Source organism: Pollachius pollachius, assembly GCF_949987615.1.
Source record: "Pollachius pollachius genome assembly, chromosome: 15".
Classification (NCBI taxonomy): Eukaryota; Metazoa; Chordata; class Actinopteri; order Gadiformes; family Gadidae; genus Pollachius; species Pollachius pollachius.
The window spans coordinates 11,265,614-11,518,825 of NC_136948.1; the positions used below are offsets into that span (position 1 = coordinate 11,265,614).

A 253,212-nucleotide genomic window follows, 5' to 3' on the forward strand; every position below is an offset into this window, starting at 1 on the left:
TCGTTTGTGTAATGCTACATTGAAATACCAGTTTATACTTTAGAGACTTAACTTAACTTCAGTGCATGGTGGGGTAAGTTGAAAAACTGGCTCAACTTACCCCACAGCATGTGGTTCACTTTGCCCCAGAGCCACCATTTTGGAAAAAACTACCTAGTTTAACAATTAAGGCAAATTTGTAGCTGAATTATTTCCATGGTTTAATACCTTGACAAATCACCAATATGTATGACATATAGTTTTACGCATGGATACATTTGCTTTGACATAGCAGTCATTATACCTGATATGTTAAAAACTTAGTTTGAAAAGCAAAAAACTGTTTCTTGTGATGAAAAAACATACTTGAAGCTTTACCATGTGCTTCTCTCCATCACAGCCAGAAATAAACGATGGGTGATTCCTTAATTGATGGTCAAATGAGAACAAATGTGTACAGTTGCCTGAATAGAGGGGGTGGGTCAACTTACCCACTGGCTCATCTGACCCCACTCTCCCCTATATATATATATTCGATTTCTTTATTAGAAGGGACAGCGCACATTAATAACATGAGCACCAAAGTTAAACTTTTCTGGAACTCATATGTTTACTTGTTGGGAAAACACCATTATATGTCTCCTTTAAAATAAAATAGGAATGTTAAGTAACAATTGGGAAAATTCTTTTAAATTCATTTTTACATACAAACAAACACAAAAGAGAGAGAGAAAGAGAGAAAGAGACAGAGAGAAAAAAGAAAGAATGGGCCGCAGTCAGTGGAAGTTCAGGCGCTTTGCGAAAGTTTTTCTGTGGGTGTAAGATGACCGCAGGATACGCCCCCAGAGGGCGTGCCCCCCGTAGAGGGCGTGTCCAGTAGGAGGTGAGGCAAACCAGCAGAAACAGCTCACTCTTCACCAATCGACTCCCCAACCCTCATATGAGCGGCAGTTGACGCGTCTCCCCCGGCGTGGTTCCCCGTGTGTTGCTGAGCTTCTTCCCGGGCCATCATGCCCGTCCTGGGCAGCCCGTTATGTGCCGCCGCCCTGCTGGCTTTCGTGGTCAGCTCCGTGTCGGTGTCGCTCCTCATCAGGAGTTTACAGCTGGGGGCGAATAAAGGAAACGTGACCAAGGGAACCGCGGAGGACCAGGATCTCGCCTGGCGACGGAGTGCGCTGCTGCATCAACTCAATGAGAGACGCAAGGAGATTATTCCATTGCTTTCGGCTCGCGGCAGTGAGAAGAAAATGTTGGCGGAATCTCGGTATTTCCCGCAGCAGCATCAGTCCTTCAGCGCAATGTTTGACTACAATCTGTGGAACGAGATCACGGATGGATCTAGGCGAATGCTGATGGATGAGATGGATTGTAATTCCCTGGTCGGCGTGCAAACCGGGAACGTCCTGGGCTCTGGATACACGAAGCTGGTTCTCAAAGTGGTTCTGCGCGAAGACCAACCGGTGGCGTTAAAGTTCGTCAACGAGCAGGGGAACGACATGGAGAAGTGTCTGCAGGACTTCGGTGACCCACGGGGCTGCCTCGAACTCGTGGCGTACAAACTTAAAAAAGAAATAGTGCTGCTGCAGAGACTGAAGCACCCAAATATCATCAAGGTAAATCGCAATTATGAAGGTGTGTGTGTGTGTGTGTGTGTGTGTGTGTGTGTGTGTGTGTGTGTGTGTGTGTGTGTGTGTGTGTGTGTGTGTGTGTTCAGTCACTCTCCTATCTGCTTGAGCGCTCTGCCCAAACGCGTATAATCACATGTGGGGAAAAAGCCTCATTGCTTCTAGAATCTTTCCATGTAATTAATTTAACTTCACTGACCCTTCCGTGACCCGGTCTTTAGGTAGGGAGCTTTAGGAAGCAGACAACTTGCCTTTCCCGTCGTGGCTGCGACATGGATCTGACATTTATTATAGTGGAACGTAAATTATATAATTTTAGTTTGTGGTTTTAATCGAGTACATATGAACTGGAATTTTTTTCCCTACATATAAAATGAAAAAAAGATGGTGGTTTTATTATTAATTTAGGCTCTTGTCCGCAACAGTTTGCTAGTGCCTGCTAATGTTATTTAGGAACTGTTAAAGGACTCATTATGCCTAGGTTAAAGGAACATTTCTCCCGTCATGTCTTTTCAATTTGAGTGCATTCTGCCGTGACTAACTGGCCATTCCCTCCCACACACACACACACACACACACACACACACACACACACACACACACACACACACACACACACACACACACACACAGCTTAGAGGACACTGTATGGAGGATCCAGGACAAGGCTTTGAGAGAGACGGAGGAGGAGGAGGAGGAGGAAGAGTCACTGCCATCCTGGAGCAAGGCTATCCTCTCCAGATGATCCAGCTGCTGCAGAGCCCCTGGGAGGAGCGGTTCAGGGTACGACCACTTCTCTCTCTCTCACTCTCTTTCTCGTGTGTGTGTGTTCTTCCCCGCACTTGTAGAAAGGCTTTCATTAGAATGGAAAATCTGTCCTCCCTCCCTCTCTCCCTCTCTCTCCTGCTCCTCACACATGCTCCTCCGTGCAGCGTTGGAGTGGGCATAGCGGGGGGGGTGCTGCGGGGTATTAGTGACATGAAGAGTGGCGGGGGGGGGTGGACATCCGAACCCTGGTGAGGTCTTGACATCTGTCCTGGTGGCGTCGGATCAGACGGCTGTTGGAAACGATGAGAAGACCCCAACTGCAGGCTAACAATCCTCTCTTGCTCACTTGCTCGCTCGATCTCTCTCTCCTGCACACACACATTCACATCAGATCAGTGGAGTGTAAATCCAGAATGCCCCTCTCTTCCTTCTCTCCTGGAGGGCATACCTGTGTGTGTGTGTGTGTGTGTGTGTGTGTGTGTGTGTGTGTGTGTGTGTGTGTGTGTGTGTGTGTGTGTGTGTGTGTGTGTGTGTGTGTGTGTGTGTGTGTGTGTGTTTCCCCCTGTCTCTGTGCAGACCATAATGTTACCAACAGGGTTTAGTTCTGCCATCTATCGGCGGTCTGCGGCGTCATCTCACAAAACGGTGACATTCCACCAGGATCGGTTTCTGCCCGTCGGTCTCTTTGAGCCCGCCTGTGTCTGTGGCGCTGGCCTAATCCACCGGTGTATGGTTTCACCCACCTCTGTTTTAACAGCGCTACCGACGCTTAGCCTGGCTGCTCCAAGCCTTACCTCATCCCCCCCCTGCTATGTTTGTAGCAACGTTACTCTGTTTAAGTTCTCTCATTCAGTTTGAGGCCTTTTATAGATGTCGAGCTCTTTGACGTGGGTTCGTTGTTCTCACGAGAACTCATTTTGGCTGCAAACATGTCCAAATGGACAGGCGTTATAACTCCTGAACATTTGAGTCATGTGTCATCAGACTCCAATATGGAATGAAAACTATTTAGTAATCTGAGGTCTCGATCGGCCTTTGATACAGTCCATGACGGGCCCTTTTGTGTGTTTTTAAAATGGAGAAAAACATTTATGGTTCTTGACTCCTGCTGAAGAACCCTGAGGATATTTCCTCGCTCTCTCCCTCCGCCATGTTGGCTCTCTCCCTCCTCCATGTTGGCTCTCTCCCTCCTCCATGTTGGCTCTCTCCCTCCTCCATGTTGGCGCGGCTGACTCAGTGTTCCCCCCCGTGTCATCTTCAGGTGTGCCTGGGCCTGGTGCGCCTGCTCCACTTCCTGTCCCGCTCACCGCTGGGCTCGGTGGGGCTGCTGGACTTCCAGCCGCGTCAGTTCGTCCTGGTGTCCGGCGAGCTGAAGCTCACGGACCTGGACGACGCCAGCGTGGAGGAGACCCCCTGCCGCTCGGACCGCGACTGCCTGCTGCAGTTCCCCCACAGGAACTTCACGCTGCCCTGCTCGGCGGCCGGGTTCTGCCGGGATCTCAACCAGAAGAGGAACCTCTACAACGCCTACCGGTAAAGAATAACGAGAAGAGCGATAAAAGGGGGTGTAAACACGTGTAGCCCTGACATCAAACGGGTTGCCGGTAGTTAAACACAGACGGGCTGCGGGGAGGGAAGCGGGCCGCGGTGATGGATGGGTTTTGACACGTGAATTAGTGGTTTCAACAGGAAAACTGGCTTTTCTTCGCCCCTCTTTTTTATTTTAAAACGCTTTGCGCTGATATTTTGACAGGTTTACGGCATTTACAGCCGGTTGTCAGAGGCAAGTCATGTTCCGTGTGAAGGACGCGATTTGGCTTGTCGGTCGGTCTGTCTGAATGAGTTGTTTATCTTTCTTTTTTTTTCTGGCCCCAAGGTATTTCTTCACCTACCTCCTGCCTCACCAGGCCCCGCCCGGCCTCACACACCTGGTGGACCACATCATGAACTCCACAGGTGAGCCCGAGCAGAGAGAGAGACGCCGTTACACGAGGGATCTCTGAAGATCCCCACATCAGAAAGTGGATCAGCTCATTATCCGCTCGTGTGTTGACACGCCCGCCGTGTTATTAGGGCGAGCGGCCAATGACAGCCTAATGAGGCTCCTTCTGTAGCCCGCTAAGCTTGCGGTGGGAGGATGTGCTGCTGGTGAAGAGCGGGGGGGGGCGTTGATTTGAAGCGGGATATGTTGCATTAACGCCTGAAGTGCGGATTATGGAAAATGGCGGCTGCCGAAAGTCCTGCGCATGTAGCTTTTGGTTTGATCTTGTGTGTCGTGTGTTAGTGTGTGTGTGAGATCCGTCGAGGCACTGACCAGTGTGTGTGTGTGTGTGTGTGTGTGTGTGTGTGTGTGTAGGGGAGCTGAGAGCTGACATCAACCAGACACTGGGCTCCTTTGAAGAGATTCTCCTGCTCTACAAGTCTGGCCTGCACCTGGACAACCTGCGACCATCAATAATCAGAGGTAGGAGTTCATGGTCTCTCTCTTTGTGTGTGTGTGTCTGTATCTGTGTGAGTGTGTGTGTGTGTGTGTCTCTGTGTGTGTGTGTGTTTGTGTGCCTGTCTCTCTCTCTCGCTCCCCCCCCCCCCCCCTTTGTTTCTGCTAGACGTCTTCCTTCTCTTTTTCTTTCTTTGGCTTTCTTGAAGCATGAGCAGCTGAACATTCTTTCATTTTTTTTTCTCCTTGCTAGCAGAACGAAGGGAGTGGACGCCATCTTTCCACTCATATTTTTTTCCTTTCCCAAATGAACACTCTTATGTGGAGGGCATGATTCTGCCGTCCGGTCTATTTTGACACGTTTGTTTAGCCTCAGGAATGGCCGTGCAGTAGAGCAGACCCGGAGACTTGTGTCTCCGGGTCTGCTGTGAGGTCTGTGAGGTCATCACATGCGTCGCTGTGTTTAACCGAAGCTCACAGCCTCGCAGATCCCCCCCCCCCAGATTAACGGGAAAAGATTGCGTTATTATTTTTACGAGAACACGCCGGTATTCTCGCCTCGCCTCAGATCCTTTTCTTGCGCTGCTCCCTTTCCTCCGTGGCCCGGGCAGGATTCCCCCCCCTCCCCTGTTCCCCTCTGCCTGGTATGAATTATTAATAACAGAACCGCTGGGCCCCTGCCAGGAGCACAAGTTTCCAGGCCCCAGATGCGCGTTTGTTTGCCTAGCAGCACTTTGTGAGTTTAATCACACCCTCTGGTAAGGGGGGCCGACGGCTCTGGCTGGCGGTACGGAGGAATGTTTAACCTTAACGAGGAGCTGCAATGTGCCACGCCACGCTGCTCTACGTCGGCGGAGACGCAGGAGAAGTCGAATCCAACGGTTCGCGGTTCGGCGAGCGCTAACAGGCCTGTGTCGTCGACACGCCCCTCCCCCCCGGGGTTGTTGTTGTCCATAGCGGCTCCCTGGTGTAGTATCTGTAGCATCACGGTCTATATTTACCGCCGAGCTTTAGATTTAGACATGGCTGGGAAACCATAGCAGGCTAATGGAGATCTCGTTTCCTCCCCCCTGGCAAGACTGGGGAGCTCTGAGTTAACAACGCCAAGCGGAGATAGGAGAAAGTACCAGTGTTGAAATGGAAATCAGTAATTTATTGATTTACTGTAGAACTAAACCTAACAAAACCCCTGAATGGTGCACGGATAGAGGGGAATGATCCACAGGAAATCGAACGCAGACTTTTGTTGTTATGTATTTCATTGGATTGGTAGCCATCTGGTGTGCAAGGAGTGTTGAAGTAAGGGTTGGCTGTCTGTGTGTTGAAGGGTTGGAAAGAGAAGTGAGACGCGTGTTACTGGGGAAAGAACAGCCCTGTTTGGCCGGCAGAGTTGTTCAGCTCAGTCCATTAGAGATCGTTGACAGCTGTACGTTCATGTCGAGCAGAGAGACGCTCTTTAGGGAGCCGCTCCTCCGGGAGCCGCTCCGCAAAGAGCTGCTCCCAGCGGGACACTCAGCGGATGTGTGCTGGTGTGCATTATTAGCAATACGAGCGGGTTGCGTGTGGTTCTCATGTTGAGGTGGGGGTTTCCTCGAGGTTCTCCTCTCTGTGGCCCCCGGTGTCTCCGCCAGCAGCTGGAGCGTGGCTCCCCTCCTAGAACAAATTGACAGAGCTCATTTTGTTCCCGTAACAATGATCTCCTCTGTGCCCTCATAAACAGCCCCTTGTTGGCCCTTTCTCTTTTTTCTTAGCCCGTAAGACGGATACTTATGTATATACTGGGACACGCACGCATAGCCACACACACGAGCACACACGCACACGCACACACATTCAAACACATTCACACACTCATAACCAGTAATGTTTAGGATTTCTCACCCCTCATGGAGCAGCAGGGCCTCGCGGCCTTGCGGTGAAAGGTGTGGGGGTATTTGCCTGGTTTACCCGTGCGTGCTTGCTTGTGCTCTGCTCATTTCTCTACTAATGTGTAGCAGATGATGATTTGGAGGCCAGGGCTGGAAGTAGACAGAATATGACATTTAAATGTATCATTTCAGTTTCTTCTGCTTGTGTGGAACAATGTTGTAAAATAAAAGCTTCATAAATCCATCACCAACAGTAAGCCATCAAGCTTTTCTCCTCCTTCTTCTCCTAATTCTCCTTCTCCTCACCTGAGCTCCTGCCAGTCCTGCCCTTTTTGAATGTAGAGTTTAACAGCGGACGTGTCGGTACTAAAGTCTTAACCCCAGAGCGTCACCCCTCCTGTGTGTCCCTGGTGGTGCTAACCCCTCCTCTCCCCCCCCCCCCCCCCCCCCCCTCCCCCCTCAGACTACACTGTGATGCGGGGCCTGGCCACCGCCGGGGATGTGGAGTACCGTTGCTGGCCGTCCTTCAGCCCGCGCGGCTGCGTCCTGGCCGTGCACAGCGCCCTGGAGGGCATGGCTCTGTGCAGCGCCCACCCCCAGTGCACCAGCTTCAGCCTGAGCGGAGAGACCACCTGGAGCGGTGGGTTCTGCGGCTCTGTGGTTCTGCTCTGTTGTTGTCCTGTCCTGGATCCGGGTGGTTTGAACTCGTTTTCTGATTGTGGTTTCTCGATTCAAGTTTATTTTGCAAAAACAACGTTTTTTTTGCTTTGAAGCCAGACCAATGTTGCCAGTTTTGGTTAACGATAACTTTTTAATGCTTCTAACAAATTTGGAAAAGTTTGGGTCGTTCTTTGAAAGTTCTGCAGTTTGTTTCTTAGGTTTTGAGTTGCGTGAGAAACAGTTATAAAACCCCTTCTTGGACTCTTGTTAAACTTTAATGTTAAACCTCTTATTGTGTAATCCAGAGACATCCGATGCCCATTGTACTTTATCCAACAGTAACACCTCGAACACCCCTTCAGATGATTAACCCTGTCCCCTCCGTCTCCCTCCCGTCTCCAGGTCACCTCCTGGCCTCCTTCAGGAGCGGCTTCAGTCACCTGCTCCCCGACGGCCGGTCGGAGGTGTATCTGAGGAGAGCCAAGGCTTCTGAACCGTCAGGGGTCTGATACCACGGCCCCCCCCCTCCCCAGACCCCTTTTTATCAGGGGCCCCCCGGTGTTTATAATAACGGACCATGAAGAGGAGGAGGTGGAGCCACAGGGGGCCTGGGCCCTGGGGGGAGGGGGGCACGGACACGGAGCAGAGATAGAAATGCTAACGCATGCTGATATCACCTCAGGACATGCGGACCAGTCATACAACCCTTCTCCCTGACCCCACCACCACCACCCCCAGCACCACGACCACCAGCCTCCCAGTCCTGTTAATGGAGCTTAATGACTACAGGAAGGACCTGGTTGTGTGGGGTCACGGCTGGGGTTGGCTGGTGGAGACCGAGGGGGATGGGTGGAGACTGCGGCGGGGGAACCCGATGTATTTACAGCTCTTCTGCTCGGGTCTCGATGTGTCGGCCAGCTCACAGACTCTGAGACAGCCGTTTAAGGGGTGCCCTTCAGGTGCCTTGCTGGAGAGCAGCGGCAGCCTGCTGCTGGGGGTCTCCAGCTCGCCTGTCAGTGGCGTCTGCCAGTTCTTAGTGAAGCGGGCCCCTGTAGTAACGGCCGGGAAGCAACAAAACCAAACAATAAGGACCTTTTTGCAGAGTTTTCCGCTCCTTACTCGGTTTACCGACTTTGGACTGGGCTGTGTCACCAAAGAAACATTTCTACGGAAACTATGATTTATACCATTCCTGAAATATGTTCTTACATTTAGTTGCTACTATTTTCTGATTTTGCATTTCACAAATATTTATGACGGCTTTTTTTTATGCATTTTACGTGCATTTTAGTAATTGAGCACCTTGTGGGTGTAACTGTTGTTTTCAGTGAAAAATTATGCGCTTAATAGATTTTTTATAAACATAAATCATTGCTTTTGTTTTTACATTGTGTAATTTTTTTTATCATTGTATAAATTGATCATTATATTCCTTTGGTCTTCTTGATTTATTAGAAATTGTCTGTCGACAATAAATTCTGATCCATGACCTGAAAACAATCAAAACATTGAAATTGGAGTAACTACATAAAAAAATAAGATAAAATAGAGGGTGTGCCAATTGAGAAGACTGATTTAATTTAATTGGTAAATAATTCAATTGTCGTGTTTGTGTGTGTGTCCCTCCCCTGTTGTGTTTCCTTATCCCATCCATTACCCCCCCGACCCTCAATGCTCCATAGAGTTGATCCAATACCACAGAATGCATTCAAATGGACCCTCATGCTGAGCTAATTATGAGCCTTAATTAATCCATGTAAATGAGCCATACCTACTGTCCCTTTCACATGCAGGAGAGTGTGGGGCATTAGGGCCACACAATGGCAGCCGGGCCACAATAGGGGCTAAGTCTGCCGTTAGCACACGAATGGGGCCGCCATCTGTGCTTGCTGAGTAACCTGGTGGGCGGAGTTCAGGGCGGGCCTCAGGTGTCCTGCTGGCCGGGGCCCGCAGTCACCAGGTTTGGAGGTTTTGTGAGAAAGGTTCTGCTTCAAAATAACAGTCAACACGACAGTCGATTTTAAAAGGTCAGTGGCGTTGGATTAAAATAACAGGGAGTCGTAAAAACAAGGTGGATCAACCCAGCCTGCTTCCACTCCTACTGCCTCTTTGCCCCTGACCTGAACAGGCATGTCTCCCCCCCCCAAAATAACACTTTTACGGCTGGGTCATTGGAGCGGCCCCTGGGGTCGTCCTTGCATTGCTGTTGGCCCCTTGTTGTCTGGGGCAGAGCGGGCTGATGAGAGCCTTATTATGGAGATAAGGGATAAGGACTAAGATAAGATAAGACTCCAAACCCGCTAAGTGGACCTGAAAATCCAGTTGTGTGAAAGAGGAGGAAGGAATGGCCCTGACGGACAGAGGGTCCTCTCTGAGCAGGAAGGAAGTCTCTACCGCTGTGTCGGAGAGGAAGGTAGAACCTGCCTCTGGTTCTGTGGATCAGCTCAGCGCCGGAACATGTTGGGTTCAACGCTCAGAGACGACTAGTGTCCTGGGAAATCAGTCAGAGGCCATAAGATCAGACAACCTTCTCTTCTCATTGAGGAAAATGCAATCAAGTCACTTTGCTAAATGTATTTAGTGAAATCCAACATATGGCGTCTACAAAAAAGTATTCATTTATTTATTTAGAAGTTTATGGAGCAGGGACAAATACATTGTCAATATTTCATATAAAATGCTAAATAGATGCAATGCATACAGGTTTCTATCAAGACTAAATTGTAACCCCTGTCCCTGGTTAGGCCTTTACTAAAAGTTACACACAACATAATTAACTAGTATGGTAGTTTCATAAACGGAATGCACAGCATTGCTCAGGAAAACTTGCTCATAACATTAATCGCTATCCTGACTTCAATCTCAACTCCTTTTTAGCCCTGAGGAAAAACGCTCTTTAAATCCTTGAATAGTTTGTCTGTGCTTTGTTTAAAATGTGTGCTGTTCTTCCTCTTCTGAGCAAAAGGCTGAAACAACCCATAATCCTTTGTGTGTAGCTTTGCATACATATTGCTGTGGAAGCAGTTTGCCTCTGCGTGTTTGCGAGCGCCTGATTCTGAGATAAGCTCTAACCAGCATAGAAGTGAACTCCCAGAGGACTCTCCCAGTTCTCCCGTTCTCCCTGTAACTCCCTCTCTCATTCGGCCTGAAATATGAACACAGCTGTCCACCGTCCAGCCACTCATCCAGCATTGGTTTCCTTTTGGATCAGAAGTTGTCTTGGGCGTCCAGTCGTCTTTCCACCGCTCCTCTCTTTACATCTCCCTGTGTAACTTGTGAAATATATAAAATGGTGTCCTAGCAGATCTAATGAGGGTCCCTACAAGGGACCTCTGTCTGGGGGTGCAGGCTGGGGGGGGGTCGGAAAGAGTTTTGTTTTTATACCAGAGGCTCTACTTCTTGCTGTCTGTTTTGTCTCTGTCTCCAGTTTCACCCGACTCGCGTTTCTGTTTTTTTTTTTCATTCAAAACCATCTGGAAATAATATCTGTTCATGAAAACAAGCCATCAGCAATTTGAGGGGAGGGACTGTGTGTGTGTGTGTGTGTGTGTGTGTGTGTGTGTGTTGAACTCTCCTGCACACCCACACAGAGTTGTTCCACGTCGGAGCACAATGTCTCGGTTCCTTAGAGCCGCTCTGCTTAAGCTCCGCCGCTCCTCCAGACAAATACCTTGAGCATCGAAGGTGACTAAACACTATTTACTGGGTTCACTTTCTAATCCTCATTGTGCGTCATTCGGGCAAAACTCCAAGGAGCTAGCTCAAAGAGTGGCTTAAACCCTCTGGTATGTATGGATTTGAAGTGGTTTTAAAGGCAAGTGAAGTTATAGGGTCTCTCGTTGAAGTGCTTCAACAGACAGAGATCTCCTTGGCTTTTCTTCAAGGTTCCATTCGTGCACATCGTTTAAATAACTTCCAAGGCTCCAGAGAAGTGCCCATGGCCTGACCGTCACGTGATCCTTCTGAAGACTCCTTCAGTGATTCTGTCTGCCCGTCCGTCTGGAAGCTCCTCCAGGGAACCATAATGACTTGAGCAGGCCCTGAAGGGGGGACAGTGTGTGGGAGCCAGGGACAGAGATTTCCTCTTTCAGAGGTGTGTTTTGATCCCGTTTTGTCTCCAGCCCTGAAGTTAACCCCCAGTCAAAAGGTTTGTCCTGGCCACTAAAGCGCGGAGCCATCCTGAAAGGTGCAGCGTCGTATCCGGTGACTTCTACCATGAATACGCTGAATGCTCTCTTCAGCGACTCGAGAGGATTGCTTTACCGCCACGCTACGCTGGTCTCCGGCACGGAGCTCTGGTGGGAGATAAGGACCAGGCCGCCGCCGTGTGGAGACACTACGATTCATGCAGAGATAGAGACGCAGAGCAGATCACAGCGGATTAGAAACTAGAGAGGAAATAGCAGACACAAAGAGCATGAATAAATATTTATCTCTGGCCCCATGTTTCAAGCTCTCAGTAATCCGGACCACATGTTGAAGTGGAGTCCTGTGTACATGAGAGACCGGTCCACCATATGTCCTACAGAGCCAGCCCTCCCTTTGGTTCTGAGCTCATGGCCTGCTGTCTCTCCGCCCCCCCCCCCCCCTCCATCTGCCCTGCAGGACTGGGCTGGGGTCACCTCCCCCCGTCCTCCATCTCAGACTGCTGTCTGATGCTCCATCCATCACTCCCGTGGCCCTGGGAGCCGGGGTACACGGGGCCCCTCGTGAGGGCCCTGGTCGGGGCCTGCGCCTGCGTGTGTTTACTGCAGCAGCAGCCCCGTGCTGCCACGGATACATTGTTCCACTCCATGCAGAGCCAGGCGCTCCATCACTGTCGGCCCCCCTCCACTGTCGCCCCTCCCCCCACCCCCCCACTGTTGCCCCCCCTCCACTGTCGGCCCCCCTCCACTCTGAGCTCAGCACAAAACCTCTGCAAGTGATCTGTAGAACACACACACACACAAGTGTATATATATATATATACGCATACAACACAACACACGCACTCGGGATGAGACCTGAGGGCAGGGCTGCACGTGTGTGTGTTGTGTGTGTGTGTGTGTGTGTGTGTGTGTGTGTGTGTGTGTGTGTGTGTGTGTGTGTGTGTGGTCCATATAAGGAGGAACAGAAGAAAGGGAGAAAGAGAAGAAATGTCCCGATGTTTGTCTGGTTCCTACTGAAGCTGAGTCCCAGGCCCGTCGGTGAGGGCCTGAAAGTCCTCAGTCACACCTCGGCCGCAGCGGGGAACAGCCTTCTGCCTCAAGAGGCCCCTTTGGATTGTGTGTGTGTGTGTGCATGTTGTGTGTGCGTGTGTGTAAGTGTGCGTGCTTTTGTGCATCTGTCTGTTTGTGTGTGTGTGTACATGCGTGCGTGCATTTGCATTCGCTTCCATTTACCGTCTTTTCTCTTGCCAAGTCATCGCTTCTAACTTTGCTGTGTGTTTGTTGCCAGTTAACCTTTTCCTGGATAACATCCAGCCATTTAAAACGTCTCCGAGTCAGAGCCCCAACATGGCAACGTGTAGATTCCATAATCCCTTACCCTCCCAGTACAGTACATCCCCACCACAGAGCTCTCCTGCAGCGCCTCATCAATGCACATCTCCCTGTTTGCTAATGTTATGGTTGTTGTTTATCTTCTCACCTCGGAGACACAAAGCCGGTGGGTTTGAAGTGCGTGGTCGGGCCATTAAACCAGGAGGGAGAGAGCTGTGAAACGCCGACGCTCCACTGCTCCTCAATTAGGGCGCTGCCCACACGGCAGTAAAACAGTTAGTGGAATGATTTTGTGGCCGTTAGATTTAACACTATTAAGAGTTCATTAGCTGCCACACTTCCAGAGGCTGCTGCTGCAGCCGAGGGCGTTAGCATAGAGCTAGTAAAATGTAGAGCTAGTAACACAGAGCTGTATCCATCAAGGCCTTCATATCCACCACGGTGGATGGATGACCCACGGTGAACGGAGCTCTTCGGAGGGGAGGGACATGGCGGTGTGGATGTGAGCGGACCTCCGGGGCCTGTTGGTAACTAAGAGGTTAAGTATATATCATGTGATGCAGCCAAACCACCAACCCCCGGCATGGTGGTAGAGTTCCCAGTGAGACTAAACAAGGCCTGTTTGAAGCCGGGCCCAGTTGAAGCTCAGTGGGGCATCGCAGACCACATCATTAGGGAGGCCAAGCCATGTTATTCCTTTGGCATGGTGCGTTGAGCCCGCGACCGACGGGCAGCAGCAGCAGCAGGGGAATCAATGGACGGACCCAACGCTGAGCGGAACAACTCGTTTTACACCACTTCACCGGCCAATGAGGCATCGTCTGGGTCTGGTTTGGAGTATCTGGAGCTTCTACCTCCGCCGGGGGAAATGGGACGCGGTAATAAGGGTGGAAAAGGAGAGGGCCGGTTCGATGCTGCAGATTCTATAGGCTGGAAAGAGAGAGAGGGGAGAGAGAGAGGCAGAGAGAGAGAGAGAGAGAGGGAAAGAGAGAGAGCATGAGAGAGAGAGAGCGAGAGGCTTAAAAAGTGAGTGAGAGAAAGGCAAATAGAGAGAGGCCGAAAGAGAGAGAGGGGCAGAGAGAGAGAGAGAGGGGCCGAGAGAGAGAGAGCGAGAGAGAGAGTTGAGAGAGAGGTCGAGAGAGGGTGAGAGAGGGGGTCTGAGTGAGAGAGAGAGCCAGGGGGAGTTGGGAGAGAGAGCGAGGGGTTATGTTTGCCCAGAGCCCTCACGCTGTTCTGCAAACAAGAGTTGGTGGAGCTCACACATCAAAGAGTGTCAGGAGGGGGGAGGGGCTAGGTATTTGAGAGAGGGAGGAAGGTGGGGGGGGGGGGTAGTTGGCCCCGTACAGAGACCCCGGCAACCTTTTTTTTTTGCCTCGACCTTTGCCTCGACCGGACAGAAAAAGTGTTATTGTTGTTGCTTTTGGCCCTGAGGTGGGAGAGAGGGAGCAAGAGAGAGAGGGGGGGAGGGAGAGAAAGAATGAGAGAGGGGGGGAGAAGGGAGAGAGAACGGGGGAGGGAGGAGAGAGAGAGAGAGGGAGAGAGAGAGAGAGAGAGAGAGAGAGATAGAGACGGGGGGAGACAGAGGGGGGGAGCGACAGGAGAGAGAGAGAGAGAGAGAGAGACGGGGGGAGACGGGGGGAGACAGAGGGGGGGAGCGACAGGAGAGAGATAGAGAGAGAGAGAGAGAGAGAGAGAGAGAGAGAGAGAGAGAGAGAGAGAGAGCGATAACCCGGCCCTGGGCAGCGACCCCTGTGACCCTGCCTGTGACCGGCCCAAGTGGAACGAATGTAGCAGCCCTCCTGACTCGGAGCACATGGCGGAACTCATCCCCTTTAATCCGTCCAGCCGAGCTAGGAGTCGGCCTCAGAACTGGGCGGGGGTTAAAGATGTGAGGCCGCTACTTAATAAATAGGACTGCCTGTAGGGTTGTGCCCTTTACACACACACACACACACACACACACACACACACACACATCTACACACGCACTGCCACACACACTGCCAGACACACACAGCCATGTACTGCCACACACGCACAGCCACACACACACTGCCACACATACACACACATACGCACGCATTGCCACACACACACGAACACCTACTGCCACACACACATACACACCTACGCAAGCACTGCCATACCCACCCTTACGCACGTACTGCCACATAAACACAAACCTACGCACGTACTCCCCCACACACGCACAAATACCTACCCACGCACTGACAGACACACACTTTCTCGCGCACTGACAAACACACACACGCACACCTACGCACGTACTGACACACACGGAACACACACACACACACACACACACACACACACACACGCACACACACACACACACACGCAAACGCACACACCTACGCAAGTAATGCCGCACACACAAACATGCGTGTACTCATGCACACAGAGAACAATGTACTGCTGGAAGTCTTCATGGTAGTGATATGTGCATTTCCGTGAATTGCTTGACAACCACATTTCTCGCGTGCTTTGTCATCGAAAGCCTTCTGCGGTCAAGAAGGAACAATGGAGGAGATCAGCCGTTCTTCTCCGCTCCTGGTCTCCGTGTGGCCTGAATTCTTTCTTAAATTGAATCTGACCAGGAGTCTGAGGATGTATTTTTCAGACGGCCTAAATAAAATGTGTATCTTTTCTTGGTTGTTGTCGGAATTTTGCCCCTATGGGTATTTAAATACGCAGTTTATTATACAGTCCCAGCCAGACTCCGGGCTCTATGACCCGTCTATGCATTCAAACGCACGTAAGTGTAAACTTATCCACCGTCTTGTCTTTCAGAGAGCGCTTTCTAGTTTCCTTTACAGCATTTAAGAAGATAGTCTGTCAAGCATCGTGTCAACAACACTTAGGACCGAGCTGTGGGCTCCGAGCCCCTCACGACCACCCGACGATAGACATAGCGCCGCTCCTGAGCCGGTACAAGCCGAGGGCCAAAGGGTCAAGGAGCACGACGATTGAGCGAACCAGTTCGCCTTTGTAAGACATTTATTTTAACATTTATTGTATGTATATCTTTATATTCAGAAACGCCAAAAGGTGTTAGTTTAAGCAATAAACAAATTAGATTTTTTTTTAATTTCTCCAACTAGGACTCCAGAGTCTCTAGCGCCATCTACCGCTGAGAAGATGGCATCCAGCAGTGTAACTGTTTGCAGAGTAAGATGGTGGTGCGATCTTCAGTGGTTTTGTTTTTTTACACTGAAGTCAGCGAGAGGCCAACGAGTTAATCAATACACTGAGTCCCGGAAAGTGGAGGCGAGCATCCTAACACTGTGGCTCTGGTTTGTCCTGGCGGGTAACCATTTCTTTAACACTTATTTATTGGTTGTTAGATTCATGAGTTAGATTTATCTTGCATATTTTGTATCATTGTAATTATTATTTGGTTTGGATAGATTAACATGGTCAAATGTTCGTGTGTCGCACATTAAGTAAGCGAAAAGCACATGTACTTCCACTTGCAGGGACAAATTTACTGTCCAATTACACGCCGGTGATATTTGATGGGCACGGCCATTAGCCTATAATTAGAGAGCTCAACGACCCCGGCAATAGTCATGTGATGTTATGACAGCCGGAGAGAGATACTGTTATAAGCAAAGGGACAAGATATACCTAGTAGAGGAGCCGAGACGAACTAATACGTAGCACAAGGGGAAGGACAAATACTGAAATAGAAAACACAAATACAAAGCAAGACGGGAGATTAAAGTTCAAAGGCAGAGATTGAGGATAGAGATTGGAGGACACGAGAAGATACTACCCTGACCCTGGCCATGTCTGACTCCGAGGGGCTACCTATGGGTAGGAGAGTGAGAGGGAAGAATGTGGAGTAGAATGCAAAACTGTGTATGTCTAGTCATGCAAGCATGGTTGTGTGTGTGGCTCTGTGTTTTTTTGCGCACCTCTGTGTGTGTGTGTGTGTGTGTGTGTGTGTGTGTGTGTGTGTGTGTGTGTGTGTGTGTGTGTGTGTGTGTGTGCGTGTGTGTGTGTGCGTGTGTGTATCTGTGAGCTTGCCACTGGGACAGCTCACCCAGCAAATATTTAGCCTTCTCAATATGGGGACCATATATGGACACGTGGTGTGTGCTTCTCTCCATATTCCTCCAGCACGCGCTCACAAACTCCAATGAAGAGGTTACAAGAGAGAGATGAAGAGATGGGCATAGTCTGAAGAAAAGGGGTATAAACAAGTCCCATTAATACTGCCTAATATTCCTTCAGATGTGCACAATAGTTAGACCAGAGAAGGTTAAAAATGAAACAAATGTATTTTAAATTGATCAATGGGACAGAACAGCTTCTGTATACATTTCCTTATGTAACTTGGTGTAAAACATTTTCAGGAGTACGACCGCTGTTGATGCGTATATGGTGGTGGCTGTGTGTGTGTGTGTGTGTGTGTGTGTGTGTGTGTGTGTGTTCATGCATGTGTTTGTGTGAGTGTGTGCGTTTGTGTTTGTGTGCATATTTGTGCGTGTTTTTTTTGTGCGTGTGTGGTTGTGTGTGTGTGTGTGTGTCCGTGTGTGTCCCCACTAGCCGGGGCACTTCCTGCCCCTGTTCTCCCATCAGAATCCCCCCTCCCTCCAACCTCTCCCTCCAACCCTCCAACCTCTCCCTGTCTCCCTCCCTGTTTCCCTGTCCCCCCCACCCTGTCTCCCTATCTCCCTGTCTCCATGTCTCCCTCTCTCCCACTTTACCGGTCTCCCTCCCGCCAACCGCTCCCTGTCCCCCTGTCTCCCTGTCTCCTGTCTCTCTGTCTCCCTGTCTGCCTCCCTCCAACCTCTCCCTGTCCCTGTACACCTAAATAGATGTACAGGTAATCAGTCAATTGACACATTTTAGATCATTGCAGAGAGATTGCCAGTTATGGTCTATTGACACGGGTTATTAAATACCGGTTACCTACTACCATATTGTGTAGTGATGGGATTTTTATTCATATTTATCATCCCCCAAATATATAAGAACAACAATATAAGAACCCCAGTGCTCGCTGTACTCCTGCTGTCCTGCAGGGGGCAGCATTAACACAGCTAACGGAAGCAGCTTAAGAAACAACCACACCGTTATATCAGAGAAGTTTATCCTCCCAAACTGGCTTGGGGGTTGAGATTTTGCTAACTAGACACAAATGAAAAAAAAGACACAGTAACAGAGGAGGGTTTTTAATGATATAGAACACCTCAAACATCGCAGGAGGGCTAGGGGGGAGGCTGAGGGAGGCAAGGGGTGGCCCAGGAGAGTGCAGAAACATGAGGCCCTTCCATCTCTCTCTAGGGGTGGTGTGGAGTAAGAGAGGCAGTCAGACTGTCTAAGGGGGTAGAGACGCTCCTAATATCAGAGAAGTATTGGAGCCCCAATAGGATCTGACATCTATGCAGGGACGAATATAGACTGCTGGTCTCTGCCTAGTCGACACGATGCTATACTGAAAGATGTTAGGGAAAAGTGTGTGTGATTAGTCATAGTTGGTGTGTGTGTGTGTGTGTGTGTTGTCATGGTTTGTATGAGCATGTGTGTGTGTGTGTGTGTGTGTATTCATGGTTTGCAAGAGTGTGTGTGTGTGTGTGTGTGTGTGTGTGTGTGTGTGTGTGTGCTAGGTGTGGCAGGCTCTCTCTGTATGGTCAGTGCAGTGTGAGCCCAGGAGGAGGTATGTCGGGTTACGGTCTCTCAGGCCGTTGACGTCAGCAGCTCCATCTGTGTCCTCAAGGCAGAGGAGGTGTCCTGACATCGCGTGACTCAAACCGCCCTCTGTAGACCAGAGATTGGGAGAATGGTATATAGACTGCATTTATGCAGAGCGTTTCTAACCAGTAGCCACTCAAAGCGCTTTATGATAAAGCCTAACATTCACCCGTTGTCAACCATGCAAGGCGACAGCCAGCTCGTCAGGAGCATTTAGGGTGAGCTGTCTTGCTCAGGGACGGGATTCAACTAGCAACTTTCTGGTTACCAGCCAACCCACTTAACCTCCAGAGACACATGCCGCCCTAATGGGCTTCAGCTGATTCCCAGAAACAATACATTTACAGATGATCACACACACAACAATGTACCCCATGTTGAGTCATCTACCCGCCAAACATGAGAAGATTATCTAGCGTTGGTCTTCTCCAAACCTTGGAGTCTGGGCGGTATCGATGAAAGGTCTGAGGTGACCTTGGACCACGACAGGGTCAAACGAGATAAGGAGCGGCCATGAGCTGCCAAGAGCCAGCAGAAAGTCGTTAGCTATCAATTAGATCAAAGGGGAAATGACCGAGAAGGCTCATTAGAGGAACACATATTAGTGGAGGATGATGCCAGAGATGGAGGAGAATAATTCAATTGGTGAACAAAGTGGTGCAGTGATGTCACAGATCGAGAGAGCGAGAGAGCGAGAGCGGGAGAGTGAGGGCGAGAGAGAGAGAGAGAGAGAGAGAGAAAGAAAGAGAGAGTTCTCTCTTCCTGTTCAGGACGTGAGGGGGGATGGTTGTGTAGTACATGGATGCCTCTGCAGTCAGATGTGATTAATGTTGTCACTGTTTGAGAGAACATGGCCCTGTGTGTGTGTGTGTGTGTGTGTGTGTGTGTGTGTGTGTGTGTGTGTGTGTGCGTGTGAGTGTGAGTCTATCTCCATATAGTGTGTAGTTGTGTTTAATGAAGCGTTTATTCCGAATATTGGCTACAGCTCCTGGCTTGTGCAATAAACATATTTGTATTTATAGCTACCCCCAATTATATGACCCAAGTATATCACTAACTTAATGGGGAAATACAATTTGGCCTGTACCAGAAAATGTTTGGTTTGCAATTGCTACTACCTATGCATACCAACACATATGGTTTAATCTAAAAAGGATTGAGATTGTTGGGATGAGAGAGTTGTGATATGTGGGATCAGGCCGTTAGACTGTACTTAGGGAAGGGAGGGACACGAGAGTGCCTACAGTATTACAATCTATTTACAGTCTAAAAGCTGATGCTCAATCAAAACACACATTCACATACACACACACACGTGCGTCACTCTCTCTCTCTCTCTCTCTCTCTCTCTCTCACACGCTTCTACATGATCTGGCCTGATAGATTACCCAGTGAGACTCTGCAATCTACAATATGTTTGTATATATGGGTGTGTGTCTGTGTGTGTGTATGTGTGCGCGTGTGTCTATACCCGCACTTCTGTCCTCTGTGTGAGCGTGTTTGAAGCCAGCAGCACAAAGTCGCTTGTTCCACAAACCCTCACTGTTCCACTGAGCAGACTTGTTCTTGTACGATAGCGGTAGCTGCATGCTAGCTCCCCCAGCCCCCACATAGGGGGGCTCCTCCCAGCACCCTGACTCCATACGGGGGCTCCTCCCAGCACCCTGACTACATAGGGGGGCTCTGCCCAGCACCCTGACTACATAGGGGGGCTTCTCCTCCCAGCACCCTGACTACATAGGGGGGCTTCTCCTCCCAGCACCCTGACCACATAGGGGGGCTCCTCCCAGCACCCTGACTACATAGGGGGGCTCCTCCCAGAACCCTGACTACATAGGGGGGCTTCTCCTCCCAGCACCCTGACTACATAGGGGGGCTCCTCCTCCCAGCACCCTGACCACATAGGGGGGCTCCTCCCAGCACCCTAAGACCCAGAGAGGCTAGAGGGCGTGGGGTGAGGAAACCGTCATAAAAAGAGGCGTACTCAATCGACATTTCTACTCTTTAAGTCATTTAGAATATAATAACATCAATGTTTGTCATTGATGAAAGACATCTTGTTCAAATATGGCTACAGATAGCCTGTGGGCATTGGGAGTTTGAGCAAAGAACCACTCATCTGGGATTTGAACATGAGACCACTAGACTCTGCTGCCAAGAATATCAGGAGTGGATGTCGAAATACTCCATTGCACATACAGTATCTTCTCAGTGCAGATTTTACAGACGCTCTGTGTCTGGCGATGAGGCTGTACATACATGATGCAATAGCAGAGCATGACCAAAGAGACTGCATTAATCCACGAGTGGTGACCTAGTTTCCCTGAATCCTGCCGTTTGTTCGTTACTATTCCCCGTGTGACTGTTGCAGTCCAGTGTATCGCTTTTGCTTTGAATCATGGTGTCATTCTATTGAACAGTGTGGTTTTAATTTGAATATACTCTGACTCATTCATCCTCTCGATACCTGAGACTCAGTGAAACATGAATTCATCCTGGTTTGAAGAAATGGTGCACATCTGTCAGCCGTGTGAAATTGGTGGGCTGACATGAGATTCTGTTGGGGTCTGAAGCGCTCTCACAGCGAATGTGTGTGTCATTTCCACTCTTCTCCATCCTTCCTTCTTTCTAAAAAGCTTCTTAAATAATTTAATTGTTGAAAGTAGGTCACAATCAAATTAGATTCACACTAACATTGAACATGACACACTTACAGGCACTTAAACCCACTGGCAATGGAAATGCAAGAGGGGCTCTTTCTCCCCTTGATCAGGCTATCTTCTAGCTATGGTTCAGCTATCCTTCTAGATTACCTTCTAGCTATGCTTCTAGCTATGCTTCTAGCTATCCTTCTAGATAACCTTGTAGCTATCCTTGTAGGTATCCTTCTAGCTAGCCTTCTAGCTATCCTTCTAGCTGTCCTTCTATCCGTCCTTCTAGTTAACCTTCTAGCAATGCTTCAAGCTATCCTTCTAGCTTGTTCTAACTATCCATCCGATCTAGCTATGCTTCTATCTTGTTTTAGCCAACAAGCAGTGCATAGTCCAACTCTTGATATATTTTCCCTATCTGCTGTATCATTGATATGTACATTGAAATCTGTCTTAACCCAGGGAACTCTGCACACTGACGGGTCCTAACAAGAGATGTACTTTGTCCATGTCTGCAGTGTCTCTTATCATTTCCTAATGCTTCGATTTCATGTCGTAAACATGTGTTCATTTCGTGGTGTGACATAAGCAGCGATATCAATTGCAGGTTATTTCGCCAGCGGATGGGAAATTATGAAATTTTCCATGTGCATGGAGCTGGTCTGCACTAGATCCATCAATCTCTCCCTCCCAGCCCCTCCCATGTCATCAGACCCTGGGAATTATTAATAAAAGCATCCTGTCCTGTCAGTCACTGACAATACCCCCCCCCCCCCCCCCCCCCCCCGACACATCCCACATCCTGTATCCATCACTGCCACTGATGGGGCCACACCTCAACGGTCGGTGTTGAATCTGTTCCTCTGAGCTCCTGGGAGAGCCTGCCACCATGAGGCTGAAGTAGGTCACCTTGCAGAGAGTGATAGGGTGGGAATCGGTGTTCCCCTGAGTGCACCATGAAAAGCAGATAATACATATCAACACTGATATGGAATATTAACCAGTATTCTGCAGACTGCCGTGAAGGTTTGTCCTAAAACGAGCAATGTTTCACTTCACTAAGATCGATTTTTTTTGGAGCAGAAGCTCACCGATGGCTAGACATTAAAGGTATTAAAGGTTTCAAATCCGATAGTTGAAATGCTACCACCATGTTTTCAATTTTTTTAAAACCTTAACAGGAATTCCCTCAACCTTAACGACAAAGCAATTAATGTAATTAATGTAAGTATCCAACATTGGACCTTAAAGGTGCAGTATGTAGAATTCAGTGCCATCTAGTTGAACGAACTTGGCAGAAACGGAACATAACATTCATAAGTATGTTTTAATGAGTGTATAATCCAATGAAAATAATAATCATTGTGTATTTCGTTGCCTTGGTTTGATCCCTTTATATCTCTGTGGGGCGCCATGTCACACCGCCATGTTTCTACAGTGGCCCAGAACTAACAAACAGTTCTAGAGAGAATGCGTTTTTAGGAAAAAAAAATGCTCAGAGTTGTAGACATGAGTGGGTTGTCTCCATGACAATGACCTATTTGTGATTCTTTTTTAGTCCCTTTATTGTTAAGAAGCGTTACAATGAGCGAGATTGTATGCCAAATGCATAACACATTGTGGCGTGGTTATACTCTGTATCCAAGAACCACAGACGGTAAAATAATAAAATCATACACGTAACAAACACACCACAACAAAACAAAACAAAACAGCTGTTCTAGTAAATGTCAGGGCACATCGTGCCAATACACAAACAAATATTCAGGTAGAACCCATACGATTTTTAGGTCCTAGTATTTCAGGTGAACCTTCTATCTCACTGTAACAATGTCCTATTTATATATCATCTTATATATCATCTTATATACCAGAAAAAACGGATAGACCAATAAATGGAGGGCGGGGAAGCTGGCAGATGGTGCAGGGATATTACAGAAGATTGACCTTCTTCCAAGTATCTAGGAGCAGATTTGAGAGTGTCTGAGGGTATTATCCACTGACAGACCGCTCATGTGTGGATAAGGTGTTTATCAGCATTTTCTTTACCCCACCACCATAAAAGTAAGCACATGTTTGTGCTATTTGAATGTGCACCAACATAATGATAAGGACCATGAATGTATTTCAACATGGCTGCTTCTGTGTGGCCGGAGAGGGGTCTGATTAAACAGCAGCTAGCTCCTGTAAACAACATGAGGCCATAACATAAACATGACTGTATCTAGAGGGGGGGATGGACTCATGATTCATTTACAGAGTAAACGTTCACGTTTTTCATCAGTTTTCCTGTCTAGCGTTGTTTTAATGCTGGAGATGTCGTTGAATTATACATGTCCAACGCATGGCCCTGTATTGAGCTGGGCTGATGTATGACACAAGGAGGGCAAAACGCTCACGTCAGCAGAAAACCTTATCCACTGTGTGTGTCTGTGTGTGTGTGTGTGTGTGTGTGTGTGTGCGCGCATGAGAGAGAGAGAGAGAGAGAGAGAGCGCACAAGGGGGGATAGGACGGACAAAAGGGGGAGGGGTCAGCAGCACCAGCAGTTCCACCAGCTGCCTCCTGGGGGGTAGTGGGTGGAGCTTAGCAACATAAAGCCCCTTGGGCCCCCCCTAAACACCCCCCCCCCCCCCCCCCCCCCCCCCCCCCCCCCCCCCAACACACACACACACACACACACGAACACTTTTGTGTGACCTCCCTTATGGGGGCTCCTAATCTGCACCCAGACATATCATTCTACATTACACACAACACGTTATATCCCATCGATGAGGAGTTCTGTAATCAGTCCTCTAACACTGCCCTGTCCTGCTGTCCTCCGGGGGGGACAGTGGGACACACATGGAGAACAGGACGGGATGGTGACTATCTGCTGCTCAGCACCCCCGTCCAAAGCCTCCTCAAAACATTGGGTGTTCGATTTTGTATCGGTGACATAAACATGGGCCCCTCAGATATCATCAGCTTAAATAATTCTGTTTAAGAAACATGGGCAAAAATAGAGTTAAGGTATGATATAAGTTTTTTTTTTTGTATTATGTGTGTTTTACCAACTGGGAAGCTGATGTTAATGAGAGGTGGCGTTGGCAGCCCCTCCTCCAGGCCATGCTCTGGGTAGTAGCATGTTGGAGGCTAGCTCCTTTAGCTCCATCTTGTTGTGTAATATGTGGGCCAGAGTGCAGCCCCCCTCGAGGAGAGAGAGAGAGAGAGAGAGAGAGAGAGAGAGAGAGAGAGAGAGAGCACCTGGGAATACAGCAGCCACAGCTCTGAGGTCAGCCACAGAGAGTCCTTGGACTGTGAATTGATCAGCAGATGCTCTGCCACTGGGCTTGTTTCTAACATCCACGATGAGTCAGTTGCACAGTTAAAGTGTTGTACTCATGCACCAGACCTATGTAGTGGATTCCAGAGCGATGGATGTCCGATCCCTCGTTCTGTGTCTTTCAGCGTGGTTCTGGTGTGAGGAGACGAGACAGCGTCTCAGAGGACGATATGTAGGCCAGTCTGGCTTTCCTCATTATTTTTCCATGGATTATGAATAATGCAAGGTTTACCCTTTGCAAAATTAAAAGCCCCCATTGTAATGTTTTCCCCTCTTCACCCGCTACACTTGAAGACAGACACACTCGCTGTCTTGCTCATTCACTCATTCAAAATCTAAACCCTTCACCACCAACACACACCCAATTCAAGCACCCTTCCTCTTTCTTCTATTGGATCCCTCCCCCTCAATTCCATTTCAGGCTCAATCTTCACAACCCCCCTCACACACAGACACACACACGCAAGCGCACATCCATACAAACCCAAACACACACACACACACACACACACACACAAATACTAACAACCACCATCTCTCTCTCTCTCTCTCTCTCTCTCTCTCTCTCTCTCTGTCTCTCTCTGTCTCTCTCACCCCCTCTCTCTACATCTCTCCCTCCCTCTCTCTCCCCCTCTCTCTGTCTCCCTCTCTCTCCATCTCCCTCCCTCCCTCCCTCTCTCTCTCCCCCTCTCTCTCCATCACTCCCCCTCCCTCGCTCTCAATCTCTCTCTCCCTCCCTCCCTCTCTCCATCTCCCTCCCTCCCTCCCTCCCTCCCTCCCTCTCTCCCTCCATCCCTCTCTCTCTCTCTCTCTCTCACCATCTCTCTCTCTCTCTCTCCCTCTCGCTCTCCTCCTTCCTCTCTTGTTGTGATGTTCTCTCGGTCTGCAGAGGAGCAGATAAGACAGTGAGAGGGCGTGTGGTAATCCCGTTATGCTAGGCTAGCAGGGCTCGGGGCTGTGTTCGGCTCCCGGTCTATGAGCTTTGATTAAGTGATTAAGGTGGCAAATGGACCTGATAGGGGTTGCTGGGATCGGCTTCATACAGAGAGCGGCTCGTGTCCGCAGTTGACTTCCCAGCGCTGCGATGTGTACGTGCTGCGCGAAGATGTCTGTTTGTTTGTGTGTTTGTCTGAGCGATCAAGGTCCCTCCATTTAAGTATTGTGGTTTTATAGCTGCTTTGTGTCCTCTGCTCTCTTCTCCCTCTCCTCTCCTTTCATCTCCTGTTTTATTCCGTCCTCTCCTCTCCTCTCCTCTCCTCTCCTCTCCTCTCCTCTCCCCTCCTCTCCTCTCCTCTCCTCTCCTCTCCTCTCCTCTCCCCTCCTCTCCTCTCCTCTCCTCTCCTCTCCTACACAGCCAGTCTGTAACAAGGGGGAGGTTTCAGTTGGACTGTTGCCCCGCCCCCTTCTCTCTTACTCGTTCACATTCTATGACAGCATAGAGCCAGGGTAGGCTGGGGCTGTCCCGGCATTATCTGTGCTTACACCCACACACTAACACCACACAACACTCGCATGCAGACCTGCGCACACGCTGGGCTCAGGCACATGCTCTGTGTTCAAAACCCCGCCGGCGTTCTGGTTGGAGGAGGAGGCAGGCGCTCAGCTCATCAAGCCCGCTCTGAGTTGTTGTTCTTGGGGAGGATTGGAAGGAGCCGTCCCCTCCTAGCGACGCACCGCTGGTGCCGCTGAGCAACAGCACGGAGGAAAACACACAGAGAGGGAAGGGAGGACGGGGGATCAGAGGAGGAGCCACGCAGGAGGGGAGAGACTGCAACACAGTTCCACCTCATTCTCTGTGTCCCTCTCTGAGATGATTCACTGAGGCCTGCGGCTTCTTCATTCTTTCCGGAGCGTTTCACTGGAGTACTTGGAAACTTTTCTTGGTTTTTTTTCATCTCGAAAAGAGGTGGAAAAGGGAGAAGGGAGAAGGAAGACCAGGGTTGAGGGTTCACATGACATTTAAGGGAGTGAATTGGTTGCCATGGTGACTCGCAGCCGGAGCCTGACCCGCGGAGACTGAATGGAGGGATCGCCCCGGACGCCAAGTGAACGCTAGAATTACCAAGGGGAGTCGCCGGGGGAGACGAGAGAGAACTGAGAGGGAGGAAGGAGAAAGGAGGAGGAGAGAGGTTGTTTAGCGGAGGAGTGGAGCAGAAGGGGTTCAGAATGGAGGAAGGCTTCTCCAGCTACAGCAGTCTCTACGACACCTCGTCCCTGCTGCAGTTCTGCAACGGTAACAAACTTCTCTCCTCTCCCCGCTCCTTCACCCTCACATGCCCCGTCTGTCTGTGGGTCCAGACCTGACATGTCACTGTCAACTCGTCAGTTGGTGGAGTGTGTGTGTGTGTGCCTATGTGTGTCACTGATATTTCCTATTTTTGTTCCATCTCTGCAGGCATTGATAAAACTGTGTGTTTGTTTTGGTCAGAGAGACATTCTGTCCTATTGTTTTAACCCGGCAGCTGCTCTTTAAACACAGATTAGGCGAGGGACACAGAGAGGATTTGGCCGAAGCTTAACCCAATTTCTGACCGAAACGCAGCATTTGTCTGACTTGACCTTAAGCTGTAGGATAAACTGTCTGCACCAGCCTGCTAAGAAAGCAAAGGGTGGCCCTGGGTTTCTTTGTGGTTAAGATGTATAGACTTCATTACCCAGGCTCATGGTACTGAAGAGGGACATTAAGACCTGTGACTCCTCCTGTGGCTCACGGATGTCTAGAGAGTGAAGAGTTTTGGAAGGAAAGGGAGAATCAGATGTGTTTTTTTCGTGTTGTGGTGTGAAGTTCTGCCAGCAGCACGGTGAGGCGTGTGACGGAGGGACTCATGTTATGGTGGTTGATGATGACTCAGGCCGCATGACACATCTTCGGGCTCATTCCAATTAATCTTTTCAAGGCTTTTTCCCGGATGTTTTCCCTGTTTGGGTAAGCAACTCCATGCGTCTAACACCGTCCAATGTCTCCATCATACAGATGTTTCCTCGCAAGCCAAAATGAAAATGAAAGCTCAGCAATGGCTGGTCATGGTTTAAAAGGTGGTCTTGTGTTTTCGTGGTGTATTCCTCACATCCTTGATTCCTGACTATTTATAAGGTAGATTTAGGATCAAGGCTGTGTTTCTGCACCAGTAGTTGCAGCAGTAAGAGTATAGTATAGTCATTCCTAAGTTCTTCACGTTATATACTGTACACTGGGATACGGTGAGGAGGCTCTACCGTTGGGGGAACGTGAAGCGTGAAATTTGAGCGCACACAAATACAAATCACTGATTCCATTTGCAGCACCTTCCTCAGGATCCCTGTGAGGACAGTTCCGCTCCGTGACTCCAGCCTCTATTAGATTGGGACTCCAGTGAGGTGTGAACCAGCACCGACAGATCGTGGACACTAAGACTGTTTAGTATGAGCAGGAGGAAGGGGGCCGATGGAGCTACACCAGTCCTCCTGCGGGGGGAATGTGTACCTCGTTATCGTGCTCTGGAACCGCCTTCGTGAGTCATAGAGTCTGCAGGTCGGACTGAGACTTCGGACTAACAGCAGTGACATTGCTGATTCTGGTAATGATTTAGATTATGACCTTTAATGGTAGCTTCTTAAGAAAACATTGAAAAGATAAAATGAGATATGGTGTGCTTCATTAATGTCTCTGAAGTGTCAGTCACAGCAGTAGAGATAACAGTAATGTAACAACAGTACATACAAAATAGATAGACACCCAGAAGCAGTAGAGATGACAGTAATGTAACAACAGTGCATACAAAATAGATAGACCCAAGAAGTATGTGTAGTAGCAAGGGAAACACAGGATGATAATGTCCCCATTCTTGGCAAATGCAGGGTTCATGTCCTAGACTGCATTGCAGTACGGTGCAGACCTGCAGTGACTTCCCTCTGAGACGAGGCTCTCCTCATCTTTCTGATTCTGTACTCCGCCTCCCGGCAGAATGCATATGGGTCTGAAATGACAAAGTGAACTCATCCGGTGACTGTGTGAACGGGCATCCTCCTCTCTTGCCCCACAGTCGCTCCTTGACAACCAAGGAACGCATTTCCATCCCCCACAGAACTAAACAAACAAAAACATTGATTGAATGGAGAATCAGTCTGGTGTCATCCCTCAGCTTCCAGCAGTGGAGCGGCGGTGCAGAGAGGTACGCCTGCTCCCTGCCTCCCTCCACTTGTTGCTGTGTCATGGCAGCTCTCAGAGCTGACAGCAACGTGGCGTCCAGCAGGCTAATAGGCTAGTGCCACTCTCTGATGCTAGTGCCGCTCTCAAGGCTGGGGCTTGTTGTTAGCAATCCTTCACTGCAATGTCATGTTTCAGCGCGCTGCTTTGCTCTGGCCAGGGGATTTCCATCCTCCCTCCATCCTTCCTCGGTCATGCCCTCGCTCTCCCCTCTCTGTATAGAGAGAGATCTCGGTCTCCCTCTCTCCTCCTCTCTCTTCCTCCATCTCTCTCTCTGTATCCCTGGCTCTTTATATCTATATGTTTAAACAAAGACCCAGTTAACGTGTAGCGAGTGAGACACACAATCCCAATAAATACATAATCTTCAACTAAAATATTTTTTTTTTTGTTTAATTTGGGAGATAATCGTGTGTCTGTACGCGTGTCTGTGTGAGAGGTGTATTAGTGTTTGTTCAAGTGTGTGAGTGTGTTTTGTGTGTGTGTGGGGGGGAGGGTTGTGTATCCGTGTCTGTGTGTGTGTATGTGTGTGTGTTGACTTGGATGGTATGCGGGTTGGTGACATCATTCTGGAGTCTAGCTGAACCCAGTTTTACTCTAGGCAGAAAGTAATGATGTCATTCATTCCAGGACGCACTTCTCTCTCTCTCTCTCTCTCTCTCTCTCTCTCTCTCTTTCTCTTTCTCTCTCTCCCTCTCTCTCAACCTCTCTCCCTCTCCCCCTCTCTCTGTGTTGTGGATCATCCAACCAGACTAATGTAAAGTAGAGACGAGGTCAGCTGAGTGGAGGAGCGCACGCAGCCGACCGCTTTGTGCCCAGGAGAAAGACGAGAGTAACGAACCATTAATTAGCCTCATTACTCAGGTGTGAGCAATACGCCCGTCATGAGCAAACACACTTGCAAAATCATGCTCACACGTAAACATGCACGTGGGAAAAGGGACTTGCGTGCGTGTAAATGTTGAATACGGTTTTGTCTCTGATTAAATGACTTGTGCTGTGTGAAGTGATGGGTCGTTCATAATCAGGAGGACCAGTTTGATGATCTTGTTGTTCAGAGTTGTGCTTCATGACCTCATGTTTTATCGTCGGGGGAGTCAGTGTGAAAGTCGAGAGGTTGGGGACTCCCATCTCCCATTTCTGAGGAATCAGGGCATCTCTTCCCTGTTTGGTTTAGGGAATCCATCTGGCCTGTCAATTACAGTTGCATGAAATGCAACACTTCTCACTGGTGGAGAAACGTGATGAGGAATGGGACTCTTAGAATGACTATGTTTCAAAATCTTGATCTCTTTCTATTCTACTCTCTCTCTCTCTCTCTCTCTCTCTCTCTCTCTCTATCTCTCTCTCTCTCTCTCTCTCGCTTTGAACGAAAGTTTCAGTGCTGAACGACTAAATCTAAATACATCAAATAAGATGTATTCGGTATGCTGGCGGCCAACTTAGGGTCACAAACATTCAGCGTGAAACAGCAGAGAACCTCCTCCTGGTCTCCTTGCAGATCCACTCCATGCTTCCTTCTCTTTCTCCATGAGGGTCTTTCTTCATTTAGCTGAGGGGGTAACAAGGTCCCTCCTCCCTCAGACTCAAAACCCCCCAGCCCCCTTCTCTCCCCTCCAGCCACAGGACCTGCTGTACCCATCGGCTCTGACACAAAGTAACCTGCTCTGCCGTTGGTACCTGCTACCAGGAGGCTGGGTGGAGCGATGCCAAGAGGATGGAGTTAAAAGAGAAATTAAAAGAGGAAATGTCCTCAGGCAGTCTATGCTCTCTGCTCCATTATTCATCGTCTATATTCCCCCAACCTTCTCATCTCATTCTTCTGTTTTGCGTTTTAAATGGCAAACCGCGACAGTGAGTCACAACCTGAAACCTTGGGACCAATCGGTTGGTACATCTACTATGTGTTGGTTTTACGCTGTACAAACAAAAAGCCATCAGATATCCATGGTTGACAGCCGGTCGGCCCTCGCTCATAGAGGAACGATCCAGGTCAGCAGGCCGTCTAAACCAAACACAATACTCCTTCAACGGCCTTCAGGTCAAAAGGTACTTCACGTTTTGTGTAAATGATTTTGTCGCTGTTTTCCCAGAGATGGAAGACCCCTTTGACCTCATGAACATGAAGCACGTTCAGCTTGGCTGCAGGCCCTTAGGCACGGGTCCCCGGACCACTTCAAGACCTCCAGGAGCCTCCACCCCTGGCCCACCCCACCTCCTGCCCCTCCCCCACCCCCACAGCTGACCAAGCAGCCTCGTCCCTGGTGGGTCATGATGAGGAAAGAGGGGCACCTTCTGTCCCCGTCACACGACCCAGACCGGAGAGAGTGAGAGGAGGGAATGACTTCCCTCTTGTGTAGAGCGATGTCCCAAATGCCCCTTCTTAGGGGCCTAGGTTTGGTTAAACAATAGTGCTAAAGAAACCAGCCCAACGCTGAGGCATTAATCCCTGGTGTCTATAGCGACTCCATGCCAAGTTCTCTCGAGGCTGGAGGTTCTCAGCTGCGCTCTGAGCTTTTGTAGAGCATGTTTTATTCATCTGCTGCGGACCATGGCTTCATCTCTCTGCCAACCTGCCCTCCTCCCTGTTCGATATTCACATACTTACCAACCCACCTGTGTATCTTCTGTTTCAGGCCCCTCTACTGTTTAATTCAAAGCCCCTGCATTGATTTTCTCATGCCTCTAACGGGACCCGCATACACACGCACACGCAGACGCACACACATGCACGCAGGTACGCACGCACACACACACACACGCACGCACACACACACACACATACACACACATTTGCACGTACAAACACACACGCACACACACACGCACACACTGCCCATTGAGTCCTCTCAGTCTGATCTTCTCTGAAACACTCTGCCTCCTCTCGTCCATTGAGATGAACGGATACAAACAACGCAGCCTGGTTGTGTACGTCTCTGACAGCCTAAACCCCATCCCTGCTCAACCCTTTGTTTTTCCTCATCCTTCCGTTTCCAAGCAATGTGGTAATCTGCTCTTAGCGTGTGTGTGTGTGTGTGTGTGTGTGTGTGTGTCTCTGTGAAATTGTGTTCTTACAGCCTCCTTCTCACACACACTCCCTACTTCCCCTTTTACTATTTGAGCTTGTGAAGCTTGTATCGGGTCTGCGTTATTCACCACCTTCCCCATCCTCTCCCACCTCTTCCACCTCCTCCTCCTCTCCCCCCTCCTCCTCCTCCTTCTCCTCCTCCTCCTCCTCCCCTCCTCCCTCTCGTCCTCCTCCAGACAGTTGGCTATTGTTGGGCCGAGTCACACTGTACTACCGACTCTCTCACTCTCTCTCTTTCTCTGTCTCTCTCTCTCCTTTACTCCGAATAACAGCTTGCTCTGCTCTATTTCCCTCTCACAACTAGCCTTTAGCTGCTAAGTGGTGGGTGCGTGCGTGCGTGCGTGTGTGTGTGTGTGTGTGGTTGTATATATTTGGGCCTATATTCCATTAACATGCTGATGGCAGGACAGGGCTGTGTAGAAACCAAACGAACTACAGTCAAACTACACAGTGTTCAAATTGTGCTGATTCACCGGGTCTGAGGCAACAGATTGTGCTGCAGTGGAGTCAAGCTGTGTGTGTGTGTGTGTGTGTGTGTGTGTGTGTGTGTGTGTGTGTGTGTGTGTGTGTGTGTGTGTGTGTGTGTGTGTGTGTGTGTGTGTGTGTGTGTGTGTGTGTGTGTGTGTGTGTGTGTGTGTGTGTGAATGAAACCTGCATAAGGCATTGCTCGGAGCCATAACACTGATTCAAACAGATTTGACCTCCGCTTACTTCCAACTACTTCCAAGCACCTGAGTATCCCACACAGTAGGTGTTGTGTTACTGGTGTGTTACTGAAGCTACACAATGTCTGCACCAAGGGGTCGTCTGTATTTGCTCTGTGAACCGCCCTGCAGAATGAGACAGTAGGGGACTCTGGAAGGTTATAGACACTTGGAATGAGTTAACTATGCTTGGTATTTAAAGGACGCTTTGAGGTCAATGTTAGCTGTTTACTAGTTATTTGTGTTTATCAGGTGTGTGTGTATATACTGTGTGTGTGTGTGTGTGTGTGTGTGTGTGTGTGTGTGTGTGTGTGTGTGTGTGTGTGTGTGTTTCTGATCTATGAGGGAGGATGCAGGCAGTAGCAGAGGGAGTTAGCATATAAACTTAGCCTATAAAGCTAGCATAATACAGTTAGCATATCTCTGCTTCAACCATCATTTCTTCTCTTTTCTCCATCTGACACATGCTCCCAGCACACATCCCATGACCCAGTAAAACAATGAGCCATGTGGAGGGTGAGCAAGCTGAGCTAAATATACATACTGTGTGTGTGTGTGTGTGTGTGTGTGTGTGTGTGTGTGTGTGTGTGTGTGTGTGTGTGTGTTTGTGTGCATTTGCATCAATGCACACAGTGTGTCAGTGAATCCTGGCGTGTTTGTATGTGACTATAAACAGGTTGGTAGTATTTTGGGCTTTGGTATGTATTCAAGTCATGCACCTGCAGAACCTTGATGTTTCGCTGCATGTGAGCGTGCACGTGGCTGTGTGAGCGTACACGTGGCGGTGTGAGCGTGAATGTGGCTGTGTGTGAGCATGCACGTGGCTGTGTGAGCATGCACGTGGCTGTGTGTGAGCGTGCACGTGGCTGTGTGTGTGTGTGCACGTGGTTGTGTGCGCGGCAGATAAACACGCAGGCCAGTGGAATCTTGCTACACTGGTCCTTGAACACTGGGTGCCATGGCTGTGGAAATACCTTGAGGGAGACGGAGGCGTTCATGAGTACTCCTTTGAAACTCTAATGTCTCTGACGCTAATGTCTCTCTCTCTCTCTCTCTCGCTCTCTTTCTCTCTCTCTCTCTCTCTCTCTCTCTCTCTCTCTCTCTCTCTCTCTCTCTCTCTCTCTCTCTCTCTGTCTCTTTTTGACCTGGTATCACATACACACACACAGTGTGTATGTGATACGTCCCCCCTGTTTCCTCCATTAACAGCATTCATAAGGGACTAATTGGGTGGTGGTCTTCCTCTGGGAGCTAATACAGTCACTACAGAGTCATTAAATCTCTGCAGATTACAAATTACCACATATGAACCAGGTATGGTCTGTTCAGGGGCAGCAGACCATGAAGATGAACTGCTGGGGGTTGTGTGTGTTTGTGTGTGAGTGTGTGTGCATGTAAATTTGTACTCTGCATTAAGCTGTGCCTTAACAGATGGAGAGGAAGAGGCCACTTAGAAATTCTATAAAAAATAGATGAATGAGGGAGGGATGTAGAAGACAGGTGTGGAGATGAGAGGGTGACCACCCCCCCCCCCCCCCGCCCACTGATCTGCACAAACACACACACACACACACACACACACACACACACACACACACACACACACACACACACACACACACACATTTTGAAATGTGAACATAATTTGGAGTGTAAAGTCAAGATGAGGAAGGCATTGTGGGAGTCGACCAGGTCAGCAGGGTTCAATAGTTGAATTGTAGTCGAAGATGTTCTCTGTGGGCCTCTCAGCTGCCAGATGGGAAACACATGAGTTGGCCTTTGAACAGAGCCGTTACTGTCACTGGCCAAGATGGCCGCCACCAGCATATTTGTGCTTTTTTTTGTGTGTTTGTGTGTTTGTGTGTGTGTGTGTGGGGTGTGCATGTCAGACCTTTTCCACACCAAAGTTCCCCACTACACCCCTTGATGATGCAGAATTGGAACAAACAAACAGTGACACATGCGCGCACACACACACACACACACACACACACACACACACACACACACACTGGATGGTGGAGCGTTACGCCCCCTGTTCCTTCCTGGTTGTTTATTATTGGAGAGACAAAGGCTTGTTTTCTAAGAGAGATCCCAGGCAGTTCTGGGATGGAGCGCAGGCCGCTGCAGGGCAGGACTGGGTGCTGCTGTTCTCCTCTAAAGGTCATAGGACGGCCATTTGATCTTTATTCACACCTTTTAGGTTGCTTTTCTCTTCATAGTTTTCATGTTCCAAGTTTGAAGTTCATTTAAATTTGTCAGAATTATTTCATGTGTGTCTGAGGAGGAACGTGTCTGAGTGTGTGTGTGCGTGCGTGCGTGCTTGCGTGTGTCTGTGTGTGTGTGGGTGTGTTTGCCATGCGTGTGTGCCTCCATCGTAGCTCTTGGTACCTTGCTGTTGTTGAGTCAGCATGTCTTCGGCAGTCATCTCGTCTTGATGTATGTTGTTGCTCATAGGATATGTTAACTCAACTTTGTATTTATCTTAGTACTTTCTAACTCAAGAGAGAAAGATCATTAGAAGTATAGGTTTGCCTTTATTTATTTAGACTTCGTGCACTGAGGCATTTCGCATAAATTATTTTCATAAAAACTACAAGATCCTCCGTCTTCCACCCTGCAGTCCTTTGTCTACTCTGACGGACCCTGCAGATCCACCCCGGACACCACCACAGTTCCCTTGGGCAAGGAGAGAGAGAGAGAGAGAGAGAGAGAGACCATTAAGCCCAGCCCCCCTGAGTTAAGGGATCACTAGCATTGAGCAGAAGATCTGCTGCCACACATCCCCTTTAATCCCCGCAGCCAGCAACACCTTCCTCTGACAGGGCATGTGTGTGTCTGTGTTTGTGTATGAGTGCCACATGCGTGTCTCAGAAGGAGCGTGTTTTCGCCCCCTTTCTGATCTCGCTCTCTTCCTCTGTGTCTCCGTACTTTTCTCTGTCCTTTTTAACTGCCGACCCCTTTCTCACAACCTTTCTCTGGGTCAAGCATTGGCCCGACAGAGAGAAAGAGAGTGGGACAGACAGAGGGACGGACAGACAGAGACACGGAGACAGACAGACATACAGACAAACACGCATGTATATAGCGGGGGACACAGTGTTTATTCGAAGCCAAGCTTTAATTTAGTTTCTAATCCAGGCCTGAGCCCCCAGCAATCTCATGACACACACACACACATACACACACACACACACACACACACACACACACACACACACACACACACACACACAAATGTTCTTTGCATACTAATGTTTCCCCAGGCCTGGTTTTGTTTTTGTGTGTCAGTGTGTGTCTGTGTGTGTCTGTGTGTGTGTGCTTAAGTGTGCGCATGCCCATGTCTGTGTATGTGTCGAGTGTGTGCCCGTAAGAGCGGGAGGGAGTGAGCAAGACCCCACTTGACCTGAGTTGACCCCTAGCTAGCAGGGCAAGGTAGTAAGTGGTTAACACTTTACCACAAGACCAGAGAGGGTCTGTCACACACACACACACACACACACACACACACACACACACACACACACACACACACACACACACACACACACACACACACACACACACACACACACACACACACACACACACACACACAGACACTCCCATCCGGAGATGTATTTTTCTAGTCATCGCCAACCCCCACTCTCACTCTTTCTCTCTTTCCCCCTCTCTGCCTCTCTTATCATGTCCATACCTGCATCTGTTTCCTGCGAGACAAACACATCCGTGTTCAGGACTCATGCTTCACCCCTTTCTCTTTATCTCACTCTGCTCTATCTGTCTCTCTGTCCCTCTCTCTCCCCCCATCTCTCTCTCTCTCTCTCGCTCTCCCCCCATCTCTCTCTGTCTCCAGTGTTTATATCATTTCCTGTCCTCTGGCCTCTTCAGTGCCAACAGTGCCTTCCTTCCTGGGTCGTTCTCAGCAAGGTTTCCCTCTCCCAGTCCCTGCTCTCCACCCTTCACTATTTATCGTCTCTAACCCAGGCTGAACGGCTCTCAGGAGCATCACCCAACCCCGGCCAACCGAGTGACCCTCTAATCTGACCGGGTGATTGACCGACAGCCTTTCGGTGCACATGACACCGGGGTTGACTAAGCTGTTCCTCAGCGTCGTCACCGTGGCTTCACTCTGAGAGCGTTCCTCCTCTCTCTTCATCACTGGTGACCCACATAGTGCTGGGCTGCATGCTGGGGTTATGGAGTCACATGCTGGCATTGTGATGATTGCATTCGGCATGATGTTCACTGTCGTTCGCTTAGTGTCTACCGCCGAGCCGGCAGCGGGCGGGCGTCCTGCTGCTTAAGTGGACCTCCTGCCGGGAGCTCTGAACGCCTCATTTCTTTCCCCCGAATGTAATGCTGTTCAGTTCCCCAGTTTGTCTTGTGGCTGAATTTAGAGAATCAGACCAGCAGAAAGCGGCCTCTCTTCCTTTCTGTCCAAGGTGTGGCGTTCCTTATTTTATTGCATCACCAGCCTCAAGGCTGTTTTGGGGATCTAGGAAGGAGGTTGTGGATTCAACTCCCTGGTTGTTCTCATGTGGGGCTCTGGCCAGGCTGAAATCACAGGCTGTCTTGTCTTCTGAGGAAAGCCAACAGTGGTTCAATCTATCCAGGGACGCTAAAAGATGGAAATCCTCTCTGCACACAGAGGTGTGAATGGAGTGAATGAAGCGGGGATACCTCCCATTGTCGTCTCTCCTCCCCGGGCCGGGAGGAGAACCATGTTATTTTATGAAACTATTGCTATTCTACCTGTACTCCGCTACAGTGTGTATTTGTGTGTGTGTGTGTGTGTGTGTGTGTGTGTGTGTGTGTGTGTGTAGGTGTGTGTGTGTGTGTGTGTAGATGTGTATGTGAGTTAGTGTGTGTGTGATCGTGTGTGTGGGTGTAGATGTGTGTGTGTGTTTAATAAAGGAGTGAATGACTCACCATAGCTGCTGCAGGCTGTGATTGCGGGGAGGGGATGTGCTTTCCGAGCCTGCTGGGGGGGGAGGGTCCTACCTGGGGGGTCAGACGAGGGTAACGGGCCCCGTCTTGTCAGGCGGCATTAGGAAGCTGTCGTGTGGTTTGTGGGCAGCCATGGCTCGATGAACGACCTGTAGCTCACGGTTACGCTGACGATGGAGACACTGGGGGGACGGGGCACGGCAGGGACTGATGGACTGGGAGCGAGGCAGAGGGAAGGTGACGGTAATACGTGTGTGTGGTTGCTTGCATGCTTGCGTACGTGTGTGTGTGCGCGTGTGTGTTAGGTTGAGGACGGGTTTATGGGGGTTGATGATGATGTGGGCCGTGGGGGAGTGAGACAAAGCGGTGGTGTGTCTGTGATTAATTATTTGCAGAATGAAAGGTGACACCCTCATCACAGGACGTGTTTTTCATACCTGCCACGATGCGAGCGTCCTTACAGGTTTTTGATGGGCCTTAATCAAACCTCTGCATCATCCATTCACATCATCGTCTCACCCTCCACGGTGATGATGTCACCTGACACCAATCATCGTGGTTTATGTGTGGATGACTCACTCCCACCTCGTGTTATTTCGGAGTGCTATGATGGAGATCGATCTTGAAGTGTCTATTAATGACCAATCCCCTCACACCTGGTGGTGAGAGAGGGGGCGCTTTAAGAGGGGCCCTCTAGGTTCCCGCTCCAGAGTGCTGGAGCCCTGGCTTGTGGCCCCTTACAGCTGGCTCCGGTACCGCTGGGTGTCGTGGTGTCCGGGCCTTTGGTATCGGGGGCTCGAGGCGGGCCGCAGCAGCAGATGTGCAGCAGATAGAACAGGCTTTGTCTCTGGAGATATCTGCAGCGCTGCTGCCCGCTCCTGCATGAATAAACAGCAGCGAGCCGCTTCAAAGGAGGCATTCTGGCTGGGGAGAGGAGTCATGGTGAGGGGCCCGTTGGGGGGAGGAGAGGAGGGAGAGGAGTCATGGTGAGGAGCCCGTTGGGGGGAGGAGAGGAGGGAGAGGAGTCATGGTGAGGGGCCCGGTGGGGGGAGGAGAGGAGGAAGAGGAGTCATGGTGGGGGAGGAGAGGAGGGATAGGAGTCATGGTGAGGGGCCCGTTGGGGGGGGGAGAGGAGGGAGAGGAGTCATGGTGAGGGGCCCGTTGGGGGGAGGAGAGGAGGGAGAGGAGTCATGGTGAGGTAGGGTCGAGGATAGAGGGGGAGTCATGGTGAAGGGGTAAGGATAAAAGGGGAGTCACAGAGTGTGGTAGAAGGGAAGTCATGGTCTAAGGGTTGCCTGTATTGGGATTGTCTTCGATGAGTGAGAGGTGGAAGTGATTTGGGTGAGTTTACTCTTTCTGACTCATTTCAGCACAGACTGATGGAGACATATCTTGGATCGCAGCGCTTGGTTTCTGTTGGGACAGTAAATGTACTCTTAGTTCATGGCCTTCTTTAGATTACATTCTTCAGATGTTTGGTTAAAGCCTGTTTGGTTCTCCGGCTGAGAAACCCACACATTTATTTGAAGTGAAGACACACATTCAAGAGACGTAGCACACATTCAAGAGGCATGCAATGTGTTTAGCTGATACAATGTTTGAGTTAAGCCTGTCTAATAACCGTTCCTAACTAAAAACACTAATTGCACCGTTAATTACTACAAGGATGCTAGCTGAAAAAAGCTGTGAATAATGTATTTGCTGTTTTGTGTTTGTGCGCACATGTGCGTGTGTGCTCGCATCTGCACACACGCCAGTGGATGAATCAGTAATGAGTGGGATCAGTAATTGGTTTATTCAGTCATTATGAATTTACTGTGATTCCTCAAAGGTAATGCTTCAAGGTTCCCTACTGTCTTGTTAGAGCCACATCTTAACTCTACCTTTTTTTATATATCTATTGCCCCATAGTAGTCAACACTATTCTTGATAAATTTGCATTTTGGAGTTCACATTTTGCATAAAGAAACAAGGAATAATAAACTTGTTTATCATTGTTAAAACCACATTACCACATTGACAACAAACATCACTCTAAAATCCATTATGATTTGTTTTCATTTGACCAAGGGGGAAATGAACGAACACAAGAATTGCTGAATGTCGTTGTATTCCTCCTTCCTGGCTGAACACACGGTGATTAACTGTGTTAGTGTTGTCCCTTTCAACACCAGCTCACGTGAGCGTTAATCAAATCATGGAAGACCCATGTGATTGTAGTCTGTGGAGAATACACAGTCCACAAAGACCCCGGAGCACTTTGGTTTATCTGGAGGGTTTAATAGCTTACCACACAAAGTTGACCCCAACACATTTCCTGAATCCATCCATCCAGAGTATTTTATCTCCATGTTTGAGAAACCACCATGGTGGGGGGTGAAGTCCGTCTTTAACCTTTCCAGGAGGGAGGAGTCTGGTCACCAGATGTCTGCTCTCTCATGCATTATGCATTGCCTTCTTATTGCTAGTCTGCAGGGAAAACACAGCAATGATTTACATTAATATTTCAACATGCCACTTTAACATCAAAGGCCTAATAGAACAGTCCCTGTTTGTGTATATGTGTGTGTGTGTGTGTGCGTGTTAGCAGTCCAAGGTGTTAAGCTACGGTGTTTTAGCAGAACAAATGAGACACGTTGAATAGCAATTATGGAGACAGGCGTACAGAGTGTCCATTCAAAGCACCCCATGAATCAGGCTGTTTAATAGAAAATCCCTTTGTACCGCTCAAGGGAAGATATCTACTTATGGACAAACGTTTCTTTTGAAATATTGGCATCAGAGCATGTCTTTAGAGGCCATGCTACGTCGTTTATTTTAGGCGTATATTTTCTTTGTCTCTTTTCTGGTTCTTTCTTTCATTCTGTCTCTCCCTCTACGAGGTCTACTATGTGTCCAACCAAATTAAGAAACAAACTGTTTTGGGGTTTGAACAATAAAAACGAAACAAACAAGTTTTGCAGTGATGGCTGATAAACAAGAGTAATCACAGATGGGGGGTTTTGAACCTGTGTCATTGACTTTCTCCTCCCCCTTCCCCCCCGCCCTTCGTCCTCCTCCTCCTCCTCCTCAGATGACAGTGCGTCGGCGGCCAGCAGCATGGAGGTGACGGACCGCGTGGCGTCCCTGGAGCAACGCGTCCAGATGCAGGAGGACGAGATCCAGCTGCTGAAGTCGGCCCTGGCCGACGTGGTCCGCCGGCTCAACCTCTCGGAGGAGCAGCAGTCCCTGGGCCCCCGTCGGGGCCCCACCAAAGGTACCCCCCCCCCAGCCCAGACTCTTCTATCAGGGCCCAGTCGGGCTGACCTCTGACCCTCTCAAACCCTACGTCAATGATGATGAAGAATAGAGTAGAAAGAGGGTAGACATAACTTGAATGGCCAAAGGAACATGAATGTCAAAGTGAGATCAGTTGTAAATCAGTGGTGGGTTCGATCCATCTTCACAGGGATGGGAATTGTTATTGCTGCGTATCTGTGGTCCGATGGGTCACACATATCGACCTAGGTGAAACCAAAGTTTGAACTCTCAATAATATGAGAGAAGTGTATTTTGGAGTAAGGAGCCGGCCCGGTAGAATCCATCTTCCACTGCAGATGGGTTCTTCAGATTCCCACGTGCTCTCTTCCTGGCTGTCCACCCCCTCCTCTTCATCCTCCCCCCTTCCTCCCTGTGTGTGTGTGGTGTATGAATGAGTCTGTGTGTGTGTGTGTGTGTGTGTGTGTGTGTGTGTGTGTGTGTGTTTATGAGTCTGTGTGTGTGTGGGTGTGTGTGTGTGTGTGTAGAACCTGCTTTGATGAGAAAATCCCCCTCAGCAGACAACGTTTTTGAGAGGCCAGGTAGGCTCTGCTGGGGTGTGTAGCCTATTCTTCCCTACTCTCTCCTACTCTCCCCCTACTCTCCCCTACTCTCCCCCTACTCTTCCCCCCCCCCCCCCCCCCCCCCCCCCCCCCCCAGAATGACCACACCCGCAGCAGCCATCTTGCCACTTTAACCCACCCTGAAGCACTGTCCCCCCCTCCCCCTGTCACTTACAGCGCCCTGCCCTCCCTGAAAAAGGCATGAGTGCACTAGCATGCATTAGAGAGACAGAGCAGCACACATCATCAATAATACAGGTCATGGCGTCACCACACGGCTGGACCATGGTCCTCTCACAGATTAATATTCGGAGTGCTGATGTTGATGCTGGCAGACAGCGTTCCATCGACCGTTCCATCTGGTCCATAATGTTGTTATGGCGGCCATCAATTATTAAAAGGGATTTATGGAGTAGATGAGTGATTGAATGCGTGTCTCATTTTGTGTTTGCGTTCCCTGGCGGGGCGTGGTGCTCTGCTCCAGCACTGAGGAGGTCTGTGCAGAAGCTCATCTAAATGTCCCTGTTGAGGCTGATGTGGCCGATTGCCCTGGCTGATTGCTCTGACCTTTTTGTGTGATGACCCGTCTTGTCTGACACGGACGGAGAGTTAACTTCTGCGGTTGAAACACACGCATCCCTAAGCTAGTGACCACCAAGTAGTGTACACATGGCCATTCCTTCAGTCCTTCTGTCTGGAACTGTTTGAGCTGATACTCTGATGTCTGAGTGGCTGCTATGGGGTTTGTGTGTACACACCGAAAGACGCATGCATACCACTGCACCACTGTGCACACCACACACATATATGAACGCACGCACGCACTCACCAACACACAGATAGACAAGCAAACATTCTCTCTCTCGCTCTCTCTCTCTCACTTTATCTCTTGCACGCACACACACACACACACACACTTACACACACACACACACAAACACACACACACACACACACACACACACACACACACACACACACAATTTAAACTGTTGGACCTTGAAAAATATGCCACTGTGGCATTAATCGTAGCCTTACATTATTTATACCATGATTTACACACACACACACACACACACACACACACACACACACACACACACACACACACACACACACACACACACACAAAGACCCCCCCCCACCCACCCACACACACACACACGTCCTGATCCTTCTGATTTAAGCCTGACTATATATATCCCTGAAGGGAAAGCGACCGGTTGTTTGAAGTGTCCCAGCACGGCGTCTGACGCTGCCTTCTCCCTCCAGCCAGACCCATGATCGCCACGCTGCCGCTGAGGCCCACCGTCAACAACGGGACCGTCCTACCAAAGAAGGGCAGCGGGACCTTACCCTCCCCATCCGGGATGGGATCCAGGAAGGACGCTCCTGTCTCAGCCAATAGGAGGTGAGAGAACCTCCACTGTAATCAGCTCAATTGCATACCGCCCTCTACCTTGTCAAGGAAGGAATAAATCGGCATCTTACGTGGCAGAAACCCAGCCTGACCTTCTCCCCTTCCCCAGACACGTGTAAGATAGGAACCACGTGTTAGTACCTGGTTCCCTCCCTCCTAAACCTGCTCTGTGGGGCTCATTATAAACGCAGCGGCTGACATTTCACCAGGCTGAACAACTGAATGAGGATATCTCTCTGCCTCAGTTATGGCAGATTCAGATTCAGTTCACCGCAAGAAGGCGTGTGTGTGTGTGGTTGCTGCTCATTGTGTGTGTGTGTGTGTGTGTGTGTGTGTGTGTGTGTGTGTGTGTGTGTGTGTGCGTGGGCATATGTGTGTGTATGTGTTAACACGCGTGATCCATCTGGTCTGTCAGAGGAACAGTAAGGCTGCTCTCGTGTCTGCTGGTCGCGGGGCGTTCATTACCATAACGTAGTGGAGGGGAGAGGGAGCCTTTCATGACAAGTGAGCCTCATTAGCTCTGCGGCGTCTTCATCAATGTTGCTGCCCTCCGTCCCCTCACACACAGCGGACCCGCACAGACCCCCCACGGACCCCCACGGACGCCACTGTGCTCCTCATGGGACTCTCTGGGGTTAGCAGAGGCAGAGGGAGCTGTCGTTAGCTACACTCAAGTTAACCCGCTTCCTGAGTGTGCAGCAGTGGTTGCTGGGATACGCGTTGTGTTTGCTGTTCGTTTTTATTTTTTTATGTGTTTTATTTATTGTCAGTTTTGCCCTTCAATATGATATGGTTCTTCAAACTGGTGTTGTTCCCATTGGCTCCATTAGCCCAAGCCTCCTAAAACATATGCCCGTAAACACACAAAACAGTGAATATCTGTGGCTCAAATTACAAGGCAAATAGTTTTCCATGGCTTCAGACTCCCTTTCACATCTTGTCTCTCCTCCTTGGCCTCCTCCTATCAGGAACCTGTTGTGTCCTGTGTTGTCTCTCCTCCTCTTCCTCGACCTATCAGGTGCCCGTTGTGTCCTGTGTTGTCCCTCCTCCTCCTCCTCCTCCTCTTCCTATCCGGAACCTGTGTTTTCCCTGCCCCTCGTCCTCCTCCACCTATCAGGAACCAGTGTTTTCCCTCCACCTAATCCTCCTCGTCCTATCAGGAACCTGTGTTGTCCCTCCTCGTCCTCCTCATCCTATCAGGAAGCTGTTGTCTCTGAGCTGTGTTGTCCCTCCTCCTTGTCCTCCTCGTCCTATCAGGAAGCTGTTGTCCCTTTGTTGTCCCTCCTCCTTGTCCTCCTTGACCTATCAGGAGCCTGTTGTGTCCTGTGTTGTCCCTCCTCCTTGTCCTCCTCGTCCTATCAGGAGCCTGTTGTGTCCTGTGTTGTCCCTCCTCCTTGTCCTTCTCGTCTTAGCAGGAGCCTATTGTGGCCTGTCCTTGTGTCTTCACAAGGACAGGCCACAATAGTCTGTTGCGTTCCCTTATGTCTATGTGCTTTGTCTTTCAAACTTGTGATGTCACTTCCTGGTTGTTTCCATCCGGTTCGTCCAGGTATTTCTACCGACCTCTCAGGTGAGAAGGCCAAAAATAATATGATTGGTCAAACGGAAACTAATACATCATCACTGATCTATCAAAGATATTGATTAATGATCTTGCATACTAAATATCAGCCCCAATAATCCATCTCCAATCAATTCAATTAAATAATCAATTAAAATGCAACTAATATATTTGTCACTCAAGACACCTCACCCTGACTGCTCCCAACGAGCTGGCTGTGGCCCTGCGTGGTTGGCTCTGCCGTCGGTGTGTGAATGAATAGTTGTAGGTCGCTTTGGATAAAAGCGTCAGCAAAATCCCCTTATGTAAATGTAAAGATCTACATCTACATCCTCCAGTTACCAATGGGCATTTTCTCTGTCTTCCATTTTAATTTTTATAATAATATATAATGTGACTCTCTCTCTGTCTCTGTCTCTGTCTCTGTCTCTGTCTCTCTCTCTCTCTCTCTCTCTCTCTCTCTCTCTCTCTCTCTCTCTCTCTATCTCTCTATCTCTCTCTCTCTCTCTCTCACATCCACATCCACATCCAAACAGACCTACATCCCAGTACAGGGGTTATCCAGACAGGGCTGGTGGGAATGGGCCCCCCGCTGGGAGGCTGGATTAGGTGTGACTGGGGCTGCCAGCACACGGACTGCTGATTGGCTGCTTTCCTTTGTGTGAATATGCAGGCAGGCTGTCTGCTCTGCGCTGCTGTGTGCATCTGCTCTCCTGTTCTGTTCTGGAGGTCCTTTATAAAGGCACGGCCATGGGCCTGATGTAGGGAAACAACACAAGGGGACCCGCAGTGTGTGTGTGTGTGTGTGTGTGTGTGTGTGTGTGTGTGTGTGTTTGTGTATGGCTGCATGACAGGAGGGGCCCATTTTATTGTTTATTAGAATTTTTGCTTTCCTTTCACTTCCTCTATATTTTGCCCAATAACACCCAAATGAACACATGAACACATGTGCCACTACTCACACATCAAGCCCTCCTTCTCAGTGCTCTGTTGATCGTACCTGGTTTACTGGAGATGAAGGAGGCTGAGTTCACATGGAAATAATCATAATCAATGTACCCTTGGGTGAGGCTTTTATTGTGAAGTCCTTCATTGGTTCTGCGCTCTTCCTCTTCCCCCCCCCCCCCCCAGTACTGTGAGGAGGGCCAACTCCAACGAGCACATGGGCACGCTCACCAGGAGGGACTCGGGTGAGACCAAGGGCAACCGGACCCGCGCCGGATCCACCGGCAGCAACTCCAGCGGCAAGAGGAGTGACAGGTAGCTGACCCACTCCCACTCTGTCTAAAGCAGCCAATCACAAGCTCTGCTCGCTCAAGGTACCGGAGCAGGGCGGGGCATCCAGGGCCGGTGGTAGCCGTTTTATGAAAATATATGATTTAAAATATAGAACATATTTGACATTAAATGTAAGATAGCTTTTTTTAACCATTATATTCCACGTGAGAGTAAGTGATAGCTGGTCTGGGGAGATTGATTGAGCGGTGTGTCTCAGGGAGAGACAGGTGTTGGTGGGGTTGGAGGAGTATTGACAGAATGTGGTTGTTTACCTGTTTACCTTGCAGCAGCAGGCAGAGGGAGCCCATATTCAATGCAGGTAAGAGAACAAGGCATTCTCCCGCTGTCAGGGGCAGTAATTAAACCCTCACTCCCTGGGAACAGGGTGTGTGTGTGTGTGTGTGTGTGTGTGTGTGTGTCTGTGTGTTGAATGAATCCACTCTTAATATAAATAAATAAATATTGATATTACATAGCTGCTAAAATAAATGATGTAGATGTACTGTTGATTAAAAGCGCTCCCTACACTAAGAGAACAACAATGCTTACGGTATATTCTGTCATGATGATCTCTTGCTACAACATCCCTGTTGAAATCTCCTTTTATCATCATCCAACCATCATCCATCCATCACCTGCTCAACCCTTTGATTTGTTGACCATTTGTCTGTTATGAATATAATTTGATTGTTTTGTTTAGCGTACGTTTTCGTATTTATATTTTAATCTAAAATAGACAGTTGTGCCAAAACTTTGATCTTTTTTATTCAGCCCAACAAAAAGTGGTACTAACTGCGATGAAGATGATGTCAGAAAAGCATCTTTGTAAAAACAGTTAGTTTTTCGATAAAACGCCTGCTGTTCTACTATCCAACATCATCAAATTAGGAGAGAAGCTGTGAACCAGTGAGAAAATGATTTAGCTTCTCATTAGCGTCTGTCTCGCCGTGGTAAATCCCTGTAAACGTAGCGCTAATCCTCTGAGAAAGTGCTAAGGACGATGTTATCTGGCATCATCCGCCCAGGAAGAGAAACGTTCTTCAGGGGAAACCGATGACTTAGACGTTTAAGTCGATTCAGACCTATTACCCCCCAGGGGCTGCCTGCTCGGGCCAGCTTCTTGGATGTGAACTACTGCTGTAATCAGCCAGAAACAACCGGAATCACTGACCCCAGCAGAGAGCAGGCCCACCGGGCAGCTCTGATCCCATACAATCACAAACAGGCCGATGTAATCATAAGAAAGTCTTTAAAGATCTATTGTTTGAACGACTAATCTGACCCGAACAATAGATGTACATTCGATCCGTATTTCAACAAAGAGCAGCAGTCAACTAAAGGGTGTTTTGAGTCTTAAATATAAAACGTATAATATGATATAAAATATATCATATATAATACGTTCTATAACTATATTATGATTCATGTGACATGCGAGACAATAACACAGGAGGGGGAGGAGCCCAGAGGATACAGGAAGTCACAGGGCTACTAGAGGCCCGTTAGAACCAGCAGGAAGCTCCTCCCTCCCCTGAGGGGGTGAGGACACACTCTCCCTCACCCGTCCTTCTGTCTCCCTATGTGGCCACAAGGGACTCGACGGGTGACCCACTGCAAAGGTAGGCCCCTCCCCCCCAAGCCAAGCCCCTCCCACCCCCAGACCAACCCCGCCCACCACCACCACTGCCCCCTTCCCCCCTCCCCACCCGCTTCCCCGGACCCCCTCGGGCCTCCACAGCTCTCAGGGTGGTGCTGTGCCCGCAAGGCCCCTCTGCCGAAGCGTGTGGTGCAGTTCCATCCGCTCTAGTTTCAGACCGCTCACACAGGAAGTGGTTCGTTGACAGTTGGAGGCAGGAGGATTTGAAGGGTTATATACGATCCCTACAGCAGTTGTTTCAGTGCGCTGCACTCAGAGAGCTGTGGACGCAGAGGGCAGGGACCAGAAGATGTGCCCGTGTGGTAGCTGCTGCCCCCCACACTGAGCTGACTAACACACACACATATGAACACACCCACACAGATTCGCACACAGACTCGCACGAACACAGACGCAGACCCACACGCACATGCAGACTCACGCACACACACACACACACAGACGCATACATACACACACACACACACCTTACCACACACACGCATACACGCACACCTCAATGCACATACACACACACAAGCACACCGAACATACAGATGCACACATTCAAGACACACGCACGCCTCATTACACACACAAACACAGACGCCCACACCAAACACACACACACGCGCTGCTTCAGCGACACTGAGCTGTCCCTGTGTGTGAGGTTGCAGTGGTTGCCGTGTGTCTGTCAACACCAGTCGTTTAGCTGCGGATGAAAACTGCCACTTTTCTCGCTGTGTGTGTGCGTGTGTGTTTGCCAACAGCTCTGCCCCACTTTTTGCACGTTGGGTATTTAGCGCTCTGTCACCATAGTAACAGCACAAAGAATCCCGACACTTTCCTCCACGCCGAGTTCCAAAACCCCCGACTCCACCGTTCCGAGAATCCTTTGCTTCTGAATAAGTAGAGGATTTCCGCCTGTGCAACCTCTCTCTCTCTCTCTCTCTCTCTCGCTGGCTCTTTCTCCCCCTTTCTCTCTCTCTCTCTCTCTCTGTCTCTCTCGCTGGCTCTTTCTCTCTCTTTCTCTCTCTCTTTCTCTCTCGCTCTTTCTCTCGCTCTCGTTCTCACCCTCTCTCTCTCACTCTCTTTCACTTGCTCTTTCTCTCTCTTTTTCGCTCCCTCCCTCTACCCATATTTTGTATATTTGCACTGAGATCTGAGTGTTTCTTTGGTTTCCATGGAGATCTGTTTGATTTCGCTCCTTGTGGTTTTTGTCACAGCCTGGAGCATCGAGTCAAGTCGTTCTTATTCATGAAACTGACAGGGAAATAATCCCTGAAATACATGGTGATGATCAGAGGGTTTTGTGAAGCTTTCTCAAAAAACATTAAACTATTTGGCTATGTTGTTGCATTTCAAACCAAGAACGGAGATTTCTACAAACATGAGATATAAATATGCAGAATTAACACCCTGTCTTATGTCAGATTGGTTAGTCTAAAAGAACAAAACACACAGCCATTCCAAATTCTGACTTTGATCTTTTCTGCATCTCCTCTCCTTCCTGGTCCCGAGTGACTGGCTCCGCCCCACCCTCTTTCTTCTCCAATTGGCTCTGTGTGTTCTACATCCTGACTTGCCCCGCCCCCACCATTCCATCTGCTGCTATAGTCACGGTGCAGCTGTACCTCAGCTCCTCTGCCAAGCGCACCGGATCCGACCGCCGCTCCGCCGGTCTGAAGGCACTAGCGCCCCCCCCGGCCATCAGCCCCCCCGGCCCCTCCCTCCAGGCCGGGGGCCCAAGCAGGACCACAGGGGTCCGGAAGACCCCCAGTAATAGTCTGCAGTTGAGGAAGTCAAGGAGCCTGAGTCAGTCGGCCTTCAGGCCCCTCGATACGCCAAGCTACCGTGGCCCTGTTCGCTCCCCCAGTCACTACTTCCAGATATGCTACTGAGCCCCAGGTATGCTACCTAGCCCCAGGTATGCTAGTGAGCCCCAGGTATGCTACCTAGCCCCAGGTATGCTACCTAGCCCCAGCTAGGCTACTGAGCCCCATGTATGCTACTGAGGTCCAGCTATGCCATTTAGCCTCAGGTATGCTATCCCCAGGTATGCTACCGAGCCCCAGGTATGCTACCTAGCCCCAGGTGTGCTACTGAGCCCCAGCTATGCTACTGAGGTCAAGCTATGCTACTGAGCCCCAGGTATGCTACCCAGCCCCAGGTATGCTACTGAGCACAAGCTATGCTGCTGAGGTCCAGTAATGCTACCTAGCCCCAGGTATGCTACCAAGGTCCAGATATTCTACGGAGCCCCAGGTATGCTATAGCCCTAGGTATGCTACCGAGCCCTAGGTATGCTACTGAGGTCCAGGTATGCTACTGAGGTCCAGCTATGCAACTGAGCTCCAGGTATGCTACTGAGCCCGTTATTTTACTGAGATCCAGTCATGCTTCTGAACTCAACAGACAGGCAGCTAGCTTTGACATATGCTAGCTAGCCTGACAGGGATGCTATTTTTATCGCAGTCCACTGTTTGAAGCAAACATACCTCATAGCGTCTTCCTTGTTCCTTCCCGTTCAAACAGACACTGAATGCTAGTAGGCTACGCTAACGTTGGGTGGTTCACAGGATAAATACGGCTTCTTGAATGTTGCCTCAATGTCAACATGACATTGAAAGAGACTGCATGATATTTTCTACAGTTTCGTATTTTCAGACACAACATATATACGATTTATTTGTTCTTACTGTCGCTTGTCATTAGAGAGGCATGTCATGATTTATAAAACTAACTTTACTGAAAAGAGAAAACAATCTTAGCCCCAATCCCGTGGAAGCAAACAATATTTAAAAATATGTATAATTATTGCGTTCAATATTTTTGGAATTATTTTTTGTCGTTAATATCGTATTGTTTGGTTTCATTTATGTTTTCTGCATGTTATTTGTCTATTGAAATATTAAAAAAGCATGTATATGTTTGACTGGTTCTGTGCCTCATTGTGCTTGACTTCCATAAAGGTGCTTCTGCTTGTGTGTGTTGTTGGTTCACATCTCCTCAGACCTGCAGGTCAAAGTGTGACACTTTACAACAATCTCTGTCACTTCATTCATGCCTTCTGTTGTCATGTGTTTCAAATGACTAATAAAGTCACTTAAAAGGGCACTCTGTTTGAAATTCGCTGATGAACTTAAGTACCTTTTTGTTTAAAATTGCTTTAATCTCTGTCTTTTTTGTTGCACATTCATTCTTATTCTTCCATTGCATTGACCTTCTGCTCTGTGACCCACAGTTATGCTTATTCATTTTATACCCATTGTTTTATCATCATTTAACTTATACTCCTCATTTCATACGTTCATTTCATCTTTTCATGTCATCACTCTGAAGCACTCTCCATCTGAAGCCTCCATCTTTGTTTGTGGCCCTCACTGACTCCTGTGTGTTGCTTTCTCCAGAGGAGGGCTATGTGAAGATGTTCTTAAAGGGCCGCCCGGTCACCATGTTCATGCCCAGAGACCAGGTGGAGCCCTACTGCCTGGAGGCCAAGGCCGACCTGCCTGGGAGCAAACTCAAGCTGGACTGGGTGTATCCGTTACCGTGATGATAGTGATTTAGTGCAGACATGCGTTTCCTGACACAAAGAAACCGCTGCAGCATGTTTACTTGGTGTGTTGCAGGGAGAAACAGAGAGTATGGGTTGGATTCCTTTTTTTCTGATGACATTTTAATCCGATATTGATCTGTTGTAAGGTCAGGAGAGGGAGGAGGTTGTGATTGACAGCTCTGCACTCCGTCTGTCCGAGTGAATGTGGCTCTGTTCTTACTGCGGCCCTACAGCAGAACAACGTGTCCCTTACCCCCCCTCCCCCTCTCCCCAGACCAACATGAGGTCAACAAGGTCAGCAGCTGGCCAGAGACAACTGCTGTTTCTCTTCTTCTCCTCTGTCTTAGCAGTCTTGAGTAGATCCAGAGTAGATCCAAAGTAGAGACGGTTCTGCTTAATACAGACCGAAGTTTGGTACTCATAACACTGGGTTGAAAGATAGATAAACCACTGAGTTTACTCTTCCGTCCCATTAACGCTGCAATGTTGTTTGTATTGGAGTTAGATAACACGTAGATTGCATTAGGATTATCGTGTATTACAATTATTCTAAATAGAAGACGAATAGATGAGACGACAGATAAAACGGTACAGCTTAACTTCAGCTCTTCAAACAGCTGTCGATTGACAGAAGAATAAACCTTTACCTAGCTGGCCGTGTGACTTCGACGTGACTCCTTGACCGCCGGAACGCTCAGATACGGTTACCGGGGCCGCGACTGCCGCTCCAACCTCTACCTGATGCCCACCGGGGAGACAGTGTACTTCATCGCCTCGGTGGTGGTGCTGTTCAACGTGGACGAGAGGCTGCAGAGACACTACACCGGGCACACGGACGACATCAAATGGTGAGGCACACACGCACACACACACACACACACACACAGACAACGTCAAGTGGTGAGGGAGGCACGCATGCACGCACGTACACACACACACACACGGACAACATCAAGTGCTGAGAGACACACAAAAGCACGCACACTCAGGCATGTACACGCACACACGGACAACGTCAAGTGGTGAGAGAGGCACACGCCCCGTGCATGCATGCATGCACACACGCACACACAGTCCTGTCTTTCTATAGGAGTATAGAGAGGATTGACAACACACAATACCATTGCAATAATGAGGGGCTACTCTCGTTAGGGGATGTGTCTAAGTGTGAGTGACAGTGGGGGGGGGGGGCAGGCAGTCAGTAACCAACAGCATCCTGATGCTTGATCTCGGGCCATCTAGCACAGAGCCAGCTCTGCTGATCATCTCCACCGCAGCCTCTCTGCGACCGTGGCCGAGGAAGGGGTTTATGGGATGCGGGGTTAACACACCCCTCGTCTCCTTACTCATTGAGATCAAACTGCTGCTTCATATCTCTTTCTGTGTTTGTTGTTTTCCTTCTCACCAGCCTGGCTGTTCATCCTGACAAAATCACCATAGCAACCGGCCAGGTGGCGGGAACATCGTGTGACGGCAAGGTAAGGGCTGTGTTCCGATACATTTAGCATCTTAGTGTCTGCAATGATTCAATGAAATGAGGGGCTCACCGTACTTAATATATAATGAACCATAATAAATCAGTGCTGATTTAAAGCACTGAGCCCCACTATTTGATTGTTAAAATCTGTATGAATTTTTACCCATTCGTAAGGACTGAGGGCCATTCAACATAGAAATTACAATTTGTTAACATAAATTTGTGTGTGTGTGTGTGTGTGTGTTTGTGTCAATGTATGAGTGCATTTACGTGTCTGTGTTCATGGGTGTGTGTATGCATGTGTGTGTGTGTGTGTGTGTGTGTGTGTGTGTGTGTGTGTGTGCAGCTGGCACCTCACGTGCGTGTGTGGGACTCCGTCAGCCTCAACACGCTCCACGTTCTGGGCACCGGGTTCTTCGACCGGGGCGTGGCCTGCCTGGCCTTCTCCAAGTCGGTGAGTGACCCGAGGCCGACGCCCACACACCTGGGTCCCATGATCGCTCCCCAGGAAACAGGGGGCTGCTTCACCATGGAAATGTCCGTTGACATGTTGTTGTTTGTTGTTGTTGATGTTGTGTTACAGAACGGCGGTAACACGCTGTGTGTGGTGGACGACTCCAACGACCACGTCCTCTCCGCCTGGGACTGGCAGAGAGAGGATCGCCTGGCTGACGTCAAGGTGTGTGTGTATTTGTGTGTGAGTGTCTGTGTGTGTGTGAGAGAGAGAGGGTACTTCTGTTGACCGGTCCATGTGCGTGCTGTGCCCCCTCGGTTCTGCTGTTGACCGTGTCCGTGTGTGTGTGTGTGTGTGTGTGTGTCTGTGTGTCTGTGTGTGTGTCTGTGTGTGTGTGTGTGTGTGTGCCCCAGTGCTCCAACGAGTCGATGTTCGCTGCAGACTTCCACCCCACAGACAGCCATGTCATCATCACCTGCGGCAAGTCTCACCTCCACTTCTGGACCCTGGAGAAAGGCCTGCTGGTGAAGAAACAAGGACTGTTTGAGGTAGGGATCCAGCTCCTCCTACTGAGCCTCTCAAGTGTGCGGTGAACCTAGAGGGATCCTGTTTTTAAGACTTATTAAGACTCTATTCCAGGCCTTCCATGGTGGTGTTCTATTAGGATGGAGAATCACCTCTCTCTCTTTCTATTCCGGATTGGTTGAATTAATTTAAAAACACCCAATTGAATCAGCAGATGGTTTGTCCTCTTGTCTCCTCCAGAAACAGGAGAAGCCCAAGTTCGTCATCTGCGTGACGTTTGCAGAGAACGGAGACGCCATCACAGGAGACTCCAGCGGCAACATCCTGGTGTGGGGGAAAGGTAACGTCTGGAGGACTTCTCTCCCTCCCCCTGGGCCTAACCCATTCCCCCTCTCCCCTCCTCCCTTCCTGCCCCCCGTCCTCACCCATGTCTCCCCCTCTCTCCTCCTCTCTTCCTGCCCCCGGTCCTTACCCATGTCTCCCCCTCTCTCCTCCTCTCTCCCTCCTCTCTTCCTGCCCCCGGTCCTCACCCATGTCTCCCCCCTCTCCCTGCAGGCACCAACCGTATCAGCCAGGCGGTGCAGGGGGCCCACAGCGGCAGCATCTTCGCCCTGTGCATGCTGCGCAACGGTACCCTGGTCTCCGGGGGGAAGGACCGACGGCTGGTGTCCTGGAACAGCAGCTACCAGCAGATCCAGAGTGTGGAGGTAAACACCTCCGCACACACACACGGCCCTCACTCTTTACTCAGCCTAACTGTAGTCAGGTACGTGGAGGTAAACACCTCCTCGGTCAGACTGTAGTTATGAAGTGGAGGTAAACTCCTCCTCAGCCAGGCTGTAGTTATGAGGTGGAGGTAAACTCCTCCTCAGCCAGGCTGTAGTTATGACGTGGAGGTAAACTCCTCCTCAGCCAGGCTGTAGTTATGAGGTGGAGGTAAACTCCTCCTCAGCCAGGCTGTAGTTATGACGTGGAGGTAAACTCCTCCTCAGCCAGGCTGTAGTTATGACGTGGAGGTAAACTCCTCCTCAGCCAGGCTGTAGTTATGACGTGGAGGTAAACTCCTCCTCAGCCAGGCTGTAGTTATGACGTGGAGGTAAACTCCTCCTCAGCCAGGCTGTAGTCAGGTACGTGGAACCAGTAGACTGGAGGCTGGTTTAGCGGAGGTTTAGCATGCAAGAGAGAGCTTTTGTTAACATGCTAATGAGATGATGGTCTAATGACCTGGGGACATTCAATTAAAATGATACTCAATGAATCCTCATTAAATTCACAGCATTAAAATTAACAAATACGTTTCATGTGGCAGGAATGTCAGAGCTCATCCAGATGTATCACTAATCACTAATGCCATTTGATAACTGTGATGTCTAGTATAAATATTGCTATATGAACTATGAAAAACGCGAGTGTGTACAATAACAAACATTACAGGGTTTATGTTTTCAAGAAAGCAATAAGGAAACAGCGATCCATACTCTTATCCCACTTATTGATTTATCCATCCTCTCTGGTTCAGGTGCCCGAGCTGTTTGGACCAATCAGAACCATCGCTGAGGGCCGGGGGGAGAGTGTTCTCATCGGAACCACCAAGAACTTTGTTCTCCAGGGCAGTCTGGACGGGGAGTTCACCCCCATAACGCAGGTGGGTCTTACACTTAAAAACTCATTATTCTGTAGATTCTTAACCTTACTATCTTTGTTGTATACGGGGAATGTGTTAACCCAACAATTGTTAGTGCTTGGAACTTGGTTCTATGAACATCCTCACTGTACCGAAAGCGATTGTACTTATTGTACTTATTGTATGTCGCTTCGGATAAAAGCCTCTGCTAAACGCCCTGAATGTAAATGTTTGAGATGACCGAGTCCTCATCTTGCTCCAGGGCCATACTGATGAGCTGTGGGGCCTGGCCGTCCATCCCTCCAAGCCCGTCTTCCTGACCTGTGGCTACGACAAGCAGGTCAGCCTCTGGGAGTCCCGCAGCCACCAGCCAATCTGGACCAAGCATCTGGACGTAAGCATGGGCAACAGCGCCCTCTGTGGGGAAACTGGGGAACTGCCCTAGATTCGATTCAGGTTTTTAAGTTGTGTGTGTCTTTTCGAGAGACTTTCCAGTGTATGTTTATTTATTTATTTTTGTTTGTTTATGTTTTTGTCACGATTGTTCCTTCTTTCTTTCAATGGCCGGACACGATATGCTCCTTTTGTGTTTCCTCCCCAGGAATCAGCCCAGTCAGCCTGCTTCCACCCGTCTGGGGCGGTGGTTGCTGTGGGAACACACACGGGCAGGTACTGGAATCCTGTGATACAAGATTTAATCGGAATCGGAATCAGGATCTGAATCTCACCAAACATGACCCAACAGTTCTTCAGTTACCAATGACAACAACGCAACAACAATACTAACTGAAACTCCAGACTTCAGCGATGACGTTCATGTGTTGAGATTGATGGTTGTTTGGACCCTACAGGTGGCTGGTGCTGGACTCGGACTCCAAAGACCTGGTCACGGTCCACACAGACGGGAGCGAGCAGCTGTCCGTCATGTGTTACGGCCCAGGTGGGTCAGACATGAACCCTCTCTCCCTCCTCTCTCCTCCTCTCTCCCTCCTTTCTCCTCCTCTCTCCTCCTCTCTCCCTGCTCTCTCTCCTCTCTCCCTCCTCTCTCTCTCTCTCCCTCCTCTCTCCTCCTTTCTCCCTCCCCTTTCCCTGCCCCGGGCTGATGAACCCCCTCTGCTCTCCTCCCCGTTCTCCGTGCCTTCTCCTGGATCCACCGCTCCAACGACCTCACGCTCCCATCTGCTCCTCTCCTCCTATCTAGACGGGAACTTCCTGGCCATCGGTTCCCATGACAACTATATCTACATCTACGCCGTGGCGGAGCAGGGCAGGAAGTACAGCCGGGTCGGGAAGTGCTCGGTGAGCGACTTTATTAATAGTCCCCCTAAACAGGCAGGGCAGACTTTGTGTCCCCCACCAGGAGCCACAGCTTTATATTTAGGCTTCTGTCCCGCCCCTTATATTTGGTTACATTGGCTCCGCCCCCTCCACCCCAAGTGACCTCTTCTTAGTATTTGTGCTAATAATAATAAAAAAAGATGCATTGTCTGTACAAGGCAGACATCTGTGTGTGTTTGTGTGCTTGTGTGTTTGCGTTTGCATGTGTGTGGATTTGCAAGGGTGTGTGTGTGTGTGTGTGTGCGTGCGTGTGTGTGTGCGTGCGTGCGTGCGTGCGTGTGTCTGTGTGTGTGAGGTGATGAGGTGTATGAGTCATTAAAGTGTGTCTCCCCTCCCAGGGTCACTCCAGCTTCATCACCCACCTGGACTGGTCTGTGGACTCCCAGTACCTGGTGTCCAACTCTGGAGACTACGAGATCCTCTACTGTAAGGACCTGCTGCCCATCTCACACACTCCATGATATCAAGTAGAAACAAACAGAACCGCCATCCTGACTTTAGCTTCTCTCTCCAGCCCCATCATCTGGTCAATATGTTATGATCATCATGGATAAACCCTAAGGAGTCTTCTGTGTCTTCACAGGGATTCCGTCGGTGTGTAAGCAGGTGGTGAGTGTGGAGACCACCAGAGACATCCCCTGGGGGACCAGCACCTGCTCCCTGGGCTTCGAGGTCTTCGGTAAGTAGCATGAACACACACAATCTCTCTCTCTCTCTCTCTCTCTCTCTCTCTCTCTCTCTCTCCTCTCTCTCTCTCTCTCTCTCTCTCTCTCTCTCTCTCTCTCTCTCACCTCTGTGTGGTCTGATGTCCCTCAGGGCTGTGGCCGGACGGTTCTGATGGGACTGACATCAACGCTGTGTGCAGCTCCAATGAGAAGAGCCTGCTGGCCACTGGGGACGACTTTGGGAAGGTCCACCTCTTCTCCTTCCCCTGCTCCCAGTTCCGGGTAAGAGACAAACAATGGTTGGTTACCGGGGAGACAAACTGAGAATAATAACAAAAAAAAGTATAGAGTATTAGAGTATAAGAGTACAGAGTAGCTTTGAGGAACGTCTCAGAAGAGCTCCATCTCAGAGAGACAACATCTCATCACAGTTCGTTCTGACTTGACATCAAATTCATCAATTACCAAAGCTTAAATGTTTAAATATAAATATGAATCTTATCTTTTCTAACCCAAAGGTCACATGACTGATAGACGTTACAGGACGTTGACTTCAAAACAGTGATGGACTTTGTTTTGCTCCCCCCCCCCTCCTCCTTCTCTCCCCCAGGCTCCCAGTCATGCTTACGGTGGCCACAGCAGTCATGTGACCAACGTGAACTTCCTGTATGATGACAGCTTCCTGGTGTCGACGGGGGGGAAGGACATGAGTGTGATGCAGTGGAGGATAGTGTGAGGACTCGGGCAGCAGACCTGTGACTGGCTGCCACCCTCCTCCTACTAGACCTCGCTCCTCACGTCTCCAGACCAGGAGAATAATATCTGAACTGCACTAGAAGCCGACCAAACCAAACCCAAACGGAGACCACACCAACCGGAGGAAGCATGACTGAGCAGGGTCGCAGCGCGGGGACTTTGTGAACTGACCTGAGCACTGAGTTAAGATGATGTGAAGTGAAAACTGTGTGGAACTCAACTAAAAGGACGACTTGAAGAAATCCGAGGTGTCCGCTAAAGAACAAAACTGGTGGATTGTCGCGTTGCTTTAAAAAAATCCAGAAATAAAATAAACACATCGCTTCACTTTGCCGTAAATGCTAAATATTTATTTTAACAGTACTGTTAAAGTGACGTGAAACACGTAGTGAATAGAATTTAACATGAGAACAAGGATTTCTATCCGACTAGCCAACAAAAAACCAAAGGCTCAGATTTAAACAGCATTTGTAAGTAGTAATAACGTTTAGCTATTTGATTTAGTGTCTCCCGTTGTATGTTATAAAGTCAATAACTTCCTCTATTGTCCCCAATCAAGGGTTTAATATTAAGCATATTGGAGGAACCAAGTGCAGAGCAAAGTGATTTTAAATTATTTTGTATTTAACAACTCAGGAAAGCACTAAAGGAAGTTAATATTTTCTTGTTAAAGCCTTCTCTTGTCCAGGTACACCAACCCACCTTGGTAAAACATTAACCAACATTGAAATATGGATATCACATTCATTTATATGTGAACAGTCGAAGAATCTGAAATCAGATCTGCTCAAATCCAATATTGTAATATTATAATAATAATAGTTAGGAATAATTCAGTATTTACTCTGTACCAGATAAACCACTTGATGCAATTCCCGTGTGAAAATATAAAATACGGATTGGTTTGCAGCATCTTAGGTTTTATCCAAACCTTTTCCAAGTAGCATGGCATCAATAATAACAGAACACGTGCCTTCCTCAACTGTAATCTGGAGAAGTCACAACTGTTTGTGCTTCTAATTGAATAACGAGACGGGCATCTTTTATCTGAAATGATACCGAGTCACAACCTAAACTGCCAATTTGTTCTGTCATGCGTGATGATGTGTAAATAGACCGAAAGGCTTTACAGTTGATCTAGTTGAACGGTGAAGATGTATTGTTTGAAAAGTATCGTAACATGCATGAGGTTTGTTTGGTATGTGTTTCTTTGTTTGTTTTTTTTACCAGGCACTTGAATAGCCTCGAAGGCAGACGGGCAAGGCAGCGGGAAACTCAACCAAGCGCCTATTAAGTTGTTCAGTAACTTGATATTGTAAATTGTTCCCAAATCCGTTTTCTACCTGGAGGCATGTCTGGACGAGAGAGATGACCTTTGCACTGTAACTTAACTTCTGATGTGCTCTTCCGTCATCCAGTCTCAGCTAATAACACCAGAGAAACCACCAGAGAAACCTGGAGGTTTTTTCCTGGTCAACACTGCTTCTAATGCTTCCATTCAGAAACATGACTTCTTCACACGACGAACATGCAAATGCAAATAAACAAGCGCTTCTTGAAGGTTGTCAGAGTATGCATGGATATGATCCGATATTTGTATTTTTTTATACGATAAAAAACATGTTGTTTAAGATCACAGAACTGCATGAACAAACGTCATATCTGATTCATTCCCACCTCCAAATCATTTTTTAGCAGAAGTAAAATAATAAAAATGTCGAGAAAATGACAGAAATCCCTTAATGATAACAAACATTATACTTATTTTCCACAGTTTAGCTCAATGTAAATAGACCTATTAAATATTCTCATTATGGTCAAATATGGACCTATCCTAATGGCAATATTACTCCATTGTTTATTCAAATTATTCCTATACCTTTAAATTATGTTAAATTATTTAAGGGTTTTGTACGGTGAAGAAATAATGTAGATATTTATCGAGAATTTTCCGAAGAAGCTTTTCAGTGTTTTCTGCCTAGGAAGAGTAAACGTGCACGTTGCTCTGAGCGTGTGCGCGCCGATGGGGCGGGGACGCGCAAAGGGAACAGTTCCACATGGTGTCCGCAGGGGGGCAGCACCGAGCCGACGCGTGCGTCCTTCGCCGGACATTCTCACATCTCCACCAAAACACTCGGGAAAAGATATCCCACCAGGGAGGCGGCGGCTCACTACCACCATCCACCATTCATCGTCTTCTGCTCCGAATATCGTCGTACCATGGAAGTGGGGACTCCCAGCACATGGGGAGAGAGACAAGGAAGCACAAAGAAGAGGGGAGCCAGCTCATAGTGCCTCCACATGCCCGATGGTCCTTCGCATCCAGAAGACGCAGTAGGGTACAAGGTGTAGGCCGTTGAACCGTCGGACTGATTGTGACCTGCTGAAGCGACCGCATCCCGCTGTCTTTAGTGGGGAGGAAACGAGGAGGATTGCTGGACGTGGTCCCCGGTTTCATGTCATCTTCCGTTGACTAGAAGACGAGAAAATGAGGTAAGCAGCGAGCGGCGGGATCGCCGCGTCATGACGGAGCGCAAACAGAGCCGCTCCATAAAGCGGCTTCGTAAAGCATTCACAATCAGCCTTCATTTGGCTCCGCTGGTTGAATACTTTACAAGAATTGCAGGATAGTGCGTCAGTTACATCTTATTGCAGTTCTACAGACGATCGCTTTTTTAATATTGGTTAATTATCTGCGATAAGGATAACGTTTTGATTTGGGGCCCACTCACCGACCTTCTGATGAATGGGATATCGCGAATTCGCTTTCTGTACTATTCCTTCATCGTCCAAACCCAAACCTCATACTCGTTTATAACGGTAATTTGGACCCATTGTCGTTTGTGGTCACGCCCATTTTGTTGAATGCAGCTTTTAGCGAGAGCGATGTTGTTGTCATGGGAACGTCAGCATCGTCTCCCGACACGCCAGATGCTATATGTGCTCAACATCTTTTTTACGTTGAATAGTACGGAGTTGTTTGCGTTTGCGGACACAGGAAACGAATCGATTGACGTGTCCCGGCACATGGCTGAGGCGTTCTCCGCACCCCAGGGGGTGGGCTGTGGGGGGGGGGGGTTATTCTGCCGTTGCCGGGCAGGTTATCTCACACATGCGCGCGCCCGTACCGACACGCAGAGAAAAACGCACATCAATGATCCTCAGTCTCCTAAACATACACACCGGCACACGTCAACCTGTATGGAAAACGTGTCTGTCTTTTGTTTTAAATCCCATAAGTCTCTGTTCTAATTTGACTCGCGGTGGAATGAGATAGTATTCTGATCCCTGCCGTGGATGCAGTGGCATGCGGAATGCTAGGAGGCCCAGAGATGCTAGCCTCACCGGCTCCCTGCGGTCCCCGTCTGTTTGGGAAACACTCTATGCCTTCGGTTTAATGTTTCCGTTAGCCGTGGCGCTACTGCATGAAAGACATCTTGTCGTATGACTCTGAAGACGATGATTCTCAGGACAAAGCATAGTTATTTTGTGTGTGTGTGTGTGTGTGGGGGGGGGGGGTGTTATTACTTGTGGTTGTGCATGTCCTACAAACAGAAATGTGTGTGTGTGTGTGTGTGTGTGTGTGTGTGTGTGTGTGTGTGTGTGTGTGTGGAGAGGGGAACATCCTGAAGGCTGTGCGTGTTCTGTCTGGATAAAGGAGGAAGTTTATCTTACGTGATTCTAATCCAAACAACACACCAGTGTCCATCCGCTAAAAATAATACAAACATCTCCCTGTTCTCTCTGGATGAACCCAGCGATTTCCTGTACTTTGTAAATCTCTACTACATATGTTCCATTCCATGTGTATTTGTGTGTGTTTTGTGTGTTTGTGTGATGTGTGTGTGTCTGCCAAAAGCACTTCTGTTCTGCTCGGCTCCTGAAGGGAAGTCTTAAATCTCAGGACCGCTCCACCGAGGTGCGGCTCTCAGGTCGCAGGGAGACACGCTAGAGTCCAACGCACACATCTGCTCAGTCCCCTGCTCCCTCCCAGGCTGGAGGCTCCGCACACCTCCTCCTGCTACACGTGCAAACAGAGGGAGCCCTTCTCCTCAGTGATGCTTAATGACTACCAAGGCCCTCGCTGTGGTGACTGGTAAGAACTAAAGGGCAGAGAGACCAGAGAGAGAGAGAGAGAGAAACTGCAGAGTTCTGCGTCTCACTGCAGGGAAGGCTGCTGCTGTTGTGACCTACAGCTGATCCCAGAGCAGCAGCACCTCAGAAGCCTGGTTCACACCCCTACGTATGAGTTCTCAGATGGAGTTTGGCTGTTTTTTTTATAAAGCACAGAGCGATCTAGGAAATCAAATGAATAGCTATTTGCAGAAAAGCTGTTGTTTACTCTGTAGAGTTTGTGTGATTCTTACCGATCAATACCGACGTGATTAAGACCTGTTTGCCACCACAGTGTGATATAAATGATAGTCATGTTTTGAAGTAGAAAATATTTGGAGTTTGGTGCAAGAGTGAGAAGTGATGTGGACAAGTTTCTGTGGTAACATAATCAACCAGATGCATTAGAACCGCTCAGATCTCCTATCATGTTTCCACAGTCCTCCTCTGTCTGCCGGTCGGTCTCTCTCTCCTCTTCTCCTTGTTTCATAACCTGTTCTATTAACAGCTCCGTCTCCACTGGAAGTGAGTCACCTCCCCCCTGTGGTGGAGTGTTGGTCGGCTGGTCAATAAACGTATGTTGGAGTGCGTGTGTCTCCTCTTCTGCAGCTGTCCCTCCCCTCAGTCCCCATTGCTCTGGGCCGTCCTCCGAGGGTCACCCAGCTGCTGACTCACCTGGGAAAGCAGCACAGCAATGTTTGCTTACCTTGTTAACAGAACTACATAAACACATTAGAGAGGTTTTCAAATTGTATTCTCAATCCTGCCCTCCTTAAGAGGGTAAGATAAGAGTTCAATAGGCCCTAAAACATGTCCCTCAGATTAGTAGCAGAGCTGAAAGTGGCGTGTGTGATAGTGGACTCCTTATGTTAATACCCCCTGGGATAGAATCTCCTCGTCAGCATGGAAAGTCAAGGGCTGTTGCAACACCACGTTAACTACTGTCTGTCTTTGCTTACTGCATTCCTGGGCTTTTCTGGATGTTGTTATATTGCTACCATTGTCTTCTGTCCGTCGTGGACATCCTGAACAACAATCTGGACTAGGGGGTGAATTTAGATCATTTTCATGCGTCACATTCATCTGTGTCTAGAACGCTTGCCCCTACATCCAGACTAGTTTAGATGACTAATCATTTCATGTTTCAGTGTAGAATGTCTCCTGTAGGTAAGCTAACTACGCCTGGTCTGGTCGGCTCTTAAGAGGCTGAACGCTCTTTGTTTGTTTGCTCCGCGACTCGCGGCCACAAAGCAGCTTAATGGGGTTAACTTTGCCGAGGCCAGATGGACCAGGAACAGGCTCCAATGAAACGCTAAGACGACAAAACAGCGAGTGACACAGAATTGAAGGAACACTGTTGATCTGTGAAACAAAGCAACACGGCTCTCTGAATTTCCGGGCTTCAATGTGCCTCCGATTAAGAGAGGAATGCTGCGTTGCAGTCGTCGTGGTCGTGAGATAACAGCGGGAGAGTTACGTCTGTCAGCGCTTATCACGAGAGCAGGAGAATTATCTGTTACATGCAACCGCTCGGTAGCTGGATAAACTATCATATATTGGAGTTAATAAAACCTTCTCTATCCTGTGTGCTGCTCAGTAATTCACAGGATTAGGAAGGTTTTCCATTGCTTGCATGATACAGGCATAGTAGCCTGTATCAGTAGTACCCTCTATCCTGTGTACTAGTAAAGGTTTTCCAGGATAGAGGGTTTTAAGTAAAGGCAGTGTAAAACCTTCTCTATCCTGTGTTCTGCTCAGTAGTGGCAGAGAGACAGATGTCCATTCCTTGGACCAGAGTAGGATAACTGTTCTGAAATGGTCACATGATCTCTCTCGGATTCTCTATCTCACAGTCTCTCTCACTCACTCCTGCCCCCTCCTCCTGCTTCACTTTCTCTCTCCTTCCTCTTCCTTCCTCCTCCTCTCAATCGCCGTCGCTCTGACTTGTCTGCTGCCTGCTCCGTCACTGGTTGGGGTTTTTCCGAGCATGTGAGGAAAAGAGGATAATATTTCCCCTTGTGCTTAACGGGAGCTGAACGCGATGCATTCTGCTGTCTCCGCCCTCGCTAATGCCTCTCCTCCATAATCACACCTTCTGGCTTCCATCTGACGGAGCCGTCAATCAGCTGTTACCTAAACTCCTGGAGAGCGAGCGGAGCGGAGGGCAACATGTACTCCCTGGATGACTTTGGGTAAGGAGCCGCTCTCGTGTTCTGGACTGTCTCTCCCTGTTCCCTGACTCTCGCTCTCTCGCCCCCGCTCCCTTCCTCTCTGCGCATCTAAATTCTATGAAATAGAAGGCAATGGGCTGTGGAAAGTGTGGTGGTGGTGGTGGTGGGGCGAGCGAGGAGAAAGCTATGTTCCTGCGTCTCCTGCCAGGGTTTCTGAGTCTCCAGGCTCTGTTTAAAGCTTGTTCTCACCACACAGCGGAGCCATGTTTAGATGTTTAGCTGTGTGTGTGTGTGTGTCTGTGTCTGTGTGTCTGTGTGTGTTCAGTCTCCGACTTGGTCATCTTTGACTTAAGTTTCTATCTAGAGAGAGAGAGATTTACTTTCTCTCTCCATCTCTTGCTTTCCCACAAATCTCTCGCTGGCCAGCTGTTGGTGGATTGGTTAAATAATGAACGAGCTTGTCTGTCAGTGTGTCCGTTCAGCTGCTCTGGATCGGCCATCGAGAGAGAGAGAGAGAGAGAGAGAGAGAGAGAGAGGGAGAGGGAGAGGAAGCTAATCTGTGAATGGCAGCATGGACTCTCCAGCACAGATCCGGGGTTTCGAGGTAATGTGGACTTGTCAGATTAGTGAGCGGGACATGTTGATTCGCTGGCAGTCCGATTCAGATGTGCTTCAGGATAAAGTACAGTAGGCCGCATCAAAGGATGATACTGATTCATGCTATGGTAATCCAGTGTTAAACTCTCTCTGTATTTCCCACCCTGGAAGCTCTGGTGGTAAACAGTGTTGTCATGGTTCCTGTTCTGGGAGAACCACTTAGTCTCCTTCATCCAGCATTCCTCCACTTAGCTAATATTTGTTTTCTCTCCTCTGGTTCAGAAGACAAAGTGAAAAATGTTGTTTTGCTTCAACGCCTTGTCTGGTAACTGGTCACAAACATTTGTGATTTAGGACATTTTATCAACCAAACAAATCATAGATTACGACCAGAGTGATCAATGCCCTGATTGACAGGTAACATCATTGTGAGCTGGACCCGCCTCCTCGTACCCTGACCCCCGCTCAGCCAGCAGCACCGGGTCATGCTGCCCCCCTCTAAGCGCAGCGTGTCGATACTCTGGGGACGGGGGGGGAGGCGGGGGACTGCCTGCGGTATGGTGGTCTACAGAGTCCACACAGATCCGGATTAAAGTGGTGGAGGGGAGGAGTGTGTGTGGGGGGGGGGGGCAGGTCGTACCATATGGGACCGTAACGACCCGCCCCTGGGCTGCAGGCCAGCTATTGAAAACAAACTATAGCATGGAGCTACGGCTCCATAGGCAGTCCTTTATTCAGTGAACTGATGTACAACACAGAGTGGATCTGGTCCCTTTACTTACATCTCAATGAAAAGTATACGAGATGTTGGAAATCAGGGCCTGGTCTTCTACATATTTTATTAGACAAGCTGTCCGTTGTGCCAGAACTCCCGAGCTGACCCAATCATTTTAAACGTTTGGCCAGGGAATCATTCCAAGGATCCATAATAGATGGATGCATCACACATTGTTCCATCACACATTTCTGATCAATATTATCTGACCTAGAATATTCCAAGGGGCTTAAACCTTTTTTATATTCTAAATTTGGATGTGATTTCTGAACCTGGATGTTTGAATGGTTCTAACCCCTGAGCATCAGGCAGTATACGCCACGGTCATAGAGGGGGAAAGCCCTGGGCTGGGACAGGACGAGCATGCTCAGGCTATCGCCTCTCTGGCGGAGCCAGAATCACACGCTGGCTAATGATAAATCTCGTTGGCACATGTCAGGAGTCTTGTACACTAAATGGCTGTTTACTGAAGCCCGCTATAAGCCTAGTTCTGCTGACTAGGAGCCTCACAGTGGCAATCACTCACAGCCGCCTGCTTTCAGCGCCGTTTGGTTCTACTGAGTCTTGTACTTTAACACAAACGCACGTGTCAGAATCCAAAACCTGACCCTGGTGTTTTGGATGCTCGGAAGAGTGTGTGTGTGTGTGTGTGTCTTTGGGTGTAATCCTTAAAAGGCTGAACTTGTTTTTATTGGATCAGTTGATCAAACCAACGCCGTCTGAATTAGCATCCCACTGCGGGGAAGGATTTAGCAGATTTAGCCGAAATTAGCTTTAACTTTGCACTGTGGACACCGGTGGCTATTTCTCTCACACACACACACACACACACGCAAACACATTTTCCGTTCTCACCCCCCGGTCTGGCTGGCACCCTAATCTATACGACCAGATTACAGTGCACCCCACTTTTCATCAGGGCAAACCCTGCTTAACTCTGGGTGACCATGGCAACAGCTGGCAGCCGAGTTGAAGGGGGGGCGGGGGGGCGGCATGAACCCTGATTCCTGCCCCCCTACTCTGTTAACTGCAGCTATCGGTCCATTTATTGTTTCATAGGGTGTGTTTCTCTGTGGTTGTGTGAACAGTGTGTGTATTGCACATATGTTGGTGTGTAGTAGAATGTTGTTGGGGGGCAGGGCTTGATTTTGGAAGCTATGAGGTAATCTCCCTTAGGGGGCTAACAATATTACACACACACACACACAAACACACACACACACACACACACACACGGTAATACACGCTCATCTGTCATGCAGACAGATAGCAGACCGGTCAATGACTTCATCTCTGTCAGTCCTTTGTTTCCGGGTAGATGAGCGGATCTCCCAGTCTCTTTCTCCCATAAAGTGCAAGACATGCACTTTAAATCAAACTCCCCACTCTCTTAGAGGAGCGGATCCTGTTACAATCTAAAGTGGATACCAACGGTTTTATTTCCCCAGGTTTTTCTGGGTTCTTTTGTTGGGTCGTCACTCTTGAACGATTCACTGGGCTTCTGTCTGGAGGATTATATTTTCTAATGGCTGGTGATTTTGCGAGCGGCCCGACAGTGTAGCAGAACAAGAAGGGACTGCCGGTGATCGTCTCTCAGCTCTGGGTGTTTTCTTTGTTCTTTAAACATGGATGTGCATCATCTGCAATCGCTTCGATACTGCCTCCCACAGAGTGTCAGCGACTCTGGACTGTTCTACACTCATAACAACTCTGCCAGGTTGGTCAGCCAAGTATGTTTGTCTGTGTGTGTGGGTTTGCGTGTGTGTGTGTGTGTGTGTGTGTGTGTGTTGTGTGTTCATGTGCGTGTCCTCTTGGTAAAAGTTGTGTTATTACAGGGGCTGTGAATGGACGATAGTACCCTGATTATGAACCGAACCTATCTTGGTTGATGTGTGTCCATCTCTGGTCTGAGTCTGAGTCTCCCTCTCAGAAGGTTCACTACATCTCTTTGTGTCTGTGATGAATTTCACGCTGATATTTCCGTGTGTGTGACAGGTAATCCACAGGCCAAATCACACAACTAAATCACAGATGTTATCTCATACTTATCTTAATCGAAGAAAGAGAAACTGTTGTTTGCATGAGGAATTGTGTGTTAAATGTATACATAAATGTTTTTTGTGTGTGTGTGTGGGTGTGTGTGTGTGTGTGTGTGTGTGTGCGCACGCGGATGTGTACAGTTCACGTGTTCTCTATTCAGTGTACCACTCTGTCCCATGGCGGGCCCGTCGGAGTGACAGGATATTAAACGTTCAAAGTTCTTTGCAGTGCTTCCAGTGAGCTGCTCTTCGTTCAGACCTTCAGAGGATGCAGCTGATAAAAATAGCCTGATGTATGAAGCCTTCACTCAGCACCTTGCGTTATGATCGTATTCTAAACACGCAGAGCTCCATGTATTGTGTATGCTTTGAATAGGCAGGCTTCCTCCTTTACGTGCTTTATTCACTAAACTTTCAATGAGAACTTGGCTTCTGGCAAAAACCATAACCTTTCGGTCCACTTCTCTCTCTCTCTCTCTCTCTCTCTCTCTCTCTCTCTCTCTCTCTCTCTCTCTCTCTCTCTCTCTCTCTCTCTCTCTCTCTCTCTCTCTCTCTCTCTCTCTCTCTCTCTCTCTCTCTCTCTCTCTCTCTCTCTCTCTCTCTCTCTCTCAGGGCTTTGGGGTCAGCTGACCTCGATAGCCATCTTGTCAACAGTTACTACCCGGTGATGTAAAATGAAGGACAATGAAGGTTTATCTGTACATTATGGGGAGTACGTTTTTTCTGTGCCAGCTGATCCTGCTCTTTATCCCATTAGAGCCCCACACTCACTTGGCCTCTACTGGCAGATGCACTTGACTCTTGAGGAGAGAGGAAAAGATAAAACGCTTTCAGACCGTACATTTGGTTGGATGTTTGGGTTTTGTGTGAAACTAGGATCCTGTGAGGTGTTTGGCATGGGTAATATCCTAACATAGTACAAAATAATAGTGTAAAATCCTACAAAATATCATACAACCACCTTTAAATGGAACATTTTGGGGCAGACTTAATTAAAATATATATAATATAAGGGCGGGATGTGCCTCAGGAGGCAGAGCGGGTTGGCTGGTAACCGGAAGGTTACTAGTTCAATCCCCAGCTCCACCTGAGAGTGTGGAGGTGTCCCTGAGCAAGACGCCTCACCCTAACTGCTCCCGCCGAGCTGGCTGTCGCCGTGCGTGGTTGACATCGCCGTCAGTGTGTGAATGTTTGCATGAATGGGTGAATGCTAGGCAATACTGTAAAGCGCTTTGAGTGGCCACTGGTTAGAAAAGCGCTTTAGAAACACAGTCTATTCAACCTTTAAATATATTCCATACCCTGTTTGGTAAAAAATAGCCTCTGGCCCATTTGAAGGTCTGATAATAGACCTCTCGTCTGGGTGGCAGATTAAGATATATCTGAATCTATAGGAAATGGAATTAAAGTGGTAGTAGTGGAATACAGCTTAACGTTTGCTGCCGAAGTGACTCGCTGACAACCCTTCTAACGGGACATTAGATCGAGTGACCGGCCCGCCACACGCAGGGCACTGAGAACATAAGACCTTGAGTGGGACGCTATTAATGCTATTCGGAGGACCTACTGCAATGGCGGCTCCATCCTGGCCTGTACAGCGCGGTGCTTCTACTGTCGTTTCTATTGTAATCCATCCAGGAGGCAGAGGGCCTCTCACAGCACAGCGGAATCCCGGACCTAAAGTCCTAAAGTCAGAGGTGAAGGGAAACAGGGCGGGATGCAGATTATATCAAATCTGAGCCGTATCCGTGACTCTTTGAAGCTTTCAGCGCTCAGATTTATAGTTTGAAAAGTGGGGAATGTTGGATATATATTGCTATTTCTAAGCTGCATTCTTCTATGATGTACAGTAATGCCCTGATATGATCTCCGGTGAGAGGCATCAGCCCTACGGTGTCCTGCCTCTTGGTTCTTGCGTCTCGCTGTTTGCTTGGGGCCTCTGGCCTCGTCAGCAGGGCGCTACGGCCACCCGCCCCGGGCTCACGCTCCAACCATTCATCGTATGAACAAACGCCTCACTGTCGGAAACACTAATAAAGTATTCCTTCTCTGGGGCTCCTGGTCACAGGGCTTCATCACACGCACAGCCCGACTCAACCCTCACTGTTCACATCAAGCCCCACAGCGGTCTTCATCACTGCACCACACCTCCCACTGCTAACCCCTCACTGCACCACACCCCCCACTGCTAACCCCTCACTGCACCACACCCCCCACTGCCAACCCCTCACTGCACCACACCCCCCACTGCTAACCCCTCACTGCACCACACCTCCCACTGCCAACCCCTCACTGCACCACACCCCCCACTGCCAACCCCTCACTGCACCACACCCCCCACTGCTAACCCCTCACTGCACCACACCCCCCACTGCTAACCCCTCACTGCACCACACCCCCCACTGCTAACCCCTCACTGCACCACACTTCCCACTGCCAACCCCTCACTGCACCACACCCCCCACTGCTAACCCCTCACTGCACCACACCTCCCACTGCCAACCCCTCACTGCACCACACCCCCCACTGCCAACCCCTCACTGCACCACACCTCCCACTGCCAACCCCTCACTGCACCACACCTCCCACTGCCAACCCCTCACTGCACCACACCCCCCACTGCCAACCCCTCACTGCACCACACCTCCCACTGCCAACCCCTCACTGCACCACACCCCCCACTGCTAACCCCTCACTGCACCACACCCCCCACTGCTAACCCCTCACTGCACCACACCCCCCACTGCCAACCCCTCACTGCACCACACCCCCCACTGCCAACCCCTCACTGCACCACACCCCCCACTGCTAACCCCTCACTGCACCACACCCCCCACTGCTAACCCCTCACTGCACCACACCCCCCACTGCCAACCCCTCACTGCACCACACCTCCCACTGCTAACCCCTCACTGCACCACACCTCCCACTGCCAACCCCTCACTGCACCAGACCTCCCACTGCACCAGTCCTCCCACTGCTGTCTTGTAGGAGTAGAGAGGTTGTCCTCCTGGTCACAGTGCTTAGTGGGCCTGCGCTGTTTTTAGTTAGTTCCTGTCCGCCGCGCTGCTTGGCTCGCACTGTGTCTGAACCGTCTTTTCCCCGTGGAGCTGATTAGCTGGCGAGAGTTAAATCCAGTTCAGCTACATTTAAGACCGGTGAGGTAATGATGACGTGTCTGCCCGGCTCGGCCTCTAATCCAGGTAGAGTCTGGACCCATTGCCCCCTAAGCGCACACACACACACACACACACACACACACACACACACGTACATGCCCAGGCACAGGCTTCCACTGTGTGTGGGTTTAGCGTTAATTTGTGAGAATGCAAGTGCAAGTTTGTGCACGCATCTTTGAATTGAAATCCAGCTAAAAATAACTCGCCTTTATTTTGGGATGTGTATATTATATGGTGTTCCCATTTTCCTAGAACAGGAAGTTGGTATTACCGGGCAAAATAGGGAGGAGTCATGCGAGTTATTATGGCTGTAAAAGATGATGAAAGCTAACTGTATGTGTATTTTTGGTGCACTTCAATACGACTCTCACTTCCTCCAACAAGAGGTCCTTTGTCACCGCTCGCTTCGTCTTGATTCATGTTTAGTTGTCGGTTGTCGCAGCAGTATGCAGATGCACGCAAAGCTTCATGCAGCTTTCTGCGCCGCGGTGTCACAGTAGCTGTTCAGCTCATCACATGACCCTGAGCAGGCCCGCCTCACAGCAGGCCTGCTCTGTGGGCCACTAGAAAGGGTAAACAATTACCGTGGCAACCGGGGCGTGCCGCCCCCGGGGTGCCATCTATATAGCCATCACAGCCCCCTGCAGCCCCATCATCCCCAGACCTCAGCTGGGTGCCTCCCAGGCTCAGCCCTACAGAGCCAGGATCCTACATTGGAAGCTAATTCAGTTTACACTATTGAATCCCCTGACAATTTCCGAATGAATCAGCATCTGAGAGATGTGTGTGATGGTGTGATGATGTATGCATCATGAAGAATGTAACATGCACAGCTGGAACGGTTTCTTAGTGTTGGCCAACATGTTTGACCTCAGAGACACGTGGTGATTCACTTCTGTGGCTCAGGTGCTCTCTGAAGTACATCTTACGAATGTCCTGTTTGGTTTGCATGAAGGCATTGCCAAGAGATATACAATAAAATACCGTGGATTCAACGGAGTAGAACTTGCAACACTGTACACACGCACACGCTCACACACACGCGCTCACTGAGTAGAACTTACAACACTGTACACACGCACACACAGGCTCACACACACACACACGCACGTGCGCTTATGCATCAGGTCAAAACAAGAGCCTCCAGCACTGAAGATTCTGCTAATGGATTTTGCTGATGGAGAAAACACACTGTGTGTGTGTGTGTGTGTGTGTGTGTGTGTGTGTGTGTGTGTGTGTGTGTGTGTGTGTGTGTGTGTGTGTGTGTGTGTGTGTGTGTGTGTGTGTGTGCTCCTTTCTCCTCCTGGCCTACCAGCCTGGAGGTAAGTGCTTACGCAGCAGAACCTCTCCTCAGGTCTCCTCTCTTCCTCACACTCCTTCTCCTAACCCATATTCACACTGTGTCTTTGGGCCGGTCCCGGGCCGCTCACATCACCCATTGCCCTGGTTCAGTCCCAGGAAATCATTACCTCCCCAACATACCAGGTCAGATGAGTACAACATGAAATCAATCACCCCTTCAAACTGTCCACGCTACCCCTCTTCACTGTATGTTAACCATGTATTGATTAAAACATAGCTGTACTTTTTGTAGCTATCCCAAATTTATGCTACATTCTGTTGTTTGTTATACTATTGTTATTCTAAAGATGTTTATGAAGGCACTTTTTTATTCATTTCACAGGTGTTTGTATGTTAAAGGCACTTTGTGAAAGATTCAGACGTGCTCACTTACTGATCCCTCTGGCCGGTAAGTGAAGTGCAGCCTGCTCCATCTAGCGCCTGCAGTGAGCTTATCGCGAGCTCTGTGAGTTAATCAAAACCTAATGTTGGTTATAATCATGAATAAACATTGTAAAAATGAAATGGTTATGAAAGAAGAGCCATTATCTCCACTTAGACGCCACAGGCTTTTCTGAGCCATGGATCGAGTCGGAATGTTTCTCAGCTAAATTACAACGTGTTCATATCACGGTAATTTAAAGTGATTTATGAATGTAAAAACCCTGCAAACAGCACTTTTAATGCATGGTGATTTGCTCTATTTGTTTTTGCTAACCTGTTGTTTCAGGTAAGATATTATAGCCTGATGACATTGAACACTTTCAGGTTTTTAACACTATTTATTTCAGAGATATATGGCATAAATAATATCCCATCAGCATCCCTTGAGTCCTCAATGTTATGATGGAGGAGCGGTGATCCTTAAGGTCTGGAAGCTGATGTGTAATTATGTGTGCATGTCTCATGCGGTTGTAACCTACAATCTTTCCTCTCTTATTCAAGGGGAGGGCAGAGGGGGGCTGCCATGCATCTTTAAACACGTCTCTGCAGTCTGCAGTCTTCTATAGGACGGAGATGGCGTTGAAAACAGGATGATGATATTAGCCAGATGCATTTTCCATTTAATGTTGGACGCCGACTGCGTCTTTATTTTTGCTGAAAGGGGGAGTTGCGAGGCGGAACCCCTCCGGCACGCAGGTCTCCATTCAGCCATGTGATCCCATCCTAAAGCCTGACCTTCTCAGTGTACGGCCCCATGTTGGGTCCTGACTACAAGCCAGTAGTCACTTTACCTCCCCCTGTCTCCCTCTCCTCCCCCTGCCTCCCTCTCCTCCCCGTCCACTGTTCACAGTTCACCAGTCGGTCTGGCCGGTAAGGCCCCAGTGTGAGCCTCGGGGCGTGGGGTTTTATGAGCTGAACCAGCTGTCAGGTTAGGAGGTTATTTTTTGACCTATGGAGCGGAGCCTCTGTCCATCTTCTCAGGTAGCACTCAGAGACCCTACCCCTACCCTCTGCAGTGATGCCATGGTACAAAACAAGCCTTGGTGTTCTTCAATGCAGTTTATTACATTTTTATATCCCTATTTGAGCCTTCAAAGACACTAAGCACTTTTGACGCAACCTTAACCTGGTTTCAAGCAGCAGTTGTGTCTATGGAGCTTTCCGTGGCATTTAATTGAACAGAGCTGACCTTATCTTAGGCCAGATCTACTTGAGGTGTTCTCGGGTGAACAGAGCAGAAAAGAAATGTCTGTGGCCCATGGTTCAGGCCCGACTGAGGGCCACAAGGGTAGCAACGTGCGCTCTTCATCTCCCCATGTGTTGAATAAGCAATGTCAGTGGAGTATGTGCCTCATGTCAAAGTGCTCTCCCTGATACTGGAGGGAGACGGTTACCGTGGCAGCTGGAGCATGCTGGCTTATTACCCCCCAAACTGGTCCAGGAATAGGGCTTGTTTTAGTAACTCTGTACCCCCAAACCAGTCCAGAAATAGGGCTTGTTTTAGGTGCTCTGTGCCCCCAAACCAGTCCAGAAATAGGGCTTGTTTTTGTAAGAAGAGCCATCAGACTGTGGTGACGATGGTCTCACTTGTGAAGATCTGTCGTGTGGTTTTGGAGACTTTGGAAAAAACGTTCCATCAGTAGATCCTTACCACGACTGAACCTCTACAGCAGGACTGTAGCACTTTGAAATATGACCCCTTTCCTCTGAAATATGAGCAAATAATACTGATGTATTCTTCTTCTGACAGCCAAGAAGATATGGATTTTGAATCTTCTCAGCTTACAGTCAGATGATATAGCCACAATACGCTGTTCCTGCTTCAAAGGCAGCTTGTCATGGTAACATGATATGCATTCAATACTTCAGGCCAGCTCAAAGAGCACAAAATATTCCCCTGAAGCAGTATGAAATACTAGTTTAGTGATGTGGCTCCTCTGGCCGATTTTGAGGCTTCCTATAAATCCATTTTGCATTGAATAGGGAAGACCATGGTGTTTACCTAAACAGGCATTCAACCGTCATGTAGAATGAACACGTTTTAGACATCCTGTATCAGTTCCTAAGTTCTTGGATCGTTTCTACCCCCTGACCTTTCCGAGTACAGCAGATTCTGTGGGCTGATGGTTTTATGCAATGTAATGATAAACGGCAGACCAATATTCTGGGGTCAGTGTTTATAACATTTCTTCAATTACATAAGAGGGCCATTGGCGGAGTAAAATGCCTGGTTCAATAGAACGAAGTCTACTGGGGAGGGGAAAGTCAAATAAGATCCTGGTTTACTCCATCAAAGTTGTAACTGTCTTTTGGGATATTATCGCGATCCAAGGAACAATGTATATATATATGGAGCAGTCACTTGGGACGTGTTTGAGAGGAACGCATACTACTAGCTACTAGCTACTATACTACGAGCTACTAACGCATGTAGCTGGCGGCTGGTGACAGCAGCTCTAAACCCTCTCAACATGGTGGCCTGATCTGCAGACGGTGCGTTTACACCAAGTTAGCCCAGCTTACATGATGACAAGCTGACAGGCGTGTTTGCTGTCCAATCATCACTTAGTGAAGCCTGGGCGTCACTGACCCGGGGCGGTAAAGACCACTCACTGGGACCGAGAGTCAGACCGGGGGGTCCGGGGGTACAGATGGAGGGACAGGAGGAGGAGGAGAGAGGTCAAGATACGGGGAGAGAACACTTGTGATAATTTGAATGTTAGCATTGTCCTCTGGGCCTTGGAGACGCTCCCCCTCTCCCCCATGACCAGCCTGGAGGACTGATGATATCTCTCCCCTCCATGGTGTTCACATTCATGTTCCCATCGTGCTGATGTAGAGGCGTTATCCACAGAGGAGCCATAAGAGCGGACGGCCTTCTTGTTGGGCTGAGGATAGTCAGTCTGTCGGGTTTATTTTTGACCTTGAATCTTTCGCATTTCTGAACAGCGAATGTAAAGATAGAACAGTGAAGCTTGTTGACAGACACCGGGTCCCCGTGACCAAGATCTGTATAAATAACTTGTGTCTCACCCTCACAAAACCCCCCAACCGTCACCCTGCTAGCATACCTCGGCAGACCTCCGCCAGGCGATAGGCAGGCTCTGCATCTGACGTCCCGTCGCAGACCGAGTCCAGGCGTGTGCGGCGCTGGCTAAACATACACAGTGCTGGCCAAACGTGCACGGTGCTGGCTAAACATGAGCGGTGCTGGCCAAACGTGCACGGTGCTGACTAAACATGCGCAGTGCTGGCCAAACGTGCACGGTGCTGACTAAACATGCGCGTTGCTGGCTAAGCATGCGCGGTGCTGGCTAAACAAGTGCGGTGCTGGCTTAACATGCGCGGTGCTGGCCTTACGTGCACGGTGCTGGCTAAACATGAGCGGTGCTGGCTAACATGCACGGTGCTGGCTAAACAAGTGCGGTGCTGGCTAAACGTGCGCGGTGCTGGCTAACATGCTTGGTACTGGCTAAATGTGCGCGGTGCTGGCTAAACATACGCGGTGCTGGCTAAACGTGCGCGGTGCTGGCTAAACGTGCGCGGTGCTTGCTAAGTGTGCTGACTAAACGCGTGCGGTGCGGGTTCAACATGCACGGTGCTGGCTCAACATGCGCGGTGCTGTCCAAACGTGTGTGGTGCTGGAGGGCTGACAGGGAGCTTGACCCCTAGAGGTGTTGAAGGTGACAATGAGTAAAGGACTTCACAGCTTCGACAAAGTGAGCCTCGTGTTGGCTCACATGAGGCTCGCTTTGGATGTTAGCCATCCAGCAGCTGCTAGCCCTGCAGAGAACACATTGCTCCGGCGCTAAAACCGTGAGGAAGCCACAACTCCAACCCATCGCTGTCAATTCATTCTCATGGTCTCTGAGCTCCGTTCGCGGGGAGGATAATTGCACCTTTTGAGAACTCATCTGTGATGAACTTGGTTAATCGCAGTTAAACTGAACCCTGTAATTAAGTGTCCAAAATTATCTCTTCGTGTTCAGGGGGAAGACTTCCCTTTGTAGTTATTTGTAGAAGCGACGTGTGTGTGTGTGTGTGTGCGTGTGCGTGTGTGCGCGTGCTTGCTTGCTTGCTGTCTGCACTTCTCAGCATGTAGCCCTCAATCAGTTTGTTGATGAGACACTTGATCACACACCATGTGATTACCCACCGTGTTATTACCCAGAAGGTCCACACACACCCATGCGGTCGCTGGCTCTCAAAACGCTCAGCGGTGTGGATCTTGAACGCCACACTAAAGGCCTGCGGGGAAAGGGGCGGGGCGTGGCCGAATGTTGAGGCTTTTGCAGTAGGCTTGTTTCCACGGTTTCCAAATGGCTGCCCCACCCTCTCATTGGGAACTGGCTGTCATATTTCTATAGTGGAAACATTGTTATTTTCGCTCAAAGGAATTAAGTTCTGGTGGTTTCATGAAGAGGAGGCGGTCTCCTCTCTGCCCACGAGCCAACCCGCTGATGTGGTAGTTGGGATCCTGTGAATCCACTCATATTGTTGTGAATGCGGTTTTATTCAGGAACCGTCATTAGTTGTGCTAATAACGTTGAGAAAAGGTGTGGTCACTATCTCGCCCCGTGATCTCACCAGCTTGGCACACAGCAGTGGTTCTATATAACTGTTCAGATTCGCAACGTACCATTCGTATCATAAAGAGCTTGTATCATCAGAATTTGAACTTCAAATATATTCTCCCTGAAACTGACGACATTTTGATGTTTCTGGATGAGCTTTCTTTTTCACCGATTCTTTGTCGGATTTACGTTTCAACCACTCGTCCATTTCCTTGATTTTATTTTTTCTAGCTTTCAAAATTGAAACTTTCTTCTTTTCATTTTTAGGTGCTCTAAATCGCTGTTGATCAAAGCTCCTGCTAGCCAAACCATGTGAAGCCTTCCTCCCCTAACCCTGTGTCTCGTTCTCCTCCTCTCCTCCTAGTGAGCAGAGCATCTGCCAGGCCAGGGCCTCCGTCATGGTGTACGACGATGCCAGCAAGAAGTGGGTCCCCATCAAGCCAGGCCAGCAGGGCTTCAGCCGCATCAACATCTACCACAATACCACCAACAACACCTTCAGGGTGGTGGGCGTCAAGCTGCAGGATCAGCAGGTAGAAGAGAGGCCAGTGTGTTGGTTTCTGTCGGCTTCCTTTACTGCACTGAGCTCTGAGCCGATGTCCACCGCTGAGAACGGAGCACTTTGAGAAGGCTCTGTTCCCAGGAGACAAGGCAGAAGTCACAGGAGATGAGAGAACTGCCTTGTGGGTGAACATGGTTGACATCGTGTCTGGGTGTCCAAGGATAGACTGAACATTTTTTTATAGAAAAATGTTTCTACATCTTGTAAATGGTTAAGACTGCATTTATACTGGACTTCTCTAAACAGTGGCCACTCAAAGCGTTGTCCAATTATTTTCTGACATTCACACATTCATACACACATTCACAAACCGACGGCGGTGTTCACCATGCAAGGCGACAGCCAGCTCTTCGGGAGTAGTTAGGGTGAGTGTGTGTGTCGAGGTGTCTTGCTCAGGAACACCTCGACACACACACTAGCAACCTTCTGGTTATGAGTTAACCCACTTTACCACCTGAGCCACTGCCGCCCCATCTAAACATAAATTGACATATACTGTACGTACGTGGCCTAAAAGTGAACACAAGGACTCTTTGAGGGACAATTTGACTGCATTTGATTAGCAAAGGAAGACGGCAGGCTTACTTACGTCTCTAAACAAAGCAGGCAGTAATTTGAAGCCACCGCAGTTTGAAGACATCCAATGCTGTGATTCATTTACATTAAAGGTCCAGTCTCTGTCAAGTTGAGTGGCATCTAGTGGAACATACTTATATGACATAGTGAAGTATGTTTTAATTTGTGTATAATCCCATAAAAATAAGAATCGTTATGTTTTCGTTACCTGAGTTTGATCCCTTTGTATCAACGTGGGGAGCCCAGAACGGACAAACTAGAAAGAAGCGCAAGGGAGAACGTTGTTTTTAGAAAAAAATGTGTTTTGGACTGAGTTGTAGGAAGGAGGGCGGCGTGTTGTCTCCTTGGCTACGACCCATTTCTGATACATTTTTAGTACCGTTGTTGTGTCGGAGCCTTATAATGAGTGATGGATATGAGATGTGCAACATCGTACATAGCGTTATATATTAGTGTCCTAGAAGATTAACACTCTCTGACACAGACATCAATATCTACCGTTGGCCGGACAGAGCTCCACACATCCAAACATGCCGTGGCGTGACACATAAGTGAGAGAGCGACGGCAACATTGGGGAAATGCTTTCGCTCAATCATTTATGTCCGTGACCTTATCATAAAGTTCAGGTGTCACTGAACTATTCAAATGCTATTGCATTATTAAACTCTCTAAGTGTAAATAGATATGAAATATGTATATGTGTGTGAGTGTGAGTCCGTATGTCACTAAACTTTGTAGCACCGTGTCAGTTCAGTACGGCTTTGATTTTGAATGAAACATGAGAGACGACGACCCAGACTCCATGTTGGGCCATAGGGCTGCAGATCGTCTCATGGACCCCCCCCCGTCTCCGTTTCAGGTGGTCATCAATTACTCCATCGTCAAAGGCCTCAAGTACAACCAGGCCACGCCCACCTTCCACCAGTGGAGGGACGCACGCCAGGTGTACGGCCTGAACTTCGCCAGCAAGGAGGAGGCCACCACCTTCTCCAACGCCATGCTGTTCGCCCTCAATGTGCTGAGCTCGCCGGACGGGGGAGGAGGTAACCAGGGCTCACAACGCTGATAACGCTGGTACCACTGGACCAGTGATAACGCTTGTACCACTGGACCAGTGATAACGCTGGTACCACTGGACCAGTGATAACGCTGGTACCTCTGGACCAGTGATAACGCTGGTACCACTGGACCAGTGATAACGCTGGTACCTCTGGACCAGTGGTACGCTTTACTGGTGCACTACATGTCTTATTCCAGAATAGAAACGTAACAAGACAATGGATCTAGCTCTACCAAACGTGGGATAAAAAAAACACATTCCTGCTGTCGCTGGACACGCGACAGCAGTGTCCGGCGTGTGTCCGAAAAGTATGACGGAAAATGGTAACAAGTAGTACTTACTACGGTACTTAATACAGTACTGGAATAATAATTCTGTTTATTTGGGCTCAATGTGGGACTAAACATTTTGAACACATTACTAGCTTGAATAACGTTAGCTTAGCGCATGTGTTAATGTTCCCCAAAGTATTTTACGAGCTAGAGATATTTATTTCTTAGTTTTGAGGGACATGTAGCCAGGGCCTGTGCGATGTGATGAGGAGACCCCCTGCAGAGTGTTGATCGACGGTCAGTGTTGTGGTAGACGGATCCACACCCTCAGCCCACCGCAGTACAAACACTTTTCATTGTTGAAGGGTTTTAGTCAAATCCACATGACTTTACATACAGGCAAAATGACTCCTGCCTTCTTTCCAAAGGAGGCCTGCCTGTCTTTACCTCTGACCTCTGTTTGTGTCTATGGTATTGATCTCAGAGTGGATGCCACACACACCATCCAAACATATATATGTACAATGACACTCTATATATATATATATATATATATATATATATATATATATATATATATATATGCAATATATTAAATTTCACCGTATAGTACTGCAATTCAATTCATTTCAAGTAGGGGTTAGTAGGGGCTGTATGTACCGCTCACCTTTGTGATTAATATATATCCCTTGACAATAACTATAATATGTAACAGTGGAGGAAGTAATATTTTAAAGTTATGTAAGCGTGTAATGACGGTCATATCCATCGAGTCAGTAGCCCCCACTTCTGACCGAGTAAGCTTTGGTCCTCCACCTGCCACGGCCGAGCCTCCCCCTGATCCTGTGTGTGGGCGCAGGCCTGCGTTTCAGACTCTAACTCTATGCGACTATCTGTCAGAAATGGTCAATGAGACGTCTTCTTTTCAGAATGCAGTATCATATCATCTTCTGAGCTGAGGCCTGCTGCCCTCTGGTGGTGATTTGTGCTTACTGCAGCATCATTGTTCTTTTTTCTTTTCAAGCAAAGCATATAAACATTTTGTAGGTGAAAGGAGAGACCATAACCACTTATGACTTCATAAAGAACCTCATATTGTACTTAGATTTTTTTATATTGCTAATCCGAGTTTGATTAAAACTCGGGTCAGCAATAGCAGCTGTTGAACTAAACTAGGAGCTGTGTGTGATCATGTGCAGTGTCAGGGGGTGGACATGGGTGGTTACTATAAATTATGTTAGACCGTAACTCTATTAGACACTCAACCCAACTCTTGGTCTACCAAATATTTTCTAATTGGCTCTGGTTACAGTCTACTTATAGTGTGTGTCTGTGGTTGTGTGTGTGTGTGTGTGTGTGTGTGTGTGTGTGTGTGTGTGTGCGCGCTTGCAGGGAACTTCTGGGTAATATTTGTGTCTCTCTGGTGTCATCCAGTCCATTTTTGTAGCTTTCCTATTGGTGGGCAGCTCTGTCTAAAATGCCAGGGAGCGGTCTGGTCTTACCCACCCCCCCCCCCAGTCTGGCTGCATTTGGCCCTGAGATCATGGCCCCCCCTCGCACAAAGCTCTCCGGTCTTGGGATAGCGGACCTCCGTTCTCCGCAGCGAGCCCACCGTCCTCCAGGCCAACCTCAGGGTGGGTTGTGTGTCCCGTAGCCGTGGTAACCGGGACCCTCTCACTGAGGCGGCTGATCTCAGGAGGTACCTGGTCTAGCGATGCCGGCTCTGGACGCAGCCTCCGGAAGTCTCCGCAGGGTCTCCTCGGCCATCATCCTCCTCAGTGAGTAGGCAGAGCAGAGGCTCAGAGCGTCCGCCGTCTTCACATGTTCTTAGGTCAGCAGTAGGGCATTCTGGGTAACTACAGGGTTCACGCGCAGTGTCGTAGGCTTTGGGATGTTTCTGCCTTCAGGGAGACCCCATCGAAGTGTCATTGTTCAAGCTGTCACAGAATGAAGAGGAAGGTTGTGTGTTCTACTGCTCTGCGTGGGGATGGAGCCCTGGTTACCATAGAGACCTGTTGGGAACGTGTCGTTAGAAAAGGATTTTAAAATGATAAATCAAACAGGGAACATTGTTACTAATAATATGAGTGTTTGGGGGATGGGGAGGATTCATATTCCGCCCTCTCCAAATAGTACAGCAGTGTTGGGCAAGACCCCCCTTACACACACACACCTTGATTAAACATAGCCCCCATGCACGAATATTCAACCCCCCCACCTTACACGCACACACGCAAGCATGCACATGCAATTACACCCACACAGACACACACTAAGAGAGGAAGACGCACAGACAGACGGAAACACACACACACACACACACACACACACACACACACACACACAGACAGAAACACACACAGACAGAAACACATACACCACGATGACAAAAACACACACACAGACAGAAACACACACACAGACAGAAACACACACACACACACACACACACACACACATACACACGCATGCAGGCAGACAGACAGAAACACACACACAGACAAAAACAGACACACAGATACACACACATTTGAACCCCCCTTACAGACACACACACACACACAAACATTGCACTTATGTGTAAAGCCCTTGTCTTCCTACCGTCCCCGTGGCAACAACTGGCTAACACCCCCCTACCCAAACACATACTCACATTCACACACGCGCACACACTCACACACTCACACACGCACATATTTCTACACGTTCAAATGCCTGGCGCAGCAGAGGTGGATAATTGGCCGTTGAAGTCTGCCTCGTTAGGACCGGCAGGTGGCACAGGGGGTCCGCTCAGCCACCTCAAACAGGTGCTTTAGCAGATAATGAGGGAAACGTATCCCTAGTCAGGGCCGGGCCGGAGTCGTGACCGGGGTCCGGTGGTATCCTGGGGACTTCGGTGTGTGTAGATGGAGGGTGTGTCTCTGTGGGCCGGTGGGTGTGTGTGTACACGGCACAAACACTCCGTGATCTCCATTGTCTCCACTGTTGACCGTCGCTCAGGGCGAGTGTTCTGCTGTTGCCGGCAAACAGGGAGAACAGAGGGTCTGTCAAACCTGTCTCCAAGGCCCCCAGGGGCCCTTATCTCTCTAGAGCGGAGGTCGCGTCCCCCCCCCCCCCCCCCCCCCCCCCCCCCCCCCCCCCCCCCCGCCCCCGACGACCCGCACAAACAGACTTGTGACGGTTTGCGTTTTTTCAGTCATTCCTCCTCTGTTCCAAGATGGAGGCTGTTACAGAGCTAGGGAAGTGTTGACATGTGTCATCATGTGACACACCATCCCCGTGTTGCTCTGGCAGCTGAGCCTTTAATCACCCCCGCAACACAAGCAGGGATCAGAGAGTGAGGTAAACAAGCAATCACCGTGTCACCGCGTCTGGCTGACTTCACCCACCCAGCCCTTCTAATAGCAGTGAAAGGGAAACATTCAGTCCACACAATGAATTGCTCCGAGGATTAATCACTGACACACACGCACCGCACACACACACACACGCACCGCACACACACCCACACACACACACACACACACACACACACACACACACACACACACACACACACACACACACACCGGTTTCCAGTGTGATTACCCGTCACACAGGCCCTCTACACTCTGCTCCCCCTGTGTTTTGACTAACTGGTAAACTAGCACTTAACCAGTCCATACACCGTGATTTACCTCTTCACACCATCGTTTAAAAAGGAGTTCTTAGACAGTGCAGAACTTTAACTGCAGTCTAACGGCCGTGGGCTTTAGCATCCGGTTGCTTCCTGTTGACTGCCCCCAGTCCCCCCGAGACACAGTGGAAACATCACCCTCGGGTGCGCTCCCTTCCCCGCTGCGCCGCTGCCTTTTAATGGCTGGTACTCTGGTGCTCTGGCGGGGCTCAGAATAGGATTCTTATTGAGGAACCCAGCGGGGGGGGGGGGTGGGTGGTCCGGAGGTACTGGCTGCAGTCAGCTGGCTGCAGTCAGCTGCGCTTCTGTGGCTTCTAAGTCCCGCTCCCACACACACACACACACACACACACACACACACACACACACACACACACACACACACACACACACACACACACACACACACACACTTATGTGTGTGTGCGTCTATGGGATCCGCAAAAGGTGCATGATAGTGACAGATGTATCCTCTGTAAAGGGAGCCTAACCAATGTTTGTAGTATTAATGAATCACATTGGAAGGAGCTTCTTGCCTCTGATAGGTTGGACAGTTACCATGCAGAGGGTCCATGCTGTCAGTCTTCTCAGTGAGCGGTTGTGTGAGGGCCGGCGGTCACGCTGATAACAAACAGGTCTTTGAAGCGCTCAGGAGGTCCTCTAATGTATTATTCTGTGTTCTGATCTTCCACGTTAAAGCCAACATCGACCGCCGAACCACACTTTACAAGTGACAGTTACTACAAGTCATATGACTTTATATATAACTGTTTCTGGTTCGCTGCAACAGGTTTATGGAGCATTAAGTCACGTGTGTGTACGCTGAGCTCACTCACAGAGTATGTATGGGGAAGGAGGGAGGGCTTTTATCATAGCCCACCTCATCTAGATAGCAACACCTGTTGTTACCTTGAGTGGTATATCACGGTTGTCAGGTAGAGTCTGATCAGACGCCTCAGTAACCAACCTCTTCTCCTTATCACCCCGATAGGACAGGCCCTGCCCACCCACAGCTAAAGGCTAATGGGTTGATCTGTTTCCATTACAGGAGCAGCTCCTTCCTGGCCTGATTCTGATCCTCAAGTTCAATATCAGAAGCAAAATGATCAAATCCTCCACTATAAAAGGATGGATGAGCTACTGCAGTTTCTTCTTTTCTGAAGTCAGAGTTCTTCTCGTATTGACATATGGGATTATAGGCGTTGATAGGTCATGGTTTTCCTGTTCTTACTGTCATTTCCTGTTGTGTTTCTTCCAGGTCCTGTTCAGGTCCAGAGGCAGAATGGTCCGTCCTCGGAGGACAGCGAGGCACAAAGGAGGTGAGTTCTGCTGCCATGTTGAAAACACTCCCAAAAAACTCCCACAACACTCCCAAAACACTCCCAAAACACTCCCAAAACACTCCCAAAACATTCCTGAACACTCCAAAAACACTCGCAAAACTTTCAGATCAAATCAGTTGATCCCAACCCTGGAACACTGGCTCGACTTCCACTTCAACGTTACATAACTTGGAAAACTATGAGGAAAATGATAAATGAGTGGGCTGCTAGGTACATATTATACTGTACCGCCAATGGAAGCCTCATTGATGGCTTTTGAAGTGCAGACCTACTTCATAGTGATTATAATCACCTTGCTTGAGGCCAGAGTCTCCCCTCTTCTTTTCCCAAGTTTGTTTCCCCTGAGAGAGACCCCGAGGTTTGGAGGAACACCTGAAGCATTCCTGCTACCTTCTTCTCTCTGACGTTACCTATCTTATTTCTTTACATGAACCCAAGCCCTATGTATTGTGTGAGGATAAAAACAAATGTGGTTATGAATTATCTTCGGCTACTGCTCCCTTCAATATACTAGTCCAAGTCAGCTCTACACTGGTACCCATCAGCGGTGCACAACAGTCAGCGGAGCACTGGTACCAGTCAGCATTGCACTGGTACCAGTCAGCTGTGCATTGATACCAGTCAGCTGTACACTGGTACCACAAAAATGTAGACTGGTACTAGTAAGATGTACTGTAGACTCCCAGTCAGCTGTGCACTGTTCCCAGCTGGAAGGGACAGACTGGTCGGGTCTGGCGCTGAGGGGTCTGAACCTGGGGGGTGTGGCCCTGAGGGGGGTCGGGGTCCGTCCCTGATCCCCGTCCCCTGTGTGTTCCTCTGCGTGTTGCAGGATGATGGAGCAGCACCAGATGCAGGCACACAAGGAGAGAGAGCGCAGGACGTCAGGATCAGGTGAGCCTAAACAAATAGACTCGCACCTTGTTAAACACACACTCACTCAACCAGTCAGGCTCTACCTGCACACAAACACACACTCAGGACGCAGCACACCCTGCTTTGGATACGGGCGGACTGGTTTGAGGTCTGAGGGCGGGTCGCCTGGGAGGCCCGACGCTTTTGCAAACCAAACATCCACCGCAGTGCAGGTGTCAGCGAACGCCTCGGCTGGCCGCACGTTGACATGTTTCCTCTGTGGCTGACGGGCCGATCCACTGCTGTCCCGAGGTGAGGGGGACAGCGCGGTGGGTCCTGAACTGAATGGTCCCGGGTTCGATCCCCTGATGTCCGCAGCCTATCTGTAGATGTCCCGGAGCGAGATGCCGTGCTCCCTACCTGCTCCTAAACGGCATGTGTCTAAAACTCTCTCTAAGGTGGATAAACGCATCAGCTAAGCGAGGACTAAACCACTAAACAGATCCCTGTACTAATACTAGAGGCTAAACATACCCCATAGTAACCACAACCATCCCCCACAATGCAATGCCCCATGTAGTCCGACGTAGATTGAACCCGGCACCGGCGGTGCCTCCCTCCACGGTCCTGCTCCTCCCTGCCTGTGTGCCCCCCCCCCCTCCTCCCTTTGACCGGAAATTTCAAATATACCCACTCTTCCCCCCCCCCCCCCCCCCCCCCCCTTCAAACCTGCACACAGGTTGAAGCCCTCTTCCACCTCCTCCACCTTCACCCTACCGCCTGCACCCTGCAACATGCCTTACTGCCATCCGCTGCCCCCAGCTACCGTTGGGGAGGGGGGGAACATGCTACATGCTACATGCTACATGCTTTCTCAGTCATGGCTCAGTCATGTTGCGTTTTGCTTCTTCTTTTTCGTTCCGATGTTTGGGTTCTTTTGATTGCTCCTGATTTCTCTCATCTTTTTACTTGCTCGGTTGCTCAGTGGGTTGCTTCTCATCCGTCTCATGTTTTGCTCTCTTTTCTTTTGTTTTTTCTTTGTTTGTTGCCCTCCTCCTCCTTGTCCGTCCTGCTCCTCCACGTCTGTATCTCTGTGTCTGTGTTGTTTCTCTCTCTCTCTCTCTCTCTCTCTCTCCCTCTCTGCCTCTCTGCCTCTCTCTCTCTCCCTCCTATCATTCTCGCTCTCTCTATTTCTCTCACACTCACTCCTCTCTCGCTCTCGCTGCCTCGCGCTCTCTCACTCCTTTCGCTCTCTCACGCTCTCTCGTTCTCTCTCTCTCGCTCCTTTCCTTCTCTCTCGCGCGCTCGCTTTTTCTCTTTCACTTACACTTTCACTTTCTCTCTCTCTCTCTCTCTCTCTCTCTCTCTCTCTCTCTCTCTCTCTCTCTCTGTCTCTCTCCCTCTCTCTCTGTCACAGTCGTCTCCACTCTCCAATATAAAGTCGCCACCCCCCCCCTCCCACCCTGACACTCCGCCCGGGTACAGACACTACAGGGCTAGCACCCTGCCACCCTCCTACGTGCGCGTGGCCTCCTCCTCCTCCTCCCCCCCCTGCTCCTCCGCCTCCTCCTCTCCCTCCCAGGAGAGGGAGGCCTCCAGGGACCAGGGGCAGCTGTCCTCCCAGCTCTCCACTTCCCTGGCCTCCGCCTTCTCCCCCGTCCAGGGCGGGGTCGGCACCCAGGGCCGGCAGGTCCGCCAGATCCCCCTGTCCCCCCCCACCATCGCCCGCCACTTGCACCACCAACAACAACAACAACAACAACAGCAACAACAACAACAGCTGTATCAACAGCAACAGGAGATCGTCCTCCCGCCCAAACATGGCACCTGGTCCGCCTCGCACATGTCCCACATGTACGCTCAGATGCAGGCCGCCCAGTCCCCCGCCCAGTCCCCCCCGGTCATGATGGCCATGCCCGGGAAGCAGGCCCCGCCCCCGCAGCCCACCCCCCCGGTGGTCCTGCCGCTGCCCCCGCTGAGCTCCAGGCCCAAGCCCCCCCCCATCGACACCAGCCTGGCCTCCCAGCAGTACGCCCAGCACCTGACCCCCCAGTCCAACGGCCTGCCCGAGGAGTACTACTCCCCCCACTCCCACCACCTGCCCGTCACCCCGCACTACTGTGAGGCCGTGCCCATGCCGCCCCTGACTGGCTCTCCGGCCCAAGCCCCGCCCCCTCAGGCCCCGCCTCCTCAGGCCCCGCCCCCTGGCCAGTACCCCTCCAGCTTCCATCCTCAACAGCAAATGCAACAACAACAGCAGCAACAACAACAACAACAACAGCAGCAACAACAACAACAACAACATCAGCTACAACAGCAGCAGCAGCAGATGTACCATCAACAGCAGCAGCTGTACCAGCAGCAGCAGCAGGTTTACCAGCAGCAGGCTCTGCCCCCCTCCTCCTCCTCCTCACCCCCCTCTTACACTTACGTGTCTGACGGGGGCTCGCCCAAGAAGGCCCCCTCCCCGGTGCCCCAGCAGGCCCCAGGGGCCCGCAGCAGTAAGTATGAGGAGAGCAGAGAGAGCGGAGGAAGGAGACTCTGCAGTATGATGTTATGTGTGTGTGTGTGTGTGTTTGTGTGTGTCGCTAGCAGCTGTGTCTTTCAGCATGAGCATATTGTGAACCTGGTGCTAGAGGCAGCCCCATTCTCTTCTTCATGCCCTGCAGAAACGTAACAACAACTCCCAGATCAGTCAACCACGTGTCCTGGTGAATCCCTCCAGCCGTAGTGACACACAAGAATGAAGATAGATTAGCCGGAGAGAATTGGCTTCATAACAAATCTGAACTGTGCTTACTTTACGTTGTCCATCGCTATGATGGTCAAACATATTAGAATAACTTATTCATAGATTTGATGATGACATGAGGGCAGGTTCTTTATAACAGAAATTCACATTTTCTTGAAAAGCCCAGGAAGGTTTCCTGCTATGAATACAAACATAAAACATATTGAATCTTTTGCATATTAAAATGAATCCAAATTGTGACCCAATGCGCTCATACCATTTTAAAGAGGAAGGCGATCTGAGCGTAGATTAATAATGTCATGTCTCATCTGACAGAATGAACAGATTAGAAGACTCGTTTGAGTAGATTTAAGTTTTTCCCGATTACTGTGAGACAGATTTATGCATTCTGTAAAGGCAAACCCTGAAGAGTATAACGCCATAAAATACCTCTGACCTTATCGCCGCTGATGAATGACTAACCTGCTCCCACCTGTTTACATAACAAAGCCATTCCTCCCAGGGAGCGGTGTTTCCGAAGCCTCGCTCCTTAGATCTCCCCGTGTTCTCCAGGTGAATGAGTGGCCCCACGTCAGCACCCTGGGCGCAGAGAGGACCCCCAGCCCGCCTATTGGTCCATTAGTCTTCCTCATTAACGTTCCTAACTCTACCGCTCCCAGGTCCCCCTGTCTCCGCAGGTCACCCGTCGTCCATGCTGTCCGTCGCCCCCCCTCCGGCCCCCGTCCTACCGCCCATGGCCGGACCGCCGCCTCCTCCGCCTCCTCCGGGGCCCCCTCCCATGGCGGGGCCCCCGCCCATGCCCCCTCCACTGCCCGCCGGCGGGGGCCCTCCTGGGGGCCCGCCCGGGCTCATGCAGCCCGCGGGGCTCGCCGCCGCCCTGGCCGGCGCCAAACTACGTAAAGTACAGCGCGTGAGTATCACACTGGCGGGCCCCTGGCACGCACTCGGGCCCCTACACCCCCCCCCCCCTTGAGGTACCTTTGTTCTTATGGGAGAAAACCCATAGAGAGAACACCCTCTGAGATAAGATAACATTTATGGATCCCTGGGAAGGAAGCCAAACCGCACTCACACAGCGTGCTCATGGGTGTAATGCAGCGTGCGTCTCCCGAGGCAAACACCGCAGGTGCACAGTAAACACGGCCCCGTCGGAGGCCCTGCTCTGAGCCTTGAGCGCCGGTCGCGGGAGACCAACCGTGTGGATCTCGTCTCCCCCCTTAGGATGAGAGCAGCCCCCCGGGGTCGGGCGGCTCCCGGAGCGACTCCAACCGCTCCAGCGGCGGCAGCGGGGGTGGAGGGGAGGGGCTGATGCAGGAGATGAACGCCCTGCTGGCTCGGAGGTGAGGACAGGAGACCCCACGGCCGTGCATCACTCACACGCTTAAACTGCTGGGAGAGAGCCACATGAGAAATGTAGTTGTAACTATGTAGTTGTAACTATTAGTCACCCTATGCTTTGTGAACCTTCCAGATATGCATGAAACCCCTCACTATAAATTAGTTTTTCATTTGGTTTATTAAAGAAGGATTTGAGGAGATAGAACGGTCATCGGTGGTACACTTACCATTGTGGTTTGTTTCCTGAGGATGCCCCTTTCTCTATACAGATGAAGTATCTTGAACAACGGTAGCTGTTTAAAGTGTAATATGCCTGCTAGATGTGTTGTTGTTGTGATGTTATCTATGGACCGTGTTAGTTCTATGGACCGTGTTAAATGTTCTCCTTACTTTTTCTGATCCTAAATCCATGATTGAATTCTTGTGTCTGATTTGTCTTCTCTCAGGCGGAAAGCATCAGAGAAACCTGATGAAGTGAGTATCTGTCTATCGGAATAGTTCTCCTCTTCCTGTCTTGGTAAACGGAGACTTAGAATCATCGCGCGAACAGGCTAATGTTACCAGATTCCTGGCTGTAGAAGAGCACACATTAAGGTTATTGATCGCTGGAACTGTTTGGTTCTCATCTTCTTCTGTTCTACAGGACGACTCTGGCGGTCGCGGACAGAATTCTACAGGTACAGAACCGTCCGTTGGAGAAACACCTCATCCGCACACACGCATCCGACATGTACATTTGACGCTGATCTTCCCTCTCTCCTCTCATCAGATGCCCTGAAGAAGCCGTGGGAGCGGTCTAACTCGGCTGAGCGCTCCTCGCTGGTGTCTAGGTCAGTAGGGCGTGAGAGCGCTCCATCGCTTTGTACCCTAGGCCCCCCGCGGTGAGCTGATGGGTCCTCATAGGTCTGGTGTGTCTTGTGTTATAGAGTGAGGCCTGTCGGCAGCTCCAGTGAAGCAGACACAGAGTTCGACAGAATGAAGCAGGTCCGGTGGTGCACACTTTCACTCCTCCTCATCTCTTTGGCTGACATGATGTCTACCAGAGAACTAACGCTGAGCTCTTTCTCTGCAGGAGATCCTGGATGAAGTCGTACGTGAATTGCATAAAGTTAAAGATGAGATCATCAATGGTGAGAAAATACTTCAGTACCCAACGCTCTACCCAACTTCATATTGCAGCTCATGTCACTTATTTCAATAACAAGAAATTGCTCTTCTGAATGGCCTCTACATTAATTCTGAAAGTGCTCTAAAACCTACCCTCTGCGATTTGACTCCATCGCCAGCTCTTCAAGGAATTCAACGTTTATTGATTGTCCACATATTGTTTAAGTGTAAGAAAAGTCTAGCAATGTAAGTAATGTTTTGTGATAACCAGAGCAGTGTAGCGTTGAGAATCCCAAGATTGTCTATCCTTCAATCCAGCCATCTTGTATCCTGTCTCCTGCAGCCATTAGACAAGAGATTGGCAGAATCAGCACGTCCTAGTGTCTCCTGAACACCAGTGGGAGGAGCCAGAGGATCGACAGACAGTCACAGACCTCAGGAATGTTTCCCGCCATGTTTCTGTGACGCCATGTTGAACAGTCAATGAGCCGTGATGGAAGTTACAGAAATGCTGCGCCAAACATTTCTCAATCTGCCGCAGAACAGAGGTATGAGGAAGCAGTGGAAACAGAGCGACGAGACGAGAGGACATCGAGGGAGAGGGAAGTGAAACGTGTGAGGGATGTGCAGGTGTGTGCGGAAGGACTTGGCTGAGAGGGGGAATACGGTGGCGGTCTGACACTCGCACTGAGTTTGGTTTTGTCACGTGCTCCGCGAGAGACCGAGAGACTCCGTCAGCCCAGGGTCGCAACGCTATTCTTTTCAGTCATAAGAAAAAACACAAACATTTTTCTAAGTTTTTACTGTTTTATTTAAAAATGCTGTGATGATGATGATGATGATGATGATGATGATGATGATGATGTTGCAATTAATGACAATGATAATTTGATTGACATTGTAGGAGAAACCACCCTTGCACATACTTTGTCAGCCTTTTATATTTTCAACTGTTTCTATTTAGTTGTCCCCTAGTCAAACCTTAAAGGAACAAAAAGCACAATACAGGCAGACAAAGTGTTTCAGACGCACCTCTCCGGTTTTCAAACCCTGGCGATGGCCTTGTTCATATTGACATGTGTTTCTATCCTACTCAAAAAATGTTGGGTGCCATGCAGGTGAGTTTCTCATTTGATCCAGAAATGGGTCTTTAGATAATCCCCTGCGTCCAGGTCAACAATAAAACCTGAATAACTGGATCTCCCTTTCCAGTCCAGTCTTGCTCCAGTGTGATCCAGGCGTCGGGTGGAATCAGGTGGAATCAGGTGGAATCAGGCTGAATCAGGCTGAATCAGGCTGAATCAGGTGTCTGTGTGGGGGTGTCGGGGGGGGGGGGAAATCATTCAAAAACAGGCCCATAACTGTAAATGTGCCACCTCTTTTTTGCCTAGATATGAAACAATGTAGTTGTAACTATTAGTCACCCTATGCTTTGTGAACCTTCCAGATATGCATGAAACCCCTCACTATAAATTAGTTTTTCATTTGGTTTATTAAAGAAGGATTTGAGGAGATAGAACGGTCATCGGTGGTACACTTACCATTGTGGTTTGTTTCCTGAGGATGCCCCATTCTCTATACAGATGAAGTATTTTGAACAATGGTAGCTGTTTAAAGTGTAATAGGTGGTGCTGGCAATATAGAAATGTGATGGCTTGAAATGTGCAGAAGGGGTAGCGGTACGTGACAATGGCTAAATGTCTGTCTGAAGAGAGTCGTCAATTGAATTGATGGGTTGTGGTTTCACAATCTGCTTCTATCTGCTCGCCAATACCCCTCAAAGTCTTGGAAGTGAACTCATTCAAACAAAAACAATATACCTGTCAACAATTAACATGTTCAGTTGTGTGGTTTATTTCTCTACGACCGGCCTTACCTTGTTCTTAATGTGTGGTAGATTAAAAGCAATTTCACAAAATTTAATGGTAGCAAAATATGACGGACAGAAAGTCTTAAATTAGAAATTTATAATGATCCATGACTGTTTTATGTTGAGTTTTATTTAAATAGTAATGTTAATCCTGATAACATTAAGGGTATTGAAACACAGTTTAATCAAAAGCAGAATGCAGCGACACTGTAGTGGCGTCACGTTTCACACCTCATCTCAATGCTCATTTTCTTCTCTGCCCAACAGGCGCGATGTAGTGTAGATCCACCGCTCAGGGTTATGTGAGTCTTGGTTCTGTCTCCATAGCAACCAACTGGACTTGACTCTAGAGCAATAATGTTATCTTTCTTAGTGTTATGAATCAATCATAAAATGTATGTATACGTTTGTGACTTTGACCTTTGACCTTAGAAAATAGACCAATACCAATATATAATATAAAGATGATAAAGATCATGTATCTATAGTTAATACAACACAATATTAAACGTTCTCTTGGCAACTTCTCCAATTCAGTCAAACTCCTTCTAAAAGTTGATCCTTCTATAGGACAGGAAAAATTTTCTATATATGCAGAGCCTGCTCGCAGTAAAGTAGAGAGCATTCAGGGCAAACTTTTCATTTTTCAAAGAAATGTACATACATCCACTTCATACTTTAAATACAATTGCAGTGTATACAATTACATTATCACAACAAACTAAACAATGTGGACATTTTTGAAACGGACAGAAGGGGAGGAGAGAGTCTTTAGTCCTTGGTTTCACATTCATGTCAGAACGAAACGTGCCATCAGCCTTAATTAATCCTGTTTGACTATTTTGTATTCCCGTTTGATCCGGGCGTAGGGGCCGATGCTGTCGTCAAACACAAAGTCCCATAGTACTCGGGTCCAGGAAGTGTGCTGAGGCAAGTTGTCATAGTACTCTGCCGCAATCCGCTTCACCTGTGGGCAACAAAAGGAAAGTCAGTCATTCATTTGGGAGAAGACCGTTTCAAAAGAAATCTGACCTATAAATTCTGGTCCAAGAAAAAAACATGAGAACTTGTCATGTTATTTTTTGTCCTTTGCCATTTATACGGGTAAATGCTTTGACTTGCATTCCTTATCTCAGTATCCATAACCAGTGACATTGTTAGTGAAATGTGACCTGTTAATATTCTTGCCAGAATTGATGTTGGAAAAATGCAGTGTCAGTGCAGTAAGCAGTCTCACCTGAGGTAATTTGCTCCCAGGTATGCTGGGGAAGTCGTGGTGCTCCATGTGATACCCGACGTTGAACGTGATCATGTTTAGCGATCCGTAATAGGAGTATGTTTCATGGCCCTTCAGGAACATGTAGTGCTCTGCTATGAAATGTCCCGAGATGGGATGCAGACCCATACAGAGGATGGATCCCGCGATGAGGTAAACCACAGGCTTCAGTCCCCAGAGCTGATAGATGATGAGGTCCACTACCACCTGAACCGCGGCATTCTGCACCTCCAGCAGAGACAGGGGCTTGGGGTTCACCACCAAGGGCCTAATGGCGTAAAACAAGGGCTGGAGGAAGAGCCAGAGGACCTTCCTGGCTGGCGTGGAGAAGAACCAGCCCTCGATGTCTGTGGGGATGTCCACGTCCAGCTTGTCTCCTCCCAGGTAGCGATGGTGGTCGATATGGTACTTCTTGAAGGAGGCCGAGTAGGGGACCCCGATGGGGAGGTTGGCCCACATGGCGAACCAGCGGTTCCACTTGGCAAGCTTGTTGCCGAAGGCCACGTTGTGGGAGATATCGTGGATGGCCAGGGTCAGGGAGTGGTTGATGCAGCCGCCGAAGGCGTAGGCCCAGAAGAAGATCCACTTCCAGGAGACGGTGTGGACCATGTAGCAGGCCAAGAGCTGGGTGAGTACCATGGCCGACACCACCCACTTCAGCTGGGGGTCCGGACCCATGAGGGTTTTGATCTCTGGGTATTTAGCTGAGGAACAAAAGCAGACGGATGGATATGAGGAGGTGGCTTTTTGTCTGTAAAAGTTCACATCTACATCATAAGGTAACATAAAGGTATTGTAGCTTCATAACTTCACATAATGCCTTGATTTATTGGTTGTAGATGGTATTATTATGCATATACATGTAAGGGTTAGGTCAGGGAAGGGACACTTGAAGGGTAAGCCACAAGTCACTCAGCTCTTTAGAAAATATATAACCACTAGTCAGCCAGCCAAGGTTTTGTATGAGTCATCGTTGTGCGTCCAGATGGGGAGTTTGCTGGGTTAGCATTTGCTTTCAGTTAGCTGCTTCCTTTGACTTGCACCTTTAAAATAGGCTAGCTCCTGTTCATGTGAGGGTTATCAACTTTAATTACTTTTCAAAAGAGTTCCACTGTACGGTAGAACAAGTGAAAGTCACAATAGACAAGATCAGGGGCGTAGCCAGGACATTATTACTGTGGTGGCCAGTTCAGGCCAGTCTTATATTTGGGGTGGCACTTGATTGTCATGGGGGGGGTGAATGATTTTCAACTTGGAGGGGCTATTTTAAGTGCAATATTTATTCATAATGTCAAATATAACACTTCCAATAAGAATAATAAGTCAAAGTTAGATCAAACTTATATTTCAGCTTTCTTTAGACCGTTTCCGTTCATTTTTTAATTGTATTTTTTCAGACAGCAGCGGGACGTCCAACCTCTGACACCCCCCCTGGCCCCCATGTGGCTACGCCCCTGGACAAGATCACAGTCGTGTTGTGCCTTTCACTCGTTTGCCGTACTTTCGATGCTGTGATTAAGAGGCCATGATGCGCTGCTGACAGGTGACCCCATGAGGAGACCACCTGGCCAGAAGCATGTCACAGGAAGCTAACCCCCGTCTGGACGCACAATGTTTCCTTTGGACTAACCCTAACCACGCGTCTGAATCTGGGTTAGACCAGCCAACGCCAATTTACGGATATCTCTGTGTCCCTCTAATGCCTCCCCGAGGGCAAGGGGCCCGCTGACAACACTCTTTTAATTGGCCGAGGTGTTTGTTGTGCTCTGGGACCGACCTCTCGAGTAGATACAAGTCCCACTTAAAGAATAAACCGGTTGGCTCACAGTAGTGGGCTGTGGTTACAACATAAATTAAAGACGTGCTTCATTATGGAAGATGGTCGCAATAGCAGTTGTTTGTAGCAAAATAAGTGCTGTAAATATGTGAAACTGGGATGGAATGTATGCAAAGACAATTTCTGACCATACAGACGTTGTCTTGGTTCTGTCTGTTTGAACAAGCACACAGTGATCATACAAGATTAGATCAATTTAAACCACTACATGTTTGGGAGCTCCTGTTATGTGTTATGTAAATAAGGTTTTCATCCAAACCTCATTTGTTTAGCAAATGTAAATATATAATGCATCATCATTTTAAGATACAATGATTACTTGAGATTGTTCAAAATGTCATTGTGTTTTGAGCTAAAGGTAAGCTCTTTAGCTCAAAACTGACCATTTTCAAAATGGTCAGTTATTTACCAAGTTATTCATTTAGTAGTTACTTACCTGCTACCTGGGAAAAAAATCAATAAATAGCCAGACCGCATGATAACGATCCTGAAATGCATAAATTAACTCATTACCAACTTATTTTATCCTCACTTTGATGCGTTCCTGCAAGTTTTGTGGGAGAATTGACATACCCTTTGAAGGACTATAATCATTGTTTCCTCATTAGGATCAGATTAAGATAAGCATGCTCTTTGGTGATTCTTCTGTGAGACTTTTGTTATGTTCTGTGCCACCATATATACTGATGTTCCTTCTACCTCTGATGAGGTCGAGACCAGTTAATGGTTAGAGAGATTGGTAAAGTAGTGGAGAAGGAGGGAGAGAGATGACGTAAACTAGGTGTTCCTCCATGGATAAGGGAGGCGAGGTAAGAGGATGACGTAAACTAGGTGTTCCTCCATGGATAAGGGAGGCGAGGTAAGAGGATGACATAAACTAGGTGTTCCTCCATGGATAAGGGAGGCGACACAGATGATTACGGTTTCTATAAAAAGTTAGCATTATAAAAAGAGTGCAGTGCAGGTTGACAGATGCCCTGGTACCATGTGGTCCCAAGAACGTTTCCTCCATTGACAGGACGTGGCCAAGCATGATAATAAAGCCTTTAATAATACAACAGAGGTGTCAGGGAACAAACCCTCTGCATCTTCCCTTGGTCAAGGTTCATGGTCTGCAGATAAAGGTGGGATTTACGATTAGGATACCAGGATATTTTTGTAACAAGAAATGCAACTTTAAACAAATGACAATTAATTTCAGGATTATTTGGGCTTTTTTTTGTTGAAGGTGATCCAACCCGATATTCCTCCCAGTGTTGGTGGGGAATGTGTCTTGTTCCCGTGCTAACCTAAAGGCTTTGTCAGGCACCTGCTATCAACACGTTGTTTCATAGTACATAGGGAGATATTAAAGATGGCGGGGTTGGAGATAAGGTATGTTTACATATCAGGGAGTTAATCAGTCAGGGATTCTCAAGGCTAATTGAACAAACGCTGAATTATCCAGTTGATTGACTTTTTAATCAGCATTTGGTCAGAATGCATAACTGAGTGATGATATTCTGTAGGATTCAGTTCAACAGCCGTGTGTAGGTTTATGTTAATAGGACTAGGTTGGTTTATGACGTTCAAATATTTTCTCGCAGTTAATGTAATCGGGCTTTTTAAATAGGAAACGAACTGTGTCTTACTGCCCCGACTTTAATCAATACAAACGGCCAGATTCCTGCCACTACTTTCCGTAATCCTTTTTAAATGTATTATTAATTGCAGCAGAGTAGTATCAGTAGAAGTAGAGTAGTATAATGATGCAGACAGATACTGGCTAATCTACCCACTCGTTCTAAGCATCTATTCGACGTCAATAGCTGCAGTGTCCTGTCTAGCAACGGCAAACTGGTTTAACCGGCTACATTTTTAGAACAATTGGGGTTGGGTAACAGAATTGTCATGAACTTTCTTGAAAATAAGTTAAGGTTATGTGGAAGTTTATTGAAATAGGAATCATCTTACCCAATATTTCTCTTCTTCTTGAAGTGTGCGGCTGATCATTGTAGACCCATTCAAAGTCTCCTCTTCCACCTGCCTTACCCATGTCTGTCCTTACGACGCTAAGGCAAACGGAAACTGATCGTACGTGAATAAACGCTCAGACTTTCGTGTCACACCCACCCCATGCAAATAAAGGTGTGTGAGGAGCTCCTCCCATAGGGAATAAAGTGAACGATGTACCTGTTAAACATTCCGTTTTAGAATTATTTTAACAACAATTGTGTTGCTGTTTTGAATTGTATCAAATATATTTACATTATTATTGATTATTGAATTTTCTATTTCGAAAATGTTCAAAAGCATAAATTTCGAAAGCATAATTAGATACATAAATAATAAACACTTGCGGATTTGTATAACATGTTCGAAATGGAGTGGAAAGAGGTTCACACTTATTTAATCCTATCCATTCTCCTAACTAATTGTGATTAAGCTTCCGTAGTCATTATTATGATTATTAATGTATTTGTCATTATACATTATTATTATTATTATTTTCTTTAGGAAGACACGGCTTCTTTAGGCTTTGCATTTCATCATGCATTCAGATTTTCAACTAATCATTCCCACCTAATATCCAGATTATAAATAACAGACTTTTTAACTATTAACTACTTTTAAATAAATTTGAAGTTGTCGCAATCAACACAACACCGACAGACCGCAGCCACAGTCTGAAGTTTGTCAACAAATCCTATGGAACCAAATCGCGCGAGAGTGCGCAACTGAAGCGCATAGTGGCGACGAGACTAGCGTTGTAGAGTTGTGTTGGAGAAGAAGGAGGAAGGCAGAGAACGCAAGTCGAAAAGCGGGATAAAACCATTTTAATAAAGAGAAAGTACCGGTTTTGCCATGGCATCGGGGGACACTCTGTACATAGAGGCGGACGGGTCCGAAATGCCATCCGAAATAGTGGAACTTCATGAAATCGAAGTGGAGACTATCGAGACAACAGTTGTCGGAGACGACGATGAACACCAGCCTATGATCGCTCTGCAGCCTCTTGACACGGACGACCACCACTCGATTCACCATCATCATCACCATCAGGGGGTGATCCTGGTGCAGACCCGGGAGGAGGTGGTGGGTGAGGAGGACTCTGAACTACACACGGATGACGGGTACGAGGACCAGATCCTGATCCCCGTCCCGGTGCCCGCGGCGGAGCGGGACTACATCGAACAGACTCTGGTTACAGTGGCCGGGAAAAGCTCGTCGGTGGGTCGCAACAAAAAGGGGGGAAGTGGCAAGAAAGCGGGAAAGAAGAGCTATCTGAGCGGCGCGGAGATGGGCCGCAAGTGGGAGCAGAAGCAAGTCCAGATAAAGACTTTAGAAGGAGAGTTTTCGGTGACGATGTGGGCATCGGGTAAGTTGCTAGGTTGAATTCCTACATGCTGCTCGTCCGCATTGTTCTGCTGTGTGTATCATGCGTCTGGCCTGGTTGCAAGCGATCCCCTCCGCCAGTAATCGATTTATTTTGAAACTCTGACTCGCAAATATTCCATTGGAAATGTTTTTGTTTTTATGGGAAGCCATGTTTTATCTGTTGATGGGCGCCGCCATATTTCCCCAGTGTAGAAGTATGGCGGCCCGAAAAAATGGCGTTTACTTGGCCAGGGAAGATGGCGGCGGGTGGCGGAGCGAGCGCTCCTGTAGCGGGCTCGCGGAGCAGGCCGCTGTGGCGCAGTTCAGCTGCGTCTCAAGCTGGGGGAGGGTCTGTACGGCTAGCAGCCGTACTGAATGCGCGGCTACTAGCGGAAAAGCATTAGCGCCGAGCTAACACTAGTAGCCGTACAGACAGCGGTGACGGTATGGCTACTAGTTGACTAGCTCGGCGCTAATGCTAGTCCGATAGTAGCCGCGGTGAATGCGCTCCAGTGGAACTCACCTGACAGCGGGGAGATGTTATTGTTTAGTTAACGACAAACATGCAAAGGTTGAAACCTATTGCTTAAAGGGTTTTGCACACATGTATAACGTTAGCAGTTTTAGACGAATGTTTTTAAACCGAACACCCATTTAAACCGAAGTGACAATTACAAAATTTGCTCCGTTAAATTACCGCGATCTTTATTTGCGCTTTCGGTGGTATTTGAGGGACGTTTTGAATCGGACCGTTATCGCGCGCGGCTGTGAAGGAAGGACGGACCTGCGTGTCAACCGGCGAACAGAGCTTTTAAAATATACTTATTTAAACGCAGTGCACTAAAACTATACCCCTACACTAAACTCAGACGACAAGAAGGACATCGACCATGAGGAGGAAATCATTGGGGAGAACTCGCCGCCGGACTACTCAGAATACATGACAGGCAAGAAGCTGCCGCCGGGCGGCATCCCGGGGATCGACCTGTCGGACCCGAAGCAGCTGGCCGAGTTCGCAAGGTGGGTCGCGAAAGGATTTTCCTAGGAAAATAGGAACGTTTTGATTAATGTCATTTATTGGGGTACCTGCTGATCGCTGGACTGCCGTCATCCCCAACAATCAATAACTATTTTATTTAGTAAAGTTGTGGTTTCTCATGTTGCTATCAGTATGAACTTTGTGATTAAACATATACATTCTTCTCTAGAATGAAGCCCAGAAAAGTAAAAGAAGACGATTCCCCCCGAACGATAGCGTGTCCGCACAAAGTGAGTGAAGTTTTCAAAATCTCAAACTGCTGTCTTTCTGTGTTCTGTTATATTGTTATATTTTTGGATTACTCGCCACAGCTTAAACTATTATTCGAAAGTTAATCAAAAAGCCACCTTTTTGTTATGTGTTATGTTAGATGCAACAGGGATTGTACATCAGAATAAGTCATTTAAAATCCAGATTAAACGTATAAAAACCGTATGCATGCTTACCAAAACCTTGTTTTGCCACGTCTAGCCTGATGCAGTTTCAAACACTACAATAATCATCCCATAATGACAAATACATTTATTTATTTACTAAACAAAGACCAAACCACTTACTAACATTTACATACTTGTAGATAGAGGGATAGATAATACCTTATTAATCCCCCGGAGGGGAAACAGGATAAAATAAAATACAATAAATGGTAAATAAATAATACAAAGTAGTGTGAAGGAAAACAAATAGATGCTTAAGTAAATGCTAAAATAAGGACAAACAGTATAAACAGAATAACTTATGAAGTTGCCCAGTGGTAGTACTTCACAGTATATTAGTTTGTAAATACTTCCTAAACGGAGGCAGTCATTAAGATGTGAAGACGTCCAGACCTAGTGCCTGCAGTGGCGTGCTCCCTGCGCTGGTTCTCACCTCGTCTCCTGTGTCTCCATGCCTAGGGATGCAGTAAGATGTTCAGGGACAACTCTGCCATGAGGAAGCACCTGCACACCCATGGGCCGCGGGTGCACGTTTGCGCGGAGTGTGGCAAGGCCTTCGTGGAGAGCTCCAAGCTGAAGAGACACCAGCTGGTTCACACAGGGGAGAAGCCCTTCCAGGTGGGTCCTATGGCTGCAAGTTTTGAGTGTTTAGCAATCAAAGGAAATGTTGTATGCGGAAGGCATAGAACACAAGTCGTAAAGCGCGATGAGACCATTTTAATCAAGCTGCCAGCTGCAATCGTGGAACTTCACGACACTTGGTACTTTGTATCTAAGGTAGTTGGAAACCAGGCTGTATTATGGTGCTATGGTATGTATACTCATTTGAAATGAACCTAGTCAATGTATTGCACTTACAACTAGAAGTTGTCCTGGTTGTTACTCTGTCCTATCCCAGGGTCTCTGAAACTGGTAAGTGGCCTGTAATGTCCCTTAAAAATGTCCTAACGTTTGCTGCACAGAAGGCGATAGAGTATCTTTCTTTGTACATTGAAAAAAATCTTTGTATGAAGACGGATGTCATCTGATGAGTGAAACACTCCCTGAGTGAAACGGGGCAGAATTTATGGGCTGCAATTATTTGGCGTCGGAGTCCAGAGGTTTTGGAGGTTTTGGAGCACCAAAACCTTTCATCACGGCAGTTTCCCTGCCTACTGAAAGGCTGCTCTCTACTCCGTAACACTCCTCTTCTCTCATCCGCAGTGCACGTTTGAGGGCTGTGGAAAGCGGTTCTCCCTGGACTTTAACTTGCGCACACACGTGCGCATTCACACTGGAGACCGGCCGTACGTCTGTCCCTTCGACGGCTGCAACAAGAAGTTTGCCCAGTCGACAAACCTCAAGTCGCACATCCTCACACACGCCAAAGCAAAGAACAACCAGTGAGTGGGCGCGGCCCAGCGACCTGCAGCGGGACGACAGCAAATCGCTGGCTCCGCTCCTCTGCAGAGGACAATCGTCTATGAACTACTTTGTCGCAGGACATGAAGCCCCCTTTGTATTCTTTCTAGAAAAGCAAATGTTTTAAACTAAAGCGACCTTTCGGAGAAAAAAACGAAACATTTTTGATACGAGTACAAGAAACTCTGGAACACTCGCTCCCCGCTTCCTTCCTGGTGTGTTTCGGGGTACGGCAAGGAAACGTTTCTTCAAGCCTAAAGTTTCTTCAAATGAAGACGATAATTCATGGATATGTCCCTTGAGGTTTTATTTATATATGTTCCCATCTCCATCTCATGAATCATTTACACACAAAAAGCCCCGGTAATGGTCATCAATTCAATAAAATCCTGGAATTTGTATTCACGTTAAGTGTGCATATTGTACACTTTTTCTTTAGCATAAGCTTTGCGATAACATCTTTTTTAAATAGCTCTTGTTGGGAGATTTGACCTTATTGTTGCCCTATCTGGACAGGAGGTCACCTATGTTCCTCATAGGTTTTCTTTTTGTATGTTTGTCTCAATGCGTCAGAATCATTTAGATGATAGCAATGTTATTTCAATAGTGAGGCGTGATTAAAACATTGTTTACCTTGCACTACCAGATAGAAAAGTGTCACGTCTGTCCTTGCATACTTTAACCCTTCAGAAACTCTTAACTGTCATAGATTGTAACAATTTATTTTTCTTGCCATTTTAACTTCAATCATTTGAATTTTGTCTCTTCGGCAGAGTACATTTTTTAAGTGGATCTCAAAGCTGTTACAGTAAAGATGAGCCTTCTAACTTATGTGTTTTATCATTCTTCAAACTTTTTAAGGGTTTGGTTTTTTTGCTGCAACTTGATTGAATATATATATATATATATATATATATATATATATATCTCCTTAAGCCCAATGCACACACAGCGCAATCTGAACCACAAAAGCACAATGAGCACAAATGTAATGAGCTGCGTTCGACTTGTATTTTAGACGTGAACCCAAACATGGGTGTGTGCTTTGGGCTTACGATTGGATGCTTCAGGGTTAACAGTGGCCAATGAGGGTCAAATATTTTAAGAAAATATGACAAATGTTTATCTGCACCTGAAGCTCTAGTAATAAACGTTTGCATTTATGCCCAGCATACTAAACCCTGGACTATGGACTAAGTCTAGGGTTAAAGGGACTTTTAACTGGTCTCCAGTTAAAAGTCGACAGCAAAAATTTGCTGTCAAGTCAAAGATTGGTGATTATCTTTATCAAGAGTCCAAATTTAGGTAAAACCAGAGTTCCACCATGTTCACCACGGCAAATAAATATGTTGGCCCTGAGAGAAAAATGATATCAGTAGAAGCGAGAAGCTGAGGCTCATTGTTGATAAGCAGGAGCTGCAGAGGAAGCCTATTTAGTATCGGCTCGTTTGTTCGATTCTAGCTGAAAGGCACCGAGGTCGATTACCCAGTAAGTACTCAGTGACTTTAATAAGCCTGTGTTCTATATCTAGCACAACGATTTGGACCAGTGTGAGCCATTGGGCTGGAGGTCATAAGTCATTGCCTTCATGTTCTTCAGTTCTCTTTTGCAAGAACATCAAGGCATGATTTATGCCTTAAACTTATAAACTTTTAAGAAATTATGATCTTACAAGTTCTTGTAAGATTATTTCACGTTGAAATGCTACATGATTGTATGCATAGTTTTTTTAGCGTTTTATTTTAGCTCATGTTACGTACCAAACCAACATTTACTGTGTGTCCCTGCACATGGAGTGTAAGCGTGTGTGTGTAACGTAAAAGTCGTTAAGCAAATTAGGTTGCATTCAGGTGTTTATTGTGCTCACCATTGGTCATTTACATGCCTATTTTGTGTGTTGTGTACTAATGTCAGCTCATTCATGCAAGATCCATTCTGACGCTGTCAAGTGTGTTCTTTACACAGACCTTGTGAGGTTTGTGTGTGAGAGAGATATTTGAGAGGTTCCTTGTAGGCCACACAACGTCATTGTTAATAAGGTTGCGTTTAGGTGTGTATTCCTGTATTTGCTATTGCAGAAGTGTATGATTAATCTGTTTTCTGGCAATATACGTTTTGGGCCGGTTTTTGGTCTATAGTTGGGCTAGAAATTCCCAATCTATCTGGCAACACATGCTATCTACACAAACGATATGCCATATGTAAGCTGAGACTCAAAGGTGTCCAACGGTATAAGCCTTATTGTGATCTCTCGGAACAGCTCAGCTATTCAAACTTGATCACATTAGTTAACTTATCCTTTATTGTTCCTTCTTGGGGGAAATTCTCTCTGCTTTCTCGATAAATCTAGAAAAAGGATGTATAAAAATAGTTGGGAGTCAAAAATCGAGAAAAAGGAGGTATAGAAAAATGAAGAGGAAACATTTTTTGGAAAAAGGAGGTATAAAAAATGAAGTAGAGAATACAAAATCAAGAAATTGGAGGTATAGAAATGTTAGAAAATAAAATATTGAGAAAAAGGTATAGAAATTGGAAAATATATTTTTGGGAAAAAGAAGGTATAGAAAATGCAGAGAATATATTTGAGAAAAGAAGTAGAAAATGGAGAGAATTTTTTTATTCTCCATTTTTTTCTATTCGAAAAATGATAAATAATTATGTGGATTCATGTGAAATGTAAAATATAACAGATTGATATAAATGTTTATTTATGAACCAATGAATTTATTGACCAATGAATCATCACTGCTGATATCCTTTTATTCATGTTTTTTGGGTTATAAAACATTAACATGCAGTACTGCTGGTGTAGAATACTGCCGAGCGACGTTTGCATAAAGCTCACGGCATCCGTTCAGGCTAATGGTCAGCTACCAGGGAATGACCGATATGCAGCCTTCTGGTTGTCCATGCAAAACAATTTCAATATACAGTCCATCAGTCTCTCTACACGCCCATGCACACAAACAAAAACAGAAAAACACAAAATACGTGACCAAACGGACCAAATCTACAATACATAAAACTTTTCTGTCAAAATGGTTTAAAAATGAGTTATTACTTCCGATAGTTGCACCCTAAACATTTACTTACAAACTACCTGAGAATAACCATGCGCAATTTTATGCATAATAAAAAAATATTAACAAATCATTTGCAACAATTTTGATCATACCGATACAAGTATAGTAGTATAGTATATATATTATACTACAGTTAAAAATAAAGTGATTTGTGTCGCCAGCGTATGTCTGAAAAGTCAATTAATATGCTCCATAAATATGATGCGTCTTTATGTGTACGTAAAATAGCAAACCCATTTTATGTAATTCATAAAATGTTTAATTAATTGCATCTTCGATATCCACCTTTCCCCTTCATAAGATTGACATTTAAAACAATCTTTCAGATTCTCTGAAATGCAAAGAATAACAGAATCAGCAATTCATGGTATTCTCCTCCATCCCAATCCGTACCCTGCTTTGTTCCATAGGCATCTGGGAGGCAGTGTTTGACGCTACGATGAGAGGGACCCAGACCTACTTTTTGACTGAGTTAGATGATCTCTGGTTGGCCCTGAACAGGCTTACAGCAGAACTAGCAATATACTACGTAGAATACCCTGTTGGCATGATTCTGGATGTAGGAGAAGCCAGGGAGTTCAGCCCTCCAGTGCCTCACTTGTCCAGCAGGGCGGCGAGCAGCGCGGGGTAGTTCGGCGTCCCCCAACCCGTCACAGGGTCCCACGAGGGGGCCGCGCAGAAGCCCCGCCCCTGGACCGTCTCGTCCAGACAGCTCAGGTGGCAGCCCTCCGTCACCTGGGGGGAGAGCGGAGCGTACAGCGTTTAGGGAACTGATCTGAGGCCAGTCGGAACACGTGTTCTAAGGGCAGTTGAGGTAAGCGCCGAGGAGAACGAGCGGAACAGCCTAGTGTGTGGACTCACGTCGAACATGGCCTCTCGCTGGAGCTTGTAGAGGCGGGGGTTGAGGAAGCCTAGGGGGGGAAGGCCTTTGAGCAGCCGCCGGTCGTTGATCAGAGCCAGCATGCCTCCGACCACAGGGGTGGATGCCTGCAGGGGAAGAGACCAATGAGGTCCACTACGGGATCCGCCGGTACATCAAGTCCAGTCCCCACCACGACATGACCAGAGCGCGACCCTACAGCGCTGCCTGCATGTTACATTACACATCACGCTTTTATCCAAAATGACTTACAATAAGTACATTTGTCAGAATAAAGAGAAAAACAAGATGTTTATAGAAACAAGTGCCAAGCACTTACAATCGCTAGGTTAACCCATTCGCCGTATACAACAAAGATAGCTAGAATCAGGTGCTACACAATGCTAAGTATTATTTTTAAGTGCCAGGACTTACAACATGCAATAAGTGCCTTAGAGGGGTGTGGGGGGAGGCTATGCACAGTGCAGGTGAAGACATGAAAGTGTGTGAACACTTACCGAGGTGCCAGAGACCCAGGGGACGGGCACCCTGTTGCTGACCACCCAGTAGTTATCAGACAGGGCAGCGAGGTCTGGGTAGGCTCTGCCACTGGTGTTGAAGTACGCCAGCGGGGGGAGCCCTCCTCCCACTGTCTGCATGTAGGCCTTCACCGCACTGGCCTCGGGGGGGGAGGTGAGGGAACACACACACACACACACACACACACACACACACACACACACACACACACACACACACACACACACACACACACACACACACACACACACACACACACACACACACACACACACACACACGTTACAGCCTCAGGGGGTTTCACTGGCACATAGTTGACTACTTACCAAACAAAACCCAACTGTAGCATTTAGTCAAAAACCTTCTATTAATCATACGAATCATCCTACCATGCCTATTGTGAATATAGATATGTAGATAGAGCGGACACCCAGGGGGCCAGAGGTTTAGTTCCTGAAGCCTCAGTGTAGAATACAGACTCCTGGTTGTGGTACCTGGTAGTCGGGCGTCTTGAACACGTTGCTGAAGCCTCCGCCGCTGATGTAATCTGTGACTTCATAAGTCATCTTGAAGGGGTTCTTAAAGGACGTCCCGCCCACTGTGGTGACGTAGGGGCTGGGGGGGGAAGGAGGCAGTGGACAGAGCTTTAGATTGGTGGTCATCACAGCCGTCAACCTCTGAGGGTCTCTGGACCTCTGGTCGTTGGGAGAAGGCCGCTGTAGGCTTTGAACGGAGCGGTACTATAGCCTTCAGCTAAGTATCAGCCCATGATTATTACTTTAGCTTTGAGAGTCCCAGAAAAGTCAATACTACTACCGGGGTATACTGGGGTTCACCTGGAGGCAGGGAAACTCGGCCGGAAGCAGTTCTCCTCTTTAGTCAGATGTCTGCAGCCCGCCCCGCTGTCCCCTGGTCACGGAGACCGAGGAGAGGAAACAAGCACATCAAATAATATAAGATTAGGATGATAAAAATCATAACAGAGTGCAGACCCCACGCCCCTGCTGAATTGAGATGGTAGATGCATCTGGTATACAAACAAACAAATATACATTTCAAAGTGATCTATACCAGAGGGTATCCAGCTGCTGTTAACACATTCGGTATTAGGATTCAATATTATAATCTCCCTCATTTTTCCCTGTAGTCAAAAAGCTCAAGGCCAAGTTATATTTAGATCACATTAACTGAGCCTTTGTCCAGACAATGAATTATGAAATGTTATTAAATTCATAAAAAGTATATATTTTGTAAATATATAAAATATACAGTGGGGCAAAAAAGTATTTAGTCAGCCACCAATTGTGCAAGTTCTCCCACTTAAAAAGATGAGAGAGGCCTGTAATTTTCATCATAGGTATACCTCAGCTATGAGAGACAAAATGAAAAAAAAAAATCCAGAAAATCACATTGTCTGATTTTTAAAGAATTTATTTGCAAATGATGGTGGAAAATAAGTATTTGGTCAATAACAAAAGGTCATCTCAATACTTTGTTACATGCCCTTTGTTGGCAATGACAGAGGTCAAACGTTTTCTGTAAGTCTTTACAAGGTTTTCACACACTGCTGCTGGTATTTTGGCCCGTTCCTTCATGCAGATCTCCTCTAGAGCAGTGATGTTTTTGGGCCTTCGCTGGGCAACACGGACTTTCAACTCCCTCCAAAGATTTTCTATGGGGTTGAGATCTGGAGACTGGCTAGGCCACTCCAGGACCTTGAAATGCTTCTTACGAAGCCACTCCTTCGTTGCCCGGGCGGTGTGTTTGGGGTCATTGTCATGCTGAAAGACCCAGCCACGTTTCATCTTCAGTGCCCTTGCTGATGGAAGGAGGTTTTCACTCAAAATCTCACGATACATGGCCCCATTCATTCTTTCCGTCACACGGATCAGACGTCCTGGTCCCTTGGCAGAAAAACAGCCCCAAAGCATGATGTTTCCACCCCCATGCTTCACTGTAGGTAAGGTGTTCTTTGGATGCAACTCAGCATTCTTTCTCCTCCAAACACGACGAGTTGAGTTTTTACCAAAAAGTTCTATTTTGGTTTCATCTGACCATATGACATTCTCCCAATCCTGTTCTGGATCATCCAAATGCTCTCTAGCAAACTTCAAACGGGCCCGGACATGCACTGGCTTTAGCAGGGGGACACGTCTGGCACTGCAGGATTTGAGTCCCTGGCGGCGTAGTGTGTTAGTGATGGTAGCCTTTGTTACTTTGGTCCCAGCTCTCTGGAGGTCATTCACTAGGTCCCCCCGTGTGGTTCTGGGATTTTTGTCCACCGTTCTTGTGATCATTTTGACCCCACAGGGTGAGATCTTGCGTGGAGCCCCAGATCGAGGGAGATTATCAGTGGTCTTCCATTTCCTAATAATTGCTCCCACAGTTGATTTCTTCACACCAAGCTGCTTACCTATTGCAGATTCAGACTTCCCAGCCTGGTGCAGGTCTACAATTGTGTTTCTGGTGTCCTTTGACAGCTCTTTGGTCTTGGTCATAGTGGAGTTTGGAGTGTGACTGTTTGAGGTTGTGGACAGGTGTCTTTTATACTGATAAGGAGTTCAAACAGGTGCCATTAATACAGGTAAACAGCCTCTTAAAGAAGAAGAAGTTACAGGTCTGTGACAGCCAGAAATCTTGCTGGTTTGTAGGTGTCCAAATACTTATTTTCCACCATAATTAGCAAATAAATTCTTAAAAAAATCAGACAATGTGATTTTCTGGATTTTTTTTTTCTCATTTTGTCTCTCATAGCTGAGGTTTACCTATGATGAAAATTACAGGCCTCTCTCGTCATTTTAAGTGATAGAACTTGCACAATTGGTGGCTGACTAAATACTTTTTTGCCCCACTGTATATGCATACAATATTGTATGCTAATCATTTAAGCAATGTGTATAGATTTGATCTCATATCTCCATTCACGATTGCCTTTAATCTAAAGCTACTTCAATGAATGGCTCAAGAGGTGAGGGTCCCTGGTTCCCTGCCCCTGGTTCCCTGCCCCTGGTTCCCTGCCCCTGGTTCCCTGCCCCTGTAGTCTCCTTTGTTTTAGCGACTAGAAGGAGAAGTGTTCTAGTACTTAGTACCCTGATCTAGAGTTGTTCCGATACCGATACCAGTATTGGAAATTCCTCCGATACTACCTTAAATGCAGTATCGTGTACCGTCGAGTATCCGACAGGTGCGTTCCGATACCATCACATGACTAGCTCATTTACTACACAGGCAAAGAATATTACATGCTGCGTTCGTTAACGGTCAGCGGTGGAAAGTCGGAATGGGAAACGCGTCATCTCCAACCTACGTGCGTTCGAGCCAAGTCGGAAAAACAAGGATGCTTAACTAAAAGAATACAAATGTATTGTTATAATTATAAACGTATATGATCTAGTTCTGAAAATAAATTGTCTACAGTAAGTGAACCGACACTTCTGATGTAATCTGTGACTTCATAAGTCATCTTGAAGGTTCCCTGCCCCTGGTTCCCCTGCCCCAGTACCAGAAGCGAAGAGCAGGGAGACGAACCTGGTTCCCCTGCCCCTGGTTCCCCTGCCCCTGGTTCCCTGCCCCTGGTTCCCCTGCCCCAGTACCAGAAGCGAAGAGCAGGGAGACGCCGCGGACGCCCGCCTTCATGAATTCTGTGTTGATGCGCGTCATGTAGGCGTTGGACAGGCTGTCCTCGTCGTCTCCGTAGCTGACCGTGTGCACCCAGGGCAGGACCGACATGTTACTGATCAGCACCATCCACTGGAGGAAGGGCTCCTGGCTCTCGTGACGACCTGGGGACGGAGCAGCGAGGGGCCGGGTGGGGAGGGAGAACAGGCACGGCGTCATCTATGCCCTCCATTCAAATCAATACTAGCACGCACACAGGCTGCCGCACACAGTCACCACGTGGTCATCTTGTGAGGTGAGGAAACAGTTTGTCGTGTTAAGATCAGTCATTAGACATGATCAATTTTTACTTTGCAATACAAAAGTTTGTTTTCCCTCCACTATCAGTGGGGGACTTTGACCTCGTCCAACTACGAAAACGGGATTTACATGCAAACAAAAGGCTTTCATTAGTTTATTTACTTTAGGGCTTTGCAAAGCTCATCTCTCCTTTGTTTTAGCGACTAGAAGGAGAAGTGTTCTAGTACTTAGTACCCTGATCTAGAGTTGTTCCGATACCGATACCAGTATTGGAAATTCCTCCGATACTACCTTAAATGCAGTATCGTGTACCGTCGAGTATCCGACAGGTGCGTTCCGATACCATCACATGACTAGCTCATTTACTACACAGGCAAAGAATATTACATGCTGCGTTCGTTAACGGTCAGCGGTGGAAAGTCGGAATGGGAAACGCGTCATCTCCAACCTACGTGCGTTCGAGCCAAGTCGGAAAAACAAGGATGCTTAACTAAAAGAATACAAATGTATTGTTATAATTATAAACGTATATGATCTAGTTCTGAAAATAAATTGTCTACAGTAAGTGAACCGACACTCCTGTCTTTGTAATAGAACCCTTCAATATGAACATGTGCTGTTGGTAGTTATAATGCTAGATGCTGTATTGATATATACTCGTTACTGAAGTTCAGGAATCTGAATCAAATTGGAAAGGGAAAAAAAATAATGGTATCGGAACATCTCCACCCAGAACCAAGCAGTCCCCTACCTGGGTTGGTGAAGACCCAGGTGGGTATGTTGGCCCCAGTGCTCATGATGTACTCCACGTCCAGGCTGGCCTCCAGGCCCGCCCGGCCGGCCCCCTGGGTGCCCACCACCCGGTCCACCAGGGACAGGTGCTGGAAGCTCCCTCCGAACATGCTCATGAACTCAGCCAGGTCTGCCGGGTGGTAGTACTGCTCCAGGAACTACCGAGCACAAGAAACATGAAGGAGTAGACATTTGTTGGAATTTGAGTCAAGAAAGAGAGATGGTTTAAAAGGCCTCTTTGTAGACATTTGACATAGATGATGATTTCAGGTTCTAGGGGACCTAGAACGGGAGACTGGGTGGTCTCTTATCCCCACCTGGGCCACGGCCTGGCTGTTGTTGTGGGAGGAGCCAACGTCGGAGGCGGTGAGGTTGTAGCGCGCCCTCAGGATGGCGGGGGTCACCCCGAGGTGGAGGCCAGCCTTCGGGTGTCTTTTCCTCCCATGAGACGCTACATCCTGACCCCGGGGGGGCAAGCGGTGAAGACCCCCCACTGTGCATGGGGAGAGGAACAGATTTAAACGTGTGAGTTGATTGACATCACAAATCTGAGGACGTCGGGAACAAAACGACAATAAGCACAATACAATAAGGTACATCAAGTCCAGTCCCCACCACGACATGACCAGAGCGCGACCCTACAGCGCTGCCTGCACGTTACATTACACATCACGCTTTTATCCAAAATGACTTGCAATAAGTACATTCGTCAGAATAAAGAGAAAAACAGGATGTTTATAGAAACAAGTGCCAAGCACTTACAATCGCTAGGTTAACCCATTCGCTGTATACAACAAAGATAGCTAGAATCAGGTGCTACACAATGCTAAGTATTATTTTTAAGTGCCAGGACTTACAACATGCAATAAGTGCCTAAGAGGGGTGTGGGGGGAGGCTATGCAGAGTGCAGGTGCACAATACATGAATGTGTGAATGAATGGGACTCACCAAAATCCAGGTGCTGGTGAACCTCGTCGTGGACCGAGTACGGAGCTGAGGACCGGACCTGGAAACGGCCGTCTCTGACGTAGCGGTGGAACCTAGCGCCCGGAAGAAGAGCCTCCGCCACTCTGGAACAAATTAACACTAGAGTGAGACCCTAAAGACACACTAGAGTGAGACCCTAAAGACACACTAGAGTGAGACCCTAAAGACACACTAGAGTGAGACCCTAAAGACACACTAGAATGAGACCCTAAAGACACACTAGAGTGAGACCCTAAAGACACTAGAGTGAGACCCTAAAGACACACTAGAGTGAGACCCTAAAGACACACTAGAGTGAGACCCTAAAGACACACTAGAGTGAGACCCTAAAGACACACTAGATGGAGACCCTGAAGACACACTAGATGGAGACCCTGAAGACACTAGAGTGAGACCCTAAAGACACTAGAGTGAGACCCTAAAGACACACTAGAGTGAGACCCTAAAGACACACTAGAGTGAGACCCTAAAGACACACTAGAGTGAGACCCTAAAACCACACTAGAGTGAGACCCTAAAGATTAACAGACACACAAGAGAACAATGCTTCCAAAGAAAACCTTACCCTAACACACACACACACACACACACACACACACACAGTTAATCACCAAGGGCAACGAAAGAAGAACAGAGTCACAAGACCAGGGAAGGAAGTGGCCACCCGTCTTTCACGCGTGATCTGAAATGTGTGTACAGGGCTGTACTCACTGGGCCGGCATGGTGCACTGCAGGAAGTCGCGTGTGAGGACAGACAGACACGCGGAGACCCCGTGGCTCTGCAGCCAGCGGCGGACCACCTTCTGGGTGAGGTCAGAGGGCCGCACCAGAGAGGAGACCTCCTCCAGGCTCAGGTACTTGGCTTGGGAGACGGAGGAGGACGGAGGAGGAAGGGTTACAAAACGGATCGAATAAAACTCAATAGACGAAGACTTGAGATCCTTTTGAGCATCAGGAAGTGTGCAAATAAATACATTTACATTCAGGGAATTTAGCTGACGCTTTTATCCAAAGTGACTTACAATAAGTACATTTGTCAGAAGAAAGAGAAACAATATATCAGTGTCATCACAGTAAGGATGTTCATAGAACCAAGTGCCGAGCACCAACAATTGCTAGGTTAACCCATTCCCTGTAAGCAACAAAGATAGGTTAAGATGCTACACGATGCTATGTACTATTTTTAAGTGCAAGGACGTACAACATACAATAAGTGCGTACAATCGACTTTCCCTTTTCCGTGTGCCTTTGGATTTGATGTAGTGATTGGCTGGTTGTGGTGTGTTCAGGAGCGCTCCGTCCGTGTGAGGTTGACGAAAGCAATCTTTCCCCAAAACATAACACATCAGATTGCGAGCGAGCCAAGGCCTTACCCTCAGCAAAAATGCTTTATATAAAAAAAGAACGCGATATATAATTTCTGGCACGGACTACCACTTGGGGAACTAAAGGTTGAGCGGAGTGAAAAGTTAGTTAGTTAGTTAGTGAACAGCGACCAGACTGCTACCGTATTGTGGGGAGTCCGGGTCAGAAACCCTGCGGAGCGTCTCCTCCAGCACGTCCACCCCCTGCTGCTTCAGGGCGAAGGTCAGCTCCAGCTGCTCCGAGGGCCCGACCGGCCCCACACGGGACCAGTCATCTGGAATGCTAGAAGACAGAGAAACGAGTGTAGGAACTTGTGGTGGATGACTGGTAAAATACATACGTATATACATACATACATACATACATACATTAACTACCTGACACATACATACACTACATATATAACATAAACTAAATGACATGTACATAGGAGCCTACATAAGAGTATATTTATTAATTAATAAAGGGCACCACCAGAGGGCGCCCCCAACACATTTGCCACCCTAGGCGATTGCCTAGGTCGCCTATGCCGAGCGCCGGTGTTACACCGAATTCTGCGACCCACCGAAAAGTGTGACCCCAGGGGGCGCTGTTGCATATTTTCTGCAATATGGACGAGTTTGAAGCGTAGACAGGCATGACAAAAACATAAATAAAACATTAGATCTCCCCCAACCAATTACCTTTTTATCAAAGGTGCTTAATAAATACATTTGTTTTGATTTGATTAGCATTTTACAGACACATACAATGACAGGGCGTTTAGTACGGTCCTTCACCGTTGCTTCTTTACGCATAAAAAGCTACACTCAGTGTTAAATTACGCTGATTTACCTTTGAGCATTTCCTATTATAGGCTACTGTGTAAAACGCTGTTTAGAATTAATGTAAGTATCAAGAAAAGAAGGACCCACCGGTGGGGGGAGATTTTATGTTTTATTTATGTTTTTGTTATAATGCAAACGTGCATGTTGCAGAAAATGTGCAATAGCGCCCCCTGGGGTCACACTTTTCGGTGGGTCGCAGAATTCGGTGTAACACCGGCCCTGCTACTACGAAACCTTCTGTGATACAAATGCACCGTTTATTTAAAAGATGCAGTGGCTTATACACTTCAGTTAGGCCTGCACATGCACGTTTACTGGCCAGAGAATCATAAATATAACAGTTGTTATTTCATCAATGACCCATAACTTAGGTTACAGTGGTGACATTCATAACAGTGGCACACCAAAATATAAACTAATTTAAGCCGGCTAGAACTAGTATCGTGACTAAAGCCTGAACGGAGACAAGAACGTTATCTATTTGGTCAGGAGAGTTTTAAAAAGTGGGTTTTCTCACAGGACATCTTGATCCTCCTCAAGGAACCCAGGACGTACGGGTGAGCTGTAGACCAGCACCACGACGAGGGTCAACCTGAAAAAGTCACAGGAATGAAACAAGTGGGGTTACGGTGGACGTCTGGGGTACGAAGAGAGCCTCTGCAGTCAACGGCGACCAGACGGAACCGCGTTAACTAATGTTTCAAATACCAGAACAAACCTACACTACTGACTACTGCTGTGTTAAACGTTGTTCATTAAAGATCGCGAAAATCAAACCTGATCCGAAGCCTAGTGTTTGCAGCTCTAATCTAAAAGGCTTAACACTAATACAAAACACATAACCTACTCTAGTTGATTTAAAACCAAGCTAACAGTAATAACTTACACGGTCCTCATCGTCCTCAAGGGGTGACTTGTTGTGGTCAGGAGCGACTAGACGGAGGACATAAGGAGCAATTCTTCTGGGATCATGTGACCGGGATCACATGACAAGGTATCACATGACATCGGAGCAATTTTCAGCCTGAGCTAAAATAAATACTTATTTTCAAAGACAATGAATTGTACTTCCTTTTCCTTTTAATACCGATTATATCGATGACCTACTTATGAATGAAGTATATTTTATTTGAATTGCAGTCAGGACAATAGCCAGATAAATATATGGAATATATAAATAGATGTAGATATATCACCGCTGGGTGCCAGTCGGTTAGGGTGTGAGTTCAAATAACTAAAAGCATTTCAAACGATGATTAAAACTGTAAATCCAAAAATGTTTATTCGTTTTGCATGATAAATATTTTTTAAAATGTCAACCGGAGACAAAACCATTCAAACAATTAAAACTACTTCAAACTACTTTTGAACTACTTTTGAACTACTTTTGAACTACTTTTGAAGTAGTTTGAAGTACGTTAGCTAACGGATACATGCAGCGTCAATTGAATTTGCGTGATGTTTCCTTTTGCAGGATATCACCATGGTGAGGACGATAACAGTTCTCAACTTAGTGATAAAAATAAAAATAGGCCTTTTCAGGCCCAGTACATCGAATCAGTCGCTGTCTGAGAAATAAAAATCCTGCTCTTCTCCACTGTCATCATCCTCGGCTCCTCGGTTGTCCGGGAACATTTCCCGAATGACGAAGCTCGTGTCGTCTGAGAGAAACAAGGAAAAGATCCCATCACACACAGCATTCAGAACATAATGAGTCGTTTCACATCAAGCAGGTCTTAATCTACTTGTAGATCTTATTAGAAAGATATATCTTAATTTCCTGGTCACGCCCAGAAAGTTTGAGTTCACAACAGGAGCGTCGCTAGCAATTGAAAACATTCGGGGCTGTAGCCCAGAAGTTAAGAGTACTTTTAAAACGGGGTTTCGGGGGTTTCTCCCCCGAGAAAATTTGAAAATCGGTCTGATGAACATGAAATTGTAACGTAGTTCGAGAAGTAAAGGAAAGACCAATCGTCATGTCTGACTCACGTCAGGGCAGGCCTACGAGTAGGTTAACATTTATGTTAAGGATGGAAAGTGCACCACATACACCAGCAGCCAAAATGAGACATTAGAAAAGCCTGTAGCCAAATAAACACTGTCATGCAGCTACCCGATGTCAAGTGGACCGGGTTGAATTCACAGCGGGTCTCCTGAATCTGTGCAAACTAGAGCAGCACTAAACAGCAATATCGACGTGATGCGCTATGCATAGAGAATCAAATTTGCAACAAATGATTCTAAATCTGCCCATAAATGTACACATCAGAATTTTGCGGTTTTCACTGGCTACAATATTGCATCTGTCAGTTGTCAAATTTGCTGAACTTTAATAATTGTTCATAGTCAACTTATATTGTCTATGAACAATATCGCCACATCGGCGGGAAAACACGGCACACACAAAGTACATCCATGGAATCAGCTGTTCAAAGGGAGTAAACATGTACGGTAATAGTCATACTGGTATAAATAATACATTTGATAGTATTTCCCATCTTTGCTGAGCAAGAGTTTTGTTCGAAAGTTCAGTGATAGAAACAAATAAAAGCCTGGGCTATTGAGGTTTTACAGGACCACTGTCATGCACCTACCCGATGTCAAGTTGACCCGGTTGAATTCACTGCGGGTCTCTCTTCTTATATCCCTCTTACCAAAGATATTTTATTACTGTCCTTCTCAACACTCTCTGATCTCACTAAAATGCTATCAGAACAAAACAGCAATATCGACGAGATGCGCTAAGCATAGAGAACAATACCAACATTGAATTTGCAACAATTATTCTAAATCTGCCCATATATGGACACATCAGAATTTTGCGGTTTTCACTGGCTACAATGTTGCATCTGTGGCTGCTGGTAATGCAACCACAAAGTAAACTCTACGGGGCTATTTTCATCATTATTATGATGAACTATTATGTTTTTTTTTGACGGCACAGCGATCCAGGGCTATTCCCAAAAGATCTGGGGCTATGGCTTTGAATGTCCAGGTCTAACGACGCACCTGGCTCACAACCTCCTCCTAGAATATGTACAGACAGACGGACGAATACATACCCATGTTTCCACCCTTCCTCATACCTCGCTTCACCGAAGGCGTGAGCGGGAACGTCTGCAGAAAAGAAAACAAGGGTGAGAAAATGCAGCTTGGTTGCTTTGGAGTCTGAAATCAATATGAAACTTCTGGCCTTCAGGCACTTAGTAGATGATCTACCAGGCTAGCAAGGTCAGACAGGGCCTTGGATACTTGTACCTTGGTTGGGGTGCTGAGTTTACAGGCGTTTACTTGACTTCTCTTCATTCTCCTCTGGAGTTGGTAGATGTAGTTGTCATCCTTTTTCCTACAGATCACAATAAAAAGCCAGAGTTACCAGGATATCTGATCAGCTGTCTGAGGAAGCCAGAGTTACCAGGATATAACTGCATATAACCACAACAGAGAGCAGGGGTTGACACTTGCCCATCGGGCAAGTACAGGTCATGTTCAACTTGCCCGAATGTGATGTTCACTTGCCCAAATTAAAATCAGAATCGTGAACGGGCCTCTTTTTGGGGGGCTCAGAAAACTCATCCTGGCTCAGACTGAAGCTGAATGTTAGACTCCACACATGTTGTGTTTAAAAAATAACAAACCTCTTTGTTTACTTATTTATCGAACGGTCACATTGTGCCATGAAGTGATTCCAGTCCACCGTTGCAAAGTATTAAAGGTATCGCCCAGTTATATGTAGACCTGCATGATTTTATGCAAATGTTCATAACTAAATGTCCAAGGTAGAGTATATCTTCACAACTGCAAGGGCTATGATTTGATCTTGGTGCCAATAGAAAGATTGTTGTGCAAGTGATGTGGATAATACTTCAATGTGGATAATACTTGGTTAAAGTGAATAAAGCCATGGAACACGGCATAAGTGAAAGACAACATTTCCACCTGAAATAATTATCAGTTGGTCGTTATCAGTTTGTAGCGCTGTCTTACTATGAGACACAAATAAAAGGTAGATAGCTTACAATTTTGACACCTTTATTTAAAGCTCAACGGCCGTATTCACAAAGCATTTTATCTTACCACTAGGAGTGCTCCTAACTCGCGCTAAAACATTTTACGTAGGAGTTTTTTCTTAAAAGTTATTCACAAAGCCGCTGAGACCTACTCTTACTAAGGATGAATCACTAAGAGTGAACTAAGAGTGACGCGCCGTTGCTATGGATTACGTCGATTCTCGTGCACGAGTTTAGAAGCGGTCAGTGCGGTGATTGGTTGTTCAGACGAGCCCACTAAATCACCGAAAAACAAGGAAATAGCCTAGGCTAGAAATAAATTCCTATTAAGTAGTTATGGACAGTGCAGTTAGCAGAATACACGCATGACAAGTTTTTGCAGACCACGATAATGACGTTGTAGCCTGCACCTTCAAGAGAGAGAGAAAGCAAACAATAAAAATACGTAAATTGCATTAAATCAAGGAGGAAATTAAAAGCACCCTGCAAACTATTATCCAATTAGCATATTTCAGCACTTAAACACTTTAAATAACAGCCCATACCGCCGTTCAAATCCCCCTATGATGAAAACGTGAAACGCAAGCGAAAGGCCAATTGGTCCCAGGACCAATTGTTACTACTTGCCCAGTTTGTGCTGGAGCGGAGGGGGGTAATAAAGGGTAGATTCGGGGCTGGAGTGACCAGTAAGAAGAAGCGGGAGGCATGGGAAGAAATATGCGTGAACCTAAATGCTTCCTTCCCTGCTGTGTGTCGCTCGACCGACGATTGCGAAAAACGTTGGTATGCCCTGCAATCACAGTGTAGGTTGGAGATTTCCGACTATAAAAGAGCTGTCGCGGCTACAGGTAAGTCCATTATTAACATTGCTTGCATTCATTTGGGAAATGCATTTGCATGTCTTAAATTTACAATTAACAAAGGCTACAGTGATATGAAACGTGAATGAAACTGAAATATAATTTGTTGGAGGAGGATCTGCACCAAAGCCGTTGTCCCCGGTCGCATCGGTGGTGTACGCCGTCCTAGGCTCGGACACAAGCATAACTGGCCTTGAGGGTGCAGCTGATCCTGCAGTCGAGTTGCTAAAGGAGATTCAGGGGTATGCATGCAATGATTGCAATAGGCTACATGAAAAACCTGTTTAATATTTACAGAAGAATTACAATGTGCAACTGGTCAACCCACTTCCCAAAATTGTGTTACAAATTATATATATATATATATATATATTCCCCACAGGAGAAATGAAGATCAAAGTCCAGCATCACATCACACAGCTCTTCCTCTTCTCCCCCTCCTAGCCCTTCCTCTGCCAGCTCTTCCTCTACCAGCTGCACCTCCTCTCACAGCTCTTCCTCTTCCAGCTGCACCTCCTCTCACAGCTCTTCCTCTCCCTGCTCTTCCAACCCTCCCTCTTGGTGCACCCACTGCCTCTCCTCTCCCTCCTGCTGCTGGTGCCAGTTCATTGTTGGAGAAGAAATTGAGGATGGAAATGAGGGTTTTAAAAAGGCAAAGAAAGGTCCTCAAAGCGAAAGAGTGGCTAATAAAAATGAAGACAGAATATTACAGTCTTAAGATAGAAAAAAATGAAAAATTGAAAGAAAATAAATGTTATGAACTACACAAATGTGTGTTGACTGATTTGTGCCAAGGTGTTTATGTATAATGTGTATTCACAAAGTGGTCCCTAAATGCCACTCCACTCGGTTCCACATGGCCAAATTCATTGTCATGTTGATCGCCATCATCATCATCATCGTGGTCATCGTCCTCCTCATCATCATCATCATCGTCTGGCTGTGGAATGTTCCTCCGCTTGCAGAGGTTGTGTAGAATGGCACATACAGTGATGACTGTGCTTGCCCTCTCTGGGGTGAGGCGTATTTCGCCGTGGAGGACATGAAACCGACATTTCATCTGCCCAATTCCTCTCTCCACAACATTTCGTGTATGTTTGTGTGCTTTAACATATATGGAGGAAAACAGTAAACAATAATAAATATGGATTCAACAAATAAAAGGCGTCAAAGAACCAATACGATGTGTTTTACGCATAGGACTAAGCGTAATCTGCGTAATCACTTACATGTTATACTTTAACTGTGCTCCCGGTTGTGGATTGAGGTAGGGTGTCAAGAGCCACGTCTTGCAGGGATAGCCACTGTCACCCAGCAAGTGACACCCAACTGGTACATGGTGCCTCTCAAAATTCTTCCTCAGACCGCACTACATTAAAATGCGCGAATCATGGGTAGCTCCAGGCCACTTTGCAACAACATCCAGTATGTTAAAATTTGCATCAAAAACAACCTGTGTGTTGATGGAATGCACTTTCTTCCTATTGACGAAAACGTCCTCATCTTTTGATGGCGCAATTATTTTTATGTGCGTCCCGTCAATAGCACCGACCACACCGGGCATACCTGCAATTGCCATGAAGTTGGCTTTGATCCTGTGTAATTGTTGAATGTCCAAAGGAAACCGGATAAACTGTTGGATGATATGTGGTCTAGAGAGCGCGCAGATAGTTTGGTTTATGGCACGGCTGACTGATGGTTGCGATATTCCGGAGTCGTCGGCATTGCAAAGTTGCATTTTCCCTGTTGCTAAATAACGTAGTGTTGCCAAACATTTTATTTCGGGACTAATCAGATTATTCCTGTTAGTCGGGGATGTTATTGCATCCCGCACTAACTCCACAACAAGTTTAATACCCTCACGATTTAGCCTATATCTCTTCATTAACTCACTGTCTTCAATTGTCTCCAAAACATTTCGTCTCGCAGCCATTTTACGATTCTTTGTGAATAGGTCTTAGTGAGTTAGGAGTCCTGTTGAGGACTTTTAAGCTCTCCTAGACTTAGGTGCTACTTTTAGGCCTAAAATACTTTGTGAATTGCTCTTAGTGAAAAAAGTTAGGAGTCCTAAATTTAAGAGTGACACGCCCATTATTTTTAGGAGTTACTCCTAAATTCGCCAGTTAGGACCTACTTTTAGCCCTAAGATCCTTTGTGAATACGGCCCCAGGACAAATATAATCGAATGACACCAAGCCAAACACTCGCAAATACACATATGGCCACTAGATTGCGCTGAAGAACATGTGTTCTGATTGAAGGCAATTTACCTTTTTCCTAAGAAACCTTCATTGATTGTAAACACCATGTTAAGTTGCAAAACTTGGCCCAGACACTGGATTATCTGTTTATGGTGGTTTTATGCGATCAGAATCAACTTTGTGGACAAAAATCACAAAGGTAAAACTTCATTGTTGCTTGTTAAAAGAAAAGGGGACGTTCCTTCTTAAGTTGTTATTTGCGAGTTTTAGTCACAGGATGATATGGTTTGGACTGTCGGAATAAGTGGAGGCTCAGCTTTCACATAATAGATAGTTTGTGCAGGTCCAATTTCGTGAAAAAGATCGCTATTGCTGTGCATGTGCACAGTTATGAAACCCAAAACCGTGTTCTTGCATATGACTTTCCTGTTTTTAAAAAACACTTGAATATATAACTGTGGGGGGACGTGCGACGTCTGGCCTGCAGGGGGGGTATGGACAGGTTGGGAGCGCACAGGATTGGCCGGGGGGATTGAACCTGGTGGTGAGCAGGTGTCTGCACTCAGGTCAATCAGGGAGGGTGTACTTATGTGCCTGCTTTCTATTATAGTGAAGAGAGACCAAACCCAGGAGCAAACGGACCACGGAGGTCCGGAGCGAGTGAAACTTACCCCGATCCACCGTGAGACGGCTCTGAATGGACCGTTTCTGTTGCATTTTGAATATTTCTGTTCCGTTTTGACGCAAATAAACCGATCTCCTGCGGAGAGAACGGCAACCCCGCCTGCTCTCACTGCACAAACCTGTTACAGTGGAGCCCAATGTGGGACGTCGAGGGCAGATAAATGGACCAGTAGGCATTGGTGGAGGCGTCGAGCGTTTCGGTGAGGTGTATACACGGGGATGTGCACGAGTATCCTTTGGTCCCCATCGAAATTCGTTGTGGGGGTAGAAAATATAGGGTCAAGGCAGCGGTTAGTTCGAGCCTCTCGCATCCCCTGATTCTTGGGTTGGATTGGGCGGGGTTCCCACAGGCAGTGAGGGGGGACTACGGGGATGCGGACACGACAGGTAGGGACACGTAAGTCGTGTGCTGTATTCTGCGCCGAGGCGGGGGCGTCCGACGCTGCTCAGGGATCGGGGGAAGGGGGTGGTCCTCACCCCGAGGTCCCAGCGCCGAGATTCCCACCGGTGGAGGATTTCCCCCTCGAGCAGTCTCGTGACGCAACATTGAGCTCAGCCTACGACCAGGTGATAAGTATTGATGGGAGTCAGGTCTGGCCAGACGCGGCGCTGACTTACCCACACTTTATGGTGGTTAGGGACAGGCTATATCGGGTGAGTCGTGACACCCAGAGTGAGGAGGTTATCACCCAGTTGCTGGTGCCAAGGAGCCGCCGGGAAATGATCTTCCAGGCGACGCATTACAACCCAATGGCGGGCCATTTGGGGTACGAGAAAACACTCAACCGGATAATGGCCCGGTTCTATTGGCCGGGGATTCGGGCGGAAGTGCGCAGGTGGTGCGCATCCTGCCCCGAATGCCAGCTGGTGAATCCCCCGGCCGTCCCCAGGGCTCCCTTAGGGCCCCTCCCCCTGGTGGAAGCCCCCTTCGACCGCGTTGGCATGGACATTATCGGGCCATTAGAACGTTCCGCACACGGGTATCGATTTGTGTTAGTCCTGATCGACTACGCAACCCGATACCCGGAAGCAATTCCGGTGCGCAACATCTCCGCGAAGAGTGTTGCGCAGGCGTTGTTTCATGTCGTATCGCGGGTGGGAATTCCAAAAGAGATTCTCACTGACCAGGGCACCAATTTCATGTCACGCGAGATTAGAGAACTTTACGGGTTGTTGAAGGTCAAGGCCGTTCGCACAAGCGTCTATCACCCAGCCACGGACGGCTTGTGTGAGAGGTTTAACCGGACGTTAAAGTCCATGATCCGCAAGTTCGTACATGAAGATGCTCGAAATTGGCATCGATGGCTAGACCCTCTGTTGTTTGCAGTGCGGGAAGTGCCCCAGGCTTCCACGGGGTTTTCCCCATTTGAGTTACTCTATGGGCGCAAGCCCAGGGGCGTCCTGGACCTCATTAAAGAAAACTGGGAGGAGGGGTCCAGTGACAGCAAAAACGAAATCCAGTACGTCATGGACCTGCGTGCAAAGCTTCACTCACTAGGGGTATTGTCACGTGAGCACTTGCACCGCGCCCAGGAGAGTCAGAGACGCCTGTACGACAGAGGGACTAGATTACGCGATCTCACCCCGGGGGACAAGGTCCTGGTACTGCTGCCCACCTCTAGCACCAAATTACTCGCGAAGTGGCAAGGGCCCTTCGTGGTCAAGCGGCGAGTCGGGGACGTGGATTACGAGGTAGCGCGTTCGGACAGGGGCGAAAACAAACAGGTGTACCACATCAACCTCCTGAAGAGGTGGAACGACGTGGTCCCTGTCGCGTTTGCGTCGACGCTGCCGGAGGGAGAAGAGCTCGGGCCGGAAGTCCCGGGCCCAGGTCCCACCCCTCCGGTAGGTCGGGGCGAGGACCTCTCGCGGAGTCAGGCGCGGGACGTTGCCGGACTGCAACTCCAGTTCGCTGACGTCTTTTCGCCCCTGCCCGGTCGCAACCCGCTAATTACTCACGACATCGTGACGCAGCCCGGGTTAACGGTGCGGACACGCCCCTATAGGCTGCCCATCCACAAACAAGATGTGGTACGGCGCGAATTAGCAACCATGTTAGAGTTCGGCGTGGTCGAGGAGTCCCACAGCGACTGGTGCAGTCCCGTCGTGCTTGTGGGGAAGCCGGACGGGTCTGTCCGATTCTGTGGGGACTATCGTAGGATGAACGTGGTCTCGAAGTTCGACGCCTACCCAATGCCTCGGATCGACGAGCTCGTGGACCGGCTTGGCATGGCCACCTATTATATGACTCTGGACTGCACGAAGGGCTACTGGCAGATTCCGCTGTCTCCAGCAGCCCGGGAAAAAACGGCGTTCTCCACTCCGCTCGGTTTATTCCAGTTCAAGGTGCTTCCGTTCGGGTTGTTCGGGGCCCCGGCCACGTTTCAGCGACTGATGGACCGGGTGTTACGGCCACACGCCGCGTATGCTGCTGCCTACATTGATGACGTGGTCATCTATAGTGGAACGTGGGAGCAGCATGTGCGGCAGGTGGCGGCCGTCCTTCAGTCGCTGAGACGGGCAGGGCTATCGGCCAACCCGAAGAAGTGCGTGATCGGGCGGAGGGAGATCCAGTATCTGGGGTACCACCTGGGGTGGGGGGGGGAGGTCCGGCCACAGGTCGCTAAGACCACGGCGGTGGCCGCCTCCCCTCGGCCCAGGACCAAGAAGGAGGTGAGGCGGTTCCTGTTGCTGGCAGGGTACTACCGGCAGTTCGTGCCGCACTTCTCGGACCTGGCCAGCCCCTTGACCGACCTCACCCGTAAGAGGGCCCCAGATACAGTCCAGTGGCCGGAGCCATGCCAGGTGTCGTTTGAGGCTATTAAAACAGCCCTCTGTGGAGAGTCGGTCCTATGCGCTCCTAACTTTGATCTCCCTTTCTCCCTGCAGACGGACGCGTCGGATAGGGGGCTGGGCGCGGTCCTGACCCAGCAGGTGGAGGGGGTCGACCGCCCAGTGCTGTACCTGAGCCGGAAACTATCGGACCGGGAGGGTCGGTACAGCACGGTGGAGAAGGAGTGTCTCGCCATCCGGTGGGCGGTCGGGGCCCTTCGCTACTACCTGTTGGGGCGCGCGTTCACCCTCTACTCCGACCACACCCCCTCCAGTGGCTCCACCGCATGAAGGACGTCAACGCGAGGATCACCCGGTGGTACCTCGCGTTGCAGCCCTTTAACTTTCGGGTCGTGCACAGGCCTGGGGCACAAATGGCCGTGGCAGACTTCCTCTCCCGCTCCGGGGGGGGGGGGGGGGGGGGGGGGGAGTGAGTCGGCGGCCGGATGTGACCCCGGCCTGTGTCGGGCGGTGGGGGCGTGTGGGGGGACGTGCGACGTCTGGCCTGCAGGGGGAGTATGGACAGGTTGGGAGCGCACGGGATTGGCCGGGGGGATTGAACCTGGTGGTGAGCAGGTGTCTGCACTTAGGTCAATCAGGGAGGGTGTACTTATGTGCCTGCTTTCTGTTATAGTGAAGAGAGACCAAACCAAGGAGCGAACGGACCACGGAGGTCCGGAGCGAGTGAAACTTACCCCGATCCACCGCGAGACGGCTCTGAATTGACCCTTTCTGTTGCATTTTGAATATTTCTGTTCCGTTTTGACGCAAATAAAGCGATCTCCTATGGAGAGAACGACAGCCCCGCCTGCTCTCACTGCACGAATCTGTTACAATAACCTTTATATTAACATCCACCCATAATCCACTTGCCCATTTGGGCAACCAGTTATCAATTTCAACTTGCCTAAATATTACTTTTAGTTGCCCCGGGCAAGCGGGCAACCGTTAGTGTCAACCCCTGAGAGAGGCTCAAGCTCTCTAGAAAACCAAACAATGCATTCTGTACAAAACACAAGCAGATACCCACACATTGAATTTAGACCAATGGTCTACCAAACCCTTAAGGACATTTCATTTTTGCAAGACAAGAAATAAAGGAAAAAGCGTCAATAAAGGAAGTAGAAAGTTTTATGGTCAGATCAAGTGTGTTTTGTCATTTATGATAGAACATAATATAAAAACACAATAATATGAGAGAAGCCAGGTGGTTACCTGTTGACGGAGCGAATCATCCCAGGGGTGATGTGGAGACCAGGGGGGGTCTTCACTGTGCAGTAACTGGACCCCCGAGGGGTGGTGGGCTCCAGGTCTGAGAGCACGAAGCCCTGCTCCTTTCCAATGGGGCTCATGGAGGGCATCTGGGGAGCAGAACACGCATCAGGACTAGGGCCCGACCGATTCATCGGCCTGCCGATTTAATCAGCCGATTATAGCCTTTTTGAAAATAATCAACATCTGCCAAAAGACGCAGATTACAACCGATTTTTTTTTTTTTTGTTTGAAATGTTATTGCGCTTAGTATCCAGCAGTGTGCGCTCCTACTCCATTCTACTTAAGAAAGGCTCTCAGTCTCACCCACCGCACTTATTTTTGGACACAACACCCGAGGGCATGTAGCTTGAATGTGCTGAGCTCACTGGATAAACCGAGCAGAGTTTCCCCCCACGGTAAGTTTATAACTAGTTTGTGTAATGAACAATTGGTCCTTTTAAACGTGTAGGTCATGCTTAAAAACAGGAAAAGTACACCTCACCCCCCACTTCCCTTCAAATACAGTAAAGCTAACCTAGCCTTGCTAACTAGCAACTTTAGCCGGAGTAAAAAAGAGGAGATTGAATTTTACCGTACAACATGAAAACACGCTCGCTCAGGCAGCTGCGCGCTCACCTCACCAATGTACACAAGACGCGTTGTTTGAGCATGTTGTGCCTGTTTTTCTTTAGGTCCGAGGCCATGTTAATTTGTTATGCTGTAGACTCTAACGGTGAGACCATACTGCTCAGTGCGCACGTGTTAGTCACTGCTCACGAGTGCAGCACATTGGGAGGTACAGATGTCAGATAAGACTCATAGCAAGGTTTGGGACTACTTCACCAAGGGGCCTACTGGTGAAGCAGTTTGTAATGCTTTTTTTTTTTTTATAATCGGCCGATTAAATCGTTATCGTAATTTTTCTCTGAAAATAATCGGCATCGGCACTCAAAAATCAACATCGGTCGGGCCCTAATCAGGACACGAACCGCCTTCACTTGTCAGGCGGCATGTGGACCAGGTCACCGGTTAGATCCCCGGCTCCTCCTAGCAGAGTGTCGCCAAGAGACCTCACCCAGACTGCTCCCGACGAGCTAGCTGCCGCCTTGTGGGGTCGACGCTGCCATCGCTGTGGGAATATGGGCATGAATGGGTGTGATATTGGGAATGCTATATTGTAAAGCACTTTGAGTGGCCCCTGGTAAGAAAGGCGCTTCATTAATGCAGTCCATGCTCCATTTGTTCTGATGTAAAGGATTGAAGGGGCGTTCTAAAGGAAGAAGTTAGACACCTTTTACTCATTTGAGCATTCATTACAAAGACTGCACAATATTCACTTTGTGCACGTTAACCACTCAAAGTGTGGTGGTGGTATGGAGAGAAGCCTTGGCGAGCCTCACCTGGAAACGTTTTTCCTGCATGGCTTTGCTGCTGAAGATGTCGTCGTTGTCCTCTTTGGGCATGGCCTCCATGAACTGCCGCACCTGCTGCTTCCTCATCAGCGAGCCCACGCGGGCCGTGATGGCGGGAGGCGCTGGGGGGGCAGGACAAGGCATTAAGTCAATCCAAACGGGATGGCTTTTAGAAGGACAATCATTGAAATGAGAAATGCAAAAACCGGAGAAGATGAAAGAATTTATAGACCGGTGCAGATATGTGTTTTTAATGAAAAGGCTGTGGAAAGGCATTTTGAGCCCTGATATTTAAAGTAAATAGAACAGAAACACAGCAAATATTGAAACAGTGTCTGCGTAAATGGATATCAGTGTTTCCCGCAGGATTTTTTTCAGCAGCGGTGGTGTGGTCCCCGAACCCTCTAGGGGGCTCCGGGGGCATTCCCCCCCGGCCGAAATTTTTTTGTACCCTTTACATTGGAATGCATGAATCTGGTGCACTTTGAGAGGAGAATATGCACTTAAATCCTATTCAAACAGTCCTGTGTATTACTGTAGATGGGATTATTGGTGTTGTAACTTTGCCTTTTGTGTCTTCATTTACAGATTTTTATATTTTTGTATAGTAATATTTAAACAAAAAATGCCACAACGCAAATATAATTTGCTCAATTTATTTACAGATTTTTGTGTGAATGTGGGGGAAACACTGGATATTGTGTTGAAGGTGAGAATTGTAAAACCTTGATTACTAGGGGTGAAACGATTCACCGATACGAATCAGTAAACAGTTGGATTAACACAGATGCGACTACATCAATATGTGGGCCCCTGAAATGATTTGAAAATGACCAAGAATCATTCGATGCACCGATTTAAACATTACGAATCGGTTGAGTGAAGCTTTAGCCTGATATCAAGACAGCACTGTCAACCCATTTCATTTGTAGGTTATGTTAGTTTATTCTTTTCAAGCTATCTGATTGGCTGGGAAAAATATTTTTTACGACGATTTTTTTTTTTTTCGAGCCATCTGATTAAAGTAGCTTTAAAAAAGCTTCATACACTAAGACTCCTAACCAGGCCATCATCTCCGTACCCTACCTTGGTCCGCAGGGGGATCCATCTTCTTCCCAGAGACCCTGGCATTCTTACTGGAGGCCTTGACACTCTCCTGGAAGTTGTGCTGCGTCTGGCAGTCCTCTGGCGACCGCGTTCCCACCATCATGGCCACGTTCACCCAGTAGCTCCCCATGTGTTTGGGGAAGGACGCAATGGCCCTGAACACGCAGGACGAAGACAGAGATAGACGGGGATGTCTTCAATGTTCTGTTAAATTCAATTATGATACCTTGTTCAAAGTGACTGTTTTTACTGTTATACAGGATGCAGCGTATAGTATTAATGATAATATTAAAATACTATTAATAATAAGAATAATTCACCTTCTGGTAACAGAACACCTACATTTTCAGACTCGTAAGCTCTGCTTCCGTCCAATCCTTTTTCTCTTCCTTTAAAACGCCTCTCTTTGGTGCTGTACCACTGCCTCCTCTCTTACTGGGCTGGGCCAGAGCAGACACTGCTGCAGGTACTATATGTCGGCCTCCTCTCTTACTGGGCTGGGCCAGAGCAGACACTGCTGCAGGAGCTATACGTCGGCCTCCTCTCTTACTGGGCTGGGCCAGAGCAGACACTGCTGCAGGGACCGTACCACTGTCTCCTCTCTTACTGGGCTGGGCCAGAGCAGACACTGCTGCAGGGACTATACGTCGGCTTCCTCTCTTACTGGGCTGGGCCAGAGCAGACACTGCTGCAGGGACTATACGTCGGCCTCCTCTCTTACTGGGCTGGGCCAGAGCAGACACTGCTGCAGGGACCGTACCACTGTCTCCTCTCTTACTGGGCTGGGCCAGAGCAGGCACTGCTGCAGGAACTATACGTCGGCCTCCTCTCTTACTGGGCTGGGCCAGAGCAGACACTGCTGCAGGGACTATACGTCGGCCTCCTCTCTTACTGGGCTGGGTCAGAGCAGACACTGCTGCAGGGACCGTACCACTGTCTCCTCTCTTACTGGGCTGGGCCAGAGCAGACACTGCTGCAGGGACTATACGTCGGCCTCCTCTCTTACTGGGCTGGGCCAGAGCAGACACTGCTGCAGGGACAGTACCACTGTCTCCTCTCTTACTGGGCTGGGCCAGAGCAGACACTGCTGCAGGGACTATACGTCGGCCTCCTCTCTTACTGGGCTGGGCCAGAGCAGACACTGCTGCAGGGACAGTACCACTGTCTCCTCTCTTACTGGGCTGGGCCAGAGCAGACACTGCTGCAGGGACTATACGTCGGCCTCCTCTCTTACTGGGCTGGGCCAGAGCAGACACTGCTGCAGGGACTATACGTCGGCCTCCTCTCTTACTGGGCTGGGCCAGAGCAGACACTGCTGCAAGCTCTGGTGACCTTGCCCTTCCTTTGCCTTTGTCCGTCCTCGTCACAGTCTTTCCTATGTCCTTCCTCTGGGGTGTCCAGCTGCCGTCCAATGAGCTGAGAGACGTACTGGACAGAGAGTCGTAGAGAACGCTTTGATACATGTCCTGATATCCTGCCTTCCTCCTCCCCTTCCTTCTCACTGGAATGTCTTCATCAGATGGCGATGCGGGGGCACCGTGAGCCAACGTCGGTTTTTTGGATACCGGAATCTTCTGTTCCCTTGGTAACGCGATCCGACCCTCAGGAGCGTCGTCATCGGAGCGTTGTCTGGGATCTGGACGGTGGGCCGATGGGCCAGCCTGCAGGGTGGCCTGCAAGACCGGCCACCGCTCCTCTGGGCTGCTGCTGCTGCCGTCCTGGCCCCGGCCCTCCTCTGGAGGGGACGCAGAGACCTCTGGCGCTGCATGGGTCTTTGCTTTGCGATTCCGACTCGCAGCTTTCACCTTTCTCCGCAGCACAGAAGGACCAGAGGACTGCCTCTGGTCAACGAGCGGCCTGCCGGTCCCCTGGCTGGGCGGGGTGGCTGGGGGCAGAGGAGCAGAGGATAAGTGCTGAACACGTACATGGGAGGGGTGTGCGGATGGGGCCGCAGCTTTACCTTCTCTGCAGCGCTGGGGAAGTCCACCGTGTAGTTTGGGCGGCTGAGGCACCAATTTGGTGGGCAGCGTGAAGGATTTCTGAAGTTCAAAAAGTGTAAAGTAAGCGTCATGGACACAGGTCCAAACCGTCTCAACTAGTCGGGTTGTGGGACTGAATGCAGAGCTCCTCTAGCGTTTAGAGCCAGGAGGCCCACGGGGACGGAGGGACACGTACAGTCATGTCCATGGTTGTGGAGTAGTAGTCCTCCAGGACGGTGATGTTCATGGACAGGTCAACTAACACCCTCTGTCCTTTCCAGAACTTCAGCGGCGCCCTGATCAACCGGCCGCACCGAGACCTCTTCAGGGCCAGACTGGACACACCAGAGGAGGGGGGAGGACAGGAGGCTGATGTGGAGGAAACGTTTGAGACATACATGGGTCAACTAACTAGCCAAGTAGAGAAATACATGGGTCAACTAACTAGCCAAGTAGAGAAATACATGGGTCAACTAACTAGCCAAGTAGAGAAATACATGGGTCAACTAACTTGCCAAGTGCAGAAACACATTGCCCGTCTAACATTTCATTGTTACTCAGGCAATGAGTTTCTGCACTTGGCTAGTCAAGTGCAATTGGCTAAATATGCAATCCACTTTACCCAAATACACCATTACATTTTAAAATCAGTGCAATGTATTTGGCAGGATTCATCTTACTAGGAGGCCATGGTGGAAATTGTGGAACTTCATACTTACGTGTGACGAAAGGTGTGGAGCTCTGCTTCTCATCATTCTTTGTGGCCCCGGGCCCCAGGCCCTGGCCCCTGTGTCTAGGGCCCTGGGGAAAGATGGCTGCGCTGCTACTCGTTGCATCTTTCCTGGTTTTCAAGACGATAAAAACGTGCTGATGAGTGGAACATCTTAAAAAGTGGACATTTTTAAAGTAGCCAAACAACGCACCGTACCGATGTATGTTAATTTGAGAGCTGCACACACAGATTTGCATACAGATGTTAATCCTCTTACTTTGACTCTGAAAGGAAACGCTTAAAGTGCTTCTTCCACTCCGGAGGGAAACCGTGAACAAACTTGCTCAAAAGCCACTTTGGAAATTCTGCAAAGGACAGAAAGAGTTTTATAGTAAAACACAAAACACTGGAGCTCTGCATGGAAGCCCCCCCCCCATGTGATATACAGTGGGGCAAAAAAGTATTTAGTCAGCCACCAATTGTGCAAGTTCTCCCACTTAAAAAGACGAGAGAGGCCTGTAATTTTCATCATAGGTAAACCTCAGCTATGAGAGACAAAATGAAAAAAAAAATCCAGAAAATCACATTGTCTGATTTTTTAAGAATTTATTTGCAAATTATGGTGGAAAATAAGTATTTGGTCACCTACAAACCAACAAGATTTCTGGCTGTCACAGACCTGTAACTTCTACTTTAAGAGGCTCCTCTGTCCTCCACTTGTTACCTGTGTTAATGGCACCTGTTTGAACTCCTTATCAGTATAAAAGACACCTGTCCACAACCTCAAACAGTCACACTCCAAACTCCACTATGACCAAGACCAAAGAGCTGTCAAAGGACACCAGAAACACAATTGTAGACCTGCACCAGGCTGGGAAGTCTGAATCTGCAATAGGTAAGCAGCTTGGTGTGAAGAAATCAACTGTGGGAGCAATTATTAGGAGATGGAATGCATACAAGACCACTGATAATCTCCCTCGATCTGGGGCTCCACGCAAGATCTCACCCTGTGGGGTCAAAATGATCACAAGAACGGTGAACAAAAATCCCAGAACCACACGGGGGGACCTAGTGAATGACCTCCAGAGAGCTGGGACCAAAGTAACAAAGGCTACCATCACTAACACACTACGCCGCCAGGGACTCAAATCCTGCAGTGCTAGACGTGTCCCCCTGCTAAAGCCAGTGCATGTCCGGGCCCGTTTGAAGTTTGCTAGAGAGCATTTGGATGATCCAGAACAGGATTGGGAGAATGTCATATGGTCAGATGAAACCAAAATAGAACTTTTTGGTAAAAACTCAACTCGTCGTGTTTGGAGGAGAAAGAATGCTGAGTTGCATCCAAAGAACACCATACCTACAGTGAAGCATGGGGGTGGAAACATCATGCTTTGGGGCTGTTTTTCTGCCAAGGGACCAGGACGTCTGATCCGTGTGACGGAAAGAATGAATGGGGCCATGTATCGTGAGATTTTGAGTGAAAACCTCCTTCCATCAGCAAGGGCACTGAAGATGAAACGTGGCTGGGTCTTTCAGCATGACAATGACCCCAAACACACCGCCCGGGCAACGAAGGACTGGCTTCTTAAGAAGCATTTCAAGGTGCTGGAGTGGCCTAGCCAGTCTCCAGATCTCAACCCCATAGAAAATCTTTGGAGGGAGTTGAAAGTCCGTGTTGCCCAGCAAAGGCCCAAAAACATCACTGCTCTAGAGGAGATCTGCATGGAGGAACGGGCCAAAATACCAGCAGCAGTGTGTGAAAACCTTGTAAAGACTTACAGAAAACGTTTGACCTCTGTCATTGCCAACAAAGGGCATGTAACAAAGTATTGAGATGACCTTTTGTTATTGACCAAATACTTATTTTCCACCATAATTTGCAAATAAATTCTTTATTCTTTTTAAAATCAGACAATGTGATTTTCTAGATTTTTTTTCTTCATTTTGTCTCTCATAGCTGAGGTTTACCTATGATGAAAATTACAGGCCTCTCTCATCTTTTTAAGTGGGAGAACTTGCACAATTGGTGGCTGACTAAATACTTTTTTGCCCCACTGTATAACCTTGTTGTACATTATAAGTATCTTATGAGAATCTCTTACTGGAGGATTCATACATGTTCATTGGGCCAATCAGAGTGTAAGTCTTCCCCGAGAGTGTTCTGAGCACGTTCCAGGAGATCCTCTTCATGATGATGGTACTGTGCCACGGAGTGTTGTCTGACCTTGGAGGGGAATACGGTTCAGACATGGTAGTCCCAGCACCCAGCCCCCCACTGTAGACCCAGCCCCCAGCCCCCCACTGTAGACCCAGCCCCCACTGTAGACCCAGCACCCCACTGTAGACCCAGCCCCCACTGTAGACCCAGCCCCCACTGTAGACCCAGCCCCCACTGTAGACCCAGCCCCCACTGTAGACCCAGCCCCCACTGTAGACCCAGCCCCCAGCCCCCCACTGTAGACCCAGCACCCAGTGTAGACCCAGCACCCAGCCCCCCACTGTAGGCCCAGCCCCCACTGTAGACCCAGCCCCCACTGTAGACCCAGCCCCCACTGTAGACCCAGCCCCCAGCCCCCCACTGTAGACCCAGCACCCAGTGTAGACCCAGCACCCAGCCCCCCACTGTAGGCCCAGCCCCCACTGTAGGCCCAGCCCCCCACTGTAGACCCAGCCCCCAGCCCCCCACTGTAGACCCAGCCCCCAGCCCCCCACTGTAGACCCAGCACCCAGTGTAGACCCAGCACCCAGCCCCCCACTGTAGGCCCAGCCCCCACTGTAGACCCAGCCCCCCACTGTAGGCCCAGCCCCCAGCCCCCCACTGTAGACCCAGCCCCCAGTCCTACTGTAGACCCAGCACCCCACTGCAGACCCAGCCCCCAGCCCCCCACTGTAGACCCAGCCCCCCACTGTAGACCCAGCACCCCACTGCAGACCCAGCCCCCCACTGTAGACCCAGCCCCCACTGTAGACCCAGCACCCAGCGTAGACCCAGCACCCAGTGTAGACCCAGCACCCAGTGTAGACCCAGCACCCAGTGTAGACCCAGCCCCCACTGTAGACCCAGCCCCCCACTGTAGACCCAGCCCCCAGTGTAGACCCAGCCCCCACTGTAGACCCAGCCCCCCACTGTAGACCCAGCCCCCAGTGTAGACCCAGCCCCCACTGTAGACCCAGCTCCTGGGACGGAGAACGTGCCGTTACTAGTAGGGGTGGGAATCTCTTGGCACCTCACGATTCGATTCCGATTATGAGGTCAACGATTCGATCCTCAAGCGATTATCGATGCATCTCGATACAACCATTTTTTTTATGTACATTTCCATGCGTGATTTTCAAAAATATATACATACATCCGAGTTTGCTACTCAGAGTTTGCTAATCACTTCCTACTTTTGTGATGATCATTAAAGACATCAACAGATGAATTAACTTATCTAATATTTTATATGAGAGACAGCTTTTGTCACAACTATGACTTTCTATGAACAATGCAATAATCAATGCAGCTTGCATTACAACACAATATGAAGGTATGTAGAAAATAGGTTTCAGTTTTATTTTCTTTCTAATCTTTCTTTTCTATGTCATTAAAGAAAAGACTGCTCTTGAATTAGAAAGAGTTCTCTTGTCTCTCTGTGAGTTTGCATGCATGCGATAAGTAGGATGAATTGCAATCGTGTCAAGGCAAATCAGATTGGCCAATACACACTGAAGATAAATCAAATAATTTTAAAATTACTAAAGTGATCCCTCTGTGGCAAACAGAATGTTGCAGCAGGCGAACAAATTAAAATGATAAAAATAATAAATAAATAATAATAATAATAATTCTGATTATTAATTTATCTGCATCGAGACGGAATCGTTCTAGAGAGAATAGCGATGCATCGAAGAATCGATTATTTTTTCCAGCCCTAGTTAGTAGGCTGACGAAACACATCTGCGTCTGGGACGGGGAACATGCCGTTACTAGGCAGACGAAACACATCCTTGTCTGGGACAGGAACAAGCTGTTACTAGGCAGACGTAACACATCCTCATCTGGGACAGGGAACATGCTGTTACTAGGCAGACGTAACACATCCTCATCTGGGACAGGGAACATGCTGTTACTAGGCAGACAGACAAAACACATACTTGTCCATTAGCGTGTTACCCAGCTTGGCAACCGTTGTAAGTGGTGAAGTATTGATGAGGGTGATTACTCAATTGACGCTGAGCGGTCAGGGTTGAATCCCGCATTTCCATAGGGTATCTGCTTGGTCTTAACTGAAACTATCTGCATTCACTGCAAGTTGCTTTTGACAAAGGTCAAATGACTAAAAAGGGGATTAGGGGAATAGGGATATGCTAGCCCGTTGTAAATCCAGCATCAGAGACGCTAAATGCAGCATGCAGTCAACTACACTGTAAGTCATGTGTGATAGAGGACACCCAGGGGTGACAGAGAGCACCCAGTGGTGACAGAGAGCACCCAGTGGTGACAGAGAGCACCAAGTGTGTCCTGTGTAACTTACGTTCGGATTCCGTCCACATAGAGACCTTCCCTGTTATACTTGATGGTCCACTTTGCAAGTTCACATCCAATTCCCTTCTGAACAGGGAGCTGAATAAGTGAAGGAAGGATACAATTACCACACAGTTGATGGTTGAGATACTAATACGTTTGAGAAAACCAGCTGTTTTTAACCTCCCCTTAAAACTAGGGCATAGAAAAACTGCTGAAGAACCCGTGGTACCTGTTTAGGCTTGATTGGCTCCAAGAGCACTGGCTTCCACTTGAAGATGGGGTTGTGTCTTTGGGGGATTGACACACACGGGGAGTGATTGACAAATGGGTCTTCTGCCAGAACCAACAGAGGGTTGCGGGCTGGGATGGGCGAGTCATCTTTTCGACAGCTCTCAAACGTAGCTGCTGATTGGAAGCAATTATCTTTCCTTTCCGGAAGACGATCCATGCGTGTCCCATACTTAACTTCTTCCCGTTTCAGATCTGGGGAGGCGGGCCTCTTCCGAGACTGAACTCTATGGCCTAAACCCAAAAAAAGGAAACAGTGATTGAGCAGAGGTTCTTGAACTTCTTGAACCAAGACCCACCTGTGGAGATGACTTTGGCCCAGGATCAGAATAACAATTCACTTCTAGGAATGCAGCAATTCCGTTCAACTATTAATCGCGCTATTAAAACGTCACGGTTTGGTCATGGCCACGAGTAGCCATGAAAAAAAAAAAGATTACTTTTTAGTAAGTTTAGTTTGAGAGCCGAATTCGGCTACAAATGAACATACAGGCCTTAACTAGGGAGCACAGATCTATGAGGCTGCGATGTGGTTTTACATTGAATATTTGGCCAATGCAGAGCCTGCCCCCTCCTGTTCACTTCTATCCCACCTGCACGGTGCTGCTTCCGACATAGTCAGCCTCCTAGGGCTGAAGCCTCTTCCTCTCCTGCATGTGGGTCTTGGCGGGAGCAACCAGGTTCTCCACTGAAATAAGACCCTCTCAGGGCTCCAGAGTGCGACCAAAATATTTAAGGGTGCGACTAATATTTTTTATAGGTCACACTGGTGCACCTGACGCTGCCCGGGTGAAAAAATAAATTTCCTTCGCAATCGCATCATCTCTCTGTGTTCTCCTGTAATCGACCTCACACTCATGGTTAGGGATTGGGATCGAAACCCGGTTCTATCAAGTACCAGGTTCCACTCTTTTTTTTCAAAAACCCGAAAATCATTAACGTTTGGGCTTATCGGTACCACTATCGAGTCCCGTCGTTCATTTATTTATTATTTGTTTTGTCCCGTAGGTCCTGTAATGTAATGTTGTGTCCCTCTAGTCGAATCACGGCATTTAAATCAAATCAATCCAATCACTGCAGCGTGTCCACCAATGTTTTTGAATGGAATTGTAAGTAAACAGGTATTACAATTAAAACAAGTGAAGTCTGGCAGTTAACTTTTCTCTTGAGGATGACTGAACGTGCGAAAAGGGGGAAAATAACTTATTGTAAAGGGGGGAACACATTCAAAATTGGTAGTATTTCCTAAATATTTTCCTCATCACTAAAAACGCTTTGTATTTCCACCAATTAATAGAAAAGTATCGATAGTGGTATCGATAAGGACTCGGATCGTTAAGGAGTATCGAAAATGGTATCGATATCAATAAATATTAATGATCCCCATCCCTACTCATGGTAGGATCATATCGTGGTCTAAACCAATAAGAGAAAGAGCTCGGTCGGTTCCTTGCCTCTGATTGGCTCTGGTCCTGTTCAATGCTTGTGTTTTTTTTTTAAATTGCGAACGACCTAAGTGCCAGAGTAACTGAAACGGATAAAGAAAATAAACGCGGCAAAAGAGGGGGGAAATTAAGCGAGGTAAAAACATGTTTTTTCATTCAAAAAAACTAAGCCTACTGTTCCAACCTGCCCTACTACTGAGAGTAGTTATTCAGAGTCTGAATTACCCGCACAAGCCCTTTTATTTGGAAATGTTTTATTTTGCTTAATTGTTTTTGAAATGTTCCATTTCAGCTCAGTGAAAAACTTGAAACACTTTATTTTTATTTTTATATATAATTGTGCTTCAAATAAAGACAAGCGTTTCTCTACACCTCATGCTGCGTTCCAGGGACACTTTTTAGCCCTTAAGTTGCGAGCTGAAACTGGGAGTGAATCGGTCTGGTATGAGTTCACGGGTAGTGAGTTGCGGGTTTGTCTGCCGTTCAAGGGCATTTTCACTGGTAGAAGGTTGTGTAAAACACGGGTTACGGGTTGCCTGGAACGCACCATTATTCTTGTTCAAAAATCATTCACATTATATTAAAGTTATGAAGAGTTATGGCGTTAAAGGAAAAATTCGGTGCACCTAAATTTTGTGCTGGTGCACCTTAAAAGAAAAGTAAGGCGCACCAGTGCAGAGGAGCCCTGCCTCTGTTGAAACAAGGCGACAGGAAACACCCCAAAAACATTGATCTTTTTTTAAAGAGATGCCATTTCAAATGATAAGACAGAAATCCATCGACCGGACGAGAAAGAAACACTAAATACAATGCAAATCTTACTTCTCTTTGACACAAGGGCCTTTTCAGGGTAATGATGCCACAGGTTGTTGAGAACCACGGAACAGCGAGCTGGAGGTGAAAGGTCATCGGTGACATCGTTCCCCACTGGGCTGTTTGTGGGCTCGTCGATGCTGCAGAGGTTACTCTCCGAAGGCTCGGCTGGAAAAACACTTTGTGATTCATCATCCAATAGCTCCATGCGGACGTCCTTCTTTCCATGAGCTACAGCAACAAGATAAAGCAGGTAGACACATTGGCATGAACGTTCACTGGGGGCACCCTCGCCACTACCCATCATCTGAGGGACCCCATCAAGGTCCACTGACCAAGAATCATCAAATGATTCATTGTCCGACCTCAAACCACAATTTTTTATAAACATTTTATAAACATGGTATTAGAGGTATTATCTTTCCAGGTCAGCACTGGTTTGCTGCCGCCTCACCTGTTTTCTGTGGGGAAAGAAAAGCCATCTTTCTCTCGGATCCCTTGAAGAAAGCAAACATCTTTGCAGGGGACATCAATTGAAGTTTGTCCAAGCACCCCGTCGCCTCTGTTCAAACATCAGTGTAATCAGCCAAGACAGAAACTGTAGCATGGTACTGCTGTTATAGGGCAATAATCAATGATTTCAGAAAGAGTGCAGTTTAGCGTTGTTTTTCACAGAACCTTTACCTATGATAGGTCTTCCGCCACTTTCGTAATTGATCAATTGTTGTGGTTGCCCTATTGCTGGAGTTCTGAAAACGTATTTGGATGATCTTAACGGCGTGACCTTGTGAGAAGGCGGTACTTGTTGTGTCACCTGACCAGGGTTTTTTACTGGGGTATACTTATTCCTCTCAATCAACCCGTGTCGTGTGTCCCTAAATGGCACTCTGTACTTGTTGGGGTGGGGGAAGGACTCGGGCGGTTTATGCTGAGGGGACTTTGTTGGGGAGATGATCATGGCTTCTGCACCAAAAGGATCGAAGGTACTGGTCTCGTTTGTCATCAACTTCGCCTCCGGCGTGTTCGCTGCTCCTTCCCTCGTCGTCAGAAGAACGGATCCATCTTTCTCATATGTTTGCATCCCGCCAATGTTCCTACTAACACTAGCTTTCAGTTTCGCAAAAACTTTGGCAGGAGACTGAAATTGTGATCTCTCAACCAAGGGGCGAACGTCCGACTTTATGGGTTTCGAGATGGGGAAAAGGTCTTGATCCAATCCTGTGACCGAACCATCACATATACTCGACTGCAGGAGACTGGCAGACGTGTGTGCGTCATTGATGGCCGCGGAGAGGAGCTCCCCGCGGCGCTGCGGGTGCGTGTGGAGCCTCCGGTCCCGACCGCCTCCCTGCTGCTGATACCAACACCGACCGGCTTCGATTCTTGCCGAGTTAAACGTCGACATGTCTTTATACGGTTTTTGATTATTTACCCGTTTTCTGAGTAGCGTTGACAGTTCCGACGTATCTTCTAAAGCCACTGGTGCGTTACTGGTTTAGCACGAGTTGGAAGTCCGTGTTCCGCTACTCCTCACGAGATGGACCAGCGTCAACATTTCTGGTCCAACTTTTTAGTCCAGCTCCCTGTGTCGATGACGATAAAGTTTGATTACCAAACAGTTTCTTTATCTCACTATGAATAAACAAATCCCTATAAAACTAACCTCCTGTTACCTTACTGCTAAGTTGGCCAGTAACTTTCAAATTTTAGCCGCTCGAATTGTCTACGTCACGTCCGTAAACACACTGTCCGCTGTGACGTCAGGTGTGTGTTCACAATCCAACCGAGCTCAAAATAAATGATAAAGTAACGTTTATTTTTTAGGAGGAGCATGTTTTCAGGGAGAGTTTTCAGTTTTTCAGCAGCTGGTTTCACTTTGTTGGTGCTATATGTGTATCATTATTTATAAAAATAAATATAAATATATAAACTATTACCATTGTTTCGCGAACTTTGAAACAATATTTGGAAGAATTCATGATTTGTACCATCATTAGTCGAATTGAGGCTGGTATTTTCGTGTCAAACCTGTTCACCGTTTTATTGAACATATTTACAAAGCCGTAGATAAACATGCTCCTGAATGTGCCTCATTAAGGTGTCACATTGCGCATGCGTGTCATACGTCAAGGGAGCAGATTCATACTTTGAGGGTTAGTCAGGTTTACAGTTATTCTATACACTACAAGGAAGTACGCTGAGACGGTGTGGTTCTGTAGTTGCACCTTTACTTCCTCGCGGTTTAATCCGGTTCTGTTAATATTCGGTTAATTAACCTGGAGAAGTCTGCTCAGGGTCGTGATGTAATATGGCATCACGCGGTGTCAATCGTTTTGTTTTCTTGGTAAGCAATAGATGTTGGTCCCCCTTGCAAACTGAAAGAACTATATCCAGTGTATCTAGTTTAATATTTGATAGAGTACATGCACGAAGCGACAGAAGGCATGTTCTAGACACGAGACGCCCGACCAGTCACCAATGCCCAGGAAGTGGTCGCGACGTTCCGGGGGGGCGAAGCGTCCGAACCTGGGTCGCCGCCGGTTTGGGACTTGGTTTTGGTCTCGGTTTAGCCGGACTTTGGGACTCGGGGGAGGGGTTGGACGACGAGACAGTATCTCTCTACAGCTCCATTCTCAGACCAGTCCTTCGATCTGCACGGTGCGCCTCCCCGTACAAACCGGATAGCCCCCGGTACAAGTACAACTTCATTGCTGACGTAGTAGAGAAGTCGACTCCAGCTGTGGTGTACATTGAAATTGTTGGCAGGTAAGTTGGCACACAAACATCTTCATATTCAATAGTCATGTGTTATGTGCTTTTTCCAAATTCCAATTTATCGAGATGTGTGAAGCGTGGCTTGAGAGAAAACACGCTCGTCGTTTTTTGGTTTCAGGATGGATGACCTTGTTTCAGGGTGATGTATATCTTCAGACGTATAGTGTTTTACTGTCCATTTTTTTGTGTAGGCAACCATTTTCCGGGAGAGAGGTCCCTGTGTCTAATGGTTCGGGCTTCATCATCACCAGTGACGGTCTCATCGTCACCAATGCCCATGTTGTCGCCAACAAGAGAGGCGTGCGTGTCAAGCTGACCAACGGAGAAACGTACAACGCCACTGTGCAGGATGTCGACCAAGTGGCTGACATTGCCACCATTAAAATCACTGCTAAGGTGAACAACCACAACGCTTTTCAAATCTGTTTCGCATTTCCAAGGCTGCTGATTTCATACAACATACATACTCACATTGTCCCTCCCACCCTTGGCTCCAGCATCCTTTGCCCATCCTAGCCCTCGGACGCTCCTCAGATGTCCGCCAAGGAGAGTTTGTTGTCGCCATGGGCAGCCCATTCGCCCTGCGCAACACGATCACATCGGGCATCGTGAGCTCGGCCCAGAGAGGCAGTAAGGAGCTGGGCCTTTCCAACTCCAACATGGACTACATCCAGACGGATGCGGCCATTGATGTAAGTCGTATGACGGGTATATTGGGGTGTGAAGCAGAGTTACAGTGGCCCGCAGGTAACCCATGTTAAACTATCCCGATTGGCTGCAGTAATTTGGTTCAGAGGTTAACCGTGTTTGTTCACAGTCAAGGGGTCAATGTAGTTGGAGCCCCATGCTGTGGGGTGATGCGGGGTCCGACACCCGGTGTTGGGTGCGTTTGATTGTGAATGTTTTTGCGTATCTGTCGGTTTGTAGTAAGCATTCAATCGATTTGTGTTTTGCAGTTTGGGAACTCAGGAGGCCCCCTCATTAACCTAGTGAGTGACAGATCGAAGCATCACATACCAAAGAAAAGCTATCGAGTTAACTACAGAAGTATATTAGGTTTCTCCCACCATATTTAGATGTTTAAGATACTTTTGTCTGGTCTGAACCAGGACGGGGAGGTGATCGGGATAAACACCATGAAGGTCACCCCTGGGATCTCCTTCGCCATCCCCTCTGACCACGTCAAGCTGTTCCTGGACAAATCGGCAGAGCAGAAGAGTGAGTTGATGAAGATGGAGTACTCAAGGATGTAAAAGAATGTCACTTTGTTTGTGTGCCATCTGTGTATGGTGACGTTAACCACTAGCAGTTCCTCTTCCATAGGAAGGTCACAGCATTTTTTCTTTGATAGATGAGGAAGCAATAAAAAAATAAAACGGTCTGTTATTAAGACTATCATAACACCCATAAAGTTTATAACTATCATCCCATTTTATACAGTATCTAACTTTGTTGTTGTACCTGCCAGGATCGAAGTTCGGCCAATCAGACAGCAGGCGGAAGTATATTGGAGTAATGATGCTGACCCTGACACCAAGGTAATACTTTTAGCCATCGTGGTCGAAGGGATGTGTTCACAGAGAGAGAGAGAGAGTTTTGTGTCATCTTGTCTCTTTGCTTGTGCAGTATCATTGCAGAGTTAAAGCTGCGAGATTCCCTCTTCCCAGAAGTCACTCATGGAATCCTGATCCACAGGGTCATCATGGGCTCACCAGCAAACAAGTAAGCATGGCGTCACAATTCCTGGGCCGCACTTTAAAAAACAGATCCAACACCGTGATAGACATCAAGAGTTTGCCTTCACAGAGGAACTTGTCCATACAGATGAAAAGTTAAACTAAGCACTTATTGTATGTTGTACCTCCTTGCACTTAAAAATAGTACTTAGTATTATGTAGCATCTTATCCTAGCCATCTTTGTAGTACACAGGGAATGGGTTAACCTAGCAATTGTTAGGGCTTGTCACTTGGTTCTAGGAACAACCTTACTGTACAGACAGCGATATATTGTTTCTCCTGACAAATGTACTTTTTGTAAGTCGCTTTGGATAAAAGCATCTGCTAAATGTAAATGTCAACTGTGCTAGATCTTAACCCCTTCAATAGTAACAGCTTATTAATGGAAGATATTTAGTAGGAGACCCCGACTTGTATGGAAACAAATGGGCCACAAATGTTTTGTAATGACATTTGACATAGACACGCAAATTGTCAGGCTTTTTGTAACCTTGAGGAATGTATTCAACCAACGGTCCACGTCCAGGCTACCGTATAATGGTATTTTCTCTCAGAGCCGGCATGCAGCCGGGGGACGTTGTGGTGGAGATCGACGGCACTAAAGTGAACACCTCAGAGGATATCTACCAGGCGGTGCGCAGCCACACCACCATCTTAATGTTGGTCCAGCGGGGACAGGAGCGGCTGAGGATGCAAATAACACCAGAGTATGCAGAGTGACCGCTGAGAGCTTTCACTCCTCTCCTGCCCGAGGGGGAGCAGGAGGGGAGTGATCATTACCAGTGTTCACTCCTCTCCTAACCGAGGGGGAGCAGGAGGGGAGTGATCATTACCAGTGTTCACTCCTCTCCTGCCCGAGTAGGGGCGGGAGGACCGAAGGATGAGGTCTAAACTCGTGACTCTACGGACAGATTCCTCCCAGACCGGAGCCATCAGACACACGTCACACCTCAAGAACACAAGTCTTTTTTTAAATGTTTTGAAGTGAAAACATCTTTTATCATTGTTGGCAATGATTCTGTATAATTTCCACTTGAGTCGAGGACACCATTGGGAAGCTGTAGGATGTATGCCTACATTGTTGTTCATGGTAGTAATACTGTACAGATATGTCATACCAAACAAAGTGCAAGACAGTATATTTTTACGACAAAGCAATTTAATGTTAGACACTGGCAAGAAACAGGACAGACCCACACTGCAGATTGAACTAACGGTATAAACTACTCAGATTGAGTGAAAAAGTTGGAGAAGCCACAAATGCTACTGAGACCATGATCCCACGTTTAAAATAAATGAACATTTACAAACATAGCGTCCTCTAAATGACTGGAGCGATGGTGCGTTCAGACCAAATGGGAAGAACCGCCCTCTAAATGACTGGAGTGATGGTACATTCAGACCAAATGGGAAGAACCGTCCTGAGGACGGAGAACTCGGATGGCCGGCTGACAGTCATGGCCTCCTTGAAAATGGATGAGAATCAGCAGTCCAAAGCTCCAATCTATTACTCAAAACATTGCTATTGTTTCTTTAACTCGCAAAAATTACCAAATTATTGGTACCAAATTAAAGATTTATTCATTTCAAAGTAAAAACATAGATTATTTTCTTGACCAAAATAATCGCAGACCGTTCATGATTGAAAAATGAAGCGGCCCTCATCTAAATTTTGGAGCGACTGCCCAAATGCGGAAATTAGACTTTTTTTTCTGCCTATGCACAGTAATACACACTTACAGTAAAGAAATAAAGTGACAGAACTGAACATCTACACAAACGTGTTTGCTTCAGACACAGATAAACATTTATGGTATACAACGTTCAATATGCTCATACTGGGGGACTAAAGACATTCGGTTAAGGTACAAGTACTACAGTACTACAACATACCAGGAGAGGATTATTCTTTTTTTTTTTTTTTTAAATGGTTAAATTCCCATTCAAACTTTAAAATGGCTTTGTGTGTGTGTGTATATATATATATATATATATATATATATATATATATTGCTGGTTATAGTTTTTTTTAGGAAAATATAAATTGTGCGACTTAAGCTTACAATATATACTGCTGGCAGTAACTCTTGTCCTGCCCCCTGGCCCTCCACCCTGCAACAGAGACCCTGTGAGGGTCTTTCACCGCGGTGGATCGCTGAAGAAACGGGGGACCAGGCGGCCACCCTCCTATCCAACATACAGACACATAAATAAGGGCGAGTAGAGAGGGGGGGGGGGGGGGGAGGATAAACCGTAGTGTCCGGTCCGGGCCGGCAGGAAGAGGGCTTTAAGTGTGTGCCTAGTTGACTTGGTCCAGAGCTCGCAGAAGCTCCTCCCCCTGCAGCAGAAGCTGGCGCCCTTGTACGGGCGCGTTGACCTCACAGTCGTAGCGGGTGAGCTGGGGCAGGGTGATGGCCGGGCTGCCGCCCTCCGAGGAGGGGCCCAGGAGGAGGCTGGCCAGGTCTGAAAGCAGGGAGACGGGTTAGAGCCATACATCCAGGGTTGTCTGCTGAGGGTCTTAATCTGACAGAGGCCTCACCTGACGGCAGCAGCAGGATGTAGCGATGGGAGAGCACCACAGGAACCTCCGACACCTTCAGCTTCTTCCCCTGCTCACACTGGCCCTGAAGCAATGCCCCCTGGGAAATGGAGAGACCGCACTCAGTGATCTGTGGTAGGTGTGGTCGGTGTAGCACGGTGCTTGATTGGGTGGCGATGGTGTAGGCTAACTGATGGAGGGGTTTCTGCGCTCACCGCTGCAAAGACCTCCGTCAGCGGGACATCGCCCAGCTTCCTCTTGCGCTGGGCGTTCTGGGCGGCCAGCATCTTTAGAGACACCTCCTTCTCTAGCTGAGGGTTCCTGAAGACAGAAGGGTGGAGAACGTGTTCACTCAGCCCGGGCATCCTCGTTGAGGCCAAGGTTTATTTTTAGCACACCCAAATTAACACAAAACATCAACGGGAAAACCTCAAAATGAAAAAAATCTGATGAACAAACGACACCACTCTTAAAATAATTCCAAGGCAAGCTAATACATAAAAAGACAACCTTTTAATTGTATATTCATTTTTGATTATATGTATGTTATTCAAAAAAAATTGGATTGATCCATTTCTGGTATCAAATCCCAGGTACCACCTGCAGTACAGTCAGACCACCAGCGGCTTGCTGACCACGAGGTTAAGAACCCTGTCCTACACAGTCAGCCACTGCATGGAGCAGCTCTGAACGGCTACTAGAACAGAACATACAACCAGGCGCTGGAGAAGTAAGCTCCTGCCCCTGGGCCGTGGGGGGGGGGTCATCAGAAGGCCTACCTCTTGGAGAGCAGGAGGGCCGCGTTGGGCGTGGTCACCGGTTCCAGGGCCCCGGGAACCCCCGTGCGGCTGGAGGGTGAGCTCAGGTAGCTGTGGAGCGGTGCGGAGGCGGCCGGTGGCGGGACCGGCGGTGGCTCGCAGGGCAGGGGCTCGTCAGGGGCCAGCGAGCGCAGCTGGAAGTCGTCGTCCATGGGGATGTACGGCGCCAGCATCTCCAGGTCCAGGTCCTCGATGGCCTGGACACACAACGTACCGGCACGGAGACTGGGTTCAAGACGGGGACTTAGGGAAGAGGAAGGATGGACTGGGGGGTCTGCAAAAGACTCAAGACTCACATGTTCAGAGTTCCCCCTAGACTCTGCATGGGCTCCCCCCTTACCCCCCCACACACCCCTCTTACGCACTTCTTGTATGTTGTACGTCCTTGCACTTAAAAATAGTACTTGGCATTGCGTAGCATCTTATCCCAGCTATCTTTGTTGTATACGGGGAATGGGTTAACCTAGTGATTGTCAGTGCTTGGCACTTGTTTCTATGAACATCCTGTTGCAACAGCAATATATTGTTGTTTCTCTTTCTTCTGACAAATGTACTTATAGTAAGTCGCTTTGGATAAAAGCGTCTGCTAAATGCCCTAAATGTAAACGGATCTGAAAGCCTACCTGGGTCGTGAAAGGGGTCTTGGGCTTCGTGTCGACGGCAAACAGCTTCTCGACCAGGTCGAAGTCCGAGCTGAGCTCCATGTCCCCGGGGAAGCCGACGTTCAGGGGGCTGTCGGGCTGACAGGGGGGAGGGGGGAGACGGGTCAGCACTTTGTAAACGTTATCAACGGCATGAGGTCCCAACAACCCGAGGTCAGGTGACTCACCACCGGGGGGCTGCTGGCCTGCGTTTGGCCGCCGGCTCGGCCACAGGGCACCTCCTGCTCTGCGGGGGGGCTGGTGGTGGAGCGGGGGGACTCACTGGGGGTCAGGGCGGTCAGAGGCAGGGCCAAGTGCTCACTGGTGGAGGGCAGCATCACGTCGTTGTAGAGTGGCGCGTCCTGCAGAAGGTCCATCTGGGAGTCTACGGTGGAGGTGGACAGACGTTGGCGTAGAAACAAAAGACTCAAGACTCACTTGTTCAGAGTTCAGCTGGACTCTGCATAGCCTCCCCCTTACGCCCCCACACCCCTCCTACACACTTACATTGTATATTGTACGTCCTGGTACTTAACGTATGCACTTATTGTATACTATTGTCCGTTGTATGTCCTCAAACATATAAATAGTGCTTAGCATTGTAGCATCTTATCCTAGCAATCTCATATTTTTAGTGTGACCCGAACCCTAAATGGAATCCTATTGCTATAATAGAGTACTAAAGTGTGACGTCACGTTTTCATAGCAACCGATTTTCGGTTCTACACAAACCAAATTAACAAGGGGAAATCCTATGCCACACGAACGTTTTATAGAAAAGGAACGATTTTTTTTTGTGAATTGATTTGCGAGTTTGCTTTACCAATGATGTAAGTAATATTGAGAATAGACTGTCTTCATATAAAAAAATAATAATAAACTAACGTTTATGAACTTCTCCTTTTAAAACCCCAGGGGAATACATGAACGCCTCGACATGTTTCGATTGGCAGTGATTTTCACCTCTTGAAATTGATTTATTTTCATTTTGAAAGAAACAACACATGGAAGCGATGTAAAACGCCATCTCTCGTTCGGTTGTTTAGAACAGAGAATCCGGTTGCCAGGACAACGTGGCATTTTCACTTTAGTACTCTATGGAGAGTGGAGGTATGCTGTGTTATAGGGGTGGAGGGACAGTTCTGATTGGAGGAGGCGTGCGACTGACCAGGGCAGCTGAAGTCCAGGGAGATGAAGGTGTCTCCCGCGGCCGGGGCCAGCAGGGTGAGGGCCTCGGGCTCCTCCTTCAGCTGGTCGTACAGGCTGACCAGGGGCGGGCCCTCAGGGGCCTGCGTGAAGATCTGAACAACGCCCACTTCTGGAGCCTCCTCCTCGCTGGGCAGCGCCTGGAGAGTCGCGGCCTGGACCACAGTCTCGTCTGCATGGCAGACCGTCTCCATCACCTCCTCCTGCTCCTTCTCCTCCTGCTCCTCCTCCTCTACCTCCTGCGGCCCTTTCTTCTCCTCCTTCACGGGCTTCAGGTCCTCTGTCTGCTCCAGAGAGAAGATCAGCTTCTCCTCCTGGACACCGCTGTGATGGGGAGAGGACGACCGGATGGTTATTAACACAACCGTGGAAATGGAAGAGCTCCCAAAACAATCAAAAGGACGGAATATGATGGAAACGACTAACGTGGTCACATTTGGGGCGTTGATTGAAATTGTAGTGGAACTGTAATGTACTTCACAGAATATCTTTCTATCTAACACACCATATACAAATCTATGGAGATGAGGGTGGAGCCCCTCTATCATCCACCTCTCCACTGAACACCAGCGAGGTCGGCGGGGCCCTACCTGAGCACGAAGTTGACGCAGACCACACACTGCGGCTGGGAGTTCTTGTTGTTGTAGATGACGGTGGCCTGCGTCTCCACCCACACGAAGCCCCCCCCACGGGCCAACATGCGGTACTGCCCCGTGCTGACCTGCCCCTTGGCAAACACTACGACCAGGGAGAGAGAAACAGAAGTTTAAAACTGGTCCGGACTCGTTTCTCCAGACGTCAGGCGCCAGGATGTGGTCGGACGGCCTTACGGTTGTGGTGGGTCTTGGTGAGGTGGTCCGAGTCCAGGGCGTGGTAGTACTCGTACACGGAGCGGTTCATCAGGTGTTCCGGGTCGTAGCCCATCAACTCTGTTATCCTGCAAGGACGTGTGGAAAACAGTTAAAAGAGTAAATAGAAGAATAGAAAACCAAGACTCACTTGTTCAGAGCTCCCCTAGACTCTGCATAGCCTCCCCCCTCACGCATTTATTGTATGTTGAACGTCCTTGCACTTCAAATAGTCCTCAGCATTGTGTAGTGCTTATCCTAGCCAATCTTGTTCTATACAGGAAATGGGTCAACCTAGCCTTTGTTAGTGCTTGGCACTTCTATGAACATCCTTACTCTAACGACAGTGATATAGTGTTGTTTCTCTTTCTTCTGACAAATGGACTTATTGTAAGACGCTTTGGATAGAAGAGTCAGCTAAATGCCCTGAATGTAAATGTAACGATCCTTTAAAGGAGACGGTTGAACAGCTCTGAAAAGTTTTGTTCATGCCATCTAACCATTGACCACTAGGTGGCTCTGAAGTAGGGCTGGGCGATAACTCGATTACGATTATTAATCGCGATAAAACTCACGTTGATTACGGCGATAAGCATAAGACATAAATGCTCGATATAAAAAAATAAATAAAAGTTTTAAAAAGTAAAATAAATAAATAAATAAAAACAGTTCTGATATGGATTTACCTAACAGCCAATCACACAGCAGAAATAAACAATAGTCAGATCGCAGTTTTGCGGTTAATGTCTAAGTACACCCCATTTCCTGGTGCATGTTTGAGCTTCGGTTCCAGCACTGCGGTACGGAAAGACGAGAGGAGAGGAGCGTTTTGCGACAGAATAAAAATGAGCGGAACAACGGAGGGTGAAGTAGTCGATAAAAAAGGTTACAAGACGTCCATTATATGGAAGTGGTTTGGCTATCTCAAAACTGATGAAGCACAGGATAAACCCTTCTGTAAATTATGCCGTCGGTCGGTGCCAGCACGATTGGGAAACACAACTAATTTATTTCAACATCTGAAAACATACCATCCCAGCGACTACACAGAAAGTATGAAAATGCGCGCAGCAACAAGTGTTGCCCGCCGTCCTACCACAGCTGTCAGCAGCGCGAGCGGGGCTGTTCCAAAACAGCAGTCTATCGTGTCGTCTTTTGCGGGAGTTGTACCGTATGATAAACAATCAAAAAGAAGCATGATAATAAGCAAGTGTATGGTTTAACTAATGAACACTCTGGTTTCTTCAGGCTTCAGCAGTATCAAATTATATCACACACACACACGCGCACACACACAGCCTATCAACAACAATGTAAGAATATGCAACGACCTCCTGTATGTTTTTGTCTCGTCCGTTCTGTCTCGTTCTGTCCCTCACCTAATGTTATGTCTTTCACCTGTCAAAAAAAATAAATAAATATATATATTATACATATCGTGATTAATATCGATATCGAAAAAATAATCGTAATAATATTTTTTGCAAAATGGCCCAGCCCTACTCTGAAGCCCCACAAGTTCTTGGTTCGAGAGAGAGGAGCTGAATCCCCTTCTTCTCCACAGAGAGAGGAGGGCTTTAGAGCCACCTAGTGGTCTTGGTTCGAGAGAGGAGCTCTAGATCCCCCCATCGCCACATGGTCAGCCGTTCAGAAGAACGTTCCAGTGAGTGCAGTTTTCCTCATGGTGGGGGGGTCAGGTGTGGGGTCAGGTGTGGGGTCAGGTGTGGGGTTCACGGCGTGGGGGGCGGACCTCTCGTCGCAGTAGGTGAACTTCATGTCCAGTGTGTGTCGGCTCAGGAAGGTCTTGGTGTCCAGGGGCACCTCGATGTTGGAGGGGTGCGGGATGGGGTCACAGATCAGCACCAGGTAGGGCACCGGGGGCCTGGAGGGTGGGGCCTTCTCCTCCTCCGCAGGGGGTTCAAACACGCGCACGTGGCCGGAGCACCGGAGCACCTTGAAGGAGAGAGCGGGAGAGAGCGGTGAGTGAGGGCGCCTCGTCGTCTCAGCAGGGGGTCTGCCACCCGTCCCCACGCGAGGGACAGAGCGGTCATTACTGGGACATTTACATTCAGGGCATTTACATGATATAAATGAGTCAGTAGAAAGAGAAACAACATATGGCCGTCAGTACAGTAGTAGGCCGGGTCATACCTTCCAGGTGGCCGACTTGACGTTGACGGTGCGCCCTCTGCTGGTGAGGGTGCACTTCATGCGGAGGAAGAAGGTGCGCTCGGTGCTGGGTTCCTTGTTCTTCTTGGAGCCTGAGGGGAGCCACAGGGAGCAACAGAGAGGGAACCCTGGGGCTGTTAGTGTTCAGTACTGATTTATTCTGTCCCATTGGACGTTTGTAGCTCAGCCTTCACTCTGAACAATGGATGTGTTCGTTACTAGACCTAGAACTGCCATCAATGTTTACGATCCAATCCCTCATGGTTCTGCTTTGTGTAAGGAAATCCATAAGGTCAGGGCTGTGATGCCGCTGTGAATAAAGTCAGTCAGATGGTAATGCTTCCTGAAATACTATGGAGAGATGTCAGCGGACGATGGCTTTGAGGGAACAGGGGGCAACAGCTGATTAAAGGTGATATTGCTCATGGGTGCTTGGGGTGCAGAAAGCCTTCATATGTGTGCAGTAGAAGGCTGCAGGCAGGGTTCCATGCATCAGCGCAGGGCATCAGAGCATTATTGCTGCTGACTATTGTATGAGCAGCGGCGCCTGGGGGACACAGGGGCTGAGATCCAGAGCGGACGGCCCACAGGGACACATCTCTTCCCAGGAACGGTATAGGGCGAGCGGGCCTGGAAAAGATCTTTTTCCGGAGATAAAGCGAGCTCCCACACATGGACTAAGCTGAGCTGCTGCTTAGGGAGTCATGTGTGCTGCTCAGAGACTGCTCCCCGATGGGCTCCACGCCGCAGCCAGCAGAATGCGTCTGCAGGGCCGCTGGTACTCTCGAGATTGCTTTGGCCACCGAGGGAGCCTGAATACATTAGGCTTGATGCGTCAGGGGAAAATAACAACATTTACTAGATGTATTCTCCTTTCCTTACGGAATGACAGATCAGGAGTCGCACAGCCGACTACAAATTATGTTTAATGCAGGCTCCTGTTACGATCAACGCGGAAAGTAATATCCTAAAAAGGCCAAATTTAGTTTCCTTCTATTTGCGGCGATTGCTCGCTGATAAAGAGGAATTTAATGGGCCCGAGAATAAAAGGTCTTCCAACCTCTTGGGTATAAAAGATAATTCCCAGCATCCAGCAGAGTGCACTGGGAGGCCATTCCATCGCTGGGAGGAGGAACCAGGGGGACGGGCACACAGAGACGTGTTCCAACAGCCCACAGCTCAGTGCCAACACAGGAGTGTGTGCGTGTTTCTGCTTGTCTCAAAGCATTCAACGTTGTTATCGTGGGGATCGCGGGCCAGGGTTTGATTCTTACCTGTTTTGTGGACCAACATCTCTCTCATCTCCTCCTGGTCACATGGATGCGTGTAGTCGAACACGCTCTGTCCGGTCAGGTCAAACTGGCAGAACAACACAAAGAGGAGAGAGGTCAGAGGTGAACAGCAACGGCCCAGGTCCACTAGGGCTGCACGATATATTGTTTTCGTACCAAAATACAAAAGATATTCGTATCGCTGGATGCTCGCAATATAAGAAATATATAAAAATCGAAGATCATATATAGGCAATTCTTTTTTTGATAACCTTGTCTTATTTACAAGAGAAATCTGTCTGAAATAACATAATTTTTTCAGATTTAAGGGTTCTTGGATACAGTTGCTAGGGAGTGACATGCAGGCTCTGCATGCACAGCGAACCACCAATTATGATCCGAAAACCAAAGCAGTCCCCGCTAGTTAAAACTTCAAAATGAGTCAGCAAAAGTAGAACGCTACAAAATCACCCCAATCATTATACTATGTACACATTTTTGGCCCCGCCCCACCAAATTTTAGATCATCATCATCATCATCATCATCATCATCATCATCATCATCATCACATTAAGGCATACTGTCATCACTCAAAGCCTCCATACCCAGGGTGAACAAGAGGAGACCAACCTGTGCCAGGCCCAGGCACTTGTGGACGTTCTCTGAGAGGTAGATCATGTCTCCGTCCTCCGACAGCACCATGAGGAACCCCTCCAGGGCCTTCAGGTAGGAGCCGCTCAGCCGGGCCCCCAGCTCACTCTCCTCCGGGGCCGCCTCCGCCACAGGCCCGTCTGCGGCCCAGAGGAACACATTCATATTACATTTAGTGTGTTTAGCAGACATGTTTATCAAAAGCAACCTACAACACATGTACAACAGGATGTACGTGTTGTGTCCGGGCGTACAGCATACAATAAGTGCGTTAAGAGGGGTATGGTGGGGTAAAGGGGGGAAGCTACGCAGAGTCTAGGTGAACTCTGAACACTTGAGTCTTGGGTCTTTTGCAGAAGCTGGTGAGCAACTCTGCGGTCCTGACCTCGGCAGGGAGCTCGTTCCACCACTAAAGTGCCACAACAGAGAGGAGTTGTGAATCTAATGATCGACCTTTGCTTGCTCAAAGAATGGGCATGGGAGGGTGGGTGTTGTATTTAGGCGTACCACTAAATCTGCATCAAGATTTGCGGACCGCCTCATACGCCGATGGTTCATAATGGATAAATAGCCATGCAGGGCACCAGTGTTACTGGAAGAAGGCCCTGGCCGGGGGAGACGGTGGAAACAGCGAGTCAGCAGCGCTGCTTGTGCTCCAAGGTTTTTTTTAGCACCCGAATTAACACGAAAAGTCAACGGAAAAACTCAAAATGGAAACATTCTGTGGAACGGACAAAGCGGCGCTATTCCTAAAATAATAGCAAGCCAGAGAACTACAAAAAAAGACAAAACGTTATTTATTTTTTATTAATTCTTGACTAGATGTATATTATTTTTTATATTGTTGTTCATTGGTCCATTTCAGGTTTCAAATCCCAGGCAGCACCTGCAGTAGGATCGCGTACCTCCGGTGGCTCGCTGACCATGAGGTTAAGACCCTGTTCTAAACAATCAGCCACGGCATGGAGCAGCTCTAAATGGCCCGGGTACTTTGAATCACTGCTTCATGGGAAGGAATGAGAGCTAAAATCATCCAAAGGCTTTCCTTCTGTTCGTGCCAACATGTCTGGCTCAGCACAGCAACACAGTGAGAATATCTGGCCACCATGGCATTTATTCAATTCCCCTTTGAATATGTAATATAATATAAAACACATGTCACCACCATATTTAAGGATGCGATGTCATGATGAAGGTTCTACTGAGTGGAGCCCTGGGCTAGGGCGGAGTCCCCACCTGGGCGGAGCCCCCACCTTTGCAGGTTCCCCACCATTGCAGAGCCCCCGCCTCGGCGGAGCCTAATATGGCCTAATATAGGAGCCCTAATATGGCCTAATATGGGAGCCCTAATATGGCCTAATATGGGAGCCCTAATATGGGCGGAGTCCTCACCTGTGCCGAGCAGCTTCATCATGCGCAGGTAGCTGATGGTGAGCCTCATGATGGAGGCCTTGTCCAGGTTTGCCCGGACGCTGTGGGGCATGGGCAGCTCCTGGGCCAGCTCGTAGAACACCTCCGACTCCTTCCCCCGCCGGCAGCGCGCCGCATCCCGAGACTTCTCCTTCCTGCGGTCCGAGCTCACCCTGCAGGGGGGATGACATGGGCGGGTAAGCATTGGGGGTTTCCACTAAAGAAAATGTACTACCCGATAACGATTCAGATTCCTGAACTTGAGCGTCGGCGGATACCGAGTATATACCACTACAGCATCTTGCATTGTTTTGTTAGAACTAGATAGTTTACATTGATATCCATAATTATAATAATACATTTGTATTCTTGTAGTTAAGCGTCCACGCATCCATGGTTTTCCAAATTGGTAGCTCGACACGCACATAGGTCAGAGATGACGCGTTTCCCTTTCCGACTTTCCACCTCTGACCGTTAACAAACGCAGCATAACACCGTAGTGTTTGTGATATTCTCTGCCTGTGTAGTAAATGAGCATGTGATGGTATCGGATCGGCACATAGACAGGCCGATAACGATGCGTAAAAGGCAGTATCGGAGGAATTTCCGATACTGGTATCGGACAACTCTATTTGGGAGGGCAGTGATGGACCCAATAGTTGGCCAGATCACACATGTTGAACGAACACACACACACACACACACACACACACACACACACACACACACACACACACACACACACACACACACACACACACACACACACACACACACACACACACACACACACACACACACACACACACACCACTAGGGGTGGGTCTGAAGTGTAGCGCAGGCTACTTCATCATCAGGTCCAAACGGAGCTGACTTATTCAGACACTCCCTGGGAGAGATTGGCTTAAGACAAAGCCAGCGAGACCTCCTTAGTGCGATTGGCTGACGGAGGGGGCTTGCCCTGGGGGGCTCTTCAGTCAGGCTTGCTGGAGCGCAGCCAAGACTAAGTATCACACCAATCATGCTGACATTTATGGTGCCCGGCTCTCGGAGCTACCAGAGGAGAATGGCAGTGGAGCCGCAACAACACGGGGAAATAAAGTAATCGGCTGAACACGAGAAGGCTGAAGTTGGGTTAATAAATTCAGCCCGGGTGCAGGTTGTTTTGACAATATTGTAATATGGTGTCGGTGCATTGTATCTGCTGTTTTTTTCATGGTACTTATGGCGTTCTGGAAACACCTCAACCCATGACTGATGATTAAGATTGCAAAGTATATTTATATATACATGGCGCTTGTGTCATGAAACATTAAATATCAACAGATTCTCGCTTCCTTCACAGCTTATAGAGGGCATGGTTTAGTAGTTTAAAAATAAAACTAATCATGTAAATATACACTTCATTCACTGTGAATGCATGGTATTCTTTGGATTACATTGTGAATGCTCCAGTATGAAAATGGCAAAGCACGAGGGTAATCCGTGAGTCTATCAAAGAGATAAACTAGGTCTTCACTTTTCACCCGATAGCCTGCAGTTCAGTCCACCGAGCAACCGGACAAACCGAAAATCCCTCAGGCTGCAACACTCATAGCACTCGGGGACATATTGAAAAGAGATCGCAAGATGGAGGGGGCAATCTAAGAGCTGCCTATTCTGAAATTCAACCCTAATTAAATCGATTTGTTGCACATTAAGAGCAATACAATTAACCCCTGCTCAAGTGTCCTGCTGCCGTCGGGCCAAAGCGCATGTTATTAACATAAAGACGCTGTTCTCTTCTTTGAACCCTCATAACACACCAGGCTGTTTATGCAGGATGTTTTTGTTAGCGATACACAATAACATATTGTGCGCACAATGCCAGAGAAACGTCACTTTACATTACAGCTAAAAAAATCAATGGCCGAGGGGGATAATCAGGGGGACTATCTACTAGAGTGCTTCAGGTCTGATTCAACAATCCATCCTCTATACATTGCACCAGTATTGGATCAGGAAACCGTCTGCTCTGTGAAGCTCAGTAAAGGTTATTCCTGTTATACTTTAGTATCAGTATCATATAGACCACAAATGTACAGCTTTTGGTCTTTGCAAGAAAAGGGAAGGCTTCTATTTATGAAAGTAAAAGATTCTTTCAATGACGAGATGAGGCATGTTTGGGCTTTAGTAAGATCACTGAATAAATGCCTTTTAGTATAGAGTCCTACTAGTAGTGGTGACAGGGGGGAGGGGACAACTTTTACACTAAGCTCTGAGGACCCTGCAGCTCAAATGCCCAGAACCTTTTTTGAAGGCAGTCAAGTGGATACAAATCTGTATGAAGGTACATCAGGTCTGTATAAGAGCAGGATGAACAGACCTCAGGTCTGTATCAAACGGGATGAACAGGAGATCCAAGAGTTTATCATTGATGTCGAAATACTCTGTCAGAAGAATCAATTTTGTATCAGTGGTATGGTCCAAAACCACAGCAAACACCTAGCCAAGCCTGAAATATTGATTATCCATATTGATTTAGTCTTAAAGATGTATAATGTGAGTGTGTTTGTATGAATCAAAGTCAAGCAGGGCTGCGAGGACCTCCTGGTAAAGACGACAGGCTCTGTGGTGAAACGTGAACACAAGACAGATCTGTGTGAACATACATGCGAGCAGAGGGGCCGTAATTAGATAACACCACCGTGCACATGGCTAGCATGCCTGAGAGCGCTCTGCATGGCGTTTGTTTCTCTCAGCTAATTATCTCCCCCTTTTAGTTACGTTTAATCAGACTGGCATGGCTGCGAAGTCACCAATCTATTCTGACTCATTTGACGTGTTGTGATAAAATAGAGTGCGCACGTCAGTGTGTAGAGCCATGGTTCCCACGGCTCCTGGTTTAGCATGAACACATCACCAAGACTACTATGAATGCTATGGTGGCTGAAGAATGAAGTAGTCATAGCTCATAGCTGCCCTTTATTTATTTAAGTTGATTGAGCAATGAAGCGCCCCCCCATACCACGTTAACAGTTGTTCTGTCCTTAGTTTAATCCTTGGTACTCCTCTTTCACAGAGAAGGGAATCAGCTGATTTCATTAATAAGACGCTTTTGAGAAAGCGCCTTATTAATTGAAAAGCTCAAAACGAAAAACACTCCCTTTTCTTGTGGTGGGAAAAGGGCAAATATGTGTGAGTACGTCCGTTTTCATATTGGACTCAACATTAATCAGTCATTTAGACTTACGCAACTGTTTCAAAATGTGCGGTACCCGGGCCGTACAGACCAGAGGTTGGGAAATCATTTATCACCAAACCATCCTGTCTCCCTGGTAGGGGAGGACGCCTCCCTGCCCTGGTAAAGCACACACACACACACACCGCTACCCTGCCCTTGTCAGTGGGGCTTGAGTCCTGCCCTATTCCGTTGAGTTTAATCTTTGACAGCGGAGACAACTTCATACATCTCTAGAGGGGCAAGTGGATCATCCTAGCATGAGGTGAAGTCCACAGCACATGCTTGTAGGCTGCTTTCCCTTTCCCTCCGCAAATAGACAAAGGTCTGTCTATTCTTGCTGCTGGCCTTTTGAGCCCACTATAGGGAGGGCTGCCCCTAGCTGTTAACACACAAGGACACAATAACAATACTTGGATCATCGTTTTTATGTTATATCCGATTTCAACCAATTTGGCTGCTCTCAAAAAGGCTTGCAAGAATGAATAAGAGATGAGAGGGAAATACAAGAGTCCTGCAGCAGCCCTCAATCAGCCCACAGGTTGGCAAAGGACTGTCACGGAACAACAGCGTAATGGACCAAAAACCGAACGGTTTACCCAGCGTTGAGGTAAATGACGCAAAGCAAAAAAGTCAAGAAAGAAGTCTAAACACTAGGAAATAATAACGTTGCAAAAATATAAGATGCAATTCTCCTGGAAGTCACTGCTGAATGCAGTGGATGGGCTTACTGCCATAGAGACAGTTTTCAGTGGCCGACTTGCACCCATCCAACCAAGCTTAGCAATGCTTGACCTGTAAGGTCAGGTGTGCAGAATTATTGGAACAGATCGGACTTGGCAGAAATGGAAAATAACATTCATAAATATATGAACGGACAAACAGCTCTAGAGAAAACGCGTTTTAAAGAAAATGTGTTTTGGCTAAGAGTTGTAGGAAAGGGGGGCGTGTTATCCCCATGGCTATGGTTATTTTTTAGACCTGCAACTAATCATTTGGAAGGTTGCTTATTCTAGATGGTCATTGGAATGATGAGCTTTAATGTAACTTACTTTTTCAGAATTTCCCATCTGGGATTATTAAAGTAACATTTATTTTTTGTCAGGCATATGCTTTTAACATAATGAGAAAGAAAACTCAACTTCACATATAATTTGTTGATTGAGAAGATGTGACAGTATTTTAACCCTTCAAAGAGCTGTCAACGCAGCCCTCTTTGCATGTTGATGCATAACGTTTTGCATTAACATGCATAACTTTATTTGTTACGCTTTTAAGAAAAATGACTGCATTGTTGGCCTTATCAATACTCAGAGGAGCCCTTTCTAGAAACATTTCATTAATGATAAAAACTTTTAAACTGAGCTCCTCTAAACCAATTCCAGTCCCGTTCGACTATAGTGTTGTCATGTTGGCAACATAGTTGTGACTTAACGCCAGGGTAGGAAATCTGGTGACAGCAGCAAGAGTAAGCTTGATTTTGAAAGTATCCAACCGAAAAAGTCCTAACCCTCCCTCAGGCTGCTTGTAAGCCCTTTCTCCCAAAGAGCATGAAAGGCTTGCTAGCTTTTCAAATAAGTCGACCTAGCTTAGATGGGAGATTTCAGACATGCATAATGAGTTGGGCAAGTATGAGTTGGGCAGGTAACAGGTAATAGGTAAATAAACAGCAGGTAGGCCATCAAGTAACCTCGTGAAATTAGCATTTGGGGAAGCTAAAAACGTTTCCATAATAAATTGTCCATCATAGACGACCTTCTTTGAGAGATGCGTCAGTGTAACCAGATGGTTCTCGTTTAAAGAAATAGACTTATGTGTCCAGTGTGAATGTGTTAATGTCCTCAACCTGGACATTTCACAGCACTCAAATAAATGTACTCATTGTAAGTCGCTTTGGATAAAAACGTCTGCTAAATGCCCTAAATGTAGATTTCAAAGCCTTAACCGCAAACTTTAGTAAGCCATATGGTAATATCAAAACATATGCAACAGGTAAATGTGTAGAATATGCAGAAAATAAACAGTTGTTACGTTTTACTTCCACTACTGCTTTCATGGAGCGGTTTTGCAGCGCTATTTTACCAAGCATGCAACGCCATTCCAATCAAACATTCACAATCGAACCAATTCTTGAGAAATTGAAATCAACTTGCCATCCCATCATCTTATTTTACTCTTAAAAACACTCAATCCAAATCAATGATTTCAGCATGCAGAATGGTTTGCATACTTTTGCACACTAACTTAACGAGTGTGTAATGCATGCAGTTAGGATACGACGTTAAGCAAAATGTCGTTAGTAATTTATACCGGAAGAAGGCAATATATTACTATGAATCTTACATCATGACATGTATTCAATCTTTTGCTGTGGTTTCATGGTGTAAATTAAAGTAATGTTCGATTTTAGCTTGATTTCAACGATAGTTTCTTCCTCGTTTAATTAAAACAATTAATAATTGTTGGTAAAAGCTACAGGTTTCTATATTCCTACTATTTAATAAAATGTTTAATCTATTATCTGCAAGAACTAGTTTACATTGGTTGAGGGTGGATTTCCCTGCAGTAAAGGCCTACCAGGTCATATCTTCACAATAATCCATCACTTTTACCAGCTGAAACCTGAATTACTTCCGTTAAAATACAAACAACATGATCTGAGGATCGATGTTAACAACACTTTGTCTGGAACACATTATAACTACTACCCGTCATAACATCACCTGGGGATTCAAAAAGGCTATTGATTTAAATATGTTGGAACAAAGTCAACGACATGCATGTTGTTATGCAACATAACTCACAACAGACAGCAGCTAGCCTGTTAGCTCCTCTAGCTAGCTGGTTAAAGGCTACCAGAAGAAGCCCTCCCGCATCCCGCACTAACTCCCCCGACAAGGGGTCTTCATTAAAGTCTCCGGTAAACAAGTTCACACCGGACGACACCTCAAAGTCAACGCCGAACAAGTTTCCGGTCTCGGTAAAGAAAACGACCGAGCTAGTTCCTAGAAGCGATAGCGTTACCTTTTCTTTTCAGGGACAATTCCAGTGTCCATTTCAGGACGCGGACCCGAGCAGAGGCTCTCCCGGGTACCGAAGCGGTCCGGTCGGTCTAGGATCTCTGGTTCTTATGGATCACTCGCACGGATCCCAGCTAATTACACGAGCAACGACGGGGACTGACTTTGGAAAACAATCGAAATGTATCGCGGTGTAAATCCGGAAAGAGTTGACTTCCCGTGGAGGACAGTGCCACGCTGGACGAGGGTTCCTCGCTTGAACGATGTTGCTCCGCCGCGGATGAACAGCGGCTCCGCCCCCCTCTAAGCAAGAAGCAGTGACGTGTCGGACCCTCAGATATGATCGCGTGTGTCAGTGTGCCTGACAGACGGATAGAGTGCGTAATCTGTCCTAATGGGATAATATGTAATCCACAACACAAGGTCAGAGAAGAAGCAATGCAAACCTTTAAGTTGCCATATTTGTTTCCCATTTTGAGACTTTAGTAAATTGTCATATAATTATGTTTCAAAAGTAACAATTGAGTGAAAAGATAGTCAGCCAACGTTACTTAAAAAGTGCGTTGAAACTAGTTAATTGTTAAATGATCATTATCAGTGCATGGTAACGTCTGAATCCAGGAAGCTCTTGGCTCTACACGTCAGTGTGACCCTTCAACAGACACATGATGGATGCTGAAGTGATGAAGTGACTCCGTCCCCCAGTCACACCACCAGAGTTGCCTGACTGGGATTTAGACGGAAGATTTCTTCCTTGCTAATTTCAAGAGGGGGGGGGGGGGGGTCATACATATTTGTCCTGTTAAGCCCTTTGAGACTATAATGGTGATTAAGGGCTATGCAAATAAAATTGAATTTAATTGAATTAGACCCTTAGATCTTGTTACATACATATTTTTGGTAAGTCAAGGACTTATTTTTGGTTTAACACTTCAACTTTCATCATATTACAATAAGAACACAAGCAACTGCTTAAAAGACTCTTGTCTGATCAAATGTTTATTTATTAATTATTATTAATTATTATTTATTTATTTAATTTGGGGGTTGACAAAGCGGTTAGTGTGGATGTCCAGCAATGAAAAACTGCATTTAATGCCTGGTACAACCAAATACCGTTAATTGAAGGAATCGTAGGCCTGTTCACTCATTCCTATATTGACCCCAACAGTGGACAGAGACAGAGACAACTTGAACTGTTATCTTTCTCTGTATGAAGGGTTGGTCTTTTGCTTCCTGGATTTAATATGTAATCTACTAAAGTGAAAGATATCCACCAGGATAAGGAACTGCCAGGCAATAGGACTGAAGTCTTCCCTAACTGGGCGTGGGCATCTGGGCCGGGTCAACAGAGGCCATTGTTCATTGTTCACGCTGTCCAGGGCGATTCCCTCCTCCTGAATGCCTCTTAACCTATGGCAGAAGATAACACACTATCGAAAATTACTGTCTTGCAAAACTGCAAGATCCCCCTTCCTGTGACAACTTCCTGTTGCCGTATCAAGTGGTCGCCGTGACGCAGGGCGGTATCCTGTTTCCTCCTCTTGGTTTGAGACTCAAACAGCCTTTAATAGCTCCACCAGACGATAGCTGTGGTGTCATTTTACGTCAAATATTAAATGGTGAGGTGTAGAAGAAACAACTGCTGAGCGAAATTGGTAGACAAACAGATGATATTGATAGCAGGATCACAGCAACAAAGTTTCTGTTATTTCACAACTGTTGCATCATGGTCTGTTCCCGTAAAAACGGTTGTGGTCACAGAGATAGCTGCCAACTGGCAATTAGGATAAGGATTCATCAGTCTGTTTTAAATGATATTGCTGAGAGAGAGAGAGAGAGAGAGAGAGAGAGAGAGAGAGAGAGAGAGAGAGAGAGAGAGACTATTTGTGTATTTACATACGGAACAAATGTGACACTATTTCATATGCTAAGGAGTCTGTGCCTCCTGAACTTCAACAGGCTTCTCAATTGGCAAAAAATAAACCAGTTCCCACAAAAATGTCCTGGGATTTAACTGGAAGCAAATACATTCACCGATGGCTAAAATTCACAAGAAACTGCAAGTTTGGCCGCACAGTTTGAATACATCTGTTTGCCTGAGGGCTGACATGACATCTGGCACCGATATTACAGATTCTCTTTCAGCGGGCACCAACGATGGGATCCACAAGGCCATTCGACATTCAATACAAGCGCACAAAATAAAGGCATTCACCATGTCAATTCAAAGATTAAGTTGAATAGAGGATGTATAAAGGAAATGGTAAATAATACATCTGAAGTGTTCCAGACACAGAGATAACAGCGAGCATAGTTTTTGTTGAGGAAGCCTTTCCCTTGTTCAGTCCACATTGGGGGTCGTATGCACTTATTGATTAGTTCTTAGACTCTGGAGGTCTGCCCACGTGGAACACCAGGTCCACGTACTGTCCTCAGTACGTGGACCTGGCAGAGAACCTGGATCCCAGCAGAGAACCTGGATCCCAGCAGAGAACCTGGATCCCAGCAGAGAACCTGGATCCCAGCAGAGACCCTGGATCCCAGCAGAGACCCTGGATCCCAGCAGAGACCCTGGATCCCAGCAGAGACCCTGGATCCCAGCAGAGACCCTGGATCCCAGCAGAGACCCTGGATCCCAGCAGAGAACCTGGATCCCAGCAGAGCGGGTGGTCCCATGGGTCCTTCAGAAAATCCTATTTCTGCAGTATTTCCGAGGAGGTGAAGGAAAAGTCGTGGAACTCGTTGAGGTGGTTGGAGGGGATGAGCGGGTCGTCGATGGGGGTCAGCGTGGGCTCCTCTTGCGTGAAGTCAGGGTCAAAGTTGTTCACATCTTCCGTCGTTTTCTGGGGATACAGAATGAATAGTATTGAGTCAGATGAAAACCATTACTATCAAGGGTGAATCAGGTTGGGAAACATCATCAAGTTAAGACCGCAACCTGTGGAAGCTGTAACACTATATTTAATATCTTCACCTAGACTCTGCATAGCCTCCCCTCTTACCCCCCCCCCCCCACACACACACACACACACCCCTCTTACGTACTTATTGAATGTTGTATATCCTGGCACTTAAAAACAATACTTAGCATCGTGTATCTTTTGTTGTGTACGGGGAATGGGTTAACCTAACAATTGTTAGTGCTTGGCACTTGGTTCTATGAACATCCTTAATGTACCGACAGCGTTATATTGTTTATATTTCTTTGGACAAATGTACTTATTGTAAGTCGCTTTGAATAAAAGCGTCTGCGAAATGCCCTAAATGTAAATGCAAATATAATTTAGTTTCACTGACGATCTTGGGTTTGAAGGGGGGCTCCAGCTCTCGGCGCTCCAGCTTCTCCCAGTCGATGCTGGCGAAGAAGGCGTGGCGGACCACCGCTCTCTCCCCGCCCTCCGAGCCCATGCAGCCCAGCCGGCGGGCCGCCGCCTTGGTCAGCAGCTGAGGAAGACGACAGCGAGATATCAGACATTTATCACAGACAGTGAACTAATGAGGCTGACGCATCACTGTGACTCTTCAGCCGACGTGCACCTGATGGATGAACCGACTTCACGTCAGCCATTCATGACAAACAGGTGCTTCATGTCCATTATGTAACCACGGGTGGAGAAAAGGTTTAAAACTAAAACCCAACTGGGCAGTTAACATAGAAACCTACTTAAATAAGTGAAGAATATCATCAGGCATTGGATGCTCCTAACCATTTCCAGGCAACAAGGCTTATTGGGTCCAAGTCACGCTCTGCAGCAATCCAAGCCTGTGGCTCAGCCAGCATGCATTACAGTCAGTCCCTCTGTCCCTCTGTCCTTCTCTCTCTCTCTCTCTCTCACTACACACCAATACAAACACAGCCCAGTGGAGGGTTGGCACAATCCGCCACATTTTCTGGAGGGCGACCAAAGTGAGTCCAGGAAGGACTGAGTGCGGCCAGTGAACCCGTATGCCTCTACTCAGTAAATCACATGACATAATTAAACGCTTTAAACTTTTCCATAGATTCAGCACTTTTTGACCAGCCTTTGAGGAGCTCAATATTTCATGACCCGAAATATGAAAACTGCAGTTGCTCGTCTTAGGCTTAATCTCCTGTCTAACGGGTTTCATTATATTATTGTTATAGAGTACTAAAGTGTGTCGTCACGTTTCCATAGCAACCAATTTTTGGTTCTACACAAACCAAATTAACAAGAGGAAATCCTATGCCACAGGAATGTTTTATAGAAAAGGAACGTTTTTTTTGCGAATTGACTTGCGAGTTTGCTTTACCAATGATGTAAGTAATATTGAGATTGGGCAAATTTACCATTACATCATAAACTTTATCTTTCATGCTAGCGCAAACTTTTCCTTTTAATACCCCAGGGGGAACACATGAACGCCTCGACATGTTTCGATTGGTAGTGATTTTCACCTCTTGAAATTTAGTTATTTTAATTTTGAAAGAAACAACAAATTGAAGCAATGGAAAACGCCATCTCTTGTTCAGTTGCTTAGAACTGAAAATTCGGTTGCCAGGACAACTTGACGTTTTCACTTTAGTACTCTATTATTGTGTTTATATACAATACGGTTATGCTTTATGATGAATAATGCATTATTAATAATAACCCATTATTCCCGGTGTTAATTCATCGATTGAGACCACTGTATACATATAGACAGACTCTTTGCTCGGATACAGCAGCAGCATTTTACCAAACCTGCCTGTGTAAATTAGCTCAGGTCCTAGCTGGTGGAATGAGGACCGGAGGGAGAGAAACAGAAAAAAAGCTCAATTATAAGAGTGTTTGGACTCAGCCTCTGAGGGAACAATCAGAGAAATAAATGAAGGTGTCTGGGGTCAGTCTCAGAGGTCTGCACCCACCTGGGGGCGAACACCGACATTAACCTGCCACCAGAACAAGCCAGCAACCTTATCCCAGAGAGAGAGACAGTGAGAGAGCGAGAGATTGAAGCGGATTCAGCCCCTTGTCCACAGAGATTGATTTCCCTTCCGTATCAACCCCCAAACATTGTGCACTCGCTCAGCCCTGCCCTGCATGCCCTCGATGCTCTCGGTGGATGTCTCAGCAAACTGAGAAATAATGAATGAGAGCCAAATACCTCAGATAAAACGCCCAGGCGGTTTGAGGCGGTAAACGTTTTTAATGCCATCTGGTTTTCACTTAGACTCGATCTTTCACAGAACCCGTATTAGAGCTATTCTGCTGCTGCCATCTTCCCCATGTTATCAACCATCAGAGAGACATCCAATCAGGGAGACATCTCATCAGAGAGGGAGACATCTCATCAGAGAGACGTCCCATCAAAGAGACGTCAGGAAGACATCCCATCAGAGAGACATCCTCAGATTCCAGAGACAGCCACATGGAAAGTAACCACACTGATTACTCATCATAATATAGTCATTGTTTTTTCTTCAGATATAAACTTCTATCAAATAATTTTTGAATCGTCACTTGATACATGAAATGAAAATCAATAAATGTTCTGTTGCATTGTTTAATGAATCATTCTTAAACACTTTCCTCATATTGATCCCGAAGAAGCCAATACATTTGACCAGAAGAATTCTTGCCTTCCTCGTTATAATCGGGGGTTGCTCTGATTAATGCCAATGGGTGCACAGGAACATTACCAACGCCAAAGCGTTACGCAGCAACCATTTAGTGTGTGCCTAACACGCTCCAAAGAGCTGCCTTGAAGAGCCCTGAAGGCTTTGGATGAGCTTCCAGTAAAAATAGTCCAGCAATGTTCAAATCCACTCAGGAGGCGCCAGCGGCCGACAGACTGAGGTGTGACGGGTCTTTTAAGGGACGCACATATGCTACAGAGAAGATCACTGCAGGATTTGGGTTTAGGACCGACACCTCCTCACTCAGGCTGGAATATCAACAACTAGAGAGGAGCGCCACTGTATTTATAGCAGTTATGGGTCTGGTTTATAGTTCTGTAAGGTCCGGCCAAACAGCTGGTAAGGGGAGCTCCCGCCAGGCTGTCATACATTCTAAAGAGCAAAGCTATTCTCTGTGTTGTCCTAGTAAGAGACAAGCATGGACCAGTCGATCATCACAGGGAGGCCACCTAGTTCCTCCAGCGTATTCATTTAAACAAAGGATAACTGAACCCTTTGGTTTGTCCCCTGACTTTGTTCCCAATACATCCATGGCAGGGAAATCCATTTCCTATGCCACCAGCACACGAAAACAAAAGACTTTTCCTGCAATCATAAGATGCAAAGAGATCAGCTGTACAGCCGAGTTTCCATAATCTGCCTGTTCATGACTGTCTCTTATAAGGGCTTCATCTACCTGTAACAGACTCCCTCTCATAAGGCCTTCATCTGCCTGTTCTGTTCCAGACCTCCTCTCATGAGGCCTTCATCTGCCTGTTCCAGACCTCCTCTCATGAGGCCTTCATCTGCATGTTCCAGACCTCCTCTCATGAGGCCTTCATCTGCCTGTTCCAGACCTCCTCTCATGAGGCCTTCATCTGCCTGTTCCAGACCTCCTCTCATCAGGCCTTCATCTGCCTGTTCCAGACCTCCTCTCATGAAGCCTTCATCTGCCTGTTCCAGACCTCCTCTCATGAGGCCTTCATCTGCCTGTTCCAGACCTCCTCTCATAAGGGCTGCACGTCATGTCTCACTGTGAACTCACAGCCTTCAGGATGTTGACGGCCTCCTTGCTGAGCCAGGACGCGTAGACGATCTCCTCGTTCAGGATGGCCTCAAACAGGTCGTCTTCGTTCTCCGCCTCGAAGGGGGCGTGTCCCGACAACATCTCATACAGCAGAACCCCGAGGGCCCACCAATCAACGGACGGCCCATACAGCATCTCTTGCAGGATCTGGTGCAGAGGATGACATCATTCATCAGCATCAGGAAAGGCAGCCAGAGGCTTTACTCATTAATACACAAGGATGGCTTCCACAAAGCTGTGGACTCTGTGTGGGCATGTGTGTGTGATTCTTAACTAACCGGACACACACCTGGGTGAGCATAAATAAAAGCAAACAAACCTCAACAGGTGCCAGAGAGAGACAGATAGTGTTTTGGGCATCAACTAAGGATAAAGATAAATTTAATTAGCTGTTGACTATTCCAAACTAAATGTGACCTTACAAAGTGTTATAAGCGTTGTTGGAGAGATGGTCGGGGGAAGAAGGCAGGAAATGATTTTTGTAAAAGGCTGAACCTTTTGCATTCTTCGCATGCTCGGTAAATAATGAAATATACAGAATAAATGACATTTTTCCAAGTGCTCTCTTACTGACCTCTGGGGCAATGTAATCTGGAGTCCCGCAGAAGGTGCCTGTGGCTCCGTCTCCAAAGACGCCCTCCTTACACATGCCAAAGTCTGCCAGCTTGCAGTGTCCGTCTTTATCGAGAAGAACATTATCCAGCTTCAGATCCCTGGACAGGGGGAGGAGAGACACGTTTTGAGATTTTGTTACTAACAGATGGACAAACCACCATGCACGATGAAAATCGCCATCAATCAAACACGAGAAGGTACTTTCACCTTTGGCTACAGACCAGTGAGTTACTCCAATTCATCAGTCGGACCGCAAGGCTTTTGAAAAGGTTTTTTAGAAAGGTCAATGCTGTTTTTTTTTTAGTACATTAAACGTAACCTTTGTCATGGACCACATGCACTGGGACAGGGAACCGGCCCAGGGGACATGCCATGAATAGGGAACCAGACACTAAGTAGGTGACATGCAGACTATGAACCCTGTGCAGATTTGGACCGGCTAGACCTGTTGCCAGGCTTGGCAGCGCGATGAGAGCAAGCGCTGCATGAACCAACACACTCAAGAGTTGGGTGTGGACAACAGACAACAATGACTGGCAGCCAGGTTGCTTCTGACACATTCGGACCTGGGAAGAGGGGGGGTTCCAATGTCAGTAGGAGTTGAAAGTGTACAATTCCCTTGTTAATTCAGTTATGTTCAGTTATGTTCAATTATATCTTAGTACGCATTTCTCTTAATTTAGGAATAGATTCATACCTGAACCACATCAAGTCTTCTCTTTTTAAACATAGCGTGGGTATTGCGTAAAAAATGTGATAATATCTCTAGATGCCGATAGAATTGCTGGCAGGACGCCTCTGCAAAACTCATATAAGAATCTTTATTAAAGTACGTAATTCCAGATGTGAGCAAAGCCATCCAATATTCTGTGGGGTTCACAGACACAACAGTATTTTTTGTTTTAGTCATATAGCAGCCTCACCCCTCTGTTAGATCCTGCGTACTTCTGTCTGTCTGTCTGTCACATGTGTTTGGCACACTTCCTAAATTTTGGTATAACTCGTAGACTTTCAGTAAAGAAGAAAAGGGAAGCTGAGGAGTGACGATTAATCAGACAAATATGACCAGGCTGGATTAAACAGGCGTTCTCTTGTTGTACTGTAAGCCGATTGCGAAACCAGTGAATCAGAAGAGCATGGCATGAGCTCTTTGTACCACGGCCAAAAGAGAAATCTCAAGCGGTTAACATTTAAGTCTAGAGACTGAGCACTGTCAAAGACTAGAACTGGGATCAACAACCTGGGGAACCTAGTGAGCTTAGTCAAGTTGAAGAGCCGGAATGCCCAAAACAGGCAGTGTACCTACTGCTGCTTCCTTTCACAGTCTATGAAGAGTGAGAGAACAGATGGTTCTATGTTCAGAGCCCAATGCTCCCCTACCCTGGCAGCGATGAGTAGGCTGCACAGTCACAGGAAGGAAGGCAGGAACCATAGATGTGACGCTCGTGGTCATTCATGGGGGCGGGATTTATGGTCAGGACGTATTGGTCAGGAAATCAAGTGAAAACAGATATTTTGGGACGGACGCTGTACATAAGGCACACGCTTTGTCTCTGTAGGCTACAGACAATACTTTGTTGATGTTTTTCTATAATATAGTTCTATAAAGTAGTTCTAGAGTCTAATCAAGCTACTTCGAACTCTGAGCTTTTCGTTAGGAACAGAGCTATTTCAGTGCTAGCATTCGAGTTCTTCGCGTGCAGCACGTAGCAACGATGCTGCGTGACGTGGGTTGACGTGGCATACCCATCTAATTATAAAATGCAGCAGTCACCTCACATGATGCCCTCTTATCTTTATGCACTTGAAGGGCTGCGACCCAATGCTGCTCTGCTAGGGGAGGCAACAGAACTAAAAATGGACCATGCAGTGAGACCGTAGGGCAGCTTGGCCTCTGGCCTGCACTGTAGCCATGGTAATGAACGGATAACTAATGGCCTAGTAATCATTTACTAACGATTTTCTTGTTTTCTCATGGTGTTTGTAAACTAAGGTATTCATTAATACATTATTGAATAAATATGCTAATGCTATGCTATGATGCTTACCACTGCACGGATGTTAGTAAGGGTTATGAAGGTTCTGTGTGAAGGGGTTCACAGACCTGTAGAGGATGTTAGTAAGGGTTATGAGGGTTCTGTGTGTGGGGGTCCTCAGACCTGTAGAGGATGTTAGTAAGGGTTATGAGGGTTCTGTGTGTGGGGGTCCTCAGACCTGTAGAGGATGCCCTTGCTGTGCAGGAACATGAGGGCGGAGGTGATCTCTGCAGCGTAGAAGCGAGCTCGCACCTCCTCAAACTTCCTGGACTTCTGGATGTGGAACATGAGGTCCCCTCCGTTCACAAATTCCATCACAAAGAAGAGGCGGTCCTGGAGGTCGGAGGAGAGGACACACAAGCACACACACACACACACACACACACACACGCACGCACGCACACACACACACACACACACACACACAATCTTATTAGGTGGTCACACAGACCATGTCCAAGGATATCCTGAGACGTGGTGAATGATGGACATGGAGGACGATGTGTCGCTGATCTATGCGGAGGCTCCTCCTATATGTCATTAGTGGCTTTCATGTAGAACCCCAAGAATGAGGAGAATCGGCAAGGGGAATCTTTCCTGATGAAACCAATCCATCATGGGCACTCCTCATTAAGGACGATGGACACACGATACGTGTGTGTGTGTGTGTGTGTGTGTGTGTGTGTGTGTGTGTGTGTGTGTGTGTGTGTGTGTGTGTGTGTGTGTGTGTGTGTGTGTGTGTTTGTGAGATTATTTAACCAAATCACGATGAAAATGTATTTCCAGGGCAGATTCAGGCCTCACATTGGAAGCAAAAAAGCAAAAAGAAGTTGTCAAATGTCTCCACAAACAAGTAGCTACAAGTATAATTGAAATGTCATAGATGAACGCTACAGAAGATGTTTTTCTTGTAGGGCAAGATAAGCAGTGTATGTCAGTATGTGTGTGTCAGTATTTGTTAGTATGTGTGTTACAGTGAGTGTTTATGTGTGGTCACATCAGTTCGGCTGTGTGTGGGATGGGTTGGTGAGATCAATCAGTTGAATCCATTGTGTGTTGTTTATTTATCTAAGTGCGCCAAGGTTCAAATGGCGGAGCAGCTGAGCAGCAGGCCTGGTTAGTCTCGGGGAAGAGAGGAGCTGAGGGCCGGTATCACACCCCAAACTGTCACATGCTCACATTCTTTCCCCACAACTCAAAGTTCTCCACTAAACTGCAGTGACGCTGCCATCTGCAGGGCATGTAGTGTATTGCGTGAGAAAATAAAGGATACGTGTTTGTGTGTATGCATGTGTGGTTGTGCATTTGTGGGTGATTACGTGTGCACGTGTCAGCATGTATGCGTGATAGCGAGATTGCATGTATGTGTCTGTATGCGTGATTGCGTGCATGTGTGTATGTGTCTGTATGCGTCATTGCGTGCATGTGTGTATGTTTGATTGCGCGCGTGTGTGTGTTTATGCCTATATTGGTGTGTGCGTGATTGCGTGCGTGTGTGTCTATTTGTGCGTGTGTCTGTATGCACGTGTGTGCGTGCGCGTCTGTATGCCTGCAGGTGTCTGCTGTGTGTCTGTATTTGTGCGTGTGTCTGTGTGTGTTTCTGTAGGCGTGTGTGCGTGCGTGTGTGCTGACCAGGGTCTGGAAGCAGCAGTACAGCTGGGTGAGGTAGGGGTGACAGCGGGCGAGGGACAGCACCCTCTTCTCCGTCATGGTGCACTCCACATCGTCATCCTGCAGGATGATGTCCTTCTTCAGCACCTTGACCGCGAATACCCGCTCACCCCCGTTCAGCCGGGCCAGCATCACCTGGGGGTGGGGGGAAACCTCCTGTCACTCACACGGTCACTGGGGGGGGGGGGGTCAGATCTACTCCTGTCACTCACGCAGTGACTAGCGGGGGGAGGGGGGGCTAGGTCACTAGCAGGGGCTTTGAAGGTGAAATGGAGTCATAATGGAACAGGTAGGGGTCAGGGGTCAAGGGTTGAGGAACATTGGGCCACGCCCCCCACCTCTCAGCTGGGGACTGATCAAACAACCCTCCGTTGCTTTTAAGCTTTAAAGTGCAAAGCTCCCGTTTGCTATGAAAATTATAGAAAAAATATGTTGTTTTATATTATAAAACTGCCAGATAAATAACAGTTATGCACATTAAAATTCTTGTATTTTGCTGCTGTTCTGAACCTTGTGACTTTTGATCACAGTCTGCTCTCCATCCCTCCTCCAAAAGTCAAGTAGATACAATATATAAAAAAAAGTATATACATACTATACATATAATATCTCGGGATATTGGCCAATATCCCATGATTGAGTTCTCAAACTCGGTTTTCATCGCAAAATGTCCTGTTTGTTTCCTAATAAAAACAAATAAATCCCGGCAAAAGGTGCTATCTTGTTTATTTTTGGAGTGTTCACGTGTAGTATATACAAAAAAAAAAACCAATATATATATATATATATATATATATATAGTGGCAACCCGGAACCGGCCCAGTGCCCCTGGAAGCAGTCTACCCCCAGATGGCGCTATTCAGGGAATTGGAGTCGGGGCCAATTAACTAAATGCAGAGCACCTGAGGAACAGGTGGAGAGGCAGGGTTTAAATAGCCTGCTCCTCCACTCATTCAGGGCTCTCCCAGCCATGTGGCTTGTGCATGGAGAGACCAGTCCTCGTGGGTGACGGGATTCCACCCACGAGGGATAGGGCCGTCGATCCTACACAGGTTTTTCGTTCTTTTGTTTTCTTTCAGTAAGAGATTTTATGTTTGATTTCGGAATAAACGTGCCTTTTTGGCTTTTGCCCAGCTAAGTCGTGTCCTGTTTGGGGAGGAGGCGGTTCACTCAAGAAGGCGGGTTGCCACAATACACACACACACACTATGCATAATGTGCTGCTAGTCAAGGTGGTTTTATAAATTATGGGTGAACCATAAACCACCTCTACACCATCCCCAGACCACCGCTACACCAGCCCACCTTGCCGAAGCTGCCCTTCCCTAGGACCTGCAGGAAGGTGAAGTCCGAGAGGCCCAGCCTCCTGGCGTTCTGCCGGGGCTCCTGGTCGTTCCTGACGGGCGGGGGGTCCAGGGGAGGGTTCGGCTCCTCCCCCCGGACCTGCATGATTTAATATTAGAGCATGATCATGGGAAAGCACTGGCAGCAGAGTTACCAAGGATACATTCAGTGGGACAATGGGTAAACAAGATTCTTATAGGGAAACGATTGCATTGTGGGTAGGGCAATATGCAGGTAACAAAGGTAAGTGGGAGTGACCTTAGTGGAGAGTTTAGGATTGGCGGGAAAGGCCAAGTAAACTGCAATACACTATGGGAGAAGTGGACATGTCTGCAAGTCTGAAAGCAAGGCTGCAAAAAGTTTAAAGGAATGTACATAAGCCTGTTAGAGTACGAACCAAAGGTTTGGGTGGAGGGATACCAGCCGGTTTCAGACCCATCTCTGCCAGCTTATTGGCCAGCTCTGCACTGTTGACCCCACAGCTAGGAGCCACGTTGCCCTTACAGCGGATGTGGACGTTCATCTTACATACTGGAGGGGGGGGGAGAGAGAGAGAGAGAGAGAGAAAGAGATACAGCAAGAGAAAGACAGGGACATCAACGTTAAAATAACATGGATGATGGGAATGAGAGGGTGAAAAGACAGACAGACAGACATGGTCTTACTCTTGCAGTGCAGGCCCTGTTTGACGATCCCCCACAGCATGGAGCCACAGTGGTCGCAGAAGGTGGGGGCCTTGAAGCTGTGGCTGCTGAACTTGTGGGGGACGTTGATACTGAAGCCCTGTTTCGTTGACTGGAAAATTACAAGAACAAGTGGGCACGGGTTAGTATCCATGAGTCCTAAAGCCATGTACAGCGCAGAGCCAGAAGTAGATTCACTTCATGTGAACACATCACAACCGAAACCCTACAAACTCTTTGTGTGATTACTGACTTCCTTAAAGCATAGGTCTGCCCAGGAAAATCTATAATGTCATGGAACTAAAATGACATGACACTCATTGATTCAATTGTCTCAGTGGACAGCAGAAAAATAGTAAACAGTAGATGCTGAAGCAGTCAACAAAGTTGCTTTCTGTTGCGGTTGGTTGACCTTACTCAAAAACAGGAAACGGGACAGCTGAACCGTTTACATCTCTAGCGACCTGCAGAACAGACTTATTAGATCAGGTTGGTGATCTCTACCACAGTTTGCTCTCTCTCTCTCCTAGTCCTTGGGAACCTCATAAGCTCTTAAACAGGCCTATTGGCTCCTTGATAAGATACCACTGTTACTGAGGCGCCTGTCCACTTGCAGAAACGCAGATAAGGGAGGTAAACAACGACAATATGGGTCTGAGTCGCCCGAGTCTCCTTGAGTCCTTCTTGGTTCTAAACAGTAGCAGGGATCATTCCACTGTGTGTGTGTGTGTGTGTGTGTGTGTGTGTGTGTGTGTGTGTGTGTGTGTGTGTGTGTGTGTGTGTGTGTGTGTGTGTGTGTGTGTGTGTGTTCCTCCCTCACCTGCTCCTTCTTGGTCTTCTTCATCCCCGGACAAGCGGTCACAACGTGCAGGTGACATCGCTTGTGGACCACACACCAGCAGACTGTGGGAGGGGGGGGTCAAGGTATCTTTATTATTCCCGGGGGACAATTTGATGCACAGCCAGCAGTAGAAAGAAACAGCAAACACATAACGGATAAGACAACAAATAACACAAGTAACAAGTAACAGATCATGGTTACATGTGGGCATTGACCAGACTGATGGCAGCAGGCATAAATGATTTTTTCAACAAGGGAGAAAGAGAGAGAGAGCGAGAGCAAGAGATAGAGAAGGTGAGTGAAGGGATGCTTTAGATTGAAGGGATCATGAAGGAGTGCAGTGGGCCGCATTGTACTGTGTGTCAAACTGTTGCAGAGCGAGGTTGATGGAAAGCGTCTACACATGCAGTACTGCACACTGGCTTCCTGTCTGGCGGTGGGGGTGTTTGTTTGTTTACGTGTCATGATGAGGGACTGAGAAACTATCCACACGCTCAACTGAAACCCCACTAAAAAGCTGCAAGGTTCATATAGACAAAACCAAAGTAAAACAAAAAGGCGCTTCGCAACGCAAGCCATCACTAAAAACAACCTCAACAAACCCCTGATCAGAAGTGATTAAGGAAGAAGGAGAGCAGCTCACCTTGGCACTGGTAGCCCTGCTTTCCAAACACCCCCCTGTAGAGGAAACAGAGCGTCACAATCAATCAACCTTTTACAGACGACCCCACAGTGGTCACTGCTCACAGGCGCTCTCACAGGCGCTCTCACACACGCTCTCACAGGCTCTCTCACAGGCGCTCCTCCTCACAGGCGCTCTCCCAGGCGCTCCTCCTCACAGGCTCTCTCACAGGCGCTCCTCCTCACAGGCTCTCTCACAGGCGCACCTCCTCACAGGCGCTCTCACAGGCGCTCCTCCTCACAGGCGCTCCTCCTCACAGGCGCTCTCACAGGCGCTCCTCCTCACAGGCGCTCTCCCAGGCGCTCCTCCTCACAGGCTCTCTCACAGGCGCTCCTCCTCACAGGCTCTCTCACAGGCGCACCTCCTCACAGGCGCTCTCACAGGCGCTCCTCCTCACAGGCGCTCTCACAGGCGCTCCTCCTCACAGGCGCTCTCCCAGGCGCTCCTCCTCACAGGCTCTCTCACAGGCGCTCCTCCTCACAGGCTCTCTCACAGGCGCACCTCCTCACAGGCGCTCTCACAGGCGCTCCTCCTCACAGGCGCTCCTCCTCACAGGCGCTCTCACAGGCACTCTCACAGGCGCTCTCCCAGGCGCTCTCACCAGATGAACTCCCTGCAGTGGAAGCAGAAGGTGGGCTGGCGGAGGAAGGTGGACATGAACTTGTGTCCGTTGACCTGGTGGATGCGCCGGCGGACCGCGCCCTGCCGCTTCCTGGTGAACTGCTTAAAGGTCTTCTCCTTCAACGCATTATCTGATCACCAGACACACAAACACACACAAACACACACCAGAGGGTTAGGATTGTGTTTGTCTCTGATCACCAGACACCCAAAATGACACTCACAGGCTTATAGTTGTGTTAGTCTCTGATCTAGAAAACTAAATCTACCTTTGTCTGTGTTTTAGGCGTACTTACGTTATGGAGCCTATGCAAATTAACCCACATTTTTTAAAAAGACTATACAAATTCATAAATAACTGTCTCCTTTAAATAGAAAGACTCTGTTTTCTAGAACTGTGAGGCTAGACAGAAAAGCAGAAGTGTAGAGGTGGGGGGGCGGAGATCCCACGGACCAGATAACCATGAGCAGGACTAATCTTAATGGCCATTGAGTGAGTCTGCTTTTTTCACATGTAGAATCTCAGTGCTTAAAAAAAAAAAGAGCTTCATGACATCTTCCAAATCCACACAGACATTTCTTCACAGGTGCATTGTAGGTGTATGTGAAGAATGCTTAAAAAAATACCTATTTTTGTTGCGTCCTTAAAATATAACTTGTACAGGAAGATCAGTAGGTAGGGAGTTACAGTATACGAAGAAGAGAGGGTTTGAGTTCAGAGCAGGAATCTTACCATCAGTGAACGACCCCATCAGAGATATGACGACAAACACCTTCCCCTCCGGCTCCAGGTCCATCTAGACACACACACACACACACACACACACACACACACACACACACACACACACACACACACACACACACACACACACACACACACACACACACACACACACACACACACACAGTGAATGTTACATATCATCCATGATCCATCGATCACTCAGCCAGACCGGTGGACGGTCGTGTAATCCAGGGATGAGTCACAGAGCGGGAGGCTTGCTGTGTTCCGATGGCCAGCCCCTCCTTATACTCCCAGACGCCTAGCATATCTCGGGTCATAAGGTGCGCTACAGACCCGATACGCATTACGTACATGTCGAGGCATTTGCCACGCAAAGGTGCATATTTCTGCACAGACATAACACACACAGAAATGTGGTCGGCCCGCCGGTGCGCAGGTCGGGCGGGTTGGGCTGCATGCCTGGTGGCAAGCACACCGCGGCTGAGGAGAAACTACCAGAATACGCTGCATACAAAGTTAAAGATGGTAATACAATACCAATTGGAGATATTTCTTATTTATGTGTCTGGGAATATATAGGCGTATTTGTACGCATATTTAATCCAAATATACAATATAATATTTATTATAATTAATATAATATTTATTTATTTATTTTTCTCTTTAATTACATTTTTCTTGGTTTGATCTTCAAATACATTTTTAACAATTCATGATCTTGTCTAATCGTTTTGGGTTTTCTTGACATTTCCAAAATCCATCCCTCCAAATTCTTTTGTCGGTTTTGGATTTAAAGCAGCGAGACATCCAGAATGACCAGATGAAAACAGAGAGACCAGATTAAGAAACATACAGTGAGATCTGATTAAAACATACAGAGACCAGAATGACACAAGCCGGATGATGGAACCATTATTATTAATGTGATTAATTATTGGTATTAACTATTCGTGGTTCCTTCAGCAGCTCATTGGTTCAGGTAAGCAGAGCTCCAGTGAGGCGGAGAATGAACCCTCACCACGGACACCATGGTTCTATATTTAGAAAGCAGAACTTTGCTGTTCTGCATCACAGGGGCGTTAATTTCTCTTCAACACCATTTAGGAAATGGGGGGGGGGGGGGGTGACAAAGATAGCAGAGTGTGTGGAAAATATGAAAAACAATATTCAAAAAGTTGCTGCACAATCGAACACCTACGGTTAAGATATCTTAAAATGGATCGGTGCTCTCCCTGCCAACTACCAATAATATGTATGATTATAGATAAGAAGAAAACTTTTGCCTAATACGGCGTTGTTGACTTGATGCATCAGCAAGTACGGGTGGAAACTAACGCAATGGAAACCGAGGCTTCGCTGCGAGGGACATGAGAAAACGAGGGGGCGGCGGACGAGGTTGTGAGCAGGCCAGCCACAGAGGAAGAGCAGGAGGTGACACTGCATACTATGACAAGCATGTCTACTGTGGGCTGCTGCAGCTCTTTGGTGATAAGGCCCGGAGATGCTCAGCCTCCCCCCCTTGAAGCAGCATCTCATGCTCGCTCGGATCCAGCCAAGCCACGCAGGAGAACCTCAACTCAACGGCTACACGACCGGTTCTGTGATCTGGACCCAGATTGTCAAAGGGGTTCTCACTCAAAAGGAGTTGCAATTTTTTTTCATTTATTGAGGACATGGAAAGCCTAGGGGACTGAGAGTGTGATTAATAGTAAGAGGTGAAGGAGGAGGTGAGACAGTTGAAAAGAGGGAGAGAGCAAACAAAGAGACAGAAGCAGTCAAAGACAGATACAGAAGCTGAATACAAATGAGAAACACACAGACAGAAAGAGAGAACAGTGAGGGAGAGAGAGAGAGAGATATTACAGCTGAACTGTTTCACTGATTATACACATTTTACTGTATTGACGATTTTATAAAAATAATATAATTTTGGATACATTATGTTTGTTTTTATGTTGCAGCTAATTTTACTTTTGTGCTTTCACCATGTTAATGCAAGTTTTCCATTCTAATAAAACCCTCCGAAACTTGAAACTTGAAACCGAAGAACACCAGAGAGCGTGGAGAGAGTGGTAAGAGAAAGAGACAGTCAGAGATCCAGTGAACCCTGAGCCTGGGTCCACGGTGGGAGCGCTGTAAGCCTGGGAGGCGTGGGCGTGTAGAGGCCTGTGTCTCTGCCTCTCTTATGTGACAGGGGCCCCACAGCCCCTCTGCTGCTGCCTTACTCCAACCAAATGACAGCCCTCCTTCACTGCTCCCATTCAGCGCAGAACCATGTCCACAACTTAAAAGAGACTTCGAAGTGGGGAAGCCAGCAAAACTAATGTGACAGGTAGCATGTCCGTATAGAAACCAGATCAGGCTCCACATGTTAACCCTCTGCTAGGGTTTGAAGTTCTGCAGGTTTGGGTCGAGCTTTCCATTAAACTCTGGCAAAGAAACAAGCCTTTGGGAGTTCCCGTCAGTTCTGAGAGTTCTGGAAAGTCTAGTTGTTGTTGTTGTTGTTGTTATGGTTCGATCGTGTTCACCTGGTCTGACGCATGCATGGTGAGACCTGGGCAGTTCAGACAATAAAGGTCTGCTCTGTCTTCAGGTGGGGACAGGTTTACATTTCAATGCACTGGCGCCAGCAGTGTTTACAACCAGAGGGCCAGAGTCCAGCAGGGCAATGAAACAGGTTCTTAAAGATTGGTTTGGGTTGACATGTTGACATGTATTGAGAGAGAAGACACATTTGGCTGTTATAGTTGCTGGCTCTTCAGAGCTACAATGTCTTGTTAAATCATCTTGAAATGGACCTAATCGATGTTTGCACAGGAAGGTCACAGACGGATGTACTTAATGTGACTGATAATCGTTGCTTATAGAAAGCAGAAGGTTTGCTTTAGGATAGCGAAGTTGCTCTGCATTCAGACTGGTGTTGGAGGATTCAGCCCGTGTTGGAGGTAGGAGGTAGCACATGGTGATAAGATGCCTTTACTGTTAAACCTGATCGAACATGTTCACAAAGTTCCCCCATCCCTGGGAAACTATATGATACCCAGACCTCTTGGAGAACAACATAATCTAATAATTTGAATGTCGATCCAGCAGATGTAGGATGAAGGCAAAGTTTACAGGAGGGTCAGGCAGCAGTATTTCGTAAACATAATGAAGGAAATGGGTTAAAATAAGCGGGACGGTTGCATTAAACAATAATATGTTGGCTAGCATAAAATACGAATTTATATTCCAAATATGACAAATCTGTGATCACCTCTACTTTGTATCAAGTTGTTTTGGATCAGGTACAGAACATTGTGGGTTGACCTTATCACGCTTAACAGATGCTGTAGCAGACTCGGATGTAAACAGACTGGTGACCTACTGGTAGGATCCCAGGATACGGTCAACCGTATACCTGTCTGGTACTCACCCATTTCTCAAGACTCTCCTGAGAGTTGGACGCCTCAATTAGCTCCTCAAACCGGATGCAACAGTTCGCTACGAAGTCATCGTACCCGATGGGGGTCTCGTGGAACACAGCCAGCTCCACGCTCTTCCCGTCGCTCACGTCCACGCTGAAGTCCTCGTTGTAGGTCGGCGAGTTGGTCTTCTGCTTCGTTATCGTCTGGCCCACTTTGAAATCATCCACCTTGATCACGATGTAGGGGTCCAGTGAGGTTGGCGCTTTGTTGAAGATAACAGAGTGACGGAGTGAGTAGGTTGTTGGTTTGAGGTTCACGGCTTCCCCGATCCTGAGCTTGAGGTGGCCCTTGAACTTCATCTCCATGTCGCTGAATAAAGTTCGTTAGAATATCGAATGCAAAAATGCAAAGTCAAATGAAAACGACCTATACAGAGTGAACTGGCTGGGTGTTCCCCATATCAAAAAAGAATCGGGTGGCGGTGGTTCTGGAGTCCTGCTAATGGTTCCATCTTCTGAAGACCTGCCACGGTTCTGAAGCTGTCAGTCCGACTCCGAACGCTCCGCTGCATGCGCTGTGGCCGCTCTGCGCATGCGTACAACTACGGGAGGACGCCTGCTCGTTCGGTAAATAAGGAGAAGCACAAGTGCTGAGAAGCCGTCAGGTTCCGCATAGCTGCTCGTATCCGATAACATCGCTTTCAATTCGCACTACAACCTGTTTTCACAAGTCACGTGATTTCATATTGTAGGCAGAATACGTTCAGGAAGAAAGAAACGCTCTCCCACAATGCTGCGCGGTCGGAGCACCCAAACCAGGTGAGGAGGAACGCTGCTGGGAAACAGCCCCCCTGGGAAACAGTTGAAAATAAGTGTTTCTATTCTCATGAATCATTATGTTGGCGTTAAATGGATAGTTTTAGTGTGTCCATACACACAGGAACGTTTCATCATATGTCCATCATGTGTCCGACTCCCAGCAATGGTCAGTCAGTCAGTCATAAGTCTGGCAGAACTGCTCTTGTGTGTTAGCAGAGGTCTTCTCTGTCCGTAAATGCCACGATCAAAGTCTTGGCTCTTTATTAGTGTTAGACTTGACCCTCTTCTGCCAAATGTCAGAACCCCCTCCAGCTGGTTCAGATAATGCGCGCATGTGTTCCCCATCCTACACATCCTCCATGAAAGACCGTCTTGTAAACAACCTCTTAGACGTGACCTTACAGGGAGAGAAGGTCATAATCATAAAGTTGTCAGAAAATGGCTGTGGATTTAGCCAGGCGGTGAGTCTGCTTGGACCGCTTCTAGAAGAAGCGGTTCAGGCTGAACTAGGCTCAAGTTTGGAGCTGTAGACAAGCGACTTCAAAGACAGCTGAGCTGCCTCCAGGACAGGTCCATGAGCAAGGCATGGGGAATTTGCAGAAAAAAAACAAAAACGGACCAATTGACATTAACTGCATTCGCTATTCTGTGACATTTTGCTAAACTGCTGTAAAAACTTACTTTTTTACTCATTTATAGACCCACATGTAGGTCAAGATGTGCTCTCAGATCAATTGAATATTCGCCTCTCATATTTATATATTTATATATATATATATTCGGAAAATAGCATACGTCCTTATCGGATGGTAGGCGGAGTCCTGGCATAAGCATAAAGCCTAAATATAGCAATTATCATAAATGGCCAGAGGGGTGGGGATGGAGCAACAGACAAATCCGTCCAGCAGGTGGCAGACGGAGACCTCTCTTCCAGCGCTGCGCCCTTTGTTCTCTCATTTCCTCCCATTTTCTCTAATTTACGATGAAGACATTTGGATGAGTCTTAAGTCCTGTGTTTCTATCATTCCCCGTCTCCTCTTCCTGGAGCATGACTTGGCATTTTAATGCGCCTGAATGATTTGTTTCGTTTTTTAAAATGTTTTTCCTCATACACACCCCTCCACCCTCCACCCCAAACCCTCCACCATGTACACCCTGACCCACTCCTGCTCGCTTGAACTCTCCCCTGCCTTCCCTGCATGGGTCCCGATGACAAACTCCTGAATTATGCTCGCATGAGAAAAGTCTGCAACCACGGCCCGGTCAACAAGTCTGCATACCTCGCTCACAAAAAAAACACTTATGGAGGGGGTTTTATGATCGTCGTGGAGGGAAAAGGTCACCACGCAAGACAGGAAATAAATAAAATGCCGTATACGGAAATATACACAATCAAAGGGGTCGCTGCCATGTGGCGCTCCCATAATTCATAACGGAGTCGTTTTTAAGTGCCACCTGTAGCGTTCGCACATTGTCGTCACAGTCCATGTTTCAGTGTTGGCCGCAGTAACGTCGGACAGCTCAATCCTCTGGCTCCCTGCCCAGGTCTGGCCTGTAACTGCAGCTAATGAATCATAGCATTGGTGCCAAACGGGACGATGGGGAACGGGGAGAATATGGACCAGGTATGGAACCCCACCACCCCGTCTTTCACAGCACTTTGACCCCGGTGAAAGGCGTCCGGAGGGGCTAGTATATATCTACGACCCCCTGCAACACCACAAACCTCCATCCGTCATTAAGACTCGAGGCAGCAGCATAACTTCACCCCATGCTGGACGCACTATTACCTGGACTCTTGAACTCTCCTCGCATGGCGGAGCACGGGGGTTACACTCTCCTACACAATAACCCCGACGAGATGCAGGGGGTTTTCACAGCCGTATACACAGACGCCTACATAAACATCCATCTCCTTCACACACACACACACACATGCCCAAAGTGTAACTAACACACACACACACACACACACACACACACACACACACACAGGTTCTCGGTGGAAGCACCGCCGTAAATCACACCTGTAAAAGCTAATTTGCTACTAAATGTCTCTTCATTCACAAGGGGTGTTTATTGCCCAGCGCTGCTCCACCAAATAATTTAATGCACATTTAGTTCAGTATACTACTCTGGATACATGGACCTGGGAGTGCATTGAAAAATAACACCTAAATATAACTGTTATTTATGATGTGGTTCCACACAGACTGAGGAGGACTGATGACTAAAGAACCGATGACCGGATAAGTGTCCTAAGAGGTACAGAGGTGCTGTCGAACACAACGGCATGAAAGGAATAGAACACGTTCAAGGTAAGGAGGTGAAGCAGAGGAAGGGAAAGGAGAGGGAGCTGGACAGGGTGGGGGGGGGGGTTCTGTCATGGCTCCTCCCGTGTAATTGGCTCCAGATGTGGGGCAGTGTGGCCCCCTGCGCCAGCGAGGCGTCAGGGCTGCATTAAGGGCTGAGCCGAGGGCTGATGGGGGGGAGGGGGCTCCCAGGGCCTCCCCCCTCCCCCAATAAACACACAGCCCCCTCAGAGCTCAGACTAGGCTGCCTTGCCCAATATGTCCCCATCACTGCCCCGCGTTACGTCTCCTCCCGGTGCCCTATGAACCCCACCCAGGAGCGGAGCGCGTCCTCATACACAAACAGGACTGGTTCATCTACAGAGATTTAAAGCACAGAGCACACGCCCGCCGGCACATAAAGGTGTTACTCGCTATGGCGACAGCGGTTGTGGAGTCAAGGCTCTGTTGTTGTGCGTGTGCCATTGTGTGCCGTGCTGATTGTTGACTGACACGTGTAATGAGTCAGCCAAGCCTTCCTGGGTGTTTTTTAAAGAGTCGCCAGTCGCAACATCGATGAAATGATAAAAGACTTCAACGGCCTGTGAAATGTGTGTCTGTGTGTGTGTTGAGAGAGGCTTTATAGAACATGAGGCTCTGGGCGTTCAGAGAGAGCTGTTGGGGCTAAGCACAACACTCCTCATCCACACACGCACACAACAGAGTCTTCCCGACGCCGTGGTGAGCCTGATGACAAAGCCGCTCCCGCCGTGATGTATTTACAAGGGAGCGAGAGTGAGAGGAAACCACAAGCAGGCCCACAGTCCTCTAGCACTGCCATTGTGGCCATGTAACAACGCAGGCAGTTAGACGCCTTTTGTCTTCAAATGAAGTCAATACTGCTGAGACGTGGGGTGTTACCACAACGCCATGAATGAATGTGCATCTGTGATCTTAAACAGAATAACAACAACAGAATCCGAGCCCCAGGAATGCTGTTACTGCGGCATGCAGGTCTACTGATGGAGCGGAAAGCGATTCGAGAGCAGAGGAATAAAAACTGAAATGGGGGGGGATAGAAGAGCAGGATGAATAGGAAGAGTTGGAGAGCAATTCTTCATCTGAGCCACAACGCCGCGTCCTCAGCGGTATTTGTAGACGGTGGCGTTGTGGCTCCATGGACCCCCTGCCCGGCGCTCCATGAGAGCCCCTTCTCCAGGTGGGGGGGAGGGAGGCTATGTGGCGATGGGACATACGGGTGTCAGTGGATGGATGTCTGGCTTTCTGTTATGACATAACAGACCCTTCTTACGCACTTATTGTATGTTGTACGTCCTGGCACTTAAAAAAAGTACTATGTGTCTTGTAGCATCTTATCTTAGCTATCTTTGTTGTATACGGGGAATGGTTTAACCTAGTGATTGTTAGTGACTGCGCTGTTCCATGAACATTCTTACTGTACCGACAGCGATATATTGTTGTTTCTCTTTCTTCTGACAAATGTACTTATTGTAAGTCGCTCTCAATAAAAGTGTCTGCTAAATGCCCTAAATGTACAGTAAATGTCAGCCAAGATTAAAGATGTATCTAATCTTACAGAAAACGAAATGACCAAAGGTGTGCTCTCTGAACGAGGCCAGAGGTTCCCTTCTTCAACTTGAGGCTGATTCCGAGGCACACCATATTGTGCACCTCAAAAGAAGGCTGAACAATTCAATGTTTAATTTGTGTCAACAAACTGTGAAGATGTGCGCATTCGGTGCCGAGCGAGGAGAGAGGTCAACGGGGGAACGTGGGACCCGACCAAGTCCAGATTTTCAATAACAAAACACATTTCTAAGTAGACAACCAACACCTCCTAAAACAATAGGCGGGTGGAGGCTGCCAACGGGGGCCTAATTTAAGACCACCATCCCTCCTCCACCCTGGTCCATCTCCTAACCCTAGGAGATGGTGTTGTCATACTGCTGGAGCAAGGCCCAGGGTGCGAGTGAGTTTAACTAAACAAAAATACCCCCTCCCGGCCCAGTGCGCCTGCCCCCAGCCAGCCTCCATTAAAACAACTGGTGTGTGTTAACATCCACCGCACATACTAAACGCTAACCCCCCAAGAAATAGCAGTTGTGTTGGGCTTAATGGCACAGAAAAGTATGTTTTGAATGGATAAAACACACTCTTCCGGCTCTAGGTGGTAATCTTGTGTCGAGTGTGACAAGACAGAGCCCGATCGCTCACGTTCACAAGGCTTTTTTTTCAGCCAGGTAGCCATGGCGACAACAGCCTGCATCGCTGACGACGGTTTGTGACGGTGTTAAATAATTACGTGGCATCTCGAATGTGTTGGGAAGTGTTCTGTCGAAAGGCCTTCGTACGCCATTAAACATGGATGAGTTCAACCACAACCCGCGGCCAGATGAAGACAGCTGGGGCTCTAAAAGTCGGACCTCCTGTATATGCTAATACTGCGGGAGACCAGGAGCCGGCTTTAAGGGGGTGTGAGCAGCGAGAGGCCAGTGTTTTATGGGCGGGACCGGGAGGGAGACTAGTTAACCTAATTGGTCCAGATTAAAGGCAGCAGGGGGCGGGCCATGCTGCCCAGGCGGCGCGTGGGCCGTCCAACCGCACGAGGATTACAAACAGAGCATTTGGCTCTTATTAGCGCGAGACAGAGGCCCCCAGCCCCGCGCTAGGAAACGGGGCCCCAGAACCTCACACATACCAAAGCGCTGATACAAAAGCGAACCCGCGGCTCCATTAATTATAAAAACAAATGACTTGAATACACCTTTAAAAGATTCTTCCCTTTATTAAGATTCAACATGAGACAACAGAAGATATGCGATTCATCCTGCCTCTAATCGGTCTTTGGTATTTACAGGACACTCACTACAGAGTAACGGAGTGCTTTAAGTGTTTTTCTATAAAATGTGGACCTGAGGGTTTTGGATTCAATATCTCTTTAAAAGATTACATCAAAATATCAAAGTTCTGGCCAGAACGAAAATGACAACAAAAACAGTAACAGTGACTTGGTGCAAGTGGAGGACAGAGTGGTGCAAATTTGGGCAACATTTGAGATAATCAGAAGGCGATAATCAAAGACTGTTTACGGTGAAACAAGAACCTTCTAGTTGGTTTCCCAAACCGGGTGATCTCCCTCTTATTACAAAAAAAAGAATGAAAACATTTCCTTTAAAAACTCAACCTCATTTACAATGCATATAATTATAATTACACAGTAGACCTTAAAATATTAGGCCTATTAACTGAATTAAACAAAGATTACTGGCCAACAGTCATAAAATAACATTAATGTATTGTATTTGCAAAATATCAAGCACATAAAATAAAAGTTTTCGAAGTTATAAAAAAATATCCTCCGGGGTTTCAAAGTATAAAAACCTTTGGGGATTTCAATACATGAAAATGATCGACTTGATGACATCTAAAAGATGATTGCACAGTTTCCCTCTGTTTGTTGATTAAAGTGTCTGTTTGTTGATTAAAGTGTGTGTGTGTGTGTGTGTGTGTGTGTGTGTGTGTGTGTGTGTGTGTGTGTGTGTGTGTGTGTGTGTGTGTGTGTGTGTGCGCGTTCAGCTGCCTTGCACCCAGGTGATGATGATCAGACACAGGCTGGTCGTCCCCACAAACAACCCGAAGACCAGCAGTATCACGGCCTGAGAGACACAGGGACCACAGACGAGTTACTAGACAACAGACGGGTTACTAGACCACAGACGGGTTACTAGACCACAGACGGGTTACTAGGCCACAGACGGGTTACTAGACCACAGACGGGTTACTAGGCCACAGACGGGTTACTAGGCCACAGACGGGTTACTAGGCCACAGACGGGTTACTGCCCCGCAGCACAATGAGCCACCTCATCGTCTGAAGTCTGAGACGCCGTCACAAAATCATAGTGTAGTGCAGGAAACTCACAGCACTAGAGACGATAATGCCTGGAACTCTAAAAAAACATGATGAATATATTTATTGTTTTACTATACATATCATTTAATACAAAATAGAAAATATACACATGTGCATTATACATTCGATCCTGCTATCGATATGTAATTATTCTCTAGGTAAATGAGCTGTATTTCCATGTCGGGAGCCTGTGTGAGTCTGACTTAAAGATGTCCAGACTGGTATTGTGACGATGCCGTTTAACAACCAATCAGGTGAGAGATGATTACTCACACCCACGGACTCAGCGGAGCGAAGAGGTCGGTTGCTGAGCTTGAGGTAGAATATCCCAGGATAGACGAACAGGAGGCAGGTGGACGTGGTGGACCCTGGACAACATCATCATGAGTTATCATCATCAGGAGTTATCATCATCAGGAGTTATCATCATCAGGAGTTATCATCATCAGGAGTTATCATCATCAGGAGTTATCATCATCAGGAGTTATCATCAGGAGTTACCATCATCAGGAGTTATCATCAGGAGTTATCATCATCAGGAGTTATCATCATCAGGAGTTATCATCAGGAGTTACCATCATCAGGAGTTATCATCAGGAGTTATCATCATCAGGAGTTATCATCATCAGGAGTTATCATCAGGAGTTACCATCATCAGGAGTTACCATCATCAGGAGTTATCATCATCAGGAGTTATCATCATCAGGAGTTACCATCATCATGAGTTATCATCATCATGAGTTATCATCATCAGGAGTTATCATCATGAGTTACCATCATCAGGAGTTATCATCATCAGGAGTTATCATCATCATGAGTTATCATCATCAGGAGTTATCATCATGAGTTACCATCATCAGGAGTTATCATCATCAGGAGTTATCATCATCATGAGTTATCATCAGGAGTTATCATCAGGAGTTATCATCATCAGGAGTTATCATCATGAGTTATCATCATCAGGAGTTATCATCATCAGGAGTTATTATCATCATGAGTTATCATCGGGATGATTTCTTTACTTCATGGTGCACAGACCCATGCCAAAACCTCAGTAGCATGAGGGCAGAAGATACTGGCAGCACAATATTGTTTCTCCAAGAATATAATCAAATTAACAAAATCATCCATTTTAATAATCATAGCTAAAGTAAAAGCATCAACCTATCAAAGTCAGTATGGATCCTAATTACCCCTCTAAATTTAAACTATTATCCTGACTGTGTTTGGTTTCCAACCTAATAAAGAGGATCCTGTGTAAGATGGTACTGACCCACAACACCGAAGATGCTCCTGAAGTCAGGGAGGAAGATGGTGGCCAGCAGCGCCGCCACCAGGATGCCCACGGTCACCGAGACGTGGCACAGCCAGGAGAACGGCCGGCCATCGAACAGCAAGGTGATCAGCGATTTACGGGCCTGGAGAGAGAGAGAGAGACACTCAAACGCATACACTCGACACACTTTAAAGAGGATACGGCCCTTAACGTTTCTCAGATGTTTATTATTGTTCACAGTCCCGATCAACCTTCTTCTTAGGCAGTCTATTCTGAGAGGGTGAAGACAGCTCTTTTAAGGCATTTGTCAATTTGCAAACCAGATGTTTTTCTTTAAGGGCCGTGATCCAAAGATTATTGTTTCGTCTACCATTCCTCTCATCGCTATCGAACTGTCAAGGGAAAAACAATCATACATTCTTGCCTTCACGCTTTAACCACATCATCTCCTCCCTTTTCTCCCCTTCCTCCTTTTTTACTAATATACGTTCTTAGTAAATCATTTTATTTTGTGTTCACTCTGTACAGCATCTTTGAGTATTAAGAAAAGCACTATATAAATCAAATGTATTATTATTATCATTATTATGAAAAAAACAACCACATGCTTTACAATAATAAAGCTCACATTAACTAGAACCCATCAAGGGGAGGATGCGCTTTGTCTGCTAAATAAAACGATGGGAGATGGAGTCATTGAGCGCCGACTCACAGGGAAGTGGAGGAGGGGCACGGTGAACAGCACCGTCCCCTGGATGGTCAGCCTGACGATCATCACCATGGGGTCCCGGGGGACCGAGGTGTCGTAGTTCAGCAGCAGCTCAGAGTCCACGTGGCCTGTCAGGGAACAGGCACAGCTGTGGCCTCTAGTTTCACCAGCAAGGCATGCATTCAAACGGTGAGCTACTCAGGGAGATGTTAGGAGGCCTACTGTAGAAGGTGAGGTAGCCGAACAGGGCGGAGAGCAGGTAGATCATGAAGCTGAGGCAGAGGCCGGTGTTGGTCACTTGCTGCATCCTCTTCTTGGTGGGCCTGGGGAGAGCGGATCACAACATCACAACCCAGCCCTCTGGTCCAGGAGGCCATCCCTCTGGTTAGACGCCTCACATCACACTGCTGCCCCTATAGGGATCTCTGAAGGTTTTAATCCTTTTTTAATTGTTTTTTTGTAGAGCGAGATAGACGGGAAGGTGGATAGGAGGGAGAGGGGAAGACATGCAGCAATGCTGCGGGTTGCTGCGGTAAGGACTGGGCCTTAATGTACTCGCTCAAATGCTACGGGCTGGTACTGACCGGTCGAGTTCGCAGTAGATGGGCAGGATAGCCGTGTGGCAGAGGAAGGAGAAGGCCATGGTGGGAACGGCATAAGCACTCTGAAGAACAGTCAAACAGAAGCAGGTAAACACTTGAGTAATTCACTCATCCTGGAGCAGGAATGCCTCTACTGAACAAGTTAACATACAGAGATCGGTCGAGGAGGCTTGGTATCCTAATCTTTATTATGAAATTGACCTTCTCTCTCTAGATATATAGAGATAGAAATATCTATATTTCTTGTTTAAGGATGAGGCTTGAAAACTGGATTATGGAGCAAGAGGACACTTTCACTTAAGCATTGTGAAATGTTGCCACAAATAAACTGTAAAGTGAAAAAAACACGGACTGGGTTGAAACACCCTGGAGCATTGAAACTCAGTGAAACTAATTCAATCCTTCCGGTATGGGGGTCAAATTATACTAGTACTCCAGTGGCGCGGTACCTTTCTGGAGATGACGAAGGCTTTTGGAGTACATTCTGATGCCGAGCTGTTTGAGATCTGCAATAAAAACAAATGGGAAACAAAAGGTCAAACATGGATGTGCTGAGGTCTATAGTTCTACGGGTGTATGGGTCTACGGGTCACTAGATCTACAGATCTAGTGACCCGGTCTACAGGTCTAAGTGGCAACAGGTCTACGTGGCTTAAGGTCTACAGGTCAGGTCTACCCGTCTGCAGGTCAACGTGGCAGTAGGACTAAATAGGATCCTAGAGTCACACAGAACAACAGCCCGTTCAGTGAACCGACGCCAGATCTGCATTCATAAGAGCCATGGAGCACTCTGTATATCCGTGAAGGTCAGAGTTCATTTCCAGGCTGGGGCAAGGTCAGCTGAACTTCCCCCCCCCCCCCTTCCCCGGACCGGCACCAGACACTCCGGACCGGCACCCCTCCCCCCCCTCCTCTGTTCCACATCAGGAAGGGCTGGCCCAATCAGTGCGCTACATCTCCTGGACCCTTTCCTAATCCCCTGGCCGTGACAGTATAGCCTCCCCCCCCCGCCCCGTGTGGAAGCCTCAGCCCGGCCCTTTGTACACACGGTGCAGAGTGGTCCCACAGGAAGAGGCCGTCTTACCTGGAACCAGTCGTTTCCCATGGTGCCGTTCTGGTGGAGGGGGCAGGGGATGGTGAACTTCTTGACGATGACCTGAGCGGGAGGGAAAGCACACATGAGGGTCTGTCGGAGGACCAGTAGAAAGTGGAACGGTTGAAGAATGAGCACCGAGGTCCACTCACCACGACCATGAAGTACATCATGAAGAAGAACGAAATGCTGCTGGTGTAGCTCAGCCACCCTGGGGAGAAACAAGATGGCCGCTCCGGTGAGTGGTAGCAAAGGAACCCAAACAGGGACAGGGGACGGGAAAGAGCGTTTCTTCATACCTATTCTGGTTAGCAACGCAAGTGGCAGCACCACAAACACGGTCACCAGGATCAGCAGGATACGGCCATCTTCGTACCAGGCACCCCTGGGTAAAGCGGCAGAACATGGACTCATTAGTTCAACAATACAGTCCACACAAGCATTTAACCCAGACTGAAGACAGAAATGGGTTGAGATTTTGTCCCCAAAGCAGCACGACCATCTCAGCCACGCTACACACATTGAGAAACCTCAACCCCTGCAAACCCTAACATGTATGCGATTCAAATTAAAATACTGCGTCGCTCAGTTATATGACCCCTGCATTCCTCTAGCTCAGTTCTCTCACAGAAGGAGATCAGATCTTTTCCGTTGATGAGGTTCTTAAGTCGTCGTGTTGGAGAACGTTGCCGGGGACGCGGGCGGTGTTGGCTGACGACATGCGGTAGGAACGTGGGCCCGGCTGGGGTCGGGCCGGGTGGCCGGGCAGGGCAGGGGCCCTCACGGTACCAGCAGGGGGTCCCCGAGGGCCGGGCTCCGTGGCTGTTAATGGGGCTCCCACCAGTCGGCAGCACCTGCTCTCGCCACGTCAACACCCAGTGACCCCCGGTTGGCAGTTTCACAGCTGCAGGGTTTACCGCAGGCGCTGGCGGTCTCGCCTCTCTGTCTACAAAGATTCTGCTCTTTAACTGCATGTCACATGCTGGACTGCGCTGACCCTTACTCTCTCTCTCTCCCGGCCAACACTGGTGTCACAATTGACTCTCGCCCAATATCCGTACTTCGCCAGCACTTGGCTCCTCTATGGCCCTGCTACTTCTTCTCCTTCACAGAGGAGTCGTGGTGCCAACACGGGTTGTGTAAAGAAACCTCAACAAGCGATTGAAGGCCATGCTTTGAGGCAGAGAGAAGTTATGGTTAACAGGGATGGGGGGGGGAGATACATGGAAACCCATGAAATGCATTGCATTTCATGGGTTTACAAGCCACAGAGCAGGACTCAGTCAAGGTTGGAGCGCCGTTGCCAACGAGTCAATCTCCACCAAGTGTTACAGATTAGCATAAATCCAGCCAACACTGCACCAACCGAAACCCACAGCTGTCCTCTGTGACCTCGGGCCTTCTCACCCGCTCTGAGCGCGTGGAGACAGAGATACACGGGGCAGAGCGTCACCAGGACAGTGGCGAACGCCGCGGAACCTCAACGACAACTTCCAATCACGACGTCATTGGGATTAATGAGCCAGCAGGCGAGCTCTGGTTTGGGGAATAAAACGACTCATTTACTGAGGCTTTGTGGGGACCGAGTGTATTAACATCCCAGAGCCGCTCATTAACAGAACTGTTTTGTTTCGCTCAGCAGCGAGCTGTAATTAGAATGGCAGAACTGATATCCCCTTGTATCACTCCGATCCCGGGGAACATGTGCGAGACGTTTGGGGGGGGGGGTGAACGCCGGGCCCTAACACGAAGCAGCTGTGCAGCGGTGAAGATTCAGATGTTGATGGACTGGGGCTGAGAGCAGCGAAAACACACGCTTTAAATCCGTTTTGCTGATAATAGAGCGATGGAGGTTACATTCCTGCCCCGGGACGCTCCGCCTCGCCCCCTCCCCTGAAGGACACGGGCTGCCGGGGAAGGGTGATGAATGGCTGTCCATCACGTCGTATACATTTCCTCTGGGTCTGCTCCGTGTTACACTACACCATACGCCCCCCTCCAACCCCGACCGCTCAGACAGTGCTCTACTGTGGTTTTGCCCGCATCTCTACTTCTACTGCCACATTTCTCATACGCTCCTCATCTCCGGGACTAATTCCTGTTTGCGTAGCCTTGTGGTGCGAGATGGTCGATTTGCAGTTGTTTGACAGCCAAAAGGTACTATCTAGAACCTTCTGGGGGTTACAATGGAAAGTGGTGTTTATCTGAGCGCACGTTTTAAGAATCCATCAGGCTAGTCTGTACGGAAGAAGTCGTCCCACCGCGGCCTTGGCCATTTTTTGTGGCCGTGTTTATCATCATCTCCTCGGCGTACTTACATCGTACTGCCAGGGCTTAGGAAGCTGCTGATGGTGGCCGGAAGCTCAGACTTCAGGATGAACATGTACGACGTCATCGCTGCAACGAGGAACACAGCGGGTTTAGAATGGTTGATAAAACACACAGGTCACAAAACCACTCCTTCATATTCAAAACACACAAACACACTAGAACATGATGTCACGGCAGCGTACTATATATAACACACACATGCATGCTGAGTTGGGAGGGGGGGGCTGAAGGGTCACTGCGGCTCTGAGCTCAGGCTGCTGGGTGGGGCGCCCAGCTCCAGCAGGGATCACCCCCAAAGCCTTCTGCAGAGGAGCAGACATTACGCAGACGCTGTCTGCCGGAGCCGAGGGGAAGCAGCCAGGAGAGAAGAAGTGGCGAGGGAAGGAATGCTAACAATAATGATCCCCGACGCTAATCCTGGACCTTCCCCCCCACCCACCTAGTTAGGAAACAGGAAATCATCGGCCTACGTCTCTGGTGGGCTAATCTATCCCCCCTCAGCCCCTGCATGCAGCCAATCAAAGAGGACACTTTGGGTCACTTCCGGCCGGGCAAAGCGGGCCCCCGAAGCATCACAAGGAGAGGAGTGAAAGTGTGTGGTGTGGATGGAGATGTGGTGGGGGTGGAGTTGGAGGTGGAGCAGGAGAAGAGGAGTGTGTGTGTGTAGCAGGAGAGGAGGAGCGTGTGTGTGTGGTGGGGGTGGAGGTGTACCAAGTGGGGTGGAGCCTGTGAGCCGCAGCTCAGGGGAGGTAAAGCGCAGGCGCTGGAGATGTAAAGGGGTTTGTCGGGGAGTCAGCCGGAGCCAGGAGTTCCCTGGAGCCTCCCAGCCTCGAGGGCAGGTCCTCTGCCCTCCCCAGAGCCGGCTGGACTTTAAATCCCACAGATCCGCTCATTGTTGTCTTTAGAAGATTCCTTTAACAATCTCCGTGACCACACAGACGCATGAATGGCCCGTCCATCACTAGAGGAAGAGTCTAGAAACTCTTCCAGTAACACTTTGGTGGACAGGTGTGACTTCAAAGTTACTTCACAATAGCTACCCTGTTTTTTAATTGACAAATTGTCCAACACTCTCTGTAAGGAGGAATTTTTCCATCACGGTTTAGTTGCATGTGGTAGGGGACCTCCAGCAGGGCGCTAAAAGGCAGTGAGACGCTACGGAAACTCATCCGGGAGTGGTACTTACATATCCAAACAAAAACAGACCCTGGGCAAACAAACAGATCGTATCGGTCAACACTGGAATGCTATCGTAGCCTAATAATAAATAGTCATGATAAATCCTATTAGGCGGAATCTGTGTAAACTCTGTGTGTGTGGTCAGCCTCACGGGCACAGAGGGGTGGATTCCAAATCAGGCAGAGGCGCTCTCATTTCATTACGTGGAGAGCCGGGCTGCGAGCCCCAGCCCAGCCCGTCATTAGGGTCAATTGGCTGAACAGCCTTCAGCAGCATAGATGAGTGTTTACTCAGAGTGAGGCTAATTGTACCCTTATAAAAAGGGGCCAGGGGTCTGGACAGATGCAGGCTGTTGTAGTGGCAGCTCTCACACATACTGTCCCATGCCTGGAAAACCGCAAACATACCAGAGGCAGTGCAGTAATCCAGTCAGCTTGGCTACTAATGTCCACAGATGAGCCAACACCTAAGCTCACAGTTGTGTGTGTGTGTGTGTGTGTGTGTGTGTGTGTGTGTGTGTGTGTGTGTGTGTGTGTGTGTGTGTGTGTGTGTGTGTGTGTGTTGAAACTGTTTGTGTGCGTGTATATATAAGTGTATGTGTATGTGTGTGCGTGCGTGTGTATATATAAGTGCGTGTGTGTGTGATGGATGGAGATGGGAGGGCTAGAGGGGTTGGGGGAGGGGGCGTCCCATTAGGTTACTCAACACTGGGGGGGAGGGGGGGGGTTACCATCAGTGATCAATTAGAGGAGGGCTCGGGTTTCAGGCCACGGGGAGAGGGCAGCGAGGACAGCAGCACAGGGTTAAAGGTTATCACCTAAACTGGGCAACAGCTTCCAATAGGAAAAAGCTGTACCTCAACACAAACTATTTGGTGGCCAGTAGGGGGCGCTGTGTCACACTGAAATGAAAGGGGGCCTTGCCTAACCTTCCTGTAAACAGTTACAGCTACAGTCTTATGCTCAAAGTGTGTAAAGCAATAAAACAGTCCTAAACATGTGACATTGTTAAAATCTGATTGTTAATGTTCAGTGCATCCCAGGTCAAATGTGACTATGGAAAAATGTTTTATATTACTACTACTTCGTTTTCCATTTCTGTATTACATATTAGTTTGAACCCCATTTAGTGCAAGATGAACTTTATGAATAAAGAAACACTGCAATCTCCTTTCAATAAGCCTACCGAGAGCCGTCAGTAATTGACCAAGAGATCACAGCAGCCATGCAGCGAACGTCATACATACAGAGAACACCCCCTTGGGTTTTGTCAGGTGGGAAACGGTATGACTGAACAATGTTCCTGCTGTTGGGAGATGTCTGGCTGTTGATAATAATGTGCTACTTGTAAAGTGTTCAATTAAACGAGAAGTGTTTTAGCATGTATTCTTCCTGTATCGACCACACATGTGAATGCTGCAAAGTGGAAAGGCTTATAACTTACCTCCAATGTTTTGGGTCAGAATGCTGAGTCCAACCAGAATCTAAAAGACAATTAGGAATTAGCCTGGAAGTAATGATAAGCTAAAGACACAGATAATGAATGTCCTAACTTTTCAGAGATTACATTTCTAAATCGATGTATGATAATAATAACACCCATACAAATATGTATGACACCAATACAAATATATATGACACTGATATATTTATGTTGAAGAGTGAACTTACTTTCCCAGGCTTTTTTAAAGCTTTTTCTCCTAGAGCTTCATACGAATTGATACCTAGGATACATAAAATAAACTAATCAAAATCAATTATGCATTTTAGACCCATTATTGCCTTTTGAAAAGACTATGAAAGGAAGTGCTTGTTTAGGTATAATGAATCAATAGCTGTTCATATCCTGATCAACGTGAACTTTTCACTTCCCTTTGTCTTCATTGATGGGGAAATCAAACTGAACAATGGCAGATCAGATACCGTTAACTCAGACCACTGTTGTACACGTCGCACCTCATCAGCTGACTTCCAGATGTGATGCTTCAGCGACAACAACGTAACAACTCACAAAAGGTGAAAGAACAATGGCCTCGTGGTCTCTTACCTGTCTGGTCACAGAGCTTGAGGAGCAGATGTACAGAGAAGCCCGCTAGGCCGGCCACCAGCAGCAACAGAACACTATGGTGGAACGGCACACAGAACAAACACAATCAGGCTCTTGTGACTCAGTCACAGAAATAAGCACATGAATAAAATATGAAAATCCAATGACTTAGCCGTCACAAATATAACATATGGCTTACTTACCAGAAACCCACTATGCCAGTGTTAGCCATAGCGAACGCCAACCCCAGGATGCCACTGCCCATGATGGCGCTCATCAGGTTGAACACGCAGGCAGCGAAGGGTGTTCCTTTGACACTGGGCGCTTCTGTCGCCTAATCACCAGCATAAGGAAGAAAGTAAGGAACGATGTTATGTAGGTGCATGCTCAACACAGATGAGCAGCTAAGAACCGCATTAGTACCCACAGCCACAACACAACACTGTGGTGGAATGTGGGGTCTAGGAATGGAAACGGACGCGATAAGGTGGGATTTGATTTGAGCCACTGGACAGCTGCCTGGGCTTGGGATAGGGACACTTCCTACCCGGAATAGCTTGACCTCTTTAATTGGGGATATCCTGGGAGGTGTAATTCTGGTGTCAGATTCAAAACAAGCTCTGAATGACCCTTGGACTGGAATAATTGGACACTCTGGTGTCATAAAAGATGGGAGAACCACCATGACATTGGACATACATTGGGCAAGCAATTAAACATACTAGTATAACGAAAACATACACATCGGACAGAATAGGAAGCAAGACACTAATACAGACCCTTTTAAAATAATAATTTAATAGGTTTAGTCAACTTTGCATTCTAACCTTACCTCACAGTTATGTGGTCACTATTTGACCCACTAACATATTTAAGGGGACAGAGCAATGTAACAAGCTTGATATATGATATTACTTACATTCCCTAATAAAGGGGTTGCTTCGTCATCTCCGATGTTCGAGGTAGTAGCATAGTTTGGAAGGTCACCGCTTTCATTGCTATTGATGCTCATTCTATCTAGTTACAAAATGTTGAAAAAAAAACAGCTAAAAAATACAGCACTTAAGCAAAAAAAAGTTGAGCATCTAGCTTTATAATGCGAACGGAATTCCTTTTAAAACGGAGCGTGTTACTTCCAACATAATAAATCAAACTTCTGTAAGCACCTTACATTTAAAGTCTGAAGCAGAGCGATGATGCGTGTCACATGACCATGTTTCTGTCGCGTTTTGAGACGTAGGAGCCTAGTATCCAATCAGAGGTCAGCGTTTGGATCATTCATCCAATCACACAGTCCGCCGAAGGGCTCGGGTTGATGACGCGGGTCAAGCGTGTGTGCTCGAATAGGAGGATGTTGAGGTGAGTGTTATGGGTGCAATGTTTATGTTAACGCTGTGATCATATCCCTTGTTGTAGTGTATTGTACAATATACAGTAAGCCTTGTTGATATGTAATAATGATTTTATAATAATAAACTCCCGCTAACCATAGCCTTCTGCAGATCTTCACATCAGTGCAAAGACAACACAGCGTTCATCGGAGGGGTTTGTTTATAGCCTTGCATTCAAGTTCACACCGAAGTATTGGATCTAATTGCATGCAGATGGCTCAGTCTCCACATAACGAGACAAAAGCTTTGCTTTACCGAGCTCCCCCAGAGGTGCGTGGTATGGTCTCTCTGGACCGAGACGCCTTCACTCAGACTATCGTCATTCCATCCCTACGGGTTCCCAAGGGCGTCCTGAACAAAGTGGTGAAGAGTCTGAAAAGGACGATCGTTCAGCGACCGGGTATACCGCGTGTGGTACAAGACAAGGAAGACGGCATTGAGGAGGATGACATGCGCCTGGTCTTGTTGGATCCACTCAGAGTGTCATCACTGAGTTCCTTTAACGAAGCCGAGACAGAGGCCCTGCGGTCGTTCGCTGTCCCCCAGGAGCTCCAGGATTATAACCTGCAGCTGAAATACTGCAACCTGAAGACAGAGGAGGTACTGGAGGCTGTTCTCCCCGAGGGACAAGAGATCACCTCCGCGTTCAGCCGGGTGGGACACATCGCACACATGAACTTGAGAGATCACCACATGCCCTTTAAAAACCTCATAGGTAAGGTTGTGAAAATATGTAGTTGAAATTGACTGAGTTCACACACACACACACACACACACACACACACTGTAACTAACTTATATAGATAACAATTAGTAATCGTAAAGAAAGCACATTTGAAAGGCAGGCACTGATCATTTACAAGATGCAGATGATGGAAGACATTCTTTGGGAAACAATTATACAATGACAAATGATGGGTTTGGACCATCAGTGATGGGGGGAGAGGGAAATGGTTAATACAAATAATGTTAACATGTACTGATGTGTGAAAATATTTTCTTTTGCCCTACTCATACACATCCTCTCTGCTGCTCTCATTCAAGGCCAGGTCATAATCGACAAAAACCCTGGTGTGAGCTGCGTGGTCAACAAGACCAACATGATTGATAACACGTACCGCAACTTTAAGATGGAGTTGCTAGCCGGAGAGGAGAATATGGATAATCAGAGCGCTCTATTGATGGAGTGCATCTTCTGTTGCTGTTTTGCAGGTGAAAGAAAACGGCTCGAGCTACGAGTTTGATTTCTCGCGGGTATACTGGAACCCCCGGCTGAGCACGGAGCACATGAGGGTGGTGCAGGAGGTGAAGCGTGGCGACACGGTGCTGGACGTGTTTGCGGGCGTGGGGCCCTTCGCCATCCCGGCGGCCCGCGCCGGTGCCACCGTGCTGGCCAACGACCTCAACCCTGAGTCCCACCGCTGGCTGCAGCACAACGTCAAGATCAACAAGGTGGCCGCCGCGGTGCGCACCTTCAGCCTGGACGGCAGGGCCTTTGTCCGCGGGCCGGTGAGGCAGGAGCTGCCCACGCTGCTCAAAGCCAAGGCCGGCGTTCACATCGTCATGAACCTGCCCGCCCTGGCGGTGGAGTTCCTGGACTCGTTCAGGGGCCTCCTGGCCGGAGAGCCGAGCTGCGACGGGGCCCTGCCCACCGTCTACTGCTACGGCTTCACCAAAGACGAAGACCCCGAGAGGGACATGATGCGGAGGGCCTCCCAGAGCCTCGGCGTCAGCCTGGAAGGGAGATGCTCGGTGCACTTTGTGCGCAACGTTGCGCCAAACAAGGACATGATGTGTGTGAGATTCCCGCTCCCCAAAGAGGTGCTGTTCAGCGCTGAGGGTGAGCAGACAGGTGAGCATCCATGTAGCATCCACATGTTTGGGTCTGCACGATGAGGCTGTTTGGACAGACCATCCCCCGACGTAAAGGATCTGATACTATTTGATTGCCAACGTCTCAACATCTCGGTAACTTTTATCTAGATCCAAAGGATCGTTTTTTATTCCTGCTTATTCTTACCTGGGAAAAAAGGTAAAGGCTGAGCTTATCACAAAGTATCATTAAAGGTCCCATGGCATGCTACTTTATGGATGCTTTAATATAGATATTAGCGGGCCCCTAATACAGTATTTGAAGACGTTCCCGAAATATAGCCGTGGTGCAGAATTACAGCCACTACGAGCCATTGAGCTTTCCCCAAACGCGCCGTTTCGGTGTCTGTAGCTTTAATGCAAATGAGGAGGAGAGAGGCGGGTCAAGGTGAAGGGTGCGGGTGTGGCCCTGAGCAGCTTGCGGCCGTGTTCTGTAAATATTCTAGAACACTCCGGGTGCTCTGGCGAGAGTCCTGGAGCTCTATATCTAAATAATATATTATACATAGATATCTATATCATTTAATATATGTTATCACAGACGATATTATGAATCTCAAACGAATACCAGAGACGTCAAAGAACCGATGTGTTATGCGCCATAACACCAACAGCAGAACGGTTATCCAAATAACAAAGAAGTGTACAACACTTGCGTATGTGGTGCTCGCAAGGTCGTAGCTCATTGTCGGGCCAAATTCTCTGGGCTGGCAAAGCAGAGAATTATGACGACATACGGGGAAAACGGCACGTCTGAGCTCGTTTTACACCCAACGACATTTCTCGCTACTGGGGGAGCATAGATAGGCTAGGGGAACTCATTAATGTTAGAAAACCTCAGAAAGTACACTTTTATTGGCTTGGGATCTTTATATCACATCTTCTGATAGTAATGGGTGCAATACTTCATATACTTCATGACACACCATTGTTATTGGATCAGATCTGTTACTTGCGGGCCCTCGAGCCTTCCTCCTCCTCAATGACCTCAATGAGGTATCGTCACCCCGGGCCGGTCATGTAAACCAACTGTTGTTCCTCCCCAGGGCCTGAAGCGGAACCCGCTCCCAAGAGGCAGAAGTGTGAAGAGACTGCAGACTAGAGATGGTGGACATCAGGTTACTGCGGGGAGCACGCCGTGGTCGTTTATTTTCTTATTTTAATTATATGCTAATGCCATAATAAATAAAAAAATATATACTAATTTCTTTTACTTTTGTTGTTTTATGTTAATATCCCTGGCTTGAGGTTATAATAAGGTTTGAATTTAAGATGGAAAGAAATACACACAACTAGTTCTAACAATCAGAATGATTTATTTACATATAAAAATAATACAAACTTCATAAAATAAAAACTTCTTGAAAAGTGAACAGACTAAAGCTCCCACGTCACAACAGCAGCGCTAACCCCACGTCCGGGTAGTTTGGTCGTTGGCGTTTCTACCAACCGTGAAGCGGTCCCCTGCGCCGCCCTGCCGGTCAGAACTGTATCGGGAACAGGCCGCTGAAGGCGTCCTGCAGGGCCCGGTGACACGCCAGGCCAGAGGAGTAGCCCCCGGCCGTGTCCTGGGGCAAGGCGGCCCGCACGTGCTTCAGATACCTGGAGGAGCAGAGGAGAAGTGTGTCAGGCAGGCCGCTAACAGCAAGTGATCCCTCCTTCCTACAGGACTCGTGTGTAATAGTCGCATGGTCATGTTTAATTTAGACGCCCTTCCCAAGTAGTTGGGGCGTGCACGACATCTCAGCAGGGGTGAGAGGGGGTTAGGTAAGTGCAATCCGAGTCCAAACGTTTATTTTCCCCTCCTAATTCCACACTTTTTCCTGCCCTCTTCAACTGTTACCCACTTGTTGTGACCAACAATGGTAAGACCACCAGGACATCCACACTCAAACACCTTGTGACTAAAAGCCTCTGCAATTTAAGTTGAAGTATAAAAAAATAAAATGTCTTATTTTTAAGTGGTTCCAGACGTAGCCTGCCAAAGACCCTTTCAGCCTCTCCAGCTACGGCTAAAGTCATTGTTTATTTTCACTCCCAAGTCAAAGATGGAAAAACAGTGGAGCTGTCAATTTAAAGCACTACTTCTCTGAGAGGTGCTCCTATACTTATGAATGTGTGTGTTTGTGTGTAAGTGGGGGTGGGGTGGGGGTCAGGGGGGGGACAGCTGACCTGTGGCCCCACCAACTCTAATCCTTCCTCTCGCTCTCACACAAACACACACACCTAAACTGTCAGGATTAGATTCTCATGGAGAAACCCGCACAGGCCTCTCTGGTTTCTTGTAGCGTCCGAGGAAAAACTAGTCTGGCAGCTTAGATGCTAAGCAACGAGGACAACACGGGGAGGCCAGCTCAAACCTCTAGGCCGGCCTCCACCTCCTCCTCATAGCTACGACGAGGTGTCTGAGGCCAGCACTCAGCCCCCTCCCCTCTCCCTACACAAGCCGTGTGGACTCTGCTCCTCAGATCTGTGCCGACTTCAAAGACAGCACAACTCAAGAGCCCATGCAGCCCTCTGATTCCAGTGTCTGAGTCACAAGAGGGAGCAAAGAGAGCACACAAAGGCCGGATCATTTCGGAGGAGGGGTGCTACTGTTGCTGATTACAAGCTGGAAAAAATAAAATACATCTACGGTTTCTATACATACTCATTCATCTGCCATAAATTATGCAATTCCGTCTCAGTACGGACGAGAGCGCGTGGAGTGCAACGACAGAGGCCAATCAAATTTCTTTTTGCACACAAAAGCCCACTCATCACCCACTAGAGAAACAACACACAAGTTCAAAACAGGAGGCCCAGTGATTAATAATAACTTCATTAGGGCCAAGCTGCTGTGGCGTCCTTCACAGAGCACTTGAGGGAGGTCTTCTCCGATGGCTTCCTGCAGCGGATGAGTGCTATCTATTGATTATATTGTACTGGGCCTTTTTAACAGTGAAAAAAGGGGGCTATTTACGGCCTGGCTAAGTCTGCTCTTCCTGCTAATCTAATCCCCAGGCTACTCATGTGGTCATTCCTCCAAGAAAGCTGAGAGCTCTGTGTAACCTTATACCTGCCTGCCCCCAAGGAGGGGGGGGGGGGGTAAGAGAGATGGAGTGGTGTAGGTGGAGGAGGACGGGGGTGAATGGGAGCAGAGAGAGAGGATATAAAGCAAAATCACCTTCAAGTATCATCGCAGGTCCTCTTGTTTTTAAATCAGCCCTCCCACTCACCCTGAACCGTGAGGGTGAGACCAGTTCTGCCCCATTACCCCGGCCGCTGTCAGCGTCCTCGTAAAGTCAGAGCCGGTCAGAGTGGAGACGTGGAACCCATCGCTCATCGGCCTGCGCACGCTGTGAGAGAACGACTCGACCTGGCGGCTCCAGACACCGACAGACTGAGAATGATGCGTATCCCAGTGTCCGGTCACGCCCGTGCCAGCGGCGTCGCTACCGTTCCAGCCCACAGTGTCTGTCTGTCTGTCTGCTCACCGAGACTAAGCCAGAGTTATACCTCCAGCCCACGCATCCCCTAACCCCTACCGCGCCCCCCCTTACTCCTGTTCCCCCCCCCTCTCTCCTTCTCTCCGTCTCTCTAAGGACCGGTCTGCCTTTTGTTCCCAGGACTTTGAAACCCAAGTCGTCGGGGCTGGTAACATCTTTCACTCTTCAGGCCCCACTGGAGCATTAGCAGCAACCCGATACGGGCCTTTTCAAAGCCACGTATTATTGGGTAAATATGGGTCACTTCGGACTGGACCATTATGTTGCTGTTGGGGGGAGGAGGGGGTGGGTGGGGAGAGGTGCGGGAATGGGCCGGGGCAAATGATGGAGACAACCGAACCCTGACCCCGTATGAAAGTGTGCGCCAGAATGAATTTGTCAGCAGGGTGGATTCTAGGTGTTTTTCTTCTCTTCAGTAATCCTGGAAGAAGGCGCTGAAACACTGCTCCACACCCTCCACGTCCTCATCTGAGTCCACAACACAGTGTGGGTACGGTCTATCATTCTGCCTTGAGATAACGCAAATGGAAAAAGTAGCAAAACAACATACTTTTTAAACATATTTTAAAACCCTAACATGTCGGACCACTACTTTATTCTCAATAATAACGCCGCAATTCCTTTTGGAGAAACACCCAGACCCGCCACAAAACGACCATCTTTTTCCACTTGTGTGTGGAGCTCTGCAGACCTGGGGAATGCATCAACACGAAACAACCGTCTTGGATTCCCCAAGTGGGGCGCTCTCCATAGCCTCCCCTGCCCCCGTCTTCTGGAAAACGCTACAGAGCCTCATCCCTAATTCAAACAGAGAAGATAAGTGGCCACGCGTCCAGGAGGATTTCTGGGTGATTCCCAGCTGCAAACATCTCAGAGAGCGGGTAAGACGTCTGGGTTCTCGTGGGTCTGAATACCTGCGACCCGGTAGGTAGTAGGTACCAGGCCTCACTAGTACCAGGCCCAGTGAGGTCAGTACCGGGCCTAATGGGGTTAGTACCAGGCCTAATGGGGTTAGTACCAGGTCTATAGTGGGGTTAATACCAGGCCTAGAGGGGTTAGTACCAGGCCCAGTGGGGTTAGTACCAGGCCTAATTGGGTTAGTCCCAGACCTAATTGGGTTAGTCCCAGACCTAATGGGGTTAGTACCAGGCCCAGTGGGGTTATTACCAGGCCTAGAGGGGTTAGTACCAGGCCTAGAGGGGTTAGTACCAGGCCTAGAGGGGTTAGTACCAGGCCTAGTGGGGTTAGTACCAGGCCTACAGGGGTTAGTACCAGGCATAGTGGGGTTAGTTCCAGAACCAGGGGAGTTAGTTCCAGAACCAGTGGGGTTAGTTCCAGAACCAGTGGGGTAAGTTCCTACTGGGCTTGGGACTAACCCCATTAGGCCTGGTACTAACCCCTCTACGCCTTGTACTAACCCCTCTAGGCCTGGTACTAACCCCTCTAGGCCTGGTACTAACCCCTCTAGGCCTGGTACTAACCCCAGTGTGGTTAGTTCCGGAACCAGTGGGGTTAGTTCCAGAACCAGTGGGGTTAGTTCCGGAACCAGTGGGAGTAGCGGTTGTACAGAAGCAGAGGCGAGCTGTGGCGGGAAGCCCGGGTCTAGACTCCGGGAGTGTGGATGAGAAGTGTAGTGGGAGTGCTGGGAAGGCTAAAACGATGATGGAAAATGAAGAGAGGCCCATCACTATACAAAGGATATTTGAGATAGCGCACCATCAACACGCAAACCACAGAGACAAAGCAGCAATCAGAATCAGATGTGAATCAGACACACACACACCATGTTTGGAATTATGTGGTCGGGCCAAATTAATTGGGCTCTTCAGACTTTTTCCGTCCTTTTTGTAAAACTTTGGGGAGAATTAGCCTACTTTCTCCAGATAAATCAACAAACGGTACCAGGCTCATTGTCTGAATCTGATGGCCTGTGGTTAAGAGTAATGAAACATAAGGATATATTTACACGTTCATATAATTAGGGAGAACAAATGTATTATTCTAATATATCCATTACAAAATAATATTAGCGAATCGTGAATGTAAACTATTTCTTTGCGGCCCGACTTTCACTAGAACGTCAACAGTGACCTTTAGAACCACACCTGTCCCCCCCTCCCCCTTACAGCAACATCCACTGATCCAGGGACAGTTGTTTACACAGCACGGAGGACCCGCGCTCTACAGCTCAGCCTGTCAGCGCTGGCCGTGACGGCCACGTGATATTTTGACATTCAGCACTTCAGGGAGAAAAATGGATTCAGTCGATGACGGGGAGGAAAAGAAAAAGAAAAACACGTCCGCAAAGTCAAATCAATAAAGCCTCCTCCGTACCGGACGTACAGCGCCAAGGACGACGCCGGGTTAGCCTGCTTTATTAAGAACGGGTGAGGGGGGCGGGGGGTTGACTCCGGGACGCAGAGTGTATCAGAGAGAGAGAGAGGAGGGCAGGATGGCGAGCCGAGTCATGAGCTTTTGGATGGCAGCCGGAATGTTCGGAAGTCTTCCTTTAGCACTCGGGCCGCGGGGCCGAGGGCAGCGGTCGGGAATCCTGGCCTGGGAACGCCGGTGAGTGTGGGGGGGGGGAGCCGCTCACACCTGCCAGATGATTTGTCATTATAGAGGGGTCAGCACTCAGCTGTCACCCCCTAATCACCCCCCTCCCCACCCTGCCCCCCGCCCATCGCCCCTTAAGCTCTGCTCCGTCCTCTGAAAACACCCCCTGCATTCCTGAGAGGGCTCCGGTTTCGCTCGCAGAGCCACTTCCTGCTGCGTCCCGCGGCGCTGAGAGACACGGCCCACACGCTTACTGTGTGTAGGTATGTGCGCGTGCGTGTCCGTTCCCGCACACACACACACACACACCCACCCACCCACCCACCCACACACACACGCACGCACGCATGCTCACACGCAGCTCCGCCAATCACGGAGTGCGTTTTTTACTGAAGACGGCCAGGCGGTCCGTATCGTATCCAGGGGGGGGGGATATATATCTGGGGAAAACAAGCGTTGGGGGGGGGGGGCTCTCACAGGTAGGGGGGTCCAGCGGTGGGCTCTCACAGGTAGGGGGGTCCAGCGGTGGGCTCTCACAGGTATACCATATCTGTCAACAGCAGCCTTTCATCACCAGGGCCACGGGGTCAGGCTGTTCCGTCGAGCGCAGCTTCCTCTGGGACACCAGAGTGTGTGGGAGATAGATTTGAGCCCATTAGGCTACACACTGTCCACTGGATTAGCTCGCCTTGGGGTGTGTGTGTGTGTGTGTGTGTGTGTGTGTGTGTGTGTGTGTGTGTGTGTGTGTGTGTAATGCAGTGACATCATACTGTGATGATTTTGAAAATAAATAAATAAATGCGAATCCATTATCATGCGCGTTATCGTCATTGCTGACAGACTGTTTGCTTTACCGACAACCAAAACACAAAGAGAGAGTTAGAGACAGAGAGAGAGAGACAGAAAGACAGACAGAGACCGAGAGACAGACAGACAGAGAAAGAGAGACAGACAGAAAGAGAGAGAGAGAAGGAATGACACGGGGGGGAGGGATATCAGTAACACTTAGTCGAAGGGTGAACATGTCTTGAGTGTTATCGCAAATGGCGTTGGCTGTCACTTGACCGTAACACTTATAGAAATACACACTGATTTGAGTGACCAACAAGCTGTCCTCCACCCAACCGCCTTTCGCGCCCCTGATAAGGGAGGGGAGCCAGGGGAGCTCCGTCTGAATGACTGCGCCTGTTGTGGGGGAGCCAGCAATAGAGAGCCATTGTATACAACCCCTCTGGTCCCCCACCTGTCGCTGCCCATCCAGAACTCCCTCGACTCACGACGCCCGCAGTTGCACAGTCTGCCCTGATGGGGGTGGTAGAGGCCGGCTGGCTGGCTGGCCGGCCGGGCCCATGCCCTGACACCTAAACCACAGCCAGCCTTGGGGCTTGGAACGCCATCACAACCCTGCTAGCCACTCGATACAGCAGGCATCCCCTGTGTTCTCCTCCCAAGAGTTGTCTTCGGATAACTTTAACCCCACGAGAGCCAGGGGCCAGGAGAAGCTGGGATGGGAGGGGGGGGAGAGCAAGGGGGGAGCAGAAGGGGAGGCCAGAGGCGGGGGCTGGCAGCGTAATGACGCGCCGGTGTCATCGCTAACCAAACGCAATCGTAAACAATGGCCAGCATATGCCGTTCAGGGAAGGGCTGCTCGGCCCGGACACACCCAGAGCTTACGCACGCATGTACACACACACACACACACACACACACACACACACACACACACACACACACTCTGACGTGACTGGGAACAGAACCCGGTTTGGGGCAGGAGAACACCGTTTCCCAGGGGGATTGGTCCTCTGGTGATATCAGTTACGAGAGCACCTCAATCACTTTTGGGTGGGGGGGGGGGGGGGTGGGGCACCAGAGAAAGGTGAGTGTGTAGGGGTGGAGGGGGTGGCAAAAGAACAAAGGAAGGGAGGGCGGGGGTATGAGAGGTGGGGTTGCAGCGCTGAGAGGCAGAGGGGTAATAATTCATACTCCATTGTGGTGAGGTAGCTCAAACAACCTGTGTGTGTGTGTGTGTGTGTGTGTGTGTGTGTGTGTGTGTGTGTGTGTGTGTGTGTGTGTGTTCTTTCCCCAGCTCTTAAGAGGGGAAAATGAGCCGGCTAATCCCTTGTACATCAGTGCGCTCTCCACCTGGGGGGGAGAGAGGAGACATTTCCGCTGTTCTGTCATTGTGCCTTTTGGGGAGAGGAGGGAGGGGGAGGCCTGGGCGTGACAAGTTAGGAACCCCATTAAGCTGAAAACCCCAGCATGCGACCCAAACTGGGTCGGCGCCAGAGCGGTCTGCCCGGGTAAGAGCGGCGTTATAAATAGGAGGAGCTATTCAGCCTGCAGTCTGGGACACAAATAAACCTGTATTTGCGCGTGTATGCACGTGTGTGTGTGTGTGTGTGTGTGTGTGTGTGTGTATGCTCGTGTGTTTTTATGCGCGTACATGCGTGGTGTGTGTGCGTCCTCTAGGGGGAGTGGGTTTAGGCTGGGTCTAACTCGATCCAGGAGGAGGCGTGGTCTGGGCCGTGGGGGGGGGGGGGGGGGGGGGAGTTCCGTGCTCCGGCCCGTGGACCGGAACGAGTAAACAAATGAGGCCCTAAACAGTAAGAGGCTCTGAGACACCAGACTACCCGCCAGACGCCCGCCGCTCCCCGCGTCTGCTCTCATTTATTGTCTCAATTCGTTCTGGTTCTGACCGGGTCGGCGCTGTCCCGGTCAGAACCGGATCATCTGCGAGCCCAAACCGCCACGGCAAAGACAAAAAGCTGCCGGTGCAGGCCAACAACAGCATGTGCTTGTTATGGCTCATACTAAAAGAGAAGATCAATATTTGCGCAGATCTATGGTTGGGAAAACAATAGAGATCTTGCCTCAGCTGACTGTCTGTTAATGGCCTGTTTACAGAGCCGGGATAATGGCCTGGGGGGGGGCTAGAACACAGACACGCTGGGGGCTGGAACCCAGGCACACCGCGCTACACGCTGCTCCTGTTTCTGCCCGTGCCTGTGCAAAGGAGAGTGCGCAGGGTCACCACCAGCCAGAGCCGGGGGATTTGCCATTCCCTCAGGAGTGGGGTTTGGGTGAAGCTGTTGACAGGCAGATTTGCAAGTGAAATCGTCCGAGTGTCAGAGCGAGGGCACCTGAAGCCTTCACGGTACCTGCCTCCTCAACCTCATTGGGCAATGCAAATGTGCGCTCAGACGGCCAGCGAGGCGGCCGTCAGACTCGAGCTTGAGACGCGAGCGCAGAAGGCATCGACACGGTCAGACGTCTCCAGCGCCAGACGCCTCAACGCTTCAAAGCGACGCAGCAACGTGTTGAAGGACCGAGGGCTCGGATATCTGAGGGTTCAGTTCGAGGTCCGGGTTATTGTGGCAGCCCAAAATTTCTTTGGGGGGGGGGCACTATTGTTATACCAAAAACCACAGTCATTCCGAACAGCTTTCTCATAAATGATATTCTTTGGCAACGCCGGTCACCGTTTTAATTGGCTGAATGAAAGCAAAACAAGTCTCTCGAGACGCTATCTAACGGCAGTAAAACCCAAGATGAAAGATGAAAGTGCTCGGCTCGCGGTTCATGCGAGGTCCTGCAGGACGACGCCCTCGTCTCCTTCGACCGTCGCTACTTAAGCATCAAAGCCGTGCGTGTGTGCGTTCATAGGGCTAAGTGACCGGGTGGAGGTTCCCCTCCTCTCCTCTCCTTTCCTATCTGGGGGGCCATCACTCTGCTGCCCGTCAGTCCTCCCTCTCAGCCCTCCTCCACCCTCCGGAGCTTCTGTTGCCCTGCTCCTCTACCACGGACTCTGACCCCTAACCCCTCCTGGCCGGTCGGGGCTCCCTGCTGGGATCACAGGGCTGGGACGCATGGAGAAGCCATTGGTGCTTTTTTAGTTCCTGAGGGTGGGACCTAAGAGACGTCTCTCTCGCGGACGCCGAAACAGTAAAATATCAAATAATCGAAAAGAAAAAAAAACCGAAAAGAACCTTGTATGCTCTGGGTTAATAGACCGCAGAAACTCCATCACTCGGCGCACGTATCAGCGTGGCAGACAAGTCCGGTCCTGGCCTTGGGAAATGCCATTGGAAAAACCGGAGCGTTTCCTACTTCCATAACATGACATTCCCCCAAGCAGAAGAGTTGCTAGTGTAGGAGGAACACGAGGAGGGGGTTCATTAGATTGGCTGAATAGATTTGGGCATACAATTATATTGTTTTGTTTTTTTAAATATGGTTGAAAAGGAGAGTAATATGGGCTGTTGTTATTTCTAAACCTTTGTAAAAGGAAATATGTATTGGTAATACCACAATACTCTGAATAGCTCCCCCCCTAACACATACATACACTGAGGCACTGTTACAAACATGTCGTAGAGATGGGCCGAGACAAGAAGCCGGTCTGGGAACATCAGTCAAAGATCCATTTACTCCTGGCTCCCTGCCAGGCGTGAAGAGGCCCTCCTCTCTCTCTCTCTCTCTCTCTCTCAGCAACCCGGATGGACATGAATATTGAAGTGTTTTCTTTTCCCCATGCACATATGTGTGTAATGTGCACATGAAGGCTTCTTCCCCAACAGCTCTGTGAAGAAGGATGCTACACGACCAAGGCACTCGAGCTCATTTAACCGTTGATGCCCATTCGGTGCTTAATGAGAGGCTACTGCAAAACGACACGGGTTCTGTGAAATCTCCTTCAGCCAATAAGCAGGGGCGCTGCTATATTTCTATAGGAAGTAAACCACGTTCTACTTCCTGATGCGCAAGCATGTGTGTTCGTCCCCAGGAGAGGAGTCCAGACTGAACACGTTGTCCGTTCAGCTGTTACCCTCACCCTCTCAACCCCGCGACACCAGACGAACGTCTGACAAGTGCCCCGAACAGGAAACTAAAACTAACTTTTTCCACCGGTTTGCGAGCCCAACCAGAATGGGGGGAGGAGGAGAAACCTCCAAATATTATCCTCTCTGGCATTGGGGCAAAGCCGGTTGAGCAAGCCCCTGTCAGATGGACGGGCTAATTTCAGGGCTTTTTCTGCCAATGCAAACAACTGTTCTCTCTTGCTTTCATTGTCAGCACTTGAGGTTTGTGACGAATTCTTGAATTCACCCAGCCAACTTCTCTTTCCCCCAAATACTTTATCCCCCCCAACATCTGATTTGTCCTTGTCCAACATGGCAGTCGGCCTCTCAACGCCTACACAGCCCGGTCTTAAGGAGGGCTTCTATGGAAAACAAACGCAGACACAGATGCTCAAACTGCACACATAAACTAAACTGGGATCTCTTTTTTTTCTGCTACCCCTGGGCCCTTATTTATAGTGAAACCATCGCGGCCTCCGAGGAAGCAACGTGCAGACTTGACTTAGTAGTTCCATGTGTTGTGATGTACACAAGCGCTCCTGTCCCCCCCACGGTATCTCAGCTGCCTGGAGGGGCGTCTCCAAGTTCAGGAGCAACATGACGTCATGTCCGTCAACTAATGTCATGTTAATATTTGATCAGAGAATAAGAAAATGCCAATTCCCCTCGAGCGGAGACAGGGTTAATCGAGCTCAGCGACAACTTTAGATTTACTCGCGAGGTGAAGATGAACAGAGGCACTCTGGGTAATCATCATTATCGAGTTTCCATTTCCATTTATTTATTTAGCAGACACTTTTGTCCAATGGCCTTACTACTAAGGCAGAGAACGAACAAAGTCTGCAATCAATACGGGAGCACCTATGAACTAAGTGCTCCCAGATCCCAAACTCCTCCGAGTGCTCATGCGTCAAATATGCTTTATGTCAAAGAAACAATACGTCAATAAAAGCTTATTGTCGTAAAAAGGAAAACCGTACGTCAACAACAATAGGGCCACGTTAATTGTAAAAGGCCAGCAGAACAACAGGTCGGTTTTGAGTCAGGCATGTGGAACCCTTCTAGTAAACGCGCAGCGGTCAATAGGCTGTGTTAGGGTTTCTACTTCTTGTTTTATAACCTTCGTCTATCCTGCATTCTAACAAGTGTCAAAATGACAGACAGGGCGATTCTGTCATGAAACCGAACCCACAGTGTAGGGCTCTTCCCCTCTGTGGTGAACATCGCGTTGGGTGGGTCGGGAGCCAATCTGTGTGTACCGGGGAGCAGGGCTTACGCTTTGGGTCTGAATGAGCTCGTTCCTGAGGGGGCCCTGCAGCGCCAGCATGCTGCTCCCTTCTCTGCCGAGCGCGGGGCAGCTGTCTTTAATAAGCAGCAGGCTGGGTGTTGCTGTTTATTCAGGTATGAGAGGCAGGGACAGTGCGAGGGGCGTGGCCCGACCCATTCCTGGCAGCAGCGCAGCCCTCCTGCGGTTTATTTTCGGGGGGCAAAGGGACAAGTCGAGAGGGACACAGACATGGGGACCGAGGAGGGAGGAGGGAGGGGCCGAGCAGGGAGGGAAAGAGAGAGATTTTTGAAAGGAAAAAATGAAAAGCGAGTTGGAATGAACACCGAAAAGCTCCACTCAGCCCCTGCCCTGAATGGACTTCCTGTGTGGAGACGGACCCCAGAGACCACCTGGGAGGGGGGGGGAGGGGGTTGTGCAAGCTCAACTCTGGCTGTCCCGCGTGCGTACCGGTCCAAGACAAATCACCAGAGGTGCTGCTGTCACCAATGGGCCTCAACCGGGACAAACAGCCCCTTTTAAATAGGGACCTGCTCCCCCACTACCCACCCAGTGGCCTCTTCACCTCATCTACACTCTGTGTCTGCACCCCCCACACCCACATATTCATGCTGACTCTCCCCACAGGTCACAGGGCTTTGGGGGGGGGGGGGGTTGCGCTCGACAGCGGGACTCACTTTTCACCCTCTCACCCCTCTGTCTGTGTTCTCTCCCCCCTTCCCACACGGACCACATCAAATGCGCTCTGTTGTGGTGGCGGTGCTGCTGGAGTAAGGCGGTGAGTCTGAGTACATGTGACGTTAAAGCCTGTTTAAAGTCTGTTTATGTAGTGTGTGTGTGTGTGTGTGTGTGTGTGTGTGTGTGTGTGTGTGTGTGTGTGTGTGTGTGTGTGTGTGTGTGTGTGTGTGTGTGTGTGGATGCGTGTGTTTTTGAGTATCAATGCTCACAAAAATCCCGCCGCTCAACTGAATCAACCAAACGCACGGTGAAGAGGTGTCAGCAGATTCTCCAGTGTCACACTTAACGGAGCACAATGCACCCTGGGATCTGCGGTTTGGTGAACCGGGACGCCGTTCCTCGTTGGACCATGCCTCATCTATCTCTGTGGCAGAGCCCGTCGGTCCCCCAACGGTCCTGCAGGACCCCTGAAGTGCTGACTCCGGACCCCCGTCCCCCCCGTCCCACCGTCCCCTTCACCTCTCGTCCCGTAGCCCCGATATCCAGCATGCGGCAGAAATTGCGAGGTGTCTTTCATCTGCATATTGAACAGCCTGGCCCACAGAAGCGGGGCCTCAGCACTTCACTGCATACATAATGTAAACAAGCAGCAGTGATTCTCCTTACACCCACCTACAGCCCGCAGAGGCCTTAATTGGACTCTTCTCCAATTAGTTATGCAAATGAGACTGCACGACAAAAATCAATAGTCCCTTTAACTCAAGGGGAAAGAAATTAAGTACAAAGGAGCAGGAAAAGTAGAAAGTATCGTGTCGTGCATTGGAATATGCAAGGTTGAGCAAAAACTAAAGTGCTTTTGAAAGGCTGGAAAAACAGCCGAAAGTCCCTTTCCACCATTGATCCTACGACAAAGGGAAATTCACCCTTTGTTGCCTCTCGCACGCAATAAAAAAGCGAGACGCTTCTGGTGTGTGCGGGCAGACGCTAGACGGCAGCGGAATGGCGCTGGCCTGTCTGACGGAGCCCGGCTCGCTGAGGCCTGGAGATATGGCGTCCGGGATTGATTGGCCCAGAGGGGCTGTCAGGGAAAGCACTTCCTGTGTGTTAATGGACGCTCCTACAGAGAGTGAGGCGGCCTGTGGCAATACGCAATGCTAGCCGTTCCCCCCGCCATCTCTCTCTCTCTCTCTCTCTCTGCTGTCTTCCATCTGTCCCTCGCCCTTCTCCCCAGATGCTTCCACTCTCTCAGCTAATCAGAGTGGAAGTCGAGTGAGAGAGGCCAGGCTAGCTGGAGAGGCACAGCGCTGTGGGAGGATCCCTCTGTTCCTCTACCAACAAGTCCTCGTCGTATGCCAAGCCTTCGCTTTTCTTTCAATTGTTCCACTTCCAATGAGGCTCAATGAAAGTGATCCTGGGAGAATGTAAGTGCGTGTCTGTGTCTGTGTCTGGTCCGTACCCGAGTCTTCCCAGATGGTCCAGCTCTGGTACCGGGGGTCCGTAGGTTTCGATGAAAAGAGGCTGGTAGCGGTAAAGGACTTCCTCTATTTTGGCCATGGGCTGGTGGGACACTGTTTGGCCCTGGAGGGGGAGGGGGAGGGGGAGAAGGAGGGAGAGAAAGAGAGAAGTTCAGCATAATACAATAATCTCCATTGTCTCAGGACTCGTTGTAGCTTGCCATTAGCCCATGAGCGGAGTAGGACTAAAGTGCATTCAAAAACCTTAAGGTGACGAAAATACCATTAGGGTGCAAATGAGCATTACGTCAATCACAGCTAACAGGTAACCACCGCAGGGACTTGAATAACTGGTTTGTAAATTGCAGTTTTGTCCAACAAAAAGTTTTTTTTCCCCACTTCCTCACATTGTGTGTAACTAGACGACTATAACAGCGTCAAACACTGTTCAAAATCACAAACATCTCATCAACCTAGAAATGTTCAACGTTCATGTACAACATACCACTATCCAACAATGTACTGTAACAGACATTCTTACAACAAAGTACTGAAGTCTAAGTAACATGTACAGTTAAAGTAATGAAATTGAGATCATGAAACATTGCAGACATAAGCATTTCCAAATCAGGAAAAAAAAACTGCTCAAATTAGTATTTTTCCCATTGATTATAGAACGACCCCTTGCCTGACCTTCAGGTCCACACCTCATCAGCCTCGGCCCTGGGCCGCGTTCCAGACCTGGAGAACGGGTGCCAGAACGCACCGATCACCTGAACCCTGATGGGGCCGAGCACAGGCCAACACACACAAGAGGGCGTTATCACGCACTAAGAAAGCGTTTTCTCAGTACGCATTTAGGGAAAAAAGTCCCTTGAATCCATAATTGTCAAAGGCTGGGGTTTCAAGCATTGTGCCAATCAGTTGAAATAAAGACGCTGGCTGCTCATGCCCTTGAGCAAGGCTATTGAGCGGGAAACGTGAGCCTTCTGCAGGACGCTGCAGAATTGCTCACTATGGCTGCGTGCCAGGGAGCAGGTGGAGGAGAGGAAAGGTGGAGGAGAGGAGGGTGGATATATCCACCAAATTGGGGTCAGACAACCATGTTACTCTGTTATTAAAGAAACCAACCCAGTCCTAGAAGCGTGCAGATTTAAGAAAAAACGTTCTGGAACAGTGGATTGAAAAAGACCAAAACAGAGGAGCCGGCCAAACTAAAACTAGTACCAGGTGTCCTGCAGCCCACCCATCACCCATCACCCGTCACCCGTCACCCACCCCCATTACCCATCACAGCCCTACAGACCGAGCCTGAACAGTGACAGCAGCTACCAGCAGAGTACAACAGAGCAGACAGGTCCAGCCTCACACCCAGCAAGGCTGGGTCCGCGCTAAGACATGAAGGAGTGTCCGCTACATAAAACACGCTAGAAGAAATCACACACACTTCTCCACCTCTTTCCCTTGACCTTTGACCCTGAAGGTGCCAATGCCTCCCTCCCCTGTCCCATCCATCCTGCTGCTCCGGTGAGCCCCACCACAGTCTAATGCAAACCAGACCGGACCGGCTCAGACCAGACCGAGCCCGGACCCCTTCATCCGTCTTCCGGCAGACATGCAGGCCCATGTGACCCCCTGCTGGGCGGACCCGAAATGGACTGTCTGACGGGAGAGAGTGAGAGAGAGATAACAAGATACACACACACACACACACACACACACACACACACAAGAGCTAGAGACAGCGTAAGGACATCTGATGTTTTTGTGGCAGGGCTGAGCCCACCCCCTCCATTCTAGAGAAGTTTCCTTCAGATTCCACTTCAAGGACACCTTGAATCCTGGCAGGGACAGACCAGCCAAACAAACACGGCCCAGAATATATAACACACACACACACACACACACACACACACACACACACACACACACACACACACACACACACTTAAAATCGAGAGTGTGGATCAACGCGATCCATTGGCTTTCTGTGAAAACGTTTTAAAGTCCATAGTTGTGGTCGCTCAGTCCGATCCCAGAGGCGGTAGCGTCCCGCTAATGCACTTCGTATGGCCCGTCCCTCCTTACATTACAACCTGTTGAAACCTTCCATCACACACTCATCAGCGCCTCCTATTAAAAGCTTGTCTGGAGCGCTGGATACGCTTGTTGTTCCCAAATCCTGTGGTCAGAGACAGCAATGCAGACGGGGGGGAAATGGAGAGTGGGGGGGGAGAGAGAGGGAGGGGGAACGAGCGATAGAGCACATAAAGCACAGCAGAAAGTGACTGTTTCCAGTGGCCCCTAGTCAACGGGCCAACACAAACATCTGCTTTTAGCATTAACGGAGGCAGATATTACTACCTTTGCACAATGTGTGTGTGTGTGTGTGTGTGTGTGTGTGTGTGTGTGTGTGTGTGTGTGTGTGTGTGTGTGTGTGTGTGTGTGTGTGTGTGTGTGTGTGTGTGTGTGTGTGTGTGTCCAGTTTAAAACTCTTTTAATACCCCCTGTGACACTTAAAAGCGACCTCGGGAGACTATCCGTCTTAATAAAACCGCAGGGGAGGATAACTCCAGGAAATCACATTGAGCTAAGGGGAGTTCTGTCCCCCCCGCCTCAGTGGTCCACCCCCACCCCTAACTTCACCGGCCGCTTCAGGACCCGGGATCAAGGTCCCGGTTCCTGCTCCCGGCATGGGTGTGTTTGTCTGTGTGTGTCTGTGTGTGTAAGTATTGTGTAAGTAGTATGTGTGTCTTTGTGTTCGCCTGTGTGTGTGTGTGTGTGTGTGTGTGTGTGTGTGTGTGTGTGTGTGTGTGTGTGTGTGTGTGTGTATGCATGCATGCATGCATGCAATTGTCAATATGTGTGCGTGTGTGTGTGTGTGTGTGCGTGTGTGTGCGTCCCTGAACTGAACACCCACAGGGTTCATCCTGACAGTGTGATTCATCCCTCCATGAAGCAGAGCCAGTGATCCAAGCCCGGGCTCAGCTCCACGCTTCGGGCTCTGTTCCTCTCCACCAAGGGATTGCACATCACAGACATTTGGAGAACGTAAACATGAGATGATGTTGATTCTATTTACTCGACAGGTTTACAATCATTGCATCTTTGTCGAACGGAAAAATGATTTGCTGGATTACAAAGAACAAACCAGCTCACTCCGCAACGGTTTTATGACTTTCTGGTAAGCTGCTGGTGGCCTGCCAGGTCCAACACTGCTTCTCTACTTCCTCCTCATCCCGGGGCCGAGCGGGAGCGTCCTTTACCTGTCTCAGGTAAATGAAACCGTCAAGCTTCAGTACACAATGAGGGGAGATATGAGTCACCAAAGCCCAGGATGAAGGAGAGAGCAGGGTTTTCCCCGCTCTTCTGAATCCCATTTTTAATAGTTCCTGCAACCTCAATGAGAGTTTAAAGTTGAGTCAGACACCCCACCACTCCCCAGGCGAGATGAAGACTGTCACACCTCGAGGGCGATACACATGACAGTGTGGTTCAGGCAGAGGTTAAGACTTTGTTTCCTTTTTATTTGGTTCGGTTGATGTTCACCAGACTTTGTCTCGCTGTTGAACGCTGTTCTATTGGTAAGACAATCCGAGGGAAACTCACAAAGCTTCCTTGTTGCGGACAATAATAATGGAACAACTGCTTGCGGTCTTGGGTTTTTTTAATTTTAGTTTTGCGTTCCTACAAATTCGAATGAACCATAGGTCACTAAATAATTTAAAAAAACGTTGTTGTTTTCGAGTGACCAGGACCACCTGCATCATGAGGTCCTCCACCCTGTTTAGGGTGGTGCTTACACCTCCTGACTGCACCACGTCAGGAGGTGAAAGCACAGCTCATTTTAATCCAGGGAAAGTTCTCTTCTGGATGAATATGTTTCTTATTCCAGTTTGCAGCAAAAGTGTACATTTACCCACAATGCATTGTCTTTTGGGTTTGCTTCCTGTAGTCGGTCTGATCCGGTTCATGACTCAAGCAAACCAAACCTGAGTTCCCCTGGGAGCGGGACGAGAGTCGGTTCTCAAGCGGACCAGTGTTGGAACGAGCGTTCACCCACCCCAAAACAAACCGTGCTATCAGGGACACTCAAGGGATTGATTAAACGGACCCAACAGCTCAGGAAGGTGTTAAGGTGTTGTCCGATGAACAGCTGCTTTGAGTCGACGACACTGGAAGAACTGTCCTTGAACCAGAACCCCCGCTCAGGGGACGGCCGACCACTGTCAGCTGGCACTCGTAAGGGGTCCCACTGCGGGGCCCCTGCCCCTGTGGCGCTGTAGGACGTCCCAAGGTCACAGGAGACACAGTCTCCATCTGCACTTGCAGTCAAAATCATCACACCACTATCCCCAACCCCACCACCACCACCACCAGCCCGAAGCCCACCACTGCCCCCAGCTCCACCATCACCACCACAACCACCCCCAACACCCTTACCAGAACCACCAGCCCCAACCAAACCAGGACTCCCTGGAAGACGACATATTATTTCTCAATGGGACCTTCCCTGGATAACTAAGGGTCAAATAAAAAAACTGAACCACAACAACCACCAGCCCCCATGCCCCCAGCCCCAGACCCATAACCAGCCCCAGCCCCAGCCCCATAACCAGCCTCAGCACCATAACCAGCCCCAGCTCCAGCACCAGCACCATAACCAGCCCCAGCCCCATAACCAGCCCCAGCACCATAACCAGCCCCAGCCCCATAACCAGCCCCAGCCCCATAACCAGCCCCAGCACCATAACCAGCCCCAGCTCCAGCACCAGCACCATAACCAGCCCCAGCCCCATAACCAGCCCCAGCACCATAACCAGCCCCAGCACCATAACCAGCCCCAGCTCCAGCACCATAACCAGCCCCAGCCCCATAACCAGCCCCAGCCCCATAACCAGCCCCAGCACCATAACCAGCCCCAGCACCATAACCAGCCCCAGCTCCAGCACCATAACCAGCCCCAGCCCCAGCACCATAACCAGCCCCAGCCCCAGCCCCATAACCAGCCCCAGCCCCATAACCAGCCCCAGCCCCAGCCCCATAACCAGCCCCAGCCCCAGCCAGTGGCTGCAGGGCAACAAGCTGTTGGGAGCCCTCAGCAACAGGCTGGAGTGCTAATTGCAGCGATGGGGCAAGCGCTGGTGGTCATTGTGTCGGGGATCAGTCCAGCGCGCCGGGTGAGGAGCCAGCCTAGTGCCATGCCATCCGGAGGCTGCTGCTTCCTGCCCGGGCACTGCCAGCGCTCCTGGGCAGATAAAGAGCTCTGGGCCCCCCCACCCACCCACCGGCCCAGTAGGCAACAAGTAGCAAGTGTAAACGCCGCCTCCCCTTCCCATAGCGGTTTAAATATAACCGGCTGACCAGCAGCAGCTGCCCGGCGCAAAGCCCCTAAGGCTGACAAGTCCTTTTTCCGCTGCCCAGCCACGGAGGGCCCACCCCCCCCCCCCCAGCGGGGGGCAGAGGGGCCAACCTAAACAGGGCCAAGTCAGGGACAGGGGCAAAGGTGTGAATGCCCACATGTGCTGGTGCCAATCATGTCTGGAGGAGAGAGAGGAGGGGGTTCCTCTTTAGTCCCCTGAGCCGACCCCCCCACCCCCCTTTCAGGAGCCCCCGGCAGCTATCGTCCTGCGTGCCAACAAACCAATAAAAGTACAAAGGTCACGCCCTCCCCAGGATAAAAACAAGCCTGTCTTCAGCCTGAGAAAGACATGGAAGTCAAGAGTGGATGTGAATCATGTTCAGACAGAACATGCACGCACGCACGCACACACACACACACACACACACACACACACACACACACACACACACACACACACACACACACACAGACACAGACACAGACACACACACACACACAGACACACACACACACACACACACACACACACACACACACACACACACACACACACACACACACACACACACAAACAAACGTGGAGGCTATATTGGATCAGAAGTAAAAGGACGTCACTACAACGAGTGTCAACAATTAGGGAGTGATCTATATCAACAATGCACAATCCCACAAAACAGCCTGGATGTGCATGATGGTGGGGGGGGGGGATGAGTTGTGAACACCTGCCAGGTAGAACAGGCTGGACGGGTCTCTGGGAACCCGCCAGCTTACAGTGACGAGACTCTCAGAGGTCACAGCAGAGGACAACTGGGCCAAACAGCCCTGAGCAAACACGCTGGGAGCCAGGGCTGGTTAGTCGCTGTGCATGCGTGATACGTGTTTAAACACGCAGACACACACTCGTAAATACACTTACACACACACACACACACAATCATAAATACACACACACTCAATTGTTTTCTTCAGGGCGCTTTGAGAGAGGTAAAATCGAAACACAGAAAGAAATGATCCCAAAAGGTTATCATTTCCAAAAGCTAGGCTTCCCATGTTTACAACATTAACAACCCGCATTAGGCAGAGTGTGTGAGTCATGTTGATGCCTCTGGGGGGTGTGTGCGTGTGTTAAGCGGTCAGCTGTCCCCCAGCCTCCAGCAGCGGCCTGGGGCCGTGCGGTGACATGACGCGGGTCTAGATGGTGCTGAGGGCTCCTCCAGGGTGGAGAAGCTCTCCACCTCTGGGCCCGCGCTGGGCCTCCGGGAGAAGAGGAGACATGGAGAGGTGAACAAGAGTACCTCGGAAAGGAGCAGCGCCTCTCTGAATCCGATTCATAGAGAACACTGTGATGTGATAAACTGATATGCCCGGACGGTCCACATTTCTCTCTGTTAAAACAAGGAAGTTAATCAAGAGGCTTCTAGTCACCTGGCGTGACGGCGCTGTCTACCAGACAACAACACAACGCCTGTTCCAACAGAAGAGCTCTCAGCCTCCCACACACACACACCTCCGTGGCTTTTCATTTCAGCGGACGTCTTTTTCAAAAAGACACTTTGGTCTTCAAAGGGTGTTTACCCGGGCGGTGGGGGCTGTGGTGTGTGTGTGTGTGTGTGTGTGTGTGTGTGTGTGTGTGTGTGTGTGTGTGTGTGTGTGTGTGTGTGTGTGTGTGTGTGTGTGTGTGTGTGTGTGTGTGTGTGCGCAAATTTACTTTTGTGTCTGTGCGGCTTGCCTTTGCTCAATACACTTCTAACAAAGTGAGGGATTACTCTGAGTGACTCTAGACCATTCCTGGGGCAAGACCAGGCCCATCCCAATCCCGTCGCACACCACACCTGGACCAGAATGACTTTCCCTCAGGACAGGTAAACTGCCTCCTATCCTGATGGATCCCAGGGCATCAGGTCTATTTCTGATGCCCAGCCTTCAGGCGCTCCTCCCCATCCATTTATACAGCGCTTTTCAGTGACCACTCAAAGCGCTTTACAATATTGCCTAAAATTCACCCATTCATGCACACGTTCACACACCGACGGCGGTGTCAATCATGCTCGTCCGGAGCAGTTAGGGTGAGGAGTCTTGCTCAGGGACACCTCGACACTCAGCTATAAGGAGCCGGGGATCGAACTAGCCCCCTTCTGGTTACCAGCCAACCCGCAGTGCCTCCTGAGCCACATGCTGCCTAATGGAGAGAGGGGGTTAGGGGGCGGGGCCGGGGGTTCTAGGATGTCCCCAGCAAGGTTGGTCAACAACATTACAGAGCTGGATCCGACATTAGATCACTCGTCAAAATAAAGGCTACAGTAATGCAGGGCATGAGTTGGCTCGAGATGAACTGGCAGCCTCACGTTCCACAGCTCAGAGACAGCCTGTCCGTCATCTCACCGACTACCTTGGCCCTGAGGATGGGCAGCTGCTGGGGGGCCCGGGGGGGACATTTCTACTGGGGGCACAGGGAGGCATTGCCAACACATCCAAAGTGACAGGGGGATTCAGAGACCCTGGTTATATCACTTGCGGTCTTTAAGTTCTGCCCCCTTTCTATTCTATTTCCCCCCCCTTTGAGAACCACAGAACGTTCTAGAGAGAGAGTGATGGTTCTGAGAGCAGCCCTACCCAGAGGACCGACACAGAGCAGGGACGGCCCCCACATCACACACATCTGCTTCAGCCGGCCTGCGGACCCACTTCATGACCACGACTGAGCCTTCGCTCTGTCAGATGAATCCTGAAGGAAGGCCAGCGCTCGGGGAACGGGGAATCCGCACTAACAGATAAATACATTCCACCGCTCTCTGCTGAATCCTCCCCAAGTCAAACAGCAGTGAGGCCTGCAGACCAAAACCACAGCTCCCTGGGACTGTGGGCTCACAACGCAGCGCAGCAGAGCTCCAAGGAGGAGCGGGCGGAGGGGCAGAGGGAGGAAAATAAAGTGAGGCCGACTGGAGCCAAGGGCAACAGAATCAGACCTTTTCTCTCCCATCAGCAAGTTTAACTTCACGGTGCGTGTCGAGCGAGGAGCGGGCCAAGGAACCGCGTCCTCCATGTGGTTCGAGCCGCTCTGAACCAGACTCTTCCAGCTCCCTCCTTGGAGTCTGAGGGAGTTTAGAGGCGGGTAGGAAGACAAGGTAGACTTGTGATCCCCTGCAAGCCTCAAACGAACAATGGATCTAAAGAGTGCAGAACGTTCGCACAGAGCACAATGGGCCACGGACGATGTTTCCCTCATTTGAATAAAATACAAAACTGTGCTTAGAGGGCCGAGACGAGGTGGGAATTAACAGATCTCTCCCACGTCCCTCCTCCCTCTGCTGGAGGGGAAGACGAGCGGGCCTCATGGGGGGGGGGGGGGAGGAGGGGACCGATGACACAGCCTACCTCATCACAATAAAATGAAAACAAACGCTCCAGGCCTGCAGTGGAATGTCCCTGCAGACAGTGAGTCCTCTGCGCCACCGCCGCGCGCTACGCTAGGAGCCGGCTGCCCGCAGCCCGCATGCACCGGTCATGTGACCACAAGGTGGGAAGAGGGCCTGTTCCCACACCGAGGAACGCCGTCTGGAACACGCCTCCTTTAAAGGCTTCAGCCACGGTAGTAACGGTGTTCAGTCCAGGAGCACAAAAGGTGCAACCGCCCAGCCAGCCTCGAGTCCATGAGCAAACCCACGGAGCAGAGGGTGGTGCTGAGCTCCGAGGGCGGTAGTGATGGACCCCGCGATGTGTTGGCGGTGAACTCAGCAGCTCAGGTTTCAATGGGGCCGAAGCCTCAAGGCCTCGTCTACGCCAGAAGGCCGGTCTCTACCAGTACAGTGTGTTAGATCCAGTACATGGCGTTAGATCCATGAAGGAAACACACCTTTCTTAAACCCCAACATCCTCCATAAGACGTTCCAAGCCAAACACTTCAAGTAGTGAGATAAGAGTCTTTCATGTCCACACCTCACAACGCCTCCCTACCCGCTAATGCATTGAACTCGTTCTTTTTATTGGATGAATACAACTATTGTGGAGCATAATGCATGCGTCAGAGTGTACTTTGTGATTGACATAGTCGCCAACAACAAATCGGTCTTTTAAATCCCAAAGAGCGAATATAATAGTGACAACATAACTCTACAGTAAGATTCAGACATTAGGAGAGGAGGATGGTGAATGTACTGAATATGAAAGCAGTATACAAATCTTCCAGGGCAGCGAGATGCAAACCTGCGTGCGTTGGTGTGTGTTTGTGTTGCAGGGCGTGTTAATACGTGTTGTCCACGCTGGACCGTTCTGCTCGGCCTGTCATGATCCTAACTGGATCAAAGAGCTACTCAAGCCCTCAAACTCAGACCTGGACACTACAGAGTGTCATAGTAACACTGTCACTATAACGTGCACGACAGTAACCTATCATGCAGGAGGCTGCTATACCGGTTACCTGTTAACGAGAGATATATGGCTGTACAACCGATACAGGTGTGTATGAGTAACGTACTTGGGTAAAGTGACACTTAATTAACTACATCTGTTTGGACATTGGGTGATTTATTACATGGTGTCAGAAGTCTGCCATATTTGCTACGATTGTGAATTACGGCAGAGTTTTGCCCGCCAAAGAATGTTGTTTTGATAAACCAACTGAATGGTCTGACTGGAAAAAGCTTTGGGAGATTCAGGATATCATCGAAGCTCAACTTAGAATACGGAGAAGGACAAGTCGGTTCTTTAATCTATGCTATGGGGAAAACATCTTCAATTCTTTAACCTTTGATGAAGGAGAGGACGAGGAAGACTACGGAATAGTTTGGCTGAACCACAACGGGTCACGTTATTCGAGCCAATCAGAGAACCTTCGGTCTGTGTTTCCCACACTGGAATTATGGTGTAGTAAGCACGTGCTTGACTCACCATGAGGATCCCCGTGGAGAACACAGTGGAGGTCTTCACCGCCTGCTTCTGCTTCTCTATCTGGGTCTCCAGCTGAGCCACGCGGTCTTTGTGCTGGGCCAGCAGGATGGTGGCGGGCACCCGGGACCGCTCCTGGAGAGGAGGAACGCAGAGAGGGACACAGGTTAGTGGGTGGGCTGTGGAAGACCTCCAGAGGGACCTGGTCCTAACGAGTCCACTGTCCCCCCATAACACAAGACATACAGAGGGACGTGGTACAACCAGTCCCACCCCCCCCCCCTCAGAACACAAGACCTCCAGAGGGACGTGGTACAACCAGTCCCCCGTCCCCGATGGAAGAGAGTCTGGGAATCATCAGTGTTCTGCTCGTCTGAACGCAATTCGTGCTGTTAAAGTATTTTCATGGTCCAATGCAAGAACTGACTCAGATAAATGCATTTTATTTGGCCCAAAACCCCGGCTGGGTATTTCATAGAGTCCACCGTTCTTAATAAAGGAACACAGAGAGACTCGTCTCGTCTACAATTGAATAAATCCCTAGGCTTTAAAATATGTGCGTGAGGGAGACCTTTAGCCTCCTGCGGCGCAGAGCGTGCTAACTGTCCCGACCCCTGACCTCCAGGCGCCTCATCGGGAATGCTCGCCATGTGTTAGCCCCACGGTGACGACACCGGGAGGACATCAGCCGGTCTCTCCTCCGCCACCATCACCTCCGTTAAAACACAAGGGCGGCCCCATCCCCCCGGAGAGCGGCTGCCAAGTCAAACGGTCCGGGGAGGCGAGCCCGGGCCCGTCCGACAGGATACGGACAGAGCGCTCTCTGACCGGCTGGGTGCCGACGCCACAGAGCTCAGCACCATGAAAGGGAACACGGTGTCCTGAGACGGCGCGTGACGCCGAGGCCGGTCTGGGCCTGCACGGGGCGTCTGACGGGCTCGCCACGCACGAACAACCTCACAAAACGTCTGGTGAAAAGTTCCGCTTCGTGGAGAAACGTACTACAGATCTAACTTCAACAGTCAACGGTCGGGGGGGGGGGGGGGGGGGTTGATGACACATTAAGTGGAGGTGATTCCCCCCAAGGAAGTACACCAGTCGCTAAGAGGGGGGGGGAATACAGTAGGCTCTCTGGCCCCCCAGATGTCCAGGCTCAGGGGATAACCCCGGGGGGAGGGTGAGGCTGATCCCATCTACCTGCTGTCAACGGACCCTGTGCCTTAAACAAACAAATAAACAAACCCACAGCTTAGACCGCCGCTATCTGGGATGCCCTCAGCCGCCCCCCACCCCCCAGGAACAATCACCTCCCCAGCCTGCAGCCCCACACAATGGGGCCGGGGGCCTTTGGGATCACACAACCAGGACAATGCAGACCCAGGACTACCCCCCCTCCCGCCCACCCCCCCGCCCGGTACAATGACTGCTAATAAGCTCTTAATGAACCTCAGCCCTATGGCACTGTGTTTATATCTATTACACGCCCTGCTGGTGCTCAATGCAGCCTGCTCCCCGCTCCGCAGGCCCAGGGAGTAGCATCACCACGCGTAACCATGACAACACCACGACACACTGGGACGACATCGCCACACAACATCGTGACGCGTAACCACGTTGCTTTACTAAGCAGTTGTCACAGTGCCTTGTCCTATGACCCTGTGTTGCACTATACATTTGACCAATAAAACACTTTTGACTTTGAAAACACCACGAAAACATCAAGACACCACCGCACAACACAAATACACAATATAACGTCACAAGAAAACATCACCATACAACACCACCACTAAACAACACCACAACACAACACCACCAACGTCACCACAGATCATCACTATGTGTCATCCCATGGCGGCTGTCCACTCACCAGCTCGTCCAGCAGCGCCTGCTTGTTCTTCCGTTTGGCCTGCAGCTGCCTCTGCTCCTCCTGCAGGAGGTCCAGCCGGCGCTGCTCCGTGCCCTGCTGCTCCAACAGGAGCATCTCCTCCAGCTCCTCCTGCTCCCGCGTCTGGGGATGGAGAGGGGGTGGACAGGGGGAGGAGAGGGAGAGGAGAGGGGGAGGAGAGGGAGAGGAGAGGGAGAGGAGAGGGAGAGAAGAGGGGGAGGAGAGGGAGAGGAGAGGGGGAGGAGAGGGAGAGGAGAGGGAGAGGAGAGGGGGAGGAGAGGGGGAGGAGAGGGGGAGGAGAGGGAGAGGAGAGGGGGAGGACAGGGAGAGGAGAGGGAGAGGAGAGGGAGAGGAGAGGGATAGGGAGAGGAGAGGGGGAGGAGAGGGGGAGGACAGGGAGAGGAGAGGGAGAGGAGAGGGGGAGGACAGGGAGAGGAGAGGGAGAGGAGAGGGAGAGGCGGGCAGGAGATGCCGCCACGTTCAAATCGAGCTCGCTGAGGAGTTGTCAGACCTTGGCCACAGGGGAGCGGGTCTCAAACAGCCTCAGAAGGCTTCCACAGGTGTGCTCACAGCTCCTAACCCAGAGCTCTAACGCTGGCACCAAGCCTCAAAACATTCAGGGTATGATGGAGGTGATGTTATCTAACACTAAGAGGCCTTCTAGAAGGCTTTGATGGACTGACTCATATCCTATGGCTGAAGGTTGGTGTTCACCATAGGGGCGTACCAGCTTGACTTTGTTCCTCTGGATGACGTCGCGGTTCTCCCTCTGGTACTGCTCGATGATCTGCTTGGTGCCCTCCACCTCCACGTTGTTGGTCTGGTTGTACACTGGGTCAACAAGAAATACTGCAGCCTTACTGGGGAACGTGGTGGTTTACATGATGCTTCAGGTATGACTGTGGGCATAGGCAGAGGTCATACCTGGGTCCACGCTGGGTACCTGACCCGAGTAGGCCCAGGACTGAAGCCCAGTCACAGGTTCCTGGGCCTCAGTCTGGTGGTGAGTCCCAGCCCATGCAAACCTGGCAAGAGGCTTGCATCCATGCTTTGACCTTACCTATTTCCTCTATCTTCTCCAGGTAGTCATTATACGCTGCCAGACTGGGGAAGTCAAAGTCTCTCTTATTGAACCTACAGAGAGAGAGAGAGAGAGAAAGAGGGAGAGCAAGAGAGACTAAAAATGATCATAACCATGATACAAAAATAATCCTAAGAGCAAGTCTATGTAGAAAATTCCAAACTCCATTAGGCTAAACTGCTTGGTCTCTATATCGCCTAATAGATGCACATTAGATGTCAATTACAAGGCTATTAAAGAACACGAGAGAGAGAGAGAGAGAGAGAGAGAGAGAGAGAGAGAGAGAGAGAGAGAGAGAGAGAGAGAGAGAGAGTCCCACTTAGCCCCGCCCCCACCCCCTGGGGAGGCTCACTGTCTACAAAACAAACATTGTAATGAGAAAAACAAAGGAGGCTTAAAAAGAGGGAGTGGGCATGTGAACACATAAACACACAGAGGCATGGCCTGCCTCCCTGCCTCTCCCTCCCTCCTTCCTTCACACCACATCTCTCTCACTTATTTCCTCTCTCCCACCCATCCCTCCCCCTCCTCCCCTCCCTCCCCCTCTCACTCACGTCTTCAGCAGCCTCTTGCGGATCTCCACCTCCTTGTCCACGGCGGGGTCTTCGAAGAGCTGCACGCGGAAGTTGCTCTTCCTGAGGGGCGTGTCGCACTGCACGCAGTTCCCCGAGCCGCGCACAAACAGCATGTCCACGCAGTTCTCACATCTGAAACAGCAGGGACAAGGCGGTCGGTGGGGGCGTGTGGTGGGTGTGGGGGTGGGGGGCCGACGGGCATCAAACAGAGAGAGAGGCAGCAGAGTGTTGAGGTGGCTTTTAGCAGGTGACCCCTGGTCTGCACACCTGACTGTCAGAAGCTCTGCTGGGTGTAGCAGCTCCTCACTGGGACACCACTCCCAGCCTCCAGGTCCTACTGGGACGCTGGTCCCAGCTCCCAGCTCCTGACTGGGATGCTGGTCCCAACCCCCAGCTCCTACTGGGACGCTGGTCCCAGCTCACAGCTCCTGACTGGGATGCTGGTCCCAGCCCCCAGCTCCTACTGGGACGCTGGTCCCAGCTCACAGCTCCTGACTGGGATGCCGGTTCAGGCCAATAGCGACTACATTATAATAGATCAAACCATAAAGCTCCAATGCATGCGAGAGCTGCATCTGCAGACATAATAAATATTGATATAGTGTGATGAATGTCTGTCCATTAACTTTACCAGCACGGTAAGTAAATATGCATACTTCTATAAGTTCTACCTATATGTTGTATACATCTATAAGGGATTCATTCATCTTCACGGGATTAAAATGGGCTAAGCCGGTACTTCAGTCGAACCTGTGGAACGCTCCAAGCCGTGTTCAACCCAGACGCTCCATCATTATGGGATAGCACCGCCATGGCAACCAGAAGACCCACCTGAGGGCTCATGCAGAGGAACCCATCAATCACACCTGTAAGCAGGTAGGGGTTTACCCATCAGTCACCCGGCGTGGCTGCAGAGGACAATGAGGCAGGGGTCCTCCTAAATCCCCGCCCCCCCCTCAGTAACGGGGCTGTGGGGCGGAGGGGCTGAATAAACGTTTGCTCAGTCCGCTCGTTTAATTAAGTCTCAGTGGAGTTTGATTCCACAGGAATTTACCTTCGCTGGGCTTCCTGTTCCCCAACCACAACTCAAAACATGTGGAGGCTTGGTATCACTATCTGCCCCCTTTACCACCGTGGTGATGTTCCCCGCACCAGTAGACATTTGTGTGTGTCTTTTTGTGAGAGTGTGTGTCTTTTTGTGAGTGTGTTTGTGTCAGCCTTTTTTGAGTGTATGCGTGTGTCTTTTTGTGTGTGTGTGTGTGTCTTTTTGTGAGAGTGTGTGTCTTTTTGTGAGAGTGTGTGTCTTTTTGTGAGTGTGTGTGTGTCTTTATGTGAGAGTGTGTGTGTGTGTGTCTTTTTGTGAGAGAGAGTGAGTGAGTGAATGTGTTTGTGTCTTTTTATGAGTGTGTGTGTGTGTCTTTTTGTGAGTGTGTATGTGTGTGTGTGTGTGTTGAAGGAGGTGGGTAGGGGTTTTTCTCTGTACACTACCAGTAGGATGGTTTATGGACCATTTACCTGGTTCTATGTAAACCCCCAACCCCCTGACCCATTATTTTGTCCAAGAGGCTTCAGAGAGGTCGGTGTGTCATCTGACTGCCTCAGCCTGCTTCAGAACAGTAGAGACGTTTCTGGAGGAACTGCAGAACCGTGGGGCTCTGGTTGCTTAGCTTCCCAGATATGGGTCAAATAAACCAAGAGAGCCACGAATGAGAATTGAGCAATAGCATACTGGCAGGGTTACACAGGCATAGTTTCCAAGAAAAAAAAAAAAATAATAATGGAAACTGTATTCCATCGCAAGAAAAAGGAAGAAAAAAGAGCCCATCTGTGCTGTCCAGTTGGTAGCTGGAAGCAGAAGGAGCCCCAGTACAAGTGCACCCAAGCAGGGGCAGATGTTCACCGTGTCCCCAGGCTACGGGAGATGTGTGGGCCTCGCCATATGGAGGTGGATGGGAGGACTCAGCTCGTTTCCACAGGCCTACAAAGAGGCCATTCATCAACACAGGACCACGAGCGGGGCGTAGCTTGCCCCCTGCCCTATAAATGGACCACACAACAGAACCCTCCATAGGGGAAATCCTGTGTAACTCTAGAGCACAGAGGTGAACCCTTAAAGGCTTAGAGGGAGGAGGCTATTGGAATGGACCCCATCTTTCATCTGTGCAGAGACCGAGTTGTGTTTCCCTAATTCAGTCTCACACACACACAACAAGGAATAACAAATTAATTGACGTGTATGATTAATACTAATAAGAACACTCAAAGCAATTTGGCTGTTTTATATGAAGGGCCCATATTATTATTATTCACATGAGAAAACACGATTACACATGAGCCTGTTAGCAGGGCATATGTGTGTGTGTGTGAATGTGTGTGCGTGGGTGGTTGTCTGTTGGGACTTTAGTGGCGTAGCAAGCGCGTCTCCTCTCCAACCCTTCCCTCTCCCTCACCTGTCCCGCTAACCCCCAGGCTCATATCTCTCCCATCTGCAGCTGTCAGCGGGTCGGGGGGAGGGAGGGGGAAAGGGGGAGGTGGCACGAGGAGAGGAGGATAAACAGGGCCTGGCTCAGCAAACACCCCCACCACCACCAACACCACTCTCATGCAGGGGCCTTCATCCTCCCCCCGCCTCCCAAGATAGAAAACAAGGAAGACTTCAGGAACCATATTAACATGGTTAGGCAGCTAACGTGAGCGGTTTCATTGTGTAGAGGGTTCAATGGATTCCTTGAAGTCCATGCAGCAACAGGTTAGGGAAAGGGTTATGGTGTTAAACTTTTGTTAACAAACAAAAGTGTGCAAAGTCTGTTGAGTGACAGGCCTTCAGTTAGAAAGACTTTTATGAATGAAAACACAGGTCAACATGAGTCACCTGTTGCTGAAGTTAATTTACCCATCCTTTTGATAACTTTCAAATGAAACATTAGTCTAACTAGTCTAACTATTATAAATAGGTTTCCTAAAACAACACCATGGCGGTGTGAAGCCTCAGACAACAGTGTATGCAGACTGAGGTACCTCGCTTACACTCCAATCTGCCTGTGATCGCTCAACCCATCAGTAGGGTGAAGGCTGTATTGTCCAAAGAAAGCTATTAGAGCACGATTAGAATAGGACACAATACAAGTCTGCCAAACCAAAGGTAAAGGGGCACTTGCTGTTGGCTGGACGCATGTGGTTGATTAATAAATTATTCTAGGGTTTTGGTGTACTTGTACAATCTAAAGAAATATAAATATTTGTATGTTTTTTCTGATTATACACTCTGTCCCAGAGAAGCAGGTGTCAGATAATAGACACATGTCAATCGTTCATCTGGGCCAAGTCTCACTCATCCAATGCTACATCAAATCTTCTGTCCCGGCGTCGGTCAAAGAGTACATTTGAAAGGTTCAAGATGTCGAGCTACTTGAGAAATGGAAGGAACCTAGCAACAAGATAATTCATTATACGTGAAATCAATATGCAAGTGATTGAACAGATTAGTTCATACTATTCAACAGTGTCCAACATGGCAGTGTGGGTCTATCTTAGTGCAGCAATTCTGACTGTCGTCTGTCTACCGTTACACAACAGAGGGCATCTTGTTTACGGTGGTTGCCATGGCGTTGAACGTTGTTCATTCATCCCAATGACTGCGACATCTGTTTGGAGGACATTGAACATTAATAAAACACCCAACACTTGTTGTGCGCAATTCGTTGCCACATTGACACCCAAAAGGGTAACGGGTAAAGCAAGCTGACAACCCGGAAACAAACCCTGGGAAGGGGTGTGTACCTTGAACACACCTCTAAATGTCCAGCGCCTCCTTCAGCATCAGAGGTGTGGTGTGTGTGTGTGTGTGTGTGTGTGTGTGTGTGTGTGTGTGTGTGTGTGTGTGTGTGTGTGTGTGTGTGTGTGTGTGTGTGTGTGTGTGTCAAATACCACAGGACGCCACGTCATTGTGTTTTAGGTAATAAATAACAGGGAGTGCATATATATCCCCAGTGACAGGGGATATAAAATGCACTGTGGTGGGATTTAAATTTAGATCTGGGTAGAGCTGCAGCTACATAATGCAGCACACTGCACAAAGCGGTGTGTGTGTGTGTGTGTATATATATATATATATATATATATATATATATATATATATATATATATATATATATATATATATGTGTGTGTGTGTGTGTGTGTGTGTGTGTGTGTGGTCAGCTAGACACCGGGAACAGTGGGCTAACGGACACGTAGAGGCTAACGATGGTAAACAGACAGGGTAGGATTTCTACTTCTTGTTCCTCAGAGATTCTACCCAATAGGAAATCAATGCCTTGGTGCTTGAATTAATGGGCTGCCACAAATCCAGGCAGATAACATAAAATAAACAATACAAAATGTTTCCTGGCATGCCAGTTATAACATTGACAAAATTGCTGTTTACAAGTATGTCTAGTCAACACTCGTCCGTAGATAACTGGAGACAAACAAGGTGACCTTACTGTAAATTGCTTCATCGCAAAAAAATCCTTTTAATTTTCTGTGCATGCATCCAGGCAGAGCATTACGCGCTGACCTGATGACGCAGCAGAGCCGCTTCCTGGCGTCAATAACAGACAGGGTCAAACACATTTTGTCCGCACCTCGGCTGCATGCAAACATGAAGTCCTTTCATTTCACTGGCCAGGTTTTACATCGGCGGTTAGGGGACGAGGTTAAACATTGTAAACCGGCTCTCTCCATGCATTTGGGGTTTGAATTGACCTTGTATTGAGAAAACAACAACCCAAATAGACTGTCATGTTGACACATTGCCTCCAAATTATCAGAACTGCCTCCGTTTGGAAATACATTAGGTAACAAAATCAGTTTACTTGGAAGCTAGGCTTTATTGAGATGTACAACAGGAACAGCAATTGTGCACATCAACTGTTTATCCAAAAATCGTCCGGATTAAACTAAGAGTGGCAATCATGACAAGATTTAAATGAACATTGACAGCACAATCTCACACAGGCTGAGCACGATAAAATGTCTAAATGTATAAATGCATGTGCAAAGTTAGCAGAACGTGGCTTCCATCAACCTGGTTGATCGTCTTCTCTAAATGATATTAGTTTAAACGCTCAATGCATCGGGCTGATATTGCAACTCTGAGCCACGTCTGCTCCACCATTCATGTGGCACAGCACTGAACTAAGAACCGCTTTTAAAAGATGGGTGGAGATGAGCTGAAACTTTGAGGTGATGGGGAGATGATGTAAAGCTGACAGGCTGTACTCACAGCGTGTGGCCGCAGACGTTCACCATTAGCTTCAGCGACGGGTTCCTGTACTTGGTGGTCTTACACCGCGGACAGCCCTGGTCGTCCATCTCCTTAACTTTGATTAAAAATGTACGGTTGAATGTGACAAGAAGAAGCGGTTTGTTATGCTGTTACGAGCGGCGTCACACCGTGTTACACACAAAGCAGGGCGGGGGAAACGATGACTCATAAGAAGGGTTCCTAGTGGATGAGTTCCTCCCAGCAGCGCCACTGAGGAGCGGAGAGCAGAACCGCTCACCGGGTCTCAGTGAGTCAGCTGGAAACGATGAGCAGTCTGCTGATGATTAATTCATAAGGTTAACATTTAAGGAGATTGAAGAATAACGGCCGAAAGGATGATGGTTCCTACTCGAAATTTATGAGCTGCCAGGAAGCACAACGTGTAGAAGAAGCAATAGGTCTGTTAATTACACAGAAAGGATGCCATCATATCATATGAATTATAAAAATAAGCCAGACCTCACATAAAAAAAGGATAATTAGTTTATTAATTTGTGTATAATTAAATTGACCTTAATTTCATGAGTAAAACATATATTTTGTAGAAATACAATTTTTATTATTTCAACCAATTACAACATAATAATAAACATGAGAGAGTCCGGAAGGCTGACTGCTATAACTCTTGTCTCATAAGATAATCATCTGAATTGAATTTAGTCCCAATGAAGCCCTATTATAAATCTTTTTTAGTAAACTTTATTATTGACATGTTTCTTAGGAAGACAACTTGATCTTCTGCATCTAAAATTAGAAATGTGCCTTTGTTGTTTTTGTTGTTTTAAGGCATAGTTAAAAATATTTTTGTAATAGTTATTTAATGGACTTCATTTAGGACGTTGATTGATTCTTTCTTAACTATAAAATAAGATGATAAAATAGTAATCGGTATAGTCTGTCGGTGATATTTGCAGCTCAACCTAATGGATTTTTGAAATATAAGGCCATGTGATGCATTCCACATTTCCTAATATCTCATTCATCATTTTAAAATAATGAACATGAAAAAACCCATAAGTGGAACCGTGATGAGTCGCAGCCTCTCATAATTTGGACCAATCAGATCCATCAGCGTCCGTGGTGGGAAACGCGTTCACCTTGCACAGGTGAGCCACTCAAACACGGCGAGATACATGATTGACAGCTGGAAACCAAATATTGGACTCTGGATTCACGCTCGCTCCTCCCTCGCGGAGTGCGCTGCGGCCAATGGCGTGGCTCTCCTGCAGCCAGACCCCGGTGTCTCCTCGCTTCAGTCCCGCAGAGTAAAAGTCACGTTGGAACCGAGAGGGGCGAGCGATCCTCTTACAGCCGCTGTCAGACATTCGATCGCGTTCGCATGGCGAGAAGGTAACTTGATCGGCCAGAGGAAGGCTTGGCGAAACCAGGGAGGAGTGACTTACCGGGAAGGCTTGAAAAATGTCTTCTTCTCTCAGAGAAGTCACAACAGCGAATGACATCAAGAAGGAAAATGTAAAGTCGGACAAAGGAGAGTGCATCAAGCTGCTCGCTCTGGACACCGCGGAGTTGTCTATGGAGCGAAGCGCAACTTCGCACCCAGACACGGTCCACGGGGATCTACTGGTGAGCGCCTCCTCCTCGCTGGCCTTTTCCCCGGAGCAAGTGGCGTGCGTGTGCGAGGCGTTGCAACAGGGAGGCAATGTGGACCGGCTGGCCAGGTTTCTATGGTCCTTACCGCAGAGTGACCTGTTACGCGGCAACGAGAGCATACTGAAGGCGCAGGCCCTGGTGGCGTTCCACCAGGCCCGCTACCAGGAGCTGTACAGCATCCTGGAGAACCACAGCTTCAGCCCCTCCAACCACTCGGCGCTGCAGGACCTGTGGTACAAGGCGCGCTACACCGAGGCGGAGAAGGCGCGCGGGAGACCCCTGGGCGCCGTGGACAAGTACCGTCTCCGGAGGAAGTACCCTCTGCCTCGGACTATCTGGGACGGGGAGGAGACCGTGTATTGTTTCAAGGAGAGGTCCCGGAACGCACTGAAGGATCTGTACAAGCACAACCGGTACCCATCTCCCGCGGAGAAGAGGAACCTGGCCAAAATCACGGGACTCTCCTTGACTCAGGTCAGCAACTGGTTCAAGAACCGGCGGCAGCGGGACAGGAACCCGTCCGAGGCGCAGTCCAAGAGGTAATACACGTTCAATACGCGCTGTTTTTTCTTGTGCGTAAACACAACCAAAAGTAATCCTAATGTTGAACAGCACCAACATTGATATTGAAATAGAGGCAGGAGGAATCTCGATAGTTTGCAGTCACACAAATGAACGCTGTTTCAAGTTGACCTTAACGCAGCCTGACAGCCCCAATCATTAACTTAGAGGATTAAACTAATGCGTAAAGCGTATTGCGTTTGCCGCATGCTTATAATGTTTTGAAATATGAAGCGGTGGCCATTCAGATCAGGTTTCAAGTGTGTTCGCCTTTAGAGCATGGGAACTGTACAGGTCAGCCTAAACTAAAGCTTTCCAGGGGCATATTTTAAATGTAATGTTGAATTAGGATTCAAGACCCGAATCAAACATATGACAAGAAATATGGAGCCCAACATATTCCAGACGAACCGTATTGATTATGAGTGTGTTAGTGTGTGTGGGCCTAAGAGTCTCTACCGCATAAATCATTTATTATTACTTTGTTTTCCAAAAAGGGTTTTAAAGATTCACCCTGAGCGTTCCCTTTCATCCATTTCAAAGATAGTAGAAAGACATACACGCTCTTTAATGTTTTCTTCTCTCGTACCCTGGCTCGCCCGCACCCAGCGGAGGTGACCTCTCTCTCTCTCTCTCTCTCTCTCTCTCTCTCTCTCTCTCTCTCTCTCTCTCTCTCTCTCTCTCTCTCTCTCGCTCTTTTTCTCTCCCCACACACAAACACGCCCCCCCCCGCTGTCCCTCTTCCGTATACCCTTCTCTCCCCCAGCTTGCTAAGTGTTCGTTTATTTTATTATCATTCCAAATGGGTATACTCTTTCTTCTTTCTTTCGTTGCCTACATTTTTTATATATGATCTTCTTCTGAAAAGACAATCAATCCTTAATATAAGGTCTACTCTATAAGTGTTTACTCTTCTGCTCTTCGTGTCTCTTCATTCAGAAGTGGGGGAAATCAGCTTGAATCACTCTGAGAAAATTGTGATATTTTTTAAACCCATCAATGGCATAAACTTCTTCCTAGGAGAAAAGTTAAATAAGTAATGAGTAATTCAAGCAAGTAATGGGAGAAAAAAAAACAAGAAAAGAAAGAAGAACGGCCTACATATTTCTCGGGCCATTTGTTCTCTGCTGGCATTTGTCACGCCGGAATTTAGTGCGCCAAATGGCTTCCAAGTGGCGGCCGAGGCACTCCGTGTTATTTGTGTCCAGATGGGAGGGCTTTCACGGTCGAAACAGTACTATACGTCTATGTCTGCTTAAATGGTGTAAAACTCTCCTCTCCCTGGAAACTCCTTTTCCGGGTATGTGAAAAAAAAAGAAATATGGTTTAATGGAGAGCTTCTGCTTTGAAGCCTAATTTACTTGTTTTATTTCTAAATGCCAAATTAACATCAGGTAATCATCTGATATCATTGGATTTCTTCTCTACTGGAAAAACGTAAATAAAAAGGAACAAATATCAATTTGAAGACAAGTAGCACAGGGAGAAAGATAATATGTGTAATTATATTAATTATAAACAGCATTGGATTTTAGCAGCCTGTCGCCTCACTTTAATGTTTAGGTGGGTTGCATTGAAATGCTGGTTGGTTTGTGGCCTGAATTTGTTGACAAGCCTACAACCCTGAGGTGCTTCAGACCTGCATCACGGTTCCCTGATCTTCTTCTAACTGCTCAGCCTGTTGGACGACGATGGGACATGTGCAATGCGTATATTCTTTATAAACAGAGTAATATCTCATCGTCAGCACCCTTTTCTTTTGACAAACCTACTGATTGTAAGTCACTTTGGATGAAATTGTCTGGTTGACGCCCCAAATGCTAATGTAAACACACCGTGCTAGAGGCTTCTCAGAGTCTCCTCAGAGCGTTGTTTTGAGCGGCTCTCCCTCCATCTGTCCGCCATGTTTCAGTGAGTCGGATGGGAACCACAGCACGGAGGACGAGTCCAGCAAAGGCCAGGAGGAGCTCTCCCCCCGTCCCCTCTCCAACTCCTCTGACGGGACCATCACCCACGGCAACGCCCCCCTCCACGGGGGGTCCCTGGACGGCGGCGGCGTGGTCATCCAGCAGATCGGGGACATCAAGATGCCCCCCCACTCGGGCAGCGGCGGGCTCTACAACGGGGGCCTGGGGGGCGGGAGCGGGAGCGGCGGCGCCTTCCACACCAGCGGCTCGCCGTACCTCCACGGCCCGGGGAACATCCTGTTCAACGGGCTGAACCTGGGCCTGCAGCCGCTGGCCTTCAGCCCGCTGCGGCCAAATGGAGGGGTGCTGCTGGGCTGCCCCGGGATGGACATGCAGATGGGGCAACAGGGACAGGACAAGGGGCTGGGAGGGTCCCCCGAGGACTCAAACCTGCAGTACAGCCCCTACTCCGCGGGCTGCGGCAGCGGGGGGGACGTGAAGCTGGAGGGGGTCCACGGCATGGGGGGGGTCCAGAACGGGGGCGCCTCCGTGCTGACCTTCAGCTCCTCGTCGGGCGGGCTCCACATGGGGGGCTACGGCCTGGTGGGGGGGCCCGGTGCCGGGTCGGACGGGGACGGAGCCACGCTGCTGGACCGGGACGTGGGTCTCCCCCCCCCTGCAGCTCCCCTCAGCCTCCTCCTCCTCCTCCATAGCACAAGGTGGGTTTCCAGGCAACATGGCCGACGCGTGGGTACAGCTCAGTGGCATCCACCCACCGGTCTCCCACTGATGGATCAAAAGTCCCACTTTGTTTATGCATATTTTATACACACTTTAAGCCCGGGGACGGAGCTAACGCCAGGCCCAGAACAGCCTTCGTACAGAGTTTCCGTTTAATGTTGCAAACACAACAGTCAGCCGATAGCTCAGAGCTGATTTGGTCTTGGCTGGTTTGTGTTTGGGCCTGAGCCCAAGTTACTGCATATAAAACACATGGACAGACACACACACACACACACACACACACACACACACACACACACACACACAAATTCCCATGCGGACACAAACACATACACAATCGACCACAACGGTGGTCCCTTCTAAGCCCCGGGAGAGGAATAGAATCCAGGATCTCCAGTCAGCATCACTCATCATCATTACACTCTTGATTTCCAGACCTGGCGGAGGGGAATGTGTTTCATACAATCAGCCGGCCAAGAGAGGCACTCAGGGCAGCAGACCTACAGCACTTACTCTGACATGAAGCAGAGAGCGTACACACCGATAAATAATCAGGAAGATTTAGGGAAAATAAACCTTTATGTTGTTCCTTGGCGGGCTTTAACCATAGCCACCCCCCCCCCCCCCCCCCCCCCCCCCCCCCCCCCCCCCCCCCCCCTCCACAAGCGTTCAGGGTTCCGCAAGGTCAAACCCCAATACCGCTAAGTGTGTGAGACACACAGCAGCCATGAACGGGTCTTGCTGCTCGTTAGACTTACTCACAGAGAAGGTGCGTCATCGAGCATCAGCGGAAGAGACTCCTGATCCAAGTGAGACGTGTTATTATCGCGCTATACTAGGTGTGCCACGACTGATGGTGTCCCTGCCCCCCCCACCCCCCACCCACCCCCCTCCAGGTAACATGCCGCTGAACAACGTCAGCTCCTCCTCCGAGGACTCCTTCCAGCAGCAGGACAAGCTGAGCATGGCCCCGCTGCACCACAGCACCGTGCTCTACAGCCTGGGCGGCGGCAGCCACGCCCCCATCAAGAAGGAGCCCCAGGAGGGCGGGGGCGGGGTCTACGCCTCCTACCACCACGGCCTCCACCTGGACCCCGACGGGCAGATCAGCTACGCCCCCGGCCACGGGGAGGGCCCCCGGCCGCGGCAGAACGTCAGCTCGTCCAGCCCCGAGCCGGAGGTGTACACCACCCTCACGGTCAGCACCCCCCTCATGGCCCAGACGGACCCCAACGGGCACCACCTGCAGCCCCACTCAGAGTACCCGTCGAGCGCCGCCCACCTGCTGGCCTCCACCATGAACAGCGGCTACATGAGCCTGTCGGAGGGCAAGGGGGAGGGCGTGCGCGGGGTGAGCGACATGGTGCGGGCCATGTGCGGGGAGATGGAGGCGGTGGAGGGGAAGGAGCTGGCCAAGCTACAGACAGTGCAGATGGACGAGGACATGGCCGACCTTTAGGGGCGGAGGGCAGCCTCTCTGCAAAGCACTCCCGTCCACTGCCCCCAGCCCCGTCCGTGAAATTGTGAATCTTTTTACTTTTGTGTCTGTGTGTGTGTGTGTGTGTGTGTGTGTGTGTGCGTGTGCGTGTGCGTGTGCGTGTGCGTGTGCGTGTGCGTGTGCGTGTGTGTGTGTGTGTGTGTGTGCGTGTTTGTGTGGGTTTTTTTTTACCATTCATTTCCTTGAAATGTTAAATTATTTGCAGGCATCGTGTTCCTTGGACTCTTCCGATGCGCTGCGTACACACGAGCACATTTGGTTCACACTGTGAGCCCTGCATGTGTCGCCTCCTATCTCGTCTCTAGATTGTTTTTCAAGCTCTAGCCATAAAACACAACGTTACAACTGTTACTCGCGCCGTGAAGTTGAGCCTCGTTTTAAATGTGCATTTTTATAGACAACACCTGCTCCTTCCTGTTGAGGGGACATGATGTGCCGGAGCAGGTGTTGGAGCGCCCCAAGTCATGTGACCGGGATGTGGCTCCAAACTAAATGCGTCACGCGGGTCAAACCATAAAGGTCATTCGGAAGGGGGAAGAGTGAAAGCATCTCAATGAAAATAGTCGCTTAAACCACTACAGCTTTACCAAAGGGCTGCACACACACACACGGTAATAGGTCTCGCATTAGCACAAAATGCTGTTGATCTGTGCAATGTCTTACCTCAGTGAGCACCTCGATTACTTAACCCCTCCAGTGACTGGCAACCCAACCTTTTGTTCCTTTTGGAATCACCTGGGAAAGAATCAATTGTGTGTTGATGTTAACGGTGATAAAAACAATAAACTAACATGAATGTGCCTTTCAGCAACAAAGAATGTCCTGTTGCATCGTTCTGTATTGGTGTTCACTCCACCATGATGACACTTGAACCGATTGGGACTGTATGTTGTTTTAAGAAGCCCCTCTATTGTGCTAGGCGGCTCAAACAAACACCCTAACCAATGTATGCAATTTAACTTGTTGAATCTCATTTCAAGATCCAAAGAGTAACTGGCGAGACCAAGAAATGTAATGTGATCAAAAGGTCAGACCAACATTTGATCGCCTTTTCACCGTCTATTGTTTATAATCCTGCAGCTCAAAGTGTGTTATCTAGGTTTGACAAAGCTGTCATGTTACATTTTGCTGTGTCTCTCAAACTGTTAATAAAACATAAAAGATATTTTTCCAAATAGCCCAAAGCAATCTGCGGTGTGTCTAGGGACATGTAAGGCGCTAGAGTGAGCAGCAGTGAGCACTGTTTGAGTAGACACAACTACGTGTGTGGGTGGATGTTGTATCCTCCGACTCTACATATGTCCCTTTGCAACAAAAAAACAGCACACTGATGTCGTGAAATATTCGTGCCTTTGTTCTTTTTTTAATTATTATTTGTATGCAAATGTGATCAGACCTGGATAGAAGTAAAGGGAATGACATCACAGCGCTGGAGACTCAAGCTATTTCTCCACAGGCACATTTCTGGGCTGCCAGGGATAGACGTGAGAATGTGAACCCCATTTGTCAAAGTTGTCTAGTGCTTCTGAAAGTACTTAAATACATGACCATAAGAGAACATTTCAACCCTATGGCCAACATATGTAGCTCTGACTCATCCATACTGTGTTCCCGTTACTGAGTGGGGAGGAAGCTCTCTTCCTAGTCGGTTGAAGGACTATACTAATGCAGTAATATCAAGTCAACTCTCAACAAACTTTTTAAATTAATTATCTCTCAGATAAGAATGCAGTCATGAGTTTATTATAAAAAAGCCCAAACAATTTTAATCAAGGAGGTGTTATTATAATTGCAATTAATCTGAACCCTAATAAAAAATATTGAACATGAGTAAATTAATGAGAGTAAAGAAAATAATGAACTTCAATCCATTTACTTATGTAGAATTTTCTACTCAGTGACAAATATTGATAGCATGATCGTACATTTTCTCTGATCTTTCTCATAATTAATTAGAAGTTTGTTAAGGTTTATGAGAAGCATTACTTTGAAATCCTTACAGAAAAAGAGCCACAGGGAAATATTGGAAAACCATTGGTCATTTCTCCCCCTTTTTTAAATCTTAGTTTGGAATTTTTGTTTATCTGAAATGATGTGAATGTATTTTTCTAAATGTCCATACTGCAATAAAAGTTTATATTTATAAAAATATGAAAATTACATAATTCTTTTTTCTCACAAGTGCATTATCATCTGTATCCCATGGCACTTTCTTTATATTTTTATGGTTTCGGTTATTCAATATTTCTGTAATGCATCAAAGTTTACGACACACAATACACATATGTCCTCCCTGCATTTAAGAGGCCATGTAGCCAAATGTTTCTGTGATGGGAGGGCGGCTGGCAGCCAGTAATCCAGCGAGCCCAGTGCTGTTTTCTGATCACTTGCACATGCCTAGAGGCCTGGAGTTCATTAGCTCTCCTCCTCTCCTCTCAGCCCCCGTAATTCAAATAAACAGCAATGAGATTTCCAGAGGTAGACATCTTATGGGTGGGGGGTCTGGAGCTCAGTCCTGTCCAGTCGTTTCCAGTCGGCCTAATGCTGAACAACACCCCAACCACCCACCACACACATGCACAATAACACACACACAGACACACACACACATACACATGCCAGAAACATATAGGCATGCGGGCACACACACACACACGTACACAGGCACAGACATGCATACTTCCAAACAGGCGAAAATGAGGTGCTGTCAGTCACAGACACTGGATCCGCGGCCAGAGCGAGGCTGAACAGTTTAAATGACTTGGGGGATCCTCCATGATTCAGGCGATCCACCCAACACGGCTCCCCAGGGGCAGGCCACTAAACCTGGGATTAGCTGGAGAGAGAGAGCCGGACCCGCAGAGGAACCAAAGCGGCCCTCGTAATAATGTGGAATTTGATGTTGTTTTATCCTTTACCTTCATATTTTTATCTAAGATGTATGTTACAGTTTTTGGTTTATATGCTTTTTCTTGAAATAAAAGCAGGATACTGCACAAAAACGGGCCGGATTGCTCCGTTGCTAAAGTGATGATGCTAATAGAAATGCATCTAAAACTGAATTATTGGGGGGAAAATTAAAAAACAAAAAAACGGTTTTAGTTTTCATTGCTTGTTTTCAGTTGCCAAATCCATGTGGTGAGTCAGGCCAGGAGGAAACTCTACCTGCGGCCGTGGGATAGGAAGGGTTGGGAAACTGTGATCCAACTGATGACCCAAATAAACAGACGCTGTTTGTCTGAGCTCGCTGTTGGGGCACCGAGAGACACACACAGAGAAGGGGGAGGGAGAGAGGGAGGGAGGGGAGGGAGGGAGAGGCAGGGGGGGGGTGGATAAGGTTACCTGTGCACAGGTGACCTCGCGGCCATGGGCATTGGATTAGCTGATTGGTAGGTATCAGGTGACTCCTCCTGTAATATTGAAGAGGCTGAAAACAGCTTTGTTGGAGTCCGGGACAATGTGCCATTTGCAACAGGAGCTGCTGCTCCCTCGGTCTCACGGGGAGGGGGGCTGTGTGGGCTCAGTCCACCAGGCTGAGCTCTACCTGCTAGTCAGGTGAACGGACCGGGGGGGGGAGAGGCGGACTATGGTGCAGCACATTCTGCTGGAACAGTTAAAGTTTGCTCTAAATATTATCTTGATTGTAATGATTCATTCATGCATTTATAATATTTGATTTATCATTTGTTAATTAATTATATTACTTGATGACTGAATAGAAAGAACAGGTGACGACTGCAGCGTCAGTCAGGGATGCTAGTCCCACGCGTCCAAACAGACCACGTTGAAACCAGAAGAGAAACACCACCTCCACCACCTTCACCTCCACCACCACCACCTCCACCATCACCACCACCACCACCTCCACCTCCACCATCACCACCACCACCTCCACCATCACCACCTCCACCACTACCACCACCAACTCCACCACCACCACCAGCACCTCCACCAACTTCACCTCCACCACCTTCACCTCCACCACCACCACCTCCACCTCCACCATCACCACCACCACCACCACCACCTCCACCTCCACCACCACCACCACCACCACCAACTCCACCACCACCAACACCACCTCCACCACCACCACCACCACCACCACCAACTCCACCACCACCAACACCACCACCAACACCACCTCCACCACAACCACCACCACCACCAACTTCACCACCACCACCACCACCTCCAGCACCACCACCTCCACCATCACCACCAACACCACCTCCACCACTACCACCACCACCACCACCACCACCCCTTTACCACCACCTCCACCACCTCCACCACCACCTCCACCACCCAGTCTCCTACCCTTACCCCTCCAGAACCCGGGTCTTATTAAAAACGCTGACCTCTGATCTTTGAGACGGTTTCAAAGCTGACATTTAATGCGACGCAGCAGACTGCAAGCCGCATGTAACCAGAGCCGCCGAGCGCCGTTCTCCTCTGCTCCGCGTCCCACTAATGAGAGGCCAGGGGTCGCTGGGGGGGGGGGGGGGGCTTGGGGGCGAGGGCCAGACCCTCCACTACCTCGCTCCCCTCTCCCCTCGCCCAGGAGAAGCCCCCCCGCTCCTCTCTTACATCAACAGAGGTTCTCTGAGGCCAGAGCGTGACCGCGGCTCCGCGGTGGACGCACAGAGCAGAGTGAGCTCTTGAACGCAGCGGCCACCAAATAAATGTCAGTTACATTTGTGGGTTCCGCCCTTACCCCCACCCACCCCACCCCCACCCACCTCCCTCTTCTGATAATTGAGCCGTTCTTGCCAGAGGGAGAGGAAGAAAAGAAGAAAAAAAAATACGAGGATATATGCACACATGTCCAGTCCATCATCCTGCAGCCTGGGAAGAGAAAGATACGACTTGGTGAGATTCACTGGCTCGGTTCTGCCCAATAAGGACAACGTCTACCATATGTGAGCTAATGGTCTGAGCCTCAACGCAATGGCCGCCCCCGTACACGTGTTTTATTACACTGCACACTGTGTGTGTGTGTGTGTGTGTGTGTGTGTGTGTGTGTGTGTGTGTGTGTGTGTGTGTGTGTGTGTGTGTGTGTGTGTGTGTGGGGAAAGAAAAAGAAAAAGAGGGGAGGGGGCGGAGAGAGAGAAAGAGAGAGGGACAGAGAGACAGAGAGAGAGAGAGAAACTACACACATCTAGTTGAAATGGGATAGCTGAGAGGCACCAGCTGGACGGCTGCATCATGCCCACACAATGCCGGCCCGATGATATTTCCCAGAACGCACCGCAAACAGGAGCAACACCAGCACGGCTCCGACATGACGAGTGAAGCTTTTTCATTGACTTTCATCAATGAAAGGACCGTTTAACGTGGTAAAGATAAAAGAACAACAAATGACCTATTTATTAGATCATAGTTTTTAAAATGTGTTTTTTGAAAAATACCATAATGAAGGGCTTCGCGTTCTGTGTTTATTTAAAGACTCGTGTTTTATTGGCCTTATCTACGGGGCATCAGTAAGGTTGTCTACCGCCTGGCGCCCTCTCTCTGCAGCCGGACCCGAGTTGGAACGCAGCCCATTAAAACGCTCACATGTCGCCCTGTTTACGAGTTAGTTCTCTCAATTGTTTTCTTATTTGTTCTTCTGGCTATATAACAAAATAAATGTCGAAATATTGACTGCGTCAATGTGCCCTGAGGCCTATTTAGCGAAGAGAGTCCTCCTACTGTAAGAGCCGGGGCCATGATTGCATATTTGTGGAGGTGGCCCTCGGAGGAAATGCGTAATGATGGTGATGGGGGCCAACCCCAGCACACTTGTACCAGGTCTAATTTTCCAACATGACAGGAAACTCTGTTAAGCTGATAATTGCAGCTCCAATTTCATTTAACTCACTCACGTCAACAGTTGTGTTTTGTTTTGAGAAAGCAGGGCCCTTCCAGGGGCCTTGATGGAATAACACCTGACTGCGTCTTTGATGGACTTAGATTTGAGATATCAACCTACAACATAATTAGGTAGATCCAAAAAGTTGTGATAATAAATTATATGATAATTTTTAATTTTCGAATTATTAATTCATTTAAAATATGAGCATATAATTAATTACCTTAGAGGAAATAAATACGGGTAAGAGACTAAATTAATTTCTAAAGTTGTCAAATATTTTACAGAATTGTATTAACAATTTCCTGATTTTTTGTAGAATAAAGACATCATTTCTCGTGACTTGACTTAAACGCAATCGCAATGAAATTGAAATGGAAAATGTTACCTTTCCAAGTCCTTTTAAAGTTCATCCCCCAAAGTGTGGCCCACAGCTGAAACAGCATTTTGATTTAGATACAGCAAGAAAAACATCTGCTTTGGCCTACTTTAATGGACCACGTCTTGTCTGCGGAGCTACATTTTCCTTTTTTCCCTTTTTTTAATAAGCTGTATAATAGGAAACGTGGTCTTTTGAATGTGACGTTTTTATGGACTGTTTTCTGGTGTTTTGAGTTCGTCTTTTGTCTGTCTCTCTGTTGCCGTCCACCGGGGCTGTGGTGCGGGTCTGTCGCCGGCCGTCATCCCCCTCGGCCCGGGGGCAGAGAGAGGGAGAGACCCACATCTTGAAGTGATCCCGACCTGAGACGGAGGGCCCGTCCCCCCGGCTTCTCGGGTTAAAGGAGGAGGCCCTCCGCAATGTGCTAGAGATATTAGGGAAACTGGAGCCCCGCTCATCAGACAGCTCATTTGTCGAGGCTCTGCGGATCAGACTGGGAGGAGGAGGAAGGGAGCCCGCAGCATCACTCCGAACATCCAATCACATGTCGATATGAATAACAACAACTGGAGCGAATTATGGAGGCCTTCAGGAATGTTAATGCGTTGATTATTGAATCTACAAATGTAAACCATGAATTAAAAAAAAAAAAAACGAACCCATCCTAATAAAATATTTTTGGGCAAATGGCGTCACAGATTCATTGTTTTACGCAAATTAAAATATGTGGAATTGAATGACCACTCCGGTATTTTGCTTAATGCCCCATGGCCTTAAACCTGATTTATGATTAATAAAGAATAATAGGCTTGTATGCAAATGAGGACACGTGGAGTTGAGCTGTCTTTGATTCGGAGAGTGGAGATGCCCAGCCTGCTCTCTTTCCATCCGCTTGTTTTTCCAGGTGGCTGACACCAAAAAACAACAACACCCTCATCTCTGAGTGAAGGTCTATTGGCATCACGCGATGCAATCAAATCATTCTAAAATACGTTTTTGCAGTAAAGCACATTTTCCAGACCCGGCTATGATCCTTAACATATTGCCCGAGAATCAGATTTCAAATCCCGGAGCAGATAAGGAAACGTGATCCACGGGCTCCGACTCGGAGACCGAGCAGTGACACACAGAACTCATTTACTAATGGGTGGTTTGGGGTTTCAGGCCGCAGACCTGCGACAGTGCTCTGCTCATGGGCCCTGGAGGAGACGGGGAGGGTAAATCATTCATGTGGACGATACGAATTCAACGTGACTGCAAAATAAAATTAAGAGGCAGCAAAGCAAAGTAGAAACACTTGTTCTTAACAATAAGTAGCATTTTTTAACTGGATTACAAATGATTTGTTCTCACATTGATATAAGCCCTATAAAATAACACATGGAACATTCCTAAATATAATACACATTTGTGTAATGTGCATTTCAAAGATGGGAATATTGATCACTATTAGTCAACATAGTTTTCCAACATTTATAAAAATACACTTCCCATAAATAAGGAATCATGACTATTATCTATTATAGATATTTATATTATAGTATCGACTAGCCTATTATTATAAACCCATCCCCCCCACACACACACACCAAAATACCCGCACACACAAGCACATACAAGCACACACACACACACACACACACACACACACACACACACACACACACACACACACACACACACACACACACACACACACACACCAAAACACCCGCACACACACACACACACACACACACACACACGCACACACACACACACACACACGCACACACCCACATAGTTATTGGAGCACAACAATTGCTACTCATCAGGTTGGTTGGCTCGTAAACGAACACAAGGCCTATAGCAATAATAAGACGTTATTAAACTATATCACCTCGTAAAAATTACTACATAATTAATAGACCATGCACTTTACCTACAATCTGCACTTTATTAATAATTGCGGGGGTTCCCAGTCAACTCATCTGTATATGAAACAGCCTGATACCTGGGGCAGTTTGGAGGCACGTTAAAGGGCCTTTAAGAGCTCTGTAATAACTGATTAGCATTTAGGTGTTCCGCTGCCCCCCTCCTGGCCCACGGTGGAACGGGACTGGGGGTGGAGCGCTCCGGTTTCAGCCCTGACGCACTGCCTCTGGGGAGGAAACGGAGCTGCAAACTCACTTCTGCTCGGCTGCCAGGGTATAGGGCAGCGGGAGAGCCAATCAACGAATCGCACAGACTCCCTTTAAGCCTGACATATCTCCAACAGGAACAAATTGTCCCAACAATCAACATTTGAATCTCCCGTGCGCATCGGCGGTGCAGTGCGTATCGCACGGACGGGCTGCGGTGTTTTGGAGACACGACAATAAATCAGCAGCCATAGAGAGAAACAGCTCGACAGTACCGCCATCGTTTTGGATATCAGCAGCGACTCTGCGCGGAGGAGTGTGTAGACATGTCTATATTACCGTCCTTCGGTTTTACGCAGGAGCAAGTGGCCTGCGTGTGCGAGGTCCTCCAGCAAGGAGGGAACCTGGAGCGGCTGGGGCGGTTCCTCTGGTCCCTGCCCGCCTGCGATCACCTCCACAAGAACGAGAGTGTCCTCAAAGCCAAGGCGGTGGTGGCCTTCCACCGGGGCAACTTCAGGGAGCTCTACAAGATCCTTGAGAGCCACCAGTTCTCGCCGCACAATCACCCGAAGCTGCAGCAGCTGTGGCTGAAGGCGCACTACGTGGAGGCGGAGAAGCTGCGTGGCCGGCCGCTCGGAGCGGTGGGGAAGTACCGCGTGAGGAGGAAATTCCCCCTGCCACGCACTATATGGGACGGCGAGGAGACCAGCTACTGCTTTAAGGAGAAGTCCAGGGGCGTTCTGAGGGAATGGTACACGCACAACCCTTACCCGTCTCCCCGGGAGAAGCGGGAGCTAGCCGAGGCCACCGGGCTGACCACCACGCAGGTCAGCAACTGGTTCAAAAACCGGCGCCAGAGGGACCGGGCGGCCGAAGCCAAAGAAAGGTTCGTCCCCATAAAGTTGTGATTCTTATTATTATATCTGATCTGGAGCTCTGACTTTCATCAGGAGAAATATTCGTCCCAGATAAGAGCTCATATTCGCATGCCTTCGTTGAGCTTTTATTTGTATTTTTAATTAAACACGGATTGTTTTGCAGCAAACTGAATTATTAGCTCAGACAAGAAACTTCACTGAACTTTGACCAGGAGCTCATCTGTATAGTTATGACGTTGTGCGGTGAATATTTTATCACATCAATATTTAAAATTATTTTTATTTGTATACGCCTGAACCCCAAATTGTTTGTCAACTCCTCTCGGATTCAGTTTTTATATAGGCTAACCTAATATAATGTTATAGTCTATGCTGCTTTTTACAAATAAGACAAGAGTATAACTGCATAAGATATAAAACATCCCAATGTTTGTATTTTATTTTATATATATATATATATATATATATATATATATATATATATATATATATATATATATATATATATATATATATATATATATATGTATATATATATATACACATAAATATTTATACCAGCTTGACCTAGATGTTATTTAAGGCCCTAGTTGTATTTTCTCCAGGCCTGTGATTTAGTGAGGTGTGTTCACGGTTCTGTAGATCTGACACGTTTATTTACTTCCAGGGAAAACAGTGAAAACAACAACAGCGGCAACAACAAACAGAACCAGCTGTCTCCGCTGGACGGCGGGAAGTCGCTCATGTCCAGCTCGGAGGACGAGTTCTCCCCCCCGCAGAGCCCCGACCACAGCTCGGTGCTTTTGCTCCAGGGGAACATGTCCCACCCCGGGGCCTCGTCCTACCCCATGTCGGGGCTCGGAGGGCCGCAGTCGGTCCACGGCCTGCACGGACACCCGCACCAGCTCCAAGACTCGTTGCTGGGACCGCTGACTTCCAGCCTTGTGGATCTAGGCTCGTAAGAGCTACGTCCGATTCGATTTGGCAAAAAGAAAGACTGATAACTGTATCAGAAACTGTATCAAATTCACCACATATATGGAATAACACAATATAATAGACTGACGTATCTGTTGTTAATTTGGTTAACTACAACAACATTCGTTTATGCGCTTAATCCATCCTATACCCTCCATGGGCTCCGAGGTCTCCTTACTCTTCTGCCTAGAAACTACACCCCTCTTCGGAACTCTTAACTCAACGAAACACTTAACTGGTCTGCCCCTTTGCTTAATTTATGATATTTTGTTAAAATAATAAAGATTTATAGCAATTCCCTGCTATGGAAACTAATACGCAACGTTTTCGTTAGAGTAATAATTAGTTTCCAATAAAACAAAATTAATCAATCTGTCGTATGTGTGTTATTTGTATAATTATTTTCTAGAGCATTTAATTAATGATCCGAAACGGGCACCCAGTAGGAATCTGGAAGCCAGAATTCATTTATAATTGATTATGCCAGACATTATTCGAATAAATAACATCACCTTGTTCAGGTTAAAATGAACAATTTAAAGTAAGATTATTGAGGCAGAGTTTTGGCCATTTTTACGTGTTTTGTTCAATTTGTTTCAATAATGTAATTGTATCAATCTGTCTCAGACTAATTTAAAAAAATCGAGTTATTATATCAACAAATGTGTATGAACCATTATATTACCAGGCTGTATGTTGATATTATCAGGCTGTATGTTAATATTATCCGGCTGTATGTTGGCCTTTCAAAACTGAGACTCAGACTCACAAGACGAAATACTTAAATGTTCTTAAGCGTGATCTGTTTTTAATATCGTCTGTTTGCATCCATATTTAATAGAGCTTATTATTTAGACCGTGTCATCACCTGAACGTGTGTAAACAGGCTCTCCATGCACGGCTCGTGCAGGCATGGGGTGCACGTGAGCCGTGCACTAGAGGCTTCGAGCTGCGGATCACCGGGTCTCGAGCCTTGTTTACTTAACTCTGTCGGCTCACGCGGTTCCGGGCCATAAACCCAGTCCGCGTCCCGAGGCGGAGCGGGTCTCGACCGGGGGAGGCCCGTTGTCTTGTCATAAAAAAATAATTTATATCTGACAAGTTCTATAAAGGGCCTACTTCAAAAAATAATTATTGTATGCGCTTAAGTATATCCCCTGAACTTAGAATAACATGATAAAACACTGTCACTCATCTCTGACTTAACCTGTCATCGTCATAATCATTAACAGGAAAAACTAAATGTTTGAAGAAGCCAAATACTTATACGTTGTATCAGTAAGACGCCAACTGCAAACTGGCAACTATCAACTAACCAACGCAAGAAGAAGAAGAAGAAGAACAACAACACTATAGTAATACCACTCCTACTCACAGCGACCAGAATACATCGACGTTCAGCCTGCTGCGTCAACGAACACTCCTTAAAATAATATGAACTACTTAGTACCAAAAACTAAAACAGGATTAGACCATTCGTAGGGTAACAGAATAATAGAATGTGCGTATATACCCTCGAATGAACAAACATTCATTTTTTTAATTTCTGTTAAAAGACACAAACAAATACAAGCCGTCGTGTGCTGCTCTCCTCGGCTCGCGTCAGGGTAAACGGTTTGGAGCGGAGAGCGGCGAGGATTTCCTGACAATAATCAGAAACAGTCGTTGCTGCAGCGATGCCTGATTGCGAAGATTGCAGCGCTGCCGCGTTGAGCCGCTGGACCAATGGGAGAGCAACTCTGACTCCATCAGACTCCCGGAGGCCCTGGGAGGCCTCTGTACACCTCTGACTCGACCCCGGTGCCTCCACAGCCTATCCGCTGCAGTGTTTCTGTCTACCTTCCCAATCTGCGCTCCTCTCCAAACCAACATTTTGTTTTGGGATTCACACGAAAAGGTGGAGATATTTTAAAATATGCTATTATTGCTGAAGGAATAAGCAAAGACATGTTTAAGAAATATGTATTTATTATCTAGAACCTCTTTATATATATACATATTAAAAAAATGTAGGCGAAACTAGGCTATCTATATAACTATATTTAAGAATAGTAGGCTAATGGTTTATATTTTCAATGTCGTAACCAGCTCTAATTTGAAAATAACAAGCCTAAACCATTCTGGCCATAATGCTAGAATCCCCAAACCTGAAACGCCACTCAATCAAAAACAAAAAAATAGATAGTTTCTCAGTTGAACTCTCAACTTCATCCTAAAACGTTGTGGACGTTAATCACATCCTAGCCCTTATGGAGATAAAGCTGATCATATCTCGTATCTCTGTCTAGGTGAAGCGACTACAGTCACACTGTGGGGATCATTCATCACCAGAGACTCAACCTTACTGCAGCTACAGGGACCTTGCTCAGGGACACTGCGGACACGGGGATCAAACCCGGAACCTCTGGGCTGTAATCTAAACCCCCAGACCTCTAGAGCAGACTACCCCCCCACGCCCCCCATAACTACGTGATGGATCATTTTATTGAATAAAACGAGAGCATGTCGAGCAGATCGTGGAATCAACCCGGGATTCATACCCGCTGCGTATCACATGACACAAGGCGCCCATCAGTCACCTTCAGGAAGTGTCAGAGACGGAATCAATTCACTATGGAAACTCTGACGGAGGGGTAGACGGGTGGGGGTGGGACTGTTTAATCATACTCTGATCCCCGCACTTCCTGAACCCAGGTACTGTTCTCTATTTGTTTTCTCGTGTGTGTGTGGGTGTATGTATATGTACTGTATATGTATGTGTATGTGTGCATGTGTGTATGTGTATGTGTGTGTGTATGTGTAGGTGTATGTGTGTGTGTGTGACTGTATATGTGTGTGTGTGTAAATATATACGTGAATCTATGTATTTGTGTGTGTATGGTGTGTGTGTGTGTGTATGGTGTGTGTGTGTGTTTGTGTGTCTATGTGTGTGTTTGTCCTGTGACTGAAGTGGTCCAACCCCCCCCTGCCCCCTTGGCGGTCCGTACAACAACAAGCTGCAGCAGCAGAGACCTGGTGGCGGTGGTGGAGCAGTGTGTGTGTGTGCCTGTATGTGTCCGTGTCTGACTGTGTGTGTAGTTCCCGGCGCTCAGACTAACTGTCCTTCTGCAAAAACAAGAGGGAGTGGAGGCCGCCCGGCCATGAGCTCACCACCGCCGGTCACAGCAGCTGCGGGGCAAACACAGCAATCAGGAGGCTTTTCATTTGTCACGCGCCGTAAGTGGCGGTGGCTCTGCATCAGCGGGCGGAGGGCGGACTGACGTGGGCAAACAAACAGCGTGAGTAGGCCTGCGCTCTATGCTACCCCTCGCCATACCTCCAGAACGGGCCTAATGTTTGCCTCTGGTAAGCTCTCCTCTCCTTGTCGCCTCCCCCTCTTGCCCCCCCCCCCCTACAGCAATGAAGTATCCTTTCTCCACGTTAAGGATAAAAGCCAAGCGCAGGAGACCGGCCGTGGGTTGTGGACCACCCCCCCCCCCCCCCCCCTGTGAGACAATCCCAGGTATCCATAACCGCGGGCTGAGTGAGGGGGGAGAGGGGGAGGGGGGAGGGAGTGATGAGGGACAAAAGGATCTTTTCAGGTCTGCCTCGGGGAGAGAGAGAGGGGGGGGGGGGGAGAGAGAGAGAGAGAGGGGAGGGTGGAGGGCTGGGTGGAGACGCAGAAGAGATTTCCTTACCAATGATGCATGGATCTGACAATGTTTCAGCCTCATACCCAGAGGCCAAAGCAGGCTCCTGTACCTGTTTGTGTGTGTGTGTGTGTGTGTGTGTGTGTGTGTGTGTGTGTGCTCATGTATGGGTGGAGTGTTTGTGTGTCTGCAAGTTTTTGTGTGTCTTCGTGTAGGTGCGTGTGTTTATTGGTATTTGTGTGGTGTGTGCATGTGCGTGTGGGTGGATTGGTGTATGTTTGTGTGTGTGTATCTGCGCGTCTTCGTGCATGTGTGTGGATGTGTGTGCACATAAGTACACGTGAATGCCGGCATTTGTGTATA

General features: G+C 48.4%; 16 protein-coding genes across 21 annotated transcripts; 9 read left to right on the forward strand and 7 right to left on the reverse strand.

The window, feature by feature from the left end:
* Positions 1 to 913: 913 nt before the first annotated feature.
* On the forward strand, positions 914 to 8,688 carry pkdccb (protein kinase domain containing, cytoplasmic b). The gene is made up of 7 exons (XM_079752679.1): positions 914 to 1,592; positions 2,238 to 2,387; positions 3,634 to 3,905; positions 4,249 to 4,328; positions 4,729 to 4,836; positions 7,141 to 7,317; positions 7,740 to 8,688. Exons 1-7 carry the CDS (start codon positions 990 to 992, stop codon positions 7,844 to 7,846), a joined length of 1,497 nt encoding a protein of 498 aa, XP_079608805.1. The 5' UTR covers positions 914 to 989; the 3' UTR covers positions 7,847 to 8,688.
* Positions 8,689 to 16,644: 7,956 nt separating this feature from the next.
* Positions 16,645 to 59,107, forward strand: eml1 (EMAP like 1). Of its 2 annotated transcripts, none has more exons than XM_079752675.1 (23): positions 16,645 to 16,654; positions 40,517 to 40,699; positions 42,576 to 42,714; positions 45,416 to 45,544; positions 45,850 to 45,881; positions 47,155 to 47,181; positions 50,609 to 50,738; positions 51,456 to 51,605; positions 52,166 to 52,235; positions 52,581 to 52,688; positions 52,818 to 52,913; positions 53,102 to 53,236; positions 53,454 to 53,553; positions 53,769 to 53,920; positions 54,733 to 54,858; positions 55,100 to 55,231; positions 55,439 to 55,506; positions 55,689 to 55,777; positions 56,039 to 56,136; positions 56,514 to 56,601; positions 56,759 to 56,854; positions 56,992 to 57,122; positions 57,451 to 59,107. In XM_079752675.1, the coding sequence occupies exons 1-23, from the start codon at positions 16,651 to 16,653 to the stop codon at positions 57,574 to 57,576; spliced, it is 2,409 nt and encodes an 802-aa protein (XP_079608801.1). In that variant the 5' UTR covers positions 16,645 to 16,650; the 3' UTR covers positions 57,577 to 59,107. The 2 variants fall into 2 exon arrangements, with proteins under 2 accessions (XP_079608801.1, XP_079608800.1); XM_079752674.1 differs by lacking the exon at positions 16,645 to 16,654 and adding an exon at positions 26,090 to 26,748.
* Positions 59,108 to 63,697: 4,590 nt separating this feature from the next.
* On the forward strand, positions 63,698 to 91,627 carry evla (Enah/Vasp-like a). The gene is given in 15 exon segments (XM_079752677.1): positions 63,698 to 63,901; positions 77,194 to 77,362; positions 78,828 to 79,011; positions 84,235 to 84,295; positions 85,149 to 85,210; positions 86,589 to 86,620; positions 86,622 to 87,672; positions 88,583 to 88,833; positions 89,145 to 89,263; positions 89,708 to 89,735; positions 89,905 to 89,938; positions 90,031 to 90,091; positions 90,188 to 90,245; positions 90,334 to 90,391; positions 90,712 to 91,627. Coding segments are annotated over 15 exon segments (2,229 nt in total). The 5' UTR covers positions 63,698 to 63,878; the 3' UTR covers positions 90,750 to 91,627.
* A 713-nt stretch (positions 91,628 to 92,340) lies between these two features.
* Positions 92,341 to 97,409, reverse strand: degs2 (delta(4)-desaturase, sphingolipid 2). The gene is made up of 3 exons (XM_079751727.1): positions 97,305 to 97,409; positions 93,476 to 94,218; positions 92,341 to 93,205 (listed from the first exon to the last, which is right to left on the reverse strand). The coding sequence occupies exons 1-3, from the start codon at positions 97,384 to 97,386 to the stop codon at positions 93,062 to 93,064; spliced, it is 969 nt and encodes a 322-aa protein (XP_079607853.1). The 5' UTR covers positions 97,387 to 97,409; the 3' UTR covers positions 92,341 to 93,061.
* Positions 97,410 to 98,099: 690 nt separating this feature from the next.
* Positions 98,100 to 102,580, forward strand: yy1a (YY1 transcription factor a). Its single transcript, XM_079751885.1, has 5 exons — positions 98,100 to 98,709; positions 99,578 to 99,728; positions 99,917 to 99,977; positions 100,644 to 100,802; positions 101,388 to 102,580. The coding sequence occupies exons 1-5, from the start codon at positions 98,196 to 98,198 to the stop codon at positions 101,568 to 101,570; spliced, it is 1,068 nt and encodes a 355-aa protein (XP_079608011.1). The 5' UTR covers positions 98,100 to 98,195; the 3' UTR covers positions 101,571 to 102,580.
* A 1,757-nt stretch (positions 102,581 to 104,337) lies between these two features.
* Positions 104,338 to 114,958, reverse strand: tpp1 (tripeptidyl peptidase I). The gene is made up of 13 exons (XM_079751820.1): positions 114,844 to 114,958; positions 114,475 to 114,549; positions 113,273 to 113,412; positions 112,477 to 112,627; positions 111,727 to 111,848; positions 111,096 to 111,271; positions 110,738 to 110,936; positions 109,662 to 109,850; positions 106,905 to 106,977; positions 106,563 to 106,683; positions 106,047 to 106,208; positions 105,531 to 105,656; positions 104,338 to 105,404 (listed from the first exon to the last, which is right to left on the reverse strand). Exons 1-13 carry the CDS (start codon positions 114,852 to 114,854, stop codon positions 105,264 to 105,266), a joined length of 1,686 nt encoding a protein of 561 aa, XP_079607946.1. The 5' UTR covers positions 114,855 to 114,958; the 3' UTR covers positions 104,338 to 105,263.
* A 171-nt stretch (positions 114,959 to 115,129) lies between these two features.
* Positions 115,130 to 139,749, reverse strand: mis18bp1 (MIS18 binding protein 1). 3 transcript variants are annotated; one of them, XM_079752742.1, is made up of 17 exons: positions 139,497 to 139,749; positions 138,519 to 138,626; positions 138,074 to 138,295; positions 135,748 to 136,040; positions 135,526 to 135,614; positions 133,111 to 133,232; positions 131,286 to 131,373; positions 131,016 to 131,137; positions 130,493 to 130,665; positions 130,278 to 130,356; positions 128,660 to 130,202; positions 128,297 to 128,472; positions 127,199 to 127,332; positions 125,760 to 125,905; positions 117,216 to 117,303; positions 117,020 to 117,074; positions 115,130 to 115,618 (listed from the first exon to the last, which is right to left on the reverse strand). In XM_079752742.1, exons 2-17 carry the CDS (start codon positions 138,592 to 138,594, stop codon positions 115,515 to 115,517), a joined length of 3,510 nt encoding a protein of 1,169 aa, XP_079608868.1. In that variant the 5' UTR covers positions 138,595 to 138,626; positions 139,497 to 139,749; the 3' UTR covers positions 115,130 to 115,514. The 3 variants fall into 3 exon arrangements, with proteins under 3 accessions (XP_079608868.1, XP_079608866.1, XP_079608867.1); XM_079752740.1 differs by having other exon boundaries at positions 138,749 to 139,749; XM_079752741.1 differs by lacking the exons at positions 115,130 to 115,618; positions 117,020 to 117,074; positions 117,216 to 117,303 and adding an exon at positions 126,788 to 126,927 and having other exon boundaries at positions 125,781 to 125,905; positions 138,749 to 139,749.
* Positions 139,750 to 140,209: 460 nt separating this feature from the next.
* On the forward strand, positions 140,210 to 143,577 carry LOC307086539 (serine protease HTRA2, mitochondrial-like). 2 transcript variants are annotated; one of them, XM_079751781.1, is made up of 8 exons: positions 140,210 to 140,830; positions 141,031 to 141,235; positions 141,337 to 141,531; positions 141,796 to 141,828; positions 141,949 to 142,057; positions 142,308 to 142,377; positions 142,466 to 142,561; positions 143,131 to 143,577. In XM_079751781.1, the coding sequence occupies exons 1-8, from the start codon at positions 140,373 to 140,375 to the stop codon at positions 143,294 to 143,296; spliced, it is 1,332 nt and encodes a 443-aa protein (XP_079607907.1). In that variant the 5' UTR covers positions 140,210 to 140,372; the 3' UTR covers positions 143,297 to 143,577. The 2 variants fall into 2 exon arrangements, with proteins under 2 accessions (XP_079607907.1, XP_079607908.1); XM_079751782.1 differs by lacking the exon at positions 141,796 to 141,828.
* A 138-nt stretch (positions 143,578 to 143,715) lies between these two features.
* hif1aa (hypoxia inducible factor 1 subunit alpha a) lies at positions 143,716 to 160,634 on the reverse strand. The gene is made up of 15 exons (XM_079751780.1): positions 160,375 to 160,634; positions 154,113 to 154,303; positions 152,700 to 152,860; positions 152,072 to 152,156; positions 150,780 to 150,889; positions 150,379 to 150,581; positions 148,611 to 148,717; positions 148,371 to 148,518; positions 147,743 to 148,104; positions 146,763 to 146,959; positions 146,557 to 146,673; positions 145,895 to 146,130; positions 145,331 to 145,436; positions 145,116 to 145,215; positions 143,716 to 145,039 (listed from the first exon to the last, which is right to left on the reverse strand). The coding sequence occupies exons 1-15, from the start codon at positions 160,404 to 160,406 to the stop codon at positions 144,876 to 144,878; spliced, it is 2,319 nt and encodes a 772-aa protein (XP_079607906.1). The 5' UTR covers positions 160,407 to 160,634; the 3' UTR covers positions 143,716 to 144,875.
* Positions 160,635 to 161,348: 714 nt separating this feature from the next.
* prkcha (protein kinase C, eta, a) lies at positions 161,349 to 180,311 on the reverse strand. Its single transcript, XM_079752121.1, has 14 exons — positions 179,737 to 180,311; positions 176,307 to 176,370; positions 175,554 to 175,704; positions 174,914 to 174,948; positions 174,250 to 174,332; positions 173,412 to 173,541; positions 173,144 to 173,277; positions 172,708 to 172,845; positions 171,364 to 171,537; positions 169,910 to 170,064; positions 167,655 to 167,793; positions 167,039 to 167,227; positions 163,671 to 163,817; positions 161,349 to 163,216 (listed from the first exon to the last, which is right to left on the reverse strand). The coding sequence occupies exons 1-14, from the start codon at positions 180,091 to 180,093 to the stop codon at positions 163,067 to 163,069; spliced, it is 2,046 nt and encodes a 681-aa protein (XP_079608247.1). The 5' UTR covers positions 180,094 to 180,311; the 3' UTR covers positions 161,349 to 163,066.
* Positions 180,312 to 185,681: 5,370 nt separating this feature from the next.
* On the reverse strand, positions 185,682 to 197,149 carry slc38a6 (solute carrier family 38 member 6). Its single transcript, XM_079752404.1, has 16 exons — positions 196,926 to 197,149; positions 196,210 to 196,340; positions 196,007 to 196,080; positions 195,631 to 195,683; positions 195,404 to 195,443; positions 192,769 to 192,847; positions 190,750 to 190,835; positions 190,603 to 190,661; positions 190,442 to 190,513; positions 189,807 to 189,863; positions 189,340 to 189,419; positions 188,978 to 189,078; positions 188,759 to 188,883; positions 188,044 to 188,188; positions 187,044 to 187,138; positions 185,682 to 186,514 (listed from the first exon to the last, which is right to left on the reverse strand). Exons 1-16 carry the CDS (start codon positions 197,016 to 197,018, stop codon positions 186,431 to 186,433), a joined length of 1,374 nt encoding a protein of 457 aa, XP_079608530.1. The 5' UTR covers positions 197,019 to 197,149; the 3' UTR covers positions 185,682 to 186,430.
* Positions 197,150 to 197,516: 367 nt separating this feature from the next.
* Positions 197,517 to 198,641, forward strand: LOC307086916 (tRNA (guanine(37)-N(1))-methyltransferase-like; the record flags this gene model as incomplete). Its single annotated transcript, XM_079752262.1, has 2 exons — positions 197,517 to 198,112; positions 198,442 to 198,641. Exons 1-2 carry the CDS (start codon positions 197,605 to 197,607, stop codon positions 198,639 to 198,641), a joined length of 708 nt encoding a protein of 235 aa, XP_079608388.1. The 5' UTR covers positions 197,517 to 197,604.
* LOC307086582 (tRNA (guanine(37)-N(1))-methyltransferase-like) lies at positions 198,564 to 200,436 on the forward strand. 2 transcript variants are annotated; one of them, XR_013812446.1, is made up of 2 exons: positions 198,564 to 199,365; positions 200,316 to 200,436. XR_013812446.1 is itself a non-coding variant. In XM_079751836.1 (2 exons), the coding sequence occupies exons 1-2, from the start codon at positions 198,685 to 198,687 to the stop codon at positions 200,369 to 200,371; spliced, it is 621 nt and encodes a 206-aa protein (XP_079607962.1). In that variant the 5' UTR covers positions 198,564 to 198,684; the 3' UTR covers positions 200,372 to 200,378. The 2 variants fall into 2 exon arrangements, 1 of the variants encoding a protein (XP_079607962.1); XM_079751836.1 differs by having other exon boundaries at positions 198,564 to 199,249; positions 200,316 to 200,378.
* Positions 200,437 to 200,640: 204 nt separating this feature from the next.
* mnat1 (MNAT1 component of CDK activating kinase) lies at positions 200,641 to 232,806 on the reverse strand. Its single transcript, XM_079751985.1, has 8 exons — positions 232,649 to 232,806; positions 227,362 to 227,514; positions 226,787 to 226,860; positions 226,454 to 226,557; positions 225,709 to 225,849; positions 223,842 to 223,973; positions 213,592 to 213,713; positions 200,641 to 200,871 (listed from the first exon to the last, which is right to left on the reverse strand). Exons 1-8 carry the CDS (start codon positions 232,735 to 232,737, stop codon positions 200,751 to 200,753), a joined length of 936 nt encoding a protein of 311 aa, XP_079608111.1. The 5' UTR covers positions 232,738 to 232,806; the 3' UTR covers positions 200,641 to 200,750.
* Positions 232,807 to 233,920: 1,114 nt separating this feature from the next.
* On the forward strand, positions 233,921 to 239,764 carry six4a (SIX homeobox 4a). The gene is given in 4 exon segments (XM_079752185.1): positions 233,921 to 234,840; positions 236,775 to 237,438; positions 237,440 to 237,488; positions 238,410 to 239,764. Coding segments are annotated over 4 exon segments (2,007 nt in total). The 5' UTR covers positions 233,921 to 234,109; the 3' UTR covers positions 238,973 to 239,764.
* Positions 239,765 to 247,482: 7,718 nt separating this feature from the next.
* On the forward strand, positions 247,483 to 249,591 carry LOC307086496 (homeobox protein six1b). The gene is made up of 2 exons (XM_079751723.1): positions 247,483 to 248,250; positions 248,910 to 249,591. The coding sequence occupies exons 1-2, from the start codon at positions 247,691 to 247,693 to the stop codon at positions 249,202 to 249,204; spliced, it is 855 nt and encodes a 284-aa protein (XP_079607849.1). The 5' UTR covers positions 247,483 to 247,690; the 3' UTR covers positions 249,205 to 249,591.
* Positions 249,592 to 253,212: the final 3,621 nt, after the last annotated feature.

Coding starts and splice junctions, on each gene's coding strand:
- pkdccb (XM_079752679.1), top strand. CDS start 990: ATGCCCGTCCTGGGCAGCCCGTTATGTGCCGCCGCCCTGCTGGCTTTC. Junction 2,388..3,633: donor CCTGGGAGGAGCGGTTCAGG/GTACGACCACTT, acceptor TGTCATCTTCAG/GTGTGCCTGGGCCTGGTGCG. Junction 7,318..7,739: donor CGGAGAGACCACCTGGAGCG/GTGGGTTCTGCG, acceptor TCCCGTCTCCAG/GTCACCTCCTGGCCTCCTTC.
- eml1 (XM_079752674.1), top strand. CDS start 26,682: ATGGAGGAAGGCTTCTCCAGCTACAGCAGTCTCTACGACACCTCGTCC. Junction 45,545..45,849: donor AGCGGCAAGAGGAGTGACAG/GTAGCTGACCCA, acceptor TTTACCTTGCAG/CAGCAGGCAGAGGGAGCCCA. Junction 55,778..56,038: donor CGTCATGTGTTACGGCCCAG/GTGGGTCAGACA, acceptor CCTCCTATCTAG/ACGGGAACTTCCTGGCCATC.
- degs2 (XM_079751727.1), bottom strand. CDS start 97,386: ATGGGTAAGGCAGGTGGAAGAGGAGACTTTGAATGGGTCTACAATGAT. Junction 94,219..97,304: donor AAGAAGAAGAGAAATATTGG/GTAAGATGATTC, acceptor TTTGTTCCTCAG/CTAAATACCCAGAGATCAAA. Junction 93,206..93,475: donor CTGGGAGCAAATTACCTCAG/GTGAGACTGCTT, acceptor TGTTGCCCACAG/GTGAAGCGGATTGCGGCAGA.
- yy1a (XM_079751885.1), top strand. CDS start 98,196: ATGGCATCGGGGGACACTCTGTACATAGAGGCGGACGGGTCCGAAATG. Junction 99,729..99,916: donor CAGCTGGCCGAGTTCGCAAG/GTGGGTCGCGAA, acceptor ATTCTTCTCTAG/AATGAAGCCCAGAAAAGTAA. Junction 99,978..100,643: donor CGATAGCGTGTCCGCACAAA/GTGAGTGAAGTT, acceptor CTCCATGCCTAG/GGATGCAGTAAGATGTTCAG.
- tpp1 (XM_079751820.1), bottom strand. Junction 113,413..114,474: donor GAGGAGGATCAAGATGTCCT/GTGAGAAAACCC, acceptor TCTGTCTTCTAG/CATTCCAGATGACTGGTCCC. Junction 105,657..106,046: donor CCTGGGTCTCTGGCACCTCG/GTAAGTGTTCAC, acceptor CTTCCCCTGCAG/GCATCCACCCCTGTGGTCGG.
- mis18bp1 (XM_079752740.1), bottom strand. CDS start 139,469: ATGTCGACGTTTAACTCGGCAAGAATCGAAGCCGGTCGGTGTTGGTAT. Junction 131,374..133,110: donor GAACATGTATGAATCCTCCA/GTAAGAGATTCT, acceptor TGTCCTTTGCAG/AATTTCCAAAGTGGCTTTTG. Junction 130,666..131,015: donor CTCCACACCTTTCGTCACAC/GTAAGTATGAAG, acceptor CCTCCACATCAG/CCTCCTGTCCTCCCCCCTCC.
- LOC307086539 (XM_079751781.1), top strand. CDS start 140,373: ATGGCATCACGCGGTGTCAATCGTTTTGTTTTCTTGGTAAGCAATAGA. Junction 141,532..141,795: donor AGACGGATGCGGCCATTGAT/GTAAGTCGTATG, acceptor TGTGTTTTGCAG/TTTGGGAACTCAGGAGGCCC. Junction 141,829..141,948: donor GAGGCCCCCTCATTAACCTA/GTGAGTGACAGA, acceptor GGTCTGAACCAG/GACGGGGAGGTGATCGGGAT.
- hif1aa (XM_079751780.1), bottom strand. CDS start 160,406: ATGGACACTGGAATTGTCCCTGAAAAGAAAAG. Junction 145,437..145,894: donor GCCCTCCTGCTCTCCAAGAG/GTAGGCCTTCTG, acceptor TTCTGTCTTCAG/GAACCCTCAGCTAGAGAAGG. Junction 145,040..145,115: donor CATCCTGCTGCTGCCGTCAG/GTGAGGCCTCTG, acceptor CCCTGCTTTCAG/ACCTGGCCAGCCTCCTCCTG.
- prkcha (XM_079752121.1), bottom strand. CDS start 180,093: ATGGAGATGAAGTTCAAGGGCCACCTCAAGCTCAGGATCGGGGAAGCC. Junction 173,278..173,411: donor ACAGGGCCTGCACTGCAAGA/GTAAGACCATGT, acceptor CCCCCCCTCCAG/TATGTAAGATGAACGTCCAC. Junction 163,818..167,038: donor CCGTCAACATCCTGAAGGCT/GTGAGTTCACAG, acceptor CGTCTTCCTCAG/CTGCTGACCAAGGCGGCGGC.
- slc38a6 (XM_079752404.1), bottom strand. CDS start 197,018: ATGAGCATCAATAGCAATGAAAGCGGTGACCTTCCAAACTATGCTACT. Junction 190,662..190,749: donor TGCGTTGCTAACCAGAATAG/GTATGAAGAAAC, acceptor GTTTCTCCCCAG/GGTGGCTGAGCTACACCAGC. Junction 186,515..187,043: donor GCTCCGCTGAGTCCGTGGGT/GTGAGTAATCAT, acceptor TGTGTCTCTCAG/GCCGTGATACTGCTGGTCTT.
- LOC307086582 (XM_079751836.1), top strand. CDS start 198,685: ATGAGGGTGGTGCAGGAGGTGAAGCGTGGCGACACGGTGCTGGACGTG. Junction 199,250..200,315: donor CGCTGAGGGTGAGCAGACAG/GTGAGCATCCAT, acceptor GTTCCTCCCCAG/GGCCTGAAGCGGAACCCGCT.
- mnat1 (XM_079751985.1), bottom strand. CDS start 232,737: ATGGACGACCAGGGCTGTCCGCGGTGTAAGACCACCAAGTACAGGAAC. Junction 226,861..227,361: donor CGCAAGAGGCTGCTGAAGAC/GTGAGTGAGAGG, acceptor CTCTCTCTGTAG/GTTCAATAAGAGAGACTTTG. Junction 226,558..226,786: donor GGAGAAGATAGAGGAAATAG/GTAAGGTCAAAG, acceptor TTGTTGACCCAG/TGTACAACCAGACCAACAAC.
- LOC307086496 (XM_079751723.1), top strand. CDS start 247,691: ATGTCTATATTACCGTCCTTCGGTTTTACGCAGGAGCAAGTGGCCTGC. Junction 248,251..248,909: donor GCGGCCGAAGCCAAAGAAAG/GTTCGTCCCCAT, acceptor ATTTACTTCCAG/GGAAAACAGTGAAAACAACA.